General features: G+C 44.5%; 11 protein-coding genes and 2 long non-coding RNA genes across 26 annotated transcripts; 6 read left to right on the forward strand and 7 right to left on the reverse strand.

The window, feature by feature from the left end:
* Positions 1-347: 347 nt before the first annotated feature.
* Positions 348-19,082, reverse strand: tpm4a (tropomyosin 4a). 4 transcript variants are annotated; one of them, XM_023843722.2, is made up of 9 exons: positions 18,658-19,082; positions 16,090-16,215; positions 5,942-6,075; positions 4,308-4,425; positions 4,148-4,218; positions 3,699-3,774; positions 3,334-3,396; positions 2,935-3,004; positions 348-1,511 (listed from the first exon to the last, which is right to left on the reverse strand). In XM_023843722.2, the coding sequence occupies exons 1-9, from the start codon at positions 18,769-18,771 to the stop codon at positions 1,429-1,431; spliced, it is 855 nt and encodes a 284-aa protein (XP_023699490.1). In that variant the 5' UTR covers positions 18,772-19,082; the 3' UTR covers positions 348-1,428. The 4 variants fall into 4 exon arrangements, with proteins under 4 accessions (XP_023699490.1, XP_023699492.1, XP_023699489.1 ...); XM_023843721.2 differs by lacking the exon at positions 348-1,511 and adding an exon at positions 2,195-2,420 and having other exon boundaries at positions 18,658-19,079; XM_023843724.2 differs by lacking the exons at positions 16,090-16,215; positions 18,658-19,082 and adding an exon at positions 12,519-12,962.
* LOC111860237 (uncharacterized) lies at positions 16,149-18,986 on the forward strand. The gene is made up of 2 exons (XR_011982835.1): positions 16,149-16,248; positions 17,394-18,986. It is a non-coding gene; the product is annotated as an uncharacterized lncRNA (long non-coding RNA).
* Positions 19,083-33,630: 14,548 nt separating the features above from the next.
* On the forward strand, positions 33,631-40,275 carry lpla (lipoprotein lipase a). The gene is made up of 10 exons (XM_023844061.2): positions 33,631-33,878; positions 34,699-34,874; positions 35,172-35,351; positions 36,148-36,259; positions 36,580-36,813; positions 37,221-37,463; positions 38,125-38,245; positions 38,441-38,623; positions 38,723-38,830; positions 38,978-40,275. The coding sequence occupies exons 1-10, from the start codon at positions 33,785-33,787 to the stop codon at positions 39,063-39,065; spliced, it is 1,539 nt and encodes a 512-aa protein (XP_023699829.1). The 5' UTR covers positions 33,631-33,784; the 3' UTR covers positions 39,066-40,275.
* A 6,091-nt stretch (positions 40,276-46,366) lies between these two features.
* On the forward strand, positions 46,367-52,703 carry LOC111860417 (lipoprotein lipase). Of its 3 annotated transcripts, none has more exons than XM_023844139.2 (10): positions 46,367-46,641; positions 46,781-47,722; positions 47,941-48,120; positions 48,234-48,345; positions 48,986-49,219; positions 50,007-50,249; positions 50,345-50,465; positions 50,540-50,761; positions 50,924-51,019; positions 51,247-52,703. In XM_023844139.2, exons 2-10 carry the CDS (start codon positions 47,501-47,503, stop codon positions 51,266-51,268), a joined length of 1,452 nt encoding a protein of 483 aa, XP_023699907.2. In that variant the 5' UTR covers positions 46,367-46,641; positions 46,781-47,500; the 3' UTR covers positions 51,269-52,703. The 3 variants fall into 3 exon arrangements, with proteins under 3 accessions (XP_023699907.2, XP_023699905.2, XP_023699906.2); XM_023844137.2 differs by having other exon boundaries at positions 46,368-46,641; positions 47,532-47,722; XM_023844138.2 differs by having other exon boundaries at positions 46,538-46,641; positions 46,778-47,722.
* Positions 52,704-55,108: 2,405 nt separating this feature from the next.
* On the reverse strand, positions 55,109-84,906 carry LOC111860388 (disintegrin and metalloproteinase domain-containing protein 10). 2 transcript variants are annotated; one of them, XM_072699456.1, is made up of 15 exons: positions 84,794-84,906; positions 82,969-83,116; positions 82,759-82,877; positions 82,402-82,557; positions 73,445-73,539; positions 72,750-72,872; positions 67,102-67,194; positions 66,697-66,865; positions 63,054-63,217; positions 61,469-61,640; positions 61,194-61,338; positions 59,990-60,173; positions 59,547-59,646; positions 57,602-57,822; positions 55,109-55,603 (listed from the first exon to the last, which is right to left on the reverse strand). In XM_072699456.1, exons 1-15 carry the CDS (start codon positions 84,852-84,854, stop codon positions 55,517-55,519), a joined length of 2,037 nt encoding a protein of 678 aa, XP_072555557.1. In that variant the 5' UTR covers positions 84,855-84,906; the 3' UTR covers positions 55,109-55,516. The 2 variants fall into 2 exon arrangements, with proteins under 2 accessions (XP_072555557.1, XP_072555556.1); XM_072699455.1 differs by having other exon boundaries at positions 72,750-72,878.
* Positions 84,907-89,900: 4,994 nt separating this feature from the next.
* Positions 89,901-129,109, reverse strand: safb (scaffold attachment factor B). 3 transcript variants are annotated; one of them, XM_072699447.1, is made up of 26 exons: positions 128,773-129,097; positions 126,405-126,656; positions 126,074-126,139; positions 125,903-125,945; positions 123,692-124,148; positions 123,254-123,300; positions 121,048-121,504; positions 120,609-120,655; positions 118,399-118,855; positions 117,960-118,006; positions 113,317-113,773; positions 112,878-112,924; positions 98,847-99,303; positions 98,408-98,454; positions 97,381-97,493; positions 97,021-97,170; positions 96,808-96,905; positions 96,664-96,722; positions 93,771-93,853; positions 93,546-93,691; positions 93,092-93,391; positions 92,874-93,008; positions 92,395-92,511; positions 91,988-92,043; positions 91,690-91,741; positions 89,901-90,622 (listed from the first exon to the last, which is right to left on the reverse strand). In XM_072699447.1, the coding sequence occupies exons 1-26, from the start codon at positions 128,926-128,928 to the stop codon at positions 90,505-90,507; spliced, it is 4,464 nt and encodes a 1,487-aa protein (XP_072555548.1). In that variant the 5' UTR covers positions 128,929-129,097; the 3' UTR covers positions 89,901-90,504. The 3 variants fall into 3 exon arrangements, with proteins under 3 accessions (XP_072555548.1, XP_072555551.1, XP_072555549.1); XM_072699450.1 differs by lacking the exons at positions 123,254-123,300; positions 123,692-124,148; XM_072699448.1 differs by lacking the exons at positions 89,901-90,622; positions 91,690-91,741; positions 91,988-92,043; ... (9 more) ...; positions 98,408-98,454; positions 98,847-99,303 and adding exons at positions 108,535-110,984; positions 111,612-112,014; positions 112,145-112,286 and having other exon boundaries at positions 128,773-129,109.
* LOC111860251 (scaffold attachment factor B1-like) lies at positions 99,234-102,426 on the reverse strand. The gene is made up of 6 exons (XM_072699457.1): positions 102,160-102,426; positions 101,308-101,395; positions 101,103-101,167; positions 100,631-100,882; positions 100,299-100,364; positions 99,234-100,169 (listed from the first exon to the last, which is right to left on the reverse strand). The coding sequence occupies exons 1-6, from the start codon at positions 102,325-102,327 to the stop codon at positions 100,077-100,079; spliced, it is 732 nt and encodes a 243-aa protein (XP_072555558.1). The 5' UTR covers positions 102,328-102,426; the 3' UTR covers positions 99,234-100,076.
* Positions 129,110-131,796: 2,687 nt separating the features above from the next.
* On the reverse strand, positions 131,797-145,749 carry LOC111860391 (mucosa-associated lymphoid tissue lymphoma translocation protein 1 homolog). 5 transcript variants are annotated; one of them, XR_011982630.1, is made up of 18 exons: positions 144,917-145,322; positions 143,974-144,112; positions 143,596-143,762; positions 142,536-142,666; positions 141,896-142,037; positions 141,442-141,623; positions 141,125-141,221; positions 140,221-140,265; positions 140,095-140,136; positions 139,471-139,674; positions 137,198-137,375; positions 136,539-136,613; positions 134,803-134,930; positions 134,233-134,382; positions 133,811-133,946; positions 133,070-133,227; positions 132,831-132,959; positions 132,613-132,750 (listed from the first exon to the last, which is right to left on the reverse strand). XR_011982630.1 is itself a non-coding variant. In XM_072699453.1 (17 exons), the coding sequence occupies exons 2-17, from the start codon at positions 144,108-144,110 to the stop codon at positions 132,280-132,282; spliced, it is 2,436 nt and encodes an 811-aa protein (XP_072555554.1). In that variant the 5' UTR covers positions 144,111-144,112; positions 145,621-145,749; the 3' UTR covers positions 131,797-132,279. The 5 variants fall into 5 exon arrangements, 4 of the variants coding, with proteins under 4 accessions (XP_072555554.1, XP_072555552.1, XP_072555555.1 ...); XM_072699453.1 differs by lacking the exons at positions 133,811-133,946; positions 144,917-145,322 and adding an exon at positions 145,621-145,749 and having other exon boundaries at positions 131,797-132,750; XM_072699451.1 differs by lacking the exon at positions 133,811-133,946 and having other exon boundaries at positions 131,797-132,750.
* On the reverse strand, positions 145,475-147,809 carry mrpl54 (mitochondrial ribosomal protein L54). Its single transcript, XM_023843749.2, has 3 exons — positions 147,640-147,809; positions 146,662-146,818; positions 145,475-145,952 (listed from the first exon to the last, which is right to left on the reverse strand). The coding sequence occupies exons 1-3, from the start codon at positions 147,755-147,757 to the stop codon at positions 145,820-145,822; spliced, it is 408 nt and encodes a 135-aa protein (XP_023699517.1). The 5' UTR covers positions 147,758-147,809; the 3' UTR covers positions 145,475-145,819.
* Positions 147,810-148,766: 957 nt separating this feature from the next.
* fam32a (family with sequence similarity 32 member A) lies at positions 148,767-150,089 on the forward strand. Its single transcript, XM_023843914.2, has 4 exons — positions 148,767-148,924; positions 149,095-149,236; positions 149,640-149,693; positions 149,825-150,089. The coding sequence occupies exons 1-4, from the start codon at positions 148,851-148,853 to the stop codon at positions 149,891-149,893; spliced, it is 339 nt and encodes a 112-aa protein (XP_023699682.1). The 5' UTR covers positions 148,767-148,850; the 3' UTR covers positions 149,894-150,089.
* A 2,605-nt stretch (positions 150,090-152,694) lies between these two features.
* On the forward strand, positions 152,695-175,215 carry LOC111860263 (adaptor related protein complex 1 subunit mu 1). 2 transcript variants are annotated; one of them, XM_023843777.2, is made up of 12 exons: positions 152,695-152,914; positions 154,049-154,205; positions 154,629-154,696; positions 156,785-156,915; positions 157,021-157,168; positions 157,306-157,432; positions 160,025-160,167; positions 160,247-160,321; positions 160,567-160,725; positions 161,470-161,595; positions 165,766-165,841; positions 173,326-175,215. In XM_023843777.2, exons 1-12 carry the CDS (start codon positions 152,873-152,875, stop codon positions 173,346-173,348), a joined length of 1,275 nt encoding a protein of 424 aa, XP_023699545.1. In that variant the 5' UTR covers positions 152,695-152,872; the 3' UTR covers positions 173,349-175,215. The 2 variants fall into 2 exon arrangements, with proteins under 2 accessions (XP_023699545.1, XP_023699546.1); XM_023843778.2 differs by having other exon boundaries at positions 152,696-152,914; positions 160,250-160,321.
* Positions 175,216-192,841: 17,626 nt separating this feature from the next.
* On the reverse strand, positions 192,842-194,885 carry LOC111860357 (uncharacterized). Its single transcript, XR_002842019.2, has 3 exons — positions 194,737-194,885; positions 194,047-194,424; positions 192,842-193,086 (listed from the first exon to the last, which is right to left on the reverse strand). It is a non-coding gene; the product is annotated as an uncharacterized lncRNA (long non-coding RNA).
* Positions 194,886-259,793: 64,908 nt separating this feature from the next.
* klf2a (Kruppel like factor 2a) lies at positions 259,794-262,517 on the forward strand. Its single transcript, XM_023844141.2, has 3 exons — positions 259,794-260,196; positions 260,480-261,413; positions 261,560-262,517. Exons 1-3 carry the CDS (start codon positions 260,134-260,136, stop codon positions 261,733-261,735), a joined length of 1,173 nt encoding a protein of 390 aa, XP_023699909.1. The 5' UTR covers positions 259,794-260,133; the 3' UTR covers positions 261,736-262,517.
* Positions 262,518-269,510: the final 6,993 nt, after the last annotated feature.

The raw sequence follows: 269,510 nt of genomic DNA on the forward strand, positions 1-269,510 counted from the left end.
GAAATGATTTAATTTAATACTGAGAAAAAATATAGCTTTACTAACACCTTCAGTGTTATCTGGGGTGAATCTGCAGTTACTGCTGCCAATAACTGAATCCAGACTAATTAAGAAGGGACTCAGTGGCAATGAGAACCAGCAATGTGCGTAAATACTGCTGAGTAGGTTTATCCACTAGGGGGCGTCGACTCATTCAGCTGTACTTGAGTACCGATATTTCCAGTACAGATATTTCCAGAGTAGTAAATCAAATGCTGGCTTATAGACAGTGACACAGCCACAGAAACCAGGAGTAAAGTGGATGACACTGATGGCATTGGAATGTTGTAATGAAGGTAGCATAGAAATTTAAAAGGTTTCAAAGAAATTTATTAGATTGAAGGCTGAGAAAATGAAATAAACACAGATTAAGTGAGAAAAATGCAACACACTTGTTCCATAGCGCAAGAATGTCAAGCCATCCTCACTTTTATATAAAGAAAAAAAAAGACAGTGACAAGATGGTTTTCTTTTCATCTTGTGAAAGTTTCGTGGTTATATGAAGCAGAGACTAGTCTTTGGTATTGATAGCCCCCCCCCCCCAAAGAATGGTGGCCAGACCCTTCAGGGATCAGGGACCATCAGTTGTCAATAACTACCATCAAATCAAATATATACAATTCGTATTTATATGTTTGAAGATCAAGATTCCAGTGCGTATATTTGCTTTGGTGTCATTTCCTTTCCATCTCATATAAACCACAGGAATGTAATTTAGCAGACAGATGTTGGGATGCAGACTTTTCCTTGTTACAGCTTCAGTGGGATTGAAAGACAGTTCTTGGAAATCAGACAGGTTGCAAAGTCAGCTAAGATGTGGTAACTATCACCACCATGAAATAAATGTGTAGAGAAATATCAGACTGTTCCATTTAGCCCTGATCAGACATAGAAGTGTATATTTCATTTGTAACTTTAATATTTCCCTCAGTAAACTACCAATAATGCTACATAATTTCCCACTAAATTAGTACTGTCTAATTTATAAATCCCCCACTGCCACTGCTGTCATACAGCTGGGAATTTAATCATAAACGGGTTTGTCCCGACTTCCAAGAGCCGCCCCTCACCCCTCCTGTAAGCACTAAGAGTTACGCTGGGTGGAATATGTGCGGGTCTCTCAACACAAGGTCTTCAGAGCAACCATGGCTGTAAACATGATCATTACGGATAAAGTGGAAGGGGAAATCACCTACAAAGAGTGACGCTTTAATGAAACATAAACGACTTAGAGGTGCTGACAGGTTACTGAAATAATTGTGAAGTGTATCCCCACTTTTCTGGGAACAGTGCTGCAGTTTGGAAGGTGGAATGGCATTGAGTATCCATGGAATGTTTTTGAAAATTTTCCTCCATCTCCGTCTTCAATTTTTTTTCTATTTTATTGTATTATAAGCTGTTCAGCTCTTGCAGTGTCTGGTCCAGAACTTGATGCATTCCCAAGTTTTCTTCTTTGGCACTAGACAATTTCTCTGGAAAACAAATTTAAGTAGCAATATTTCAAACACAGGATTGCAATTTTCTTATTTTTCCTAACCTTGGAAATATGAAGTTCAGGTTCATTGTCAATATAATGAATATAGACAAATGGAGAGCATAGTGTTTGCTAGTGTGACCACCATATATGGGAAAAACCACACAGTTTTAGCTATGCACAAACTAAGGCAAACCAAGGCTGTACAGCGGTATGGTACAAAGTTGCGTTTGGTGATAGCAAATCTCACTGTATTCATTCTTAGCCATTGGGGAGCCATGGTATCCTGAATTGCAATGCTTCTGGTAAAATTACAATCTGATAAGTTGAGCTGACGGAGAAGAATTTTTTTTTTACATATTTGCCTTAGTAGACTGAGGTCTAAGTTCTGCTAAAGCAGGTCTGTTAACCACCTGCGATATCTTTACGCTGTGCCAAGCAGTCACATATTACAGCGTTTGTTACAGAGCGATAAAATACAGATATATGTCATCAATGTACTGAACTCCCATGACTTCATTTTATCACACTAACAAGTAACAGCTAACAGATGAATGAGAAGACAAATGCACATGAATCAGCTGGAAATGATGGATAGCAGACTGAGGAAGGAACAAAGCAGAGTGATGGAGATGGATGCAGGTGGAGTTTGAGAGCGATACAGAAATGAGAGGGTCTGCACAGGCTGCAGATAAGCTTTATTGCAGATTTGTGATTACAGAGCCTCTGACAGGGCTTTGGGAGAGGAAAGGCACGAGTGTCGGGCCCAGATCTGCCAGGAGGAAGGGAAGAGGAGTCAGTGACTCTGGGCTGGGAGCCTGCATCTACAAGGAGGTCATGTCATTGAGGGCATGGTCCAGCTCCTCGCTTATGGCTTTGTACTTCAGCTTCTGAGCGTACAGTTCATCTGGAGGTCAAAGGTCAGCAGGCAGCAGAAACAGGTCAGCAGCGATTGGAGGAAAGGAGTGAAGGTCATGGAAGATGGAGAACAGGAAAGGCGTGTGGTAAAAGCCGGTGATTCCGGAAGGGAAGGCAAAGAAAGAAAGAGAGCAGGTCATTAAGAGGAGGGAGTCCTGGATAACGCACAGGAACTTTCCGGTGTGAAAACCAGCCTTTCCTAGTACAGTAATTCTGTCGATAACTGAAATGATAGCGATGACTGTACAAAGCCTCTCCTTAAGCTAACGTTTTAATTACAGACGTATGCTTTTCCAATTGGACACCGGTGCACATATACCTTTCATTACTAGATTAGTAAAATCTACATCAAAACTAGATGTCTAAAAGAAAATGTTCATTGCTAATAGGATGCACTTTTAAACTTATAACTGGATATAAATTTTAGCTAGACCTTATTCTGTTGTCAGATTCTAATGATAAATTTGTTTTTCTGATACCAGCCATAGACTAAATATTTTTACCTTCCAAGTCGTCAATGGATTTTTCCAGTTTGGCCACCGTCCTCTCGGCAAACTCAGCACGAGTCTCAGCCTTGGAAGTGACACAGTGACACAGGAGGTCAATAAGAAGGCAAAGACATCAAGGCAATGAAACACAGGGCAACTTTTTGAGCAATGTTGCCGGGCAACCGCCAGCCAGGTGAGACAAAGGGCAACTAACCTGCATCTGGATGATCGTGAAAAGTTGCCCACTGCTGATTACAGTTTTAAAATAGAAATGTGTTGCCCAGTATCAATGGGAAAGTAACTGAGTAACATCAATCAGCCCAGCCACATTGCTACAACGCTGCTCTGTGTGTCATCATATTTACTCTTGATATATGGCTACCCAGTCAGTAATGACAAAAACGGCCACCTCACCTCTTTCAGCTTGTCAGTGAGAACCTTGATCTCCTCCTCATATTTGTCTTCCTTTTCTGAGTACTGAAATACAAAATTAACCCAGATATTGCTTACAAAGTAGAAGCCTTGTGAGAGTTTTGCTGCCCAGCTGTTATAACTGCCATGTTTCATGTAGCGTGATGTCATTAGTGAGGGGAACACGCTGTGATGCCAAGCAAACGACACAGAAAGGAACAAGTGATGACGTCATGCAGCAAGGCAGGCCTTAGGAATGCCAGGCTGAGGGTCCTTACCAGACCAAATAAAACAGATGAATAAAATGAATAAAACAAGGCAATAACAGCTTTGTACTAAAATAAAAGAAAATGTGAGAGAAGCTTTACCTTCTCAGACTGAGCTTCTAGAGACTTGAGGTTGTTGGTGACATTTTTCAGTTCTTCTTCCAGATCCATGCACTTTCTGCAAAGGAGGATGGCCATAAGTTAAGCAGGACTGGCCCAAAAAGCAACAATGGCGTTCCGCTGACAACACTTAAATTAAATCAACGTCTCAAGTCAGCAAAAGTGCCTTTAACCAGCCTTTGCCAGTGATGTGTAAATAAAAGCTCCAAAACTAAATTTGATGGAGCCTTTTTGTCTCTTCCTTTGCCTCTATAATATTAGTGCACCACCTTCTGTTCTCCTCCTTTTAGGCCTGCTGCAGGTCCACAGAGTGCAGTGTGGAGATGGAGGAGCACATCTGCTTCATAGTGTGTCTGTGCCAACCCACCAGGAGCTACGTGGTGCAGAAGCTCCACAGAGGAGACTGTAATGAAGATGTTTTCAGTGCTTACAGCTCTGAGACTTCCGCTCTCTCTTCAGTCCTCTCCAGCTCTCCTTCCAGGATCACCAGTTTACGAGCCACCTGTGAGTGAGAGAAACCGAGGTAAGGGAACAGGCCGGGGTGAAGATGGCAGCGTAGGGCTCCTGGGGGTTATTCCCAGGTGTACAGACCTCCTCGTATTTGCGGTCGGCCTCCTCTGCGATGTGCTTGGCCTCCTTCAGCTGCATTTCCTGAATCTCCATCTTCTCCTCGTCCTTCATTGCCCGATTCTCGATCACCTTCATGCCTCTTCACGACCACGCCCAAATGGAAAAGTTTTTTGAAAATAACATATGACTCTCATGTGTTTTACACAAATCATACAAGATCTGTATATGACACTCAAAATAAATATACAATGCATTTTAACATAATGTGTCATTAGACATATATGTAATTTATTCATGTAAAATGCATATAAAATTAATGTATTGCCAAATATATAAGTTCTGCATTGATGTCCAGTACATTTTGTCAATATTAGTTTTTAATGCATAATTCTTTCAGTGAACTTGAATCATGGACAGTGGTTCCAGACAACCATAATCATAGAAATAACACTGACTTGTAGTGGACTTCATGTGTTGTCATATATAACCGAAATAAGAAAAAATGCTTGATAGCCTTATATGTAGAATGCGTTTATGGGAGAATCCCGCGGAGTGTCCTGCCGCCTGTTCACTGGAGAAACCGTAAGGGTGTCCCGACCCCTGTCCACTGGAGAAACCGTAAGGGTGTCCCGACCCCTGTCCACTGGAGAAACCGTAAGGGTGCCCCGACCCCTGTCCACTGGAGAAACCGTAAGGGTGTCCCGACCCCTGTCCACTGGAGAAACCGTAAGGGTGCCCCGACCCCTGTCCACTGGAGAAACCGTAAGGGTGTCCCGACCCCTGTCCACTGGAGAAACCGTAAGGGTGCCCCGACCCCTGTCCACTGGAGAAACCGTAAGGGTGTCCCGACCCCTGTCCACTGGAGAAACCGTAAGGGTGCCCCGACCCCTGTCCACTGGAGAAACCGTAAGGGTGCCCCGACCCCTGTCCACTGGAGAAACCGTAAGGGTGTCCCGACCCCTGTCCACTGGAGAAACCGTAAGGGTGCCCCGACCCCTGTCCACTGGAGAAACCGTAAGGGTGCCCCGACCCCTGTCCACTGGAGAAACCGTAAGGGTGTCCCGACCCCTGTCCACTGGAGAAACCGTAAGGGTGCCCCGACCCCTGTCCACTGGAGAAACCGTAAGGGTGCCCCGACCCCTGTCCACTGGAGAAACCGTAAGGGTGTCCCGACCCCTGTCCACTGGAGAAACCGTAAGGGTGCCCCGACCCCTGTCCACTGGAGAAACCGTAAGGGTGCCCCGACCCCTGTCCACTGGAGAAACCGTAAGGGTGCCCCGACCCCTGTCCACTGGAGAAACCGTAAGGGTGTCCCGACCCCTGTCCACTGGAGAAACCGTAAGGGTGCCCCGACCCCTGTCCACTGGAGAAACCGTAAGGGTGCCCCGACCCCTGTCCACTGGAGAAACCGTAAGGGTGTCCCGACCCCTGTCCACTGGAGAAACCGTAAGGGTGCCCCGACCCCTGTCCACTGGAGAAACCGTAAGGGTGCCCCGACCCCTGTCCACTGGAGAAACCGTAAGGGTGTCCCGACCCCTGTCCACTGGAGAAACCGTAAGGGTGCCCCGACCCCTGTCCACTGGAGAAACCGTAAGGGTGCCCCGACCCCTGTCCACTGGAGAAACCCCGCCACGGATGCCCCGCCGCCCGCTGACCTCTCGCTCTCGTCGGCGGCCTTCTCTGCCTCCTCCAGCTTCTGCAGTGCGGTGGTCAGCCTCTCCTGGGCACGGTCCAGCTCCTCCTCCACAAGCTGGATCCTGCGGTTCAGAGCCGCCACCTCGCCTTCAGCCTGCAGAGAGACGGCTCTCGGGTTACGCTGCAGGCCTCTTCTCATGGAGGACACTGATATGTATACTAGACCAGGGATTTCCAAACTTTTTGATCAAAGGTCCGCATAAGAATTTTGTCTGGAACAATTATCAATAACAAAGCATCATTTCATGAACTTTAATGGATTCTCAATAACCTTCAATATAGACATCACTACATAACAATAGAGGGAAATTTTTAATGCTTGCTGATCATTTCATCATTTGGGGGGGGGGGGGGGTTGGGTTCATGATGACTTATGTGTGCAAAGTTTGGCGGTTCCACATTGTATTTTTGTACTTCAAACAACACACATACATACACGCACACACGCGCACACGCACATGCACACGCACAAACACACACGGGGCGAACATCCAAACTCACCACACAGCTGGGCTGGGATTAGAACCCCCAACCCTGGAGGTGATAGTGCTGCCCACTGAGCCCCCTGCTGACTTATTTACTTATATGCATAAACATATTTACTCAGTGAACATGGAAATTATGCCCCCTGACTAGTTACCAGGGAATTGTCATCTTATATAAAATACTGTTCCTGGAATTCCAATTGTTGGAGGTAATACTTTACTTTCAGTTACTCAGGGAACTACAAACACTAAGTACAAAGGAAGCCGAGTATTTGACAATGTACGTCATGCAGGTTCTTTAATAAAGGCTTTAAGCGTGTGAAGTCTGCATGTTCTTGCTGCATCCACGCGACTTCCTCCGGGTGTGCTGGACTCCTCCTGCAGACTAAAGGCACATGGTTTTGGTTGAATGGCATCTCTAAATGAGCTGCGGCATGTGTCTAACCTGTGAGGGGCTGGCATCCTGTTGAGGGAGTGCCCTGCCTCATGTCCCTGTGCATCTACCCTGTGTATCTACCCTGTCTCATGTTCCTGTGCCTCTACCCTGTCTCATGTTCCTGTGCCTCTACCCAGTGCATCTGCCCTGTCTCATGTTCCTGTGCCTCTACCCTGTCTCATGTTCCTGTGCCTCTACCCAGTGCATCTGCCCTGTCTCATGTCCCGGTGCCTCTGCCCTGTCTCATGTTCCTGTGCCTCTACCCAGTGCATCTGCCCTGTCTCATGTTCCTGTGCCTCTACCCTGTCTCATGTCCCGGTGCCTCTGCCCTGTCTCATGTTCCTGTGCCTCTACCCAGTGCATCTGCCCTGTCTCATGTCCCGGTGCCTCTGCCCTGTCTCATGTTCCTGTGCCTCTACCCTGTCTCTGTCCCTGTGTCTCTACCCTGTCTCATGTCCCTGTGCCTCTACCCTGTCTCATGTTCCTGTGCCTCTGCCCTGTCTCATGTTCCTGTGCCTCTACCCTGTCTCATGTCCCTGTGCCTCTACCCTGTCTCATGTCCCTGTGCCTCTACCCTGTCTCATGTTCCTGACAGGGAACATTTTAGAGTGCACGTTCCCCCCATTAATTCTCTGAGAAGATGTTGCTTGTGCAGCACAGGATGATACAGAACATTCAATAAAACACTATTCTGTAAAACAGGAAAAGACTCCTCCCTGAATGATTCCATCACCCCACAGGCAGAATGTATAAACAATGAGCAGACAGACTCACGGGGCCCAGGGGTTGATTTACTGTACAAATCCACCACGCTGCCAGATGGACTTGCTCAAGTCAAGTTACGCATACAGAAATTCTCCGGTGGTGACAATAATGTCTAGTAATGAGGATAAAAAGACTCTGACAAAGGGCTGCCACACCCGTCACCTTCTCACACGTACTGCCAGGCAAGTTGCCTAATGACAAAGTTGGTAACAGGTGGCCTCAGGCAAATCTAGGAGACAGAAGACGAACCAGAGATAAGGCTGAGCAGCAGGGGGGGGGCTGTGTGTGAACAGCGTGGGGGGGGGGGGGGGGGCTGTGTGTGAGTATCATGAGGGGGGGGGCTCTGTGTGAGTAGCGGGGGGGGATGGGGTGCTCTGTAGCCCTGAAAGCGTCTGCTTAGAAATGATGATGGGTGTGTCTGCTTGTTACAGGGGTAGTTACTACAAACTGGACTTTTCTAAGACATTGCGAAATCCCCAGGGGAACAGTTTACATAGTCCTTACATAGTCTTACATATAATAAACTAAACAACTATAACTAGAGATTACATGCGATCTGTCAGCGAGTCTTATTGCAGTTGACATAATAACTGGTGGATGCAAAATCTCACGAATTCAGGGTTTTGTGTTCTGTGACTGAATTTCCAGAACAAATAATGGACTGAAGCCATTACATTTAACTGACACAGACAAAGGAACATAATCGTGAAATGATAAAGCAAAGCTGAGTACTAACGCTGACAAAGTTAGAATCTGAATTCCCTGCACTTAAAGCTCTATGCGTTTTTACATGCATCACTTTATGTCTTTAGTTAAAATTCCTGAACTGACTGATCATATCATTCATCATTATGAGGATTTGGAACAATGCCTCAATAAAATTTAATTGTCAAAGATTAATAAAGTACGAGTTAAAGACAGGGTTTGATAATTCAGTTGCATGTAATGACTGGCGTTCAAAAAAAGGCAGGAAAATGAGAGAGAGGAAATCGCCCGTCACATCCTCTGCCCCCCCCCCCCTTTCCCGCAGAGCATGCCGTCTGGGGCCACGCCCCCTTCCTCCACATCCTACGGTGGCCTTACACACAAGCCTTATATGGTAAAAGCCACACAAGGGAATTCCCTCAGGACCCCCTCAGTAGCCACACTAAGCTGTAAAAAGGCATCAATATTAATGACATCATTAAAAGAGATGCTGCATTCCTTACAGTTTAACACCAACAGGAAAAGGCAGCATTCGCTGTATGTTTGAGGTTGGTCGCCGTGCATACGGGCTAATCAGTGATGTTATTTGCTGTTATTTATTGTTTGTTGTCCAAACTGTATTTAGTTTATTTATTTGGCACAATGATATGCATGAAGGATGCATGTAAAAGTTTCGTTGTATTATGTCCATGTAAACAAAAATAACCCTGAATCTCGATCCTTGAACAACAGATTTAATTTTGTGACGTCAGCATTTCCGGACTGACTGAAGACTGATGTCTGCTATGTCCGGCGCAGTCTAGCTACAATCTCTTGGCGGGTCTAGGTGGACAGGGCTACTGCAGTCCACTGCAAATACAGCTTTACTTTAAGGAGGTTCTGGGAAATTTATCTCTGGGATACATTATCACTGAAAAAGGCCCTTCAACAGGCCACATTTACGTGAATGTCTAGCAACAAAAAACTTGCATGTAGGCCTTCTAGAGAATTCTGAGAATGCTATTGCTTAGGTCACTAATGCAGCATGTCAGTTTTAGTGGGGCAGTGAAGCTGAGAGAGGAATTTAATTGCTGCATTAATTGGGCATGGTGGTTTAATGAGAAGCATGAGACTGCTGCCTGTGTATCTGTGTACTTAATAAGCTGCCCGTTCTCTCATGATATGAGGCTATTGAATGTGTGAAGCAGACAGCCGAGATCAGGAAGGAAAAGGTGTCTTATTGTATATCACATGTCCCATTTGTAATCTTGTAATACAGGGAATACAAATGGTAGGGGGGTGTACAGTGAGGGGTGTACAGTGAGGGGTGAGCAGTGAGGTGTGTGCAGTGAGGGGTGTGCAGTGAGGGGTGTACAGTGAGGGGTGTGCAGTGAGGGGTGAGCAGTGAGGGGTGTGCAGTGAGGGGTGTGCAGTGAGGGGTGTACACACAGCAATTGCCGCTATATTCCATCCACCAAACACATCCACAGATATTCAAGAAACAGCGCTCAGGGTATTTCTAGAGTAGAAGCCCAAACAAGACGAGTTACTATCAGCATTTCGCTAACAGTCCTTACCCAGCTGGGTTCCATAATTCCCAGCAAACATACTAGCAGGTCATGGCACTCATAATTCACATCAAACAGACAATTCCAGTCCACTACTCAGGTCCTTCTAAGAAAGGCTATATTCCCAGAGCAGTATTGCATCATTTATTTTTCTTAAAGAAATTTCCCATGATGCACAGCATTCTACGTGGGGCTCCAAAACGTATGGAAAACTGTGTTCATCCTATACAGTTCATCCACCGACATTCCGCCATTTTTTTATTTTCTAGTATCCTCTTGGGGGCAACACTCTTACGTCTGACAGCAGAAAAAAAATCCAGTGCCTGTAGAGAAACTAGATCTTGTGGAGTACCACATATAATCTATCCTAGAGGGGATTAACAAGGAGGGAAACTTCACTTTTGCACAGGATAACATGGCTCACACTATGAGCCATACACAACAGCCATCTGGAATCCATTGACTCACTGCATACTTTCCAGATCATCTACTGGTGAATTTATAAACCATACTGAGTGTTGCTGTTGCATTATTTATTCATAAAAGATTCTCTGTAAAATTTCTATGCTCTGTATTTTAAAGGATCTCATATAAGATCTGTTTATGGAATGGAGAGCGCAGAACACAAAGATCCTCAAACTTCTGCTGAGCTCGGATCCACAGGCAGCTAAGTATTCTGAGAATAAGGACCCAGAAATATTTTATAGAGAACTGTAGGTAATCGGTTTCAACATGAAAATTTGACTGGATTTTCTCATGATTAAGCTTCGAACTGGGTTTTTGAAGATTGGAACTGTATTAAAGGGTTCTCACCTCACCAAAGTGATGGCATTCGTCACTGGCATTCAGGCAAGAACAGGACACAGCTTCACAGCTTCACAGCTCCTACAGCCATAACTGGTTAACAGCACTTATCTCAGCAATCATCTGGGCTACAGCAGACTACAGGAAGTGCAGCAGGGAATGCAGTCAGCATCCTGGAGGACTTCCTGAAATGAGGAGGATCCCAAATGCTGCAAAACTAGGGCACTTTTTAGGTAACGCCCCTTCCAAGAAATGCATTGTATAGGGTTAAGTAAAGAGGAGTCTATATAATTAACTATATAAAAAGTACATACATTTTACTTTGCTTAGAATTTTCAAAATCTATGTCAATTTAATATTCAAAATATATCAGTTTTCTATTCAGATTGACAGGAGGATCTCCTCAGTAAAGACACGAGGAATATTTTGTTTCATGTTCAATTGCACATGTTAATCTGCAAGACAACTCTTCCTGCTCACACTTTTTTGAGTTGCTAAAGGTTACGCCGATGGGAAATCCCCATTTAACCTGGTCTAATTAATGGTTTCAAGTAATTAGAGGTACTTCAGATTACACACCTCAGCCACTAAACACAGTGACCTTTGAGGCATAATTCATCACAGTTCCCTAGAAGTACAGAGCTACAGAGCTGCTGCTTTAGATCTCAGTGGTTTACAACAGCAAAAAACCTTATAGCACAATATGTAGACTGGACCGTTACACTGAACCTGCAGCAGGCCCAAACTCATCTCTGCATTACTGATCATGAAACTTCACCTTAAAGGTGGGCCACATTCCTCCACAGTGGGCCCCCATTCCGGAGCCATATAATCCGCCAGGAAAGCGGCTTCAGCAGGGGCATTCTGGGCTATCATTTTGCCGGGTTAAGCAAATCGCACAGTACATCGCGACACCGGCAGCAGCCAGTCAACATCCAGCCAAAAACAGTGGCTGCAACCCAACATTTTGTACCGCTCGGAAATACTGTGCCCATGAGCGGACTTTTTCCCTTTCAGGGAGTAAAACAAGAAAGGAGATGTACTCGTGATCTGAAATACAGCAATCATAATGCGACACCATGGAAACTACGTCATAGAGGATTCTACAATATGGAAAATAACTGAGAAACTGAATCGTGAGCTCGTGGGCTGATCGCGGGCTCTTTTTTTTTTTTTTTTTTTAAATGTTAGCAATTTTACTCAAGATGTCAGAAAGTAAGTAATTACTTGTGCATGACTGTTCATAATTGTATAGAACTTAAGCATTTAACTAGACCGTTTCATAATTTACCTAAAATGTTGAATGGGGTATTCACTCTATGTAAAACACATGGTTTAAATTAAATGCAATAAAAGAACATGTATTCACTACTTAAGGAAGAGAAATATTCTTGCTGATGCATTCAAGCACCAACAACTGTCCAGCTCACTGTCCAGGTGATCAAGTAAAAATAGCCTGCAACACAAATTGATATGGATTCCATATTATATCCGCGTTCATTTCCGTATGTAACCGCGTAAACAATGCATATTATAACAATAGAAGATAATGAGCATAATACATAGAGCGATAAATGTTACATTGCATGGTAGCCTATTGCTAAGAAGACACAATGTTTCAAAATTGTACTTCTTTTTGGTCTAGACCAACGCCTTCCGAATTGCCCCTGTCGTCTTGGGATCATTCTGTAAATCTACTTCTTATAAATGAGTCATAAATAGCAATTCTATGATAGTTCATGACGAAAGAAAGACAACAGCAAGAAATGAGGGAGAGAAGAAGTATATTTCTCACTTTCTCGCGAAGTTCCCGTTCACTGTCCAAATCTCTTTGTAAAACCTGGGCACGGTCTTCTGCATCGTCGGCTTGTTGTTGCAAAGTTTGGATTTTTCTTTTTACAGCATCCAAAGAATTTAAACCTGCCATCGTTATAAATAAAATGGAAATAATCTAAATATATGCTAAACTTTATATATATATAAAAAATAGAAATATACTTCAATAGTATAAAAGTGAAAAAAAAATTAAATAGTATACACAATTGGAAAAATTATAACTTCTTTGGGAGGTGCAAATAGTTTTCTAAGCCTGTTCTTAAAAATCGGTCTTCAACTACAAAAAGATGTCTTTCAATAGCTACATTCACAGGGTCATTTGGTCTTTGGAATGAAGTATCGAGGCGTTAAAAAGACGATGTGCTCCAAGAGGGAACGGGAAGATTAAAAAACGGGATTGTCCTGAAAAGTTACGGCTAAATCGCACAAAGCTGGGAAGAGCCGCGATCCCGGTGACGTCACGGCCCCGGAGGCGGGGCTCGCTCGGGCGACGCAGATACTGAATGAGGGGCCGAGTACAGTTTAATGAAACAGGATGTGACTTATAAGTATTTCACTCATCGCTGTCCGTTGCTGTGGCCTTTGCGGGATCAACAGGAATTGAATACCGTTTGCTCAATGACGTTCGATCTTTTTATATTAGAGATGTGCTGAATTACTCGTTAAATTTTGATATGGTAAACTGCTGCCCTTAGAGCTTCTGCGTAGAAATGATGGATGTGGTTGTTACAGGGGTAGTTAATGCAGACTGGACTTTTCTAAACACAAAGTGCCCATGTTGTCTAGAGAGAAATTCTTTGGGAAAAGTGTTTGTTGGAATTTACTTCATTGTGTATACCTGAATTTATTAAAACTCCCTTTGAAGTGCGACTCAATGGTCTTTACATAAAGGGATCCAATACACCCTTTATAACAAAAGGTGCAAAGCCATAGGCTACGTGTTGTTGTTATAGAGGGGAACAGATAAACCATATGCAAGTTTCTTTATAGTGGGTTGGATATTTCGGGATGCATCTTGGTGTAAATCGTACTCCCCGCTCAGCTACAGGAAAAGTACCAGAAGTCCATAAAAAGACAGGGCCGCTGGTCGCTGTTTGCCTTGGCGGCATTCCTGGCATTCCTGCCGGCCGCGTTGCCTAGCGGAGCGCAGCCCGGTCCCCGTGACTCTGCTGGCTTATCAGTAACTGCGGCGTACCTTCCGCTCGCCAGCTCATACTGGCAGTGCAAAACGGAGCAAAGCGTCGTCACATTTAGCTCTTCCTTTAGCTGAACGAAAAACTACCCCAGCTGGTTTGGTACTTTAGGTACTGGAACTTTTGGTACTGGTACTTGAACATTAATGCAAGTTAAGAGAAAGTACGGAAATCGCCCTTACTGTTGCTCAGTCGTGGTTACCACCATTAAAAAAAATATCATAGAATAATAATATTAGTTTTCCATCCATCAGTTTTCTGTACTCGATTGTCTTATTCAGGGTTGCGGGGGGAGCCTATCCCAGAGCCTATGGGCACAATGCAGGAAACAACCCAGGATGGGGCGCCAACCCATCGCAGGGCACACTCACACACCATTCAATATTAGTTATATAAACCAAATATTTATTTTCTGTTTGATTCCACATAATAGCAAACAATATTATGGGCTCCTTTGTGCAACTTAGACATTTTTCTTTGATACTCATCTGTCTACTTGGTGCTTAGTCAAGTCAAGCTGCACTTTACCTGCATACTTTTATAAATAATGACTCATTGTATCTGATTTGCATTGTAGATATTAAGTATTCCTCTTTCTTGTTAGATTGGCAATGTCTATTTAACGTGGATTGTGCCAGAGGAAGCTATAATTTTGTCAAACACAGTTTGTGTAAAATATGAAGTGATGTTGGTGATATTTTGGCCTGAGTTGCATTCTGAATGCGATGTCGTCATGCGACGGTGAGTGACCCTATGCGCTGCGTCTCTGAGCCTGTGATCGGAAGGTTGTCAGTTCGAGCCTCAGCAGCACAGCTGTCTGGCTGTGGGCCCGTGAGTTAGGCCCATAAGCCCCAGCTGCAGGGCTGCTGTATGGTAGCTGACCCTGCGCTGTGACCCCCACCAAACTATGGAGAGCAAAATGGGGGCAGCAGGAAGAACCATTCTAGTCTAACTGTTCATGTACAAATGGCAAATAAAGCATGTTGTTGTGAGTGTCCGGTTTCAATGAATTACATGTGTTTTTTCTTAGTATTATGGACTGTAAATGATATTTAATTCTATATTTATTTTTTATATAAGATAAAATAAGTAGCATAAAAGCAGCACAATTGGCAATAATGGTCCGTAATAAGATGGTACCTTTCTTCCAGTAAGAGCTACTGGGGTCTGCCTGACCTCGGCAGTTCCATCTACACATGTTACAGGCCCTTATCCAGTCAGGTCTGGATGGAGCCCGGCCCACGCCGCTGAGATACACCCCGCACAGGGAGGACCCCAGGAATGATTTTAGTCAGATGTTAGGTGGGGGCCTCCATAGGGAAATAGAGTTACCACAGTTAATCTTTAATGCTTAATTATTATTTAAGGCTTATCTACAGTTGCCAGTATCACACAGATTGAATTACAGTGTCAGCTTCTGTTTTAGTTAGTGCAGTGGGATAAATACCCACTATGGAAGAAATACCTGCAGTGGGATAAGTACCCCCAGTGGGATAAGTACCCCCAGTGGGATAAGTACCCCTCCGTGGCATTAATACCCCCAGTGGGATAAATATCCTTAGTGGGATAAGTACCCCCAGTGGGACGAGTCCCCCCAGTGGGATGAGTACCCCAGTGGGATAAGTACCCCTCCGTGGCATTAATACCCCCAGTGGGATAAATATCCTTAGTGGGATAAGTACCCCCAGTGGGATAAGTACCCCTCCGTGGCATTAATACTCCCAGTGGGATAAATATCCTTTGTGGGATAAGTACCCCCAGTGGGATAAGTACCCCTCCGTGGCATTAATACCCCCAGTGGGATAAATATCCTTAGTGGGATAAGTACCCCCAGTGGGACGAGTCCCCCCAGTGGGATGAGTACCCCAGTGGGATAAGTACCCCTCCGTGGCATTAATACCCCCAGTGGGATAAATATCCTTAGTGGGATAAGTACCCCCAGTGGGATGAGTACCCTTAGTGGGATAGGTACACCCAGTGGGATAAATACCCCCCAGTGGGATAAGTACCCCAGTGGGATAAACTCCCTCATCACCCTCAGCAATAGTTCCAGCAGCCTGCTGTTTTTTCCTCTAAGAGGCCTCTCATTAAACCGTCAAACAAACCACCCCTGCGTGGCTGTGGATGTTTGGCAAGGGAACAGGTTTGGGAGGTATTGGACGAGAAGAAAAGAACAACAAAGCGGACGTGGATTTAAAAGTATTTCTGATTAATTTTATTAATTATTAAATGGATAAACATAGTAACTGTTTTTTGCTTAGAAAAAATTCCCGGCTGGTGTGTGTTTGACATATCTGCACACTAGATTATGCTGTATACGTGTGACTCCAAACTTACATCTGCAGCTTTCTTCTCCGACAGTTCCAGCTTCTCCTGGGCGTCTTTCAAGGCTTCGGAGTACTTGTCCAGCTCGTCCTCGGTGCCCTTCAGCTTCTTCTGCAGGCCAAGCAGCTCCTCCTCCAACTGGAGACGTATCAGACGGAAAGGTGGACAGTGGTGAGTGTTTGTCCCAGAGAGCACGCACCAAGCTAAAAGCCACAATGTCCACCTCAAAAGTCAGACAACATGGGAATTAAAATGTTTTGTAAAAGTTTTCAGACTGTTTGATAATCAATGTGATAGTTAAGCAACAATTAAACAATAGCTATCACGGGGCTTTAGTGAGAATATCTATCTGTAAAGTAAGCACATAGATAGGCGTGCGTGACTGAGATAAATACTTAACCTAATATCAGTTAAAGATTCTGCACAGAAAAACACAGCTGAATTTATGAGACTTTGTTTAAATAGTTGGCATTGTTTAGGGTTACTCTTATTGCTGAGTTTAGCTACGTTTATAATGTCACTGTCAGGCTGTGCCAGTATGGAATGTTACCCTGTAACTTGATCCTTAATCACAATCACAATTTAGTAGTTTATCAGCAGAAATTGCACTGGCATAACAAAGACTAATGAGAACCCTTACAGAGAGCAGTTATTTAGCATTATGCTTTGTTTAAACTGGAAAGTTCTTCCTGTATTAATCACCTCTCACAGGTACTGTATGAATGATTTTAGGATTTTTAATGATGTGTTGATCTCTGAAATCAGGTTCTCATAGTAAGACAGATTTAATATAAAATTGTCCAAGCTCTGTACTACAAACGGAGATTTATGGGGCACAGTATTGCACGACACATTTATTTCCATAGATTAGATGTATTCATGTGCTGTGTTGTTCCAGGCTCAAGGAGGTAATGGAAACCACTCTTCAGTGTCGACGCGGGAGCTGTCCCATGCTAAAGCACACTTTCAAAATTGTAAATTAAAAAGGCAACTACCGGTACTTTCACCCAGATGAGTGAGAGTCTATTGAACTTGTAAAGCTGCTTAGACTTCATGGCTGCACATAGTTATGCTAAGCATGCAGTGCTGGACAGGATCGTCTCTGCAATCTCGCCGTCAGAGTTTTGATTGCTCAGTGTTGATTGATCAGTGTTGATTGCTCAGTGTTGATTGCTCAATGTATTTTTAGTCCAGACAAGCTTCCCTCAGTGTGCTGCTGACCTCACACCCTTGAATGTACAGGAGATAATATCTTTCGTCATTCTGTGTTTTTGGTGCCATCAACGCAAGTCCCCGATAATTCCTTTGAATTCCAGGCAGACTATCACCCGGTGGCTAAGAATACCAGTGATGTTGCTGAGTGTCGAAGACAAAAGCCACTGCCCAGTCCTGGGTGCTGTAGGCACTCATTGTGTGGCTGGATCCCCTTATACTCACAGCCCTTCTCGGCACACTGGTCACCCCCCGCAAGTCTACCTCACCTCCTTGCTTCTTCATGCTTGAGATCAAACATGGGTGAACCTAAACATCAGGGCTGACTTCTACAATTAGTTATTCCAAGTATTTCTTACAGTGCAAGTATTCTTATACTAGTTATGTTTCAGCAAGTAACCCGATATTTTGTTGGCAGGACAGTTGCTACTTTTCTAGACATCAACATAGATTGTTATTCTAGATAGAAAAGAGCCTTAACTGCATTGGGAAGGGGACGTTTACTTTCTGTCTTCAAGGACTTTAGACAGAAGAGAATCTTATCTCATTTGTATTTTAAGACACAGTTTCCTTATCTAACAGTGTTTACTTTCGGATGGCATTGGCGATGTCATGGTATTGTATACAACAAAAATCAATTCTTCAGTTTGGTAGGACTGGCTGCTGAGAAGAACATGTGATCATAAAATGAAACAAAAGTCACCTAATTAAAACTTTTGCTACAGTTTCTGATATTCATGTTTCAGATGTTGTACTAATAAAGATTAATATTACAAAGTTCAGGAAAAGAACGTAATGAACCAGTTAACATTTGTCAGTGTCAATGCACAAAGGAATGTTATATTGGATATGTGCAGTATTTCTTTTTATTTTTTAATATACGAAAATATTAACCAAACAACCAGAAATAAATAAGCAATAATGTAATTCATTGTCCATGTAGAAGCTAAAACAAATAACCATTTGTAATATACGATACTGAGATATTTCTTGTGTCCCTGGATCTGATATTTTACCGTCAGAGAAGCTCATGGTTTTAACAATTGCAACCTCCAATCTATTCAGCTGCCTGGAGCGCAGAAGCTGCCTCAGAGTGACTCAGATACGTCCTACAAACTCAGGCATTCAGGCTGTTGCTTTCAGCCGCGGGGTTTAAACGTTTCATGAGACCTTTGTTGTGAGATCACCGCTGTCTTCCAGTCAGACGATGATGTAATACTGCCAGCATGAATCACTGTATCTGCATGGCTCTTAGAGTGCTGCACATTCTGGTTGTGATGCTGGGAAATCTGCATCCCATAGGAGATCCCCATTGCTCCCAGTGTGGGGTCAGCTCCATACCCGGGCCCCCTACCCTCCACACCTCACCTGCTTGCATTTGTCCTCCGCTGCCTTCTTGTCCGTCTCTGCTTGCTCAGCTCGGTCGATGGCATTCTCCTTGTCCAGTTTCAGCATTTGCATCTTCTTCTTGATGGCTTCCATTTTGGCTGTGGGAGCCGGGAAGGTTTTACCGGGTGAGGAAAGGTGAGGAAAATGAAAAAGCTACTGGAAGATGTGGTGGAAGGAGCGAGGCAGTGCCTTCAGGGAAGAGGGGGTGCTGGTTCTGGGTACAAGGAATAAGTCAGAGTGGACAGGAGCACAGAAAGAGAGGCAGAGAAGGAGGCAGAGCGACAGAGAGGGTAAGAGAGAGGGAGATGCAGACCAGGACAGCCGTCAATGATTTAAACTCCTAAAAAAATTGACTGGAGGTTTTAGAGACAATCATAGTCCCGGAGCCCCCTCCTTCCACTCTCCATACTGCCTGCATCACTCAGGGACCCCCGCCCCCCCCCCCCCCCCCCACACACACACTCCCACACACAGGCTCAACCTAACCACCTATTCAAAGACTTTCTAAGGAATGGCTCGGACTGCACTGAGGCTGCCCGCCACTCCTTTTTTGGACTGCAATGTTTTTAAAAAAAAAAAATGGAAAGGGGAGAGAGAAAGGTCCTGTTTCCATATTTAACACTGTGACCGAGGATCAGTGTCTCACAATACAAAACAGGCCAGCCCAACAATTAATTACAACCTTGGGCAATAATGCTTAGAGTAACAAGGATCGGAATTTCATACATTACTGAGGCATGTAGAGTCGCTGTGCTCCATGTATAAAAATAAATGATCTTATTGGTATTTGTATTAATATCAGTACCAGTATCATTTCCTGCGATCAATGTATTAACTTAAATTGCATGATGTGTACAAGTTTAAATGCCAACAGAATTTTCATTTTTGTGGTGTCAGAATCATGTGTAAGGCTGACATGACATGAAATGTTTGTGCTACAACAGGTAAAACTTACCAGCTATTAGAATTTGAGAGATGAAACATTTCTGCTTTAAGAACAGCTGGAAGGTATCAATATGATAGACTTGTATAAACCTGTGAGTTCTTTATATACCATATACTGTAGTGATGTGTGCAACCTGTCATCAAAGTCACCGTCACTCAGGCCGGCTGCTACAGTTGACTTGAGTTAAAAACCATATAATTTTATGATCCCCGGGCTCAGAACTGAGACGTGAGTTTATTCTGTCCTTCTGTCATCGTCACAGCTGCTGTGGTGCTTGTGCTCAGATGTTAATCGCAACACAAGCTGAAGGTGATTACTACAGTAGGTTAGTGACTGCATTCCTCACTGGCTATGCTGGGAAAATTTCCAAAACTGGCAATTACAAAGGCCCAGCCCAGGCTATTTTTCTGGAATACCATCTTTTCAGAAAGGAAACCGTGTCGACACTTCTAATCGTAAATGGGACAAATGGCCAGTGGGAAAATATTTGATTCTTAAAAGGGAATTCCACCAAAATGTGATATTTTTATAGCTATTGTACAATGAATCTACAGAAAATAATGCTTAATCTTTATGTTAAAACCCTTCCATTTATTAATTCCCTGGAATGTGGATCACACAATTCTCAAATTGAATTTCCTCAATATTTAGACCAGACACTTTCACAGCAAATAAATAAATAAATAAATAATTGGTGGGACAACAAATAGTAGATTTAAATGATCAAGTCCTTTTTTCTATAAGTGGAATGTTGTTTTCAAAAGCTGGACAGGCTGAAGACAATGTGATGTGCAATGATCACAGCTCATAATAAAGGGGGTCTGAATGGTAAAGCCCATGTGATGTGCAATGATCACAGCTCATAATAAAGGGGGTCTGAACGGCAAATCCCATGTGATGTGCAATGATCATAGTTGATAGTAAGAGGGTTCAGAATGGTTCTGGACCCCACAATAAGGCAGAAGTCCCCCCCCCCCAAGAAATGTTATGCCTTGTTAGTTTATTGTAATTTTTGGGAACCCTACCAAGAGTCATCGTTCACTTCAAACACTTTATTGCAATTGATACTGAGACTGCAATACTGACTTCCAGTAGAGACTGTATCAAAATAGTTTGTTGGTGATTTTCTATGAAACCAAGGACCAGATTTCTGTTCAGATTGTGTGTGATACAGTCTCTTTTGGATGAATAAAAACTATTTTAATTAACTGTCATTTTGAGGTCCGTCAAAAAGAGCTATCTGACTTCAACATTAAAATGCTGAAGACGAAACAAACAGCTTCGTTGTGAATTATTTTAGCTGGAATCTCCTGCATGAAGAGTGCAAGGGATACAAACTGGATTGAATAATGTTGCAGAGAGAAATATCTTTGGAGACTGCATGTGATCAGTGGTGATGTGTATTACAGCGTAAGAATAGAGAGATATTGCCATATGCAAAGACACCTCAGGAGAGATACAAACTTGTTTTTTGGGGAATTGGAGAGATTCTATTTACAGGAGGAACTAAACCAGGATTTTACCTGCAGCAAAGACGTCTTCAAGAAATGGCAACAGAAGATATAATGCATGAGCTATTCCAACCATCTGCTGAACAGCTGGAAATAGAATCAATGGAAAGATGTGATGGGGAGGAGAGGTGGAGGAGAGGACTGCACAATTTGGGGAATGAACAAAACAATGAGGGGAAAGTCAGCAAAAAGGTGGATGACTGATGGAGACAATGAGGGAAAGTCAGCAAAAAGGTGGATGACTGAAGGAGACAATGAGGGAAAGTCAGCAAAAAGGTGGATGACTGAAGGGGACAATCTGGCCATGGAAAAATGTGGACTATCTGTGGGTCCATGGGACTGGGTTGGGAAACAGGGCTCTAGAGAGTCACACCTGAAGTAAAGGGCATTGATTTCTGCCTGTGCTGTTTCTAACAAATGGGATTCTTTGGACTTTTTCAGTGTAATACGTATTTCATTTCATTATGAGTTTTATTACAGCCCACTATAATTAAGGATGATAAGGTTTCAGCGTTTAATATTCCACAGATCTTCCAACCACATTCCAGGATCTCAGAGAGCCACCAGGAGCCTATCCCAGGAAACAGAGGGCACACACACACACACACACACATTCACGCATGCACGTACACACACACACATACACACATTCACGCATGCACGTACACACACACACATACACACACACACACACATTCACGCATGCACGTACACACACCCACATACACACACACACACACATTCACGCATGCACGTACACACACACACACACACATTCACGCATGCACGTACAGACATACACACACATATTCACGCATGCACGTACACACACACAGACACACACACACACACATAGGTTTGTAATTATATATTTGTGGGGACTCTCCATTCATTTCTCTGGGGAAAACTCTAAGCACAACATGACGACCTTAACCCCTACTCAGCCCTAACCTTAACCATAAGTAACCAAACAAAATATGAGACTTTTGGCATTTTTACTTTTTTTATTGGATTCTCAGATCTTTGTGATGAGCTGAAAAATGGCAACGACAAAATGACATTTGGTCCCCACAATGTAATATAAACATAATCCAAACACACACACAGATGCCATTTCAGCGACAGAGAGGCAGGATTTCAGCCCCCACTCTGCGGCTGACAGACAGTGGTTAAAGGTCAGTGATGTCCAGTCTTATGACTTTAACTAGAACCCGTTTAGATACAGAATCAGATAAGGGATGTCTAGCAGAGGGAGAGTGAGCTTGGATCCAAATCCACAGCAGTCACAGAATGGTAGTGATTGATAAGGATGTACAAATGGGTCCCCTTAATAAATCACTGATTACTCTTGCCGATATCCTTCAATTGCATGATGTCACTTATATTGGTGCTGCTGTATACTGGCAGCAAAAATCCCATGAGAAAGAAAAAACACAACTTTCTTTGACGGATGGCATTCTCTGACAGTAATTAGTGAGCTGTTGGGCCTTTTCCCATGACGTGTCCCATGGCCTGCTCTGGGCTCAGTTTGGCCCTGGGGGGTTCTCAGGAAGACGACGGAAACAGCTTGTGCAAGTTTTCTGGCCCAGATGTCTGTATGACCTCATAATCTTTCAGGTTCAACAAGAAGAATAAGATGAGGAGAAGGGGAAGAGGAGAAGAAGAAGAAGGCTGCTGTTTCCGGCCTTCACAGGCTGCTGGAGCTTAAGGACCTGAAATGGCTCTCAGCTGGGGAGCGTCGGTGACTGGGGACAAGCGGCTCCTGCTCTCCCATGATGCCTGAAACAGGCCTGAAGCTGCTTGTCGGTCTTACTACATATCGCTCTACGTCACCCATAAATGGGGAGTATAACTGAATACCAATGTTAGAGATCAAGATAACCTCAGAATGCAGCTGAGCGTTTCCGCTCATCGAGAAGAGGGGGATAATGAGACTCTAGTTTATTCTTTGCTGTTGTATCATCACTATTTTATTACAGGTATGTATATTTACTGTATAAATTTGAATATAATAAATGGCATCATTAAAAACTAATTCATACATGTTGCATTTGGATTTGATAACTATTGGTATCTAATTGCAAACTATTATAATGTTTGCATGATATAATCATTATCACATAATATTATATTAGCAATAAAACACAAAACATATGGCTAAATTTGTAGCCAGCTAGGAGCACAAAGAAAACCCCCCTCACGTGATTTATGCAAAGGAATGACAGAAGGACACTTGGTGTAAATTAGTCACATGCTTTTTTTCTGCCTGGCCAGCGAATGGAATTGCTGTATTGGCAGGACAAAAGCGACTCCATAGCAGACAAGCTGAATAACTGAATTATAACACGCCACAACAATCAGGCGTCAGAAACATATAGTAAACAGACGGAGGCACACAGGTCTCTGTCTTTAAGTACAAACTGCAGTGCATGCAGCTCACTGCCAACCGCAGAATTCACCCTGAACTCACAGAAGCAGGGAGGGGAAATGGTTGCTCTCTTTGTTGATCCAGGCCTTTGTCCTGAACTCCTACATCGCCTGTTTACTCAGCAGAGTCCCCAGGTCTGACTTTGCGGACACTATGACATCAGCGCACTTACTGTTTGCTCAGTGCTGCTCAGTGCTGCTCATTGCTGCGCGCTTCTGAGCTTTCGGGGAAGCTGAAGCCTCTCTGCCTCGATCACTATTTGCCGAAATATTCTAATGAAGTCCCTCTGGCACATTGATAGCTGAGACGAAGGGACAGGGGACAGGGACACATTCAATAATGATCCTTAGGCTAAAAATTTTAACAAGGAATTTTCATTGATGCAAAAATTGAGAGTCAGTCTTCCCTTAAACGGAAGTCACTTTGTTGGGCTTGTAAACTTAATTTGAGGGCCTTTGGTCCAGAGGAAACATCAGATCGAGGGAAAATACCCGAGGTGAAAATAAATAAGAGACACAAGCGCTCCAGTGAGGTGCTGTTTGTGCCGTGTTGTGGCGCGGATGGGATGGGAGGCCAGTGAGGTGCTGTTTGTACCGTGTTGTGGCGCGGATGGGATGGGAGGCCAGTGAGGTGCTGTTTGTGCAGTGTTGTGGCGCGGATGGGATGGGAGGCCAGTGAGGTGCTGTTTGTGCAGTGTTGTGGCGCGGATGGGATGGGAGGCCAGTGAGGTGCTGTTTGTGCAGTGTTGTGGCGCGGATGGGATGGGAGGCCAGTGGAAGGCTTGCAGTTCTAGAAACATGCAGCGTTTTCAAATTGCTCCTTCCTGCGCTCCAAGATGCCTCTCAGACTGGGGAGAAAACTGCCGAGTCAGTGTGAGGGGCTGACAGAAGCTGAGCGTAAGGCTGGAGGGGAAAGGAGATGGGGGCGGGGCAGAGGGAGTGAGGGAAGGCCGTGCCCCCACCTCCTCAGGCAGAGAAAGCAGAGCCCCTCCCACAGGAAAGCAGGGCCTGCTCCTCATGGCCTTTTATGGTAAAAACTCCTCAAAAATCTGCCCTGACACCGAGGGAATAGACGGGAGATAAAGCTGGGTTTAAAGAAACAGGAGTGCAGCGAGATAAAGGTTTAAAGTGAGAGAGGTGAGGGGGGGGGGGGGGTCACTGGGACAATTTGGCACTTTGGCAGCCTTCCTCTCTGAAAGAATGTGAGATATGCACAGGACGGCACAATAATTTGGTGCATTTCAGACGTTCCCTGCCACAAGAATTATATTAGGAACCATTGTATGACTCCACATTGTACGGATTTGTGTTTAAAGTACCAGGAGTGACAAATCTTTTGAAACTGATTCTCCGCTATTAAGCCTGATTTTTATGCTCAATTGAATATTTCTGTCCAAAGTACAAACTGTGAGCTGGGGTGGGGTCCGCCAGATTAGGTACACTTAAGAGGGGGCATGTCCTTATTTTTGCCTGTTTCGGGCTTTTTTCATTAGCCATGCGACACTCCGATCTGAAGTCTGCTTCATAGCCCTAAGTCCTGGTCTCTCTTATGGCTCCACACTTTGGACCATAACTCCAGCCTGTCATTCCAGCTTTTCTGGAGGTCCATGGTACCGGGGGAGGTGTCTGCTGACTCCTGTCCTGTGCCAGTATGCCAGGCTCTGCCCTGCCTTTCACTCCAGCCACCCGGCCCATAGCAGCTTGTTTTGTTGGTAGCAAAATGTCCAAGGTTCAACCGGGGGCGACTCTGCAACTAGAGTTTTAAAGGGCTGTCCATCATGATTACATCAAAAAACATTTATTTTATACTTGATTCTTTCGTAAAAAAAGTTTTTTTTTTTCTTTTAGTTTGTTGAGAGAGATCTAGAGTGAGACAATGTTCCTGTTGTGAATAATGCTGAAGTAAGACATTCCCCATGCTGTCTTTCTTCAGAGCAGTCACAAATAAACTTAAAGCAATCTTACTGTAACGGACTAAAATAGGAAAAGATCTGTTTTTGAATCCAGATACACATGCCAGGAACAGAAGAGCCAAACATTATGTGTTGTCTAATGTGGAAGCTAATTTTATTTCAGTGTATCCTTCTGCTTGTGAAACATTTATATTATATGGGAAGATGAGTGAGGTGTTTTTAAATCTCTATTAAAAATGATTTAACATCATTCTCTGTGTTCATTCCATGACAGCTCTGAGTGGGACAGAGATACTGGCAGGGGAGCAGTCAGGAAAGTCCTGGGGAGATTGGGGGGGGGGGGGTTAGAGCATAAAGAGGCGTCATTTCTGCCAATTTAGCAATCCCAGCCAGAAGTATTTTTTGGTCCCGAAATAGAGGGCAAATCCCAAAAAAATGAAGATGCACGGTCACCTTAGACCAGGATTCCCCAGTTCTGGTCCTGGGGGGCCAGTCTGCAGCACAGTTAGCAGATTTCCTGGCTCAAAGACACCTACTAAACCTGTCATTTGGCTGGCGAGCTGGATAAGGTGGGTCTGAGCAGGGAAATCCACAAGGTGTGTAGCAGACTGGAGACTGGAGACCTTAGACACTCCCCTTCGCGTTCTGGCGAAGGCCTGTTTGCCCCCCCAGCAGACCGTCCGCTGGAGGCTCCTCTTCCTCTTCCCAGTATTAAGCAAACATACTAGTCACACTGGACTTCGCAATAGGAAGCAGCAAGTAATGTTTCTTACATGCTGGATAAGCGACTCATTGTTCAATTAATGTAAAGGTGGAATCAGAATCAGGCAGCATGGAGTGAACGTTCCTGGCTGATTCCGGCCCTCTGCAGGGCAGCGGGAAGCCGGCACTGTTTGTTTTTCTTCCTTTCCTCCCTCCTTCTACTCCACTCCTCACCAAAGGCTGCTTTGTATCAGCATATCTTTGATATTCAGATGAATTTATTCCTGCTCCCGCTCTTCTCCGGCCGGATGAAGGCGCCCCTTGGTGGCCCCTGGCGCCCTGCCAGTGCAAAGGGGCCTGTTTCATTCTCACCCTGTCACATCGCAGCACGGCGCTGTGTCTGTGCTGTTTCATTCTCACCCTGTCACATCGCAACACGGCACTATGTCTGTGCTGTTTCATTCTCACCCTGTCACATCGCAGCACGGCGCTGTGTCTGTGCTGTTTCATTCTCACCCTGTCACATCGCAGCACGGCGCTGTGTCTGTGCTGTTTCATTCTCACCCTGTCACATCGCAACACGGCACTATGTCTGTGCTGTTTCATTCTCACCCTGTCACATCGCAACACGGCACTATGTCTGTGCTGTTTCATTCTCACCCTGTCACATCGCAACACGGCGCTGTGTCTGTGCTGTTTCATTCTCACCCTGTCACATCGCAGCACGGCGCTGTGTCTGTGCTGTTTCATTCTCACCCTGTCACATCGCAGCACGGCGCTGTGTCTGTGCTGTTTCATTCTCACCCTGTCACATCGCAACACGGCACTATGTCTGTGCTGTTTCATTCTCACTCTGTCACATCGCAGCACGGCGCTGTGTCTCTGCTGCTTCATTCTCACCCCGTCACATCGCAGCACGGCACTGTGTCTGTGCTGTTTCATTCCCACCCCGTCACATCGCAGCACGGCACTGTGTCTGTGCTGTTTCATTCCCACCCCGTCACATCGCAGCACGGCACTGTGTCTGTGCTGTTTCATTCCCACCCCGTCACATCGCAGCACGGCACTGTGTCTGTGCTGTTTCATTCCCACCCCGTCACATCGCAGCACGGCACTGTGTCTGTGCTGTTTCATTCCCACCCCGTCACATCGCAACACGGCACTGTGTCTGTGCTGTTTCATTCCCACCCCGTCACATCGCAGCACGGCGCTGTGTCTCTGCTGCTTCATTCTCACCCCGTCACATTGCAGCACGGCTCTGTGTCTGTGCTGTTTCATTCTCACCCCGTCACATTGCAGCACGGCGCTGTGTCTCTGCTGCTTCATTCTCACCCCGTCACATCGCAGCACGGGCACACAATGGCACAGGGGAATAGTTTGATGTGGGGGGGGGGGTGGGGGCTCAGCATAATAATATAAATACTGTCTATTTATTGGGGAGGTAAATTATGTCAAATAAAATATTGGTAGGTTCTTGTGATTCACTGCAAAGTCCCTTGCTGAAAACCCTCACTCATCAACACAGCCGATTAAAATAGAGTGGGTCATTAGCTCCCTCTGGTGGCAATCGTGTGTTTTGTAACTGTACCGGCACTCGTGGGTATGGGTACCTTGGCACCTTTCATATTTGTGCCTTCAGTCATTGAAGCGACATGCAGCCACGCATGGAACACAATGTTTATGTTTTTTGTGCAGCAGGGGGTGGGGGCAGAGACTGCGGAGGGGGGTGTCAATACCTGAACAGGTGGCCCGATGTTATTTGCACCCGGGTGTAAATAGACACAGGAACACACACATTCCCTGACCCCAAAATGAACTTAGGAGGCTGGACCCATCACACTTAGGTACGTAATTCAAAGGTACTGCAAACAGAGACTGAAGCCAGCAACCTTGAATTAGGAGTCAATGCCCTCTCTATATATGTAGACAGAGATACGTCTACAAACATTATGTAATATCTAAGGCTAGGTTAGATCACAGACTGTATGCTAGTCCATCGCAGATCAAGCGCACGCACGCGCGCGCACACACGCACGCACGCACACACACACACACACACACACACACACACAGGTCAATTAGCCTGCATGCCTTTACTCTGCAGAGGGAAGCCAGAGGACCTGATTGAACCCCATGAAACCTGAGAGCAGTGAGATTTAAACCCCTATCCCAGGAGTTGTAAGGCAGTAGCCCTACCTATTAACTCACCCCTGTGCATAAGTTCATAATTTATTTCTTATTCAAATAGCTTTTCAAAATGTTTTAAAAAGATGCAAGTTCAGTGAGGATTTGTGAAGAACCTAAACCAATCAGGAGCTTAGCATGAACCAACACCTGGGACTGGAACTGGGACTGGGAGATCTCATTCTAGCTTTGCTTAGGCTGTGTGTCCACACAGCGTCCACCAGATGGCGCCAGTGCCCTGCGATGGGCCATGGTGCCTCTCCAAGCTGCTCTCAGGAAAGCGCAGAAGGTCACGCCATTATAACACCACAAGCTGCCCATTCGGATTGTCCTCTGCCTGCTCTTCTCCTGTTTGTTTATAGGATTTCAGAGCTGAGAAGAAAAATCAGGGCAATTCTGTGAGCCTCCACAGCATTTGATATAGCAAAGAGCACAGAAAGAAGTCCGCCAGGCCAAGAATGTACCACAGCCGGTCTTCATTTCTCCGGCTTCTCCTGTGAGCAGCAGGAACCAAGCAGACACTCTCAGAAGGAGGGATCTGCTCTACAGTCCTGTGCAGGAACACAGAGAGCATGCAAACAGCAAAGTAATTCTCCAAGACTGCAGAATTCCTTGTTCAAGCTTTAGCTGAGTTTCTCTCTCTGCCACTTTCGGGCATAAATAAGTATAAAAAACATATTCCTCAGAAGATCTTCTTCAGTAAGATAAAGAAAGAATACATCCGTCAGCTGGGTTTCCAGGGGAACGGTGTGTGGGACGGTGTGTGGAAGGGTGTGTGGAAGGGTGTGTGGGACGGTGTGTGGAACGGTGTGTGGAAGGGTGTGTGGGACGGTGTGTGGGATGGTGTGTGGAAGGGTGTGTGGGACGGTGTGTGGGATGTTGTGTGGAACGGTGTGTGGAAGGGTGTGTGGGACGGTGTGTGGAACGGTGTGTGGAAGGGTGTGTGGGACGGTGTGTGGGATGGTGTGTGGGACGGTGTTTGGAAGGGTGTGTGGGACGGTGTGTGGAATGGTGTGTGGGATGGTGTGCACATGCTTTACTGCACACTGATTTATTTTATGTGTGTTCAGTTAATTCAAGCTGTGGCTAATTAAAGGCAGCTTGTTAATAATCACACAGACATTGAGACAGAGCAGAAACAAACAAAACTGAATATTTATAGGGTCAGGAATCACTCTAAACCACATTTCATCCCCATATGTATGGTGTTTCTGCCAGTCTGTCGGGAAATTTTTCTTTTTACACTCTCATACTCAAGAAGAAAGATACTATTTGGTAGTAATTTTCATGAACTGCACCTTTATAATGCCTTTATGAAGCATTCATACCATAGAATGTTTGTTATTAGTGTAGATTAAACCTGTTAAAGTATGTTAGGATCTTAAGGTAAACTTACATGTTGCTTATGAATGTTCTATGAATGCATTATGAAGGCATTATTAAGGTACAGTTAATGTAAAGCTTTACCCAACATTTTATCTTTGTGCTCTTCTCTAAGGAGTGGGATGAAAAAATTGTTATATTATTATTATAGCAGGACACCTGGCCATTACACCTACAGGAACTTTGATGACATCCCATTATAAATCCACAGGCATTAATATGGAGATTCTCCCCCTTTTGTAGCTATAACAGCTACTCTTCTGGGAAGAGTGGCAGCCATTTGTGCTGGGGTTTATGCCAGAGGAACGGAGTTACTGGAACAGTTACTGAGTCAACAGACTGCGGGTGACTTTTACACACTATGCACCTCAGCACTCGGTGACCCGCTCTGTTACTTTATGTGGTCTGCAGCTTCATGGCTTCTGTCGTCCCTAAAGGCTTCCACTTTGCCAAAATACCACTTACAGCTGACCGTGGAATATCTCGCAAGGAAGAAATTTCACAAACTGACTTATTGCAACGGTGGCATCCAGAGACAGTACTACACTCGAATTCACTGAGCTCTTGAGAAGGACCCATCCTTTCACAGATGTTTGTAAGACTGACTGCATGGCTAGATGCTTGATTTTATGCACCTGTGGCAATGGGTCTGAATGAAACACCTGAATTCAGTGATTTACTTTTCTCCATATAGTGTGTGTGTATATATATAAAAGCCCCCTGCAGACTGTAATATCTGGTGTTTTAGTATCAGCTGAGAATGGAAGCGTTTACGTCTTCAAACTTATAATGACAAGGACTTCCATCTCTGAGGGTGCAAATATGCTTCCTGATTCAGGAATAGAAGATATGTAACAGAAACAATGAGTTTGTCTCCTAACACGCTTCCGGCATCGGCCCCTCGAGCAGCATCGTCACCTTGACAGACACACAGATGGAAAAATTCGACATGATTTGGGCTCCAGGGGCGGAACAATGAACCTGAGCTGTTCACTGACGTAAGGCACAGTAAGCGCACAGGCTCCAGCACAGTGTTCATTACACAGCTACTGACTGCGGCACAGCCAAGCGGAGGCGCCGCACGAGGAGCCACGATCCGCTGCATGATCTTACAGCACAGTCGCCGCTCTGATGCCCCCTTCATGGCACAGAGGGTTGGGTGGGGTTTGCCGTTAGGTGTTAGCGTTTCATTAGTGTCTGGCCAAGCATTTCCGTGAAACACACAACCCCACTCCTAGCTGATAAACAAGGTTCCAACAGCATAAATGCACCACCCAACAAAGACAAAGAGAGACTGAGCTCTGTGTTTAGGTCTTACGTAGCTGTAGAACTGATAGCAATGAAAAATGAATATTTTTTATCCTCCATAAAACTGGTTTTAGGTCTTTTAGGTCTGCAAAGAGGAGAGAACTCTATTCTGCATATATTCAATGTTAGGGCTGCCTTTTAAAAATACTCCACACATTTTGTATAATTAAATATGACTGATAAATTGCATATTGCTCATTTCACAATAAAATATGCTATAGCTCATCATGGAAAGTTATAAGCACTTTCAAAAATGTGATTCAATAAGATTTGCTGCTGGAGTCCTGCTGGGATTAAATGCCACAATGTATCAATGCAGATAACATGGTGCAGGAATGTCAATGCCAGTGTCACACGGCCACCACTGTGCACCATGTTTGCTGTGCTCCTATAAATATATATCATAAATACACAGCATAGTGCACACGGGACTGTATTCGCTATATGAGCAAACACATAATCAATGGAGATGTAGTTCAAATATCTTTTGCAACAGTGGTATGAAGGCCAGTTTTGTAAATGCAACCTAGTTTTCAATGCTTATATGATTCAGAAAGAAAAGTGAGAGAAGGTTGGCCTGCATGAAGGTTGCCCTACAGATGTCCTGAATGCCAATATGATGCCTCATATGATGACATTATTGCTATTTCCAGTCTTCCCTCTAAATTGCGGCTGTCTTGTCTTTCCTGTGTTTGTGCCCGTCATTCCCAGGGAATACAGCCGCTTTGAGGAAATGCACATTTCCGCTAATTACATTGCTAGTTGTACAAAGTAACAGCATCAGGTTTTGCTGTGTGTCACTTTGTTAAATAGAGAATGAGACCACAAGGTCAGAGGAACATTTCTTATAAGTTCTTTATGAAGGATATGACCAGTGCATCCATAAAATTAGCTATGGTTTTGAACCTTAAGTTGCATTATAATTTAACTTTAAACTAAATATCCTAATTCTGGTACTTCCTTAAACCTCAGTAGGATAAGCAGTTAGAAGATGGATGGATGATTCCAGTAGTTCTATTAAAAACTTATCTTTTTAAGAATAAGACAGTCTTTGCTTTTAAAGAATAATGCTATCAAAGAATAATGCAAAGGATGCCGCGGGTATCGCTGATTTCAAATGAATATGTAATTACAGTAATTAGAGTATCCATAGGAAGTACGCATCCACGGCATGACCTTTAAACGGGATTGGTGTCTCTCTGTGTATGTGATTATCAGATAGACGGAACCCTTCTCGACTCATAACGAATATCTGGTATCGATTTAGCTCTCTGCGCAGCGCCATGGCCCTGTTGAAATGCGAGTTTCAGTCCGTATGAAGTACCTATAACTAGTATATAGTATATAAAACTAAGTTTTTTTTTCTTAATTCAAAGTCAACCACCCCCGAATGCGCTGCATAATCGGAACAAGTGCCGCGATCTAAACGGGCGAATTGCATCCGGATGCTTGATCCTTCCCAGCGGAACGCCTCACATTTCGGTCGGCATATGAATATAATATGCCCAATAAGAATGAAAATGTTATCCCATTGTTATCCTTAAAAAATCCGCTGATAATGTAAGATAATAAGTAGGCCTAAAAGAATTTACCGGCTTCCATGCCACTGTGAGTGTAACACACAGACAGGGGATATTAGCATCGTTTGTACACGTTACATACCAAACAATTGTTGCATTTTTAAGATAAAATAAATTGTAATGGTTTTGTTTTGTTTCATGTGCATTTGAGTATCTGAGTTCATTGAACGGTGGATGGCACTCTTCAACTAATTTTAATAAAAAAGAGGAAACGATCGAGGAATTATAGTATGTAATAATAATAATAATAATAATAATAATAATAATAAACGATTATCGTGTGAATTAATGTTGTTTAAACCGCAGAATGTATGTGTGTGTATGGGGGGGGGGGGGGGGGTAAATTTATTGTCAGTTTCTTTCATATGACTATATGGTGTTGCTTTACTGTACTGTTCATTAAATCCTATTATATTACACACGGATTGTGTCCACATAGTATTTACGCACGTAAATGATAATTATGATAATTTAACGACTTTTAATTCATTCTGCAAACTTTTTAAAATCACTATATTTTCAAATGATAAAAGAGAAGAAAGTACTATTTTGATTTGAATTATGGGAACAGTTATGTGAGATTTCGATGACTGAGCGCAGATAAGATTGCAAAAAAATAAAGTATACTAAAACAACTCATATAATTTATAATCATATAATAACTCATATCATTTCAATTCAAGTTTTACTTCCATAAATTGTCGTTAAATTAAATGGTTCCTAATCTACAAAGAATATTTAGCGTTATTATATTTGTTTAAAACGTGTATTTATTGCCATGAACATAACTGTTTCGTGAAAGACGTGACAATTACTTGCAAATTTCAGCACGTTGTGAAATATTTATTTTATTGGTTAAACTTTACATAATGGTGCACAAATGAGGAGTCCAGCTGCAGTACATTGATCAGATTGTCCCCGCCCAGTTCACGTCGCTCAGGCCAATAGCATATTGGTCATTTGCATAATGTCTAAAGTTAGGAATAAAACCCAGTTTGGGACAGCACGTGTGGCAGTTTTTACATGAGACCAGAGCATCACATGCAGTGGCACTGAACGATTCGCAAGCCAAACGGTGATCATTTGGACTGTTACTGCAAGAGCTGAGGATTTTTTTACTGGGCTGGATTTCATTTTTATCTGGACAGTAATATGGGGAAACAAAACATCTGGCTTTTGATTATTTGGATATGTTTTGAAAAAACTTGTGCATCTTTATTTAACAGCACTGAGTCACCACTGTTTAGTAAGTGTAAATGTTATTTTGTATTTGCTGTATACTTATAATGCGGATAGACAGTGCAGCTTAACGGAATGCGTCGCGCGTTTGTCATAATGACCGAGAGTAACCTCGAGCGGCGTTTTCACGCACAAATCAGTCGGTTCCTTCTAGCTTTAATTCGGCTCAGCGCCACGTGAACTACTGAAGGATAAAATATTTTACTTCCAATAAGTCGTGTTACTTTTAATTCCTGTTTATACAGATGTTAAGTTTATTCAAGTTTAAAAAAAAAAAAATCTCCAAATATAGTAAATTAGTAGGTACACATGAGTTGTAAATTAGTAGGTCCAAGTAAGGATATTATAATCATCTGTATTTCGGCCGGGATGTTGTCGGTTGCCCCTATGTCCCATGTTTCACGAACCTTATAACACATACGAGGTGGGCTTCGCCAGTGTCGTTGCGCTCCTTTAACATGAAGACGACATTAAACTACGTAAGTTGTATAACCTAAGATGAAACATAAGAAATACAGTCGTTTTCTTTGTTCAAAAGAAGGTTAGTTGCGCGCTGTTTAATTCGATGAAGTCAATAGAGGGCGGTGTGCTACCATTTTAATAATAAGGCTTAATTTAAAACGGTACATTTTCGGCGAGCGATTTCCCCCCAGTCATCCAGAACATCGTCTAGCACCTCTGCTGCGCTGTATTTGAAATGTGTGTTTTCGGATGCGGCGTTTTAGAGTTATTTCATGCAGTTAGAGCATATTAAATGTTTCGTACAGTATGCATTAACCATGATATGATTTATATGTAATATGTCACTAATCTGTGTACATTTACAGGCAATTCAACAGACTGGATCGTGGATTTCTCAAATATTGAGTCTAAGTTCTCCCTTCGGAGTGCGAACGTGCCGGAGGACGATCTCTGCTACATCGTGCCTGGAGAACCTGAAACCATCTCAGCATGTGGATTCAATAACAAGACGCAAACATTTATTGTCATTCACGGATGGACGGTAAATACCATTTCAGTGACTTCCTCTCAGGATATTTATCATTCAAATAGTGCTACTTACTAAGTAAAATATTATAATAAATTCAGATCCTGTGTGATGTTATGTGGTATATTTAATACTATAGAGGCCCATAGTGACCTTCCAGTTGGTAAATTGAAAACACGTGACAAGCGACTCTGATTTGTAATTCCATCAGAAATATATGCTGACTAAGATGGATTCAGGCTCCGAATAAGGTTGCGATGAGAGGCCGTTTGAGATGCCGTGCTGACGGCAGACCGTGCCCCGTGTGCTCAGGTGACAGGCATGTTTGAGAGCTGGGTCCCCAAGCTGGTGACGGCGCTGTACGAGCGGGAGCCCAGCGGCAACGTCGTCGTGGTGGACTGGCTGATCCGGGCCCAGCAGCATTATCCTACGTCGGCGGCCTACACCAAGCTGGTGGGTCAGGATGTGGCCCGATTTGTCAGGTGGCTGCAGGTACGTGTATAAATGCAGGCGTCTTCTTTTGTTATTGCGGTTATTATGTTAAATGGTTAGTCTGTCTGAATCGCCGTCACATTTTCATCTATCCAGTGGCTTATTAACCGAAGTATGCTAAAGCCAAGTCCTACAGCGAAATAACACACAAATAAACATGTGTTTCTAGAAAAAATCATACTGAATGATTTTTTTTTCCTGCAAAAGTATTTTATTGTCCATTTTAGCATAATTTTCATTGACCTTCCCAACGGCGTTGTGCATGTACTATGCCGAATATTAATAAAAATATTACAAGCAATAGTTATAAGTCTCATGTTTGAGTTAGTTAATGTGTTTACACGATGAGTTGACTAGACCTGGGTGTATGGACCGGTAATGTATCTTATGTCACGTTTCCCTCGCTGCGGGGTCGAAGATCCCTGCTGTGTGGCGTACAAAAACTACAGAAAACAGTCATGGATCAGCTTCACTATTCAGAGAATATTCTTTTCAGTTTAGTGTTTTCATATCATAAATCCTAGCAACTGTGAGACATCTGCACATATACAGCATGTTGGGATTTCTGTAAAAAAAAAAATATTGAAAAAGTCAAAGGCTATGTAGCAAGACGTCATGCTAGAGGGAATGCTATGTGATATAAGTGCAGAAGAAATGTACTGTTACGCTACCAACAAAGCACTTAAACTGAATATATATACTTGAATGAAAGATAACTGATTACGGAAGGCTTCCAAAAAGCCGCCACGCAGGTTTAGCTGGGCGGCTGCTCATGCAGCTGATTTGTACCCGTCAGGCCGAGCTCGAATACCCCTGGGACAGGATTCACCTGCTGGGTTACAGCCTGGGTGCCCATGTGGCTGGCATTGCAGGCTCCCTAACCAGCAGCAAAATCCACAGAATCACAGGTGAGCCGCCCTCCAGACAGCAGCAGTCCTGAAGCTGGACGCTGTCATCCCGCTTACGTCCAGGAGAAGGCGCTGTTCCTTTCAGCGTCTGCTTTGAGGCAGCTACTGAAGTTTGTTTATAATATGACTAGTAATAATAGCTGCAGATTTGAAAAAAGATGCAAAAAAATGGCAATATTCATTCTCATGGATGAGTTAGAAGTTCATCCGACAGTAGAAACATTGCTGCTACTTTAATAAGAGGAGGAGGAAGTGTGTATTATCCTGTGGGCCGTGTTAGTCAGTTTTTCTCACGGTTCTGTGTTCCTCTCCTCTGCCAGGCCTCGACCCTGCGGGACCGAGCTTCGAGTACGCAGATTCCCAGAGCACCTTGTCCCCCGATGATGCCAACTTCGTGGACGTCCTGCACACTAACACCAGAGGCTCCCCCGACCGCAGCATCGGCATCCAGCGACCCGTGGGTCATGTAGATATCTACCCCAACGGAGGGGGCTTTCAGCCCGGCTGCGACCTGCAGAACACCATGCGCATGGTGGCCACCACTGGCTTCTGGAGTATGTCTGCCTCTTCTGCTAAAAACTGCTGCATCGTGTCAGCGTGTGAAAGCTGTGGCTCCATCGAGTAAAATAATATTTCATTCTGTTCGTTTGATCAGTAAATATTTAACATTTGGTAGATTGCCCTAAAGATATGAGTAACACTGGTGACAATGGGTTCTCCATAACAATGTAAGTGAAATGTAAACATAACATTACAGGCTACTAGCTCACACGTGGCTCAGGTTACAAAAATATAAAGGTTCTCTGCTGCCAATTCCAAACAATAGTCTTGGACTTTGCCCAACATGCCATATGTATTTTTAACATATTGCCTGATCTGTGTTTATAGCATTTTGCTTGATTGACGCCTAATCTGCAGGCTTGCACCATAACTGCATCTTCTGCCTGGTTGTTCCGTGCAGACATGGACCAGATTGTGAAGTGCTCGCACGAGCGCTCCATCCACCTGTTCATCGACTCGCTGGTGAACGAGCAGAAGCAGAGCACAGCCTACCGCTGCCCCTCCAAGGAGGCCTTCGACAAGGGTCTGTGTCTCAGCTGCCGCAAGAACCGCTGCAACAAGCTGGGCTACGAGGTGAACAAGGTGCGCTCCCGCAGGAATGCCAAGATGTACCTGAAGACGCGCCAGATGATGCCCTTCAAAGGTAGGCTGCTCACTGGCTGCCGTGTTGTAGCTCCTAGGGCACAAACAGAGCTGTAATGGCCAATGAGATACCTGGTGATCTATAACCATCCCTCCATCCATCCTCAAACCATTGAACCATAGTCTTCTGTTTCTAATTTATGCATATTTTTGGAATAATTCTGGGTGAAAAGAAGATGGACTTGTCTCCTGCCTGCAGGTTTCATACCGCAAATCTCAATTTCACAGGAAAATTCAGACATGGTACTTTAATGGGTTCTCTGGTTCTCCAAGGGAATGAAACATCAGTTCCTGCATTTAATAAAATAATTAATAGCATCATGTATCAGCATTAATTGTAGCATCATGAAGATGAAATTACAATGTCAGCTTTGTTAGAATAATAATAATAATAATAATATGGTCTTATAATGTACTTGATGCTTTTACTGGTTACTTTGAGCCTTTGCAACTCTGTGTGGTAAAAACTTCGCCCACATGAGATGATGGTACATCAGCAACAATGTTTCCATCCTTCATACCGCTTGGCCAGTGTAGGGCCATGGTCTGCTGTCAGCATCTGCTTTCCACATCTTTCCAGAAGGTCCAGGGCGGAAATTTCTCGTGATCTGCACATACTGGTGACCTGAGTGTAGTTTATGAAGACCACTCTTTTCCCACAGTGTTCCACTACCAGGTGAAGATGCATTTATTCAGCAAGGATAAGCTGCAGTACAGTGAGCAGCCCTGGAAGGTGTCACTCCATGGAGTTCACGGCGAGACAGAAGACATCTCCATACTCGTGTATGTTGCTAAATCAGAACCTTTGAAGCAGTTCGAAGGATTCACAACATTCTCTTGTTGTTCTTGTACTGGTTTATACTTGTACTGGTTAATCTGTTAGTGGCAGTGTCACACATCAGTGTGTCTTACATTAAATAATTATGGATGATGAATTGTGGGGATGTGTTGAGTTTGTGTTGATGTCTGACCTCTTAGGCCTGCGCTGAACAGCAACGCCACCATCTCATTCTTGCTGATCACTGAGGTGGACATCGGCGATCTCATCATGGTGAACATCAAGTGGGAGAAGGACTCCCTCTTCACGCTGTATGACTTCTGGGGCAGCAAAATGTTCTGGGTCCGTAAAATCAGAGTCAAAGCAGGAGAAACACAGGCCAAGTAGGTGTCGTTGCGACTATCGTTTGCTCATGCGGTTTAGACAACATAAATGTCTCTTCGAGTAGGAAAACTCAAGCAAGCGGTGTGCTCTGATTTCAGGCTGGTTTTTAGAGCCAAAGATGGAGAAGCTGCATACCTTTCGAGAGGCGGAGACTACGCTGTTTTTGTGAAATCGAATGAGAATGAGAGTAGCCGCAAAGCAGAAAGGTGAGACAAGCTAAAACTTGACTCGTCACACTTTGATATGAATTAACTAATGGAAGATAAAATGAGATGTGCTTTATAGATCCTACAGAGGAAGTCCTGCTCAAAGCAGCACATAAAAAATCTGTTTTTCTGTCTTCTTCCTTGCAGGCTTTTCAGACGCAAGAAACAAGGCAGCTCATTTAGGAAAAGCGAAGATGTAGACAGTGGGAATAACAGTACCATAGCGACACAATGAACTGAGAGCACAGAGGTCATTGAGAACGTTGGCCGATGGTGACAATGATGACATCCTTGACGTGTATCTTTGTCATTTTCATTGTTTGTGCCTATTGTCTGTCATCAGTAGTACCTCACGGTCCAAGCAATTCTTGGTGGTTTCGAAATCACAGATATATTCATGAAACTACATGTTTTGAATCCCTGCTGATCTGTGAACTCTATAGATTGGCAAATTTATTTCATTATTTGAAATTCATGCTTACTAATGATATTCTTTACAATTATTTCATATCATTTGCTTTTAAAGGCTCTGTGTTGCTATATACAGATCAGTTTATAAAAATTACTAGTGTTTTGCTTCTGTTATATTCTGTTGTGCTATTTTATTTGTTTAATCATGTACATAGACTGCTGTTATCAAATGCAAGTCGTAATATACATTTTAAATTGCAAGGTGATTCATATAAATTATCATTGCATTGCTACAGAAAATCACATTAATTTAAGCAAAAGCATGTTCAATATTGGAACCACTAGAGTAACAAGTATGATAATTCATGGATAAAAAATCAGTAAAATAATATATTTCCATCAAAAATTATTCCAGACTGAATTTCTGACTGTTTTTGTGCCTTAATTACCAAAGATAGAAACCTTTTGGCTAATTACCGATTTTATCTGGTTAAGTAGATAAATGACACACTATATGTGTCAGATAGCAGTAACTGACTGCTTTGATTGGCACAGGTCACTTTAAAGGCTGCGGTGCCTGTTACTGATTCAGGAAGATGTTAGATCCTGCTGGCATCCTGACAGCTTCTTGCCCCTAAGTAGCTGAACCTTAAAGTCGTCCCTTCTACCAAATCACATGCGATTTCCACCTTAGCCGCTGCACAGCATTTACAGATATGCTAGATGTCATTACTGAGATGTCAGCCTCATGAAAAATGCATGGGCTGCCTTTGAAAACGGCACTTACATCTCTATTCTATTTATTAAATGTATATAACTGTATATGATATTGTATATATATATATATAGATATATATTTCTATCCTTTATCTTTTTTATTTTCTTTCTTGAAATATTACAGCGCTAATGTCTATTTTAAAGGCAGCAGTGTCAGTGTTCAGACTGAGGATTCCGGTAAAATGGGCACTGATACAGTTAATGTGCTGCATGCTGTACGAAACATATAACATGACAATAAATGGTTACACAAGAAATCACCTGGCAGTTGTGTTTCCTTCCATCTTCCAGATTTTTAGCTGGGGACATGGTTCCTTTGGGGGCCAACAGAATATCGAGTAAATACGTTTTTAACAATTCAATGGTTTAGAAGGTAAAAGTCTCATATCAGCAATGTGAAATATATTGCTGATATTAAAGGAAGCAGCAGAGTATCTCAGCAGTTATAATCCCCAGTGTGGTCAGTGTAATTAGTGAATCACCACTGTGTTCCTGAACCCCCAACATCCATCAGCTGGCTTACGAAACTAAACAGCAAGGTTGCCAGTTTAAACCCCGTGGCTGGCAGTGATGTCACCATCGGGCACTGGGGCAAGACCTTTAAACCAGATTGTTTCATGGACACTGGCTGATATTCATCTTCGCTTGTGTTCTGCTTTGGACAAAAGTTTCCCCTGAGTAAATATATGCTAAAAGAACTCAGGTTACAGCAGGTTTAAATCTGAACCCCCTAAAGCACCCAAGTACACTTCAAAATGAGCAAGAATCAACAGGAGAAACAAAAAAGAGTCCTAGTCTTAGTCACCTGGCTGGGAATGTAAAGGTCTATGAAATCTCTTAAGTGTGGAGCAAACACGATTAAGGGGGGAGTCTGTGTATGTGATACGCGATACGTGCAAAGGGACAGGGAAGGTGAACCCAGAGGACTGTCCAGAACAAAAGGCCACAAGTGCAGAGAGCAAACATAACAAGTGTACAAACAGAGCAAACCTAACAAGTGTACAAACAGAGCAAACCTAACAAGTGTACAGAGAGCAAACCAAACAAGTGTACAAACAGAGCAAACCTAACAAGTTTACAAACAGAGCAAACCTAACAAGTTTACAAACAGAGAGCAAACCTAACAAGTGTACAAACAGAGAGCAAACCTAACAAGTGTACAAACAGAGAGCAAACCTAACAAGTTTACAAACAGAGCAAACCTAACAAGTTTACAAACAGAGAGCAAACCTAACAAGTTTACAAACAGAGAGCAAACCTAACAAGTTTACAAACAGAGCAAACCTAACAAGTTTACAAACAGAGAGCAAACCAAACAAGTGTACAAACAGAGCAAACCTAACAAGTTTACAAACAGAGAGCAAACCTAACAAGTTTACAAACAGAGCAAACCTAACAAGTTTACAAACAGAGAGCAAACCTAACAAGTTTACAAACAGAGCAAACCTAACAAGTTTACAAACAGAGAGCAAACCAAACAAGTGTACAAACAGAGCAAACCTAACAAGTTTACAAACAGAGAGCAAACCAAACAAGTGTACAAACAGAGCAAACCAAACAAGTGTACAAACAGAGCAAACCTAACAAGTTTACAAACAGAGAGCAAACCAAACAAGTTTACAAACAGAGCAAACCTAACAAGTTTACAAACAGAGAGCAAACCTAACAAGTTTACAAACAGAGAGCAAACCTAACAAGTTTACAAACAGAGCAAACCTAACAAGTTTACAAACAGAGAGCAAACCAAACAAGTGTACAAACAGAGCAAACCTAACAAGTTTACAGAGAGCAAACATAACAAGTTTACAAACAGAGCAAACCTAACAAGTGTACAAACAGAGCAAACCTAACAAGTGTACAAACAGAGAGCAAACCTAACAAGTGTACAAACAGAGAGCAAACCTAACAACTTTACAAACAGAGAGCAAACCTAACAAGTTTACAAACAGAGAGCAAACCTAACAAGTGTACAAACAGAGAGCAAACCTAACAACTTTACAAACAGAGAGCAAACCTAACAACTTTACAAACAGAGAAAACCTAAAAAGTGTACAAACAGAGAGCAAACCTAACAACTTTACAAACAGAGAGCAAACCTAACAAGTTTACAAACAGAGAGCAAACCTAACAAGTTTACAAACAGAGAGCAAACCTAACAAGTTTACAAACAGAGAGCAAATCTAACAAGTTTACAAACAACAGAGAGTAAATCTAACAAGTTTACAAACAGAGAGCAAACCTAACAAGTTTACAAACAGAGAGCAAATCTAACAAGTTTACAAACAGAGAGCAAACCTAACAAGTTTACAAACAGAGAGCAAACCAAACAAGTGTACAAACAGAGCAAACCTAACAAGTTTACAAACAGAGAGCAAACATAACAAGTGTACAAACAGAGCAAACCTAACAAGTTTACAAACAGAGAGCAAACCAAACAAGTGTACAAACAGAGCAAACCTAACAAGTTTACAAACAGAGAGCAAACCAAACAAGTTTACAAACAGAGCAAACCTAACAAGTTTACAAACAGAGAGCAAACCTAACAAGTTTACAAACAGAGAGCAAACCGAACAAGTTTACAAACAGAGAGCAAACCTAACAAGTTTACAAACAGAGAGCAAACCAAACAAGTGTACAAACAGAGCAAACCTAACAAGTTTACAAACAGAGAGCAAACATAACAAGTGTACAAACAGAGCAAACCTAACAAGTTTACAAACAGAGAGCAAACCAAACAAGTGTACAAACAGAGCAAACCTAACAAGTTTACAAACAGAGAGCAAACCAAACAAGTTTACAAACAGAGCAAACCTAACAAGTTTACAAACAGAGAGCAAACCTAACAAGTTTACAAACAGAGAGCAAACCTAACAAGTTTACAAACAGAGAGCAAACCTAACAAGTTTACAAACAGAGAGCAAACCAAACAAGTGTACAAACAGAGCAAACCTAACAAGTTTACAGAGAGCAAACATAACAAGTTTACAAACAGAGCAAACCTAACAAGTGTACAAACAGAGCAAACCTAACAAGTGTACAAACAGAGAGCAAACCTAACAAGTGTACAAACAGAGAGCAAACCTAACAACTTTACAAACAGAGAGCAAACCTAACAAGTGTACAAACAGAGAGCAAACCTAACAACTTTACAAACAGAGAGCAAACCTAACAACTTTACAAACAGAGAGCAAACCTAACAACTTTACAAACAGAGCAAACCTAAAAAGTGTACAAACAGAGAGCAAACCTAACAACTTTACAAACAGAGAGCAAACCTAACAAGTTTACAAACAGAGAGCAAACCTAACAAGTTTACAAACAGAGAGCAAACCTAACAAGTTTACAAACAGAGAGCAAACCTAACAAGTTTACAAACAACAGAGAGTAAATCTAACAAGTTTACAAACAGAGAGCAAACCTAACAAGTTTACAAACAACAGAGAGTAAATCTAACAAGTTTACAAACAGAGAGCAAACCTAACAAGTTTACAAACAGAGAGCAAACCAAACAAGTGTACAAACAGAGCAAACCTAACAAGTTTACAAACAGAGAGCAAACATAACAAGTTTACAAACAGAGCAAACCTAACAAGTTTACAAACAGAGAGCAAACCAAACAAGTGTACAAACAGAGCAAACCTAACAAGTTTACAAACAGAGCAAACCTAACAAGTTTACAAACAGAGAGCAAACCTAACAAGTTTACAAACAGAGCAAACCGAACAAGTTTACAAACAGAGAGCAAACCAAACAAGTGTACAAACAGAGCAAACCTAACAAGTTTACAGAGAGCAAACATAACAAGTTTACAAACAGAGCAAACCTAACAAGTTTACAAACAGAGAGCAAACCTAACAAGTGTACAAACAGAGAGCAAACCTAAAAAGTGTACAAACAGAGAGCAAACCTAACAAGTTTACAAACAGAGCAAACCTAACAAGTTTACAAACAGAGCAAATCTAACAAGTTTACAAACAGAGAGCAAACCTAACAAGTTTACAAACAGAGAGCAAACCTAACAAGTTTACAAACAGAGTAAATCTAACAAGTTTACAAACAGTTCATTTCAGCTTTTTAGGCCATTTCCAGTGGAACACTAGATAAAATCTACAGCTTTTAAATATGGCAACAATCAAGGTGTGCTGAAAATATTTGTTCTTTTTATCTTTGTTATTACTCATATCTTGAATAAATGACTATCGTTATGTACACATATTTGGTAACAGCATGTGAGATTTGAAAGCCAGTGGCTCATACTGCAGGACACACATACCTTCAGGGGCCACTTCATGAGACATGCTGACCTGGTGGAGCAGATGAGGTGCTTTGGTCATTCCCATAGGGAACAAGGGGAGTCTCCGCATGTCACACTGTCCATGAGATACACAGACAGACGTGTAAATGCAGGTCAGAGTAATTCTGAGGCCAGAGGCCGGGGTCAGCTATACTATCTCTGCTACAGTTGGGGAGGAAAGGCTTCATTCAAGGACCCAGTGAGCATTTGACGACTCTGTTAAATACAGGTTTCCAACCCGCAACCTTACAGACCCAGGTGCTGATCGACAGACTCACTGAGCTACACGCTGACCCAAAAAGCAGATGGGAGTGAGCAGGACCCACCTGTGCTTCTGGAAGCCCACCAAGGGTGCACAGCTTGGGCATTTTAGAGAAGCCTTTCAGCAAAGGCACGAAAGAGTCCAAAAAGGAAAAAGAGTGACCAGCGAGTTACAGCAGCCGCTATGCCAGCAGCGCTCCTGGTCAGCTGGTCCCACACCCTGCACCCCGTTTCGCAACGACGCGCTTCCCCTCCTAAGGCTGTCAGGGGCTTCATATTAAATCATTCTTCCAGCTTAATCAAACCGCCCAAGGTCAGAGACAGATTAACTGCCTCCACACTGCAGCTATGAGCAGGGTCTCCGCTTCACCAAAGAGCCTGACATTTTTCAAGGTGTTTTCTGAAAACATCCACCTGCTGCACTGTAATGATTAAAAAAACTGCATTTTCTGGTACATGTGACATATGTACATGTGACCGAAGCAGGACTGTGAAGCACACAGGCTGGACGAGGGCTCCGGGTACATTCATGATGCGTGACCTTGTGAAATCTGTCTTATTTTTTTCCTTTTTTTTTGTTTTGATCTGTTTTGGATTTTAATTTCTTTATAAACGAAACTTTAATTAGACTGAAGTCTCATAGTTTTGAGAGTATGCTGCATTGCACTGCCTCTATTACCTCGCCTCCTTAAAGGCTCTTTTTTCAGTTTTCACCTTATAAACACTTAGTTCTGGGATATTCAGGTCATTTGCAGGCGGGTCAGTTAAACTTTAACCGCATAAAGCTGGTTGGGTAGCGGCTCGGGCTGCGATTGGAGTCGCAGTCGGGTTAAATAGAAGCGGCAGGTGAGTTTGGGACGCTCGATCTTGAATGGTGATGCGTCACTGTCCCAGTGGAGACACAGAAGACTGGGAGGGCCAATTAGGGGTCATTCCTGTTAAAGTTCGAGTCCCTGGGAGGTGCCCTGAGTTCCAGTCACATGAGCTCTCACGCCCTGCTGACACAAAAGCTGCTAGATAAGAAATGGTGTCAGGGGTCCTTCACGTTCTGGCTTGATGTTGCCACTGAGCCATTCATTGAGCTTATGTGTGATTAGGTGACCAAAAAGACAGGTGAAGCATCTGTTCTCACGCTATGTAATACAGGGATCTCCAACTTCTGGTATTTACCTGAGAGCAGATGTGGCTCATCAGTTGGCAGGTAGGACAGAAATCCTACTAGGCAATAGCTCGCCAAGACTTAAGAAAACTATTCTTAAGCCAGTTTAACAATCCTCTAGACAATGGCTTGAAGCAGCCCAGTTCAACAAGTAAATGGTAAGTATTTCAAAACATACACCAAAGATGTCGAGCATCTTGATCAGACGTATAAACTCCTAAGTTATTCTCTGTCAGACAGGGTGTAACATGCATCGCTGACCGCGTTCGATGCACATGTCCTGTTACACGAGTCACCAACGACGTCACTGACTATAAAGCCTGCCCCACATCAGGCCCATCCAAGTGCACCTACCCCTCTCAGCCTCTGCTGCACACCCTGTAGGAGGCGCTCTCCCAGAAAAGAGACTGGGGCAATACAACTGTGGCCAAACCTGTACTATGGGTTCGATTATGAATGATTCTTTTGGTAAATGGGTTATAAATGGTTAATAGCCTTATCCCAAAAAAACACAATGCAGAAATACATTTGTAATACAGATATAGGTTTAATTTTGCATAGTCACCCACAGTATCTTCAGTATAACCGTAATATAAGTGCATTCCCGCCCGTAGACGGCACCCGATAGGGTATCTGAAAGCGGCAGCGGTGGTATTTAAAGAAGTGAGCATTATGACTGTGCGCGGCTAGAAGTCATTCATGGTGGGAGGTGGTACGATTGTATGGGAACTTGCTGCACGAAACGCTCGTTTCGTTCAAGTCCGTAGTTTAAATCTGCTATAAAGAGCTTGAACACTACTTTAGGAGAAGACATGAAAACGAGAGGATACCAAGTCATACTACTTGTCTTATGTGCACATTTTATCTCAGTTACTGCTTTGGAAGAAGAAATATCCGATTCTGCGTTTGGTGAGATTATAGTATTTGATCATAATAATATATTATTGTTTAATGAATGATTGCATATAAAAAACAATGGTTATTTAATATAATGCACGCATAAATATTACAGTGTTTAATTACCATAAACTGGTGTCTCTGTCAGCAGTTTCCAATACAGAGGGAAGGTGTGATAACTGCAGTGTATCTGCCAGTCCTGGCACCTAGTTAAACAGCATTTCCGACCGACAGCTTGTCTGTCAGCAATCGACGCTGCAAGGAGCACTTTCGATGGCAAAGAAAGGACGTTATTTTTAGGGATTTATTCATGTTTTGTATGAAGTGTGTATGGTTCTGTTGTAGGAGGACACTGTCAGGCAATGAAAGCTTATATATTAAGATGTTTTAATAGGATAATTGGATGTAAATGCATGCCGAACATTTCCAAGAACTGAGAATGTTAGAAGAATTAAAACATAAATGCAAAAGTCAACAAAGAATAAAAAATGCAATTATATTTTGCTTTAAGAATGATAAAAATGTGGAAATCGTTTAAAATCCGTGAGCAATGAATCAAACTTATTTTTATACGGAAGAATATATGGTTATATTTAATATACAAGTGTGAATCTACAATGTTGATGTGTGTTGCAATGGACATTGTCCGTGCATATTTGTCTCCTGCTGGCCGTTTTGCACGGTCCCATTGTGACAGACTCCACAGCCCGCATTCCGATAAATTAAGAGAGAAAGAAGCTGGAAAGGGAAGAGAAGAAAGATGTACAGATTATACCTCTTTAAATATGTCTTTCATAACTAGTTCTGCAACTTTCCCGAATGTGTTACTACTGAATTTCAGCAACTAAGTTAAAGAGTTAAGTAGCCTTAAATGCTCCCTTTCCCCCGCATTCTTTGCACAGATAATTTTCTCGAGCTAATACCGAGTTTACGCAAAGAGCGCAGCGGGTCCGTCAGCGCCAGGTTTTCTCTACGGAAGCCGTCTGATCCCGATGACGATGTTTGTTACATCGTCACTGGAGACCCCGAGTCCCTCAAGGAGTGCGACTTCAACACAACCTCTAAGACTTTTCTGGTGATCCATGGATGGACGGTACTGTTTTCCTGCATAGCCACAGCTGTATAGAGGAATTTACATTGACGGTCACTAACATATTTATTAATTTATCTAAAGCAGCTGACAGTAGAGGGAAGGGGTGCAATTTGCATGCTCGGATTCAAACCCACAACCTTCATGTTGCTAGCATAATGTGCTACTTGTCGAAGTTCGGGAGCTAGAAGCTAATACGATCTCGCTGTGTTTCTCTGCAGGTGAGTGGGCTGTTTGAGGGCTGGGTTGGCAGGTTGGTGGCTGCTCTCTATGAGCGGGAGCCCAGCGCAAATGTGATTGTAGTTGATTGGCTCAGCACAGCCCAGAACCATTACATAGTTGCTGCTCATAATACAAAGATGGTGGGACAAAATATTGCGAATTTCATAAACTGGATGGAGGTTGGTACACGTGTGTTTATCACAACCAATTGATTTAGCTGCTAATTGACCAAATACAGTGTGCTTCTGAAGACTATTCAAAGAAATAATTGTTACTGTGTTCGTGTCCGCAGAAAACAACACATTTGTCCCTCGATCACCTCCACCTCATTGGCTACAGTCTCGGTGCCCATGTTGCTGGGTTTGCTGGAAATCATGTGTCCAATAAAATTGGGAGGATCACTGGTGAGAAGCTCGGTTTTCCTGGCGGAGTTTGAATTTCTAATGTGCCACAGAGTCTTAAAATGACAGCTTCCAAAACACAGTTAGGAAATTTTAATTGATTTACCTGAATTTGAACGTCTTTAACTGAACTGTAATTAAAGATCCCAAAGTTGAATGTGTTTATCTGAGCTTAAATTAAAAATAACGGATTTGGATTCATTACCTGAACTTAAATTTATGTTGTAAAATTCATTTCTTGAAAGTCTGGGTTGTAATATTCAGGTTGAGAAATTCAGGTTGAAGTTAACATATTCAAATTCAGGTTGGGGTTAACATATTCAAAATCTCAGGTTGAGGTTAACATATTCAAAATCTCAGGTTGAGGTTATCACATTCAAAACCTCAGGTTGAGGTTAACATATTCAAAATCTCAGGTTGAGGTTAACATATTCAAAATCTCAGGTTGAGGTTAACATATTCAAAACCACAGGTTGAGGTTAACATATTCAAAACCTCAGGTTGAGGGTAACATATTCAAATTCAGGTTGTGGTGAGTCAGATCTGACACCATGGTGACTGAAATGTCACAGCGCTCTACCGCTGGCCAAACAGTGACATGGCAGATGTTCTCTCCTTTGGCTGAGTCGCTCTTTCCCTGCAGGTCTCGATCCCGCTGGACCTGACTTTGAAGGGGCACATGCTCACCAGCGCCTGTCCCCGGATGACGCCCACTTCGTCGACGTGCTCCACACTTTTAACCGTGGATCTCTGGGTCTGAGCATCGGTACCCAGCAGCCAGTGGGCCACGTGGATTTTTATCCCAATGGGGGCAGTTTTCAGCCAGGGTGCAACTTACGGGGGGCCCTGGAAAAGATCGCAAAATTTGGCATATTTGGTGAGCATGTATCACTGATGTTAGGAGGATTGTAAAAATGCAAACAATGTAAAAAGACATATTAAATACAACCTACATGTGCTGGCTACAGTAAAGCAAAGTAGCCTTTCAGTGTCTTATAATTTAGGTGATAATTAAGCTAATTTATTTGTATATAAAAAAACAGATTCTGCGAACAATGATCCAATGGATCATAACATAACAGGAGAATTTTGTACCAAGTGTCAGCTCAGGGAGCGTGTTTGGGTTCCAGCCTCTACGTTGTTGTGGAGAAGGTGCCTCAGGCTGGTGGACTGAGCACCGCAGAAGCATTAACTGCACTGTGTACGACTCCCCATGACCTCGAGCAGGATAGGCAGTTTGAATGAGTGATATACACCTTATGGACAAGAGTATTGGGACACCAAGGCATTTTGGTCAATTCTTCGCTTCCAACTTTGTGGGAACAGCTTGGAGAAGTTCTTCAGGTCCAACATCAGTGCCTGACCTCACAGATGCTCTCCTGGGTTAATGCGCAATGTTGTGGAAAACCTTCCCAGAAGAATGACCGCTGTTATAGCTGCAGAGGGAGGACCAGCTCCATATTAATGCCTATGGATTTATAGTCATAAAAGTTCCTCTGGGTGTAATGGCCAAGTGTCCCAATACTTTTGTCCATGTAGTGTATGATAACCCTTAAGTAAAGATGCTGGATATAAATATTTCATAAATGAGCATCGATTTAGCATAAATGCATGTTGTTTTGCTTGTCTTTTTAACATCCACACTATTTCCTCATGCCCTGCAGCTATTAACGACGCAGTGAAGTGTGAGCATGAAAGGTCCGTGCACTTGTTCATCGACTCGCTGCTGCACAAGCAGGAGGCCAGCCAGGCGTATTTCTGCGGCAGCCCGGACATGTTCGAGCGCGGCGCCTGCCTCTCCTGCCGCAAGAGCCGCTGCAGCACCATGGGCTACGACGTGGGCGGCGCCCGCCAGGCGCGCAGTGCTACGATGTTCACCAAAACACGGGCATCCATGCCCTTCAGAGGTATTCCATGGGCTCGTCCTCACCAAGCGGCAGTGTGCACCAGCTGGCTTATTTGTAACATTGCTGAATGCTGTTCTTGTCGCTACTTTGAACAGTCTATCACTACCAGTTGAAAATTCACTTCTCCAGTAATCTGAATTGCTCTGGAGTGGAGCCAACATTGACGGTTTCCCTCCATGGAGCCAATGGAGATGCCAAGGACCTTCACCTGAACATGTGAGTTTGAGGTTCCTCACAGCACTGGGCCCCTAGATTACATGAACTACTTCATCTCCTTCTTTCCTTGGTAGAAAAGAGAAGATTGCGGGCAACAACACACACTCTTTCTTGCTGGTGACCGAGAAGGACATTGGAGAATTGCTGATGATTAAGCTTAAGTGGGAGAATCGCAGCAAGTGGACGACGTCCTTTATGCTAAAGATGGTGTCTTCCTGGTGGCCAGGAGATTCCACTCTCGGCTCCGACATGGAAGTCCACAAGATCCGCGTCAAAGCCGGCGAGACACAGAAAAGGCAGGAAACGCATCACTTTTGTACCTTTATTTTGATAAATATAATGAAACAAAAAGAAACCTGTGATTCTGCAGATATTTCTGACTACAGCACCTTATATCTAAACTGAAGTAGAGTCTCTGAATGGATTCTCTCTGATGACCCAATACTTTTCATTCACAGGATGGTTTTTTGCCTAAAAAATCCTGAAACGCCTGGGGTATCACAAGAGCTCTCATTCGTTAAATGTAAGGAAAGCTGGAAATTCCACTCAAAAAGGTGAGTTTACAATTTGTTCTAAGGGTTTACCTGGAATACGTCACGCTGGACACCTGAGCTAAACACGGTGTCATCTTACGTTGTCAGTAATGGCGGTATAAAGGGCATCTCTTCCGCTGACATCCAGAACGTCCTCATGTTAACACCGTTAATAGCACCTCTTACAACAAATCCTTAAATGCATAATCATGTGTCACACTCCTGTTTGTGTCTGTCTGTATGTGTAGGCGTGGCCTAAGGAGACAGTGATGATTACATCTGCCTGTCTTCACTGGACCAAATACCTCATGCAGAAGCACTTGGAAAGTCATCCATGTGGATGTAACTAATTTATTCTTATTTGTTGCAAGAATTCAATTCAGAATATTAAATATATAAATACATGACAAATATATGGATATATACTAGCATGTTTTAATTTACTGGTTTGTGGTTAGCAAGCGACCATCATAGGAAGATTGGATGAGTGTAGCTGTTTTGTAATTTTGACTTGTTATCATTATTAGGCAAGTGCTCTTTTCTTCTTACTTAAGCAACATTGACACAATATCTGTGTCCAGAGTTCAGCTGTTGGCAGAAAAATTGTTGTGTAAGTTACAAAAATAAGAGGGAAACATGAGGCACATGGAGAACGACGGAGAGGTGCACGCTGTTGAGGTGACTTTCTGAAGGCGAGTGACGCCTGGGCACGGCGCAGTCTGGCTGCATGCTGTGCTGACTGTGCAGGCAGGAACGGCGGCGTGTGAGCATGCGTGCACGTCTCTGCTCGTGGCCGGGATGCAGCACTGCACAGTGCCGTGTCACCTCCGTCGGCACATTCAGCTCTCTGCCGTATCCGGCTGCATTCTGCTGCAGGTGTTGCTGTGAAAGCTGTGACTGTGACTTGTAGAGATATAGGGAATAATTTGTGCATGTTAAACTGGACATTCGTTTCCAGAGAGTTACTATTAAATATATCTGATAAATATTATTTTGGATAGGAAAAATGTGAAAAACCAAAATTAACGTAATACGGTGTTGGGGGTGTTTGTGATTGTTTTATGTTATGGTTATGCATTATGTTATGGTTATGCATTCTGCATAAATCGGTATCCATCATGGCGTCGAAATGAGGTCTGTGATGTAGCAATGCTGCAAATTCAGTGGCGGGAAAAGAGTTTTTATACTTTTTATATACAATGGACACATACAGTAATGATGGTTCCATCAGTTGAGCAGATGAAGATTAAGCTGCGTTTGTCCAGATCAAAGGAGATCACAAATTAGGGAAGAAGCTGGAAAATGTTAATACCATGTATTGGCATTTGTGGGCGTTGTAACGGTACCACTTACTGTTTGCCTTGAAAGCTGCAATTGATAAATGAGCTAAAAATGGGTTATTAATTGTCATAATCTTGATGTATATAATTTAAGAATTATATTTGCTGCTGGTGAACCTATATATGGTCATGTAAAGTATATAAAAATATTTATATTTAATTTTTAAAAAATGCCTATTTAAGATGAAAGTGTTTTTTCTAGGTAGAAAATATATAGAAGATGGGAAAATACTTCTTTCCCTAAGGCACTTAAAGCCGACTTTGGTGGAACTTCATGACAATGTGTTCTCATAACTCTGAATGTCAGGCCGTCATGTGAGAAAAGTGTATCTTGTTCCTGCTAATAAATATCTTCCCTTCATCCATCTTTGAATGCCTTTCATTTGTCTAAGTCAGTGTTTCCCACCCCAGTCCTCAGGAAACCCCCAGATGATCTATGTTATTGCTGCCTCCCAGCTTCCTGTCAGACAGGCCACACTCCGAGCTAGGAAGGAGTCAAATGTGTTTACCTGAACTATATCAGCATTTTTATTACTATAGTAAATTGTTTTATGTTGCCTAAATACTATCTTTAAATCTGTTTCGAAGCTGGATAGTGCCTGATCTAATGGTGATTTTAGCCCATAAATTATAGCAATCATCAATCAGTTGAAACATTGAAAACGTGAAACCTCCCTTGAATCATAATCAAAACCACGAAACAGCATTTCATGACCGTAACATACTAATAACACTGTTATTGAAAATTGTTAGCCTGTGCACTAGTTAGATCACCAGTATGTCTCTGAGACAGATTTGCACCTCCTGCATGTATCACGTAGGGCATGTGCAGTCTATCACTGTATGGATCTATACAAACTGGCTGTAAGTCACATCACGGTACATAAAACACAGACATAATAGGAATCACAGAATTCTTAGGTGAAAAAGGCCTTATTTAACCATTAAAGCTGCCCAGTGTGCAGCAGAACATGGCAGCTGTACTGGGTGGTGTCTTCATTTGATTCCCCACACTGAAGATCTGTCCAGCTGTACTGGGTGGTGTCTTCATTTGATTCCCCACACAGTACAGATCTGTCCAGTTGTACTGGGTGGTGTCTTCATTTGATTCCCCACACAGTGCAGATCTGTCCAGCTGTACTGGGTGGTGTCTTCATTTGATTCCCCACACTGAAGATCTGTCCAGCTGTACTGGGTGGTGTCTTCATTTGATTCCCCACACAGTGCAGATCTGTCCAGCAGTACTGGGTGGTGTCTTCATTTGATTCCCCACACAGTACAGATCTGTCCAGTTGTACTGGGTGGTGTCTTCATTTGATTCCCCACACAGTGCAGATCTGTCCAGCAGTACTGGGTGGTGTCTTCATTTGATTCCCCACACTGAAGATCTGTCCAGCTGTACTGGGTGGTGTCTTCATTTGATTCCCCACACTGAAGATCTGTCCAGCTGTACTGGGTGGTGTCTTAATTTGATTCCCCACACAGTGCAGATCTGTCCAGCTGTACTGGGTGGTGTCTTCATTTGATTCCCCACACAGTACAGATCTGTCCAGCTGTACTGGGTGGTGTCTTCATTTGATTCCCCACACAGTGCAGATCTGTCCAGCTGTACTGGGTGGTGTCTTCATTTGATTCCCCACACAGTGCAGATCTGTCCAGCTGTACTGGGTGGTGTCTTCATTTGATTCCCCACACAGTGCAGATCTGTCCAGCTGTACTGGGTGGTGTCTTCATTTGATTCCCCACACAGTGCAGATCTGTCCAGCAGTACTGGGTGGTGTCTTCATTTGATTCCCCACACAGTACAGATCTGTCCAGCTGTACTGGGTGGTGTCTTCATTTGATTCCCCACACAGTGCAGATCTGTCCAGCTGTACTGGGTGGTGTCTTCATTTGATTCCCCACACAGTGCAGATCTGTCCAGCTGTACTGGGTGGTGTCTTCATTTGATTCCCCACACAGTGCAGATCTGTCCAGCTGTACTGGGTGGTGTCTTCATTTGATTCCCCACACAGTGCAGATCTGTCCAGCTGTACTGGGTGGTGTCTTCATTTGATTCCCCACACAGTGCAGATCTGTCCAGTTGTACTGGGTGGTGTCTTCATTTGATTCCCCACACAGTGCAGATCTGTCCAGTTGTACTGGGTGGTGTCTTCATTTGATTCCCCACACAGTACAGATCTGTCCAGTTGTACTGGGTGGTGTCTTCATTTGATTCCCCACACAGTGCAGATCTGTCCAGCTGTACTGGGTGGTGTCTTCATTTGATTCCCCACACAGTGCAGATTTGTCCAGCTGTACTGGGTGGTGTCTTCATTTGATTCCCCACACAGTGCAGATCTGTCCAGTTGTACTGGGTGGTGTCTTCATTTGATTCCCCACACTGAAGATCTGTCCAGCTGTACTGGGTGGTATCTTCATTTGATTCCCCACACAGTGCAGATCTGTCCAGCTGTACTGGGTGGTGTCTTCATTTGATTCCCCACACAGTGCAGATCTGTCCAGCTGTACTGGGTGGTGTCTTCATTTGATTCCCCACACAGTGCAGATCTGTCCAGCTGTTCTGTGTTTAAGAGCATAAGACATTATATCCTCCACTAGCTGAGCTACAAATGGCAGGAGGACCAGGAGCAAGAGGGAGAAACCTGAGGTTTCATGCTTGTGTTGAGAAGATCTGAGGAACATTCATTCATTGCTTTAACCAGCTGAGTATGAATATGCCTGTTCATAAGCCAGCCAAAACTAGCCAATGAAACCACACACAGTGCCATTTATGGCCTGATTGTCCTGTTTTATTTTTTTCCAAGCTTTTATAGGACTGAATGTCAGCAATTGAATCATGCTGATACCTCACTGTCAGAACAACGGCGACCCTGAGGAATATTGAGGCTCACACTTGCTCACACAGAGAGCAAGCTACATTAAACCAGAGCTAATCTGATTAATCTATATACAACATCCAGGAAACTTCTATGTTTTTTTTCAATGTAATCCATTTTCCAAATCAGTGCTATTTACTTAACTACAGAGAGGAAATGGACTGAAAGTTTAGTATTGACAAAAGCAATGGAACAGGTAAACAGAAAGCGTGATCCTGTGAGAGATTTGGGCTCAGAGTAGTGACCGCGCCGGCGGCCATCAGTACGGTCCGTATAATCCTGGGGCGACATCTAACTCATCAGGCCTCCCTCCCAAAGAAGAAGGCAGTCCCCGCGGTGACAGTCGACAGAGTGAGGATGGCCAGCAGGATAGCCCACCAGTGCACCTGGGAAAGAGAACAGCCGAAATGAGGGGAGCGGCCATTCATCATGAGGCTACACCACGAACAGCCAAATGAGAGGAGCGGCCATTCAGCATGAGGCTACACCACGAACAGCCGAATGAGAGGAGCGGCCATTCAGCACGAGGCTACACCACGAACAGCCGAAATGAGGGGAGCGGCCATTCATCACGAGGCTACACCACGAACAGCCGAAATGAGGGGAGCGGCCATTCAGCACGAGGCTAGACCACGAACAGCCGAAATGAGGGGAGCGGCCATTCAGCACGAGGCTACACCACGAACAGCCGAAATGAGGGGTGCGGCCATTCAGCAGGAGGCTAGACCACGAACAGCCGAAATGAGGGGTGCGGCCATTCAGCAGGAGGCTAGACCACGAACAGCCGAGATGAGGGGTGCGGCCATTCAGTATGAGCCACGGTGATACCTGAACAATAAAGAGGCACTAGTGCCTCACACATCTAGGACCAGGTTTCGAGTCTCCGCTCCGGTCCCATTACAATAACATGCTGAGGTGAACTGCGGTTGCCAGATATTGTGCAGGTGTGAATGTTGTGCATCCCTTGCAATGGGGTGGAAGCCCCATCCAGGGTTATTCCCTTCCCTGTACCTTCTGGGATAGACCCCGGACCCCCGCGATCCTGCATAGGACAACTAGATACAGAACATGGATGCATGCATGACTAATTGCCTATAGAGAATGTATAGTTGAGAACAGAACATGTTCCACGTGGAACAGGAGCACCACATAAGCTCAGAGGCTTAAAAACAGCTTTTTTCCTCAGACTATTTAACTGATGAACTGTCTGGTCCCTCCTAGGCTGGTACGGGGTCTGATTAATGGACTAATAACTTCTTAACTTTATTTATTGTACATTCTGCTTCCATAGCAAACTTCCCCATCTATTAGGTTAACTATATTTCTTTGGTCCACGTCTTAATGCCCATGTTTCAATGTGTATATTCTGTTTTTTACATCATCACTTGTTCTGTGACCAACAAGAATGATATTTTTCACCCCAGTTTATGACCCCATGCATCATACATCTGAAGTCCACAATAAAAGATACTTTGACCTTTGAGGACGATGCTAACGAAGGACTCATGGGAGTTTTACTTATACATAAATGTTCTGCAGGCAGAAAGAAAAATGACTGGTTCAGAGAGATAACCAATCAGATTGTAGAGGAGGTGGATCCGAGCAACTAGAGGAGGTGGGAATAAGACGTCTGAATGACTGGTTCAGAGAGATAACCAATCAGATTGTAGAGGAGGTGGGAATAAGACGTCTGAATGACTGGTTCAGAGAGATAACCAATCAGATTGTAGAGGAGGTGGGAATAAGACGTCTGAATGACTGGTTCAGAGAGATAACCAATCAGATTGTAGAGGAGGTGGGAATAAGACATCTGAATGACTGGTTCAGAGAGATAACCAATCAGATTGTAGAGGAGGTGGGAATAAGACGTCTGAATGACTGGTTCAGAGAGATAACCAATCAGATTGTAGAGGAGGTGGGAATAAGACGTCTGAATGACTGGTTCAGAGAGATAACCAATCAGATTGTAGAGGAGGTGGGAATAAGACGTCTGAATGACTGGTCCCACCTCCTTTACCATCTGATTTGTTATCTCTCTGAACTAATCATTTTTCATTAAGTAAAACTCCCATGACCTAATGAAGGCCATCATGGGAAAAGCTTGCAGCCAAACCTTGGGGGAAACAGTGTCACATGACAGCAGTGAAGTCATTATTATGTAAGAAGTGAAACACAATGCTTCATAGCCCTCTGTGGCATGATTAGTCTAACATGTTTTTTTACAGATATAATGTTCGAAGCTGGTTATGGGATTTAGTGTAGGGTGTGCCGAGACAGGATGTTTTTTGGGTACACGCTGCACCAAGCAGCACATCTGATAAGTCGCTTTCGTCTGCACACATGGAGCAGAGCGAAAATGGTCCCCAGCCCCTCGCACGACAAACCTTCATCCAGTCGGATATGTCATCAAATTCATTCAGGTGCAAGAAGGAGTTCTTAAGACGGGCGAGGGGGCCGTCGGCGTCCAGCAAGCGGCATACGTGGAATTTGTCGCAGAAGCCCTTCTTGTCGGAGCAGGCAGCACCTGGTACCAGCGGCAGGCGGCTGTGCTGGAAGAACCGCTGCAGGACTGAAGACGTGGTGCTCGCACACGTCCGGAGGCTGCCTGCAGTCAAGCAGAACGGAGCTGCTCAATGTTCTGCATCTGAATTTATGACAAAATTATAATAAAAGGGAAATTATTCCTGATACAATGATTTATGTATCAGATGCTTTTATTCAAAGCATCACCCAATTCAGAGAGCCGGGGCAGTCTGTCCCTGACACAACTGGGCTCAAGGGCCTCACTCAGGGGCCCAGTGTGACAGTACTGCACACCACATGGGATGTGACCCAGTGTGACAGTACTGCACACCACACGGGATGTGACCCAGTGTGACAATACTACTGCACACCACACGGGATGTGACCCAGTGTGACAGTACTGCACACCACACGGGATGTGACCCAGTGTGACAGTACTACACACCACACGGGATGTGAACCATCAACTGTCTGACAACAGATGCAGATCATCAACACGCCACAATATATTGCAAAATTGACCTTCAGTTCATTACAAATGCTGTTGAAAGACATTTTTTATATTTTACTTTAACTTTTACTGGGGCAGCACACTGGTGCAGCTCTGGGTCTCTGCCATGGCTCCATGTGTGTGGAGTTTGCTTGTTCTCCCCATGTCCTTGTGGGATTTCCTCTGGTTTCCCCCAACATTCCAAAAACATGCTGATGTTAATTGGAGTCATCAAATTGCCCATAGATGTGCGTGTGTGAGTGACTGGTGTGTGAGTGTGCCCTGCGATGAGTTGGCACCCCGAATATGACAAGCAGGTACGGAAACTGGATGGATGGATGACTTTTGCTTAATTAACTAAAAACTATCAATGGATATGGAATTATGATATAGATATGAGTTTGAATAAAATTTATTCTGCTCTGTATTTTTACAGAATCTGAAACCAACGCTTTGTGTACTACATAAAAAGCATCACAAATACATCCATGTTCCTTCAAGAGCTTCTGTGAATGCGGATTACATTGTGCTGGCAGCACATGTGAGTATAGCGGAGTAGACCAGAGGCACTGTACCGGTCTGCTGGCAGCACATGTGAGTATAGTGGAGCATATTGGAGTGACTATACCGGGCTGCTGGCAGCACATGTGAGTATAGTGGGGTAGACGGGAGGAAATGTACCGGGAAGCTGGCAGCAAATATGAATATAGTGGAGATGACGGGAGGAAGTGTACTGGGCTGCTGGCAGCACATGTGAGTATAGTGGAGCAGGCGAGAGGGACTGTACCGGGCTGCTGGCAGCACATGTGAGTATAGTGGAGCAGGCGAGAGGGACTGTACCGGGCTGCTGGCAGCACATGTGAGTATAGTGGAGCAGACGAGAGGGACTGTACCAGGCTGCTGGCAGCACATGTGAGTATAGTGGAGCAGACGAGAGGGACTGTACCGGGCTGCTGGCAGCACATCTGAGTATAGTGGAGCAGACGAGAGGGACTGTACCGGGCTGCTGGCAGCACATGTGAGTATAGTGGAGCAGGCGAGAGGGACTGTACCGGGCTGCTGGCAGCACATGTGAGTATAGTGGAGCAGACGAGAGGGACTGTACCGGCTGCTGGCAGCACATGTGAGTATAGTGGAGCAGACGAGAGGGACTGTACTGGGCTGCTGGCAGCACATGTGAGTATAGTGGAGCAGACGAGAGGGACTGTACTGGGCTGCTGGCAGCACATGTGAGTATAGTGGAGCAGACGAGAGGGACTGTACTGGGCTGCTGGCAGCACATGTGAGTATAGTGGAGCAGACGAGAGGGACTGTACCGGGCTGCTGGCAGCACATGTAGCATCGCTCACTCATGGAGTCTGTGGGACAGTCACACTGCTCCATGCTGTGCTTGGTACACACCGACTGTGAGCACTCCTGGTGAGGAAACAGCGGGCCACATTCACACAGAGTCACTGGCGCAGTGGAAACAATGTGACTGACAAATACTCCACAGATTCTTCACATATCTTTGACCCACTCCAGAAATGTTTTATTCAATTGTTGGTTGTTTATTTTGTTCCCATTCCCATTCTACTGAACACATGCTCTCCCCAGGGAGCCGTTTGGCTCAAAATAATACTCTACATATGAGGTATGATCCTCAAAGGTCAAAAGGCAAAGTTTTATATGCTTGATCTATGAACATGATAAATTTCTGCTTTAGAGGACAGCCTTAGGAGACAGTGGAGGCGGATGGTGTCCTGGCCTGTCCGCTCACCCCCTGCAGGCAGACCCGCGTTCCCAAGCCACAGGGCGTCATGTCCGGCCTGGAGGTGGCTGCAGGGCAGGCAGCTGCGGCTCCGGAGCAGCGGGTCTGCAGGCGACACTCTGACGCCTCCTCGCAGGTCACGCCGTAGGGCGTAAAGGTGCAGAGGGAGCTACAGCACAGACCCTGACTGGGACTGACAGACAAGACAGTCATCACAGACGGGACACAGTATCACAGACAGGACACAGTCATCACAGACGGGACACAGTCATCACAGTCGGGACACAGTATCACAGACGGGATACAGTCATCACAGACGGGACACAGTCATCACAGACGGGACACAGTCATCACAGACGGGACACAGTATCACAGACGGGATACAGTCATCACAGACGGGACACAGTCATCACAGACGGGACACAGTCATCACAGACGGGACACAGTCATCACAGAGAGAACTCATTACATCACGGTGTTTGTGTTCAGACTAGACAAAATGCAATCATTTTTTATGAAGATGGAACCTCCACATCAAGTGGGTGGAATGCATAAGCTAATGGGTCCACATGAAATATATATATTTACAGTATTTAGTATTCTGAGACAATTTCTCAGAAAGTCTAAAACCCAATAACAGTAACGTCGGCAGGTCTGGATGTGTTTCTTTGTAACCTCCCTACTGAAAGAAGAAGAGAACTGGTGCAGGAACAATGTTACCCACAGCAGACACAAGGAGACCTTTATGCTAGCAGACAGATTCGGTTTATCTTCACTGATTAAAAGCAGGCAGTCCCTGTGTTAATAAGAATGTCCGACTTATGGACAACTTCTACTTACAAATGGACAGCCATAGAGTCTATGATATTAAAGATTCAGCTTAAATACAATGGTTCATAATAACGAATGGACACACGACTTTGTGACGCTAGTGAAAACATTGTGCGGCTCCAGTCATTTGTTCGCTTGGGGTTCAGTATTTACTTTATTATTGCCGTATAATTATTTACTGTATTAATACTTTTCCAACTTACCTACAAATTCAACTTAAAGACAGACTTAGGGAACGGATCTGGCGTGTAACCTGCAGACTGTCTGTAACTCGTCTGTAACTGTCTGTAATTCTCCTCCTGGTTCTTATTTAAAAGTTTTGACTCCACTTGTTGACACATCTCTGGATCTAAGCTGCTTTTCGGCTGCGTCGGTGAGGCACCTGCAGATTCGGCCTGGTTTCAGGTGACAGCGCAGGCCCTTGCGTTCCCTGGCGCTGTAACAGCACGGGTCGGTCTCGTTGTGGCCCACATCGCACTGCTCCCCCATCTCCACTATCAGATTTCCACAGATCGGTTGATCGCTTTCTTGAGACACATGACAAGCATGAAGGTTATAATGCATATATGTGCAGGTATGTAAAGTCTGACTGTACAGTGGCCTTTGATACCCGCGACCTCCCTTTAAACTCGAGGCCTTTCGCCAACTGCTCCTCACCTACGAAGCAATCGTCCTTCTTCACTCTCAGCAGGCTACTGATGTGCTTGATGCTGCAGGGTGAGAACTTATCGTTGTTCTCCTGGAGGCCGTCGGTGGCATGAGGGAACATGAGGAACCTGCCTTTACCGTCAGTGGAACCCAGGCTACCACAGTTAGTGCCCTCGTCGTGCTGGAACAGACGGGCTACAACTCAGCTTGGCAGCGCTTGATAACCATCCTACCCACTCACATTTTTCAGCCGTTCTAAGTCCCGTGAGCATTTAAACACAAAAAAGCTTCAGGATCAGAATCAACAGGTTCGATCAACAAGACTGTGCTGGTAGGGAATTCTGCAAATTAAAACCCGTTAAATGATTACATTCTTTCATCTTTAAAGCTGAATGCCTTGCAGGGGTGATGGTCAAATACATAAAGGGAAGGTTCTGCTCGTGTTCATTTCAAATGAATGATGTATCATATATAATGCAGCTACAGTCCCAACAGCAACCAACAACATCCCTTTGAGCGTTTTACCCCAACAAATAAAAACAGCTACAAATGAAATGTTAAAAACAGCTCTCATTTGAAAGATAAAGAACAGAGAAGTGACCGGAAAAAATAATAACATAAAAAAACACATTTGCTACAACAACACGGCCTTCTATGTCTGTTGCAAGCAGCTGGAGCCACACATTCAGCTGAAGGCCTCGGGTCCTGATTCACTCTCTGGTCTTTGTGAACCGTCGTCATTGTCATAATCGTCACTGTGAGCCGTCGTCATTGTCACAGTCGTCACTGTGAGCCGTCTTCATTGTCGCAGTCGTCACTGTGAGCTGTCGTCATTGTCACAGTCGTCACTGTGAGCCGTCGTCATTGTCACAGTCGTCACTGTGAGCCGTCTTCATTGTCGCGGTCGTCACTGTGAGCTGTCGTCATTGTCGCGGTCGTCACTGTGAGCTGTCGTCATTGTCACAGTCGTCAGTGTGAGCCGTCTTCATTGTCGCAGTCGTCACTGTGAATTGTCGTCATTGTGAACCGACAGCTAGATGTGGACACGCTGATTGAAATCATAATGACCCCAGGCCAGCACGCTGAGTGTGATCAGGAGAAGTACGTCATTAAACTCAAAAACAACCCCAGGTTAGGAGCACTGTAATTTGGGGGGGGGGGGGGGGGCATGGTACTAAATGGCAATGTCAGTGGCAAAAAAAGGGGGAAACAAATCTTGTCCTTCCTTAATTCTTGTGAATAACAAAATAACAGCTCAGTACCACTGTAGTGTGCAGACAGACATCTCCAAACACACGGTTCTGGGGGGGGGGGGGGGTCTGACTACACAGGGGAAGCTAATACAGGGTAAAGTGTAAAGTGCAAGCTAGGAAATAAAACTGGCATAAACACAGACTGCGAGCTGGTCCTCTGTGCTGAATGCAACGGATCCTTAAAGATCTTGGAAACAAAACTTTACAAGTAAGATGACATTTATGGGAAGAAATCCCAGAGTTACCAAGGGCTGCCGTCACTTACGGGCTGGTGTGTCACTTACAGGGGGGTTTTTCACTTACGGGGGGGTGTGTCACTTACGGGGGGGTGTGTCACTTACGGGGGCTCCCAGGCTGTGGCCCAGTTCATGGGCCAGGGTGAGCTGCACATGCCAAGGAGTGAGGTAGCGGCCATAATTCTGCAGGGTGATCAGACCCGTGTTCAGAGTGGTCATCGCGCCATCTTGCATTTTCGTGGCCTGTGAGCAAATTCCTCCCACGTTTCCTACAACGGGTAGACCAAAGATCATTACTGGAGAAACATACATCAGTTACTAAAATTCATTGTTGTCAGTCATTCTTAGTATAGGCTAGCATGCATCCTTACTGCCCCAACATGCAATGTGAATGGATGGAATTACGGGCATCAGTGAGTGTTTAAGAAGCACCACAGATGATCATGCTGCTGGAGGCTCTGAGAGTGACTCTGAACGGAGAAGCTGACGTGTGTCACTGTGCGCTGGACTGTGTTCAGCTGTACAGCCAGACGGTTCCCTTCAGACTGGTCAGCACACAGTCATCAGCTGCTCTCTGAGGGAGGCCTTTGCTCAAGTTTCAGGTTTCCTGGCCTCCCCAGTGAGGTCGAGTGACTGGTGTGAGCTGGAGCAGTAATCTATATCCTGCATGTTGATCTATAAGGCCACTCAGTGTATGACTCCATGCATCACATATAGGAAGCTGACAATATAAGATGCCTTGACTTTGACTTTCTTTTATATGACTTGAACAATGATTGGAACAATGATTGGAGAACTTTATATTTCTTACATAATGAAGCACTTTTATCTACCTTTGTAAGTGCAAAGGAATTCAGGACAGAGGTCAGCTAAATTCATCACTAAGGAATCTTATTTCAGCGGCACGTTGTGTATTGTGTAAGGCCTGGAGCTGCTTGCCACATGGGTTCTGTGTCTTTAGACACCTGACAATTGGCCTCTAAGGGCCAAGACCACATCCTGTCACTGTGCAGAATCCCTTCCCACCACTGGCAACGAACAGTGAGGTTTTTGAATCTTACATGCATCGACTTTATCATCAGTACGTCGCTATTATCTTTGTTTCAGTGTTTCTAGTGTCTTTGCCCATTATTACATATACATATGCATTATAACATATGCATTATAACGATTGCCTATTATTACATATACATACGCATTATAACATATACATTATGAAATATATATTATAATGATTGCCCACATACACAGCTTGTGATGCTGGTCAGTGTCTAAGTGTTTTGTTTGGAAATTCTGGTAGTGTGAGAAAGAATTTTCCATCTTTAGGCCGCCAAGCCATAACAGCTGTGTGATTTAAATTAAACTGCTCCTGTCATGCCCCGCTCGTCCGCTCCTCCCGTGTGCCACCCCCCTCATCTACCTCGTGTGGAATCCCTGTGTTACCAGCTGTTTCTCGTTGTTGTTGATTAGTCCAGTGTATTTAACTCCGCGTTAAAGTATGTTTACCCAGTCCGGTCATTAACGTCCGTCCTTTTATGGTGTATCGTGTTCCTTGCCGTTTCTTAATGAAATCCCTCATTCACCCGATTTCCCGGCTCCCGTGCTGCTTCACCGCCCCGTGCCCGAGCGTGAGCAGGACAGTTCCTTATGTTCACTTTCAATAAACATGCGACTGCACATTGTCACTGCGACTCAAAAAAAAAAAGAACAAGAAAAAAAATTATGATTTGAAAATAATAAAGTGAGTTCCAAAGAGAGGGGTATTTAATGAAAAGTTGTGCTTTTAACTCAAACATTAAGTTTAGCGTGCAACAGTAGCTTGTGGGTACGCCCTGGATTTTAAAGAGAGAGCAGAATAATAACTGTTCCCCTTTTCCTGCGGAGAGGCCCAGCCTTGTTTATATTCCAGCATGACCAGCAATTGCTGTTTCCCAGCTGTGATGGTATGTTTAATCACAAGGGCAGCTATGGATCCCCCTTCACAAAGAGGGTCCTGTCCAAGGGCTCGCATACTAGGAATTATTTGCATTGCCGCACATTATGCCCTAAGTCAAAGGAATGTTAAACAGGAAGCATGTTCCTGAACATTTCAGTCTGTTATTGCTATGCATGTATGTATGTTTAGTGACTATCAGAGCATTAGTTATGCCCTAGATTATAGCATCTGTCAGAATTAGATAATAGTGTGCTTTTGCATTTCTGTGTGCACAGGAATCACAATACCATAACATAATCCTTCACCATGGTAACTTGCACTGTGCTAGTGAGTTTTGGAATGTAGGGCGGTACTCCCAGTGCATTGCCCCACCCCCGTCACATCAGCAGACTCACACCCCTCAGATTATCCAATCATTTGCAGTTCAGCATCCAATGAGATGGCAGCATGCAAGTGGCTCAGAGTTGTGCTAGAACAGCCCCCCCCCTCCCCCCCAGAGGAAATATCACAGAGGAGACTTTGTGACCAGCCCTGGGAAGTTTGATTGGCATTAACCTGGGAAGTTTGATTGGCATTAACCTGGGAAGTTTGATTGGCATTAACCTACGAAGGGATCACACATTGTCAATTCTTCCTCCTGCAACACAATGCCAGCATTTTGTACATAGTGAGGAAATCCTGAAAGACCTTGGAATGAAACGTTCAGGTAGTGTGTAGATCAATTGCACAGAAATACAAAAACTAGCAGGACCCATTTTTCATGGGAACCAGTTGTGGTTCTTCATATTTTGCATCAAACACTTAAAATGTTCAGGCATCCCTTATGGCCGATGATTCCTTGCTCATACAACCAACTTCAAACCCTGCCCACGGAGTCACTGGTTTCTATAAAACACGTGCTTCTAAATGAACCTCGTACCACAGCAAACATCCCATAGGGCAGGACGACTTTGACGGCCGAGTCCAAGGGGAACTTTCACTATATTCATGGAATACAGTTTGCATTCTGGCAAATAGCAAACTGTGTTATAATTACTATGCAGCATCATTAAAGATGTATAAAGAAATTAAGTCCATCAGTTTAAGTAGTTATTAGGTTCAATTTTAAAATATAGCTAATATAAAATGATAATATTAAAATGCTCTCAAATATAGCTAAAGTAATCAAACAAACCCTGTCTGAGTTACTGTTAACTGTTGTGCATTTTATCGATCTTTAAAATAAATCTCCAGATGCTGTTTTCCCACCCTCTCCACAACTGATTATATTAAACCCCCCCAGGAATGTAGTTCAAAGCAGATGGAAATCCTGAGTGATTCTATTCATGTACAGTCTAGACTCTGTAACAATGTCACACCTCATATTTAAGAATAGAGAAGACAAAACAAGCCTCTCTATAAGACAATGTGTGACATCTGATGTGTAAGAGCCCATGGAAGCTTTACTTACACAAAGATGTTCTGAGGGAAAAATGATTGGTTCAGAGAGATAAACAATCAGACTGTAGAGAAGGCTGGCCCAAGTATTGAGAGGAGGTGGGTGCAACCAATCAGATATCTTGTTTGGACCCACCTCCTCTTCAATCTGATTGGTTATCTCTCTTAACCAATTATTTTTCCTTCTGCCCTCAGAACATTTTTGTGTAAGTAAAACTCCCATGGGCTCTTACACATCAGATGTCACACATTGTCTTATAGAGAGGCTTGTTTGGTCTTCTCTATTCTTAAATATGAGATGTGACATTGTTACATTGTTACATAACTCAAACTGCAGTCGGACAGCATGCTGCCGTGACGATGGGCGAGCCTCACCCGGCCTCCCCTCCCAGGCCAGTCCCAGCACCCCGCTATAGTCACGGTCAGTCAGCAGGTAGGACAGGCAGTAGTTCCCCCAGGTCATTTCTGAGAAAAGGCTCAGGAGCCTCTCTGGGCCAATAAAGCGCTGGGAGATCGCGCTGGAGGCATCTTCCTCAGTGAGGACCTGAAGGAAAGATCACTCTGTGAAGCAGAACTACACCTAAACATGCATGGTAAACACCTGTGTGGACAGGAAAAAAATGTGTTCTTACAGAAAAATCATTGTGAGAGTTCACAGGATAGACAAAAAAATCAATAAACTGTGGCCAGTTAAACTGTACTTGTACTCAAATAACATATAAACATTATTACTTGTCATAGTCATGGCTGGATGTCAGTGAAAGACTGTCCGTTCCTTACGCTAAGGGATTTCACTTTGAAGTTTATCAGTCGGATGCCGTCAAAGTCTGCCTTGTTGTAGATATCGTTCACCGCACTCATGTAGGAAGCGATCTGGGAGACCAAAGCAGAGCATCAGCGGGAAGTCAAAGAGTGAATAGCTGACAGCATCACGTAGGCGAGAGTTTGCACAATGAAGCCCGGGGGAAAGGTTCAGGCTAACAGACATGCGGTGGGCAAAAGGCAGCAGGCTCAAGTGAAGGTTCACGGATCAAGTTCAAGTTCAAGTTACTTCATTGGTACCCGGAGGTAAATTTTGTTTGCAGTACAGAGTCCACACATCACTCATTATACCACAATACGAGGTCTATCCCTAACAATAAACAGTAAAAACACTACTATCAGTAACAAATAATATATAGATAGATAGATAGATAGATAGATACAGTAGATAGATAGATAGATAGATAATAAAATAATAACATATGATAAAAGAACTCTAGGCTAAGCAGAACCAGGCCACTTATAAATATATTTGCTAAACTTGCACTGCAGTTTATTTTGAATTTGTTGTATAATACTGAAGAAAAGTATTTCAAAACTTGACTAGCAGGTATAAATTGGAATCCCATCCACAGTGTCCCCTGGGAGCCAGTACTGGGATAGGTTCCCGGCTCACTGGGAGCCAGTACCGGGATAGGTTTTTCAGATAACCTTTAGGTCAGCTGTTCAAACCCAAGTGTGAGTACTCTTTAGCCAATCAGTCCTCTAATTATTAATCTAACTATGGAGTTGAAAAAATCTGCATACACAGCGGCCCTTTCTGGATAAGATTACCCACCCCTGCAGTAAAGTATCCATTTTAACTGACTCACACTGGTTCTTTTCTGGGACTTCACTGTTGCTTCTGTTCTCTCCCTAAGATGAATTGGCAACAGATATTAATGCAATTTTAATTCCAATCACAGTTATTGTACATGAAAACCTAAGACATGCAGCAGGTGAGTCGAATAGGTCTGAGTTTTCTGCAGCTCCAGGGTGACTCTCTATAGAGGTGTCCTGCTCTGAGACACCATCCACACTTTCACAACCAGCTCTTCTGCAACTGGAGTCATTCCTTCTAAATCGCAGTCGGGTGTTCAGTCCCGTAGCCGCTGGCCCAGTGTTAGTTGGCTAAGGTTCAGCCAAAATCCTACACTAAAGAGACAGCGGCCCGTGTGCAACATCCAGGCCCTGAGGTTGACCAGCTCTGCAATCAGGGGGAAAGATCAGCTGGTGACACAATGCCTGACTGGGAGAGAGTCTGGGCTGAGAGGGACCCCCCCAGCCAGAGTCGTCAGGGGGGAGTGCGGACTCTCACGGCTGCCAAGCCGCTACAGGCCAGTGCCAGCTGGGCAGAGTCAGAGCTTCTGGGGCACTGAGCTAGAAGCAGAGGAACTTGCTGACAAGAAGGGCACAGTGAAGACCGGCAAGCAGGCCTGTCACCTGTCATCTGGATGCAGACCCAACCGCAAGTTAATCCAGACCCAGCCAATGATGCACCTACTATATCAATACGGTTAATATGAAACGGCTTAATGTGGGGTCCATCTATCCACTCTCTGTAACCGCTTATCCTATTGAGGGCTGGGGGGGGGGATTGGGTCTGGCAAAAGGCAGGGAATAACCCAGGATGGGGCACCAGACATTCACACTTATAGGCAATTTGGCAACTCCAGTTAACCTCAGCATGTTGTTGGACTGGGGGAACCAGAGTACCTGGAGGAAACCTGCGGAGAACATGCGGAAGCACAGGCTGACTGACACGAGCCCAGAGTGAGGGGACCACAGCAGTCAGAGAGCCCAGAGTGAGGGGACCACAGCAGTCAGCGAGCCCAGAGTGAGGGGACCACAGCAGTCAGAGAGCTCAGAGTGAGGGGACCACAGCAGTCAGAGAGCCCAGAGTGAGCGGACCACAGCAGTCAGAGAGCCCAGAGTGAGGGGACCACAGCAGTCAGAGAGCCCAGAGTGAGGGGACCACAGCAGTCAGAGAGCCCAGAGTGAGGGGACCACAGCAGTCAGAGAGCCCAGAGTGAGAGGACCACAGCAGTCAGAGAGCCCAGAGTGAGGGGACCACAGCAGTCAGAGAGCCCAGAGTGAGGGGACCACAGGAGTCAGAGAGCCCAGAGTGAGGGGACCACAGCAGTCAGAGAGCCCAGAGTGAGGGGACCACAGCAGTCAGAGAGCTCAGAGTGAGGGGACCACAGCAGTCAGAGAGCCCAGAGTGAGGGGACCACAGCAGTCAGAGAGCCCAGAGTGAGGGGACCACAGCAGTCAGAGAGCCCAGAGTGAGAGGACCACAGCAGTCAGAGAGCCCAGAGTGAGGGGACCACAGCAGTCAGAGAGCCCAGAGTGAGGGGACCACAGGAGTCAGAGAGCCCAGAGTGAGGGGACCACAGCAGTCAGAGAGCCCAGAGTGAGGGGACCACAGCAGTCAGAGAGCCCAGAGTGAGGGGACCACAGCAGTCAGAGAGCCCAGAGTGAGGGGACCACAGCAGTCAGCTCCACAGCACCTACGCGAGAGACGGGCGTATTTTAACAGCCACGACGGTCAGGCAGCATTGCAGCAGCTGTAACAACACTGCCGCAGGAAAGACGTCCTGACCCCCTCCATCCATCTTACACGACCACTAAGATTTTTTAGGCTTTATTTCATCTGCGCGTTGTGGAGCTCAGCTTTGAGGAGCACATGTTAAGGGCTGGTGTAATTCGCCCAGATCCTTCCAAGCTTATGCTTCACCCACTTAGCTCTTTTAGATCTAAATTCCCTGGATCAGCAACTGCTTTTGTTGTCATATTTCAGGTTTAACACACTGGAACAGCATGGAGTTTCCAATAAAAGCTTCATAAAGATGGAATTATAGAAGCATTTCCATGACAAAGGGACAATTTGACAGTGAACATAACGGAAAAACAGGCTGCTTTAGCTTGTCATTTGTCGACATGAACATTCCAGGACTCTTTATGGTGTGAGATTGTGGATGAACATTACTCACACATGGCTATTAGAAAGCATCAAAAAGCGTGCAAACTCAATTAATGAATTATTTGATTTAATATGACTTTATATTCATTTTCAAAAAATATTGAATGCAAAGTTCATTGCATTCATTGCTATATTATTGATAATGTAAACTGTCAACTCAATTCATCTCTGAATGATTCAGCACACATTTGGTCCAACCATCCTTCTAGCATATTTGCATATGCATTTGCCTGGTGAGGACGAACCTATGATGAGCTTCGCACAAAGCTAGACACACGCTGGACACATGCTGGACACACAATGGACACACGCTGGACACACATTGGACACACGCAGGACACACGCTGGACACACGCAGGACACACGCTGGACACACGCAGGACACACGCTGGACACACGCTGGGTATGCTAATCCCTCACAGCTACACCCTGAACTGGGACCTGCTAGATACTGACATTCAGCAGTCCTGTATTTCTTGGCACTCATGCCTGTCTCAGTTTCTTCATCCATCCTTCTCCTACTAGCCACTTATCCTGCGTCAGGTCACAGGGGACTGGAGCAGCGCAGGGCAACAAGCTGGGCTACGCCCGGGACAGCAAGCCGACCTTTCGCAAGGCACACAGACACACAGACACACACTCAGACACAGACACACACGCACACACAGACACACACTCAGACACAGACACACACGCACACACAGACACACAGACACACACGCAGACACACACGCACACGCACACACACACAGACACACACGCGCACACACAGACACACACACACACCCACACACATAAAAACACACACACCGACACACACACACCCACACGCACACACACACACACACAGACACACGCACACACACACACACACACCGACACACACGCACAGACACACACGCACATACAGACACACACACACACACACCCACACGCACAGACACACACACACACACACCGACACACACACACGCACAGACACACACACACACACCGACACACACACACGCACACACACACACACGCACACACACACACACGCACACTCAGACACAGACACACGCTTGTATTCATATCTTGGTGGGGACCATCTATTGATTTCTATGGGCATAACCCTAATCCCAACAACTTTAACCCTAACCCAGCCCTAGCCCTAACCATAAGTCCTGCTACATTGTGCCTGCCCGGGTATGAAACTGAATCAAGAATTCACATGTCATAGCTTATCTTCAAAAAGAAACAATGATTATCAATGGGGTTACAGCACTAATACTGATAATGCCATGATAAACTTTGAACCTGAGCATAACTGAAAAAAATATATCCTTCAATTTTCCAACGGGTTCTGGGGGGGGGGCATGCTGGAGAGCAGAGGACACACTGCAGGGGAACATGTCCGTACGGGACATAGAAAATGTGGAACACTCTGCACGGGACAGAGAAAATGTGTACACTTTAAAAAATTATCTGCTGCGCAATTTTATAGCACTACGCCTGACGTTTAGAGACTTCTGCTGGTAGGAAGTTGTTAAGCAGTGAAACATCAATGGTGCCGCACGTGTGCGTTCCTGCTCTGGTTCCTGGTGGGCCAGGAACAAATGCAGGAAATCAGTGAGGATCCCACCATCTGAGGGCAGCTCTGCGGATGGTAACAACAGAAGAGATATAATAGCTATATCACAATTAAGAAATGATTTATGTTTTTGCAAGCAGACATACAGAGAGAGCTCTAAGTACAGGTGATATGACAGTATGGAGGAAAGGCGATCAATGGTCAAAGATTATGACACTTAACCTTTACCACTTCTGTTTGTTAATAATATTTTAAATGTAGAAAAATATCCAGAAACCAAAAGAGCCGAAAACGGCTAGTGGCAGAAAGACAACAGGAACAGCTGTGTAGGGGGAGGGGGAGGGGGAGGGGGAGGGGGGGCGAGGGGGAGGGGGGCTGATCCTGTCTCAGGAAGGCGAGTCAGGTTACCGTCCCTGTTTACAGTCATTCAGAAAAGTGCTCATCTGCGTAGTGCTGTGGTCCCTTCATTGTTTTTACTGTTAACCCCAAGGGTTTTGTTGTTCCATACCCCAATACAATCCCCCCCCCACAACTCATCTACTGAGAATGTCTATTGTCACAACCCCCCCCCCCCCCCCCCCCCATCCCTGCACAACACAGAGGGTTCCCACAATAACACTCCAGGAAGCAAGGATGGAAACAACTTATGGTCACTACACGGAAAAAATAGTAAGTGTTTTGTATCTTTGATATAGAAATATTATATAATTATGGTCAATGCACGGGGCAATCTATGAGAAACTGCATGTACAGTAACGGGAAAAAGATCCATAGATTAAATGATACCCCCCCCCCCCACCCAAAAGAAAAAGAAAAAAAATGTATATACACACACACACATATTTTGAACAGCAAAGGAAAGTGTAAGGTCGGGACCTGATAAGGATTTTCTGTAACTCTCGCAGTGCGTGAACTCAGCTGCACCACTGGAGATAAGGATTTTCTGTAACTCTCGCAGTGCGTGAACTCAGCTGCACCACTGGAGCCAATCATCAGTGAAACATGAAGTGAAGGGGGGACATTCAGGAAAGCGACGGGGTTTTTTGCAGCCTAGATAAAGAAAAACGTCACCTGGGCAACCACAGCTTGGACACTCCCAAACTTCTTAAAGAAGAGGTGGTCAGCGTGGAGGTGGAGGTGACAGCTGGTTTTGGAGTGGTCCACCGTCCTTCTTGACCTCGACAGAGGCTCCCCCTGGATCTCGAACAATATTAGCATCCCTGAGCATTATCCAGAATGTCCCAGGAAGGGCTTTGGTCATCATGCAGAGAGGTGGCAGAACAAAGACGCGGCCTGGCAGGTTGTGCTAAACTAATCAGCAGAACTTATCGCCAGTTGTACATTATGTATGACCATTCAGTGACTAAAATAACTGCCTTAGCACGTCTATGAAATATGCAGCCCTTTGTTTACAGATCCGGATTCTTATGTTATCAAAGTAATTATTGACAATAGCACTGCAGCTTAATTTCTATATTTATTTATATAGTTATCCAGGATCTAGATGTGAAGGCAGATAAGGGTTAGACACGCAACTAAATAGCATCTGTGAAATACATTGAAATTTCGGGGGTACAGGAATCTCTTTTGCTTTCAGGAACTGCTCAACATATCCCACCCATTGTTCTGAACCAGCCAGTCTCTCTGTAACTAATCAGCATTGCTGGATTGCAGATTGCAGAAATGCATGGTGTGTATTAATGCTTCAGGCACTTGGGGGTTACTTTAAGGGGCATGGAGGAGGCAGGGAAGAGGTGACGTCTGACCTGAGCATCACCGCTCTGTCGCAGGTTTTGGGTCAATCGCCGCAACTGCTCAGCACCACAGAATCCATCACGGCTTCTTCTCAGGGGAGAAAGATCTGTCCAGCCAAACCAAACAGTGACACATGAAAGACTGAGAGCCGACAGTCAGCATCATGCCATACAAATAGGTAAACCCGTCAAAATACACCACACTAGTCAAAGGGCTCTATTTCAATCTGGGCCAAAACATTGGCCCCATATATGGAAAAGCAAATTGTTATTCCTCATGGCTACAAAATATATTCAATTCAATTCAGTGTAGTTTTATATAGCGCCTTTCACAACAGAGTCACCCCGAGGTGCTTTTCATGGATGTGTTGTGATACATTACAACTTAAGTAAGACGGAATAATACAAAAGCAGGGAAAAGGGAGGATAAATAAAGACAGAAAGAAAGAAAGAAAGAAAGAAAGAAAGAAAAAGCCAGATAACAAAGCTGGAGAGGAACCAAAAACTCCCAATTAGGGAGAAAAAAAAAAGCCTCTGGGGGTCAAAGGTCAGCTGGCTAGCCAGGAATCAGGAAGTGGGCAGACCTGCTAAAGAGACGATGCTTCTTCATGTTATAATTAGTGTGGGTTCTCTGCCTTTATAGCACTTAGACCCACTGCCACACAGCTACAGAACACATATCATATCATATAAATATACTTCTCTCCTGTCACAATTTCCTGATGAAATTTTACTGTGGATCATCCATATTTTCAAAATCTTCCAATTGCTTATTCAGAACAGGGTTACAGTGAACCTCGAACACACCCTAGGCAGTGCAGGGCAAAAGCCATACAAACAAGTACTGAAATAAAACCTTTTTTAGAAGTTCTCGAACAAGTGCATTTTTATTACTTGGCTACTACAGTGGTGAGTGATGTTTAATTGACTCAGTAAATAACCGTGGAGCATGTAGATTGAACTCAGGCCAACTGGTCTATTGTCAAGCATTTTGTTTTAACAAGATAAGAAGTAAGATTTCTACCTGCGATTGCCAAGTCATGTGGCTACTGAGAACAGCTGCAGTGAGTGCAATCAGGATGCCTGTCCGTCGTGTTGATGTGCAAGGTGAGTTCAATAGAAGAGCCCTACAGTATGGCAAATAGCACCGAAAACGCGGGAAACATTTTCCCACAGTGTGTGTGTCTGTGCCTGTGTATGTCTGTCTCTATCTGTGTCTGTGTCTGTGTATGTCTGTCTCTATCTGTGTCTGTGTCAGTGTATGTCTGTCTCTATCTGTGTCTGTGTCAGTGTATGTCTGTCTCTATCTGTGTCTGTGTCAGTGTATGTCTGTCTCTATCTGTGTCTGTGTCAGTGTGTGAGCCAAAATATCCCCACAATGTCATAAAAACCTGCTATTTTGACATTATGGGCGACACTTTTTCGGTGCCCAGAAGGGCAAACTCAATTTAATAAAAATCTGTGACTGCAATCAAAAAACTAAAAATGTGAAAAAAGGTTAAGGTTGAGGTTAAAGTCGCCATTGTTGGGATTAGGGTTTCTCCCACAGAACTGAATGGAGAAAGATATGAATAAAGACAACTTAGTATGTGTGTATGTCTCTGTCTGTGTGTGTGTGTCTGGATGTGTGTGTGTGTATGTGTGGGTGTGAATGAGTGGGTTTACCTATCCTTATGGGGACATAATGTCCCCATAACGTGATAAATATCTGTTTTTTTTTCCCTTATGGGGATCGGTTTCCTGGTCCCCATAAGGGAAAACTCTATTTTATAAAAATTGGTGACTGCTATGCAAAAACTAAAAATGTAAAAACTCTTGTATTTTGTTAGGTTACTTATGGTTATGGTTAGGGCAGGGTAGGGGTTAAGGTTGTCATAGTTAGCGTTAGCATTTTTCCCATTGAAAAGAATGAGCGGTCCCCATAAGGATATGTTTACCCTACATGTATGTGTGTGTGTGTCCTGCCTTATGCCCACTGCAGCCTGCTAACCTCACAGACACTTTCTCCTTCATAATAACAGGCATCTCGCCCCTAACGCACCTTCTCCTTTCTCAGCATGAGACAGACGTCAGACTCCCCAGGATCCTGAGCAGAAGAACCCGGATTCAATCTCAATAGTCTGCATATTTTCATTATATGTTGTCTGTGTGTATATATTGAAAATTAAGCAGATGCCCAACAATCCTTTAAGCATGATTTACACCAGGAACCCCTGAGCAAACAGCACAACATGCATGAAAAGAGCAGCTGGAACAAGAAACAGCAAAGCCTGTGACTTTCACAGCCCTGTAAACTGGGAATTATGAAGTCTACTGCTTTCTGTAGTTTATTGGAGATCATATTAGCCCCCGGATCCCCTTCACACAGCACACTGAGCATGTTCCTGCCGCACCAGCAGGAGATGGGTCAGAACCTTTGTATCCTTTTAAAGTGAATCATAGTTAAGCAATAGAAAACCACAAAGGCCATAAAAGAAGAATGTGCCAGTTTCCCACAATAAAACAGATGTGATTTCTACGTTTGGTGGCTGGATAGCAAAGTCTAACCGTAGGAGCCAGTAGGCCGAGGTTGTAGGAGAGACGACTTTTGAAAACCTACAGCTGTCAGTGCAGGCGCACCAGTAAAACCACTGAGTGGAAAAATGGACACTTGCTAAGGTAAACAAACAAGCGACATAATTAAACATTAGCGTGAAGCTGGTCTCCCCAAAGTCCTACCCCCCCACCACATGGGATGATGTCTGTCCATGTCCATTGTTTACATTCTAAAAATAAATGTGTGTGAAAACCAAAAGGACGGAGTGATTTCCTCTTTCCAACATCCCCCCCCAGCATCCACCACTCCCGCCCCCACGGCTCCCCTTACCTACCCCTGGCAATATTCACCAGGGGAAAACTTTACTTAGTTTGTCTTTTGGACTGTAGCCAATGATGTCTTCATATCCCTGAGAGTCCAAGAACGTGTTACGCTCATCTGATACATGAGAATTAGAGAACAACACACAGTCGTGACAGTCATGTTACCATCACAGAAATCACCAAATTATTAGCATAAAAATATGCTTTTGTGTGAGATTATGGGTCCATAAAGAGGCAACGCCATAAAGTATCTGAAAGGCTTAACATACTGTAGCAATTATTCATCTGCCATCAAGCTGTCATTCTTCCACAAATTTATAAGATCTTAAAACCCACCAAAAATTGTCTTTGTCTATGAGGAGCTGCAAAACCTGCATAATTGGACCAATATTTTTGCACTGGAGGCATCCGCCAGATGCATTGAGAGCCATCCAGGCTGACTGTACTGAGCGTTTAGCAGTTAGTCACATTACTGCAGAGTCCTTTGAAGTCGCCGGTCCCATGAGGTGCTAAATAAGTGGAATAGGACCTTTGTTTCATCCTGGAAAAAAAACACTTGGAACAACAATATTTCATCATTTTCCAGATGCTGAGAGAATGGCAAAATGTAGCCATTCAGAGTGTGGCACCGCTTACAGAGGAGAGCAGGGGGAACGTACGATTCGATCACACCACCATGCTGAACTGCTGCAAGCCAATCAGATTCCACCATGAGCTGTACACTGCAAAAGGAATGTGGGAGTAAATGCAGGGCGTAGACCTATGCAGGCAATTATTTCCAGAAGCCTCCTTATGCTGAATTTTTCAATGCTGGGCTCTCCTACTAGTGCATATGTCCCACAAGAGAGACTCAGGAGCAATTACTGCAATTTTTTTCCTCCAGGTTTTGCAGATGATCTATATATGCATTTTTAGACTTTACAGGCAAATTCAACGTAGACTCTTTAGTGAGAAGTTGGCTGTGGCACTGAAACAAAACCTCAGAAATTCTGCTTGAGGGAGCCTCCTCCAGCTCCTTATCTCAGGTCACAATTTGGAAACTGGACTTTTGTTATGACACCATAACACCACTACAGCCACATGAACTCACTGAAGCTCTTTGGAGGCTGTGACTGAGCTGTGACTGAGCTATGACTGAGCTGTGACTGAGCTGTGACCGAGCTGTGACCGAGCTGTGATCGAGCTGTGACTGAGATGTGATCGAGCTGTGACTGAGATGTGACTGAGCTGTGACTGAGCTATGACTGAGCTGTGACTGAGCTGTGACCGAGCTGTGACCGAGCTGTGATCGAGCTGTGACTGAGATGTGATCGAGCTGTGACTGAGCTGTGACTGAGCTATGACAGGAGCTGTGACTGAGCTGTGACCGAGCTGTGATCGAGCTGTGACTGAGATGTGATCGAGCTGTGACTGAGCTGTGACTGAGCTGTGACTGAGATATGATCGAGCTGTGACTGAGCTGTGACTGAGATGTGATCGAGCTGTGACTGAGATGTGATCGAGCTGTGACTGAGCTGTGACTGAGATGTGATCGAGCTGTGACTGAGCTATGACTGAGCTGTGACTGAGATGTGATCGAGCTGTGACTGAGCTATGACTGAGCTGTGACTGAGATGTGATCGAGCTATGACTGAGCTGTGACTGAGATGTGATCGAGCTATGACTGAGCTGTGACTGAGCTGTGACTGAGCTATGACTGAGCTGTGACTGAGCTGTGACCGAGCTGTGACCGAGCTGTGATCGAGCTGTGACTGAGATGTGATCGAGCTGTGACTGAGCTGTGACTGAGATGTGATCGAGCTGTGACTGAGCTGTGATCGAGCTGTGACTGAGCTGTGACTGAACTATGACTGAGCTGTGACTGAGATGTGATCGAGCTGTGACTGAAATGTGATCGAGCTGTGACTGAGCTGTGACTGAGCTGTGACTGAGATGTGATCGAGCTGTGACTGAGCTGTGACTGAGATGTGATCGAGCTGTGACTGAGATGTGATCGAGCTGTGACTGAGCTGTGACTGAGATGTGATCGAGCTGTGACTGAGATGTGATCGAGCTGTGACTGAGCTATGACTGAGCTGTGACTGAGATGTGATCGAGCTGTGACTGAGCTGTGACTGAGATGTGATCGAGCTGTGACTGAGCTATGACTGAGATGTGATCGAGCTGTGACTGAGCTGTGACTGAGCTATGACTGAGCTGTGACTGAGATGTGATCGAGCTGTGACTGAGATGTTATCGAGCTGTGACTGAGATGTGATCGAGCTGTGACTGAGCTGTGACTGAGCTGTGACTGAGATGTGATCGAGCTGTGACTGAGCTGTGACTGAGATGTGATCGAGCTGTGACTGAGCTATGACTGAGCTGTGACTGAGCTGTGACTGAGCTATGACTGAGCTGTGACTGAGATGTGATCGAGCTGTGACTGAGCTGTGACTGAGATGTGATCGAGCTGTGACTGAGCTGTGACTGAGCTATGACTGAGCTATGACTGAGCTGTGACTGAGCTGTGACTGAGCTATGACTGAGCTATGACTGAGCTGTGACTGAGATGTGATCGAGCTGTGACTGAGCTGTGACTGAGCTATGACTGAGATGTGATCGAGCTGTGACTGAGCTGTGACTGAGCTATGACTGAGCTGTGACTGAGATGTGATCGAGCTGTGACTGAGCTGTGACTGAGCTGTGACTGAGCTATCCCTGTGTCGCCCATGGCTGGGGGATAGCTGGGCTGTTACTGCAGGATACTTGCCTCGGCTGCTACAGCATTCACCTGCTGGACATCGCCCCCCACCCATGGTTTTTACATGGAAAACATTCAGACTTCTGCATTTACTACAGCTAGTTATTCAACCTTTCTATTTCTAAAGTTATCTATTATACATTTCTATTTCTATACTTAGATATTAGGCTTTGTCTACAATTATCTGCATTGCATACTAAAAAATGATCCAAAAATTTTAAACCGTAAAAAAATTACAATTTTATTGGCAACAATGCTTTCTTAAATATTTCATAGTAATCAATGTGAATTTAAAATGTTTTAGAAGCTATAATGTAGAGTATTGTGTGAACTGTGTGTACTGCTATTGTACTCGCTCTTGTAAATGTGTTGCAGCTACTTTGCTGTACTACTATTGATTAGTAAGTTACTGTCTGGCGATTATTCCTGTACTTCGCTGTTGGGTTTATGTCTGTAGTGGGGAATCAGTGCATAGTGTCACTGTCTTTAGTTTATTTTTCTCCACCAATCAATTCCCGTATGTTCTACCTACTGGCAATAAAGTATCATGTGTTCCGATATTTAATATTTGTTTCCCCTGGGCCTTGAACTTCTCCACTGAAGACAAACAGAGCCCCAGATGCTCGACAGCTACCCTTTAGCAGCTAGTGTGACTTCAAAAGAGCCATCAGAGGCTCAGAGGCTTCCGCAGAGGACGCACTGCGAGGGGGCCTCACTCCGCCATTGTTTCACTGTGCTCCTCAAAAGGAGAGCCCCCCCCTCCCATTCTCACTGGCTGCCTGGGGTTTTCCCCATCCTGCCCCAGCATGCTCACAGAACACAAAGGAAGGCTGCCAGCAGGAAACCAGGCCCATTGCGCTTTGTGCCCTAGACTTTCAGGAGCAGAGCTAATCAAATGTTAGTATTTATGTTTCAGAAACGTACATTTACAAACACATCATGCAGTCTGTTCAACACAAGTTTTTCTTTCCCAAGATCCGAAAGGTGACATTTCAGCAGTTTCGAGCAGGAAAATTTCTACTGTCCGAAACAAATCTAACAGGGCAAGATGATTGTTTGGACTTGAAAACTTCAATTCGATTACGTCCCAAAACAGAGCAGAAATGGCAAGAGCTTCCTGTTATTGAAACCTGGACAAACAATTGGATCCCAAAATGTATATTAAACAGAATCGTTTTTAACCTCAATCGGGGATGTAGGTACCAGGGGAACAGGGGGGGCGTGTCCCCTCAATATTTAATTTGGCCTCATTAGTCCCTACAAAAAAAGATCTTTACATTTAAATTATTAAATTCTGTCCCCCAATATCAAATTCTCTCCCACATTAACACACACATAAGGTACCATAAACAGAAGCATAGAATCATATTTATGACGGCAGCCAAGAATGAATTGAATTGCAATTTAACTTGTACGTTGCATTGGACAAAAGTCTCTGCTAAGTTTCTGATAAGCAAATAAATGCAACGCAATGTGGTAACGGCATTTTAACGCAATGCGGTAATGGCATTTTAACGCAATGCAGTAACAGCATTTTAATGCAATGCGGTAACGGCATTTTTCAGAAGGGACTTGAATTTGAAATGGAGATTTGCTCACAGCTAGTGTGAATGGACTGACTCTGTGTGTCTTTCCGTGTCACAGATGTGTGGTGTTTTTTGTGAGCAGATGTACGGTAAATTGAGGAGCCTGTCTAGACACTGACAGCTGCACGTTACATTTCACGACAGCTGTCACTTTCAGCAGCACTTTCATCGGGGCAATGACACAAAACTGCAATGTTAACATAAAAATGTTAGAATCAGGGAATGTGAACAGAGAACAACAGAAGGTCCATGATAGGAACTGCATGTTATACATAAAAATGCAACTGGCCGCCTTTTGGACATGAAGTATGATCCATTCTGTAGTTTGGACCCAGTGAGCTTGGCATGTTTGCACATTTCAGAAGCCTGATTAGAGTCACTCATTTCCACACTTACGCGGGGGGGGGAGAGTGTTTTGGCTCCATTGTTAATACCGTGCTTCCAGTGAAGGATTCCTGGAATGGGCCTTGTCGTGAATTCCCCGTAACGCCGGCCTGCCACGCGACTCTACAGAACGGGAAGGGGCCATGCGACTCTGCAGCACGGGAAGGGGCCACATGACTCTGCAGCACGGGAAGGGGCCACATGACTCTGCAGCACGGGAAGGGGCCACATGACTCTGCAGCACGGGAAGGGGCCACGCGACTCTGTGGCACGGGAAGGGGCCACAGGACTCTGCGCTACTAGTTTCATAACACACACAGTAGGGATCCCACAGGCTCACAGCTGAGCGCAGGTCTGATAGGCTGTTAAGGACTGGGACTGCATAAAGGCTGTTATGCACTGGGACTGCATTCAGGCTGTTATGGACTGGGACTGCATTCAGGCTGTTATGCACTGGGACTGCATGCGGGTGGTTATGGACTGGGACTGCATTCAGGCTGTTATGGACTGGGACTGCATTCAGGCTGTTATGCACTGGGACTGCATTCAAGCTGTTATGGACTGGGACTGCATTCAGGCTGTTATGCACTGGTACTGCATTCAGGCTGTTATACACTGGGACTGCATTCAAGCTGTTATGGACTGGGACTACATTCAGGCTGTTATGCACTGGGACTGCATTCAAGCTGTTATGGACTGGGACTGCATTCAGGCTGTTAGGCACTGGGACTGCATTCAGGCTGTTATGCACTGGGACTGCATTCAGGCTGTTATGCACTGGGACTGCATTCAAGCTGTTATGGACTGGGACTGCATTCAGGCTGTTAGGCACTGGGACTGCATTCAGGCTGTTATGCACTGGTACTGCATTCAGGCTGTTATGGACTGGGACTGCATTCAGGCTGTTATGCACTGGGACTGCATTCAGGCTGTTAGGCACTGGGACTGCATTCAGGCTGTTATGCACTGGGACTGCATTCAAGCTGTTATGGACTGGGACTGCATTCAGGCTGTTATGCACTGGGACTGCATTCAGGCTGTTAGGCACTGGGACTGCATTCAGGCTGTTATGCACTGGTACTGCATTCAGGCTGTTATGGACTGGGACTGCATTCAGGCTGTTATGCACTGGGACTGCATTCAGGCTGTTAGGCACTGGGACTGCATGCAGGCTGTTAGGCACTGGGACTGCATGCAGGCTGTTATGGACTGGGACTGCATGCAGGCTGTTAGGCACTGGGACTGCATGCAGCCTGTCCCTTCCCTCACTCCCTGGCTACATGAGATATGTTTCATGTTCACTGTAACCCTGTCCTGAATTAGCAGTTGGAGGATGTGCGACATGAACAATGGTCGTGCTGATTACCAAAAAATATTTTGCTGTGGTATCCAGCACTTACCGATGTCATCTTCCCGGTAAATGACAGAGTGGTATGCTGACGGGACAGCAGAGTATCTACGAAGTGGCTCCACATGGAAGGTTCCATTTTCCGTGTGGATGACACCCTCAAACTGGCCTTCAATTATGGAGCCATGGCAGGACGAGCCATCTTCATCTGTCCCAGACAGCACAGGTCCAAAAGTCAGTTAGAAAGCAACACAATGAGTCCCTTACTAACAGTTACATACTAAAGACATTGCTGTTTAGCGGTTACCCAGCATTGACTGGGATAGGCTCCAGCCCCCCCCCACATAACTCCGACCATAATAAGCAGCTATAAGATGGATGGTGTTTAATAAGAGCGAAATGGTAATACCTTCCAGTTCCCCAGAATAGATGTGGGAGAGGTCTGTTGCCCTTGAGCCATTCTTCAGGTGAATCTCGAAGTTTTCCGCAAACCCCGACGTGTCTCGTTTTAGCCGTAAGTGGAAGGCCCTGAAATTCAGGCGATATCTTGGAAACTTGTGGGACACAGAGGTGTTAGACAGAGCTTGGGGTCACTGCCCAGCGGGTCTCTGCAGCCCACCTGTGAAAGGCCCTGAAGTCCAGCTGCAGCGTGCGGCCCTCAGGCTGCGCCTCCCTCCTGAGGCGCTCCTGCTGCCTGCGGACGGGCTCCCTGCCATAGCCCAGCTCCTCATAGCGCCTTATGAAAGTGCCGATGGCGGCTGAAGCTCCTGCAGAGCGGACAAGTCCAGACCTCATTTGCGTCTCGTGTCATTTTGGCAGCGTGGCTGACAGGATGGCTGTGTTATATCTGGAATTCATTTAAATGCATCAAGCGCCACACAGAAGCAAAGGGAGGAGGTTACTCTCCAGGGACGGGCGGTGGGGCTTCCATTGGTGCAGGCAGAGCACCCTGAAAGTATGAAAGTTGCATTTATATGGCGACACCCAAAGCACTTCACAGAACCAATGGGGAGCCACTTCAGCCGCCACTGTGCAGCCCCCACCTGGATGATGCAACGGCAGCCGTTCTGCCTCAGTACCCCCACCACACTGTAGCTAAGGCGGTGAAGGGGCAGGAGAGAATCTAACAATTAGACGCAGGGAATGACTTGGAGGCCTGATCTGAAAGGGCCACCGTGGGACATTTTTGCCAGGATATCAGGGTTCCACCCCTATTCTTTCAGAAGGTGCCCAAGGATCTTTTATGAACTCAGAGAGTTAGAACCTTTCTTTTACATCTCATCCAAAGCATGGCACCATTAGTCGGTCTCCCATCCAGGCCCAAAGCAGCTTAGCTCAGGTGGATTACCTAGTATGAACTGAACATGGGTGAGATAATGTAACAGTGAGACGTCCTTTGAACTTAAAAAATTTGTCATTTAATATTTAACATCTTAAGGCCCATGGTGGGTTGGTGCCCCGTCAGAGGCTCCGGACCCCCTGCAAACCTCAATGTGATGGAAAATGGATGGATGGACATTTTAAGGCTTAACAGCTTACATTTACATTTCTGTTAAAAAAAAAAAAAAAACGAGGGGTTATTGAACAAAACAAAACACACCGGCCTCACTGCTCTGTACCTGTGTTTGTGTAGTTTGCACGTTCTCCTCATGCTCAGATTCAACTCAAAACCACACAGATCAGCATTTCTAAATGAGCCATAGTGTGTGAATGTGTAGCCTGTTCTGCACTGCGCAGGACTGCATTTCGCCAGTGACCCGGCCAGTGAGAATGTGGGCCAGTGAAAATTATGGTGAGGGACCCCAAAGTCCCTCAATCCCATCCAGCCTTGCTTCTTCGATGCTCCTGACCTCATTCCCTATGCTTCATGGGATGTGTTCCAGGCCCATTGTGATCCTGTACAGAATAAGCGGATGTCGGATGGATGAGAAGAAGAAAGCACGTGTTCGGGATGAAAAAACAATATTTTCCTGTGGGCTCCACTAACGCAGAAAGAGGGGCTATTGGGCAAAACAGAAACAATTGAATAGTGTCAGAAGAGAGGCCTTATTGCTGGTCGGGGCCAACAAAACAGAAAAGGAAAAGAGCTATAAAAAGACGTTTCAACCTGCAATAAAAACATAATGGTCTTATGTTCTTGCTTCTGCTCAGTGCAGCTTTCTTTCCGAGAACTTGGAGGACAACTGGAAAATAAACATCCACATCACATGGCTCAACAGCCCAGCTTTTAATGGGTACCATTAGATCATCGTGCGAAAGGCTGTGCAGCCTAATATTGAGCGCTTGTTCCCGCCGTGGTTTTCCCATGTGCAGGTCGAAACGTGTCCCCAGTGCTGGCCGTTTCGAGACTTAAAAGAATGCAAAAAATTATAGCTCTAACGTGAGTTACAGCCTTCAATAGCAGCAGCTGGTGTGAAAGACGGGGGAAAGAAAAGATGTTTTACCTGCATGCGGTCCATCTGAATACAGCAGCGATGCCACCAGTCCGTAACAGATGATGTTCATGGCGTTTAACGCCAGGCCACTGTGAACCTGATCTGGCAGATGTGTACCTGCACGCTCTTCGGACAGGAATGAGGTAGTGCACACCCTCCTCAGCCCCCATTGGAGGACGGGGGGCCACAGGCTCGTTCTGACTCATCACAGTTGTCAGAAATTACTTTCTGAAGCTTATCGAAACCATCCATCCATGCATCCATCCACTGGGGTCCTAGCCACTTATCTAGGACAGGGCAGGAGAATTCCCTGGATATGATAGCAGTTTAACTACATTATGCTTGTGGAAAGAATATATGAATAACTTTTTTCTATTCAATTAAATTAACATAAGCACAGTCACATGACCAAACTCACTCAAAAAAGAGAAAATGATACAAATAATAGAAGTGATGCATGCAGTCGGTCACTTTTTTGCATGTTATTAAACATAGATCTATCTATTGCAGATCATACACTACTCCACTCACAAATATTTAAAATGTTTCCTGATAAATACATGGAATTAGATTTCAACTAAGGCTTGACGGAATACAGAAACTATTTTAACAGTATATATGTGTTTGTTTTATAGTTCTGTAAGGTGTCACTTAATCAAAATGACTCAGCACTGAGAAATGTTTTGTTATATATTATTCCTGCTTGAAATATGAATTGTCCTCCATGTTCAGTCCACAGCTCGGTGTTTTGTGCAATCGTATCGCACCTTAAGGTCGTATTTCAATGAATCATGGTGCAAATCATCGCAGACTGCCAGTGGAAAGTGGAAACAGATTTCGGTGTATATTTATTTGCTTCAGACAAACCTACGGACAGTTGAATCAAAGCAAAGATACAGGTTGCCGTTGAGTTTTATTGCATGGACATATAGTGAGAAATTGCTTTGAATCAAACAAGTTGTACAATTTGCAGAGAGTTAGTTATGATTTCCAACAGCCAAGACTCAGAACCAGTTGAATTTGTCTTTAATAATATACATTTCTGTGCATCCGCTTAGCCTTGTTGCCGTACTGTAATGCGTGATTCATGCCGCTGCATTGACTGTGATGCAGTGGGAAGCTCATGGCTATATCTTCTTGTAAGCACATGACTCCAGATCCTTTTCCATGCTTCCATTGGTCACCTCCCCCAGAACCCCTGGCACAGTCTGATTGGCTGAGAATGAACGGCCTGATCTCAAGTAGTGATGTCACACGACCCACCTTCTTATAAGGAGCCATGCTTGAGGAAAGGTTACTATGGGGCAAATTTAAACTCGGTTTGAATCAGGATTCCAAGGGTATGATCCAAGGAGTTTAAAAAGTACACGGCATGAAAACATGTGTCCAGCAAATGATAAATTTACCTTTGAGCAAAAGAAACAGTACAAATGTCAGATACATATGTCTTTATACTTTGCATACTTTTCCATTTATTTATTCTATATATTTATATATTCTCTGAATATACCGTAAGATATTTTAGTTTCAGACAAATGGACATTAGCATTTCTGCCACACAACACTTGTTTACAATCAAGAAGATTTAATTGTTTTTTTCTTTCATTTCCTTGGGGACCAACTACTGTACACAACATATTCCTCCATGCTTAAATGTTTACTCTACATAAGTATGAAAATTGCCTTATGCCTGTACTGCACGACTATTTCAACTCGTCATAAAATCTGGTTGGAGATGGTAGAGTTCTAAGTGGGTCAAATAATAGAAAATTGATTTCCAGCACCCAAAGCTAGTGACTTTACATATCTGTCAGCTAGTCCCTCAGTTCATATGCAAGTGATCAATGCCATCTTGAAACATGATTGCACTTTTATATATAGCGGATGACTTTCTTTTTGGTTTGGTTAAGCATGTAAAGCATAATTCCCTTAGATGTTGCACAATGGCAATGCCAACATATAGATTTGTTTTATGTTTTTATGTTTATGTTTTGCTTTTACTGTACAGTGTCCTTGGGTACTTTGAAAGGCGCTTCAAATAAAATATTATTATTATTATAGATTGGAGTAAAGTTAGAAAAACTGATTTATGACACAAGAATTATGTATATGAACCAACTTTAATTTTGATCCAGCAACCATTATGAACATTATAGTGCTGTAATGCTTTATTTAGTCAGAAGAAACAATCCTTTAGTATTCAAAACCACTATTTAGATTGTCACCTTTTGAAACTACAGGCTTGGCTCTGTTGAGTCAAACATGAACACTAATCGCCACCTAGTGGCTAACATGATGTTAACTTTTCATAGCAGCAGGTGGATGCTGGAACACAACTTTATCAGCACTGACTGCAAACGAAAAAAAACATCAAAATCTTTATGGGGTAGCAAATATATGTCTTGTATCTATGAGGGTTATTTTGAAATGGTTTTTAATTGAAGCAAGTTAACAGAACACAAAGAGAAGTAAGCGATGTTTACGTTGATCAAATTCACCTAAAGCCTTGGCCAGATATTAGAGACTCATAACAGTGAGAGGAACAGGCTCTGTACTGGGGAGCATTTTGCTAATGATAAATGCTATCAATAATTTACACAATCAATCAGTGTTTACCTTGAGCGTGACCTAAGTTGGGAAGTAAAAGATTTGAAAGACAAATTCTGTCCTGTTTGAACTGCACCTTTGAATGAGCAACACTCACTGTGCTACTTTGTAATCCTACTTCCTAAGTATAGGAATATCCCACAAAGTATCCTTAATCATTAGTATCCTTCAGTATTAGGAGTATCCCTATGAGTATCCTTATTCATTAGGAGTATTCTTAATCTTTAGAAGTATCTAGGGGTGGGATGTAAACCCCAGCCTGGAGATGTAAACCACGCTGTGACCCTGCTACCATGACTGACCATCGAAGCACGTTAATGAAAACGGTATTCACATCCCAGATTAGAACCTACAAACCACCATTAACAAAAACTATATTCCTAAAATATTATTTAAAAGACATGTACTGTACAGCATATGAATAAACTATACATTATGTGAAAACAAAACATAATGGTTTATTCATCTGGTGAGTGTTGCACTATCCAGTGAACAAAATGAAAAAAGTATAAAGAGCAGGTCAAAGGGGGTATATATTCTATGGTCAGCTATTCAAGAAGCATTTATTATGTGGTCGTACACAATGACCAGCTGCTGATAATCATGCCAGCGCCAAGCACCAGTAATCACCAAGAATCAGGCACAGAGACGGGAACTAGAGAAGGCTCTCAGGTACCAAGGATTTCGTTCATGTTAAACTTGTATTGTAGGTAATAGCTGTACTGTTACTGTACCGATTTCGCCTTGTACAGACAAAAAGCAGCAGGCTGTGTTTTTAACCTTACACTGGCACAGGGAGTCATGCCGTATGCCGCTGGATGTCAGAGCTGTTTTAAGGTTTTCAAGGGGACGTCTGCACAAATTCTGCAACTGGTCAATCGCAATGTGCCCAGACATTTGGGAAATTTAACCACACTTGGGTAAAAGGTAAGCTTTTTAACTTAACCACACCCAGACGAAAAATAAGCTTTTTGTTTGTAGTAAGAATCTTCCTGCAAAGAAAAATCACCTGATAAGTTTTAGTAGAGGCCAAAGAGCTGTCATATTAGAAACCTATATGTGATACTTCACACATATATCTCAAATTTGTTCTATAGACCTACAAAAATGACACACGTGCATAAAACTCAATGTAAAATTCATGCCAGACTATTCAAAAAATGGAAAAACTGAGACCTCTTCAGTTTACAGTGCCATATAAAAGCAGAACATTTATGAGTGTGTGGGTCTGACCAGCTTGGTAAAACAGAAATGGTTACAGATTACTTGTAAAATAAATCAAGAATGAAGGGCTGCATTGTTGTTTACTTACCGCTCCCGAGAGGTAACAGGAGAGCTGGATTCAGTAACTAACAGCTTTGTATGCCAAAGGTATGAACAGATTCTCTAGTCCTGTCTACCCTTGGTTTTGGAGACAAAAGTGGGCCCTAATCTCCTGGCCAGAAGCTCATTCTACCTGTATATGGTCAGTGTGGTGGTTTTTCCATCTATGCTGACTGCCTGACTTACGTGATTGTTAGTAGCTGTCCTGTGAGGGGGCTGGATGTACCAAAGCTCCTTGCAGAGAACATTCAGCCCGCTAAATGTTTGCCCAGCGAGGGTCAAAGGCCAGGAAAAGGCCCGGCTGGGTAAACAGATATCAGCAGTTTATTACGCTTAATGTGTAGAGAGGCTTTCTTAGTATTTCAGTGCTTCCAAAGTTATACTCCTAATACTCAGCTATGCAGCTCTTGCTTACGTGACTCGTAAACAGGCAGGGAACATATGGTTAGGGGAGAAATATTATGGACTGGGCTGAGACGCAACTCAACACTGACCAACTGCCCACAAAATGAGGAATAACATCCATATGAATATAAATATATATACTTTATTACAATTATGGGGTGGAGAAAATCCCAGAAACACCTAATATCAAAAGAATTCCTAAGGCGTGGGGTAACTATCTTGAGAACAGCAGAATCCCTTCTTTGGGAGCAGAAACCTTCAGTTCTCTGAGGGATGAACGAAGGGCAGATCTACTCCTAAGCGTCCCGTTTAAGGTCCACTGATGGGCAGATCTAGCGATAAGGAAGGCCATGTCGCTTCATCCCGGGCTTCACGCAACTACTCAGATTTGCTTTTGTGGTTCTACAGCGGCCTTGACTTGGTCACAGAGAAACACCAAGAGGGACTCTGTGCCTGAACACAGGAAAAAGGTGAAAGGTGACACCTCTCCAGTTCAGGCACGGGTCATTTGGCCTCTTTTGAACTCTAGTAGCTGCTATCAAAACACACAGAAAAAAGTGCTAATTATGAGATGCCTTTAGCAGCACACAAACCGAGTATGAAGAGTATTCAGCATGAGCTGACATACATACCCCGATAGCTGCATTTACAACTGCAAGTCAGGTACATCAGTCTAATGTATGGATTGTTTCTACCTTTTCACCCACATCTGCATATCACCACTATAAATACAGACAAGTTCAGGCAGCCAGGAAAAACCAATGCATCAGACAGTTCCAGCTAGCTATAACCGCATGAGGAAATGGCTTTATTAAGGGAGAACGTCCATCTCACAGCGAAACAGTCAAGATCGTGCACTGAGGGTGACACTGTGTGGTGAGATTAAGGAACTACACTGTGCTGAATGAAGGAGACCTCACTGCTGTGGACAGACTAACTTCTTGATAAAGAGCCAGCGAACGTGGAACGTTGGTTTGGGGGGGGGGGGGGGGGAATGGGGGGCGTTTCATCCTATACAAAATGTTACAGTCACAATCACAGTTTATTGAAATATTCAAAATGTTTCATCTTTTGTCCTTAAAATCCACAAACCACTGGTGTTAGTCACTGTGTATAGTTCCTGAGCGTTCCTCACCAAGATCTTACTTCCAACGCTGATCAATTAAAAGACAAGGGGGGAAAAAAAACATCATTGAATTTTAAAACAAATGACATCTGGAATGAAAAAAAAAAACAACTTTTAAAAAATCAAACAGTTTGATACAACGTTGGTCGTTGGCTTCTTCAAAAGTTGGGAGTGTGGGGGATTGAACTCACAAAGCATGAAGCGATATTTACGCAGGCAAAAAAACACGGACATCTGAACAGGGGGACAGGAGACAAAGTCAGTAACGCCGGCCGAAAGCCGCTCCTTGGATTCCGCTGCTCTGCATCATCTGGTTGGGTCGGTTTAGGGCACCAGACAAATTCTGTGAGGCAGTTCCCTGCATGTAACCCCCGCGGCTGCAGAGCAAGAGAGAAGACAGTCGTCAGTGTCATCACAGGCCATGCAGAGCCCGTCTGTCACGTGCAGGGGCTCCCTGCCCTCTCATCCGTCAACCTGCAACTAAAATGGCCTCACACCAATATAACGGCAACGGCTTCTGAGGACTGGACGACAGCTAAATATGTGATAAATTAAAAAAACATACAGTCTCTTTATATCACGTAATGGCTCCGGAGTAATTTAGACATTTCTACTATTTTCAAAGCAAACAGGACACACAAACATGATGCGTAACTTGCCTGGGGAGGACGGGGGGCAGGAGACGTATATAACAATAAGGAACGTGTCATGCATTTTCATGAATAAATACAGCGATCCATGTTGACACAGTGCATCATTTAGCACGAGGTGATGATGGTATTATAAGGGACGAAAGGCAAAACTGCTCCCAGTGTTCAGAGGCCTGGCAAGAGACACCCCAGCAGGTGAACAACTGGAATTTTACGATAAGTCGTGTGGGTTCGAATAACGAGTAGGGACCAAGTTTTGGCTGAACCTGTGAAGACCGCAAGTGAAAAAAGGAGGAGTTCATAGCTAGGCTATCAAGGCTGTCTGCGATTTCCTTATCATGAAAGGGAACCAAGCGGTAAGCACTTCCTGTTCGACCATTCACATAAACTGGGAGGCTCGAAACTCCGACCAGGAAGCTGCACATGGACAGCTGACACTCCGGCTGAAAACAGGAGCCGGTCATGCGACGATGTGCAGCTTCGCAAATCGCAATGGAAGACACTGCATTACTGCGACGGCCAATGTTAGGGAGACACTGCCCTGCCTGTTTTTAAACTGCAAATGTGGTAGAAGGCTGACCTGAAAGCCAAATCGTAAACCTCTCATCTTGCTTTGTGTGTAGCTAAAGCCGACCCCAAAAAATGCGGTAATTGGCAGTTAGTCACCGTCAGACATCGCCGCCAGGTCAAGTCATGCGCTGCTTAACGACTGAAAACTGAATGAAACGTCATTATACAAAGTGTGACTGACTATTGCCGCGTTCAGATCACTCCGTGCAAGTTTCAGTACCTACCCCGACATCCCTCCTCGCCCCATGTGACTCTGCCCGGGCATGCCTCGTTCACCTGTAGGAGACAAGGCCACAAGCAAACCGCTGACAACGACTGAGATATCATATGTGAAGCTGTCAAAGCTTTACAGAAACCATGCAGATCAGATCCTCATTCCTCAAGTGCCTTCAGTAAAGTGTTTTTTAGACCTTACAACAAAAACATCCCATAGGCGTGTGGACGTCATGAGACGTTGTTACAACCGCGTGGACAGTTTTAGTCCTGCCCTAGTAGCTAAACTATTCACAAAAGGTTTCATACTTTGCCATCCTCTGTCACCATCAATTTTCCGCCCGGAGTCCCAGTCACGGCCGTCCCTAAAAGACACGATCACACCGTGAGACAGATGCTAAAAATCCACCAGTAGAGAAAAGGTGAATTTACAAAAAAGGAATTCAAAATGCAAGAGAGAAAAACTATTTTCAACTGATGTGCAGCAGTATCATGAGACTCAGGGTTTAGGGCCAAGGCAGACAGCAGAAACGTTACCGTAACATATAATGACAAACAGAAAATGCCCGAGTCAAAGGTGGATAAAATGTGCACCCACTGATTTAAAAAAACAAAATCTAAGTTGGCTGAAATTAAGCTGCTTTGAACAGGAATGGTTCTGTGTATGAACAAAGCATGACAAGATACAGACAGACAGGAGGTGGATAAGGCCTGACCTGGGATTGAGGCCGCGCTTATCGTAGCCCCAGCTGTCCCGAGAGTCTCTGCCATGCCTGTCATTGCGGTCAAAGTGCCCGTCTCTGTCCCCCATCATGCCCCGCGACGTGTCTCTCCTGGAAGAGCAGAAACAGCGTGAGGGCTACAGGCCACCATGTCACACCATTAGATCCACAAACCCCATGAAACAGCTGACCGATCAAATGAAAGCACAGAGCTTGGCTCTGAGGAAAATATTTTACTGGTTTAATAGGCCGGCGTCTTGTGAGGAGTCAAGGGCACAGGAGGACAGGGCTGGACCCTGGAAAAATCCAACCAAATTTGAATTTTGGCCGCCTTCCGGGAGGGGCCCACTGTTAAAATTCCTCCTTTCACCCACCCCTACGGGCAGCCAGGCAAGTGACGACTTCTGGCTCTGTACTATTTGCTAGCTGCAGTAAAACCAAGTCCTCTCACTGGCCCCATCATCACAACCGACCTGTCCATGAGGATGTCGTCATGGTAACGGCCCCGGTCTCGATGATCGAAGTCCTGGTAGCGGTCCGGGCGGCCAAAGTCCGAGCGTCCGTAGCGGTCGTCCATGGCGAGCCTTTTGTCCTGCCAGTCGTCCTTCCTATTGGAAAGCGGCAGCGTGGTCAGCACTCTCCGGGGGGAGGAGCAGGGACCCCCCTGCCACATGGGCAGCGGGACACGCACCGGTCCATGTCGTAAGGCCGCTTGAGGGGCCGGCGGTCCTGCTCGAAGCGCAGCTGCTCCTGCTGCCGCCGCAGCTCCTCGCGCTCGCGGTGGATGCGCTCCTGCTCCCGCCGGCGCTCGTACTCCACGCGCATGCGCTCCCGCTCCAGGAACTCCCGCTCCATGCGGTCCGCGTCCAGCCGCTGCTTCTCCACCTCCAGCCAGTTCCGCTTGCGCATGAGCCGCTCCCGCTCCTCCCGCTCCCGGAACAGGCGGATCCGCTCCCGCTCTGCGCGGCCGTCTCGGTCCCGCTCTCGCTCCCTGCGGTCCCCAGCAGCAGCACCAAAAAATGAATCATTAGGAGACCGGAAGGCAGGGGGCTCACAGAACCAGACATTCCGATGAGCCCGGATTCAGACATGCTCCAAACAGCACACATACACTTTAATTCCTAACACAGGCTGCCTGGCCTTACCCAGAATGCCTCCGCCTCTCCACCTCGCGGATCTCACGCTCCCTCTGCCTCTGGCGCTCACGCTCACGCTGCTCCTTGATCTGGTCGAAGGAGAGGATGTCCTTCTTCTCCTTGCTTGGAGACCGGCGATCACGGCTCTTGGTGCTCTGGACGACGGGAGCCAGTGAGCGCGGTTTAGCATGGGCACCCCAGCGGCGGACGGCGCGGGCAGAGGCGGGAACTTACTCGCTCCTTGCTCTTGGTTTTGACGCTGATGACCGGCTCCCCCTTGGATTTATCCATGACCACGGTCCTCTCGGCGCCACGGCCTGCAGCCCGGGACGAGCACGGGTCATTCATCGCAAAAGGGTCACCAAAAACGGGTCCTAAATCCCCAGTCGAGGCCACCAACATGGTGACTAATTTTTAGAACAAAACACCCGGGTCCTACCTATGCAAAAACACTGATTTGCGCTGTATACATTAGAGGCGCCCAGTTATGGTTTTATCTGCCCAATTAGGTATTTTTACTATTAAATCTGGCGGGTCGATCTTTCTTTCGACCGGCATAGACTTTGTTCTCTTACAAATGCAGCCCCAGGCAGGCCTGTCCCCCAGCGACGTGCAGCCCCAGGCAGGCCTATCCCCCAGCGACGTGCAGCCCCAGGCAGGCCTGTCCCCCAGCGACGTGCAGCCCCAGGCAGGCCTGTCCCACAGCGACGTGCAGCCCCAGGCAGGCCTCTCCCCCAGCGACGTGCAGCCCCAGGCAGGCCTCTCCCCCAGCGACGTGCAGCCCCAGGCAGGCCTCTCCCCCAGCGACGTGCAGCCCCAGGCAGGCCTCTCCCCCAGCGACGTGCAGCCCCAGGCAGGCCTGTCCCCCCAGCGGCATGCAGCCCCAGGCAGGCCTGTCCCCCCAGCGGCATGCAGCCCCAGGCAGGCCTGTCCCCCCGGCGGCGTGCAGCCCCAGGCAGGCCTGTCCCCCCGGCGGCGTGCAGCCCCAGGCAGGCCTGTCCCCCCGGCGACGTGCAGCCCCAGGCAGGCCTGTCCCCCCGGCGACGTGCAGCCCCAGGCAGGCCTGTCCCCCCAGCGACGTGCAGCCCCAGGCAGGCCTCGCCCCCAGCGACGTGCAGCCCCAGGCAGGCGTCCCCCAGCGACGTGCAGCCCCAGGCAGGCGTCCCCCAGCGACGTGCAGCCCCAGGCAGGCCTGTCCCCCAGCGACGTGCAGCCCCAGGCAGGCCTGTCCCCCCAGCGACGTGCAGCCCCAGGCAGGCCTGTCCCCCCAGCGACGTGCAGCCCCAGGCAGGCCTCGCCCCCAGAGACGTGCAGCCCCAGGCAGGCCTGTTTCCCAGCGACGTGCAGCCCCAGGCAGGCCTCGCCCCCAGCGAAGATTAGCGGGATATAAACATCACACCACTCTTACTCTCCCTCGCTTCTCTCACTGCTCATAGCTCAAATCGCCCCCTTGGGAGAACAGCCAGTACTCCTCAGGTTATCTGATTTTAAGACCCTGGTATACAGTATAAACAGCTTGGATTACAGAGGGCAGAAGTCATTTCCTCAGATTTGCTCTGCTGTCTGCTCTGGAACGCCACTGGAGACTCTCACATGGCATCCTGCTCCAGCCAGCTGTACTTCCTTCAGTATCGCGTCACACTTGCCAACCTGACTGGGTATTTGCACGGCATTGTGTGTGTAAACATACAACATGGACCTACTTAGCAAAGGCTGGCTATTCCCAGCTATATTACTCGGCAAGGTTCTTCCACACTCTGTTGAGCTCACAGCTTTGTAAACATATGGTACAAAACACAGGAATGTTTCTGTGACTCGTTCTCTCGTGGCGCCATCAAACCAGCCACGTCTGGTAACTTGCTGCAGATGCTGCTTCATGTCTTCTTGTTTTGCTGCCACAGCTTTGGTCAGTAAGGGCATTTCCAAGGGCAGAATGAGTACAATCTGCCACTCCCTTACGCAGACTGCTGGAAGCTTTCAGCCCCAATGGGACCTGGCATCTCACAGCACAAAACAAGTGTCACATCTGTGACTTGAGAAAGTTACGTGGCTCCCGGAATCGCGCAGGAGTCCCTTCGCCGCAGCCGGATAAGCTGCCCATGGCTGCTCTCATCCACGACTTTATGTTTTCCCATAAATAGGCCTCGCAGTAACTTGCTTGCCATAAAAACAGTTTAACAAAATGACACAGATGAGCCTCCTTTCTGCCGTGGAAATATGGGCCAGGATTTGGCTGCGATCTCACATCTTTGGTTACTGCTCCTGTTATGGTGTTTGTACATATTAACCTGCTTGTTCCAGATTTGCCCCAAGCCACCACTTTCCTCATCTCACAGCAACCCGGGCAGCGATAGTAACGCTTAAGGTCTTACAGGTCTGCTCATGCTCCGTCAGCACTGCTGCAAACGCAATTACTGCCGCAGTTCCTGTTATTTTTTAAACTGAGCAACAAACGAAGCCAGTCAACAGTCCCTCCCTGAGATTCTCCACCTATAATTAGTACAGTCGACCTCTTTCGCTGCCAAACGAAAACGGACAGAACACCTTTTCGAAGTCTCAACTATTAGAAGGCACACACTCAAAATGCTTCATAGCATAGACAAGTTTAGTGCCAATGAGTCCACATTTGCATCTTTTCACGTAACCTCTTGGGTTGAAAATAAACAAATCTCCAAATTCATGTATTAATTTACATGTTAGAAATAATATGGATGTGACAAACTACAGATATTCTACAAACTGAATTTGAGAGAACAGCAGAAAGCATGTGTGTAAAACCAACAATGAAATGAGACACAGACGGGCAGCCATTTTTAAAATGGCTCCGTTCCTGTGCACAATACTTTTTTCCCTGGGTGTGGCTGACATTTGCACACAATCTCCCTAGATGGATTTTGTATTAACCTGATCTTTGCATGGGTCTAGCCAGTGGACACAGAAACAGCAACTTGCCATTTTAATGTCAGATTACGAATCCAAAATACTGCCCAAAAAAAAAAACAAAACACACACATAGACCGGTTAGAAAATGACTGAAAACCTCGCTGTGTGTAATGCAACATTAAACTGAAGAAGCCAGGAAGCGAAGAGCAAACTGAAGATGCAGTGAAGTTCTGTGACATCATACCTTTGGCATCCTTTCCTGCTTCAGGACCTTCTGATTTTTCATCCTTACTGGCATCAGACCTTTGACACGTAAAGCAAAGCGGAGAGGTAAGCGGCCAACTCGGCCAGTGGGGTTCGCTGCCGCGCAGAGGAACGAGGCCCCTACTTCTCTGGCTTGGAGTCTGAGGAATGGCGTCTGTCGCTGCCAGACTTCTTGGCGTCAGTCTTGTCAGCTGGCTTCTTTCCCGCAGGCTCATTTTTAGCCTCGAAACAAAAGATGAGATTTATAAACATCTGTCCTGTAGGGCATTAGGAGAAGCGGCACAGGGGGAACTTTGGTTTGCAGTCCACGCCGCGTCTCTGAAGCACGGCCGCTCACCCGCTCCACGGAGATCATCCGGCCATGCAGCTCGGTCCTGTGCAGATGGTCGATGCACTTGGTGGCCTCCTCAGTGGAGCACATGGTGACGAAGCCATAGCAGCGTGCCCCCGGGCTCCTGGCGTTCGTCACCACCTTCGCTCCAACGACCTGGGGAGGGAAGGGGAATTTCCAAAGCATGGTGGGAAGCCTTAATGGAGGCAGAAAAAGGTCTCCACATAGACAAGGAGAGCATTCACCATAAACACCAACGGGGAAAGACAGGAGGCAAACTGAGTGTCATAGCAAACACCAGTCCATCCATGGCAAAGCGCCCCCACCCTTCACTGCAGAGCTCCGAGTCAGGAGCAGGGCACCAACCTTGCCATATTTGCTGAACAGGTTCTTGAGGTCCGTTGCTCTGGTGGTTGACGAGAGGCCGCTAACCCACAGGTTCCGGCCGCTGCTGGTGGCGGCCTGGGCGCTTGCCGGGGCTTCGGGCAGGAGAGGACAGACGCGGGCGTGATGCTCACAGACCAACAGAACAACAGCTTACAAGTATGCAGCTTCAGGAAAACCACCCCGCGCTGTAAACCCATCGCATCAGATGGTAAGTGGCACTGCGAGGCCTGGTTCATGCTTTTGTGCGGGCACAGCCGAGCCACGGCATGTGTGCCATAGCGCCAGACCATCCCAGATGCCCAATGTTCACACTTCTTGCGGCAACGTGCCAGGCTGCAGAGCAAATCTGCTCTTAAGTCATGTTTATGATGTGTGGAATGGATGTCATATTAAAAGTAAGAATTTTTCAAGAACTAACTATGCATCATGAACTTTGAGTACGCAAGGCATAGACATAGGCATAGCATATAGCGTAAAACATTTGTGAGATATGAAAAAAAAGCTACACAAAAAACTACAAAGGCTGCTTCCCAAACTAGCAGAAATAAAACATCCTGTTTTTCAATATTGTTTAACTAAAGTAACTTCCTCATCAACCTTTCTTCAATTCTGCTAGTCATATTTGTTTTCAGTCTGATCAGAGCGCGTAGAAAAAGAAGATTATAAAGGACCTTTGTTCCCATCTCCTTCCTGACCTTCTGCTACTTTTCCCCCGGCCAATGAACGATCATGGGGCGTTTGCACGACTGGACAGACAGTCCGTGTCATTTCAACTTGTACGGTTTGTGCCCGGACTGTGACGAAAATTACACCACTACTGTCACGTGTGTGTGGTGGCACGTCCACGTCAAGTATGAACCAGCCTTAAGGCTACGGACACCGTGAAACACAGAAAACAAAAGCTGGCAGGTAGAACAAATCTGATGCAATGTTTACATGAAAGACTCACTGACGTAAATCGCATTGTAAAAGAAAAAGTGGAGGGGGGGGGGGGCAAGACACTCACCTTCCCCATCTTTTGATTCAGGCTTGCTACCTTTTTCCTCATCAGTGCTAGAGAGAGAGAAAACATGTCAGCATCCGGAAAGGTCTTACCCCCAGCGGGGGTCACACACGTCCAGAGCGGAAACACCTACCTTGAACACGACAGCGGAAGTGCGGCCTACGAGCACATTTGGCGTGTGCTGCGTTACGATAACGCGACATGAACAGCAAGGATGGGCAGAATGTCAGACAGCCAATGTTAAGGCCCAAGAAACACTGAGCATATTACGAAAGAAGGGGAATGGGAATGACGATGAGGGGAGTTATAAAAATAACAAACAAAAAAAAAACTTGAGACAAAATGCGGAGACCATTTTACCTCCAAAGTGCACCAAGCTCATAAACAAAGGAGCCACTATAACAAAGATAGCCATTGTTCTAGTATACAGAAAACAACAAACCTCTTTTTTTGATCATCGCCCTCAAGAGAGGAGGACTCTTTCACTGCCGTGGATTCCGCAGCGCTCTCTTCTGTCTTCCTGCCATCTTCCTCACCCACCGCTTTTGACTTCGCTTCCGACTCGACAGCGCATTTTTCGTTCGAACCCTGCTCGCTTAAGCTAGAGGCCTGCGTGCACGCATTGTCCATGTCCATTACGTCCTCCTGAACATTGTGCTTGTCCTCCGCTTTCGATTTGCCCTCGCTTTCTTTCGACTCGCCCTTTTCCATGTCGCTAGCCGACGCTTCGCTCTCCAAATTGAAGGCATCATCAGCGTTAATGGCGACGGACACATTGTCTTCCTCCGGTTCATCGTTCAGAGAGCCCTCGATGGCGGTGGGCTCTTCTTCGGACGGCTGTTCCAGGGGTTCTTCCTTAAGCGGCTCAGATTTACAAGACCCGGCTACTTTCTCATTTTCTACGGATTTAATAGGAATAGAATGGCACAGAGTTTAATTACTTCTGAAACACAGCAAGCATTACGTGGAACTGGTAAGGCTGGGACAGGAGGTGACCCTTTGCTTTTCCCTCCATATATAAGCAAAAACTAACAACGAGAGACTGGAAAAAACAAAGAGAGACCAAGCAACTGTTTTTGTTTAAATCCTGCCAATAGCCGATCTCTGCAATCCCTCTCATTTCACCTGATCCGAGTAGCGAAAGGTTCTGATCTGAAGGCAGCTGCGAGACCAGCACATGTGCTCCAAAAAGTCCATCTTCACGTCATTTCTGCCTTCCTGAGTCTCCGTGACATAGGAAGTGCTGTCTTAACTGGAAATTCAGAATCCCTCTGGTGCTGTTTATGGGTCCATTGAGGGTTATCTCCAAGGCATGTATTACATTAACCGGATCCTTTAACGTTTCGTGGGTGGGCATTCTTCGATTCTTCTCTTCAGAACTTCTTAATCTTCTTTTGCCACAACCTAAAAACACTACAGCATCTGCAACAACTAAGTGAGGACCTCATTCAGTAAACTAAGCGGGCCGTGTAAATTACTGGCCATGTGTTAAACACCATTAACCACTTCACACAACTTGGCAATGATGGATGCGCACTCACTGTGCATTACACATTACGTCTTAAAACACCAAGACGTCTTCATAGTTAACAGGCTAGCACAAGGCCAGTAATTCTCTTTGGATTTCCAGTCTCTTCCCGAGGAAAGAAAAACTCACAACTTCCTTACGAAACTAAGACTGACACGAAGCGCTTTTGAGTTCATAAAGATGTGAAACAGTACCTATTTCATCTTTCACGTCTTCAGATTCAAACTGCTCCAGGTCCTAGAGAGAAGGAACAACATATTTAGCTAACTGTAGCTAGGCATACAGAACAATGAACAGCCAAATATTACAAAAATTTGATAAAATTGATGAATAAAAATGCTAGAAAAAAAGAAATTTCAGAAATACCTCTTTTGCTGAATACTTCAAATCTTCATCTTCGGCTCCCAAATCAACACCTTCAGGGTCCATAATCTGTTTAGAGGAATATAAAGAGCATTAATCCCACAGGGTTTCTTTTTTTGTTTGTGTTTTACTAAAATCCCCGAACTTTTTAAATCTGTAATTTCATATCAGAGCATAACACTGCCATGAGCTAAATAAAACTTGTCAAACGACATGCTAACGATTTGTTTTGCCGGTCTATTTTTTTGCCTGCAGGAAATGGCCGCCTGCACAGAAACCCGTTCAACCAGTAACACCACATCCCATTCGCCGCCCTGTCTCCCCTCCCACATCACCTCCTCGGGTTGGACGTCTGCTAGAGGGTCCGGGAAGCCCGAGTCTTCGTCGTGTATGATGTCATGCTCGTCCTGGGCCACTTCGGCATTCCCCTCATTGGACAGCGAGTCGAGGATCTCGTCGGCATCGTAGTCCTCGCACTCGGCCGGGATGCCGTTATCGGTCCCAGTCTCATCCAACACGCTCATGTCCATGATGTCCATCTCATGAAGGCTGTCCAAGTTACTGTCCAGGTTGATGTCCGGGTCCTCCTGTGAACAACAGCTGCGTCTATCAGCTGGCGTTGACAAAACAAAGCCAAACAAGAGCCGGATTCCACATGGAGGCACAAACACGTCCCGCTTAAGACGAGAAGAAAAGATGCATCCATGTGCAGAGGGGATAAAGGAGAAGAATTCCACTCCCAATAAACTCATCAGAACTACGTCCATGATTCTACATAACGGGTCCATTTTAGTCCAGTACACTCACCTGCCCATCTACAGAATCCTCTTCAATGGTGCAGTCTTCAGAGCCATCATTCTCTTGTCTTTTGCCTAGGAATTTAAATTGAAATCAACTTCTCTTTCAGAAACAGCAACAGCCCAAGAAGCCCTGAACTAAGATGCTTAGTATTCCCCAGCATGAAGTGCTACGCCTTTACTGTGCGGGTGTCAGCATGCAGAGAGAGGCTTACCCTTGGCTGCCCTCTTGGGCGTCCTCTTGGGTGTCGCCTCCAGGAAGACTATGATTTCATCAGGATTCCCACCTTCTTCTTCAATCGCCTTTGATAAGAACATACAGGAACTTTTACTCATAAACACAAAAATAAGCCCTAAGTGCAGAACTTACACAACTAAATATTTAACACCACCTTAATGTAGACTGTAAACTTGAAACCACCATGACACTAAGCACAACAAAATCAGACAGATAAAAATACACAATAAGCACTGCTTATGACGCGCGAACTATAATAAAGTTCTCTTTTCAATAGAGTCTGACAGTGTAAGTATGTTAAGATCCTGCCAAGCCAGCAATGCAGCACTATTGGATTCACGTATCCTGAAGCCTTCTGGTGTTGGCACAATTAAAACGGCGCCTCCTTCAATACTCGTCATAAACTAAGCACGTATTTCCATGACGTTTGGATAATTAGGTAGGTGTGTGATCTACAGTACACGTTCAGAACATCTTAACAACACAATCGGCGTAAGGTGCCAGGAAAGCGGCGACAAGCGGCCCGCTGCGGCTCGCAGGTCCGGCGAGGCTTCACCCCTGAATCCGGCCAAAAACGAAACCCATGAAAATTTTGTTTTCTGATTATTAACGATATAAAATGTTGTATTGGTTAAACTGTGCCAAATGCGAAACTGCGATGGCGTCTGACAGCGATCCGGCTACACAAGCACCGTCCTTTCAAATCACGTCGTATGTCCTGCGATTTTTAAAAAACGAGTTTGCATGCATGGTTTTGCGAGGTTAAATCAAACAGCAATTGCATTACACAATAGTGCGAATTTACAACGAGAAGGACAGCATTCTTCACCTTTTTCAGTCTCTCGGACAGCATACTCTTGTTTCCACTGGCGTCTAGGTTTCGCCGTTTCAGCTCGGCTTTTAAATCAATGACTCGTAATTCCGACAATTTGCGCAGCCCTGCCCCCTCTGGGAGCTCAAGCGACACCGCGTCCGACGCAGACGAGCTCTCAGCCATGGTTCGGGATGCACACGGTTCCGCTCGTATAGATGTCCGAAGCTGCAGCTTCTCGCGAAAAGGCCCGGGACAAAATGGCGAGTGCGAGGCGCAGCGAGAAGCAAACAGGAACCACCGCCTCGTGAGCCGTGAGCCAGGCGCTAAAGGGCGCGTGCGCGTGCGCGTGCCTGCCCCCCGGTTCCGGTGCGGCGGCGACCAGGGGTCGCAGAAAATGACGTTTCTTGCGAAATGCAAAGGGGAACTAATTTTTGGCAAATCTTTTTAATTCATTTTCATGAATATGTGATGAATGAAGGTAATAATTTCCTTTTATTAGATAATGTACTGAGAATCGAGCAAAATGAAAATGCTCGTTAATTGAACATTCAAAAATCTCGAAATGTTAATTAAAGATAAATATTCAATCAGCACTAAAGTTATTTTTCTCTTACTCCTGTATTGGAAGAGTACTTTTGGCACTTGTTACCGTATTTTCAAGTTTTTCTTTTTAGTTTGCATGATTATTCCGAAAAACACATGAAATGTAGGAACGTTTTATTTGCATGTGTTTAAGTTTTCTAGACTATTGGCAGGAGTGTCACCTGACAGTTAAAATCTCACTCCAGGCCACAGCACAACTTCGGCCGTGAGGATGTTACAAAAAGCAGCTGTGAAAGAAATGTGGTGGAAATGTGAGGCGTTGCATTCAGACAGAAGGAAGGAAGACCATGAACACCATGATACAGGATTGAATTTCTGTTGTATACCTGTTAATAGACCTTACTGTTGAAGACATATTGTAGAATACTAAGCAGAGAGTAATGTGTTTATTCTGGTTTATATGGTGATACAATGCATTGGTTTTCCTAATAATTGTTTATTGGTTCTGGCCAATTGAGAATTTTTAATCTGACTTGAAAATCCTATGAGTATAATTAAAAAAAAACCTGCCTTGTGAAGAATTGAATTCTGTGACATAATTTTTCATTTGGGCAGCGCAGTGAGAGACACCGTCTCCTTGCACCCTCAAGCCTGGGGGCTTGACTCCCACCCCCAGCTCTGCGTGGCTGCAGGTTGCATGTTCTCCCTGGGTTTGTCAACTTCCTCTCATTACTCTGGTTAGATATGAACACACACCAAATGGCATATCTAAATTACCCATAGTGTGGGATTATGTGTGTGTATTTGCCCTGCGATGGACTGGCATCCCATCCAGGGTGTCCCCCTGCCTAATGCCCTGCGATGGACTGGCATCCCATCCAGGGTGTCCCCCTGCCTTATGCCCTGCGATGGACTGGCATCCCATCCAGGGTGTCCCCCTGCCTTATGCCCTGCGATGGACTGGCATCCCATCCAGGGTGTCCCCCTGCCTTATGCCCTGCGATGGACTGGCATCCCATCCAGGGTGTCCCCCTGCCTTATGCCCTGCGATGGACTGGCATCCCATCCAGGGTGTCCCCCTGCCTAATGCCCTGCGATGGACTGGCATCCCATCCAGGGTGTCCCCCTGCCTAATGCCCTGCGATGGACTGGCATCCCATCCAGGGTGTCCCCCTGCCTAATGCCCTGCGATGGACTGTCCCCCTGCATTGGACCCTAAGCTGCCTGGATGGGCTCCAGGCCCCCTGTCCATATACTGGACATACAGCTGGAAGAAGGATGGATAATCCTCTCTTTAAACAAATGATTTCAGAAGCTCCCTAAAGTTTGCCACTATTCACAGCATACAATGATAGTGTAAACATATAGCAAGATTTCAGCTTGTATACAGCAAACCTTTGCGTTTGCTACAAATTCACATGATGTTAACAATTATATAACTTAAAAAGAGTTATAAGCCAAGTGGAACAAGACTGGTTGTAACAAAGGGCTCCTACTTCATTGTATTTTACATATTTATGCATTGTTCTCATTTTTATGACTTTTTAAATATGCCTCTGGAGAATAATTTTCTGGAACACTTTACAATAACACTTTTACTTAGCACACATTTTTATCCATATTGTTCCAAAGGCACAGAGCTATAGGGGGTTAGGGGGCTCAAGGGCCCAACAGTAAAATGCTAACTCACTGAATCACTCACCACCCCCCACTACAGAAACAATAACTGAACTCTGAGAATCAAGTTGCTGACTGCCACAAAAATGGTCTCCACGATCTCGATAGCAGGCGCCAGCTTGCACTGAATCACAGCTGTGACAATCCCTTTCCACCCATTGTTCAAGCTTCATTGGCCCACTAGACCAGTATTTTTTTTCAATCTCAAATGTGTTTTGTGGAAATAGAAAAGTTACAGATAAGTTTAGCTGATTCTTACTTCAATTTTTTTTCCCTACCTGGGTAAAAGAATTAATTGAGATGTGTTATACCATTGTGGCATGTTCTGACTGGACCAATCTCACCCTGGTCTTCCACTATAAACAATAATCTCAGACCATGAAGTTTGCAACACATTTTTGCATGTTTATTTTGTTTCACTGTTACATTTTACTTGACGTTATAACACATGTTCATCTAAAGTCATATAATCTACATATCTTTGCTTTTAAAAAGCCAATGAATGTGGGACACCCTGGCCGCCCAGCCAATCACAGGGCAGACACACTCATACTTCAGAGATACTGGTTCGCCTGACTGCATGAGTTTGGATGGTGGGAGGAAGGCAGAATTCCTAGAGGTAACCTAGGCAACACTGGGAGAACATGCAAAGGCCATACACAGAGCACAGATGGGATTCGAACCCTGAACCTTACAGGTGTGAGCAGTGCTGGTCAACCCAAGCCATCTTCTGAAGGGCGCTGACTCAGCAACCGCCGATACCACACCCACTCCTGTGGTGAAAAAGCTTCCCCTGGGCTGCACGTGGGCTTGGGTCGGTACTGAGTGTGAGGTAACGATACTCACCACCGATTATATGAACTAAATGGTATTACAAAATTCATTTATTCAGGTAAACTCTGCAAACTCTTACATTTATTTAACATTTATCAGCAATTTTCAACCTGGGTAACAACTGATTCCAACCCTGGATTGTGCTACATATTCCTTGAAAGAGAAGAGTGTTTACCAATTAATCATGAAAACGTTACACCCAAATTGTGGGCAGTGGTGGCTTAATGGTTAGGGAAGCACACATTGAAAGATTGCTGGTTCGAATCCCTGACCAGCAAATCACCACTGAGGTACCCTGAGCAAGGTACCGCCCCCAAGCACTGCTCCCTGGGTGCTGAATTAGCTGCCCCCTGCTATGTCATGATGTCACATATGGTTAAGTACACATTTCGTTGTTATTCACTGTGGTGTGTCAACACTGATCATGAAATTCTAATCAAATTATACATATTGCAAGTTCAACATCTGTTAGAATGCTATTGGACGTGGCTAGCGTGGCACACTGCGGCAGATCAGGCAGATACTATCAATCATGCATCACTGTTATATGATTCAGACTTTCCTGCATCTTTACTGTTATGTGAAGCCAAGGTTTTAATGAGCCATATATAAATCCATCAACAAGGTGGCATTTATTATGACATGACAGCGCACTTTGTTTCAACATTGTTTTGAATTAAATATATAAAGCCTATGTATAAAGACCAGAGGCATTATACATAACACATCCAATTTTATTAGTGAAGATCAGGAAATACAGTTTCCAGCAAAAAATGACCATTCCCTGCTACCATCTAAATATAAGATTAGCGTCACACATGCAGTTATGCTAACTTTAAGTAATGCTTTATAATAGAACAGAGTGCAATCCTGCATTAAAATATAATACAGATTAGTGGCAATTTAAGAGATGTGTTCTGTGATTTGACTCTAAAAAGAGTGAAAGTTCTGCTTGCCCGACTGGATGGGAAGGTCCTCCAAATGGCTACCACTGGGCTGCACACTCTTACAGGCAGCTGAGGGAGCCTGAAGAGCTTCTGTCTGGAGGAGCTCGAACTCCGGGCTAAAGGTCTCCTCCGGCATGTTGGCGCTGCCCGGGCAGGCTGCGTCGGCACAGTTCACCGGCTTTACGTGCGGCGCCCAGCAGGCCGAGGCCGGGCCTTGGCTGTATGCGCTTGGGGGGCAGCAGTGAAGCGGCTCGGGGGAACACCCAGACCCCGCGGGGCCGAAAATCTGCGAGTCGAAGGAGGAGGCCGTGGAGGCGTGGCAGGGGAGACAGGCCTCGGAGAGGTTCAGCTTAGCCACCAGGGGTTTGCCTACAGAGACCGTCAGCCTCTCCTGCACCTGCTCATCCATGCTGTCGTACTGGTACTGAAGGCACACCGTGAATGAGAGCTCCTTCTGCGACGGAGACACAAGCACACGGTCAGCACACCAAGAAGATAAAGCGTCACGACGATAAAGCGTCACGAAGACAAAGCGTTACGACGATCCGATGATCTATCTTTGTGGGGATCAAGAATTATGTTACGGTCCTCGGCAATGATCAGATTTGCGTTTGGAAAATTCAGGCCGCGAGCCAAATGCGAAAGGCTGCGCCATCAATACTAGGCCTAGAGATGTTTAGCAGCATTACAAATACCATCTAACTATGAGACAGTATTTGTTTGAGGCGCTCGCTGTACAAATGTGTGCAAAGAGGATGCTTTTCTTAATACCTCGGGCTTTGCTAGAGAATGCCGACTGGAATATTTGATTTGCAGAGCTGCAGTGCAACCGATTTCTCTCGGATGGTCTAATGAGCATTTCTTGAAGGAATAAGAGGTCGCCGGACAGAGATTTCAAATGTGCAAACACTTCTGTACCTAAGTGAATGGCTGAGGCAGCAGATATTGCAGCTCTCTAGTCTAACAGCGTCCCTCAGAACCAACCCCATACGAATGTGCAGTTTAAATATTCATGCTTTGAATAAAACAAGAGTTTTAAATGATGCAAGCAAAAAAAAAATTAATCCAAGCACTGAGAAATTACTGGTAACACTTTACCTGACGGGGCACAAAAATGTAGTATTATGCAATTACTTATATATTAATTAACCACAAACAAGTCTTAGTTACATACTGATCTCATGATTGTTCATCGTTAATGAATGGTGATGCATCTTTTATCCGAAGCAGTTATTCTATTCGTTACTATATCTGTTAATTCTGTAAATCTTTGTGAACTACTGAAGGAACAAGTCATGAATAACACAAGTGAAATACTGATCTCATGTTTGTTCATTAATGAATCATGACGCATCTTTTATCTGAAGAAGCTGCTGTATTTGCTCACGATTTGTACTTTGGTAGTAATTGAATTGTTTGTAAGTATGTGTCCAGTCAAGTAAAGTGTTACCCAGAAAGACATTTTGAAGATGATGCATTTTTTTAGTAACTTTCTCGTTTTGCCTGCGGTTAACTGTTAGACGTGATTTGACATGAAAAGCCCAAGGGGTGAGAAACTCACGTAGCGTAGCCAAAAACAATGTTAGCCGTCACCTTCAGGGGCCCCGGTTGTGGAATGACGTCATCGTTCAGGTTTCTAGGGCAACAGTTCATATGGGACAAACTAAGCCAAAAACCATGCAGCAGATTAAAAAAAAAAAAAAAGTTAGCTTGGCTTTATGCGGATATAAAACCACTAAAATACCTTGTTGTTAAGTGTTTCAAGTGTGTAAGTAATGGTGATTCATTGATAGGTGCGGAGTTTCCGAATAACCGAGAAAGCAAACTACTCTGGGCAGGTCTGAGCCAGTTCCCAGCGAGTGCTGCAGTAATGAACTGCTGCCAGGTGAATCTTCACGGAGGGGAAGCAGGGGCCTGCCGTAAAAGCGTCTTATTTAATACTAAATACCCTCAATACATAAGCAAAAAAATCTGTCCTTTTTTCCTTCAGTAAAAACAAGATAGATGTGCTATTCCTCTATTTTAAGACTGATTTGCTACTTGGGTTGAATGAATTTCAAGTAAAGAAATATTAAGGTTAATACATACAAATTACTTAAAGGACCTTAATGTGTTCAAATGCCGTGGTAGTCTGTCCTTACCACTAATATGAACAAATTCTAATGTGAACAAACAGGGATTGCTGTGCAACACTGAATCACCCTGGCAACCATTTTATAGTCTATATACCTTTTTTGTTAAATAACTCTTTGTTGTTTTGTCTGGCTACTGTCATCAGATCTACCTTCAAAGTTTAAACAGTTATACTTTCAGCTTATTAGTTTCCATAAAACAGGGTGGTCAACTTTGGTCTGCTGGCTGGTGTGAGGTTTTCAACTGGAGACAAGTCTGTCCATGCATTTAAATGCATGTAATGGTTTTATTACCTTGTAATGATGACATCGATGATGATGAATTGAATCACAGTTTGAATTTAAATCAGGAAATACTTAAAAGCCAGTGATTGGATCATTATTACAGCTCAGCAACATTATGAACCAATAAAGTGAAGTCAGCTGACTTCCTGAAACTACAGGATGGCCAGGTTACACCCCCATCCATCGTCAATACAAATCTGGATGAAAATGATTTGTTGAGATGTTGCACATGCTTGTGGAAACAATCCCATGACAGATGTGAAAAAGACAGTGGTGGGTTACTAACATTAATGAACAGAGCAGAGTATAATGTAAGTGGTAATTCTGTATAGGCCTGTGTCTGGGCTGTCTAAGGGCCCGGTATATGTAAATAACGAATGTGTCATAAATTTTCCAATAGATAACTTCAAAGCATTAAAGCTGCGAATGATAGTGTCTCTCTCATACGAATGGATTTTGAATTTCAGTGGTGGGGTTTCCGTTTTAGTTAGCCTGTATTTTGATAAAACAGCACAGACTATTTCAGTGAGTGTCTGTGTGTGTGTGTGTGTGTGTGTGTGTGTGTGTGTGTTATAGCACGTCAGCGGCATGTGCAGAGTCAAGAAATGTGTGTGTCTGGGTGGGGTGGAGATTATATCGTCTCCAAGCACGAGCAGGACACAAGGCAGGCCTGGCCGTAGCAGTAGTCGTTAGCCACCTGTAACACTGAAATACTGCACTGCACTGTGGTGCTCGATCTTCTTGAGGCAGTGAAGCAAGAAACCCAGGGGGCAGGCAAGGTCGGCCAGCATGGCCAGCATGGAAATCTATGTGGCTACAACATAGGTGAATGAGACAGACATTCTCAAAGTTTATGTGGTTCGATTACTAAAATTTACTTTGTAGTAAATTACTTTGGAGTGGCACATATATCAGTCCAATGTATAACTCATGCCACTATTTTCAAAGTCAGTGGCTGACACAATGAATATTGATGAGATAGGTGTCCCCACACCTGTAGTAGTTTGCATGCTGTCAATGGCCCATCAGTCTGGAATGTCACTGCACCCCACACCCATCACTTTGGAAAGGAAGTTTGAAATGCAAGAAAAGCAACAACAAAATCCTTTTTTAAATGGGATTTAAAATATAAATGGACAACACAAAATAAGTAAATTAAGTAAATCACAAAATAAGTGGGTGCACGAATAAAGCAACAGAACACTAACTAAATTAACACAACTAATTTTTAGTCCTGATCCGTATGCCAAGCCTCGAAACAGTTTCTGTTCGGTTGAAGGCAAAGGTGGACATCACATGCTTTGCACTTCCATGGGGTTTTTGTTTTGTTCCCACCATGCATCCTGCAATTCACACAAGTCTTTCGCCCAGAGGTAGCCTTCATCCTGCTGTCAGAGCTCAGCTCAGCCCCAGGAACTGGCACATGAACACTACTGGTCATCTTGGTGGGGACATTCTGTGTCACACCACACAGCTGTGCGGTGAGCTCCTCCATGAACGCCTTGTGGGTCATGCCGTCCTGTTGCATGTGTTCTTTGTGGAGAATGTAGGCATTGGTCGCGGAAATGTCCAAGAAGTGAAGAAAGAGTTTCATGTACCACTTCATTCTCTTGCGCTGTGTCGTGTAGTACTGGATCAGCTGGTCCGACAAATCCACACCTCCCATGTACTTGTTGTACTCCATCACCGGTGAGGGGCACGGAAAGGACTCGGTGGTCCAGACGCCCTCCCTGGACTTCACTTTCCTCTGTACTACATCCCCAGCATAGGCAGTATGGATGGTGGAGCAGATGGACACCTCTCTCGTGTCCTTCCACTTCACAAAGAGAAGAGGGCCGTCCCTCATCCAGCGGTACGTCCCTCGAGGTGACTCCTTTGTCAGTGCGTTGACGGCACTTCGTGGACAGTCCTTCCTGTTCTCTCTATACGTTCCACAAGCAGGAAACTTGCGCGCAAACAAGTCCTTGAAAAGCTTTGGACTTGTGTAGAAGTTGTCCATATATACATGGTACCCAGACCCCAAAAACCTTTTATTGATCAGTGACATGACAGAGTCATAAGAGAGTCCCTGGCCAGTGGGGAAGATGTTCTTTCCAGTGTACACTGCAAAGTCCACAGTGTATCCATTGCTGGAATCTGCAAGCACAAACAACTTGAAACCCCACTTGGTTGGTTTGTTCTTCATGTACTGTGTCATGCTAGTATGTCCCTTGCAAGGCACCATCCGTTCATCCACAGAAAGACTCCTGCGGGGATGATAGAATGCCATACAGGCATTCTGAATGGTGTACATGAGGGGTTTGATCTGGAACAGTTTGTCGTGATCTGAGGTCCCCTTCTTGGCATAATTCAGTCTGTCCTCATCTGGGTCGCTCAAGTGAACATTCCAGGATATTGTCTGGTACCTGTCCCTCGACATCACCTTTAACAGGAACAAAATGGGAAACAAGTTTATAATCTGACATCAAAGTACAGACATTGCAAAATGCAGTTTGGAACACTTGCAGAAACATTATGAAAGTACATAGTAAGCAATGGTGCCAGTTTGTTTTGATCCCAGATATCTGATCACCAAAGTCTTGGCTACATGAAGATGACTAAATGGTGTCGTTGCAACATTCAGTTGGATAAATAAATAAGAAAAACCCCTTTTATGCTGCTGATCGGGATGTATCTGGATCGCGTTTCACCATTGTGTTGTTCATCTAATTACCATGCGAATGCGATTTGAATACGCGCTAATGCAGCTATTTAGAATGTGAATAGCGATCTTCGGGTGAGAGCGGTACTACACGCCCCCGATGCAGGTAAAACAAAATAAGGTGACATGGTATATTTTTTGTCAATTTAACCTAATTTAAAAAAAAATTAACACTTCCGACAATGGACTATTTTAAAAAGAAGACAGAGTACAGCATTTTTTTCATGATTCTACATAAAGATTTAAGCAAGACTTAAACTGAAATAGAATGTAATGGAATATCACAAAATAAGACAGTAAATGAAATTAAGTAACAATACAAAATAACTAAATAACGTGTGAACTTGCCTGTGCCGGGAAAATGACGGAAAAGATGTTGTTTCTCCGCCAGTAGTCTCTTACATGATCCAACTTCATCATGGCCATGTAGAATATCAGTCCAATGTATTTGTAAAATTCATGGACTCCAACATCCACCCATTTGTACTTTGCCCCTCTTGCGCGATTCCTGGCAGCCTGTTTGTTGGTGTTCTGGCAGAGGGTTTTCACGGCTTCCTCCGAAAAGAACAACTTGAAGAGGCTCGCGGGAGTGTAACTGTCGCGTCTGTTTAGCTGCACGCCCGGCTCCCTCGCAGGAAGGAACCTCAGCGGCGATGGAGCCACGTCACCATCGCCTTCTCCCTTCCATGACAGCGTCTGAACTAGTTCATGCCGTGGTTTCTTGGTCACAGACGGAATGTACTCCGTGTCTCTGTAAAATAAAAACATGAAAAAGAAAAAAAAAAAGAAAAAAAAAAAAACTGAGCAGTGCCTACGCAGAGTTCACAGAAATAAAATAATTCACTATTATTAAAATGATTCACAAAGCGAATTTTACTTACTCATCACAATTGTCTTCCACGGTATCGATTCGCTGCTCAAAGTGGCGAAGTTCTTCCTCGCTGTCCTCACTGCTTTCATCCGAGGAGAAGTTGTCATTTTCGTCGCTCTCCAGTGCAAGGCTTTCCTGAACCCGGCGCAAAGCTACAGCAGCAGAGCAGTACGCTTGTGTCACGTTGTAGCCGATCAGTGTGAACACCACCCAGACATGTGCCCTTGTTTATATGAGTCACAATGGGAGAGTTCACACATTTCTTTACACAATACTAACTGTCGGATTATCATGTCGTTATCATGCGAATAGTGCGACTTGCAAGTGGGCCGGCGGTCACAGCTGCTTCGAGACGCAGACGCTTAAGTCAGTCACTGTTGTTCTTTCGATTTTTTATTATTATTTTTTTAAAAGTACACCGTGCAAGATTTCTGAGGGTGTTTTTTAAAAATGTTTATATGACAAAAACTTATTTAAACAGTTTAGAAAAATTTCAACTTGTCATTTCAACTTGTACGGTTTGTGCCCGGACTGTGACGAAAATTACACCACTACTGTCACGTGTGTGTGGTGGCACGTCCACGTCAAGTATGAACCAGCCTTAAGGCTACGGACACCGTGAAACACAGAAAACAAAAGCTGGCAGGTAGAACAAATCTGGTGCAATGTTTACATGAAAGACTCACTGACGTAAATCGCATTGTAAAAGAAAAAGTGGAGGGGGGGGGGGGCAAGACACTCACCTTCCCCATCTTTTGATTCAGGCTTGCTACCTTTTTCCTCATCAGTGCTAGAGAGAGAGAAAACATGTCAGCATCCGGAAAGGTCTTACCCCCAGCGGGGGTCACACACGTCCAGAGCGGAAACACCTACCTTGAACACGACAGCGGAAGTGCGGCCTACGAGCACATTTGGCGTGTGCTGCGTTACGATAACGCGACATGAACAGCAAGGATGGGCAGAATGTCAGACAGCCAACGTTAAGGCCCAAGAAACACTGAGCATATTACGAAAGAAGGGGAATGGGAATGACGATGAGGGGAGTTATAAAAATAACAAACAAAAAAAAAACTTGAGACAAAATGCGGAGACCATTTTACCTCCAAAGTGCACCAAGCTCATAAACAAAGGAGCCACTATAACAAAGATAGCCATTGTTCTAGTATACAGAAAACAACAAACCTCTTTTTCTGATCATCGGCCTCAAGAGAGGAGGACTCTTTCACTGCCGTGGATTCCGCAGCGCTCTCTTCTGTCTTCCTGCCATCTTCCTCACCCACCGCTTTTGACTTCGCTTCCGACTTGACAGCGCATTTTTCGTTCAAACCCTGCTTGCTTAAGCTAGAGGCCTGCGTGCACGCATTGTCCGTGTCCATTACGTCCTCCTGAACATTGTGCTTGTCCTCCGCTTTCGATTTGCCCTCGCTTTCTTTCGACTCGCCCTTTTCCATGTCGCTAGCCGACGCTTCGCTCTCCAAATTGAAGGCATCATCAGCGTTAATGCCGACGGACACATTGTCTTCCTCCGGTTCATCGTTCAGAGAGCCCTCGATGGCGGTGGGCTCTTCTTCGGACGGCTGTTCCAGGGGTTCTTCCTTAAGTGGCTCAGATTTACAAGACCCGGCTACTTTCTCATTTTCTATGGATTTAAAAGAAATAGAATGGCACAGAGTTTAATTACTTCTGAAACACAGCAAGCATTACGTGGAACTGGCAAGGCTGGGACAGGAGGTGACCCTTTGCTTTTCCCTCCATATACAGTGGTATCTCATAACTCGAACTTAATCTGTTCAGAACTCTGGATCGAATCCTAAAAAGTTCGAGTTCTGATTGAATTTTCCCCATATGAAATAATGGAAAACCAATTAATTGGTTCCCGCCCACAAAAAATTACACCTAAACATGTTTTTTTAGCATTTAAACACAAAATGAACCGGATAAAACAAGAAGAGCATATAATGTACTAAACACATCTAAGCACATTTATCGAAACAGTAATTTGTAAAGAAAGAAAATAAACGTATCCAAACAATGTGTCCTGCCCGGATCGCCGGCTCCTTCCGTGTGCCACGCCCCCTCGTTGACCCCGTGTGGAATCCCTGTGTGAGCAGCTGTTTCTGTTTCCAGCTCCTCTGGGGGAATCCCGAGGCGTTCCCAGGCCAGCCGAGAGACATAGTCCCTCCAGCGTGTCCTGGGTCTTCCCCGGGGCCTCCTCCCAGTGGGACATGCCCGGAACACCTCACCAGGGAGGCGTCCAGGAGGCATCCTAAGCAGATGCCCGAGCCACCTCATCTGGCTCCTCTCAATGCGGAGGAGCAGCGACTCTACTCTGAGTCTCTCCCGAATGACTGAGCTCCTCACCCTATCTCTAAGGGAGAGCCCAGCCACCCTGCGGAGAAAGCTCATTTCGGCCGCTTGCACTCGCGATCTCGTTCTTTCGGTCACTACCCAAAGCTCGTGACCATAGGTGAGGGTAAATCGACTGGTAAATCGAGAGCTTTGCCTTTTGGCTCAGCTCCTTCTTCACCACGACAGACCGATGCAGCGCCCGCATCACTGCTGACGCCGCACCGATCCGCCTGTCGATCTCCCGCTCCATCCTTCCCTCACTCGTGAACAAGACCCCGAGATACTTAAACTCCTCCACTTGGGGAAGGACCTCCTCCCTGACCCGGAGAGAGCACTCCACCCTTTTCCGGCTGAGGACCATGGTCTCGGATTTGGAGGTGCTGATTTTCATTCCAGCCGCTTCACACTCGACTGCGAACTGCTCCAGTGAGAGCCGAAGGTCGCGGTCTGATGAAGCCAACAGAACCACATCATCTGCAAAAAGCAGAGGCCCAATCCTGAGGTCACCAAACCGGACACTCTCAACGCCCCGGCTGCGCCTAGAAATTCTGTCCATAAAAGTTATGAACAGAATCGGTGATAAAGGGCAGCCCTGGCGGAGTCCAACCCTCACCGGGAACGACTCCGACTTACTGCCGGCAATGCGGACCAAGCTCTGACACCGGTTGTACAGGGACTGAACAGCCCTTATAAGGCAGCCCAGCACCCCATACTCCCGGAGAACTCCCCACAGGACTCCCCGAGGGACGCGGTCGAATGCCTTCTCCAAGTCCACAAAGCACATGTACACTGGTTGGGCAAACTCCCACGCACCCTCAAGGATTCTGCGGAGAGTATAGAGCTGGTCCACTGTTCCACGGCCAGGACGAAAACCACACTGCTCCTCCTGAATCCGAGGTTCGACTATCCGACGGACCCTCCTCTCCAGCACCCCCGAATAGACCTTACCAGGGAGGCTGAGGAGTGTGATCCCCCTATAGTTGGAACACACCCTCCGGTCCCCTTTCTTGAAGAGGGGGACCACCACCCCAGTCTGCCAATCCAGAGGCACCGCCCCCAATGTCCACGCGATGCCGCAGATGCATGTCAACCAAGACAGCCCCGCAACATCCAGAGCCTTGAGGAACTCCGGGCGGATCTCATCCACCCCCGGGGCCCAACCACCGAGGAGCTTTTTAACCACCTCAGCGACCTCTGCCCCAGAGATAGGCGAGTCCACCCCCAAGTCCCCAGACTCTGCTTCCTCATTGGAAGGCGTGTCGGTGGGATTGAGGAGGTCTTCGAAGTATTCCTTCCACCGACCCACAACATCCCGAGCTGAGGTCAGCAGTGCACCATCCCCACCATAAATAGTGTTGATGCTGCACCGCTTTCCCGCCCTGAGACGCCGGATGGTGGACCAGAATCTCCTCGAAGCCGTACGGAAGTCGTTCTCCATGGCCTCGCCAAACTCCTCCCATACCGAATTTTTGCCTCAGCAACCGCCGAAGCCGCGTTCCGCTTGGCCCGCCGGTACTCATCAGCTGCTTCCAGAGTCCCACAGGCCAAAAAGGCCCGATAGGACTCCTTCTTCAGCTTGACGGCATCCCTCACCGCCGGTGTCCACCAGCGGGTTCGGGGATTGCTGCCGCGACAAGCACCGACCACCTTACGGCCACAGCTCCGGTCAGCCGCCTCGACAATGGAGGCGCGGAACATGACCCATTCGGACTCAATGTCCCCCGCCTCCCCCGTGACATGGGCGAAGTTCTGCCGGAGGTAGGAGTTGAAACTCCCCTTGACAGGGGATTCCGCCAGACGTTCCCAGCAGACCCGCACTATACGCCTGGGTCTGCCAGGTCTGACCGGCTTCCTCCCCCACCAGTGGAGCCAACCCACCACCAGGTGGTGATCGGTTGACAGCTCCGCCCCTCTCCTCACCCGAGTGTCCAATACATGCGGCCGCAAGTCCGATGACACGACCACAAAGTCGATCATCGAACTGCGGCCTAGGGTGTCCTGGTGCCAAGTGCACATATGGACACCCTTATGCTTGAACATAGTGTTCATTATGGACAATCCGTGACGGGCACAGAAGTCCAATAATAAAACACCACTCGGGTTCAGATCGGGGGGGCCGTTCCTCCCAATCACGCCCCTCCAGGTCTCACTGTCATTTCCCACGTGAGCATTGAAGTCCCCCAGCAGAACGAGAGAGTCCCCGGGAGGAGCGCTCTCCAACACCCCTTCCAAGGACTCCAAAAAGGGTGGGTATTCTGAACTGCCATTTGGCGCATAAGCGCAAACAACAGTCAGGACCCGTCCCCCTACCCGAAGGCGAAGGGAGGCTACCCTCTCGTCCACCGCGGTAAACCCCAATGTACAGGCGCCCAGCCAGGGGGCAATAAGTATGCCCACCCCAGCTCGGCGCCTCTCCCCGTGAGCAACTCCAGAGTGGAAGAGGGTCCAGCCCCCTTCGAGGATACTGGTTCCAGAGCCCAGGCCGTGCGTCGAGGTGAGCCCGACTACATCTAGTCGGAACTTCACAGCCTCGCGCACCAGCTCAGGCTCCTTCCCCACCAGAGAGGTGACATTCCATGTCCCTAGAGCTAGCTTCTGTAGCCGAGGATCGGATCGCCAAGGTCCCCGCCTTCGGCCACTGCCCAACTCACATTGCACCCGACCCCTATGGCCCCTCCTACAGGTGGTGAGCCCATTGGAAGGGGGACCCACGTGCCTTGTTCGGGCTGTGCCCGACCAGGCCCCATGGGTGTAGGCCTGGCCACCAGGTGCTCGCCATCGAGCCCCACCCCCAGGCCTGGCTCCAGGGGGGGCCCCGGTGACCCGCGTCCGGGCAAGGGAAAACGTGAATCCATTATGTTTTTCTTCATGAGGGGTCTTAATATTATTATAATTAAATGTATTAATGGTTTATTATTAATATTAAAATAAATAACAAGAAATCTTTATTTTGAAATGTATTTTAAATGTTTATATGACAAAAACTTATTTAAACAGTTTAGCAAAATTTCTCAGATCCCGCCATTGGGACAGCCGACTCCAGAGAGTTAACTAAAGTAACTTCCTCATCAACCTTTCTTCAAATCTGCTGTTTGTTTTCAGTCTGATCAGAGAGTGTACAAAAAGAAGATTATAAAGGACCTTTGTTCCTATCTCCTTCCTGACCTTCTGCTACTTTTCTCCTGGCCAATGAACGATCATGGGGCGTTTGCACGACTGGACAGACAGTCCGTGTCATTTCAACTTGTACGGTTTGTGCCCGGACTGTGACGAAAATTACACCACTACTGTCACGTGTGTGTGGTGGCACGTCCACGTCAAGTATGAACCAGCCTTAAGGCTACGGACACCGTGAAACACAGAAAACAAAAGCTGGCAGGTAGAACAAATCTGATGCAATGTTTACATGAAAGACTCACTGACGTAAATCGCATTGTAAAAGAAAAAGTGGAGGGGGGGGGGGGCAAGACACTCACCTTCCCCATCTTTTGATTCAGGCTTGCTACCTTTTTCCTCATCAGTGCTAGAGAGAGAGAAAACATGTCAGCATCCGGAAAGGTCTTACCCCCAGCGGGGGTCACACACGTCCAGAGCGGAAACACCTACCTTGAACACGACAGCGGAAGTGCGGCCTACGAGCACATTTGGCGTGTGCTGCGTTACGATAACGCGACATGAACAGCAAGGATGGGCAGAATGTCAGACAGCCAACGTTAAGGCCCAAGAAACACTGAGCATATTACGAAAGAAGGGGAATGGGAATGACGATGAGGGGAGTTATAAAAATAACAAACAAAAAAAAAACTTGAGACAAAATGCGGAGACCATTTTACCTCCAAAGTGCACCAAGCTCATAAACAAAGGAGCCACTATAACAAAGATAGCCATTGTTCTAGTATACAGAAAACAACAAACCTCTTTTTCTGATCATCGGCCTCAAGAGAGGAGAACTCTTTCACTGCCGTGGATTCCGCAGCGCTCTCTTCTGTCTTCCTGCCATCTTCCTCACCCACCGCTTTTGACTTCGCTTCCGACTCGACAGCGCATTTTTCGTTTGAACCCTGCTCGCTTAAGCTAGAGGCCTGCGTGCACGCATTGTCCGTGTCCATTACGTCCTCCTGAACATTGTGCTTGTCCTCCGCTTTCGATTTGCCCTCGCTTTCTTTCGACTCGCCCTTTTCCATGTCGCTAGCCGACGCTTCGCTCTCCAAATTGAAGGCATCATCAGCGTTAATGGCGACGGACACATTGTCTTCCTCCGGTTCATCGTTCAGAGAGCCCTCGATGGCGGTGGGCTCTTCTTCGGACGGCTGTTCCAGGGGTTCTTCCTTAAGTGGCTCAGATTTACAAGACCCGGCTACTTTCTCATTTTCTACGGATTTAAAAGAAATAGAATGGCACAGAGTTTAATTACTTCTGAAACACAGCAAGCATTACGTGGAACTGGCAAGGCTGGGACAGGAGGTGACCCTTTGCTTTTCCCTCCATATACAGTGGTACCTCATAACTCGAACTTAATCTGTTCAGAACTAGGACTGGACGATATGGCAAAAATTTATATCACGATATATTTCTTAATTTTGGTCGATACGATATAATTCCGATATCGATATGGACAATATTAAAAAGCCTCAGGAAAAAACTGCCGAGGACACACACAATGGATGTCTGCAAACTGAATTTGCAAAGTCTATAATACCTCCAGGCTCCTCCTATTAAAATTATATAATTTTTTTAAAAATAAAAATAGTACAAAAAAAAATAAGGTTCACTTTTTATTTGTATTTAGCCTTTACAAACAAGAAATGTGAAATAAACTATCAAATAAATAAAACTCTCAGACTCAGCTTATTAACAATAATAGATTTCCATTTAAACTAAAACAGGCTGATTATTCATATACTGTATATTATATGATACAGTATATATGTACAGTATATCGAAATATCGGAAATGTGTTTAAAAATCGTATCACCGTTATTGAAAAAAATTATATCGCGATATATATTGATATCGAATTATTGTCCAGCCCTATTCAGAACTCTGGATCGAATCCTAAAAAGTTCGAGTTATGATTGAATTTTCCCCATATGAAATAATGGAAAACCAATTAATTGGTTCCCGCCCACAAATAATTACACCTAAACATGTTTTTTTAGCATTTAAACACAAAATGAACCGGATAAAACAAGAAGAGCATATAATGTACTAAACACATCTAAGCACATTTATCAAAACAGTAATTTGTAAAGAAAGAAAATAAACGTATCCAAACAATGTGTCCTGCCCGGATCGCCGGCTCCTTCCGTGTGCCACGCCCCCTCGTTAACCCCGTGTGGAATCCCTGTGTGAGCAGCTGTTTCTGGTTGTTGTCATTAGTCCTCTGTATTTTGTCCGCCTTTCAGTTTGTTTCCCCAGTCTGGTCATTGTATTGTCCGTCTGCGTTTTACCTGCCTTACCTGTAATTAAACCCCGTATTCCCCGATACCCTGACGTCTGCGCCTTTGTCTCCATTCCGTCCCTGCTCAGCACGACAATATTATTATAATTAAATGTATTAATGGTTTATTATTAATATTAAAATAAATAACAAGAAATCTTTATTTTGAAATGTATTTTAAATGTTTATATGACAAAAACTTATTTAAACAGTTTAGCAAAATTTCTCAGATCCCGCCAGTGGGACAGCCGACTCCAGAGAGTTAACTAAAGTAACTTCCTCATCAACCTTTCTTCAAATCTGCTGTTTGTTTTCAGTCTGATCAGAGAGTGTACAAAAAGAAGATTATAAAGGACCTTTGTTCCTATCTCCTTCCTGACCTTCTGCTACTTTTCTCCTGGCCAATGAACGATCATGGGGCGTTTGCACGACTGGACAGACAGTCCGTGTCATTTCAACTTGTACGGTTTGTGCCCGGACTGTGACGAAAATTACACCACTACTGTCACGTGTGTGTGGTGGCACGTCCACGTCAAGTATGAACCAGCCTTAAGGCTACGGACACCGTGAAACACAGAAAACAAAAGCTGGCAGGTAGAACAAATCTGATGCAATGTTTACATGAAAGACTCACTGACGTAAATCGCATTGTAAAAGAAAAAGTGTGGGGGGGGAAGACACTCACCTTCCCCATCTTTTGATTCAGGCTTGCTACCTTTTTCCTCATCAGTGCTAGAGAGAGAGAAAACATGTCAGCATCCGGAAAGGTCTTACCCCCAGCGGGGGTCACACACGTCCAGAGCGGAAACACCTACCTTGAACACGACAGCGGAAGTGCGGCCTACGAGCACATTTGGCGTGTGCTGCGTTACGATAACGCGACATGAACAGCAAGGATGGGCAGAATGTCAGACAGCCAACGTTAAGGCCCAAGAAACACTGAGCATATTACGAAAGAAGGGGAATGGGAATGACGATGAGGGGAGTTATAAAAATAACAAACAAAAAAAAAACTTGAGACAAAATGCGGAGACCATTTTACCTCCAAAGTGCACCAAGCTCATAAACAAAGGAGCCACTATAACAAAGATAGCCATTGTTCTAGTATACAGAAAACAACAAACCTCTTTTTCTGATCATCGGCCTCAAGAGAGGAGAACTCTTTCACTGCCGTGGATTCCGCAGCGCTCTCTTCTGTCTTCCTGCCATCTTCCTCACCCACCGCTTTTGACTTCGCTTCCGACTCGACAGCGCATTTTTCGTTCAAACCCTGCTCGCTTAAGCTAGAGGCCTGCGTGCACACATTGTCCGTGTCCATTACGTCCTCCTGAACATTGTGCTTGTCCTCCGCTTTCGATTTGCCCTCGCTTTCTTTCGACTCGCCCTTTTCCATGTCGCTAGCCGACGCTTCGCTCTCCAAATTGAAGGCATCATCAGCGTTAATGGCGACGGACACATTGTCTTCCTCCGGTTCATCGTTCAGAGAGCCCTCGATGGCGGTGGGCTCTTCTTCGGACGGCTGTTCCAGGGGTTCTTCCTTAAGTGGCTCAGATTTACAAGACCCGGCTACTTTCTCATTTTCTACGGATTTAAAAGAAATAGAATGGCACAGAGTTTAATTACTTCTGAAACACAGCAAGCATTACGTGGAACTGGCAAGGCTGGGACAGGAGGTGACCCTTTGCTTTTCCCTCCATATACAGTGGTACCTCATAACTCGAACTTAATCTGTTCAGAACTAGGACTGGACGATATGGCAAAAATTTATATCACGATATTTTTCTTAATTTTGGTCGATACGATATAATTCCGATATCGATATGGACAATATTAAAAAGCCTCAAGAAAAAACTGCCGAGGACACACACAATGGATGTCTGCAAACTGAATTTGCAAAGTCTATAATACCTCCAGGCTCCTCCTATTAAAATTATATAATTTTTAAAAAAATAAAAATAGTACAAAAAAAAAATAAGGTTCACTTTTTATTTGTATTTAGCCTTTACAAACAAGAAATGTGAAATAAACTATCAAATAAATAAAACTCTCAGACTCAGCTTATTAACAATAATATATTTCCATTTAAACTAAAACAGGCTGATTATTCATATACTGTATATTATATGATACAGTATATATGTATATCGAAATATCGGAAATGTGTTTAAAAATCGTATCACCGTTATTGAAAAAAATTATATCGCGATATATATTGATATCGAATTATTGTCCAGCCCTATTCAGAACTCTGGATCGAATCCTAAAAAGTTCGAGTTATGATTGAATTTTCCCCATATGAAATAATGGAAAACCAATTAGTTGGCTCCCGCCCACAAAAAATTACACCTAAACATGTTTTTTTAGCATTTAAACACAAAATGAACCGGATAAAACAAGAAGAGCATATAATGTACTAAACACATCTAAGCACATTTATCAAAACAGTAATTTGCAAAGAAAGAAAATAAACGTATCCAAACAATGTGTCCTGCCCGGATCGCCGGCTCCTTCCGTGTGCCACGCCCCCTCGTTAACCCCATGTGGAATCCCTGTGTGAGCAGCTGTTTCTGGTTGTTGTCATTAGTCCTCTGTATTTTGCCCGCCTTTCAGTTTGTTTCCCCAGTCTGGTCATTGTATTGTCCGTCTGCGTTTTGCCTGCCTTACCTGTAATTAAACCCCGTATTCCCCGATACCCTGACGTCTGCGCCTTTGTCTCCATTCCGTCCCTGCTCAGCACGACAATATTATTATAATTAAATGTATTAATGGTTTATTATTAATATTAAAATAAATAACAAGAAATCTTTATTTTGAAATGTATTTTAAATGTTTATATGACAAAAACTTATTTAAACAGTTTAGCAAAATTTCTCAGATCCCGCCATTGGGACAGCCGACTCCAGAGAGTTAACTAAAGTAACTTCCTCATCAACCTTTCTTCAAATCTGCTGTTTGTTTTCAGTCTGATCAGAGAGTGTACAAAAAGAAGATTATAAAGGACCTTTGTTCCTATCTCCTTCCTGACCTTCTGCTACTTTTCTCCTGGCCAATGAACGATCATGGGGCGTTTGCACGACTGGACAGACAGTCCGTGTCATTTCAACTTGTACGGTTTGTGCCCGGACTGTGACGAAAATTACACCACTACTGTCACGTGTGTGTGGTGGCACGTCCACGTCAAGTATGAACCAGCCTTAAGGCTACGGACACCGTGAAACACAGAAAACAAAAGCTGGCAGGTAGAACAAATCTGATGCAATGTTTACATGAAAGACTCACTGACGTAAATCGCATTGTAAAAGAAAAAGTGTGGGGGGGGAAGACACTCACCTTCCCCATCTTTTGATTCAGGCTTGCTACCTTTTTCCTCATCAGTGCTAGAGAGAGAGAAAACATGTCAGCATCCGGAAAGGTCTTACCCCCAGCGGGGGTCACACACGTCCAGAGCGGAAACACCTACCTTGAACACGACAGCGGAAGTGCGGCCTACGAGCACATTTGGCGTGTGCTGCGTTACGATAACGCGACATGAACAGCAAGGATGGGCAGAATGTCAGACAGCCAACGTTAAGGCCCAAGAAACACTGAGCATATTACGAAAGAAGGGGAATGGGAATGACGATGAGGGGAGTTATAAAAATAACAAAAAAAAAAAAACTTGAGACAAAATGCGGAGACCATTTTACCTCCAAAGTGCACCAAGCTCATAAACAAAGGAGCCACTATAACAAAGATAGCCATTGTTCTAGTATACAGAAAACAACAAACCTCTTTTTCTGATCATCGGCCTCAAGAGAGGAGGACTCTTTCACTGCCGTGGATTCCGCAGCGCTCTCTTCTGTCTTCCTGCCATCTTCCTCACCCACCGCTTTTGACTTCGCTTCCGACTCGACAGCACATTTTTCGTTCGAACCCTGCTCGCTTAAGCTAGAGGCCTGCGTGCACGCATTGTCCGTGTCCATTACGTCCTCCTGAACATTGTGCTTGTCCTCCGCTTTCGATTTGCCCTCGCTTTCTTTCGACTCGCCCTTTTCCATGTCGCTAGCCGACGCTTCGCTCTCCAAATTGAAGGCATCATCAGCGTTAATGGCGACGGACACATTGTCTTCCTCCGGTTCATCGTTCAGAGAGCCCTCGATGGCGGTGGGCTCTTCTTCGGACGGCTGTTCCAGGGGGTCTTCCTTAAGCGGCTCAGATTTACAAGACCCGGCTACTTTCTCATTTTCTATGGATTTAATAGGAATAGAATGGCACAGAGTTTAATTACTTCTGAAACACAGCAAGCATTACGTGGAACTGGCAAGGCTGGGACAGGAGGTGACCCTTTGCTTTTCCCTCCATATACAGTGGTACCTCATAACTCGAACTTAATCTGTTCAGAACTCTGGATCGAATCCTAAAAAGTTCGAGTTCTGATTGAATTTTCCCCATATGAAATAATGGAAAACCAATTAATTGGTTCCCGCCCACAAAAAATTACACCTAAACATGTTTTTTTAGCATTTAAACACAAAATGAACCGGATAAAACAAGAAGAGCATATAATGTACTAAACACATCTAAGCACATTTATCAAAACAGTAATTTGTAAAGAAAGAAAATAAACGTATCCAAACAATGTGTCCTGCCCGGATCGCCGGCTCCTTCCGTGTGCCACGCCCCCTCGTTAACCCCGTGTGGATCCCTGTGTGAGCAGCTGTTTCTGGTTGTTGTCATTAGTCCTCTGTATTTTGTCCGCCTTTCAGTTTGTTTCCCTAGTCCGGTCATTGTATTGTCCGTCTGCGTTTTGCCTGCCTTGCCTGTAATTAAACCCCTTATTCCCCGATACCCTGACGTCTGCGCCTTTGTCTCCGTTCCGTCCCTGCTCAGCACGACAATATTATTATAATAAAATGTATTAATGGTTTATTATTAATATTAAAATAAATAACAAGAAATCTTTATTTTGAAATGTATTTTATTATATAATAATAATTACTGTTACTGTCTGTCATTGTCTAAATGTATTTTTACTGTCTAAATATTTGTATTCAGCTAGTGTAAACATGCACGGTGCTATCACAGCGAATGCGAGGCTCAGACTGAAGCGTCACCCTTTGTTTCCGCTGAGAGACGTGACGCACGACTCATTTCCCAGCGCGTACAAGTTATCTTAGATTGGCGTTCACGGTTTGACTTCTGAGATTCAGATAGGTAATTTTTTTTTTCGAAATAGTTGGTTCGACTTTTAAGAAATTCGAGTTCTAATGGGTTTGAGAACTGAGGTACCACTGTATAAACAAAAACTAACAACGAGAGACTGGAAAAAACAAAGAGAGACCAAGCAACTGTTTTTGTTTAAATCCTGCCAATAGCCGATCTCTGCAATCCCTCTCATTTCACCTGATCCGAGTAGCGAAAGGTTCTGATCTGAAGGCAGCTGCGAGACCAGCACATGTGCTCCAAAAAGTCCATCTTCACGTCATTTCTGCCTTCCTGAGTCTCCGTGACATAGGAAGTGCTGTCTTAACTGGAAATTCAGAATCCCTCTGGTGCTGTTTATGGGTCCATTGAGGGTTATCTCCAAGGCATGTATTACATTAACCGGATCCTTTAACGTTTCGTGGGTGGGCATTCTTCGATTCTTCTCTTCTGAACTTCTTAATCTTCTTTTGCCACAACCTAAAAACACTACAGCATCTGCAACAACTAAGTGAGGACCTCATTCAGTAAACTAAGCGGGCCGTGTAAATTACTGGCCATGTGTTAAACACCATTAACCACTTCACACAACTTGGCAATGATGGATGCGCACTCACTGTGCATTACACATTACGTCTTAAAACACCAAGACGTCTTTATAGTTAACAGGCTAGCACAAGGCCAGTAATTCTCTTTGGATTTCCAGTCTCTTCCCGAGGAAAGAAAAACTCACAACTTCCTTACGAAACAAAGACTGACACGAAGCGCTTTTGAGTTCATAAAGATGTGAAACAGTACCTATTTCATCTTTCACGTCTTCAGATTCAAACTGCTCCAGGTCCTAGAGAGAAGGAACAACATATTTAGCTAACTGTAGCTAGGCATACAGAACAATGAACAGCCAAATATTACAAAAATTTGATAAAATTGATGAATAAAAATGTTAGAAAAAAGAAATTTCAGAAATACTTCTTTTGCCGAATACTTCAAATCTTCATCTTCGACTCCCAAATCAACACCTTCAGGGTCCATAATCTGTTTAGAGGAATATAAAGAGCATTAATCCCACAAGGTTTCTTTTTTGTTTGCTTTTTACTAAAATCCCCGAACTTTTTAAATCTGTAATTTCATATCAGAGCATAACACTGCCATGAGCTAAATAAAACTTGTCAAACGACATGCTAACGATTTGTTTTGCCGGTCTATTTTTTTGCCTGCAGGAAATGGCCACCTGCACAGAAACCCATTGAACCAGTAACACCACATCCCATTCGCCGCCCTGTCTCCCCTCCCACATCACCTCCTCGGGTTGGACGTCTGCTAGAGGGTCCGGGAAGCCCGAGTCTTCGTCGTGTATGATGTCATGCTCGTCCTGGGCCACTTCGGCATTCCCCTCATTGGACAGCGAGTCGAGGATCTCGTCGGCATCGGAGTCGTCGCACTCGGCCGGGATGCCGTTATCGGTCCCAGTCTCATCCAACACGCTCATGTCCATGATGTCCATCTCATGAAGGCTGTCCAAGTTACTGTCCAGGTTGATGTCCGGGTCCTCCTGTGAACAACAGCTGCGTCTATCAGCTGGCGTTGACAAAACAAAGCCAAACAAGAGCCGGATTCCACATGGAGGCACAAACACGTCCCGCTTAAGACGAGAAGAAAAGATGCATCCATGTGCAGAGGGGATAAAGGAACATAAGAACATAAGAACATAAGAAATTTACAAACGAGAGGAGGCCATTCGGCCCATCAAGCTCGTTTGGGGAGAACTTAGCTAATATCTCAGAGTTGTTAAAATCTTATCTAGCTCTGATTTAAAGGAACCCATGGTTTTAGCTTCCACTACAATAGCAGGAAGACTATTCCATACTCTGACTACACGCTGTGTAAAGAAATGCTTCCTCAAATTTGTTTTAAAATGTTCTCCCGCTAATTTCCACTTATGGCCACGAGTTCTAGTATTTAGACTAATATTGAAATAGTCATTTGGCTGAACAGCATCCAGACCCGTTAGAATCTTATAGACCTGAATCATATCCCCCCTTAGTCTCCTTTGCTCAAGGCTGAACAGATTCAGTTCCGCTAACCTCTCCTCATAAGACATTCCTCTAAGACCAGGAATCATTCTCGTAGCTCTTCGTTGCACCTTTTCTAAGGCAGCAATGTCCTTCTTGAGGTATGGTGACCAAACCTGCACACAGTATTCTAGGTGGGGTCTTACCAAGGAATTATATAAGTGTAACATCACCTCCCTTGACTTAAACTCCACACATCTAGAGATATAACCCAACATTCTGTTCGCCTTTTTTATTGCTTCCCCACATTGGCGAGAGTGGGACATGGAAGCATCAACATACATACCGAGATCTTTCTCGTAATCAGCTACCTTTATTTCAGTAGAATTCCACTCCCAATAAACTCATCAGAACTACGTCCATGATTCTACATAACGGGTACATTTTGGTTCACCTTCTTCTTCAATCGCCTTTGATAAGAACATAAAGGACCTTTTACTCAGAACACAAAAATAAGCCCTAAGTCCAGAACTTACACAACTAAATATTTAACACCACCTTAATGTAGACTGTAAACTTGAAACCATCATGACACAAGTACAACAAAATCAGAGAGATAAAAATATACAATAAGCACTGCTTATGACACGCAAACTATTATAAAGTTATCTTTTCAATAGAGCCTGACATCAGTGTAAGGAGGTTAGCGATGTGGTTATCCGTTACTTTTGAGTAATCGAGTACTACCCAGTCCAGTATTCGTTACCTAATACTCGTTACTACAATTAACTTAAGACGTACGTATATCTTCTGTCGTTAGAACGGCGATGGGCGACTAATTACTCCGGCCAGTCAGTGCAGTGACCCCCCCCCCATCAGACTCGTATGTGGGCCATACAACATGCAGGCAATGAGCGCAGGCTTCAGATCATGGAAACCAGCTGCCACTGCATGCCAGCCAGAACTGACGCAAACAACAGTCTGCATGGCGAGTTTTGATCAGTCATTTCGTTACTGTCAGCAACGAATCCTTCAATTGCTGAATACTCGTAATGATTCGTTACAGCCTGGTATTCGTTAATTACTTACTAGTTACTACTGAAATCTACACCAATAAAGGAGGTTAAGATCCTGTGAAGCCAGCAATGCAGCACTATTGGATTCACGTATCCTGAAGCCTTCTGGTGTTGGCACAATTAAAACGGCGCCTCCTTTAATACTCGTCATAAACTAAGCACGTATTTCCATGACGTTTGGATAATTAGGTAGGTGTGTGATCTACAGTACACGTTCAGAACATCTTAACAACACAATAAACGTAAGGTGCCAGGAAAGCGGCGACAAGCGGCGTGCCGCGGCTTGCAGGTCCGGCGAGGCTTCACCCCTGAATCCGACCAAAAACGAAACCCGGGAAAACTGTTTTCTGATTATTAACTATATAAAATGTTGTATTGGTTAAACTGTGCCAAATGCGAAACTGCGATGGCGTCTGACATCAGCGATCCGGCTACACAAGCACCGTCCTTTCAAATCACGTTGTATGTCCAGCCATTTTTAAAAAACGAGTTTGCGTGCATGGTTTTGCGAGGTTAAATCAAACAGCGATTGCATTACACGATAGTGCAAATTTACAACGAGAAGGACAGCATTCTTCACCTTTTTCAGTCTCTTGGACAACACAGTCTTGTATAGGATTCGCCGTTTCAGCTTGGCTTTTAAATCGATAACTCGTAATTCTGACAATTTGTGCAGCCCTGCCCCCTCTGGGAGCTCAAGCGACACGGCGTCCGACGCAGACGAGCTCTCAGCCATGGTTCGGGATGCGAACGGTTCCGCTCGTTTAGATGTCCGAAGCTGCAGCTTCTGGCGAAAAGGCTTGGGACAAAAAGGCTGTTTCGGATACAAATAAAGACAACGCGATCGCTGGAGAATGCTCCGTATTTTCTGCAACTCGTATAACGTACACCGTTATCCCAGCCTCGAGACCCGAGTGAATAACAACAGACAGCGCCGGAGCGAATTACATGTGAAAGAATACGTAAAGGTGGGGGAATGCCACTAGATGGCAGTCTGACCGTTTAACATCTCCCTTTGTTTAAGACTATAAAGAACAATGTTAAATCCCTTTTGTTTATTGAAAAGTTAACAATTCCTAAACATTATTTATAACTAAGTTGTTAATGTGGCTAACCTGTGTGCATTTCACAATTGCTTTTCTAAGAGTCACTCTTGAAGCCATTTTGGTGGACGAGATATCTACCCACTCCGGGTAATGGTGCAGGCCTGCGGCAAGGCTGGGGTGCCTTTTGGAGTGTGAGAAAGAGGGGCCTCCAATGTAGTGTCTGCGGCAGAGACTCTACCATCCACAGGACACGATACAACAGCGGCCGGAGTGGTGGAACAGCTGTCCGAACTCCCGGCATGTTGTGAGAAAGCCTGATGGGGTCCTGGCCATGTTGCAGGTTCAGCGGGCCGCAGGTCGACCCGGTTACGTCGATAAAGGGACCCATCCACACCCACCAGATAAGAGCGAGGGGCAACCTTCTGCACACAGGTGCCCAGCTTCCGGATGCCCGTGTGATCACCAGGCAGGGGTTTCATCCTTATTCAGGTGCTTGAAGCCAGCTCAGGCCGATGGCTGGCAGCTTTGTCGTGGATCAGTTTGGAGCTCTGCCGTTTGTGGCGTAGGTCCTCCAGAACATCAGTCACAACACATTGGCTCTAGGAGGAAACTGGAAGCATGGCTTTGAGACGCCTGGCCATCAGGCGCTGAGACGGGCTGCTGTTCATTCCTTCAGTGGGGGTGTTGCTCCCCTGCAGGATGGCTTTCCATGGATCCTTGCCCCCACCCCTGCAGTGCCTTTTTTTGCAATTTTAACAGCTGATTCCGTCTTGCCATTTGCTTTGGGGTGTCTGGGTGAGGATGTAAAATGAGCAAACTCCCAGTCCTCCTTAAACTGACGGAACTGTTGACTGGCCGTTGTCGGTGATCACACGGTCCGGAATGCCATAGCGGGCAAACTGGGCTTTACAGCGTTAATAGTCTCTGCAGACATGCATGTTTATTTTGTTTCACTGTAACATTTTACTTGACGTTATAACACATGTTCATCTAAAGTCATATAATCTACATATCTTTGCTTTTAAAAAGCTAATGAATGTGGGACACCCTGGCCGCCCAGCCAATCACAGGGCAGACACACTCATACTTCAGAGATACTGGTTCGCCTGACTGCATGAGTTTGGATGGTGGGAGGAAGGCAGAATTCCTAGAGGTAACCTAGGCAACACTGGGAGAACATGCAAAGGCCATACACAGAGCACAGATGGGATTCGAACCCTGAACCTTACAGGTGTGAGCAGTGCTGGTCAACCCAAGCCATCTTCTGAAGGGCGCTGACTCAGCAACCACCGATACCACACCCACTCCTGTGGTGAAAAAGCTTCCCCTGGGCTGCACGTGGGCTTGGGCCGATACTGAGTGTGAGGTAACGATACTCACCACCGAGTTATATGAACTAAATGGTATTACAAAATTCATTTATTCAGGTAAACTCTGCAAACTCTTACATTTATTTAACATTTATCAGCAATTTTCAACCTGGGTAACAACTGATTCCAACCCTGGATTGTGCTAAATATTCCTTGAAAGAGAAGAGTGTTTACCAATTAATCATGAAAACGTTACACCCAAATTGTGGGCAGTGGTGGCTTAATGGTTAAGGAAGCACACATTGAATGATTGCTGGTTCGAATCCCTGACCAGCAAATCACCCTGAGCAAGGTACCGCCCCCAAGCACTGCTCCCTGGGTGCTGAATTAGCTGCCCCCTGCTATGTCATGATGTCACATATGGTTAAGTACACATTTCGTTGTTATTCACTGTGGTGTGTCAACACTGATCATGAAATTCTAATCAAATTATACATATTGCAAGTTCAACATCTGTTAGAATGCCATTGGACGTGGCTAGCGGCTGTTAGAATGCCATTGGACGTGGCTAGCGGCTGTTAGAATGCCATTGGACGTGGCTAGCGGCTGTTAGAATGCCATTGGACGTGGCTAGCGGCTGTTAGAATGCCATTGGACGTGGCTAGCGTGGCACACTGTGGCAGATCAGGCCGATGTTATCAATCATGCATCACTGTCATATGATTCAGACTTTCCTGCATCTTTATTGTTATGTAAAGCTATCATTACTGCCAAGGTTTTAATGAGCCATATATAAATCCATTGACAAGGTGGCATTTATCATGACATGACATGACATGACAGAGCACTTTGTTTCAACATTGTTTTGAATTAAATATATAAAGCCTATGTATAAAGACCAGAGGCATTATACATAACAAATCCAATTTTATTAGTGAAGATCAGGAAATACAGTTTCCAGCGAAAAATGACCATTCCCTGCTACCATCTCTCAGCCACAGCAAAAGCCTTTCTGATTAGTGACCTTTTACGCAGAGTGGTAAGGACGAGGACTGGGGCGTCAAGCATTCAGCTTTCGGTGAAAAGTTAACTTGCGTAACTAAGAGAACATTTGCTCCCTCAGTATAGCAAGAAACAGTGAAATACCATCTCTATTAAACATACCACTGTCTGCAGTGTTGTCCAGTAGAACTAATTTCATAATAGGTGTTGTTCTTCAATAAATACCCAGGAAAATAAATCTGAGCATTATGTTCTGTGTTGTCCTTTATTACATTCATCTAGGTTAAGAAATACTACAGTTCACATTAACTACTATACAGTAAATACTTTTACAAAAATAAGCATACCTAGCGTTTTACTGTCATGACCTTTATATATAAAGACCCACATTTCTTGATTAATAAACAAGCAAACAATAATTATTGATTAGTGTGCTCATAAACAAAGGTGTTCATCCATGTCCATCCATCCATCCATCAATCAATCACAAGGTCATTTGCTCATTATGTAAATTGTCATTTTAAAGTATAAAACTCAATCTAGAACAAAAAAAAACAACCGCATTAGCTGCTTTGCAACTAGGTTAATAGATACTAAATATAAGATTAGCGTCACACATGCAGTTATGCTAACTTTAAGTAATGCTTTATAATAGAACAGAGTGCAATCCTGCATTAAAATATAATACAGATTAGTGGCAATTTAAGAGATGTGTTCTGTGATTTGACTCTAAAAAGAGTGAAAGTTCTGCTTGCCCGACTGGATGGGAAGGTCCTCCAAATGGCTACCACTGGGCTGCACACTCTTACAGGCAGCTGAGGGAGCCTGAAGAGCTTGTGTCTGGAGGAGCTCGAACTCCGGGCTAAAGGTCTCCTCCGGCATGTTGGCGCTGCCCGGGCAGGCTGCGTCGGCACAGTTCACCGGCTTTACGTGCGGCGCCCAGCAGGCCGAGGCCGGGCCTTGGCTGTATGCGCTTGGGGGGCAGCAGTGAAGCGGCTCGGGGGAACACCCAGACCCCGCGGGGCCGAAAATCTGCGAGTCGAAGGAGGAGGCCGTGGAGGCGTGGCAGGGGAGACAGGCCTCGGAGAGGTTCAGCTTAGCCACCAGGGGTTTGCCTACAGAGACCGTCAGCCTCTCCTGCACCTGCTCATCCATGCTGTCGTACTGGTACTGAAGGCACACCGTGAATGAGAGCTCCTTCTGCGACGGAGACACAAGCACACGGTCAGCACACCAAGAAGATAAAGCGTCACGAAAAGGAGTGACGTGAGGGTCCTCACCTTGACCTTCTGCAGAGCCGTGAAACGAGTGTAAAGGCTCAGCTCTGCCGAATTATCAGCAGCGAGCAGCCAGCTGCCTGCGTCCCGCGGGCTCTCCCGATTGGTCAGCTTCAAGTCCACGTCTACGCCCTGAAACCCGTGCGTGGAGGGAGAGGAGCAAAGCCTCGGGTTAGAGGTCTGTGGTGGGGGCACAGCAAAGAGACCCCCCCCTCACTCCCACCCCGCCCGGACACGCTCACCTCCGAGAAGTCGGACAGCTGGGCTGTACAGGCCACCACGTGGCTCGGCCTGCGCAGGATGCGGCTGTAGACGACCATGATGTTGGAGAACTCGGCCGCGAATCCCAGCTGGACCCTCACGCCGCAGTCGAACTGCAGGCAGCGGCTCTCCGGAAGCACTGCCGCAACACGAGAGGTGACGTCACGCGGCCGTTTACCATAGTTAGCATAACCCGGCCTACACTAAAGATAAATTAAAAATGGGAGTAAGATTTGTGCGTTTTGGAGAAAAATGAATATTCCCTGTCTGTGAGATGTTGATCCTCCATGTATCGATGAGATTGGGGTAGGTAATAAGCTCAGAGGAGATAGACGGGCGACATGTTCTATCCGATGATCTATCTTTGTGGGGATCAAGAATTATGTTACGGTCCTCGGCAATGATCAGATTTGCGTTTGGAAAATTCAGGCCGCGAGCCAAATGCGAAAGGCTGCGCCATCAATACTAGGCCTAGAGATGTTTAGCAGCATTACAAATACCATCTAACTATGAGAAAGTATTTGTTTGAGGCGCTCGCTGTACAAATGTGTGCAAAGAGGATGCTTTTCTTAATACCTCGGGCTTTGCTAGAGAATGCCGACTGGAATATTTGATTTGCAGAGCTGCAGTGCAACGATTTCTCTCGGATGGTCTAATGAGCATTTTTTGAAGGAATAAGAGGTTGGCGGACAGAGATTTCAAATGTGCAAACACTTCTGTACCTAAGTGAATGGCTGAGGCAGCAGATATTGCAGCTCTCTAGTCTAACGGCGTCCCTCAGAGTGGCACGTGCTCCACACACGACGGAGACGTTGGATCCGCGGTGCTTTGGGGGATTTGTTCTGAGCCATTTAGAAGCTGCATAGTTAAAACAACAAAACGTAATTTCTACCACGGAAGCCGTACTATTAAAAATGCTATATATGATCAAACTTAATGTATTGGAGGGGAGCTTTAGATAGATGTCCACTCCCTTATGTGCACTCCAGTCCCCGTCGGTTCTGTGCTTTCGGCAAATAAGTTGTTGTTGAAAAATAAACACCGCATGTTTTGGACAGAAGGGACATGTGACCTCCAGAGATTCAAACCTACAATCCTGGGAAGGCATGTTCATGGAGGCGCCCAGCAAGCCACGCGGCCTCACCGTGAGCGATGGCCCACTGCAGGTTCCGAGCCGACGTGGCCGCCGGGCAGCTGGAGGCCTGGACGCGGTCGGTCAAAGCGCGGCGCTCCGACAGGTTACTGCGCAGCTCCAGGGCCTGCCGGCCGCGCGTGATGTCACAGCGACCCATATCTGAGAGCGGGGGGGGGGGGAGGGGGTTGCAGTGCCAACCAGCATTATTATCCTTAAACTAAAACTATAAGAAAACATGTTGGAAAATTCTAATGAATTTTTAAAAATACAACTAAATGAAAACTATAAATATTGTTTCGGAAACAAACTGAAATAAGATAACATGGAAAAAAAAGTTAAAATACTTTCCGTTACCATTTTTTTAAATACTATTTAGCAGGATTGTCACTCCAGCCACCGGGGAAAAGAAATCAAAAATTCAAAACTATAATAAGGCTGCAGACTCGTGCGAAAACAACAGCAGTGAAAGGAACAAGCGATGAGAAAACACTGAAGTGTAACAGCTAAGGCTGGCCAGGGGCTCAGCTACCTGACAGTGACAAGGATACGGCAGGAAGAGTCATAACAGGAGCTTCATACCTTCAGCTACCTTGTCAAGCATTACTGTAACCTTCTCATCCTCTAAGAGGCGCCGCTTAAGGAAGCTCATGAAGATCCCATTGGACAGGTCGTCTTTATTCATCTCATAGGCTTCAGCATCAACACACCTGCAAATTCACAGCTTTCATATAATCTGTGCATATGTAACAAATCATGAATCCATCACTACCATAAGCAGCATGGTGCCTAGTATTGCTGACTCACACCTCTGGAGGTTCCGATCCCACGGTAATAACAGTAACGTGTTATGGCAGCAATGTGGCTAAATCACTATTTTTCAGATTTTTTCAGAGTCTATAACAGTAGGAACTTTAGTTCTGCTAATCTGAACATGATTTTAGATCAGATTATATTTTCAATTCAATTCAATTTTATTTATATAGCGCATTATCACAACATTACATTGTCTCAATGCGCTTTACATTTCTGCCTCGTAAGGACCCCCCATTGAGTAAGCCAAAGGCAACGGTGGCAAGGAAAAACTCCCTAAGAGGAAGAAACCTTGGGAGGAACCAGACCCAAAGGGGGAGCCCATCCTCCAGGGGCCGGCAGATGAGTCAAACAAACAAGATGAAATGACTAAGCTAATACAGACAAGATGAAATGACTAAGCTAATACAGGGGTTGAAATATATGTCTCAATGCAGCGGCCGACCGGTGCAGGCACGTGGTGCTTGATGCACGATGGCAGGATTAATAGAGGCACAGCCGCAGGGAAGGATGGCGAGGCATCGTGTTGAGCCAAGGGCAGGCAGGTTGGAGGGTAGTTATAGGATATTGGAGGGTATAACAGCTAAATAATGAATAATTAAAGGCTCAGTGGCAACAGAAGCCAAAATGCCCCTATGTGCACAGGGCACAGAATCCCCCCACCGTCTGGCTAAAAAACGGGGGTGCAAATTAAGTGACTTGAAGCATAAGACTAGTTACACAGGAACAGCCTTAGAACGTGCCAATACATCTACTAAAAAGTCATAAAGCAGAAGCCAAAACATCTGTTTCAGCAAATTCACCTAAAAAAACTGTTTTATTAAGTCACGTTGGTCTTACATGAGTCAACAGTGAACAAGACCTGTCAAAGGCACAAATGATGACAAAAAATTATTCAGTTTCTCTCTATTTTTTAACTGTTTTTGTTGTGAATAAACCAACCCCTATGAATGTGTAGATCATGCTTTGAATAAAACAAATTTAAAATGATCCAAGCAAAATATTTTAAATGCAAAAAGCACTGAGAAATTAACACTTTACCTGACGGGGCACAAATAATGTAGTATTATGTGACTATTTATATATTAATTAACCACAAACAAGTCTTCGTTACATACTAATCTCATGTTTGTTCATCGTTAATGAATGGTGATGCATCTTTTATCCGAAGCAGTTATTCTATTCGTTACTATATCTGTTAATTCTGTAAATCTTTGTGAACTACTGAAGGAACAAGTCATGAATAACACAAGTGAAATACTGATCTCATGTTTGTTCATTAATGAATCATGACGCATCTTTTATCTGAAGAAGCTGCTGTATTTGCTCACGATTTGTACTTTGGTAGTAATTGAATTGTTTGTAAGTATGTGTCCAGTCAAGTAAAGTGTTACCCAGAAAGACATTTTGAAGATGATGCATTTTTTTAGTAACTTTCTCGTTTTGCCTGCGGTTAACTGTTAGACGTGATTTGACATGAAAAGCCCAAGGGGTGAGAAACTCACGTAGCGTAGCCAAAAACAATGTTAGCCGTCACCTTCAGGGGCCCCGGTTGTGGAATGACGTCATCGTTCAGGTTTCTAGGGCAACAGTTCATATGGGACAAACTAAGCCAAACACCATGCAGCAGATTAAAAAAAAAAAAAAAAGTTAGCTTGGCTTTATGCGGATATAAAACCACTAAAATACCTTGTTGTTAAGTGTTTCAAGTGTGTAAGTAATGGTGATTCATTGATAGGTGCGGAGTTTCCGAATAACCGAGAAAGAAAACTACTCTGGGCAGGTCTGAGCCAGTTCCCAGCGAGTGCTGCAGTAATGAACTGCTGCCAGGTGAATCTTCACGGAGGGGAAGCAGGGGCCTGCCGTAAAAGCGTCTTATTTAATACTAAATACCCTCAATACATAAGCAAAAAAATCTGTCCTTTTTTCCATCAGTAAAAACAAGATAGATGTGCTATTCCTCTATTTTAAGACTGATTTGCTACTTGGGTTGAATGAATTTCAAGTAAAGAAATATTAAGGTTAATACATACAAATTACTTAAAGGACCTTAATGTGTTCAAATGTGTTTAATGTGTGTCTGAAAGCACGAGTGTCAGGCCGGATGCGTGAGAACTGGCAGCCCTGCATAAAGGTGCAGCTCCTGCGCCGATGAGGAAGGTACCGTTTGCGACACATGTCCAGTAGGAAGACATTGAGCCCCGTCTGACGCTCCTGCATGCGCTGCAGCACGTCCTGCACCCACAGACAGTGTTCCGAGGTGTAAGATGCGGGCGCGTCGATGGGCACCATGAAGCTGTTGCCGTAGTTTTCATAACCGTGACCCGCAAAGTACAGCAACCCTGAAGTGCGACAGGAGCACTTTACAGCAAAAAAAACTTAAGGAAAAAAATGACTGAGCGACAAAGACTGTTAGACATGCTGACAAGGGTTCAGAACACAATGGTAATTAGCGGGGACAGTCACACGATTATCACCGTCTGCTCTGCCAGCTGGCTCCCAGTCAATATAAGCTAATGACATGGTGCTCATTCAGACTGAAATACAGCCTACAGGACCACATGCGCCAGTGACTGACCGAGATACGGCCTACAGGACCCCATGCGCCAGTGACTGACCGAGATACGGCCTACAGGACCCCATGCGCCAGTGACTGACCGAGATACGGCCTACAGGACCCCATGCGCCAGTGACTGACCGAGATACGGCCTACAGGACCCCATACGCCAGTGACTGACTGAGATACGGCCTTCAGGACCCCATGCGCCAGTGACTGACAGATACGGCCTTCAGAACCCCATGCGCCAGTGACTGACAGATACGGCCTACAGGACCCCATGCGCCAGTGACTGACAGATACGGCCTTCAGAACCCCATGCGCCAGTGACTGACAGATACGGCCTTCAGAACCCCATGCGCCAGTGACTGACTGAGATACGGCCTACAGGACCCCATGCGCCAGTGACTGACTGAGATACGGCCTACAGGACCCCATGCGCCAGTGACTGACAGATACGGCCTACAGGACCCCATGCGCCAGTGACTGACAGATACGGCCTACAGGACCCCATGCGCCAGTGACTGACTGAGATACGGCCTACAGGACCACATGCGCTAGTGACTGACAGAGATACGGCCTACAGGACCCCATGCGCCAGTGACTGACAGATACGGCCTTCAGAACCCCATGCGCCAGTGACTGACAGAGATACGGCCTACAGGACCCCATGCGCCAGTGACTGACAGAGATACGGCCTACAGGACCCCATGCGCCAGTGACTTACCGAGATACGGCCTACAGGACCCCATGCGCCAGTGACTGACCGAGATACGGCCTACAGGACCCCATGCGCCAGTGACTGACCGAGATACGGCCTACAGGACCCCATGCGCCAGTGACTGACCGAGATACGGCCTACAGGACCCCATGCGCCAGTGACTTACCGAGATACGGCCTACAGGACCCCATGCGCCAGTGACTTACCGAGATATGGCCTACAGGACCCCATGCGCCAGTGACTTACCGAGATACGGCCTACAGGACCCCATGCGCCAGTGACTGACCGAGATACGGCCTACAGGACCCCATACGCCAGTGACTGACCGAGATACGGCCTACAGGACCCCATGCGCCAGTGACTGACCGAGATACGGCCTACAGGACCCCATGCGCCAGTGACTGACCGAGATACGGCCTACAGGACCCCATACGCCAGTGACTGACCGAGATACGGCCTACAGGACCCCATACGCCAGTGACTGACCGAGATACGGCCTACAGGACCCCATGCGCCAGTGACTTACTGAGATACGGTCTACAGGACCCCATACGCCAGTGACTGACCGAGATACGGCCTACAGGACCCCATGCGCCAGTGACTGACTGAGATACAGCCTTCAGAACCCCATGCGCCAGTGACTTACTGAGATACGGCCTACAGGACCCCATGCACCAGTGACTGACTGAGATACGGCCTACAGGACCCCATGCGCCAGTGACTAACCAGCTGAGTACTCTGTGAATGTCACTCTTCATGCTTGACTGGTTGGTTGAAACAATATCTTGGTCTGCATTTGTACTTTCTGAACCTGAACTTTCCCTCTCTGAGCCAGGTAAGATACCTCAATAAGCAAAGAATATTCACAAAACACCAGACTTGAGCTTCATAAACCACAGTTTAACACAGTTGTAATTTAACGTCAAACTGGCCGTGGCATGGATGCTCTCTGTGACATTGTGGGTCTAATAATCTGCAAAGCGGCAATGTGAGAGCCCCTGACTGCCAGCTGACTTCAGCTATACAAGCAGCCTTAGTGGCACAGCTTCCAAACATAAGGAATTTCCTTCCAAAGTCCTTCGTTGAGGTGATCAGACAAGACCAATCAATCGCTGAGACATCTGAACAGAAACTCCGCGAAGACACCCCCCAGACTGACCGTACACGCCGCGGTCCAGCAGCAAAAGGAACTCTGTCACAGCGCTGTGCATCTCCTGCCAGCTGAGGTCCAGCAAGGACACCACCTTGAAGTCCAGCTGCCGCAGCAGGTTGGTGAGCTCGTGGACGTCGGCCATGGGGGCCTTCAGCTGCCGGTGGTGCTGATAGTTCATGTTCCCAATGAGCAGAGCCACCTTGTCTGTCGCTGAGCAGGAGAGACCAGACTGAGAAGCACGGGCCCAAATACAGCAACACTGCTGCTTTACTGGAAGCTCTTTATGTTCTATAAACTTTCAACTTCAATCAGTAAAACCCTGGCAGCTATCTGCCTCACTCATGTCACTTTGGACAAAAGCTTTAATTAGTGTAATTTAAAAATGGCATATTTACATTGCAAACCACATTTTTTCAAGTATGTTATTATTCAATCTCTTTTAACAGAAAATGAAATTATATAATTAATGCACACTTCCCGAGAGAAACAGTACAAGCTATACTGCGTGACTGAGCTTGGAACAATGAGCATTAAGGACAGGACAAGAAGTTCACAGCGTGTTGGCAGATGGCACTGTGCTTGGATTTGCACGCTGCGCTTGGATTTGCACGCTGCGCTTGTGGTGCTCACCATAGAAATGGCGACGCTGCCTCACTGGGCACGCAGACGAACCTGTTAAAAAAAAAGCTAGTTAATGAACACGGGTCTTTCACAAGCATCACTCAGAATGTCAGACCCGTTGGGTGTGAGACATACCTTGGACATTCTCAGCCCAGCAAGATTCAGAGAATGAGCAGGGACCTAATAATCACAAACCAGGTTGTTTAAAGTCTAACATTATAGTAAGAGATTTACTATTGCATGTATGTATGTTTGCTTAGGGGACTGCATACATAATAGTTACATGTTCGGTACTACTTATGCTTTATTTTGTACATTGTTATTTGTATTACAGATAAAATATAATGTGGAAGCAAGCAAATGTATGTTTTACTCTCTTGTTGATTAAAGACAAAAAGCTGGTTTACTTCATGTAAATACACTGCCCGGCCAAAAATAAATTGAATCACAAATTTAATTTAAATCAGCAAATACTTAAAACCTGATGATTGGATCATTATTACAGCTCAGCAACATTATGGACCAATAAAGTGAAGTCAGCTGACTTCCTGAACCTACTGGATGGCCAGGTTACACCCCCATCCATCCATCATCAATGGAGCTTTTCTTCCCTAATGGGTTGGGCATATTCCAGGATGATAATGCCAAGGCTCATTGGGCTCGAATTGTCAAAGAGAGGTTCAGGAAGCATGAGGAATCATTTTCACACATGAATTGGCCACCACAGAGTCTTGACCTTAACCCCACTGAAGGTCTTTGAGATGTGCTGAAGAAGACTTTATGGTTCAACTCACCTATCATCAACACAAGACCGCGGTGAGAAATGAATACAAATCAGATGAAAATAAATGTTGAGATGTTGCATAAGCTTGTGGAAACAATCCCATGACAGATGTGCACCATCAAAGCTAAAGGCGACCCAACAAAATAACAAAGTGCCACTTTATTTTGGCCGGGCAGTATAGATTTCCAAGACATTTGTAACAGGTGTTCCCCTGTATAACAGACCACAGAAGTACTTGCTGTACTTCACACTTACCGACTGACACATAAACTTCATCACTCCAGACCTCCTGGTAGCGATTGTACACTCTGCAGCTATACTGCCCCCTATCTGCAGTGGTCACACATGGAATCTAGAAACACAACATGTGTTAAAAACAATATCTGAAAATAGCACAGTAAGTCCAGAAGCAACCCCAATTTAGCAACAAAAGCTAACAAACGTAAAGAACTCTGAAAATGACCAAAAAGCCTAAACATAGATAGCAACTAGTCCTAAAACAAATAAACCAAGCTTGGTATAACTTCAACAGACTGTTTATGCCCCTTATTAGGAACAGAAAGAAGTGTGACCTTGAGATGGGAATCCACAGCCTGAGGCAGAGGGTCCTTGTTGTGGTACCACTGGTACTCAGGAGCGGGATTTCCCTCAACTGTACATTCCAGATGCAGGGATTCCCCCTCAGACGCGGCCACACTTTGGGGCTGCCCGATGATGCACAGATCCCTCACAGAGGAGAAGTTGCAAATAATTCCTGAAAGACACCAAGGGATCCTGTCATGTTGTTTGAAATACCAAAGCTGGTCAGACAAAGTCCAGAAGCTATGGAGGCTTTTGGCCAGCGGGTCTAAAAAGGCACGACCCTGTCAGGTCTCATGTGCAGCATTTAGAGGTTTAACTGCATTCCGTCCCAAGTCAGCCAAGGCCACCGGGTAGGTTCATAAAGAAGCTGAGTACTGAGTGAACCAAAGCTGCATGTTAAGCAGTGATGCTTGAAATGACCCCTAAAAGCGCCAAGAAGCGTACCCATGCTGGCGCTGCAGGAGCTGACGCGTGCCCACTGGGAGAAGACGAAGTGCTCCGCCTGGCTCACACGGCAGATGTAGTGCCCCTGCAGAGCTGCCGCAAACGGGCACAGCACCAGCTCGGGCCCACTGCCACCAGGAACCTAAAAGCACAGACAAAGCAAAACATCAAACCACATGCAATTGCTTGTTAGCTTTTTTTGGCAAACAAATCACAAACACAAGGAGTAAAACACCTACAATGAGTGTTACTGTACTACTGATACTAACAGCAGTGATGAAAAAAAATGATTTATTACCATTCAGGCACCTAGCCAGGGAGTACAATTATACAATCACACAACCACTCTCGAAAAAAAAATTTCAGCCCCACAGTTGGTAAAATCTACAAAGGGGGGTGCCGTTCCCCCCCAGTCATTTGGAAAATCTATCCCAATGTACCAATAGGGTCGTCAGACCCCCCACCCCCCCCCCAATTTTTTTTCTGACAATCCCACTCAGTACCTGTAGGTGTGTGAGAGGATTTTCTCTCACAGAATCACAGCTTTAATGATCGAAAAACGTACCCTTGTTCACAACTTCTACATGAGGGCAAGAGCCCTTCCAATGAAGTAAATAAGACACGTGTCATTAAAGCCAACCTCCGCCTTTCCCTTAAACCACTGGTAGGTCAGGCCCGTGGGGCCAGCCGCCCGACACTTCAGAATCACACTCTTGCCCTCCTGCACAAACTGAGATTCCGGCTGCACTGTAATCCGGATCTGCTCCATCACTTCAAAGGAAGAAAGAAAAGAATTACAATGTTTCAGGTACCATTTGTCCCTAGTTATCATACAAGTGCATTTGTTTTCAGTTGTTACAAAACTGACAACTAAAAGTTGATAGTTATTATTGACATACACATGTAATCACTGGATTTCCCCAATGGATGTAAACAAACATAAAGACTTCAAGTGTTCAGAAAAGGAGAGAAAAATGGAAAAGAGAAAATGTTAGCAGAGGTGATTACAAAAAGAATGGTGGGTTATTAACATTAATGAATGTTGAAAAACTGGCTAAGATCTCATACCTAGGGAACCGAAAGAATAGAAACAAATTTGCTTCTACAGAGACCCCCATGTGAAAATGAGGGGGAACATGAGTGCTCCAGTCGGACTTAAACCTGAGACAGTTTGATGTGACGGTAAAAACTGTCATCATCAAGCCTGCCTGTGTGGAGTTTGCATGTCCTTCCTCCCTGTGTTTAAGGTTTCCTCCAGCAGTTTGACACCAAAAGTGTCAAAAGTGCATCATTTACAGCCCCTCCCCCCTTCAGTCAACTGCCATGATGGCATGTCGTCAAAAGTCAGGCGCTCAGAAAAGAAAAGACAAACAAAAAAGATAGCAGAGGCGACTGAAAAAGACAGTGGTGGGTTATTAACATTAATGAACAGAGTGGATTATAATGTAAGTGGTAATTCTGTATAGGCCTGTGTCTGGGCTGTTTAAGGGCCCGGTATATGTAAATAACGAATGTGTCATAAATTTTCCAATAGATAACTTCAAAGCATTAAAGCTGCGAATGATAGTGTCTCTCTCATACGAATGGATGCCTGTGCAGAGTCAAGAAATGTGTGTGTCCGGGTGGGGTGGAGATTATATCGTCTCCAAGCCCGAGCAGGACACAAGGCAGGCCTGGCCGTAGCAGTAGTCGGTAGTCACCTGTAACACTGAGATACTGCACTGCACTGTGGTGCTCGATCTTCTTGAGGCAGTGCAGCAAGAAACCCAGGGGGCAGGCATGGTCGGCCAGCATTGCCAGCAGGGAGCGGCTGGGGCTGCCGGTGGAGCTGAGCACCTGGAGGGAGCAGCCAATCAGCTGCTTCTCACTGCAAGCAAATTACATCAAAACAAGACAGTTACTATACCAATATAATATACCATTATTATATCAATCAACTGCAGCTTTACATACCTAATAAATTTTAAATAATTGAAACGCATACAATTTATATGTTGCTGACGAAAACGCCAGTGATCTTTAAAACTTAAACCAAAGCAGTTAAGACTGGCTGGAGAAGGCTGGCTGGTCTCCCGTACCTGTAGCGGAACTGCGGTTTCTCCGTCAGCGCAGCGGCCAGCTGCCGCCAGCCGCACTTGGGGTTGTCCAGCATTGCCGCCAGCTTGCGCAGCGCCTCCTCCCCCAGGGTTCCCAAGCCCAGGCTCCAGTCCCCCATCCCTGCCACAACGGAGCCAATGTCATCATTAAAGGGGAAGCGACCGACGCTCGTCCGGCGCTGAAGCCGTTTGAAAAGCTGCAGCCTCACATGCGCTGTAGCACATGACGGCTCCTCTAATGCACAGAAAGAGGCTGTTTTACCAAAGATAAATCAGATACTTCGGTGATTAATCGATTCCTCGTAAATCATCCAGATGTGTACATGCGTGATGCAATGAATCCACTTTAATAATGATTGCCATTGCTACAAGTTAATTAATTTGACGCTTTTTTACAAGATGGAACTAAATCTGTTAGAGTTAAACTATTTCCCCGCGACTGACATTAAACGCTGAAAGAATCCACCTAGTTTTAGTAGTTGAAGTGGCAACAAAAACATTTGTACTTCTTATTAATTTCTCACAGGAACATTGACACGATTGTCCTTCCCTTTACATTTCACAGGCAACTGCTAGCTGAAAATATTAATAATCAGGAAACATCATGTGACATTTTACTTAAATAAGCAGTATTTCTGTCTAACATTTGTAATCACCTTGGACTTATTTCTATCCCTCCCCGGTACTGTAATAATCAATACGTCGTATTTCCCCCCTAAACTGACTCCTTCACACGAAAGCGTGTTTACGACGACGCAGTCGCGCACTAAGGAGAAGCGGGCAAAACACTTTTATTTCAATTAATGGCTAATTCTGGTGTCTAAGACTGTTTGTCAGGTATAATCACTTCCCCTTTACCTGTACTAACTAAAGTGTGATGCAGGTTAGTGGTTATGAAATAAGATAAAATAAGAAACAGGCATACCACTGCTCGGCGGACCGCTTCCGGAATGTTCAGCCTCAGACGCCGCCAGCCGCCGCGTTTTGAGGGACATGTAACGCCCATATGCACCGCGTCGCGTTTCTTACTGCGTGCAAATGTTACACGCAAATAAACCCATAAATCTTTCCAAATCAAATCAGATAAGAGTTTGGAAAAAAAAATAGTTCTGGGCTCTCTAGAAACTTTGTAAAGCGGCTCACAAACACGTTTGTCCTTCCGGCATATTTAATGTAAAATAGGTTTAACAATGATTGTTAGGCTTTGCTATTGCCATTGGATGGTTTGTACTTTCAAATTCCCTGGGCGTATTGCGTGAAGGAAGCCAAGGAGGCGTGCAACTTGTCTTACGCTTCTGTTTTTGTAGAAGTGTTATTGACTTTCGTTAAAAAGTTAACAGGTCTTTGTGTAAGTAAAAAAAATAAAAAAAAGTCAGTACATTAACGAAATCAAAATTTGAATATAAAATTATACGATATTATGGCATTTGCAAAAATTACATGCAATTACTTTAAAAACAACTGAACACTGTACTCAGTGATGTTCCATTTCCAATTATTTATAATAAAATGCACATTTAAAATGAGATTTTTTTTTCAACAGTATACGCTGAACAAATAGCATGGAAAAAGTGTCGATTCCACTTTTTCATAGCAGAAAAATGGGATGCACAATGAAGCACTGCTTACGAGCTCCATCCTGCGTTCAGATACTTTGCTGGAAGCCATCGCCCTCAAACAGATCACTTTATTACAAATTCAAGTCTCAGTTCAATCTTCGAGAGTCATGACAGATGACGGCTGAAACTCTAGTCAGAGTAGTAGTCCCAGGTCTCAATGTCTCCATCCACCGACGGCCACAGAACTCTGGTTTCCCCAAAACAGTCCGCTAAAACTTTTTGCCTTTTCGCAATTTGTTGTCTCGCCATATGTGCTCCTTCCTCACTCTCTTCAAGTAGCCGTGGCTGTCTGGGTCGAGCTCAGAGATCTTCTTTGGGGGGCCCAGATTTAACTGGAACAGCCTAAGGGAGGCAACAAAGAAACCCTTTGGCATCATGCACTGACAGAACACTAACTTCATTCACTTCTTTTTACATTGTAGCGCCTGATGAGACAGCAGAGCCAATTTGCATTTCCCAGGATGCCCCAGGAGCCTTGTAAACAGCCGTCCTTCTTCATGTAAATAGCTGTGTATAGTTAGTGTCTGTTGTGCTCTTACTGTGTGCACCGTAATGTTTTGTGTAGTGTTTAATGTTGAATGTAGTGTGTGTCAGGGCGGTCAGCATGGGGGGGGGGGGGTGGGGGGGGGGGTGAGTGGTATGGAACTGTGTCAGAAAATTCAAGTCAGTTATAGGATATTTACATAGAGACACTTTCCCCAAAGGAACATGCTAGTGAGGATCAGTGAGCAGGTCAAACAGTGTCCCTGGAGCAAATGCAGTTAAGGGCCCCGCTCAAGGGCCCCGCTCAAGGGCCTAACAGTGAAATCACTCTGCCGACCACAGGATATGTACTGATGACCTTCTACGGAAAGTCGCTTTAGCTTTAATTAATCTCTAGAGGATATCAAATTCAATTCTAACTATAGTTAGAATGCTAATACTTGATATCCGAAGTTCAGTTGTATCTAGTTACAATGTGTATTTCTGATATCAGGAATTCTATGCGAAAGTTAAAATTCACATTACTGACGAGTCACACAGCGGTGCAGACTGGCACGATGTGTCTCACCATGCCGGATATTCCTCGGGCGGCTGCAGTGGAGGATCCTGACCCTGCTTGAAGATGTTCACCCCGACTGCGTGGCTGGTCAGATGCACAGGGTCCTTGCAGACCTCAGGACCTTTTAGGGTTTCCTTCGTCATGCCTTTCGATTTCCCCTTGGTAGCTGCAAATGATGCATGTATGCATTAATAACTGTGCACATGAAGCCTTTACAGTATTTAAACTAGGACTAGGCAATATGGCCAAAATGTCATATCAAAATACATTAGATTAGAATCACAATCCACAATATAGATCACGATTGGGCTTGTAGCATTATAATAAAACTTAAGGTATGCAAAGTACTGAACATATAAAAACTGACTGAAGTGTTTTTTGTTATTATTTTGTAATACTAAAGCTTTAAAAGTTTCGAATACTAATGAACTTTTATCACGTTTGTATGAACGGTATCCTTGCAGATTACAGTAGGCTGGCAGTAGGATTTTACCATTTCCACACAATCGAAGTAGAAGCTTCTTAAATTCTCCCGCATCAGCCTTGACGCACGTTTATTTAGCCCATATTATTTTTTTCTTACCAAGTTAGCTAACTGGTTAGAAAAGATCAATTAAGTTTTTAGTGCAAGATCTGCATCCCCCCCCCCCACCACCAATATCATAGAGGTGAGGAGACTGCCACAATTTGTAGGCTGACAAACTAACAAGACCGCAGTTGCCAACCACGCAGATATCATGGCTGACAGCATCACCCTGACAACTAACACTACATATCTAACAAATCTAACAGCTGTTTGGCAAACTTTACGCATATACAATTTGCTCAATGCGTATACGGAAAATAAAAACATGCAGGGTCCCAACGTGACGTTTTTATACGAAATCGATCAAAACCAAGGTCACACCTGGTCAGTAATTAAATAACGACGAGTGTCTGAAGCGATTGCAGATACTCTTAAAATTAACTAAGAAAAATAAAGCTTACCAGCTTTCTTTGTAGCATACCCACAAGTCTGTATTCTGAAATGAAATGCGTGTGCAACATATTCGGATTTTTGTACAATGAACCTAAATTTACTAACAACCCCAAACAGAGCAGACATCTCCACACTCTTCTTCCACAATGTGCGCTGTCCGAGTCGACGGCGTGACGTATTTCCGGCGACGGGAGTTGTTTTGTACACTAGCGACCCCCAGAGCCGACCCCTAGCCATTGCAGTGATTTGCCTTCCGATTGGGTTGCATGTTTCCAAATGTTCCACTACCTATGACAAACAGACGTAAATGCGGCTCTTGATAATGACCGAATTATGTGTATCGCTGTCAGTGACTTTGATTAGACCTCAGTATAATTACAAAACTACAAGAAAATTAAGAGAACCAGCATCATCAATTTTTAGATCTTAAATGCTGTCTTGAGGCACTGCAATCAGCACTTCTCCATCTGGTACCACTGTGACTATATCTACTGTATGTAGAGAAATACAATGTCATCATGTCCTGCACTGGGCATCTCTTGTTACATTTTTAATGGATGCCTTGTGTTTATACCATTCAGAATGGTGTTTCTGTAAGGAGAAGTATTGAGGATGCCCTAGTATTCTGGGATAACAATTTGAATATAGACACTATATGGTGGATTATGAAAATGGTGGAAGTCAATCTGACCCTATAAAGTGATAAGGACATGGCCAAACTAGCACATCTAGCCAGGGAAGTGACTGAAGTCAGTATCCAGCCTTGTTTCATCACCTACCAGGAGATGAAACAAGAGCGGGCACCAGGATGCCCCCAAGGACCACATGAGTTGCCCGAAGACCTGTTCTAAAAATAGCAAAACTCACCAGTGAGCAGCGTCTAAAATTTAATTTTATCCTGTTGCTATTCTTCTTTAATCACATTTACATTAATATAGATTTGAAAATGACAATATCTAAAAAAAAAAAGCATTAAAAACATGTTTTTTATACATGAAGTTTAGATAAGTTTAGGAGGGCGTTTCAAACTGGTAGCCCTTCGTATGGCTCAGTACCCGTGAAGTAGCTCTCAGTTTCAATAAGGTCCGTGACCCCTACCCTAGGTTATAGATTAAAGCGCATTCCCAACAGTAGATGGCAGTGTGCGTTTTCGCGTTGGTCTTCATCAGGTACATATGATACTGAGGAGGAAGAAGAGCGGTAGCAGGCAAAAATAATAATGGCGGAGTACGCGAAGGTGCAAAAGGGATCGCTCAAACTTAAAGGAACTGGTGATATTTCGTCGGGGAAAAAGTAATTACTACATACCGTAATATCTATGAAGTGTAGATACGTAACTGTCAGCATGGTTTTTGTGGCGGACTTGCCACAGAAGTCGGGTATAGAAATTTAGACCGAATGTTTTGTGAAGCTAACAGACCGCGGTGTTTCTCCTCTCTGTCTGTCATTTGGCATCATTATAGGAAGAAAAAGAAAGACAAGGAGATGAAGCAGCGCTTGGAGCAGCAGATGATGACGCAGAAAGAAGAGCCAGAGACCAAGAAAGGGTACATGGATAAAAGAACTCCAGCCCAAATAGCGTTTGATAAAATGCAGGAAAAGAGGGTAAGGTTAATGGCTGTATTCACAAAACGGCATTTTAATGCCCAATAATTGTATCTGTAGTACTTAGACTAGATCGCGACACTTTATCTTGACCTTGCTGTCAGCTGTAGTTTCATAATGACGTTCCATGATAACCCCATTGTGATCAGATGGGGCACAATAATTAGGCCTTTTAAAGAACCTGAAATTGTATTGCAATATGCATATATCGAGTTTTGCTGTAAGACTCCATTAAACTTGATGATAACGCAAATAGGGTAGGGTTATCCATCCTTGGTTTACAATGATTACTTTTAATTTGTTGAATGAAGTGTATTCCTGAACATTTGTCGTACTTTCCTTATTTGTCTTAGTTTCCTTATATATATATTTAAAATCACAATTTTATTGTCATCTACTACAGCAAATGGAAAGGATTCTGAAAAAAGCGTCAAAAACACACAAACGAAGAGTTGAGGTAAGAAATTTATGTTGGAATAAAATTGATTCACTTATGCATGAACCTCAAAAGTTATCAGTGGAAATACAGAATAATTTTAATGTTATGCAAAAGTGGTTTTGTATATAAAATGTATTATTTTTATTCAGGATTTTAATCGGCACCTGGATACCCTAACGGAGCATTATGATATTCCCAAAGTCAGCTGGACAAAATAAAATGGAAGATTATTGGAGTCTTTGGAATAAACTGATGGAAGTTTGTCATTTCTGATTAGTTGTCTTGCAACAAAACAGCTTGGTTATGTAATTTTAGATATTCTGAATATTGTCCATTGTAAAATGATGGCAAGAATGTGTAACATTTTTATGCTTTGAGTGTGACTTTGTGAAATAAACAGACTTGGGAAATGTCCTCTGACAATTTGATGTGCTTTTTACTTTAAAAGAAACATATACTCACTGGTCACTTTATTAGGTACACCTTTTCAACTGCTCATTGCAGCAAATATCTGATCAGCCAATCATATGTCAGCAGCACAATGCATACAATTATATGGATACAGGTTAGGAGCTTCAGTTAATGTTTATTTCGAACATCAGAATGGTTTTTGGTACCAGAGGTGGGTATGAGTATTTCAGGAACTGCTGATCTACTGGGATTTTAACACACGATCATCTCTGGGGTTTACAGAGAATGTTTTTGTTTTTCAGCCCAATCTAGTAAGACGTAGTTCTCTGGACTGAAATGCCATGTTGATGGCAGAAGTAAAAGAATGGCCAGACTGGTTCAAGCTGATAGAAATGCAACAGTAACTCGAATAACCATTCATTATAATCAAGGAATGCAGAAGAGCATCTCTGCATGAACTTTGAAGCAGAAGGGCTACAGCAGCAGAAGACCACACCAGGTGCCATTCCTGTCAGCTAAGAACAGGACACTGAGGCCACAATGGACATGGGCTCACCAAAATTGGACAATGAAAGATTGGAAAAACATTGCCTGGCCAGATGAGTCTCGATTCCTGATGTGACATTTAGCTGGTAGGGCCAGAATTTGGTGTAAAAACATGAAAGCATGGCTCCATCCTACCTTGTATCAACAATTCAGGCTGCTGGTGGTCGTTTAATGGTGTGCTGGTTATTTTCTTAGCAGTTTTAGCCCCTTCGTATGAAATGAGCATCGTTTAAATGCCATAGCCTACTTGAGTATTGTTGCAGACCATCCATATATGACCAGAGTGTAGCCAGCATTTAATGGCTACTTCCAGCAGGATAACACACCCTGTCACAAAGCTCATATCATCTCTGATTGGTTTCTTGAACATGACAATGAGTTCACTGTACTCAAATGGCCTCCACAGTCACCAGATCTCAATCCAACAGAGCATCTTTGGGATGTGGTGAAACGGGAGATCATGATGGTGCAGCCAACAGATCTGCAACAACTGCATGATTGCACCATGTCAACATGGACCAAAGTCTCTGAGGAATGTTTCAGGCACCTTGTTGAATCCATGCTATGAAGAAGGCAGTTCTGAAGGCAAAAGGGGGTCCAACCTGGTACTAGCAAGGTCTAGCTAATTAAGTGTGCAGTGCCTATATTCTATTTATCCAATTTAATGTAGTCCAGCCGTAAGTTAAAATTATTGGTAAACGTTTCATTTTTGTCCCAGTTTTTAGATTTCTAATTTTAGTTCTTTTTTAGTATTATCTTTCTTAACTTTCTTTCAATTCCTCTGCCACATGCACAATAGTAAATGTTTAAATTATGGATAGTCTTAGACTGCTTAAAATGAAATACAAATATTGAATCAAATACTTTTGCATGAATACAAAAATGACTCATCATAGCAACAAACATGTTTGTCCCATTATTTTGTACTTTGAAACAAAGCAGTGACATAAAGATAGCTTTTACAATATAGCCATGTGTAAGGATATTATATACACTCACCTAAAGGATTATTAGGAACACCATACTAATATGGTGTTTGACCCCCTGTCGCCTTCAGAACTGCCTTAATTCTAAGTGGCATTGATTCAAGAAGGTGCTGAAAGCATTCTTTAGAAATGTTGGCCCATATTGATAGGATAGCATCTTGCAGTTGATGGAGATTTGTGGGATGCACATCCAGGGCACGAAGCTCCCGTTCCACCACATCCCAAAGATGCTCTATTGGGTTGAGATCTGGTGACTGTGGGGGCCATTGTAGTACAGTGAACTCATTGTCATGTTCAAGAAACCAATTTGAAATGATTCGAGCTTTGTGACATGGTGCATTATCCTGCTGGAAGTAGCCATCAGAGGATGGGTACATGGTGGTCATAAAGGGATGGACATGGTCAGAAACAATGCTCAGGTAGGCCGTGGCATTTAAACGATGCCCAATTGGCACTAAGGGGCCAAGAAAACATCCCCCACACCATTACACCACCACCACCAGCCTGCACAGTGGTAACAAGGCATGATGGATCCATGTTCTCATTCTGTTTATGCCAAATTCTGACTCTACCATTTGAATGTCAGTAGTGGAGAGAAGAGTGATGTCAAAACTGCTTTTTGGACCACTATAGTCCTTTGCTGTATTTATGTGAAAGATTGAGGGGTTTTTTCTTGCTTTCATTACTTCTTATAATGAACAAAGAGATTTTTCCACAAAGGGATCAATAACGTTCAATCTTATTCTATCTCATCCTATCCTATCCATGACATTCATCACTCAGTATGCAGAAATAAAATGAGGTAAATGTATTTTGTTGATAATAACAAATTAGAATAACAATAAGATTTATAATCTTAGTATAAAAATGGTGTGTCATATATGCACTATAACTACAACTATATTAAGTAGCTTGTCGGCTAAAGTCGTTTATCAATGTTAGCTTACACTGACTGACCAAATGTGTTTTTTATGAGTTAAAATATTTTTTAAAAAACTGGAAATGTTGAAAACAGAACACGGCTGATTCCCGGAAGTAGACGTGCTTCAGCGCCGCGTTTCTTTTCGGCTCAACTTCCGCTTCCGGCGCGTGACGCTGTCTGACATTTTCCTCCCGTTACCGCTGCTGCGCTGGATGCGTCCGTAGTACTTTTAGATGGGATCTCAGATTAAACAGTAGCGTTGTATAGCATACCTTGAAAAATTTGGCGCTAGTCTTCTGTCTCTCACTTTAGGAAGTGTAGAGGAAGACAGGATGTCGGCCAGCGCGGTTTATGTCTTGGACCTAAAAGGCAAGGTAAGGAAGTGGACGGAGGAGCCGTGATGGTGATACGCCGTCGGTAGCCGTTTCTGCTCAGGTCCGCTGTCCGTTACATATGCTGCCTAGTCATGAAAATGCCGTCAACTCGTGGTTTTGTGTCAGTTTTAAAAGGAGGAAGTGGCGTGTCTCTGAGGTACTCTTATAGTTTTTCTCCGAGAATTCAGGGATATCTCCTCATGTTCGATACATACAAGTTTACAGCTAGCTAGTCATTTAGCTTAACAGCTTAAGCACTTACTTTCAATCTTAATTAGCTGCTTACATACATATTACTGAAACATACCAACCAATGTGCCCCTTTGCAAGAAATAAGTAAAATTAAATAAGTAAAATAAGTAAGTAAATGGGAAGTGAAATCGTGCTTGCGGTTTCTAAGGAAATGCTTATTTGCGCAGATGTCGCCTGTACTCTTCTAAGAAGGCATAGTCACAATACCTGAGCTTTAAAGAAGCAGATCAGCGCATCAGTTACATTTCATCCGCCTAACCTGCGAGCCTGAGAGGGTCAGTACAGTGAAGTCAGATTACAAAAGTGATCATGTATGGAGCCGGGTGACAAAAACGTCATTTCCTAAGTGTGACATTTTCTCAGTAGCCGGAGCAGATGGGATGTAGGAGATGGCTGTCAGCTAAAGAAACCTTTTTGTTTATGGCTTAAGACATGCAGATTAAATTAATATATGTGGTGTATTTCACAATAAATGCCTTGAGTTACATTGCGGAACAGTAGTGCCATAATGAACTAAGCTGATTTAAAAGTTAACTGGTTCTAAAACTTAATACATGTAAGATTTTAATACTGTACATGTAAATTTTAGATATGTTTATTATTATTATTATTATTATTATTATTATTATTATTTTTATTATTCCTGTGGTTCCCACGTGAAGTTATTACAATCCTTTTGGAGAGTACTCAGATATTTATAACTTCAAAAATTCTGGAAATTTGTTTTTATAATAAATAATGTAAATTCAGTGTTAGTTTAAAAGTAATAATGATATCAATGTTAATGTGTTTACATTAGTATCATAATGCTGCACTGGGTGGTCATCAGTTGACAAAGCTGAAATACACCTTATGTTCTGACCTCATACTGCCCCCAAACAGGTCCTGATTTGTCGCAACTATAGAGGCGATGTGGACATGTCCGAAATCGAGCATTTCATGGCCATCCTCATGGACAAGGAAGAGGAGGGAACCTTGTCCCCGATCCTGGCTCACGGTGGTGTCCGCTTCATGTGGATCAAGCACAACAACCTGTACCGTATCCTAACACTGCTGATGCTGCGCGTTCAGGGCCGTGATGTGTGAAGTGACGCGAGAGTGCCAGCGAGGTGTGTCACATGATGACATCATTTGGAGATTTCAGAGTTTAGACGTCTAACTGGTTTGGACTTCATAGCGGTGCTTTGGTAAATCCAAGAAAACAAAAGTTACACATTTTTTGTTATATATATGCTGTGTGTGTGTGTGTTTATTCCTGTTCTGAATTTGTTGTTGGAAGTTAGCTGGATGGATGGAATACTTGACCTAGTAATATTTGAGATTTCTCCACTGCATTCTGCAGGCTGTAGTCCTGTCCTGCAGGATGAAACCTCTGTCAGACATAGCTAATGAAATGTCAGATAATTTTTTTTACATAAGTACCAGCAATGTCTGTTTTTCCTTTAACTTCATTTTAAATCAGTTGTTGCCACATCGAAGAAAAATGCTTCTGTATCCTTGGTGTTTTCCTTCCTCTACAAGATAATCCAGGTGAGTAGAGCACATGTGTCTATACGTTCTTGGAACTTTCTAGTTCAGAAAGTCTATAGGTAAATTTGCTTAAATAGTGAACAATTATGTTTTATTCATTTAGCTTTTAGTGTTAGAAAATGCAGCAGGGTGTTCAGTGCAGGTTAAAATACATATGTTGGTGCACATCAGTGTATTCAGAACTAAAAATGTTTGCAAAGCATTCATGCTTGTTGAAGTTTTATTTGCCTGTAATTTTTCTTTTGGTCTGTCCCCCTTTATGGCCTGAACGTTCAGTCACTTTCCTGTTTAACATGTTCGGGGACATGATCACCCTCTGTCCTCAATTCATTTATCTTTCTGTTTACTGATGCATGTTTTAGGCTGCTCTCTGTAGCTATATAACCTAAGGATAATTTTTTAACCCAGCTTGTGATATTGTATTTTTTTGTTTATTACTGTCCTACTGCGATAGGACAACACAAGAGAGAACAAGGAGCTCTAAACAGCAAAGTCTCTTAGTGGTAAAATCCACCTACAGGTGCCAGCTGGAGGGAATGACTATTGGGAGTTTTATATTCATGTCAAACAAAAGCAATTTTAGTGAAGAAAAAGCAGTGACATAACAATCAGACCCACAGGCATGATTCCTATAGCAATACTACTTTTTTTCTCCAGTTGAATTAAGTATAATGTTTTCTATTCTAATAAGACAGACACAATGAGTTTATGGAGGGTTAAGCGCGTGATGCAGACTTCACTGCCATCAGCAGCAGAGCATGTGAGCGGAGTGCAGCGGTGAGAATTTCCGCTCCTCTATCACGAGGCTGTTGGCTCCGCCTGCTCCTCCGCTCTAATTCGCACTAAGCTGCTCCCTTCAACACCGCTCCTCGCTCCACTAAAATTTCCTCCCGCTCCAGTCAAATCGCTCCACGCTCGCTCCAATTTAAAAGAGGGACAAATAATCTGCATGCCTAACAAATGTCACCTTAAACCGAAGCCTTATGTCATAAAGAAATATGAGCAACGGCAACATTGCCAGTCAGAACAGAAAATATTTATTTTTAAGCAACCTATCGGCAACAACGGACAGGTTTGGAAATGGCATTCCACACAAAAATAGGCTTAAAAATAAAGGAATCAGTGGGTTTAATAGCCTAAAGAATATACAGACACGTTTTCAATTCCTCAATTTTTTTCTGTGGATGCAGCACGTCTCTAAAATAAAATTTTACGTTACGTGAAATTAAAAAAAAATCTTATTAGACCTACTTTGAATGACAAAACGAATTTATTTGATTACCAATATTTACTTTATAGGCTTTTATACTTTAATTTACTTTATAGACTTGATATGCTACAACCATATAAAACTTGCACGCGTTTTGCTCTGGCTTCCGCTTGTTCGCGTAGCACACTCATGTTTCTGAGAAAAGTGATTCCAAAGTGAATCTTTACTCACTGAAACAGTTTCACCACATTGTTGTTCTTGCTGTACATTCTTGTCATCTATACGTTTGATAAGAATAGTACACTTGTATGATCTATCAGTTTCCTTTGTGAAATACTTTGCGAATTCCATCTCGGCCAATTTGTGTAACAGTCTTGATAATTGTACAGATGAATTCTGGGTAGATTTGGGCACGCCTCAGAATTGTAGTGTGAGCGGTATCGGAGCGAAATTGGAGCGAGACAAAGCGACCGCTCCAGCCTTAATTAGAAAACCCGCTCTGCGCTCTGACCAAATTCCGCCCGCTCCGCTCCTCGCTCACGCTTTGCTCCGCTCCGCTCACATGCTCTGATCAGCAGTGTCTGTGCAGACTGTGCATGCAGTCCTGATTGTGGATCTGTCTACTTGCATCCGTTGTGTCTACTGCACATATGCAAGGAATCAGTAGAGCATTACTAGGAGTATCCAGTAGGTGCAATCTGCTGGTCTGGTGGAATATCATTACTGTATGCATATGCTGACCGCGACTGTATACGTACACGGAAAAATGAATGTAGGCATAAATCCACGTGCCCGGCCGTGCGGAAACCGTAACGGCACACGGACAAGTGCAGTATGAACTGTGCTTTAGAGGTTTGATGGATTGCCGTGATACACAGGTGTTCTCAGAGTACTTCAAGGAACTGGAGGAGGAGAGCATCAGGGACAACTTTGTCATCATCTACGAGCTGTTGGATGAGCTGATGGACTTTGGTTACCCCCAGACCACAGACAGCAAGATACTGCAGGAGTGAGCTTCCGCAACTCTCTAAGTTCAGACCCTTGCTTGCCCGCAAGTTGTCTTCAGACAGTACCTCTGGTTGTTCCTTAAGATGTTGTGTTTGTATCTGTGTAGGTACATCACCCAGGAGGGCCATAAACTAGACACGGGGGCCCCGCGCCCCCCTGCCACTGTCACCAATGCCGTGTCCTGGAGGTCAGAGGGCATCAAGTACAGGAAAAACGAGGTCTTCCTGGACGTCATCGAGTCTGTTAATCTTTTGGTAGGGGGCTTTTTGTTTTGTACCAGAATTTTCTGTCCCCTCCCCCTTCCTGCACATTAGAAAGCAGAAGAGTCCCCCATATGCCTTCTTGGCACCCTTGAGCCTGGATGGCCAACTGACCCCGCCTTCCTCCGCAGGTGAGCGCCAACGGGAATGTGCTGCGCAGTGAGATCGTGGGCTCCATTAAGATGCGTGTCTTTCTGTCGGGGATGCCTGAGCTGCGCCTAGGCCTGAACGACAAGGTCCTGTTTGAGAACACTGGCCGTGAGTTCATTTGCTTTCACCTTCGAGCCAATCCTCTAACTAGTGTGCTATTGTTGTCTCCTCTTGTGTGTTTGTTTGCCGGCAGGGTTGCTGCTAGATGATCAAATGGCTGTGCTTAAAAAATAAAAGCAAATATGAAAATGAGAAACAACACTGCTTATGTTCTGCAGTCTTGAGTTTTCTTCTATAAGAAAATAAACAAAATAACAGAAGTAGACTGTTGTGAAGGAGCCACATGGTGAAACAAGACCTTCAGTCATATACCCAAATGTAGCTTCTTCCTTTATACTTAGTTTTTTGGTAGTAAGGTAACATTTTAGGGCGCTTTTCCACCGCACCAGGTGCCATACTTCATACACGGTACTCTTGGTACTTTTCCCGTTTCCATTGACTTCCGGTCGAGTACCAATACCTAAAGTTACTAACCAGCTGGGGTACTTTTTTGATACTTTGACAAAACAGACCCTGAACTGTCCAGCAGTTGAAATCCCGTATCAGGCAAGAATGGGACAACATTTCACTTTCAGAACTTCAGCAACTGGTCCCCTCAGTTCCCAAACGTTTGCAGAGTGTAGTTAAAAGAAGAGGTGATGCAACACATTGGTAGACATGCACCTCACCCTAATTTTTTTAAACATTGCTGGCATCAAGTTCAAATTGAACATATATTTGTCATAAAACAATAGCATTTCTTTTGTTGTCTTTGTTCTTTTTTCAGTTAGATTAGTATTAATATGGGTTTATATAATTTGCAAATCATTGCATTCTGTTATTTACATTTTGCACAACTTTTTTGGAAATGGGGTTGTATACAATATAGTATTTATTTTTTTTATTAATCATCATTTAATATGTGTAGTTTTTTAAGATACAGTCAGCCCTCGTGCATTCGCGCTTCGTAATTCACGAAGTCACAGATTCGTGAAATATCATTGGAACCGAACTTATTTGCATCTGATTTTTTCATATAAGAACATAAGAAATTTACAAACGAGAGGAGGCCATTCGGCCCATCAAGCTCGTTTGGGGAGAACTTAACTAATAGCTCAGAGTTGTTAAAATCTTATCTAGCTCTGATTTAAAGGAACCCATGGTTTTAGCTTCCACTACAATAGCAGGAAGACTATTCCATACTCTAACTACACGCTGTGTAAAGAAGTGCTTCCTCAAATTTGTTTTAAAATGTTCTCCCGCTAATTTCCACTTATGGCCACGAGTTCTAGTATTTAGACTAATATTGAAATAGTCATTTGGCTGAACAGCATCCAGACCCGTTAGAATCTTATAGACCTGAATCATATCCCCCCTTAGTCTCCTTTGCTCAAGGCTAAACAGATTCAGTTCCGCTAACCTCTCCTCATAAGACATTCCTCTAAGACCAGGAATCATTCTCGTAGCTCTTCGTTGCACCTTTTCCAAGGCAGCAATGTCCTTCTTGAGGTATGGTGACCAAACCTGCACACAGTATTCTAGGACATATATGCGAAATCCTCAAAAAACCCTTGTTTATGATTAATTTTCGTAGTAATTTTTAAGTTTTCATGCTTTTAAGTGTAAAATTGGTAAGAAAAAAATAGTTAATGAAGATTCTACTGTGTTTTGGGGGAAAGTTCAAGACATACAATATAAATCAGTTTAAAAAAAAAAAATCCCTTAAAAACGTGACTTTCTTATGGAAACGTTCCTTTTTATGTACATTATGTCTCATTTGCAACGTTTATTCCCTTTGGAATGCTAATGGTTACATAAATATAAAAAAATAGTTCATTTACTATTTCGTAATAGTAAGTTAACGTTAATGTAAACATTTGTTTCTTTTTTTCGTGGTTAGCGCACACATAGTATTTTTACAACTTATTATTTCTGTACATCTTTACGTAATTTTTAATTGATTGAACACCTGTACCCTGTACGTACAGTACATGTTTCCTTTACGTATTTTATTTAATTGTACCTTGGTTACGTATATGACTTCTGTTGATTAGTTTACAGTCCTGTTTGTTTACTCATTTTACCTTACTGTGAATGCAAAAGAAAACACCAGCCAGTGTTCTATGAATTAGTAGGGGTAACATTAGTATACTGTACTGTAATGTACTAGTGTCATAAATAGCCGCTAGGCAATACTGTACTCTATTTTTACATCAAACTTTTTTTTTTTAAAGGTAATTATAACAGTGTATAAGAGGTAATGTAGTTAATGTGTTTTGGGAGCATTACTGGGGTCATATTTAGGGTTTAAACCAGGGGTCTCAAACTCCAGTCTCGGGGGGCCGGAGCCCTGTGTAGCTTAGTTCTTAGTTCCACCACAAATGATTCAGCTCAAGAGCTGTGTGGTAATTAGCACAAGGAGTTGAATCAGGTGTGTTAAACGAGGGGAAACCAAAAACCGTGTAGGGTTCCGGCCCCCCAGGACTGGAGTTTGAGACCCCTGGTTTAAACTATAGAAATAAGCATATATTACGATTTTTAGTGACTCTACCAAACATCCGCGAATCCACCTCATTCGCGACGGGTTCTGGAACCTGGCGAATGTCCCAGGTCTGACTGTACATCTGTTTGTCATCCTGTCTGGTTTGCTGATATCCACAGGAGGGAAGAGCAAGTCTGTGGAGCTGGAGGACGTCAAGTTCCACCAGTGCGTGCGCCTTTCCCGATTCGAGAACGACCGCACCATCTCCTTCATACCACCAGATGGCGAGTTTGAGCTCATGTCCTACCGCCTCAACACGCATGTATGTACCGTAATGATGGAGGGGAGGGGGCGCGGTGACGTGTTAATGGCGTGTGCGTGTGTAATGGGCATTTGTGTAGCAGGTGAAGCCCTTAATCTGGATCGAGTCGGTGATTGAGAAGCACTCGCACAGCCGCATCGAGTATATGATCAAGGTGAACATCGCCCTCATTTTCACTGTAAGGGCACTTGCTGCTTTGGTAGCATGTGCTGCACCACCACCCATAGACCGATAATATTACAGTGAGAGACTTCCTGTCTGTCTGACCATGTCCTGTACATGTAAAAATGCAAGGTGCCCTAAGCTGGGTGTGTCGATTTGCTTTCGACTGCATTGATTTGATTTTTCACTCTGTGCAGACCTCTGAAACACAAACTTTGGTCTCCACCCGTTCCATAGGCCAAGAGTCAGTTCAAGAGGAGGTCGACTGCCAACAACGTGGAGATCCATATTCCTGTCCCCACTGACGCAGACTCGCCCAAGTTCAAGACCACAGTGGGCAGTGTGAAGTGGATACCAGAGAACAGTGAGATAGTCTGGTCCATCAAGTCGTTCCCGGTGAGCCTGAGCCTCACTGCAAGAAATCAGTACCCCTGAATTGAGCGTGTATGACTTTGTAAATATGTCAGATTTATGTTAAGTTTGTAATTTGACATCAAAGTATAGACATTGCAAAATGCAGTTTGGAACAATTGCAGACACATTATAAAAGTGCATAGTAAGCAATGGCAGCGGTACTACACGCCCCCGATCTGGGTTAAAACAAAATAAGGTGTCTTGGTTTACTTGATTTAACCTAATTTTAAAAACTTTAATACTTCCGACAATGGACGTTTTGAAAAGAAGACCGATTACGGATTTAGTCAGCGGTTTTTTCATATTTCTATAATAAGGATTGGTCCTTACAGCCATCTTTAACTATCAATACTTCATTAATTTGTCATTGAATGTCAATATAATACTAGTATTAATATGTTGCACAACTACATAGTCATGTAATTAAGGTAACGGCTAAAAAAAAAACTGTTTTAAAAACACTGACCCGAATCGATATCGGATCGGATCAGAACAGATTGGATCGAATCGTGATAATCGATTCTAAATCTTGAGAATCGGAATCGAACCGATTCTTGAAATTTGAATCAATACCCAGCACTAAGCATGACTATTTAGAGGAACAGGATGTTTGTATCTGGCATCACTTCATTTGTACACCTCCAGTATGTTTTTCCTGTGACTCTGGTCAGTTCTAATTTGCAAACGTAATTTGCTGGAAGCCCTGACGGTGGCGCTGTCCCTCAGGGCGGTAAGGAGTACCTGATGCGGGCACACTTCGGGCTGCCTAGTGTGGAGGCAGAGGACAAAGAGGGGAAGCCACCCATCAGTGTGAAGTTTGAAATCCCTTACTTCACCACTTCTGGGATTCAGGTAGGTCCTGTAGTGCCCGACTCAGCCAATCAGGGTTTGTCTTCTCAAATTCCGTAGAACCTCACTCTGCCATAAGATGGCGCTCTTGCTTCATCAATGACCAGATATCTGTTTCTTAGGGCGCTTTGTTAGATCTCTGGTCAACTGAAATAATCTCTGATGGTGATTAGAGGGAATTAAGATCACAGTCTGAAATGAACGTATAGCACACGCAAATGTAAAACAGGGTGACATTTTCTGGAAATTTAAATGTTTCTTGTATTTTCCACCATAAAGCAATTCTGTTGTAGGACATGACCACTGAGAAAATGATGTAGGTGATGGATGCCTGGGTTTTACTGAGCTGCTGTGGGTTAAGTGTAGCTGTAGGTGTAGGCTGGGGTGCCGGGGGACCCAGTCCTTTCAGAGCACCGTGGTGCTTTGTGACTTGGAAAGCTGAAGTGTTGCTTTCCCGGTTCTGGGAGATTCCTGCTGTCTGCACTCTGGCCAGGTTCCCGGGAGGGTGTAATCAGCCTCCCCATCTACTGCCAGCGATCCAGCGCTCTCAGAGGAAGAATGAAAGGAAAGTCTTTTCATTTACGCTGGACTGAGGTGCCCCTCCAGCATTGTTTCCAATTTCCTGGTTTATAAAGAAGAAAAAACACACCAGTGAAGAAATTTCAGGCTTCATCAAAATGTGCTGTTAACTTTGCCTCCCCCAGCAGTAAAATAAATAACAGAGAAGTGTTTGAGTGAGGAACTTTTAAAGAGCGAGTTCGTGTTTAATGGGCGCTCTTAATCTGGCCTGCTGTTGGAAGGCCGCTCTCAGATACATGCCATCACGAGGCTGCATTAGCGTCACATGCTAACATGGTGTTATTTTCATCCTCAGTTGACGATACGATTGCACGTCTCTGAAGAGCATCTTCGCAGCCTGATGTTGGTTTTATTTTTCGTTATTCTCCAGGGCAGGTTTTTGTGCGCACGCTTCCTCTTTTCTCTGTAGTAAATCCTAAAAACGCGGTTCCCATCTCCTCCGTCCTTGTTAATTATCCGCGAGCTTTAATGCAGATGAGCGTCTCACACCAGCGGCTCCAGTCCTCACCCATGGACCGCTGCAGAATTGAGCGCGTAAATATGCGATGGCGCATGGGCAGCGCAGCATGCTGCCCAGCACGGTTTGCGACTTCTCCGATGTTTGCGACTTCACAGTCCTGCAGGAAGGCAGTGATGTGCCGCTGATTGGATGTGAGAAGACAGAGTACTTTTTCTTCTAGAATGATGTTCTTGTTATGTTCAATTTTTTGTTTTTATCTAAACTCGATTGACATCCATTGAATATTAGGCATCCCACACGGAACTGAGACCCAGAAAAACCACATTAGATTCGAATTTCTCGGTAGATGAGGAAGTTTTCACATATACGGAACATTTTTTAATCAAATAGAGCTGGCCGCTGCTCTTCCTCCTCTCATTATGATGTAGTGTTTATTCACATCTGCTGAGTTCATTGAAAGGTTAGTACTGCTTATTAACAACACGTGTTCCAGCTAGGGTTTAGTTAAGCAGTTTATCACCTTTACCAAAACAGCGGCTCAGATGTACGCCGGGCGAGAGCGTCAGCGAATGGCTGTTTCATCAGAATTAAACTTTCACCCACAGTGAGGTGTGGGGGGTCACTAGGCATTGAAAAGAGACGCTGGGGCCCAGTTTGGTCAGAAAATATGCAGTGGTGAGTCTGACTCAGAGAGCTTGTGTTCTGGTTAATTCTGATCCCTTTGATGGGTCAGCAGCACAGATCAGGGCTTCATTTATGGCTTTATAAGTGCCACTCAGAAGCCGTATGCGGAGTCCAAACCATGCGACGATGCACTGCACCACACGCATTCCTTGTGGCGTGTGGGGAGCTGCACACTGCAGTCGCTCAGCTGCTGACAGTGCCAGCCTGCTGGCCAGTGCTGCTGAAGTCTGTTTCCTCTGGTTGTTATAGCAACTTTCTGTGAAAGAGTATAAATGAGATCTTTCCAGGTAGCGCGAGCAAGCGCTCCCGGGGCAGTGATTAAAATGACGTCTCTGCTGAGGTTTCGGTGCTGCCGCTTTACCCGTTTTGAGTAGATTCTCAAGTGGCTGAGCTCTCATTCCAAGAGGCAGAAATAGCTGTTTTTCGCGGCTCCGCCAGTCGGCGATATCGAAACGCACGCTGTCAGCTTTGACTGGTTTACTGTGTCAGTACATGGTTTGGTTTCTGGTGTGCAGGCACAAATATTCAGGTACACGTTTGGCATTATTTGATGCAGAAAATGTCAACTAATTTCCAGGGACCCGGGGCTGTCACGAATCTCCACGCTGTACCAAGAACCTTCAGCACGCACCTGTAGGCTTTTCCGGTTCGTGTGTATCATGCTCTGCGTGTCACACGCATGATCTCCTGGCCCCTTTATTAAGTTTGTTAATATTTCTAATGAAACCTCTGATTATGGGAGTTGTGTGTGTGCTTCTCTGCAAAGGACCAAACCGTGCGGATGCCTTCGTGGAATTAGGAGGTTTCTCTACACAGTGAATCACCTCCTGGATTCTCTTCCTGTGTCTTTGAGCGAACAGGGCAATTTTGTTCTGAGCGATCTGCCAATGGCCGGGGCTCTGAGATGGTTTTGGCCGCGCAAGCTGCCCAGGTGATGACGAGTGCATTGAGGATGCGCTGCGCTGTCGCTCACCTCTGCATCGTAGATCGTAGATCGTAGACGGCCGTGATCGGCGTGCCCAGTGCCCGGTCATGCGCTCGACCTCGCGAAACCCAACAACTGACTTTCTTGGGAGTGGCTGTGGCAGTGTGGTGCCCTCGTGTGCTTCCTGCCAGGCTTTCAGCTGGCCGACCCCGGACACGTCCACAGGGGCCCGCCTCCTCTTACCCCATCTGCGCTTCCTCTGCACCTCCATTAGCCCAAAGCTCTGATTTATCACCCCCCCGGATAAAATATTTGCTTGCTGAAATAAAAATTTCACGCATATTGCCAGTGATTTGGCAGCCCCGGTGCTGGGCCGGCTGAACTGCGGGGCCCCAGAGTTGTTTACAGACTATCAAGTTTCAGTTTAGCTGTAACCATTTTCTCTGTTGCCAGCTGTGTAATACAAATGCTGCCCTTGTTCTGTTTTTATTAGTTTTTTTATATGGTCTCTAAATACTTAGAAAAGCAGAAATTAGAGATAACAGCATAACTGGCTGCAGCACATTTGTGTGTTTAAAACGTTTAATATGCTTGAAAGTGATTTTCTGTTTTGTTTAGCAAAATTAAACTCGTAAGGAACTTTGTCCTATGATTCAGTGCAGAGGATAATCATAGTAAAACTGTTGCGCGGATAACAAAATTGAAAGTTGAAATGTCTTCATAGAGATTTCATTTTCTGTCAGTCTGTTAATATTTGATCTGCGTTTCAGCTCTCCGGCAATGTGAAATATCAAGCAGAAGATCCTTATCTTTGATGAGGACGGATGGCAGTTGGCTTGCCTAGTAACCTCCTTGTTTAATAAACTTAATTGACACTAATTACAGAAATATAAAGTGCAGTTTATTGTAAATGACCATTAGCAGCTAGTTTTCCCCCCCAGAATTATAAATTAGATTTGCTTTTTTTTTCCATTTTATTGCATTTTTTTCAGCTTATGCAATGCATTGCCATGTGTAGAATAAGTTGTAATTTCACAAAAAAATTATGCAATGTTTTCTTTCCTTGGCCCCTGCAAACTCTGTTGTAGTTTCACAAGGAGAAGGGAAAAAAGCACATGTTTTATAACTAGTGAAAGGTGCCATTTCCCCAATTTCTATTAATACCTGCAGTTTCTTAACTACTACTTCTTCATATGTTGTTCTTTGCGGTACAAATTTCCCATGGTTTACTGGCACTGATTCTGAGTGATGTCCTGATGGCCTCAGCCCCAAGGCCTGTGCAGTGCAGTTAAAGTTGGAGCAGGCCCTGCCAGTGCAGCCAGTGCAGCCAGTGCTGATGCGTGGGTGAAAAGCACAGGCGCAGTGTCCTATACTGTCCATTGGACAAGCATGCAGCATTTGGCACACACCGTTATTCGCGGTCTGGGGTGACTTTGGTCAGAATCCACAGCGGGCACGACCATATAAGGCGAGAGGGCCCGCTGATGTGGCCTTCTGACCGTGACACTCCTGCATCACCTTTCAGGTGCGCTACCTGAAGATCATTGAGAAGAGCGGGTACCAGGCCCTGCCGTGGGTGCGATACATCACTCAGAACGGAGGTAAGGAAGTCTGCTCAGACCCCCCCCCCCCCCCCCCCCACTGCCCTTCTTACTGTTTAATCGTCACTCGTTCTCGGTACTTGGCTAATGTAACATCCACAGCTACATAACTTTAACCATTTGTCATGTGAAAATCTGATGACTGCCTCATCAGCACCATCTCTGTTCTGCTATTTATTACTGCCGTAAAAGTCAGTTTATGTGATTAAAAACTTTGCATTAGACATTTAAGCTAAGCTTTCTGTTCTTATTAAGCGCAGTCAGCTCTTTTGATATGGGTTTGTATCATGGATTAAACTGAGTAGTTAATTAGAGCATGGAATCTGAATTGGACATTGTTCGTTAAAACTATTTGAGTTACTGAGTTAGTTGAATGGACAGGCTTTTATTTTTGTTTATGCTGAATTCACTTGTTGAATCATTAATAATCCATCATTTAAAAAAGGGGCGAGTAGGAGCTTGGCGTCATGACAGATTGACGTTTCGCATGACAGATTGTGCTTGGTTCAAACGTTTTCGAAGCTTTCTCGGGCCCCCGTTCCGCATGTGCAATTGAGATCTGTGAACTTTTTTCGGAACAAAAATCACTAAACTGGCACATTCACATTCAGTCTATCCTTTTTGTAATGCCATTTGTACCCAACACTAGCTGTTCGAATTGTGGGATGTTTGTAGTTTCCATTCAGGAAATGTGTAAACAGATCCTGTAAAGTTTGTCCCTTTGCTGTACGCTGTAATTTATGACATGTTTGCATTCTTGAATACTGTTGTATTGTTAAATGTGGCTGTCTTGCGAACAAGGGAATAACATGCCGGCTGCAGAGGTGTGAGCACTCTGTGTGCAGCCTCAGTGCAGAGCTGGAGCACTCTGAGCACTCTGTGTGCGGCCTCAGTGCAGAGCTGGAGCACTCTGAGCACTCTGCTCGCGCCCCTCCGTGTTTCGCTTTTATTACAATCCTCATATCACAATAAAACAGCTGTTTTCTCACAATGTTCTTTTCCAGTCTCCGCCCGTCACAGACAGGAATCTGTAAAATTCATGTTTCTTAGCCCGCATAGTGGCAGTAAAATGGGCCGTTTTGTGCCGATGCCGTAGGTGAAATGTGAAAGTCAAAAACTTTAATAAATTATTTCTGGGTGGTCTGCTAGGAGAAGTGGAGAGTATGCGGCCGTCTCCCCTCGGTCCCGCTGAAGCCAGGGGTGGTTTGACTAGGTAGAGATGGTGGGTAAAATCCAAAATGCAGATTTAAAACATTAGGTCCTCCATACTTGGCCTGTTGAATTGCTGTGGGACTTAATCCTGCTGGACTGCATGTAAAAGCAGAAGAGTTTGAGCGACGCGAACTCCTGCTGCTGAACGCATTATCTTACATCCCCACCCCAGCACGTGATTTCTGAGCACTGTCTTGATCCAGTTATCTGTGCAGATGGCTAAGGGGAGCTCAGCCTGCCTCTGATTGGCAGGAAGGAAACGTCCAGACCGGATCGTTGTTCTTGGCTTCTTGGGGCCAGCTGTCCCACCCAGAACAAACGGCCTCCGCATGAATTATGCCTGTGAATGCAAACATGCAAGCCATGACCACCAGGCTGATGTATTAATCGCATACGATATCGACAAAAGGAAAGGATTAATCCTGGGAGGTCGCTTCTTGACAGGAAGTTTTTGTTTTGTATTCTGGCCGAAGAGGTTCCATCTCTGCTCCAAAGCGTCTCTTTTATTTCTCCATGTTTCTTTTCTGTTTTGTTTTTTTTCCCTCCCTCCCTCTCTCCCTCCCTCCCTCCCTCTCTCCCTCCCTCTCCTCACTGTCCAGCCGTATCTGCTCACGCTTCAAGTGTCAACACAAGACAGCCATCGTGACACTAGTGACGGCTTTTAGTTTACCAGCACTTTGTAGGGTGACTGACTGGCTGAGAAACTGCAGTCAATCCGCTGCCTGTCAGCTTTGTGCCGTTCGATTGCAGCCGGTGGCTTTTTTAATCCTGTACTTGAGTCCAGCTTTTTCTTCAGCTCGCCTGAGATGTGTGTGAGAGTGTCTCTAATGAGCCGGAAAACAAGAGGTCACATGCAAATATTTCACATGTATATGAAATGTTTTTTGCAACAAAAAGGATAAACCGAAAGTGCGTGGAATGCACTGGAACAGACTGCTGGCCTCCATTGGCACTGCAGAGTGGCACTGCAGAGAGACCCTGCCCTTGAGAGACTGAGCTGGGATCAGTGGATGACTCAGTGCAGCCCTGAGGGATGCAGCAGTTACGCCTCGGCTCTGAACCGTTTGTGTCAGTTAGCTCTCGTGTCAGTGTTATTACGAGAGTGTCGAGCAGCTCAGGAATGCGCGAGGGGGAGGGGGGCAGGAATATTTTCAATCTGCCCCTAATTAAATCAGTGTTTTACAGAGCTCTCCAGAGGCTAAGAACACTTTCGGCTAAGATGAGAAGTTTAACTTGACGTCCGCAGCCTTTCGAAAACTTTTCGTCGAATATCTGTGGTGAAACCGGTGGAGTTTATCACATTGTAGTGCATTCTGCATCTCACAGCACCATGATACGCAGCTTGTAATATGCAAATATGCCTCCAGCTGAACGTATCTGTCAGTGGGTGTGTGAAATATTTTTTGATTCCCCCCCCCCCCCCCCACATTCTACCTCCAGTAATCTCTGAAACCATGTGAATGATATGGAAATTCCCATTTGCTAAGCTTCATTAGGTCATGTGTTGACAGTACATGTTACACCTTAAAGACCCTGGTGTTTCATATATATACAGTATATGACAGTGGATTCAGGGGGAAACAAGTCCTTTCAGATTAGCAGGACAATATATATATTTTTATCTTGGCCAGTTATATATATATAGCTCCATATATATATAACTGGCCAAGATAAAAATATATATATTGTCCTGCTAATCTGAAAGGACTTGTTTCCCCCTGAATCCACTGTCATTGTCGTGACCCCTCATAGAAGGCGTCTAGGCTTCCTGCCAGTGCCATGTCGTGTCTGGTGGAGGTCTGCCGCATGTGACACTGCATGACTGGCATGTATGGCATAGCCATGTTGACTACCTGACACTGACCTCCCCAGAAATGTAACTGCGCATCACGACGGGCTCATCGGAACAACTGTGATTAGCCGGCTTGGTAGCGTCACAGCGTGCATGAAGATCTCATGCAAAAGCAGTGGTCGTGGTAAACTTCACACTGATTTTTAAGTGTGTGCGAGTTAATCTTGAAAAGGAGCAATCATTAAGATTGCAAAGCTTGCCAAGTCGTCTTTCCAGTAACAGAGTGGAAATGTTTTAGCAGAACTCACTACGCACTCACATAGTGTTTTGGTGATGTAATTGCAAAGTTACACAGACACAGCAGCGCACAAGCATTAATGCTCACAATGGCGTAAGTCACTTGCGTCGGCTACGCCGTCAGCTCCGTGCTGGAGACCCTCCCCTCAGTGCTGAGCACCACCTGCAAACCATGTCATGGTCTGTATTTTCCATATTTCGTATGGTTATTTAAAATCCACCCTAAATTGCACTGTGAAACTGTACCTCCCCCTCCCCAAATCTTTTTGACGGTGAAGAATATAGGGAGGACAGAAGAAGGATAGTGTATCTTTAGGTGTTTCGTAATACCACATACATAGCCTGGAATATGTTTTTTTTTTTACTGTTGTGTGATAATCACACTCCAGTGCTATCCTGCATTCCATGAATTTAAGCAGTATCTGCAAAATACCTTCACTGTAAATAGCTAATTATACATAATTATGTATAATGGCTAGTGTGTCAATTTTGCTTCACACTTGTTATGAAAGATGCCATGCTTTATCTGACGGCAGGCTAAAACAATGTGCGACTGGTTGGTCGCATGCAACAAGATTTGATGCATTTTGTGTAATGCGCAGTGTTTCAGCCAGAACACTTAAGGGGAAGGAAGGCAGAGAGGGATGCAGGGCTGATTTCATTTACGCTCTGGCTGAAGTATTTATCAGCGCAAATATTTGTCTTGGGAAAAATGGATCACCCTGAATGTGCTGTTATTTCCCCTCGTTTTTTCATTACGTACGGGACAAACAGCAACGATTCCAGCATCGACTTAATTGGCCGAAAGCTACTGACATTTAGATGGAGAAATGTTTTAAAGAAAAAACATAATCCGCATGTCTGGTGATGGGTCCGCTTTGACTGAAAGCTACACACACACATGTGAGAGATTTTTGCATGTTTCTTGCTTTAAGCAAAGGGGTGAGTCATTCTGTGGACACACTGTTTACTCTCTTGGTCGCTGTTTTTTTTTTGGGCAAAGTGAACAAGGAATTTTCAGGTTTGCACAGATTAACATCAATTAAAGAAGAACTGGCAGTGATCACATTTAATTGCACAATTTGGAGCACCGAACCTTTTCTTTCTTTGTCTTTCTTTTAGTCTTTATTCAAGCACCTCATCATAGCAGGTTCTGCAGGTAACGTTCATAAAGGAAAGCAACAGCTGCTTGAAGACAAACAAGTACTTTGCTCTAGCCAAATTAGATTTGAATAATTTGAAAATAAAACGTACAGGGTGCAAATTTTATTTTGTGTGGCATGGACGTGTAATGGTATGGAATTAGGTGTGGTAAACGTGTGTTGAAATACCAGGCAGCTAACTTTTGAGTAGTTATTCTGAGATGCTGTGAAGTCGAGGCTGTCTCCCGCTCACCATGTAGGTCTTCCTCCATAACGCTCTTCATGCATCTCCATGCTTCCCAGTGGAATCTTTATCACTGTGCTGATTGATATTTCTTAATGTGTCTCCTTAAATCAGAATAATTTGGTAAAGGACATTCGGGTAAACGTTGAAATCTCTTCAGTGCGTTTTGAAAAAATGTTCAGTTTGAGGTATGTGCACTATTTTCTTAGTGCCCCAAAGGTCCCCTAGCAACCGCACAAACTCTGTCCACTACAGACTCCATTCTAATTACTCTAATGTGGATGTGATTTAAAGGCCAATGAGAACCAGACTGCTTTGGCCTTCGCTGGGAACGAGAGTTTCGTCAGTTTGTCAGAGTATTCTATACTGTTCCGTTTCCATGACAAACTTCTCTTTAATGATTTTTTTCCCCCCAGTATGGAGGCTGTCCAGCCAGTAACTGTAAGCTTTGGAGGGACCACATTAAACAGATGTTACCACTTGTTTAGTCAAGTTTTAAAGCATTTCTATTTGCCATGAGTGTGACGCACTAAACAAGCCCATACACTTTTAAAGTTTCTTCTTTGTCTGTCACATTTACCTCAGAGTAAACTTTTTAAGACCCAAATGTGTAGAACGGATGTGAATTACATTAGAGCATAAAAAAGAAAAAACATTTTATTGCAACCTGTATTTACAAGGATCACGTCAAAAGATGGTCAAATGCAGCCGCATAAACTCATGTGCTGTTTTGGGGAAAGTCGAGGGAAATGTTAAGTAAACCTGCAGTGGGAACTGCAGCTGTAGGAGATATTTCTGCTCTGTGTGCTTTGTGTTCTCTGATAGGTGAAATGGAGGGGGGCGGAGGCTTGTAGGAGCCCAATGGATTTTTGATGGAGCGCAGGCGGAGTAGGGATATTTATATATGCCGGAAAGGGGGCGTGGCCAACATGGGGTACGGTGGTGTGGGCCTTGCAGAAATGCAGTCAACCAATGGTGGACATTGTAACCGTTTGCATGATTTGGTGTGTGCAATGCATGCAATATATACTATGTATGTGTATAATATATGCACAGGCCATGTTGATGCTATGTACTAATGTGTTAAATTCAGCAACAATAATGGATACTTTTGGCCTTGTGGTTCACTGACTTGCTGACCTTGTAGATAAACTAAGAAGTGTTTTTGTTTGACAGCCAATGGTATGTTATTTGTGATTGTGGTAACCGTTTCTTGCTACTGAGCTGGCCCAGTAATGCGGCACGTAACATTGCGTTTGAGGCTATGCGTGCTCAGGCCCTGTGCTCCGCATAACGGATTGGGAAAGACTCGGCGTGTGGTGACATGGGCAGCACGGCAGAATGGTGGAAAGGCTCACCGTTAGTCACCGCCATGAAGGCCCGGAGGCTCTGTGATGCCATCTTCCCATCTGGCGTCTTGTTTACTTCTCTCTTCCCCTTGTTTGGTACATAGCCTTGGTATTTAATCAGCGATCTTTATGGGCTTGGCGCGACTTTTGTCAAAACTTCACCTATCCCGACGTCTAGCCGATGTCGAAACGTTGGCTATCAGGAAAACTGGCACTTCTTAAACGGAGATTATTTCATAGTATCGTATACCTTCAGGCGGTCGACGGGTGTGCGTGATTATCCATGATCGAAAACTTATCTCTGCTCAATAAATGCCAGGTGTCAAACAATAAATATTCCAATACTTACTACACTTCCTTCATTATACATCCTTCCAGAATAAGTTTTTCCTGTTCTAATTTATTTAAATTACTTAATATTTAGAAAACATTTGGATTATGTATGTTAGTCTGATCAAAATCTAGATAGACTGAATAGCTAAAACATCATAACTAGAATTTTTTGCCCGCAAGTAGTTAATAGCTTATGTATTCTGGTCATGTTTAAGTCACAGTTTGGCAAAGTGTTTGTCTGCATATTCATTGTAATATTTTAAATCAAAGTTGAATCTCCCCAGAAAGCTGCATTCCAGTGGGTGGCTAAAAAATAACAATAAATGGTGTTAAGAATAAAAGCATTATTCTAAAATGATCAGAGGTATGTTTCAGGGCTGTTGTCGTTGACAAAAACGAAAAGTATAAGAAAACATTTTCATAAACAAATAAAATATATGAAAATGAGCTGCAATTAAACGAAAACTATAAGTATTGCTTCCCAAATTAACGGAAATAAAACCTTTAACATTAAAAGCAGTCATCACACATTTTAGATACCTTCATAATGCATTACAATTCATTCATAAAGTATTATATTATGCATTATGAATGCTGTATGAAGCTCTTATTCATAATGCACTATAGATACCTTCATAATGCATTATAATGGTCAGTATAAGCCATCGTAATGTATTATGGAGGTATTTATAGTGCAGTATAGATGAGAGCTTCATAGATGCCCATTTTGAGGACATTGGCACATAATGTGCACTTTGTATGCTAAATACTAATAAAACCACAACGAAAAGTACAACTAAATAGGATTTATTAATTGATAATAATATAAAAAAAAAAATTATTAAAATATCGAAACTATAGTAAAACTGGTATAGATGCCGGAACTTTGCTGGCTACCAAAATGTATCATTTTCATGGTCCATGTTCAGTAGCTGTTGACAGAGTAACGTGCTGTTGGCTATGGTCACATTTTAAAGGAATCAGTAGCAATTATAATACTAGTATACTGTACCTCCTGATCTTTTGTTATGCTGGGACATTTTAATTGTTGTGTTTTTATATATTCTTTTGTGGACGGTTAATTAAATATGCTAATTTCTAACTCTGTTTTACAGATTACCAACTCAGAACACAATAAGAGAAGCAAGAAGATTAGGCAGATGATGGACGTTTGGAATGTACATATTTAAGAAAAATGTTTGTGTGTCATGACCCTAGAGAAAAAAATTGATGCGATAATTCCATTCATGTTTAGCACTCTTTGAAGCAGTAAGCTACACTGTACCTCGAATTTTGCTCTCTCACCAACAATGCCAGATGTAGCTTAGTTCCAGTAATATTTTCAGACTTAAACTGTGATGCAGGGAGCTGCTGTGTTTAGGGACAGTCAGAAGGGCAAAGGAAATCAATGTACAATTTCAAATAATTCAAGTCATTATATAACTTGTGAAGGAGACTTGCAGTTTTCCAGGACATACTGTTTATATAGGTCAGTTTCAATGGCTCACTTTTTTAGTATTTCTGTTTGACCAAGTACAATGCAGTTATGAGTATTACAATGGTGTGTTCATGTGCACAAAACAATGTTTGCATCTAAGAACAGTGGCGCCTAAGTAATTTAAACAGCCAAATTATTTTGGCAGTCCAGTGTCAGTTATGTTTATGAACATGTAATTTAATGAACCTCTGTTTTATTTCAGTTTTACAGAACCATCTGGGTCTTTTTCTTTAAATGCTTTTTTTTTTTTGTTCTGATAGCTTTCTGTCGCAAAAGACGGTTTTACGCTGAGGAAGTCCCACCATAAAAGCGAGCGTTCATTGCAGTATTATTGCTGAGGGTGTCAGAATGGACGGCTGACCCACACTCCTGTCATCCAACCAGAGTTCCAAGTTGTATTCCTATTAGCTTGCAGATGTGGAAAAACTTGCTATAACATTCAAGTAATTAAATGAAGCAAGTGTCTGGCATGTGAAGCTCTGCTTGGAAGAGTGACAGGGAATCTGCTCTTATGAAATACAGTATCTCTTGTCTAGGTCAAAAAGTCTGTAATTAAATTTGAGAAGTAAATTAAGTTGTAGTGCACGTTTGACCATGACTGAAGTCATAGTCTGCGTCATTGTGCCAGGAGGTGTCAGTCGAACGTTTACCTCTCCCTCGTTTTTGTGCATTTTGCTAAACCAGTATGCTTTTTTGTCCTCTTTATCATTTATGGAGCTGGGGTGTGTCTCATGTACTGTAATACGTTGGAAAAAAAAAACCATTTCAAGAGAATGGAAGCAGATGTTAGCATTAAGATCCACTTACATCTCCTGACAAGCTGCCAAACCAGCAATTTTTTTTTTGGGTTGTAAAAGTAAAAACCAGAATGTTTGTTTACATTTCTGTAAGGCACCTCTCTCTCTGACCAAATTGCACCACTGAAATGCCATCCCGAATTTATCATCTAGACTTTATTAATTTTTTCAGAAATGTTAATGCCAAATAAAGAAAAGGACTTGTCACTTTAAAATGTCATCGTCTGACAGTCCCTTCCACACCGGCTTCCCTCCTGGATATTTGATCGCTCTTTAAGTGGTTATGACACGTGATTGATGAGTGACGATGGTTGGTATATCATATGAACGTCATGTTCAGACTGGCGCGGTAATGAAACTAACTGCTAAAACTGGTTGCCTTTGTTTCGAGGGTTGCATAATCCTGAAGCGATGGAACAGTCCTGCAGATGGGGAGAAACAGTGTTTCCTTAAATCTTTCTAAAGACTGTGGCCCAAGTTTCACCTGTATGTGGCCTGTATCGTACTCTTCAATTGTTAAATTTACGTCATTGTTGAAGTAATTTTTAGTGAATAATTTGTAGGAAGAAAAAAATGGAAACGATGCTTTCGGGAGCAAAAATGTCACTTTCTGCCATGTAACTTCTCTATCACTGTAAGAATCATTAACGACCAAGCATGCATTTGGTATGTAAGCATTTCATTAAAGTAGTTTTCTGATAAACCTTAAATGTCTCTCCTGGTTTGGTATTTGCAAAATCAAGATATCTTCATGATCTCTTCCTAGCTGATTTGTGTAATACATTAACCGATTGACCATTACATTAAATAACATTCTGCTCATGCCACCAAAACAGCTCTGACCCGTCGAGGCCTGGACTCCACAAGACCTCTGAAGGTGTCCTGTGGTATCTGGCACCAAGGCGTTAGCAGCAGATCCGTTAAGTCCTGTAAGTTGTCAGGTGGGTCCTCCATGGATCGGACTTGATTGTCCAGCACATCCCACAGATGCCTCATCAGACTGAGATCTGGGGAATTTGGGGACCAAATCAACACCTCAAACCTTTTTCATGCTCCTCAAACCATTTCTGGATAATTTTTGCAGTGTGGCAGGAAGAATTATCCTGCTGAAGAGGCCACTGCTATCGGGGAATCCCATTGCCATGAAGGGGTGTACTTGGTCTGCAGTAACGTTTAGGTAGGTGGCATGTAGCAGAGTTACACCCACATGAATGCCAGGACCCAAGGTCTCCCAGCAGAACATTGCCCAGAGCATCACACTGCCTCCGCCGGCTTGCCTTCTTCCCATAGTGCATCCTGGTGCCATCTCTTCCCCTGCTAAATGACACACACACACCCAACCGTCCACATGATGTAACAGGAAACGTGACTCAGACCAGGACACCTTCTTCCATTGCTGTGCTCCAGTTCTGACACATGCCCATTGTAGGTACTTCAGGCGGTGGACGGGGCAGCCTGGGCACTCTGACTGGTCTGACTGGTCTGAGGCTACACAGCCCCATACGCAGCAAGCTGCACTGTGTGCTCTATCATGGCCAGCATTAACCTTTCCAACAGTATCTGCTGCAGTAGATCTCCTGTGGGATCAGACCAGACAGGCTAGCCTTCGCTCCCCACACACACCAGTGAGCCTTGGGCGCCCATGACCCCGTCGCCGGTTCACTGGTTGACCTTCCTTGGACCACTTTTGGTTGGTACTGACCACTGTATACCAGGAACACCCCACAAGACCTGCCGCTTTGGAGATGCTCTGACCCAGTCGTCTGACCATCACATTTTGGCCCATGTCAGTCTCTCAGATCCTTACACATTTTTCTTGCTTCCAACACATTAACTTCAAGAACTGACTTCACTTGCCTAATATATGATGGCCCCCTTGACAGGAGTCATTGCAACAAGATAATCAATCTTACTCACTTCACCTGTCAGTGGTTTTAATGTAATGGCTGATCACTATAGATGATTTGGACATATACATTTGGCTTTAAGAATAATTTAGTCTTATAGAGTTAGTCTTATTTATCATGTTATACAGATGCTCCTTGCTATTTGATGCTTTGCCTTAAGATACTCCAGCTTTACAACGGCGTGACAATACTACACGTTTAGTAGTCATCAAACTTTGAGTATTGATTGGTTCCTGGGCTGGCCATATGTCGTACAATTCTTTCTACTGGGGCGATGTCATGGAGCGTTCATTCAGTAGCACGTACAGACTATGTAGGTGCTCTCAGCAGTATGCACATCTCATCCAGTGTTAATTACCGTATCATCCAGTGTTAATTACCGTATCATCCAGTGTTTATTACTGTATCATACAGTGTTTTTTATGTGTTTAACCATTCTTCCCAAGCCCGTTATGTCAGTTAAATGCCAAAGTGTGTCATATGTCAAATCATATTCATATTCCACTTACAATATATTCTGCTTACGATTGGGTCATCTGAACATAACCCCATCATAAGTTATGCAGCATTTTTACTCACAAAGGCAACCTTTTTTCTTCACGGTAGGGGAAATAACTTCATTACTCTGCTCACTGTCTCTCTTACACTGTGAAATGGCATCCACTGGAAGATGTTTTAGATGCTGGCTATCGCCGCCTTAAACTCCTTCTCCATTGCTGTCGGTGTGGGGGGGGGGGGGGGGGGGGAGTCAGACCTGGTAACATCTGCAGTTTCTTGTAAGTTTTCTGTTTCACTTGACTTCATGTTTCACTGCGATGTGATGCAGCCTTGAAAGGTTAGTATCCTTGAATGTTCATAGCTATTTGTAAGCAGACTGCCACACGTCTCACCCGCAGTCCGTGCTTTGGGCTTGTTTACGATGCTATACCTGTGATCGGAAGGTCGCGTGCTCCAATCCCAGGGTCACCAGAATGATTTTACTGTTGGGCACCTGAACAAGGCGCTCAATCCCAATTGTTCTGGTGACTAACCGACGCCACCTTTTCAATCGCGTTAAATAAAAGCATGTGCTAAATGAGCGTTATATATAGAATTTGCTAGTTTAAATCTTTATAGGTGTTTTTAATATCTATGTTTTATTCTCTTTAATATTTTTTTGTGAAAGATAAGGGCCAATGAATGATATACTGTATAATGCGGGGTTATCTGAAGTCATGGGCTGCTTTGCGTGTGTGATTCAGATATAATCGTACCGAGATCAGCATGGCTTCAACAGTCTGTTGGCCTACATTTCTGATTGTAAAAGAATACCAATGCATCTTTCTATCAGCTGGCTGATAAGGGTGCGATAATTACTCAGATAAAGGCAGTGTTCTTTTAAGATCAGACTGATGTGCTTTGCAGTGGCATGGAAAGCGCCATGCTTAGAGGGAGCGTCGTCGGGCTTGACCACCTCCAAAACCGCCGTCTCTTTGAGGAGCTAAAAAGAAGACATTACCTAAGCAGGGACAACTGGTAGAGCAGGAAGCTGGGAAGTGGCGGCTTGTTCCTGATTTGGCAGAAGACGTGTGCAGCCTCGCTAGAGACAGTGTCCGGAACGCGGGGAAGGCTCTCCGCGGCCTGTCTCAGTCACTGACAGCTATTTTAAGACTTGCAGGTCTTGTTCTGAGCACAGTGAGGTCCCCCCCCCCCCCCCCCCCCCCCCAACATATTGAAGTGTATTCATTGGTGGTTTGGGGAATGTCATACAGGAAGTGATTCAAATGGGGGGAACAGGCCTGATGCTTGAATGCCGCCGTCTGCAAAGGCGATGACGTAACAAAGAGCCGCCATTGTCCTGCCATTCCCAGACACCTGTCCCTGATTAGCAATGCCTGTATTCTGCTGCCATGTCATTTCTTTGCATTCCTCTGCATTTCCTTCAATGGATTTCACTTCCTTCATGCTGCTGTATGGCTTGATCAGTTTAACTTGCTTTTGTTTCACAATAAACAAACGTGTCCCTAAATAGCCATCTTGGTGTTTTTTTTTTTTTTTTTTTTTTTTTTACATAGGAAGTCAATTTTTACTCAGTTAAACCATTGAAGATTCCACCCACAAAATGGTATATGGTTGATCTTCGGGAGTAATCAGACATAACTACAGAATGAACTTCAGGCAAGAAACCCTGTGCTTCGTAATGGCAAACCATATCAGCCTTCTGATACGATCAATACCTGCACTATCCTCCGGAGACCCCACCCATTCATTTATGTCCATTGTAATTACAATGTAAGTATTACATCTTTTCATTGATGTACGGAAACATATTAATTCCTGTTGTACACTAAAGAGGACATGCTGTGAAATTAAAAATAAAAATAAATTTGAAAAAATCTAAATTGTAAGATGTCTTATTTCCTCCAAAGAAACTACAATCGAAGGACACTTTTTTCCTTGGATCTCAGGAGGCTATAGCTGTTTTTCCAGGGAAGTATTTTGGCTTAATCTGCCACCTAACTGGGTGCAGTAACTGGGTTTCACAATTCTACAGGTGTACATGACACATGCATGCAATCGTGGAGGGGGGTCACAAAAATTTCATCTGCTTTACAATCCAGCGGTTCTTGGGGTAATTGTACCTTGTTTGCTTTCATCACGGCCATTGTCTGTCACCTTTGTGTTTGTTTCCCCGGGCGACAAGGCTAATCCTCTATTACTGCTCCCCTTTGGTTGATGAAAGTTATTTTTAAATGTGGGCAATTTAAAGTCACGGCATTGTAGTCCTCTGTTGAGAACCCAGTCGTGATTGTCGGCTGAGAGGAAAACTGTATTAACGCTGATGCCTCTGCCAGTGTCTCTCTCAGCCCCGGCGTGTCCCGGCATGTGTTGTTGACATTTGTATGATGTTCAGCAAAAAGACATAAATACCAATATTTGATGGCTGACAGGCTTTGAAATAATACAAACGGGATCATTGGCATTTTTTCGTATCTGATGTCAGAAGGTCACGCAACTTGCGTTTGCTTTTTTCACACGTCTCGCTTTAAATCTTGAAACGAAATCTTGAAACGGCACTTCAATGATTACAAAAATGTTCATGTTAGAATACTAACTGGCAATGAGACAAATTGAAGATGAGTCTGAAAAGGTCTTTAAATGCAAATTCACTAGGACTTCATTTAAACTGAGTTTAAATACCTCCCCCAGAAACTGATATGCTGATATGGAATGTGGTATTCAGTGAAATCCATGTTTTTGTATGGAGTATATCACATGACTCTCACTTGATTTTATCACAATTCATAATTTACACACCACACACACACACACACACACACACCTGTTTTTGTAACCTTCTTTTTTGGTCCCCACAAGAGGAAATCTGTGACTGTAATCAAAAAACTAAAAATGCCAAACGTTTTGTATTTTATTTGGTTCCTTACGGTTAAGGTTAGGGCTGGGTGGGGGTTAGGGTCGCCATCGTCACCATTAAGCTTTTTTTCTCCCCCCCACAGAGATATAAAAACACGTGTGTGTTCATGTATATTTATACACACACCATGCGGACGGTGGGAGGGACATATATTTCGTTCTCACATGACCCCAATGGAACTGATAGGAATGAAGTATCACTTTACTTTGGTATGACTTTTTTTGCCATGACATACAGTCGAAACTATTATGGCCTCAGTAATTAGAAAGAACGGTAAAGCCGACTGTCATGGCTTTGTGACTGAAATAGCAAATGCGCTTACTGCCACAAAGGGTACGAGTTTCAAAAGGAAAAAAAATGCTCGTGTTTTGCAAATATGTCCACATGCGAAATCTGTCATCCATTATAACAGAATACAAGCGAAAGCAGAATTAATTGCCTGCTAAATATTATTTATTGTCATGGAGCTAAAGTGTGGGGCTCCAAGCTGGGAGTGTTTGGGCCGTCTTAGGTACACAGCCCACAGCCCACATGTTCCTGCATTAAACACGGGGATCACAGCTGCTGGGGTGCAAGTAAGACCCAAGTTCAGTTCTGTCATTATCTTATCTCAGAGGTTCTCCTTAGCTGGGATCACTGCCTTCCACTGAAGGTGCTGAGCCACTGATGATGACATCAACGCTGTCAGCAGCGGCTCTGTGGGCAGGTTTAGTGAGGGGGGGGGGGGGGTTGCAGGTGCATGGCCCCCCAGCTGCTGCGTGTGCTGTGAAGTGTGCGCCGGTCCGGCTTCAGCCAAGCACGGAGGACGTTCACCGTGGTTGCATGCCTTGTCGTGATCGCGCACTCGCGCAGACGGTAACTCCTGCGAGCTGCCTGGCTACAGGCCAGGACCAGCACACACTCTCTGCAATTTGTTTAACTGCTCTGATTCTCTGAAGCACACCATGTGGCTCCAAATCACTTTCTGGCCATCGAGGGAACCCGCTGGAAAAACAACAGCCACTTGATGGAGTCCAGATAAATTCCTTGCATCTATGAAGCCTGCAGTTTCTGACACTAGCTGTATAAATTGATGCAGGCTTGCACAGCTTTCCAGCGGGACACCCCTCTACTAAGCATGACTGGATCTGGATCCTTTTTATTTCCTCCCACTTCGGCTGCCAGTCACAGAGCTCAGAAAGACAGATGCTGAGAAAGGCTACTTTCCTAGATTATGCCATTTATTAAATGCAATAAAAGACAAGCCCATGCTATTTCATTGTTAAGTAATTCCATGCGAGACCTGTTCCAGGACATACGCGCCATGTTTATTTGCTTACGCAAAGCTTTTATCCAAATCGGCTTACAACATCTCCTGATTTGTTCAGCTGGGTTTTTTAGTGAAGTCATTCAGGTTAAGTACCTTGTTTCTCGCATACAATAGCACAGGCTCCTCCAGAGACCAGGCCTGCTAATACCTCATCCTTAACCGCTAGATTGCTTACTACCCTGTAAATCATTCGGCATGTAACGGAAATGGAGTGGGATGGGGGTTCGTTTATGGTAACATTCTTCGTGGAGCTGTCTGAATTCCATAGTTAAAAAACAATTAAATGCAAATTGTTTTTGTCTTTCGTTGCTATACAGTGTTTTTTTTGTTTGCTTCTTTTGTTTGCAAAGCTTAGGCGTATTTTTCATCCGGGGGGTAATCTAAGCGTTCGGCCGCGATGGGATGGGAGATGGGATGGGAGATGGGATGGGAGATGGGATGGGAGATGGGATGGGAGATGGGATGGGAGATGGGATGGGAGATGGGATGGGAGATGGGATGGGAGATGGGATGGGAGATGGGATGGGAGATGGGATGGGAGATGGGATGGGAGATGGGATGGGAGATGGGATGGGAGATGGGATGGGAGATGGGATGGGAGATGGGATGGGAGATGGGATGGGAGATGGGATGGGAGATGGGATGGGAGATGGGATGGGAGATGGGATGGGAGATGGGATGGGAGATGGGATGGGAGATGGGATGGGAGATGGGATGGGAGATGGGATGGGAGATCTCGGATAGTCAGTCAGCCCACTGAGCCGCAATCACCGGAGGATCTACTTCTTATATGGAATCTCATATCTGGAGTATTGGAGAACTTCACGAATTCACCTTCAGATTCGAGGTGCATCACGGAGATTTTGGTACTGGGGTGTCATCGAGTGTCACTGAGGTCCCAAATACCTCACACTGGCTTGTTATCAGCCCCGCACTTTGGTTTTCTCTATTTGCTTTTCTGCAGTGGAAAATCATGCTTTTCCTGGCTTAATGTTTTACCTTCAGTCATGTTTCTGTTAAACTTGCTCAACAGCAATTGTTCATATCCACACTAAGAATCTTTCTTTCCTGGCTGAATTCCAGCAGGTTCATCGGTGCTGGGAGGGGGGAGTTCTTATATTGCAAGTTGCCAATCATTCATCCCAGTCATGTTTCTTCAATCAACCCCGATGCAGAAAGGATTTCATGCCATCAAATCACGCACTGCAAGCCAACATCTTGAAAATATGCCTTCATTCCTTGCCAAGTATCCTTCCTACCGTGATGTGCGGATAGTGACATTTGACCTAACCGGGGCTCTTTGACTGTGGTCTCCGGTGACTGTGGCGTCCTTCTAAAATGTCAAGTGCAGCAGGACCAAAACCACAAAGCTGGTATCTGTTTTAGTGAGCTTGGGTGTGGCCGGCATACTTTCTACATCAACATCCTTAATAAATGCACACGCATGGAAACTGTATGAAACGAGAGATGCAAAACAGGAACTGGGTGCCCATCTCCAAATTAAACGTGAGAAATTATTTCAAATCAAAATTAATAGCAATGACCAATAACTAACTTTGTGGTCGCATCAATGTCATGCACAGAATCACTGATCATCCTCAAAGTGGGTTCACACCCCCACCCCAGCTTTGCAATATGAAGCTTATTCTGGTTGACAGTCTTCAGGACAGTTGGTAGTTTCAGTTGCATGTGGGGCTGCAGTATAAGCGAATCTGTCGTATGAGGTGTGGTATGCAGCATCATAATTACTGTATAATAGTTCCTACTCCCTGAAACCAGTTTGATTAATCCTACTTAATTTAATTTCTTGCTTGTCCTGTTTTTTTCTGTCGCAAGCATAAATGAACCACATCAATGAAATAATTGTCTTATTATGACTAACACAACAGTTAAAAGGCTTTTTTCAGACATTACAGATAATGCTAAATATTTTGAAATAGCCTAATCAATGAAAACTACCATACACAACTAGATTAAACTGCATTAAAACAGGTTAATATAGCTCTCTGCTGATTACTGATAAACCAGTAAGTGGTTACAGGTGGTTTGAAAAGACAAGCCGGCACTTGGTTTTGAAAAGTTGCAGTAGCGCTGTGGAGGAGATAGAGGGCGATGTCTCCCACCTCCTCTATCAAATCTTCAGTCAGTGCACAATTTCATCCTTCCTAGAGCCCAGCAATTCCACAACATCGTTACTCCAAGGAATGCATTATGCTCTTTATCTTGTTTGTGTTTGTGTCTGTATGACACAACCACATTGTCTGTGACAGCAGTCAACGGACACTCAGGTTATGGCTCAATGGGAGCCAGCAAAGCAATAGGATGCATTTAATACTTAAGGATTCTAAGTATTAACATTCTAAGGTTCTGAATTTTGCAATGAGCACTAATTCACACTTTAAACTAAAACTCTCTATAGTTATGCATGTTATATTGAAATACCACATCTTACGACTGACCTTTGCTAATGTTTGCTTTCCATTGTTCTCGAATTTAGATTCCATCTCACTTCTTCTGTCACTTGAGTTTGGAACTAGACAATAGCCCCTTTTACTTGTTTAACCATTAAAAATCGATCTTTCTCTCTCGCTGTCATATGCCCAGCAGGACTTTTGATTCCTGAACTAATCAATCACCCCAGTGCAAACGTGCTTGCAGTCCAGGAGCACCACTGCACAGTTAACGAGGAAACAATTCCACATTCGTCAATACCAGGTTCAATGTCTAAGGGCATTTCTAATCTTCCTGCACCTCGGGTGACACTTTGCACCAGCAGGTTCAATACTCACACCATGCACCTAAAATACAGCCCTCTTAGAATGTCCATGCTTTCGGGGAACAGTGTTAATTTTTGTTTAAAAAAATAGCAAGACGGCGAAAGCGCACAGCGCCGGAGCCCAGAGTCGGAGCCCAGAGCCGCTGACCGAGCTCATATTCCCGTGGCCGGATCGCGCAGAGTGTTTGTTAGAAGGAGGCGGCGATGGAGTCTGGCTGCTGCGTGTTGTGGTGTGTTAGTGCACAAACCACATGCTTTTACTGGCCTGTTTACTCACAGGCCTGTGATTGAACCCACTGCTCGGTGAGGCGGGCAGGTAAACAGCAGGCGGCAGAGACTACAGCCCTTCATTTTCAAAACCAGATACAGCGAAGTTTCTGTGTGACAATAAAAGTATGCCGTTCACAGATGTCTAAGATACTGATATTGTGAAACATTTATTGCGCTTGCACAAGTTCATCTGCACTGTGCCTGTTAGGGAGCTACAAGCTCATTTGCGCTCTGCCTGTTAGGGAGCTACAAGCTCATCTGCACTCTGCCTGTTAGGGAGCTACAAGCTCATCTGCGCTCTGCCTGTTACGGGGCTACAAGCTCATCTGCGCTCTGCCTGTTAGGGAGCTACAAGCTCATCTGCGCTCTGCCTGTTAGGGAGCTACAAGCTCATCTGCGCTCTGCCTGTTAGGGAGCTACAAGCTCATCTGCGCTCTGCCTGTTAGGGAGCTACAAGCTCATCTGCGCTCTGCCTGTTACGGGGCTACAAGCTCATCTGCGCTCTGCCTGTTAGGGAGCTACAAGCTCATCTGCGCTCTGCCTGTTAGGGAGCTACAAGCTCATCTGCGCTCTGCCTGTTAGGGAGCTACAAGCTCATCTGCGCCCTGCCTGTTACGGGGCTACAAGCTCATCTGCGCTCTGCCTGTTACGGAGCTCCAAGCTCATCTGCGCTCTACCTGTTACGGAGCTCCAAGCTCATCTGCGCTCTGCCTGTTAGGGAGCTACAAGCTCATCTGCGCTCTGCCTGTTAGGGAGCTACAAGCTCATCTGCGCTCTGCCTGTTAGGGAGCTACAAGCTCATCTGCGCTCTGCCTGTTAGGGAGCTACAAGCTCATCTGCGCTCTGCCTGTTAGGGAGCTAGAGGCTCATCTGCGCTCTGCCTGTTACGGAGCTTCAAGCACATGTGGCACATCTGTGGCTGTTTGGCATTTTACAAAAGATAAGCAATCCCTCCTTCACTGAATTTAAATGAACATATTATTGTTGTAAGTGGTATTTCATCCTGAGGGAATGATCCTTTTGTGTAACGCTTTTCCCACTTTGCAACAACAGTATTGTGTTTCATTAATATTAGTTCATAACTGTCACACGCTTCTCCTACAAGGTGAGATGGGTCCAGCCAACCTCTCTGGGCAGGGGGGACTGTAGCGAAAAGCAAACTTTATTATTACTTGCTGAAAGTTTGCCTGAACTTGAGGAAACCTTTAACAAGGTAGATTTGTATTATACAGTTCTGGAAAAAATTAAGAGACCACAGCTAAATTTTCAGTTTCAATCATTTCTCAATTTATGGGTGTGTGCCTATATAAAATATAAATATATATATTTTTGCAAACTGCAGCCTGGTTCTTCCCTGTTTCTCATTAATGAAGAGCTTCTTCCTTGCTTTATGGGACTTCAGTCCTGCTTCTAGGAGCCTCATACAAACTGTCCTAGCAGTGCACTTCACTCCTGCACCTAATGTTTCCCATTCCTTTTGAAGGTCACTTAAGGTCATCCTCCGATTCATGAGGCACTGCTGGATAAGTTAACGGTCACCTCTGGCATTAGATGTTGCTTCTACCCTCTGCCTGGCTGGTTTTTGGTCGTTCCCAGTGTCTCCTGCTTCACCTTGTTCTTCTGTACTGCTGCCTTAGAATTTTAGATCCTGGAAACATTTTTTTCCAGAGCTGTATAAGTGCTTTGTCATGCTTTAAAGATATGTTCACTACATTTTTTTGTTATTTTTAGTTTTTTGCAGTTTTGTCATGAGCTCCTTTTCAAACAGAGAATTAAATTTTTCAAAATTCAAGAAGGTGCACAGCTTCACAGGCAAAGAGAGATAAACTTCAACCACACATTTATACATTCTTATTTATGTCCCTTCATGTCTATTAAGTCTTTGTGTTTAGTTGCTTGTATTCTGACTGCAAATACTTATGAATGTAGGCTATAAGTGAAATATTCACAAGTTTTTCCATCCTGGATGAGTCGTCATAGTGACACATTCTGGCTGAGGGGAATCCTGCGTCAAACGGCGCAGGAGATGAGAGGAGCTGCAGGTGTGTCCGCAGTAACGTCAGAGTAGCGTGGGTCTCACTGCATTCTTCTGTTGCAGCACCTGTCACTTAGCTTTCTCTTGCACAGATCAAATTCCCTTTGGCGCGTGACTCAAATAACGACTGCACAGAGCTGAAGCTGAATCACACAAATTCGGCGTCCGTTGGACTTCCTTGAGCCCAACAGGCCAATAGTCAAGGCTGAGACAAAGAGAATCTGAGTAATTCACTATAGTCTTCTGCTATTGACTATAGACAAAAATAGTTCAAAAGTAGCTTCACCTTTGGTTGTTGTGACAACCATTGTACTTGACCTGCAGGTCACACATTTGACTGAAGTTAATAAAAATTGCATATCAGTTGTTTTGGTTGTGCTGAGTTTTCAGAGAATGCAATGTCATTTTGTTCACCCAAATAGCATTTGAAAGCCACTAATTACAATAATTTTAGTTATTAATTGTGGCTCCGTTACTCTATGTTATCAGAATTCTGTTTCAGAGAATGTTTCAGCATTTTAAGTGTCAAGACCAGAAGATTCGGTAACAGAGTGTCATACCATGCCATATAGCATTAGACATTTAACGTACCTACGCACAAAAGTAAACTTGCAGGTACACCACACGGAAGCCTGTGTTTGTTTCCATGCTTCGGCCCAGTGCCTAGCAACAGGTGCCTAGAAACAGGTGTTCTTTGAGGAAAGCCCTTGCGTGTCAGCACCAACTTAACTATGCGGCCAGTACGTTACGTCAGATACTGACTCTTTCCTTCACGGGGAGGGCTGAGGACATCGCCAACTCTGGGAATCCTTTCACTCGCTATTGTGAAAGATAAATAGCCGGTGACTCATTCTAAAGGGACAGTAAGGAGGGGGGGGGGGGGTGACAGAGTTTTTTTTTTTTACGTGTTTCACGAGGGGGAAAAATTACTACTGACAAAAGCAGCGGATCTCCTTCCTAAACTCAGGGGCAAGTCAAGACACTGCAGGGGCAAGAGGGAAGCGAAGACGGCAGACAAAGGGTGTGAGGTGATGATTTGAAGGTCTGGTTTCCTTTGCATGACAAAGGTTGGAGCGGTTTGCGGAGGTGCCTCTGTGACAAGTTGGTTAACAGAAAGTTGTCTTTGTGGAAGGAGCTGCTTTCTTAGCGTACTTGGTGAGTGCGCACCTCTGAAACACTGTAGCCTAGCATGCGTCGTGTCTGGGGCGGCCTTAATGAAGCAGACAGCACCCTCAGTCGACAACCAAGAAGGAACCAGGGATGTGTGGACTGTGCAGAGCAGAGGGCACAGGGAACAGCAGGGAAATCCAACGAGCCAATGGAATGAAAGAAGAAAGTGAATGGGAAAGGCAATTCCATGTGAATGAATATGCAGTGGCTTTATAGAAGAAAGGACAAGCCGTGAGCTTGGTGTCACTGCAGACAGTTACAGAACTGGAGCGAGAACAGTAACTCTGACAGCCTGAGTCTCCATGTCATCAGATCAGATAGATAGATAGATAGATAGATAGATAGATAGACAGACAGACAGACAGACAGACAGACAGACAGACAGACAGACAGACCGACAGACAGACAGACCGACCTCCCCTGATTCACACAGATGTTTACATTAATCAGCACAGTTTGACAGTAGAATATATCGTCCACGGTCCCTAAAATGATAACAACAACATCAACACTGAATAATAGCATGAGATTTCTTAAGGGACTTTTTGTGAATCTTTTTCCAAAACACCTTGCTTTACTGCGCAAACATTACTGGTTAGATGGGAGCTGTTACACTCGTATTATGGAAAACCGACTGGCTGGTGTGAGAGTGTGTAGAAACTTCAGACAGTGCCCTGGCTTGTCTGTTACCATGGAAATAGGCAATATCATTGAGTCATTTGTGCTGTAGTAACACTGAGGCAGAGTCTTTAGGGTTTTGAATTATTTCTGGCATATTTTTGTCCATAATCCTGAATGGGCTCAGTCATAATGTACCTGCAGCAGCACCGTGACATAGTTAATGTCACATTTCACAGGATGCTTTATTTTCTCTGCTTGAATTAGAGAAGATTGTGTTTATTGCACTTTGTAAAAGATAAAATGCATAAAGAAAGCGGGATTGTATTATGTACACAGATATATAGATTTAAAACACTAAAAAAGATCTTATTAAAATGGCCTTCTCACTTTTAACTGTCTAGCTGCCACAGTTTGCAAACACTTGGCACAGAAAACCTGAGTGAACTTAAAATATTGTGATTTATCAGTGTCAGGTAGTAGTGATGATAAATAACGTCCTTTAGTAGTCATAACATTGACATTTTTTTTCACATTCCTGTCCTATATTGGGTGCCCTGAAAGAACAAATGAGGGAGGAGCTGATGTGGGATAAAGTGTTTACCCGTCTCATTAAGGCTGCTGCCTTTCACAGCAAAGCATTACGCAAATGAAGAAACGTGATTGTATCTCAGCGTCTCTCAGAGATAAAGGTATAAACAGACTGCGGTGGCTGGCCGTCTTTTGTATAGAATATCAGATTTTACATGGCTGCTCAAGCTGTTCCTGACCCTGAACAGGGAAGTGTAAAGATTGCTGACCCTTGCTTTGCCACTTGTGAGTTTAGCACCCGCTGAACTTTCTGAACTCTTGCAATTAAGATTTGGGGCAATATTTTTACGGCTTCAAGATCAGACCAAGACTCGATGGACACAAACTCTACTGGGGTAAAGGTAGAGCACATATCAGGGCACATATCATACTCCCAGTATCACAAATGAAGTCAAACAAGCAATATAAGAAGCTTCTTTCGATTTTAACGTGATTTGTACAATATTTGACAAGGCATAAGTGTACAATTCAGTGATGAGGGACCTTATGCAGAGACACAGCGGGCTGGAGACAAATACCCTTATAATGTGGGCCAGCCTCAGTAATATTTTGTCTGATTTTGGTCAAATGCACCCTTATTAGGTCATTAAAATGTTATCTGTTATTTACGGTAAATTGCGAGGGACCCCTCTCCGAGTGTCTGCGCTCTGCCTGTTACGGAGCTCCAAGCTCATCTGCTTGAGCTTGTAGTCCTCATCTGCTCATCTCCGGGCGTCAGCCTGGTGACTGTCCACTGACCGTGACACTAAATGGCTTCTGGAAATGGATGGATGCACGGATAGTTACTTCCTTCATTCTTTTCAGATAATTGTGGTTTTTAAAGTTCTTATAACTAATTATTGTAGCTTTTCCCTTAGTCTTAAAACCCAGGTGTTAATTATATGTTAGGTGAAGTTTTTCAGTCGACCACGTTTCCTGTTAACCTGGAACATTAAAACTTCATAAATGAATCAATTACACTTTTTTTCAGAGAATATATGTAATTTTTTCATCGAACATAAAGCAAATCACAGTTAAGACTTTAGACATGGATGGTGTTTCTGGATGCAAATACTATGTTAATAATGTAATATTATTTTAATAACATTATTGTGTGGTACCAATTATTCGGATTTAATTATGCCTATTTAGTTTGATTATTCGCTGCTTGTTATGGGTGATGAATATAGTGATGTGTTGCTTTTGTTTTTTAGAATAATGTTTTAATCACTTAATGGGGATGCAGTATTTTGATTGGTTCTGCTTTTCATGCTGCTCAAACCTGAGTCTGAGGCTCTGTGATGTTTTAGCAAATGTGCATGGCAACAGGGAAACTCAAAAGCAAGCAGATGAATTCTTTCATAAACCAGTTTTGTGAATTACTGATCATGTTAAAACCCTCTGTGGCCTGAAGATTGCAAACATCAGTGCCTAGAGTCTAAACGCAAACCGTTCCTCTAAATAGGTTTGTCTATTTCTGTTGAGCCTAGGGTTTTGTGAATTGCTTTACATGTGTTTGGGATCAGGGCTGAGATCTTCCAGCCCCCTTTGTCTAGAGCTGATCTTTCAAGGTCATGCGTTCTTTCCATTGTCGTGATCGGGGCTTGTCTGTACCTGTGCAGAGGTAAGGATATTTCATCCTGGGTCCTACTCAGGCAATCTTCATGGTTTGGGGTTAATTTAAAAACACGTTGTTCTTCACTATCACTGTTTTCTGGCTCACTCCTTATCTCGAGCAATCAGGACCAACGGGAGGTTGTGCGTTTGGTTCTAATGTCCGAGCCGCATGAACGCCAACATGGACGCAGTAACGCAGCAGAGCCGAGCCGCATGGACGCCAACATGGACGCAGTAACGCAGCAGAGCCGAGTCGCATGGACGCCAACATGGACGCAGTAACGCAGCAGAGCCGAGCCGCATGGACGCCAACATGGACGCAGTAACGCAGCAGGGCCGAGTCGCATGGATGCAGTAACGCAGCAGGGCCTAGCCGCATGGACGCAGTATCGCAGCAGAGCCGAGCCGCATGGACGCCAACATGGACGCAGTAACGCAGCAGAGCCGAGCCGCATGGACGCCAACATGGACGCAGTAACGCAGCAGAGCCGAGCCGCATGGACGCCAACATGGACGCAGTAACGCAGCAGAGCCGAGCCGCATGGACGCCAACATAGACGCAGTAACGCAGCAGGGCCGAGCCGCATGGACGCAGTAACGCAGCAGGGCCGAGCCGCATGGACGCAGTAACGCAGCAGAGCCAAGCCGCATGGACGCCAACATGGACGCAGTAACGCAGCAGAGCCGAGCCGCATGGATGCCAACATGGACGCAGTAACGCAGCAGAGCCGAGCCGAGCTCGCTTCTGCCAGGGAGCTTAGCCACCTCTTGCCGCTCTCCCCCGATGGTGGGAGGCCCCGTCTCCATCTGTTTACTCCGTGATCCAGGCCTCGCTGGCTGAGGCGAAGCTGCTCCCCCCCGACACCCGTCCCATTGAGACCACTCTCCATTATGGCCGTGAAGTGGTTTTGTGCTGTAGCTGCTTTATGGAGAGTAAAAATAAACCCTGGTCACACATGTGCTACTCATTTGAAGGGGGGGGGGGGCTCACCAGGGGCTTTCATTGTGACCCGTTTGCCTTGAGTTGTTATGATTAGGCACCAACCAGCATGCAATTTACAGATTATTTCCTTAAAATAAGAGGGTACACTTTACACAGTATAAGCAGGGGGGGGGGGGGAATAAAGAGAGTCTTGGTGAGAAGTGGATAAAAATAGAAAATACACACCGCAAAATAATATCCACAAATAGCACACGCAGAAATATGCTATTCTCAACCAGGCTATCAACGATCTGAAGGAGGAGCTTATTCAAACACTGCAAGAAAGAGCGAATGTCAGTGTCTCGCCATTTTCCAGCCATTGCCTATTAGCTCGTTTACTGGGAAAGGCTTCCTGTCCACTAGCAGAAGTTCCTGTGTACACAACCTGGTCAGTGTGCACACGCACACCTTTGTAGAATCAGATTTGAAATGGTGTAATGACTTCATGTTGTGAGAGAGCTGGATGACGACGGCGTCTCTCCTTAGCGTGTGACGTAGCTGTTTCCTGGACTTCCCCGTAGCCCGTACGTGTGTCGGCCTTCTTGAAACTCAAAGAAAAGCAACAGATATGACAAGAGACTTAAAGCTGTTTTTCAAGGTGTAAAGGATTTATACAACTACCAGGACTGCATGAAATTAGTAACAATGGCAGAAGCTGCAGTTCTAAGATGGACAAGCAAATACTTACAGCTGAGAATTCAACAGCACAGTCACACGCCACATGAATAAAGAGTACGGCTCACATTTAGCTTAGCATTTACCTTTGTTGCTTTCGTGTATTTTAAACGGCGATGGACTGGCATCCTATCAGGGAGGTTCTCTTTCCCCTTCCTGCCCCCTGAGCTCTCGAGCAGAGGCAGGAGGCCCGACGTGCACCTGTACTGGGTTATGGATCGATGGGTGGAATTATGGAGGAATAGATTTACAACGCAAAACAGGAGTTAAATCCTTTGATTGATGCCACGTCAAGTTCAAGATTTTTTGTTTTAATCATTTGCCTTCATTTCTTTCTGACTTGAATTTTCATATCCCAAAAAAATTCTCCTGCAGACTAATGGTTTCTTATGCAGTATAACCAGCAAACAGTACAGGGACCGGGCTGGAGGAAAAAATACTTTTTCTTTTGTTTTCTTTGACAGGAGCCACAAAATCCTCCCACACACAGAGTAATATACCTAAAATGATCTGTTTAAATGGTAAGAATGTCAAGGCCGCATTGTGGCTGTGAGTCTTAAGCTTTGGTGAAATCTTTCCTGTTTTGGTGGGTGTGAGAGTGGGCCCTGTTTGTCAAACAGATGGAACATAACTAACGTGTGAGGTATTCACCAAAACGTACAAGAGAGACCAGAAAGGACAAGCCTGATATGGTGAATCTGCCATGAAGCCCTGGGAGACGGAACTGTGAGCTAAGCGTGTCTGAGAAGGTGCTTGATGCTGGGTGTCCTATGTGGACCTCACAGAAGCCGCAAGGGGGCTGGGGGTGTGGCGGCTTTTTAAGTACAGCATTAGATGGCTCTATTTTGGTCAAATAATGACACCTCAGTGTTACAGGACTGCTGGTAAGGCATACCTATCAGACAAGGAGGTCTTTGTGTATATATACAGATTTAAGTACCTTTTAACACAGGGTTTGAAGTGTACGATGAAAAGAAATTGATAAAAATATCTTTACATTCCAAATATGTTTTATTAAATGTGTGGTTTCATTAAAATGAAGTAGAGTGAAATTGAACAGAAACTACGGCAGCAGACTCACAGAAGTCCATGAGATGCATTAAACATCACTAGTCTGGTAGTGGAAGAATGAATAAAAATTCCAGCGTGTGTCTCCTGGCTTCTCTTGTCACCTGAAAGTGCTGTTTCTTTGCCCCTCCTGAGGGCCATCAGCAAGCCCAGGCTTGTAGGAGCATGACTATGGAGAGGGTGATGTTTAATTACATTGTTATTAACGCCTAACCATGAATAGCATCGAAAAGTAGGTATTGAATCATTTTACTAGGAACAAGAGGACAGTTTCATCAAATTGCATGAAAGATCAAACAAAGTAATAAAATAATTGATTTAAAATGAATTAATGTGTTTGGGCGTGTTGTATAATCTGGGTTATTTAGTGATTTACCATATTTATTTTATCATTGCCATATGTGACTCATTTCTAAATAATGGCACTCAGTTTTAAGCATCAATCAATATCTGTAGATATGGACGTGGCGCAGAAAGGTAAATACAATGCTGTATTACACACAGTCTGCAGCTGGAAGGCTCAAAAAACAGACTTATAAAGAAATGGTAACATAAAGTCTTCAAATTTATAACACACAATGCCACGTAGTTCATTAATATTTAACTTGGTAGTACAGAGTCAATAGCGTTGCATGATTAACAAAAGATTAATTACTTAACATGTGACTTTAAGTCCAAAAATACAAGCAAGATGATCTTGCTAATCTTCAGAAGTACGACTTACAGCTAAATATGCAACAGTGTATGGCGGTCTGGGTAATAGGCTTGTAGAACATTGAATTTTACATAGATAAAAATTTTAGATATCAGATACATAAGTGTTCAATAAAACAATACAAGCTGGTTTTCAGGCAGCATCTGAGGCAGTTTGATGGCAGTTGTGATAGACAGACAGATAATTAGAATGCAAAAGGTAATTTTGGACGTGGACTGATGAATATGAATTATGACTTGTTTGTATGCCTTACGGGGGAATCATAATTACTTGTTTTCTTAAGAGCTGACAGCTTTGGGTAGATTACCCACAATGCCCATTCCTTTGAAGGTTGCCTATAATTGGCCGGCACACGAGGACACTTGTCTGGTTCCTCCGCATTGCTTCGAAATGCAACAACACCAAGAACCTTACCGGGGGTGTCATGGCGTCCCAAAGACAGGAGAGCGAGAGAGGTCATGCTGCCCCAGGCTGCTGCCGTTTTGCTCAGTAGGTCTCAGTTTTTGTGGCTGAGAATTTTTTTCCTGCTCCAATTTTCAGTAACTTAGACCAGTGTTTCCCAATCCGTTCCTTGGGGAGCTGCACACAGTCCGCATGTTTTGTTCCTACTGGCAGGGAGCAAAAAACATGGACTGTCTTCAAGTCCCCTAGGACCAGATTGAAAAACACTGGATGAGTCCTTCTGCAGTCTGTCAGGCGGATGCCAGACTCACTGTGTCACTGTCCCTGCATTTGCTCGCTTCTGAAGGTCAATGTTGTCATTATAGATGGAAGTGCATCTTTTTCTTGCTGCTACAGAATTGTGCATTGAACAGAAACAATAAAATCAATAAAAACAGCACTATTGTTCTTGACTACAGTCTGAATATTTTACATATTTATTAGGCCACTTCACAATCACAGTCATTACACAATCACAATCATTACACAAGCACAATCGTTACACAATCACAAGAGAAAAGTCCAATAGAAACATGGGTAATAACGATAAGCTTTTAACAGACTGATTCTGTGCTTGGGACACTTTACACACTTAAAAGCATAATTTCTCAAGATTTTTGACTTTTCACATTTAATAAAAAAAAATAGATTTTAGTATGTTACCTTTTTGTCAGATGCTTTTGCGCAAAGCGATGCGAGTGTGAGCTTGCAGGGTCAGCCAACCTTCCGCGTGACTGGGGTCAGGCACCTTGCTCAAGAGCCCAGTGGTGACATCACTCAGCTGAGCATGGGATACGAAGCAGGAGGCTTCCACTGACAGACAGGGCTTTGAAATGGGGGTACAACATGGTGCACCGTGGCACTGAAGGCTGAGGGTGTGAAGTATTATCAAAATCTATATTGTCACTGTTTAAATTTATCTTTTTGTGTTTGAACTTTCTCATGTTAAATTTTGAATCTTTTCTTTCCTTTGTTATCATCTTTGTATGTTTCAACTCCCCCACCCCACCACCCCCGGAAATACCTCACATGGAACATTCCAGAGTTATGCCAAAAGAAACACCAGGCCATGCAATCCTGCTGTTCTCTCCATGGTCGGCGCTTCTGACAGCAGCGAGGTGCCTTTCCCACGTCACCGTCATCACCCTCGGCGATCGGCGCGGCCGATGTCACCTCGCCGGTGTCACGGCATCGAATTCCAGCGCTGCTATCTTGGCACACTTGAGTGAAACTGCCGTGTCACCTGTTACACCGATCCACAGAGCTCCCCCCCCCCCACCGCTGCCGTAACTGGCAGAGAAAAGGCCTCGAGGCCCCACGCTAACTCAGCCTCTCAGATATTCGCCAGATGCTGCTCCAGGACCAGCCAAACCAGATCCACTTTTAAGTTGGGGCTTGTGGTTGCCATGTTTTGCTTGCACTGCCTCCACTAAACCGAGGCCTATTAAGCAACCCATGATATATATATATATATGTGTGTGTGTGTATATGCATATGTGTCTATAAAAGGCCATTTTTAATATGGATTACTAATATTATCTGCAAATAGTCCCAACAGCTTGTGCTGCAGTCGTTAAATGAGGTTTGCAGTGAGGATCTTGGGCTACAGTGAGGGAGCCTCTCTTTTCACTCCTGGATCAGCAGAGCTGGTCAGGCTCGCTGCTGCTTTTCCGTAAAACGAGGTGAGTGTCCTGACTTTCACGTGGACGAAACCAGCCCTGTCCTGCCACACAACTCCACATGGCCAAACATACTACAGTCACAGTGTGACTCAAGGCATTTTTACCTTGTGCTTCCGGCTGTGTTTTATTACTCTTGAACAACGGCAGAACATGCAGCGCTACGGGAAGTTTATGCTGGAGAACTTACAGCATTGTGTGGAACCTTAAATGCTTAAATGGTCAAGTTTATAATTTTCACCGATTGGCGTACAAGATATGCTCTGACTAGGACAAGAAGAAGAAGTAGATTAAAACAAGAAATATTTTGTAGACAGACATGAATGAGGCCACATATTTCGCTCTTTAACATGAACTTCGCATTTCTGCCATAATTTCTGCCTCAATGTCTCTGCAGGCAGTGAGCTCCGAGTCGATCTCCGCTAACTTAACTAAATACCTTCATGGTTACTTTGGGGGGGGGGGGGGTGCCAAATAGGAAGGTTTCTGCTGCAGTGCTGCAGTATTACGATGTGCGAGAGTCTCCCGGTTTGTAGTAAGAAGGTTCAGATTGAGCTCAGGTCCATCGTGTCTCAGTCATTCACAGATCATCAGCACACAGGCTCAGATTGAGCTTGGGTCCCTGTGAGGCATCATGCCTCAGTCATTCACAGATCATCAGCACACAGTCAAAGGACTAACATTTTACAGTAACTAAAGTAAATTATCAAATTGAGGGCATTGTCTCAGCAAAATCTAGATATTATTAGCAGTAATTTTAAAGCTGTTAGGGGGTTTAGATGGAATTTAACAATTTCATTCCACCACTTTGACTGTGGACCAACTAGTAAGTTATCATAACTACCTATACAAATGAAATGTATATTTCACGAGTATGTGAGATGCCTGGTAGAGCCGCTACGTGCCTGTGAACACGGACGGCAACGGCAGCGGAGAATCCCCTTCTCATCACGGATCAGTTCCCAAACCTCCCAGGACTGGCCGCAGGCCCTGCGACGCAAAGCTGCAGTGAGCCGCAGACAGGCAGTGCGATGAAAACACCAAGACGTGCACGTTTTCATACATTAGTCGCTTTAAATTCAACTGAGCAAACACAGTCATCCACCACAACATGTGTACTGTAAAAAAAAAAAAAAAATGTTACAAGACAGACACTCCTTTTGCACACTCCCCAATGTGATCAGATGTTCTTATTGTGAAAGAGCAGTATTTAATTGGCCTTGCTGCACAATGGCAGAAATGGGTGTATAAATAAAATATGAAAGGACATTATGGAGAAAATTACCTGGGCGACTACCATAAGTTTCAGTGATGGAAAATTTTGCGGGCGAGTGTGTTAAGCAATGCTAACAAAGGTCACGGCACTCCTGCAAGTTGGCGCCGCGTAGATGCCAAGAGCACGACGCAGCCCGGGCGTGTGCCCTGCGAGAGTGGAACGTGCCACGGTGGCGTGGCAGCCGGTGTCGGGGGCTCTGCCGGGCCGCTCCACCGCGTGTCCGCCTGCGCAGTGCGGCGCGTGTGGCGACGCCTGCAGCCCGTTCCCTTGGTCCGCCCGCAAAGTCGGCCACATGCCACTGGCTCTCCCAGGATCCTCAGCGGCTGTTATCGGAATTTGCCATCGTCCGGCTAATGTTGGAAAAAAACAGAGACCGTGTAGCGACACACGGCGTCAACTTGCCGGTGCTTTCATAAGAACATAAGAACATAAGAACTATACAAACGAGAGGAGGCCATTCGGCCCATCGAGCTCGCTTGGGGAGAATAACTAATAGCTCAGAGTTGTTAAAATCTTATCTAGCTCTGATTTAAAGAAACCCAAGGATTCAGCTTGCACTACATTATCAGGAAGACTATTCCATACTCTGACTACACGCTGTGTAAAGAAGTGCTTCCTTAAATCCAGTTTGAAATGTTCTCATGTTGACAAGCACGAGGGTGTCGTTGGATTGGGCCAGATTTTTCAGGATTTAGGGAAACATTGGACATTTACAGCTGAGTTAACAGGCACCTCTCAGCCCAGACGATGAGGAGATGGACTTGGCCATTGCACTTGTATTGGTATAAAACCAAGAGGTTCGTCCCATTGGGTTTTGTAGCTGAAGGTTTTATTAGCCGAGGTGGAAGGATTCTGGAAGATGGACACGGGGCGAGCACTTATGAGGGCGCTCTTCATCAACATTGCCCCTCCTGGATAGTTCACGCTGCACTTCTGCATTGCCCCCCCCCTCCAATTCACCTCCTCGAAATCCAAGATAGCCTTTCCCTGAGGACTGCTAAATTATGGCTTAAGAGAAAGGCTTATTTTTCCAGAGTTGCAGAAATGTCTTCCTGACATTTTGTGTAGAGTGAAATATAACAACAACAACATTCCTAAAGGGTATAATTTTCTTCCGGCGGGTAAAAGTTGTCCATTATGGTCAGGGTCAGGGAACAGATTGTAACCAGTCATCAGAAGCCCTCGGGCCACATTAAAGCGGCTTGGAGCTGGGAAGAGGCCCCGTCTATGGGCACAAACACAGCAGTCACCACCGGGAGCGATGCAGAGCTGCCCCCATTCTCCAAACCGCTTTGTTTTCTAAATCAGCGCATATAGCCCCTAAATCACAGTATATAAATATCCGTAAGAATTCCTGTAATTTCCATGCACTGATATTCATGCTAAGCAGCATTAGGCAGAGCTGGAGAGCAGCGACGTACATTATGATGCGCTGTGCCCCGAATGACCGTCAGCAGAAATGTGCCGCTAACCACTTCGGAATGGATTTAACGTACCACAACGCCCTCCTCAAACGCTGCTGCGTTACTGACACTTCCGTCAAGTGCAACGCCTGCGAAGGTGACTGAGCAAAACCGGCATGAAGCTGAAGGCGAAATACCTGCCATGCCGGAAGTAACTGATCAATCAGCTTCACATTGTTTTATTAAGACTCGTGGCTCATAGATGAGGCAACGTACGGTGACAGGCGGCGTTAGCAAAGCAGTGAGTCACCTGTGCTTCTTTCAGAGGAGACCTTGAAGGCCTTGAAAAGGCTCACAGCTATCAGGGACAGACATCTCTGTGATGAAATCTTGCTACTTCATTCAGCCGTTACCTGGGAATATTTTGGAGTGCTACTCCACAGTGGCTGTGCTAGGACACACCTTTTCCTAAGCTCACATGGACCATAAAAAGATATCATATATTATAAGAATCAATGCAAGAAAAATAAGTAAATTGAGAGACGGGTTTATTTCAGCAGCCGAAAGTGGTACAGTTACTGTAGGTCAATGCACAGCTGAGGTTCTCACTATAATAACTAGCTGAATCTAAATAATTAGCTGAGATTAAATACAGGTTCATTTTTTTGAGTCCCTAAAGGATCTTCTCCTAGGTAAGTTGTTATTTTTTCTAAAAAAAAGGATTTTTATTTCCCCATTCCTGGTTTGTGTTATATTGTTTGCAGATATATCCGATGGCAATTGACATTGATGGTAAATGGCAGTAGCGAAAGCCCATTTGGTAAGTATGTAGAAATGTTTATAGGTAAGTAAGGCAGATCCCTGGATAACATCAATAAAGGCGACAGTATGAATTATATTAATTAATCCCGATGAAGGCCTGGGGCTGAGCTGAAATGCTCCTGTTGGACCCACAGTAGATGTGTAATGAAGGCAAACCATCTGAGTCTGGGGCCGCTCTACATTATTTCAGTTTTAATCCATTGATGTTTGTGATTGTGTGGTGTTTAGTATAAATTATAGTAATTTCCTCAGTTATTCATTACACTTGGTTTCTGACATTGTTTTTTGCTCTTGGAAAGCATAGAAAAAGTGCTAAACACGGACGCTGTGTGTGATTGCATGCTGAGTGTCAGTGCTGACCCCCCACCCTCCAAGGCAGAGTGGCACTGGCTGACAAGTCCACGCCCCCTCTGAAGTTGGCACCCTAGGCAGCCGCCTATGTCGCCTATAGGGTCGGCCAGCTCTGCTCCTCTCATAGGCGCCCGGTGGAGCACATACGGGCTTGCCGAAAGTCTTGAGACGCTTTGTTTAATTCTGTAATAATGTTGCAAATCTATTGGTTTCGTGGCAATGTGTAACAAATCTGCACATATCATCCACACAGACATTTTCTTTTCATTAAGGGTCATAACTTTTTGACTGACTCATTGAGTTCTGTTCTTACCACTTAAATTCAATTGTAGTCACTGGCTCCCAAAGGGATACTAAACACAAATGTTTGGTGTTTTCTGTTATGGCAAAGGTGTTACTAATTAAAAAGCATCGAATGAGACTGCTTCTCAATGGACTTTTTAAGTGAGAACAGCTCTTTTAGAACTTTAATATGGGTTACAATGTATTACCACTTGAAATTAATGTTTTAAAACTACTGGTTGTTTCCAATGTAATAAATATTTCTTGTGAGCAAATGAATAAATGTATAATTTTTTGGATAATACTTAGTAATACCTCAGTTACTACTATAGTACAAATCATGAACAAATAGTCATTACTTAAGATAAAAGATGTGTCACGATGCATTAATGTTGAACAAACATGAGATCAGTATTTCACTTGTGTTATTCATGATTTGTTCCTCCAGTGGTTCACAAAGGTTTACAGAATTAATAGATATAGTAACAAATACTGCCTGATAAAACATGCATCACGATTCATTAATGATGAATTAACATGAGATCAGTATGTAACTAACACTTAGTCTGTGGTTAATTAATGCATAAGTAATTATATAATGCTATATCATTTGTGCCCCGTAAAGAAGAGCGTTATTGATTTTTGGTAAAAGCAATAAATTTGCAATATTTTTCCTGAATTAAGCAAACGTCCAAAGACTTTCTGTGAGCGCTGTACAGCCGCACCTGGGATTCCCTCCTCAGCCAAAGGAGACGGCGGAAGTGCAGAAGCAGGCCTGACGTGCGCCGGTTTGCTACCCTCCCCGAGTGTGACTGGGAGCGACCAGGCCTTGGGTACACGCTCGGCCTCTTTGTCTGCACTTCAAAAGGGAGGAGACCCTGAAGGGATGCATTCTTGGGCTGTTTTAATTCCACCTAAAATAATTAACAACTTCAAAGGTCCCCGAGTTCTTGCATCCAGCATAATTCATCAAAGGACCGTGACTATCTGATGGGAAATTTCAAATATGTAAGAACACTTGAAACTGGTTACCTCACCCTCTGCTGCTTCTGCTTTCAAAGCTGGTATCAGACAAAAAGAAAAAAAAAACATAATTACTCCAATTATTCCTAGAGAGGCTGCACTATTATGTACCTGGAGATATTACAATCACTGTAAGTGTGTCTTGCTCTAAGTTTATGAAGGAACGACTGCGTATTTGGCTCAACTGCAGGAACGACGTCATGGTTCCTGAAGTCGGCAGTTTTCAGGCCACTAGTTAGATGTAATTTGGAGAGAGTTCTGCTGAGTAAGGATTCACATGTGCACTTTTCACTTTCTTATTCACGCGAGTCATTTCTGGCCCTCTGTGCTGGTTACTTTCATTGGGAAAGTCATGTTCTCTTGGTAACATTGTTTGGTTTGATGGCTAATCTGAAGTTCTTTGCCCAACAAGCAAAACCGAATGAATCACGCAGATTTAAATAACCTAAATGACGAAAGCTTGAATGGTCAAGGCTGTGGCTCACTGCTGTTGCTCACTGCTGCAGCTCTGTTTTTTTTTGTTGTTTTTTGCTGATGTTAATGGAGTTGAGAAGCAGACGATCGAGAGCCTATCGATTAGAGTACTGGTTTTGATGTTAGTGGACTGGTTTATGTAGTACAGAAAATAAACGGACCATTAAAATGGACAGGATCAACACTTGTGGAGCCATCAGCATTTTCATAAGTTTAATCGTTTCCATTTTTTCCAGATGCGAACTGAACATTCTAATAAGAGGGACTGTAAAAAAGATGAAAATGCATAGTTTATTTTTGGAAATTAACCAGCCCCTCCGCAGAATCCTCAGTGTCCCGTCGCCTGGTAGAATACTGGGTTGGGATCTTCTAGATTAGAGGATGTGGCACTGTGGAGCACAGGATGAGAGGGGCTGTGGGCCACGCAAGGAGACAAAATCAGCCACACGCTGCGTCTAGACAGGGACAGCTGCCTTCCCGGCAAAACCCTCACGTCAGCTAGCGCACGATGGGCGCAGGACGTGGGGCACACGGGCACGCAGGAGTTAAAGTCCCCCAAAGTCCCTACTGCCGCTGTAATGTTATGGTTGGGTATACAATAACAGGCCGGTGCTGATGAAGGCTTTCCCATTTTATTTATGTAGCTAAAACCCCCCCCCCCCCCCCGGCCCTCGCTAACACACAGCTTCACTTCACACACACACACCCACCCATCCCCAAAAGCAGATGATTATACAATATGCAGAAAACTGCAGGTTTCAGTGTGACGGCCCGCAGCTGGAGCGCGGTGCATTTACTGCGCGCAGTTTAGTATGCGCATTCTGATAGTGCCTCATTCCCTGCGTCGATGGGAAAGAGGGGGCTCTCCGAGAAGAGCCTGCGTAAGCAAAAGCAGAGAAAACCTCCAGCACGGTGGGGGGGCATGATAAGCTAAGAGCAAACAGCTAGAAAAGAGGCGGAATCTGAAAAGACGAGGGCAGCGAGTGAGCGTGTGAGTGGTTAGATAGATAGAGCTGTTGGGCCGACCAGCGCCTCGATACTTTGTATCTTTGATAAATGTTTTTAATTACTTTTCAGTTTCTTTCCAATTTAAATAGTTATAAAAATTTGTGACTATCAATGAAGTCTAGTCTGAGTCTGCAATTTATGGGTGTGCTGGTTTTACACAGTTAATGCACGCAATGCTTTTGTTAAACTTTAAGTTCATCTTATATATCGCTACTGAATTGATTCCGGAAAAAAACTCTGTGGAGATTGCATGAGGAATCATAGAATATGACAAAAATGAACAAATTCATTATGTTATGATATTAATTGAATATACAGGCGCTCGCTAATGTCCGAAGTCAGAGATACAATAAAAAATAAATTTGTACGCCTTCATTCCACTTCCCTTTATTAAAACTAAGTGAAAATCCCGTAAATCTGTAATAGCATAATTATGGCCAAGTTCATTTTTCCTGTAACACAGTTAGATGCAGACAGAATTTATTCAATTAAAGATAATGGAATTATAGAGAAAATAATGAGTACATTGTAAACATCCCCTGTGACTACTGAATATCTGTGAGTTTTTATGCCAGTATTTATGCGTGCACTAACCCCTAACGGCCTCTCAGTGAGGAGCGCGCCGCTCGGACCAGCCTGCGTCCCGGCTGTTGTGTAGTCGGCCTCGGTTCATTCTCATTAGCATTCCAGCACCTTGTTGTTTACCCTCAAACGAGCACCTGAGACAGGTGCCTGGCGGGGGGGGGGGCCACGTGAGACGCTGGTCCAGGGCTCTCAGCCCATCTCCCATTGATCTATGAAGACAGAGGCGGGGACAGGGGCAAAAGACAGCCAGCAGGACCCCAGACCCCCGCTGCCAGAGGCACAATACAGCGTCTGTGTGTGTGTCTGTGCCGGGGGAGGGGTTAGCTGGGGGCTGCCTGTCACTGCTGAATGGAAAGTCTGAGATGCAGAGCCCAGGTGAGCATGCAGATAAGGCTCCTGTCCTGCTGGGGGGGGGGGTGGCTTGTTCTTAATGTTAATCCCTTTACAATTACAAACACACACAAACACAGCAGTGGTAAGTAACACAATGCAAACCCAATGCATCCTCGTGTGGAGTTAGGAGTCGTTTTTGACACAAATTCACGCAGAAGCCCCTGTTTGTTGTGGCAGCAACGACGTCACAAATATTGTCATTTATAAAATGCAATAAAATGAAATGCAGAGACAGATATTTTGGGAAATGTAAACTTGAAAGCAACGTTACTTGTATCCTTTCAGTGTCATTTAATCTTAACAATAAATATGCAAAGAATATGTATATTTCATATTTGATGTGATACAGGGAAATAAAATGTTTTCTGTCACCCAGCAGAGTTAAAAATGCCACTTACCACAGCATTAAACCTGATTATTGGCATGTAAATGTTGACGAATTAGTGTAAATAATTTCCGCTAATGGGACCCATCAATGGGGAATTTTCACACCTCTGTGGCTTGGCTTGTTCCCTCCCTCCCAGCCCTCGTTGCCACCTGACTGTGTTTCTCTCTTAAGACAGTTTAATGATGTAAATATTGACACAGAATTAGAAGGTGTCAAAAACCTCATTTGGGAAGCAGACAAACAAAACCAGACCACAGGATGCTTTGCATCTGCCTGTTCTATGCAGCCGTCAAGCACAGATTTTATTTTATTGAGTTCAGCTCCTAGCACACATGAACCGACCAATCAGGAACACCGAATACTTGGCACAGGTCTGGAGATGGGAGGGAGCAAAAATGTGGACTGGCTGGGTCTCGCCGAGGACTGGATTGAGAAACACTGACCTAAGATGATGGGATTTAAATTAAGACTAAGTCACGGTCGGTAACCCGTGTACCAGCATGTCAAGGGCCAAAAAAATAAGGAGATATACAGAATACATCTGAGCAGAAGATGTGACTCGTGTAGCAGTTCTGCATCAATCCTGGATACATGCAACTGAGAGATTAACATACAGCAGTAATGCATGGACATGCACCGATGTCACACTCAGACTTACACTGAGCCATTTGTCATTGCCAAGAAAAGGCCTCTTTTTGCACATGGCGGCACTAACTCAGTTCCCTGCAATATGTGTAATTTCCTCTTGAATGAATCCGTGCTTGAGTAACTTATGCAGTGGCCTGTAAATAGGCCTGTTTCAGCAGCGGCTCTATGACCTCCGGCTTTAGTCATGGTAAAGTAACATAAAAGTCACTCACTGGTGACCGAGGGGTGCAAACGGCGGCCGGCGTGCATTTCTGACACCCCTGTGTCCCCAGCAGCACTGTGCCATGGTGAGCTGGGACGATACCATCGCCACCAGCGATGACCCTCGTGCAAGAGGCAGCACTGAGCTCTGAGTCTCTGCTCTGAAGGTGCTAATTACCTTCATAAGCTCATAATTGCCTGATAGCTGCCTGCAGGCCGCTCTGTGTAGCCCTGACTGCAGCAAAACAGGCAGGCGGCTATTTACTGGAAAGGACAACAGAAATAACGTTATTTCAGTGAGTCAATTTGGTTTATTGTGCGCTGCGTGGGTTAAGACGCTGTTTGGTCGAGTGTGGCTACGGGCCACGTTTAACATGCCCCAGGGCAGATTTGCAGGCTATGTCTCTCCCCGCACAATAACCAAAAAAAAAAATTCATGTGTTTCTCATAAAATACAAGAGTGAAAAACATCTTAATCCTTAGATTGTATTTTTAATGCAACGCTGCAGGTTTTCACAAATTTAATTAGACAGAAGTTCCATGTGGATTTTCATCACCCTTTCGTTAAAAGACGACTTTCTTTCTGTCAGCCAGCAAGCTTACTTTGTTTACCTAACATCTGAAAAATAATATATCTTGCAGGAAACAGCTCGAGCCAAGTGGCCATTCTAAATAAGCACATTACCTTTGTCCTGTCTCTTGGGACCCCTTAGGAACAATGAACTTCTACGAAAGATAAAAGTGATTATTTCCACAGAAATAACAGATGTATTCCTGGAAGAATGTGCAGAGTGAATGGATGGTCAGCTTGGACTACAGCAAATTTTTATGAATAGCTGTTGAAGTCACTGGACCCCTGGAATCAGACCCAGTATGAGTGTGGAAGAATCATCTCATACCTCAGACCTGAAGTCAAGTTATTCATCTCAGGTCATCGTGAAATGTCAGATCAGGATCATGGCTACAAACATTCAATCTGTCATCTCATTAATGGTCATTATGACAGGCACTAGAAGTGGTTATGGGTGGATAGGTCTGGTTGGTGAAACCATCAACCTCATTTCCAAAACCTCTGTGTCATTACCGCAACAGGTTTCCATTTAATGTTAAAAGTAACTGAGCATAACTGTTAATGAGCATGACCGTTAATAAGCAATTTTTAAAAATGTGAAAAGGTATTTGCTTTTTCAATGGTCCTGATGTTTTCAGACTGTTGTGGTAATGAGATTTTTAAGGACTTGTTTACCCTTACAAACACTTTCGACCTGGTTATTAATGGCTAAAAAAAGAAATTTGTTGATGCGAGTTGATGCAAACTTCATGTTTGAAACCAAGATTTCATGAGAATCTCCCTGGTCGGACTGGTTGGTTGGTGCTTTCACACTGATCGCCATATCAATGTGCATTAGCACCTGGGTAAGAATACTCATTATACATAGAGCAGAGATACTAAAAACAAACGCACTCCTTAGATTGCAATTTGCAATTTATTCTTTATTGTATCTCATTCCAGCTCATAACAGCAGCACACTGGGAGGCTTGGCTAGGGTTGTGTCAAATACTCGACCTGCTCTCAGGAATTAATTGCTCCCAGAAAGCCATTCATCAGCGTGATCACTTGATCGCTTTATCTCGGCGTAATGTTTCTCTTATGGACTTGCTGCCGGCTGTGCAAGGATACTGGCCGGGCCGGGGAAGAGAGACAGACGGGATGAAGATACAGGCGGGGATGAGAGAGAGACGGGATGAAGATACGGGCCGGGGAAGAGAGACAGACGGGATGAAGATACGGGCCGGGGAAGAGAGACAGACGGGATGAAGATACGTTCTGGGGATGAGAGACAGACGGGATGAAGATACAGGCCGGGGAAGAGAGACAGACGGGATGAAGATACGGACCGGGGAAGAGAGACAGACGGGATGAAGATACGTTCCGGGGAAGAGAGACAGACGGGATGAAGATACAGGCCGGGGAAGAGAGACAGACGGGATGAAGATACAGGCCGGGGAAGAGAGACAGACGGGATGAAGATACGGGCCGGGGAAGAGAGACAGACGGGATGAAGATATGGGCCGGGGAAGAGAGACAGACGGGATGAAGATACGTTCTGGGGATGAGAGACAGACGGGATGAAGATACGGGCCGGGGAAGAGAGACAGACGGGATGAAGATACGGGCCGGGGAAGAGAGACAGACGGGATGAAGATACAGGCCGGGGAAGAGAGACAGACGGGATGAAGATACGGGCCGGGGAAGAGAGACAGACGGGATGAAGATACGTTCCGGGGAAGAGAGACAGACGGGATGAAGATACAGGCCGGGGAAGAGAGACAGACGGGATGAAGATACAGGCCGGGGAAGAGAGACAGACGGGATGAAGATACGGGCCGGGGAAGAGAGACAGACGGGATGAAGATACGGGCCGGGGAAGAGAGACAGACGGGATGAAGATACGTTCTGGGGATGAGAGACAGACGGGATGAAGATACAGGCCGGGGAAGAGAGACAGACGGGATGAAGATACGGGCCGGGGAAGAGAGACAGACGGGATGAAGATACGTTCCGGGGAAGAGAGACAGACGGGATGAAGATACAGGCCGGGGAAGAGAGACAGACGGGATGAAGATACAGGCCGGGGAAGAGAGACAGACGGGATGAAGATACGGGCCGGGGAAGAGAGACAGACGGGATGAAGATACAGGCCGGGGAAGAGAGACAGACGGGATGAAGATACGGGCCGGGGAAGAGAGACAGACGGGATGAAGATACGGGCCGGGGAAGAGAGACAGACGGGATGAAGATACAGGCTGGGGAAGAGAGACAGACGGGATGAAGATACGGGCCGGGGAAGAGAGACAGACGGGATGAAGATACGAGCCGGACTGGGGAAGCGGCACAGACGGGATTTATCAGCATATTTTCTGTCTGCAGGGAGCCCCACGGCCCAGATCACCGTCAAACTCTGAGGCACGTGGGAACTCTCCCTCCGCTTTTTATGACAGCCCCAGTGTGCCGGAGCTCAGCCAGCTGTGCCCCCCCCCCTCTGTGGAGCACTGCCTTTCTCATGTGGGAGTGGGGGGGGGGGTTGCATTGTCCCGCAGCTCGGCGTGGTGCATGGAGCCCAGACAGAAAGTCATTTTGACACAATCACCATTACATCTTCTGAGGCCCATTGACGTCAGCTGGACCAGAATCCCCCACCACTCCCCCCGGTGGATCAGAAACGCTGTCTCCCTTCGCCCTGCTGGATCAGAATACAGCTCCCTCTCCCCAATGGATCAGAATAGTCCTCCCCCACACCTTTTTTTGTCCGTATTTTTTTGTTTATAGTGCCTTGGCTGATGGGAGCCCCGAAATTCGGAGCCCCTCCCAATTACTCAGCATGCTCGCCCACCCTCTGCTGTAATCCCGAGTATCAGGGAAGGAGAATCACCGCTGCACGCTGGGAATACCTCAGCCACGGCGGGATTCCCGGGGGAGGCCGCGTGCAGGAGCTCTACCGCCAAGGGGACGTGAGCCACACCAGTACACTGCCAGTCAAATCCCTTTTCCTCTGTTTGGCTTTAGGTCTCCTTGGCAACAAAGAAACAGGCATATTTTTTCATTACACCCCCCCAAGATACGCAATACATGATCTCAGAGGAAAAATAAGAGCTTCACATTTCCTGCAGATTATTCTCTGGGCATTTCACGACAATTCATCACACACATCAGCTTTTCTGATATCCCTCTGTTTTATAATCATGACAACTCTGTGTAATCATTCAAATCAGCAAAATGTTCTGTGACCCCCCACAGCTTTAAGGGTCTATATGGGGGGAGGGGGGGGGGGGGACATGTGACATCTGCAGGTCAGGACACTGTGCCTATGCTCAGGAGGGTGCTGGTTCAAATCTCAGGGCGTGCAGAGCGATGTAAAATGCTTCGTGACAATGACTGTTGTTAAAAGCGCTATATAAATATAATTGAATTGAGTTGAATGGAATTGAACGGAATGTCAATGTTAGGTTTCTCAGCAACCCTCACTTGTTCCAGGGAGCATTTGGCCCTGCTTTCTTAATTCTACATCAATCTGGATAAAGAGCGATGTCTACATAAAGAAAATCTAATGTATATTTCACCTGAGTCAGTATTCTGCCATTCAACTTTAAATGACTGGCAGGAAATTTTCCTAAGTGGGCCTGTGTATTTCGCTCCTTAGTGTACCATAAATAACCCCCCCCCCCCCCACCCCCCCCCGCCCACATATGAATATGGATCCAGCAGGAGGCTGGCTGGGGCACACTGCGGCCTCACACCCCCAGCACTGGAGGATGGAATCCCCCCCACCTGCACTGTGTGTCTGCAGTGTGTCTCCTCCTATCACATGGGTCTCATTTTGGAGTCCAAAATCCGGCATTTAGGTGAATGGGTGTTATCATTAGCCCAGTTAATATCATAGTGTGCGAGTGCATGTCCTGTCACAAACTGGTATCTCCCCTGCCCGGTGCCCAGTGCATACTGGGATCAGCTCCAGCATGAACTGGTTAAGGAAGATGGATAGATGAATGGGTGGATGGATGGAGAGACAGATCTAGCAGGAATAAGCTGAATATGATGATGTATCAAGAGAGGAACTGAATTCCCTTTAGCTATTTTTGACTTTTACTGTGTGAGACAGATTTCACTGCAAAATCACGTCCGTTTTTAATAACGTCTCCTTTACCTTGCAGTGATGCCACCAGCTGTTCGTGCGGTTCAGAAAACGGTGACAGTCTTGACCTCCAGATTTGTAGCAGTCTAAAGCTCGCCTCTGCTGAAGAGCTGAGGCACAGGTATGGGGTCAAAGGTCGGAGCAAGACTAGAGGCAGAGCTGTGCACAAACCCGGCCAGCGCTGAACTGCTGTGTGGCCAGAACACACCAGCAACAAAGCGTTTCATTGCACACATACAGTTGCCTACAAATTTCCTATTTCATCTTCAAATGGTCTTGAAATGACACAACATCCTACAGTCAGTCAGGTTGCAATTATTTGTGGATAAAAGTACCAACATAGATAAAATTACATAAAATCTATAATTATTTGCATGATAAACAGTGAAGTGAAATTGAAGATGAGTCTGTAAATCAGTTCGGCCTTTGGGAAATGATGCCATTTGTACAAATATGAGTGCAAGTAGATAGTAATTCCATAGTATTCACACACACACACACGCACACACACACACACACACACACACATGTAGGGTAAACATATCCCAATTGGGACCGCTCATTCATTTCAATGGGAAAAATTGCTAACGCTAACTATGACGACCTTAACCCCTACCCTGCCCTAACCATAACCATAAGTGACCTAACAAAATACAAGAGTTTTTGCATTTTTAGTTTTTTCATAGCAGTCACCCGATTTTTATAAAATAGCGTTTTCCCTTATGGGGACCAGGAAACCGGTCCCCATAAGGGAAAAAAAATGAATATTTATGACGTTATGGGGACATTATGTCCCCATAAGGATAGGTAAACCCGCTCACACACACACACACACACACACACACATACAGGTGCGAACAAAGCTTGGGGTCAGAGCGTGGGGGTCGGCATTTATCTCACCCCTGGAGCATTTGTGGGGGGGGGGGTTAAAGGCCTCAATCAGGGGCCTGAGGATGATGTAACTGCTCTGCTGGTCATGGGGATCAAACCAGCAACCTTCCAATGACAAGCATGCAGGCCTCACCTGCTCAGCCACATACGCCCCATTAACCAAGACCTTCCTCTTAGAATAAACCCACAATTACTATCATTTTCAAGCACTCAGAACCTTTGTGTACAAGAGATTTAGTCACCAATTCATTCAAACAGCATTTCAAATAGAAACCTTCATAGGCAGATGTACACCTACACTCTATGCAGTATATATACCTACATACGTTGTATTGAAAAGGGTGATTGTTGGTTACTAAATTATTCAACATAAAAATGGTTACTGTTACCAAAACAGTCCTTCTGCAGGATTCCACGGTCACATTTAGATTTGCAGTTTCCTTTTATGTGGACTCAGCCTTACGTCAGTGGAAGACTGTGGTTCTTCAAGAGCCACCTACTTCTAAATTCAGCCTCCTGAAGCGTTGGGTGCAACCTGGAGTGTGAAAGGCCAAGAGTGATTGCATAGTGGAAAGTAGCTGGAAGCATTTATATATATCTACTGTACCAGTGTTCAGGTGTCAAGCCCATTTAGATTTTAGACTGTGCCGAAAATGGTGGAAAAGCCAGGCTAAATTAGCACGTGCTCTGCTATGAAATTCATCCTCCTCTTCTCCATCCCTCCTTTCTGGCTCTAACTGATGTCCCGGGCGTCTCCGTCGCCAAGTCCGCATCTCAAGATTGTGTTATTTTAAGGTCGGCAATAATACATTTCTAAGAAAGAACGAAATTATATATCCTTAGCATTATGGCTGATTCGCATAGGTGTGTCGTCATGCGGTATTTGCATAGTGTCAAATATATATATATATATATATATAGAAGATAAAAACAGCACAGAAGTCTTTGAAGACAGGAAAAAAAAGATAAACACAGAGCAAAAAATAAAGTAAATAAACTGAACCTTCACATAAAAGTTTGATTTGGATTCAGTGCTTAAAACAACACCCTCGTGAAGAACAATGGGGGCCTTTCTGTTTTTTTGCGAATATGGTGAGACATTTGTCCTACAGGAATGAGACTCAATAGCGGATAAATATTTAGGTTTCTGTCTCTTTGTTTGAGCAGTCGCTTCTCGAAAACCATAAATGTCCAGCACAGGGCACGTTCCGGCACAGGGCACGTTCCGGCACAGGGCTGCAATACACCTGCCTGCTTCAGCATTCCTCTCAACTCCCGAGTGCCACCACTGACGTGCGCCCAGAGTGGGAATGCGAGCCGGCCCCCACGCTCCGCACATCGCATTTTTATGGACGACAATGCACTTCGCAGACTACAGGACAATACCACAGAGACCACCGAGACATGAAAAGCAACACGGACCCGAAATGTAATTAAAAACAGTAATAAATGGAAAACAAATGGACCCCCTCATCCTCATTTAGAAAGTAATTTAAAAACTAAAGGAGGAATACAGCTGACAAAATGAGTCACATTTTTAAGTTTATTTCACATTTCTGAGTATTCATTGTGCTTTATTGCCATCTGGGCACACTTCGTACTGCGGGCTGTAGCTTTGAAAGTCGTATTCTGCCAATTTACCTAATAAAAGGAGGCCTCTTCTATTTTGGGGCCTTTTTGTGAGTCACGTCTCCAGTTTGTCTGAATGCTTTTTTTTTGTTAAAAAAAAAAAAAAAAAAAAAAACCCTTATGGGCCCTAATCTCCCAGCATTACAGTGTAGCAGTTTGCAGGGGCCCACCTCATTGGTGGATTCCTGACTCTAAGATGTTATCAGACGAGTAAGAGGCGGCTGGGGATGCTGCCTTGCTGTTTACCTACAGTAGCACTTGGAGTAATTAAAGACCATCACGCCCTCACTGGCTCCTAGTCACCAATCACTGCTGTGGCTCCAGCCGCTTTGAAACGGTCTTCATCACTGCAAATATCCTGTTTCCCCGTATGTCTGCATGCAGACCAGAATAAATATTTGTGGCAAATGCACATGTACATCTGTAATGTGGTCTTAGTGTGGTGATACAGACCTCAGGTTCCCAAAACATTGCACATTCATTCTGAGAGCAGTCTGTGGTGTAGCAGCAGTAGAATACAGTGATGTATAAATTGACCATTTTTTTATACTGTACCGTGTCTAAGTAGCACAGGAGTCAAGTGACATCACATCCATCTGTCACAGCGTGACGTTTAAACCAGTGTCCAGTGTAACTCTATATATTTTGTATTTCTAAATTTCACATTAAAAATTTCACATTTGTGTCAATATGAACCTTACACTGCAGTGAATGCAGTGGTTAATTACCATCAAAAGTGCAAACTGCAGAGTTCCTCGTGGCTAAAAAATAACCAGCAGAGTTTTATTTTTGTGAATAAATTGCTAGAATGTATCAAAGTAAACTGTTTTCTCATTCATTGTATTATTTAGATAAAGACTAGTTAAGTATAATCAGTTAAAATGAAAAGACAGTGTGAGTTCAGCTTGATCCCTTGATCCCTTTGAAATATGACACCATTGGATACGAGCTGCCGTCAGCTCTCCCCTCCCCAGCCCCCTGAACACGGCCTAAGCACTCACTCTTAAATGTTAAGTTGCGCATCTTATCTAGCACTGATCTTCAGGGTCACCATCAGGCAGGCCATTATCAGCTGTCAAAGGTTAATAGGGTGAGAGGTACGAGGATGACAGCACGTCCAAGAGCGACAGCCCTCACAAATGACTGGCACTGCGAGGAGAGCCCCGCTCGGCCCCCTCCCCCATTCTCAAAACAGTTGTTTTTGTTTTTTTTTTAATCATTTTGATAACGTGCCTGACAGTCACATGTCCATCCATCCAACCGTCTTTCCATACATACATTTTCCACTGCTGCTTTTCCAACACACGGCAACAATTATATTTGAAAGAGGAAAATATATAGACATGAAATTCTATGGCTCAGTAACATGAAACGATACTGTATACTGATTATTAATGATACTGTATACTGATTATTAACGATACTGTATACTGATTATTAACGATACTGTATACTGATTATTAACGATACTGTATACTGTAAAAATGCTAAAACAATGCAGAGGGAAAATGGCTATGGGTAATTTTTCAGATACGGCTCTGACTAATGGAAAGTGAATTTCTATTTCCAGGGGCTCTTTTTAATGTGAAATATGTGTAAAGGATGTAACTGAAACTCTGAAGTGTCATCAGCCAGTCACTCCTGGAGAGGGTGGAGGGGCTGGCGGGGGGGGGGGGGGGGGGGGCGGAGTTGTAATAAACATCATCATCAGAACAAACTAAAGGGTAATTGGCAAGTGGTGCCTAATATTTCGGGTCACGTTTTACCTTTCCTTGTGAGTCAATCGTTCCCGTATGGTACAGATGCCAGGAAAACAGCTTCAATGTCCGCGTTTAGAACATTGTGTTTCCCTCTGAAGCCGTGCAGCCCTGTTGACTCTGCAGACATCCATCTGCCGCGCTTGTCTGGCATAACCACTTACAAGCACACAAGAGTAATGTGACCATCCAGGAATCCACCTGAAAGTTCTTCCAGATATGATGAGTAATCACAGTGTTTCTGCATCTAACAGGTGACACACTGGTTGAGGCAATCGGTCAGAGAGGTTGCGTTTGCAGCGCCTGACCCTGCGCAGCGCGTCCTGCTGTCCTCCCCCCATGCGGTTTAACTTGGACTGCTCCACTACCATATGAGTCTCCAAGCCAAATATTTTCTCTCTGTAGGATTCCAGCATGAGCTTGTGGGAAAAACCTGGACTCCAAGCACTAGGAATGCACTGTCTGCGCTTTGCTCTCTCCCGGTGTTGTTCTAACCTGAGCTCTTGACGATACCTTCCCTCGCTCCCCTCAGCCCTGTATCAATATTCACATCTCAACATCCCTTCCCATAAGCTGTGGGCCAGAGTCAATAGGCTGGACAGAGAAGAGCCAAACATTTTCTTGTGCGCCGTGCGTAGGTGGGTCATGAGAAAGATGAACTCAAAGCCATATCATCTCCTTCTTAAAGATCATCAGGTAATTTGCTGACTGCACATTTCTATCTTCCCAGAAACCATCAGAAAAAAATTGCACCAATTTCCAAGCAGGCGGCGTGTGCAAAAGTGACGGTATTGAGCAACAAGTCCTATAGTCTGAACAAGCAGGACTAGCATTTCCTGTGAACTTCCCTAGCGTGTATAAGCTGTCAGAGTTTCATCCATCTGTCCATCCATCCATCTATCTTACAAGACCTCTTATCCAGTATATATCCAGGATGATCTTAAAATGTGTGGTGAATTTATCTAGCAGTTTTCATTCTACTTGTATCATCATTAACTAAGCTGCTACATCTCTTATTTAGTTCAACAGTATTTCATTAATAGTTTAATACCAAACTGCCAAACCGGATCAGGACAGCTGATAGCCAGGTCCTTCTGCCATTTTTTAACATTCCAGTCAGACAGAATAGATTTTATGTATTCAGTGTAATTATTAATATTGTGTCTTGTTTGTAAAAACACTTTATGATCTATACCTTAAAATTACATCCACTGCCTTAAGGGTAGAATTAGACAGATGGGGATCACCCTCACCGAACTGAAGGCAGCACTTCAGTTGTCCAGTCTAGTTTGTGTCTAGACTGAGCTGTTAAAGGGTCTTCGCCAATTTGCTTGATCCCATTAATTAAAGGCCTTGCATGCTTATAACAAGTTTAAAACATTTCTAAAATAATACACTCGAGCACCTTTACTGAAACCCCCCAAATCATACTTCAGGTACAACACAGACTAGTTAAAAAGAAAGTCCCTATGTAGCTGAAATTAATTTACAAGTTTTTAGATATTTGGACACTCATAAGTATGTAAGTGATAACAGGTAAGAACTTTATTTCCTGAGGGGGTGGGCTAACATCTCAGCCCTTTAGATTTCCTGCTGTCATCCAGATTGTCAGCGCCGTCCGGGACTCTTTCTCCTGTAATTTTCATGTGTCTTTCTTCAGGGGTCATTTCTTTGAAGTAGACTGACTGAGTAATTACATGCCTCTCTACTCCGCCTCTCTACTCAGTGTAAATTGTCCAGCTTCTTCAGCATAGAAATGTGTTAAAAACCTGATTCAAGAATCAAGAAAATATCAATGTCAGACCTGAAGGCTGCACTGAAAGTATAATTAGTGGTAATAACAGAATCTTTCACAATGTGAAATGTTTCACACTAAACCTTCTTAAGGGTGTTTGAGAAGAACACTACTTCTAAAATGTCTAATGTCTAATGAGGGCCAATTAAGACAAATACATTTTTTCCATTTGTATTCAGTTTATTTCCAGGGGGTGCGTAGCTGCATATTGCCATCTGGGCTGTGCTCCTTGTATAGGATCTCAATGCACTGCCAAGTACCTGAGCTTTCACACATGCAAAAAGTATAATGCAGAGACAAAATGGATTTGAATTGCATGACAGATTGTGGAAACTGAATTGATGGTTTGTAATATAAACACACATACAAATACACCAAAGGACGTACTGAGCAGAAGATGAAGAGCACGGGCCTTTTTGATGGTGCACATTGCCTCTGTGGGGTGTTGAAGCAGCACATCGCCCCTGTGGGGTGGTGTAGCAGCACATCGCCCCTGTGGGGTGGTGAAGCAGCACATCGCCCCTGTGGGGTAATGAAGCAGAACATCTCTTCTGTGAAGTGGTGTAGCAGCATATCGCCTCTGTGGGGTGGTGAAGAAGCACATCGCCCCTGTGGGGTGGTGTAGCAGCACATCGCCCCTGTGGGGGGGTGAAGCAGCACATCTCTTCTGTGAAGTGATGTAGCAGCACATCGCCCCTGTGGGGTGGTGTAGCAGCACATCGCCCCTGTGGGGTGGTGAAGCAGCACATCGCTCCTGTGGGGTGGTGAAGCAGCACATCGCCCCTGTGGGGTGGTGAAGCAGCACATCGCCCCTGTGGAGTAATGAAGCAGCACATCTCTTCTGTGAAGTGGTGTAGCAGCATATCACCTCTGTGGGTGGTGAAGCAGCACAGCTGCCATTAAGGTGGTGGATGTCATTTAAAAGTATAGATCACGAAGTATTTCCCCAAACAAAGTATAGCATGAATAATGGTTTAGTTAGTTTTTATTTATTAGTTTTTATTTTTCAAATGAAACAATGGTCATCACACAACACTGCGCACTGCGGGCTAGTTGACTTTAATTAGTGGTGCATTGCTTCTACACTCTGCCTTGATACGGAATTGCATAATCAATTTAAAATAAACTGTCTAGCTACATGTTTCGCAAGATATAAAATGTTCACTTGCTTGCATTATTGCAGCATTACTGCCAACACACACAAACACGTTACAAAGGACTGTGATATTGCAGTGATTTTCACTGTACTACACTAAGACCATCCTGTTTTTATATTAAAAGTTCTCCATTGAGCTAATTTGATACTGTTATCCACTAAATGCATCTAACATCCTCAGTTGAGCTAAGAATTGCCAAAATTGCAGGGAGTTGATTTGATTCATACGTCCTATCAGATGACTTGTATCTCCTGTTGCTTTTTAAACCATCTGCCCACAAAAGTTTCTTTGCCATTGCTAAATCTGCGATACCCTACCCCCACTGACTCTCACTTCCCCTGCCGTATGGTTGGCTAACTTCAAACCCCAAAGATGAACATACTCAACATTCTGGCCTGCATGTAACTCTCCTGTCAGCTCCTGCTTTCCTTGAAAGACTTCACTCTGACGTGACAGAGAGCCCAAGTATGCCAGCTTCACTCTAGACAAAGAAGCTCTCCCTCCCCCAGAATGTGGCATTAGTGATCCAGGCCTTTCCTTATCTAAATAGCCCCAAAGGACCCACCCCCACCTCACAATACACTATAGCTACCTCTCACCTGAATCACCACAGCTACGTCTTGGCTTACATCACTATCAGCCTTCCATAGCCGTTTATCCAGTTCAGGGACTCGGGGAGCCCGGAACCTATTCCGGGAAACCGGAATACCAGGAAACCTGCAAAAACAGAGGAAGAACATGCAAACTCAAGGGACAGAGAGCCTGGGGCAGGAATCTAAGCCCCCAGCCCTGGGGAGAGGCAGCCGTGCTGCATGCACAATGCACGTGCTTCAGCTCAACCCAAACGTTCTCCCACGTATCAGCATTTTACATTTGGGCAGCTTTGGTCTCCATCACACTTGGACAAAGATCAACAGCTCGGTACTGTCTAACTTTCTGTGTTGGAACTTTCTGTCACACTCACTGCTGCAGATTTCCTACCAGATCTTAAGTACAAAAAGGACCCAAAACTACCAAGTTTTATGTAGCCAAATGATAAATGGCTGAGATGTGTTTGCGTTGAACGCTGAGTTATCTCAGCTATCTTTTGTGCAGTTTCTAACGTACTGAAACGTGGAATGTGAGCACTGGCCGGCTGATTGGCCGGTGTGCTGAAGGCTGCACCATTGGTATTTATGACCTGGGCAATATGTGCGGCAGGAAGTTTAATGAAGTAGAACTTTACTTGGCATTCTGTGAAACTGGGAGGATGACAGCCATGAGGAATAGAGATCTGTAGATTTTAATCAAAGTATCTCTATTCCAAGAAGCAATTTGAAAAAGTTACTCAGCAATCACTAACCCGAAGGTGATGTATATAAAAAAAATCTGGAATGCATGTTCAGCCCTGCTTTCTCCTCGGAAATAAACTGGAAAATGTTGGCAATTCTGATTTCAGGGAATTGGGGAATCAAGAAGATTAGGAAATATTTTAACGTAAAGATAAAGTTATAGGGAACCTCACAGTCAGGAGGTTTTTATCTTCCTAAACATTCTTTAGCTCATGATAAAATGTTGGTATTAAAGATTAAAGATTGGGTATAAAATTATGATAGTTAAGCCAAAAAAACCTCTAAAAGTGTCCTTCAAACTATTGTCATTTGCCTGTAAAGAGGACATATTATCACCACATCATTTACAAATGCAATACATTTCACTGTATTTAACCAGCATAAAAAGTCAGTCATGTTAAAATCATAATGAAAGTGTCGCCTCTTTGTTCAACATCGCCTTTAATTCCAGACTACAGCATCCTGCCTTTGCCTCAGCGGGTCTATTGTCTCTAATCCTCCTATTTTATTATTATTTAGATGTACAGAAAAAAAATGTGCCCAAGGGATCCAACCACACCCCCCACCTAAACTGGACACACTTTAAAGGCACTTACAGCAGCAGCGTAACCTGAAACCAAATTAAGCACATAATTACGTGTCTGCAGCTCACTTGAAAAGAAGGAGAAGACCGGGAGAGAAGGAAAAAGAGGCATGTCTTTGAGAGCCCACCAAGGTTGCGGCTGAACAAAACTCCGCAGCCACAGTTCGCTCCAGTTTGTTATGTCAAAACACGTCATTCGGCATCTGCTGCTAATGTCGCTGAGCTCGTGTCGGCGGAGTCGTCGCTCCACGTTCCATTTCTCCGTGGACTTCAGTGCTCTGCAGCTGGGCGTCTCCATGCAGCTGTTTGCATCAAATGAGCAACTCATTCAAAAAACGGAATCTAACACATTTTTACAGGCTCAGTTAAATCGTCGACCATAAAAGTCACAGTTTTCAAGCCGTTATTTGGACGGCTTCTTGCTCCCTCTCGGCGACGGGACCAGGTTTATCCAGCCAGGTGGCCTCTTCTCGTTCCCTCCTTGATTGGAACTTTGAGAAAATGAAGAGACTCCCTCATAGCACCTGGCACCTATCTCCACATGAAAAGGGAAGAAGGCGGATTTCCGCCAGACGGCATTCCACCAGCGGAGCGAGAACTGGCTCCTCGCTGCCGGACGAGTGGCCGCCGTGTCAGAGAGGCCCCCCCGCAGCTCCCGGCAGGCCGCCACTTGTAAACCCAATTCACAGCCGCGTAACAGGCCCTAAATGAGGCCAGAGAACCCAGGCAGGCCGTCTGGATGGGCCATTTCTCCTGGGACGGAGACAGTGAAGAGCACGATGGGCCTGATCGGGAGCTCCGACAGAGGCGCTGCCCATTACCCCACCGTACTGACATCTGGCAGATATGTACTCTGATTATCCCAGCCAGTCTGATAATGGGACCCCACAAGTTTACAGGCGTTCACACACACCCCCCCCCCCAGCAAACTCTGCCTGAACTGCATTGCCACAGCTACCATGCCACATCACCGCAAACACTTTATAGCATTTGTACAAAAGTGAATTATTCTCATCTCATTTACATAACCAGTGATTTTTTTTCGTAATTAAGGGAGTTAAATTTTGTAATGGACACAGGATTGGTGATCATTTCACCTACAAAGCTTGATTTAGAACAGAAACAAACTTAATTGTATCTGTAAAAATGAAAATACTTTAATGAATAAAAAACATTTGAATGCTGCCTTCCAGTCCAGACAGAAAGGGCATCAGACGCGTCCCCGGTTAGCTCTGCTGGATCCCTGCGGGGGTCTTTCACAGGACTTGTTGTTTCGACCGCAAGCATTTGATCACTTTTATTATTAGAAGTTAAGAAAATTCACCAGCATTATCCCCAGATTCCCACTGTCACACGCAGGGGTGGGGGTGGCAGTGGATCAGTAGACCGTCCTGCTGTCCACATCTAAGCCTGGGGGGGGGCTACAAATTCTTTCCCTGGTTTGCTTATGTGGAGTTTTCATTTGCTTTTCAAGCAGGCATCCATCTAAGAAGGCAAACAGCCCCCAGGGCTATTGGGGTTAAGGGTCTTACTTAAGTGCCCCATGGTAAAATGACTCTGCTATCCAAGGGATTCGGACCTACAGCCTTCTGATGAGGGGCACAGAGCCCAACCCCACTGAGCCGCACACTGCACCACGTCTCTGTGCTGTGCAGATTTCATATGGTACTCCAGGATTTTTCCGCAGCCCAAATGTTAATTGGCCTCCCTAAATTGCCCATAGCCTCGTGCCTGTAGCCTCTGGGTCGGCTCTAGATGCCCCACAAGCCTGAGCACGACAAGCGGTTGCAGAAAATGGACAGATGGATGGATGGAAATTCCCCATAGTGTATCTGACTGTGTGTGTTGGGAGGGAAGGAGAGAAAATGTAGGAGGAAAATCGAAAAAATCATATGGATTATTTCCTTACCCTGGAATTATCACAATTTTCCTGAATCCAGGAGCAGATGCTCTTAGACTGAATCCTGTCAACATTTGTGACGTCCTCATTTGCACCAACGCTCCTTCTCTGTTTGTCAAACGTTCTCAGACAAACAGCAAGTGAAGTGGCCGTCATCGCAGTTAGCGCACCGTTGACTCATACATAGTCTTCAGGTTCATTATGAGATTAGCAACAATTAACGACGTCTGTTACTAAACAGCTCATTCATGAAGCTCTCAGGACACTAGGCTCAATTAACATCTGGCTGGGACACAAATCAATGAACACATTTTGTTACCTCCAAACATTACCACTAACAAATATCTTGAGTTTGAAAGTCTGTTTCACCTGCACCATTCCCTGTGAAGCCTGATCATTTGGGTACAGTGCACCTCCAATAGTTAGTGCCTCACTGCTTTCTCTGTCTTGGATCAATGATCATTTTGAAACACTTCATTAACTTGTGGTTTTAGAAAAGTCCCTTCGTTCTACAAACTTAGCACATGACTAGTACATCGGTGAAAATCTCCAGTGGGGCTGAAACACCAAAAATATGCAGAATAATTTAATGAAAGGAACTTTCGCAAACAATAAGAAAAAGTAGCTGCAACTGGTGTGATCAATGTATTTTTGTAAAAGCAGAATTCATTCCAAATCCATGTTTATCAATGATATTGTAGGATTCTTTGGGCCTGGGTCCTGTATATACCGGTATTTAATGCCAGACACGTCATGAAGGGCCATAAAGAGTTTGCTTAGGTTATAAGAATATAACTAACTAGATACTTAAGTTGACTATCTTTCAGCAGCAAAGCCCTCTCATAGAAGTGAAGGAATGTCTGAACATAAATCAAGAGGTTAAACAGAGAAGCACCGCCCCCCCCCACCCTGCCCCGCCCCCACCTTACTCGCTTAATCTCTCTGATCTTGTGAAGAAAAAGTGGCTCATGACACAGAAATTCTCTCTTTCCCAACAGCCCCCGCTGATGACTATTACTGTTATGCAACCTTATGATTTTCATTTGCGGCCCAAGCGCTGCATATTGTACAGAGGTCTGTTTGTGGGTTGTTGGTATATAATCCACTGATGCATGAGTCCTTCTTAACTATCTCCACTTGTATTCACACGTGCAGAAAGGGGAAATTCAAAGGGGACATGCAAACACTGACATTACAGTGCCCTCGCACCACATATTAATACTTAATCTCTTAAGCAGCGTTAATGTGACTAACAATGGCTCATTGATTGGCAAATAAACAGAGAGAATTGCAGAAGGAGTTTTGTGACTCTACTGACCAATGGAAAAACACGCTATGCGCTATGAAAACATTCCTTAAACTTGATTGATAAACCACAGCAGAGACGATTGTCCCTTCATTCTCTCACTCTGCGAGGCACCTGTGCTTAGGCGTCAGAGTACCTCACCCCCCCCCCCCCACCTGAAACCTGTCACCTTGGCACAAAAGTATAATTTGTGCAGAAATGGTTTTTTTAACAGTTTAAATGGGTCCTTTGAAGTCCCGCTTTTTGTTTTTTACATATATCAATGAAATTAGTTCTAGTGCAGGGGAGGTTACATGTTGTGCTATATTTGTGATGATCAAGTCACTACTGGTACTTTGTAACCTGATCAGGGACTTAACACAGTTTCACCCCCGTTAGCCCTGTTCAAATAGTACAAATGAAAGTCCAACATTAAGAGATTAGCCATGCCAATGAATTATGACACTCGCACACTGCAGTAATAAAGTAAATGCATGAGTAAATATTACTCACAGCCCATCACACAGTGATGGATGCATTGCTGATATTATTTCTGGATTTCTGGGATCGGTATGTGGACATGGTGGACGACTTGCCACGTTTGGTGCATTTTTAAGGCAAATCCGCGTCAGTCATACTGCTAGCTTGCAAACAAGAAATTCCAAGTTGAGTAAACATAATATTTGCTGCCCCCCCATGCCCCTTGCTGTGAGGAGATGCTGCCACTGGCTGGTCTTCTCCTGTGTTCTGTCTGAGCGGCCTGTGCTGAGCGATCGCTCTCCACCTCCACCTTAAATCGCCGTCGTCTCTGTTTGTTTGTGTTGCTGCCAGAGCCTCTCATCCTTCTCAGCAGTGGAGCCCATTGTCTCGCCTCCCAGCGCTGGGTACATCCCATGCCGGCCTGCTGCTCGGTGACGCCCCTGGTCTGTTAGCAGCTCTGTCTGCAATCAATATTCACAATCTACAATTCATGTTTTCAATAGAGAACAGTGGGCATATGTCAAATTTCTAGAAAAACACACAACGTATATATATTAATGTAAAAATCAAATTCTAGCACATTCAGAACTTTTATGCTGCTTCACAGCATTTCATGAAATATTTTTCTTGGTAATAAATAGAATGATTTCAAATCGCACTCTTATAATAGATATTGTCTTCCTATATGTTTCTTCGTTGATGACCTGCTTGATTTTTCTGTTTGCTTTTATACACCAACAGGAGGGGGCAGTTTCTGAACTGACTGCTCACAATGGCCTTTTTTTATAATTGTAGTGTTTGAGCTCAAACACTGAATGTTTATTATAAATATTGCTGTTTGACGTGGTGATAATGAAGTAATGAATCAAAATGATCCAATTTAAATATCAAGCAGCCCTTTGTAGACAGACTGGTGCCTGCAATACTGCACTCCCGTTCTTGGAAGCAGACTTATAATTGTCTGTATTTCTCAACACGAAGAGCCATAAATTGTCTTTAGCTGATTATGGGGAATACTTCAACGCCTATCAGTTAACAGCAGTTTTTCTTTTTATAACATTCTGTGTTTGCTTGTTGTGTAACACTGGACAGCAGTCAAACTCACCGTAACGACACTTAATTTGCCTGTGGGAAGGTTGGAGATAAGAAAGTATTTCTAGGGTCTGATAGCAGTGCAGTCACTTCAGGACATGTGGGTTTGGCCAGAGAGCGCACATTGTAGCTCCGGAACACACACCCATGTACACGCATGCACCCACGCATCCATACACGCATGCACACATGCATGCACACACGCACAACCTGCCAGCTCAGTGCACACATTTCTGCGCACCAGCTTATCACTACAATTATTCGCAGATCAGCCATCCCTTTACCTGATGGTGCTCTGACCTGTGAACTCACTAGTTTAAATGCCAGCTACTGTGGCATAGTCGCGATTTTCTGCTCACGAGCGCCCCGTATCATCCGCAGGTAAAAATCACCTGAAATAAAGTCCCGCTTCACGTGTGTGATACTCATAGAGCTAATGCAGGTTGTGACAGCAAAAGCCCAGAGTACATCAGTCATAGTGCCAAGTAGGAAAAAAAAACATCAAACTGATTCCAAAATGCAAAGCACATATTATGTCTGCATGAATCACTATTCTATTTCAGGCCTGATCAAATCAGCCAGCCATTACTGTTGTCACTTCAAAGCTTGTTGCGTCTTGTTTGCAGCTGCAGTACCACTCAACTTCAAATCTTTTATTTGTTTTCATGCAAAAAAATTTCACCGGTACAAGGGGATGTGACTGGCTCCCACATATTAAACCCTACAGCTGATATATGCTCTTAGTACATTACATATGTATATATGTGTGTGTGTGTGTGCGTGTGTGTGTGTGCACTATTCTATAGGGTATATGTTTGTGCACTACTATAGTGCACGGTATGTGCTCTATATTACATACGCACCTCTGTATAGCAGGTTCACTCTACAGCAGTGAAGCTCAGCCACCTTGAGGTGAAGAGCTGAGCGCGACCTTCATTTAAACCATTCTGTTGCTCCACTGTGCAAACTACTACAGTGTTTGTGCTGTGTGGCTCCACCCAGCCCAGAGCACAGTGTGCAGAGAATCCTGCTCTGCTTCCTGCTCAGAAAGGCATCTCAACTGTTGTTATGATGATTCCTCTGCAAATATGCACCCACAACACTAGTGACTCACTGGGCCTTTTCCACTGTGCTCAGAAGTTCCCATCGAACATTGTGCAGGAATGTGTTTGTAAGTGATGAAATGAAGGTCTTTAACCATGTATGCATGCATACCGTTTGTTATAAATCAATCGCACTTCACAATGGAAGAAAACCAGTCACCTGGGAACAAAGTACACTTTGCACTTGAGGAATATCAGCAGCATAATGAGTCCTCTGAACTCCGCACCAGCTTGAATGCACCTTAAAATGTGCCTACAGAGTATGTTTATATAGTGAGTATTTTGGAGTCTTTGTACTCAGATCTGAATAGTCAGTGTCTAGTAATGCTTCTCTTATTACCCTGTCCCTTTTGTGACATACATACAAAAATATGTCCGCGGAAAAACACCAAAACACAAAGAGCACACGTGTTCTGGTGAACCTTGAGAGTTTGAAAAACTCCATAAAAATTTAAATTCTTTTGCACTTTGATTTGGTAGCGAGGAACCTGGCGAGATCTTTGGCCTCCTTCCAGGTTTCTACTCCAGGGACCTGTAGCTGCCAATGTTGAAATCCTCAGACTCGAAAGCCATTTTCATGGCGCGTGGAAGTCTGTCACGTAAATCATTATCCTGCTTGTGTAGATAACAGACAACAAGGCTAAGTGCTGTAAATCAATTTGTGCTCCTTTAACTCTGCTCATCTCTTAGCTGATAAAGCCACAGACATTCCAGGAGACGGTCCCTGGGCACAGTGCTGGGCTTTTGGGACAATCGTATCCTCTACTTCATTGGCCATTGAGGAGACCCCCTTTAGATCTTCTCTCTGCTTCCTACTGAGGACCTGTTGCTCTGACTGCGGAGACTCAGGTGTTATTTAGCACAAGTTTGCATTTGTCCCGTTTCATTCTGTAATATCGGGAGTCCCGGCCAGTAAACACACTCTTTTACCACCGATCATAAATTGTTGAATACAGGACCTGTTGTTGACGTCACGTCAGCAGGGAAGGGGCCCTGCATCTGTCCCCAGCTTGGAAATGCACACGTAGCTCATGGCAAGTGCATGGAGGCCTTGGACGAGGATGGGAGGAATCCTGCATTACAAATGATCGAATGAAGTTCATGGTGTCAGTTTTCATACGTGCAAAATGTCAAGTCAACAAACTACCCAAGGAAATTACAGCATCCTCTGATTTCAGCAACGATGCCTCTGTGTAGATGCCGGATTTGCCACAGAAAAGTCCTGTAAGCTGTTATTTTGCAGCAGGCGAATGAGTCGGAAGACTCTGCATATCGTGGCAGTGAGGCCCAAGAAGGCCCTGCTCACACTCAGGAAATGACAGCAATGTGCGTTCACCGGCAGGCGGATCTGAGCTCGCCGGTCGGCGCTCCGAGGATAAGTGGTACTACTCTGAAATCCGCCCCCCCCCCCCATTTTCCTGACAACTGTCTGTGTGCAGTTCTGCCCCCTCCCAGCTGACTCACCCCCATGTAGCATCTTTCCAGGGTCAGACAGCCCAAACTGCAGGGGTACAATGGATGACAGTGACTCCATCCCAGTGAAGAGGTCTCACTGGAGGTTTATGGTGGAAGCTAGCAGTGCTCCGGCCTTAACCAGCGATGCCGCAGCCAAGCTGAGGAACGTGAAGGAACAGAGAGATGGAAGAACAAGATTTTTTTTTTAATATTACCTCATTCAAAATTACATGTCTTCATCCATTTTTAACAATGGTTTTACACTAACATCTAGTTAGGATAAAAACGGGCAACAGTAAAGGCTAAAAACCTCATCTGGTATAAAAAATTAAGCTTTTAAACAGTGACAGGGAGGGCGACTCATGCAAAACGCAGTCATATCCCACCCACACCGCCACACAGTGCTGCTAATGGAGCGGAGAAATGTTCTGTACACAGGGAGATTTTCAAAGGCAATATTGCAAACACTGGAGAAGCTGTCATAGAACAGCCGGATAAAACGCAGTACCTACACCATATCTGTATCGCCATACTGCACACCCTCCTCTTCCTTAATAAACATGCTCATTAAAATTCCCTGTATTGCTTAGAACTCACATTAGGTATATTAAAGGGAACCTTGTGCAGAAGAAAGCCAGTATTTCAGGACAGATAAAGGTGTTTGAAGCAGCTGTGTAACTTTCCTTTCAGGCATACAAAGGAGTCGCTTACGCTGAACTCGGGCAAGATTAACATCTTGATCTAACAACTGTTCTTTCAGGTCCCGCGAGTCAATATTTGCACTATTTGTTTATTAAAGAAGTTTCTTTTTCTTACACGGACTGCATAGAATTGCAGCATGATTATGAGCTTCCAAGGAATAGCAAAGTTTTTGGAATTTCAATATAAATATCTGAAGAATTTCATGAAGGTGGGCATCAGTGAGTTTAACTTTTCTTGCCCCTGTTATGAAGGCGAGGAATGCAGTTTGGCTTCCCTGCAGAATTTCATTCTAAGCTAAAAATGATCATGATAAACGACTTCGCACTGTTATCGACATGGACAGAGAATGCAGAACCTGCAGAAAGTTTACCAGCGGACAGTGGTTCAGATCCCAGCCACCCTTGTCAAGACTTCATGCACTTGGTCACATAAGGAGCGTCAAGCAGGACGTGACCTCACCTGGCTTTGTTCCACACGCATTGTGGAGAGACGCTGCTACCCAGCAGCACAAAGAGCGGCCCCCAAAAAAAGGCAGCAGTGCGTTCCTGAGAACACGCACTAGAGGAAGCCCCATTGTGTTCTCAGCTGAGCTTTTGAATAAATCCTCTCTTCTAACAGCCATAAAGCATCGTTATGTCTTGAGCTCATTTCTGGTCTAGCTGCACAAAGGCATCACGACACCAACAAAGCGAGCACGTGTGTCAATGAACCACGCTGACAGTGAGTGTGATTCTCACCAAAACACCAGCAGGTGAACCCAGATGGAGAGTTAATGGAGGAACAGACTTTAATAACACGTTTGAGCACTACTAAAGCAGAAATGCAAATAATCACTAGAGCTAGACTTTATTATTATTATTATTATTATTATTACAAAATGATTAATAGATTCTATTGAAACATAAGTCATTTGTCCTTGTGGAAGTTCTGGTTGTGTGAGGATTTCTAATGAAATTGTTAAAGAGAAATCATACTTTACATTAAACGCTGCTGGAAATAAGACCGGAAAATAGCATGACGCTCCGGCTGGATGAGACGGCTCTCTCAAGTACTAACTGCATATTCATATCAAAGCAACAGTCATGGACGAAACCAGGACCAACAGTCCTGAACGGAGCTCAAGCTCCGCTGATGTTCCTGGTGTTCCTTCAGTTTTCAGTTTAATTAAAACAAGCAAACAGAACATCGCCACACAAAATGCCGGATGGGATGCAACAAGTTCAGAAAGCAGCATAAATAAAGACAAATCAATAAAAGCCTTTTACTGATAGCACATTATATGAAGTGGTGTGTAAATGTTTCAAGACATATACACCTAAATTCCGGAAAGGGCCTGCAGTACATTTTTTATGGCGAAACACACTTTACGAGTTCAGAGCCTTAAGTCAGTTAAACATTTCATGCAGAATATCCCCAAGGCAGCGATACAGGCACATTAAGTAATTGCAAGTCTGCCAGAATTTCTGCTTTGTGGTTTTTTTCTTCTTTGGAACAGTGATTTAAAGAATCAGGCCTAAGAACATGTGGCCCCTTGCTGTGTGCTGTAATAATATCAGGTGTATAAAAGCAGCTCATTGACTAAATGACAATTTAAGTTGTATTTGTCAATCAACTTCTAGGATAAAAAATAATCCATTCATCCATCCATTGCTGCACAGTTACGAGAGGTCTGGCTGTCACTTGGGATGGGATGCATGTCCATCACAGGGCACACGGCCTATCATATACTATGGGATACTTACACTAATTCACAGCTTGTCTTTGGACTATAGGAGGAAACCGAGACGACACTGGCAGAGAGGGCAGGATTCAACCCCCAGTTTGGTAGGTGTCAGACACTCTAAACATAACAAAGTCATTCAGATGCTGCTACAGCATTGAAAAGTAACACTTAACTTGAGGGGGTGCAAATAGTATCATGCTCTTACTTATGTATTAATTAACCACAAATTAAGTCTTAGTTACATGGTGATTTCATGTTTGTTCATCATTAATGAATCATGATACATCTTTTATCTCAAGCAGTTGCTACATTTGTTACTGTATCTGTTATCTGATGTTAATTCTGCAAACCTTTATGAACTACTGAAGGAACATGTCATGAATAACACAAGTGATATACTGATCTCATGTTTGTTCATCATTAATGAATCGTGACGCATCTTTTATCTCAAGGTGCGACTATATTTGTTCATGATTTGTACTTCAGCAGTAACTGAGTTACTATTAAGTATTTGTGCCCCACCAAGTAAATTGTTACCAAGGATACTGGTATGACCATTTCCTTACACACAGAGCCGGCGTCTTCGTCACCTAATGGTGCTCGAAATAAATCTTACAGCTGAGTTACAGGATTTCCTAATGCGGTTTAAACAATCTGCTAGTTTCTAAACGGTTAAGTTCTACACATGCTGACTGGTTGTCAGTCCCGTCAAGCACGTGTCAGGGGGCGGGGGATTTGGGGGGGGGGGGGGAGCGGGGGTCACTCCAAGGTCCCAGCAGAGTGAGAAAGAGGGAGACTGAGCCACCGAGTCCCAAGCAGAAAGCATCATGGGGTCAGTGCTGAGACCACAAGGTCAGGGAGGAGGTCAGCATGAGTTTGGTACATTTACTGTAAGGCTGTGTGTGGGAGGGAGTTCACACTGCGGTGAGGCCTACAGTGATGTCATCACTGTATGTCGTGTTGGGGTCAGACTGGCGGCAAGCAAAGTGTATAACAGAGAGGAACAAAATATCTGCAAAATAGTAAGGGCATGAAACGACGGCGAGCTTGTCTTACGCTGCACGAAAAGGTCCACTACAAAAGAGCGATTTTTCGGATGAAAGGCCAGCTATCACCATAGTTACCAATCCCCACCCAAAGGAGAAAAAACATTGCACACACTGTTTGGGTAACTGGAAACTATAGAACACAAGAGGTCTTGTGAGTGACACAGTGTTGCTAAACAGCTTTCTCATGCTGGCCTGAGCATTAACAGGAAGCTAAATTCAGCCATTTCCTGATTCTAGGGAATCCTGTGGAGAAGAGCAGCTTCCAGGAGAATATCTCCATTTCTATCTATACACAGCCTTCAAAAATACATCTTTCATTTTATTGGTCCCTCGCAATCCGCTGGCATACTGGAAAGCACAGGGCAAAAGCATTCTATCTATATAAAACTCCTGTGCATAACTGCTAATTGTGCTCCATTAGAACACTCTCCTGTATATTGTGATCTATTCAAAGATGTACCATTTACAGGGGTTTAATAACTTTAATACGTGATTGTGGGTGATTCCTTCCCCTGACAATCAGACATCAGGCCCATCTGCACAATTCTGATAATGTAACAGATTGTCTTGCGGTCATCATTTCCAGTAAGACGTCGATCTTTAACACCCACGCCGATCCCATCAGACGTGTAGGGTACACTTCCAGTAAATTCAGCGGTTACATGCATCGAGTGAGCGGGAGACACGGCGCTCATTCACGTAAGAGACGCCCGCGGATGCTGCTGAGATGATGCATTACAGCAGTCCAGGGAGGCAGCTGAGTCTGTTAGGACAAACATTCCTTTTACGTTTATTATGACTGACATGGTCCAGCTGTCAGCATTAAAGGAGATCTCCTGGGATGCCCAATCCTGCAGTTTACTCATCATGATGAGTTTCCTCAGTCTGGGATATTATCAAATCTTTATTGAAAAGAGAGGTTCTTACATGTAGCTATTTAGAATTGGGGTAACACTGTGTTAAAAAATGACATGGAGGAACCTGACTCATGACCCCTACAAAAATGACAAACCATAGATGTCTTTATGTTTGTATATATCAATTTGCAGAAACCATATCAGGGGAATGATAGCTATTAATGACAGCAGCAGGGGAATCCAAGCAGAAACAATGTGCATTATTATAAAATGTACGTAAAATGTTATTTACAGATTATCGGAATGAAATGCAGCGTGTTTTATCCGCAGCCATTGAGATGTTTGGATGCTTCTCTTGGTTTTGGCCCTCCAGGTCTCACCGAATGTCCTGCTGTGGTCTGGCATCCTCTTCGGGATGTAGGCCGACCTGGGCACTGTGATTCCGAAGATCAGCTCCTGAGGGAATTGACTGAGACGGCCTTACGGAGATGCTGATTTCAGCTACAAGGCAGTAACGACAGCTGGTCTTCTACCAAAACAGTTTTCTGTCACGGAACAAAAATATATATACAGATCCTACAGATAATGTTTTTAGAAGCAGAACAGATAATGGGTTGTTTATAGAGATAAGTTGTGTTGAGGAACCAAATGGGGCACTGATTGATGCTGGGGGTGGGTTTGGGGGGGAGGGGGGTGGTATTGCAGCTATTAACAGCCTGCAGTCAGCTGCTTGTTGGTCACCCTGTGCACTTAGGCCTTGTGTGCTCCGTATGGGAGAGGCATAGGGTCCAGTGGTCAGCATTCTTACTCACTCCTGTAGGACTGGGGTTCGAGTCTCTACCCCAACTCCATGTATGTGGGGTCTCCTCCGGTTTCTTCACCCGTGGTCCAGAGAAACGCTGAGGTGACCCGGAGTCGCCAGGCTGTCCGGGGTTGTTCCCTGCTTTGTGCCAGTCGCTCTTTGGATAAGCTCTGGAACCCCCGGAACCCAGCATAGAACAAGTTGGTATAGAAAATGGATGGATGCTCAGTTTGTTGACAGCAGCAGCCTGTATCACAAGAATTGGTTAGCTAGATAACTTGGCAGATTTAAGGTACCCCAGTTTAAATGGACTTTATTTTCATTCACTTTCATTTAGCCCAACCAACTTAAATCCGAAAACGTATCTTGCTGACCCAAGAATCCAGCTTCATGAAACAGATCCCAGGTTCGTCCATTGCGAAACTCTAGGTAGAGCGTTATCTTCTACAAAAGTTAGAGGCTCATGCAGAGCCCGGGTGCCTGCAGCACTTGTATAATATCGGGAACAATAACAGAAAGGCCACTGGATCCAAGTCACTGGTGACACGTGCATATGGGGTGAGGCAGACCTCTGCACCCTGTTTACTTTCTGACCCAAACAGTGCTTCTCACGTGGCCATGGATACCACGTCGTATCATGCCGCACAAGGGTATCGACGTAAACATTTCCGTGCAGCCAGCAAAGGTCAACAAAACCTTACTATCCCCACAGCATGCTGTCCCCCAGCACTTAGCTATCAACAGGAAACATCTTTCACGATGCCGGAAGTGCTTCTCTCTAATTGGCTCGGTGTGATTCTGTAAGAGTTTTTTCTCAGCCAATCGCGGGCCGGTTATTTTTGGTTCAAGTATAAATGGAAGTGAAAACCTCTCAGACCATCCCAGAGTTCCCAGCTGTGCTTAGAAGAGCTCATCGCTTATAACTCTTCATAAGTTTGCATTTGCATCGCTGACTGTTTGGCTGAGAAAAAACCCTTTAGAGAAAGAAGAACAATCATTTCTCCCTCCCACAAAAACTTGTTGATTACAAATATAAAACTATTATGACGTAAGACACCTTTTGAGGTTTTGTACGACACTCACCCAAAATGATTCAGATTCACCCATTTGCATAATGTAGTGACAGAACAATGGATGTTGGAAAGCTCACTAGCTGTTAATAGGGAAAACATGGTAAGGAGATGCTGGTTAGCAGGGCGGCCGGTGTACATGGTGCAGGCGCATACATCATGATACACGTGTGTATGTCACCAGTTATTCCATTAAAAAGGAACTGAAACTCCTGGAAATGCCTTTTCATTTCAGTGGCTATAGAAATGGACTGTTTTGGTAAATGAGCTGCTTTCAGCAACATTGTGAGAGTGAAAAATTTCCTCCTGTGTCTTATGGAGTCACATCAACAACAGTTTTACCCATTTACTCTGCAATCCTGTACTGGGGAAGTGCTTGAAGATGGATGGATGTATGGTGGATGGATGGATGGATGGATGGATGGATGGTGGATGGATGGATGGATGGATGGTGGATGAATGGATGGATAGATGGATGGTGGATGGATGGATGGATGGATGGATGGTCGGTCATGTGGACTGATTCTTTCTTCTCACTGGCCCGCTCTGGGTGTGTCTGATTGGATGTGTATCTGCTTTTCCAAAACAAGGGTTACTGTGATTATTAAAGGGCCAGAAATATAAAATCGATTTTTTTTTCCTACGACAGCAGCAGCACTTCATCAGAAAGGGGAAATCTGGGGGGTCTCTGTGGGTCATTCTGCGCCTGGCTTATGGCTGCCGCTGCATGTGACATGGGATCAGAGTAACGCCAGTAGAAGACCGGTGAGGGGTGGATGATGGATGGTGGATGGAGCTCCACCCATGCAGCCCCGAGGACACAGGCCACACCGGGCAGGAGAGGAGGCTGGCCCCAGCGTGTTCACACCAACCCAAGGGAGCAGCTTACCGAGGGGAGATAGGCTTCGAGCTCCGAGTCACCAAGGCCCGGCTAGAAGAGCATCCACGTTTGACGCGGCTTCTATCAAGAGCTGGCCGTCCTGCTGAAAAACCAGCGGGTTGCTCACGTCTAAACATATAGCAGTTGACACTGTAGGTGACACTTGCCATTTTCATTTCCTGAATCTGAGTTTTTTTCCCCCTTCGAATTTGACCTTACTTACTGACAACTGGGGGAGGGGGGGGGGCATTTCATGTGCCCAGCTGTGGCTGAGCAAGTGCCTAGAGATCAACTGTACTGCAGTTCTTCATTCTGATCTCCGTACGAGAATTTTTACGGAAGTTTAAAGCGACGTAACAAAACGCAGCTGAATCACAATGTAATTAGAAATCGATTAAAAGGCATTGTAGCGAAAATTGTGTGTCAGGCATATATTTTAATCGGGCCCATTACCACTGAAGATAATAGCATTTGTTCTTTTCTTTTGTACTGTTGTTTTTCTGCAAATGAGCAACACTTTGCAGGGCCAGTAAATGAACCACCACGTCACACCATTAAACCAACGACGTGAATCAATACCAGAGTTCCCACTTAGAGCTGCAGATCCTTCCTTCACGCTCCATGCCAGCTATATGGAAACGGCCAGTCTGATTCATGGAGAACAGCCCCCAGCTCTGCGTGCATGAAGAGTTTGCATGTTCTCTCCACGCCTCAGCTATGTTTCCACCTGCAGTTCCGGAACATACAATGAAAATGCCTGCATTGCGTGGTGTGTATGATCAATAGACATGTGATCCAGGGCCTCGGCCCAGTGCTTCCTGGAGGGAGCTCAGGGACCCCGTACTGGACAAGCCTTAAGGAAGATGGATCAAAGGACACCAAGGACTCACACAGTGTCCTTCACCTCCCATGACATCTGATGATGAATAACTGTCTGTGAAATTTAACCCTGCACTACCGATACTTACCTTGAATTTGAATAATCCTGTCCTGGTTGGTGTCTCTTTTGCATACTTTGTATTTGGCAACATCCTCTGGCCTAGTTTCAGTTGCGCATGGATTTTTTTGGACAGGAACTGTTTCATTTTCAGTATCCGTATGAAAAGGACACAGGACTGTGTCTCATTCGTCGTCGTCGTATATGTAAGCGCACATCTAAGATAAACATGCTGTAAACAAATAGAGTAACAGGAAGGTATGACCCAGGAGGCCAAAGCAGTTATCAGATATGTCATGAGGTCAGTCACCACGCACTGAAAAACAGCTAAATATTTCTCCATTCTCGTGATCCGCTGGGCGAAACCTACCCTGATGCATATCAAGACATCAGCTCCGACTAATTGCAACAATTTAGCCAGCTACTAAACCACACCACATAAAAATAGTAATTCCCACATGCAATACAGACAGCAGAAGCCTACAAACGTCATGTGAAAAGAAAAGCGATAGCTATCAGGAATCACGTTACTTGGATTATGGAGTAAGCATCAGCTATAAGATTCTCAGCATATAGCTAATGAGTATGAGCTGTTAAAAGCAGAGTAACATCAGACATTCTCATAACGGTAGAGGCCTTCGCTGTGGTTGTCAACATACTTAACGGCATTCATGCATACAGGTGTTTTTGCAGGTTTTGCAGTGAGTGAAGTGAGAGTTTTGTTTTTTTTTAAAAAACCAGAGCTGAGCCTCAATCTGAGGGTGACCTCGTTTGGTGCTGCGGCAGGTGTGGGTGACCGACGTGGTGTTGGTATCTACGCTGTTTGCCACTTCGCGCTCTGAGCTTCCGCCTCCACTCGGGCAGCTCGGCTGAACTTCGTCACATTTCCAAGAACGGCCGACCTGAAAGCCACCGCAGTGAGCAGAAGATCGCAGTGGAAGAGCAAGATTTGCAGTGGACTGCTGCAGATGAGAGGCAGCCGTACCGGGGAAGCGGCGCGGAGCAGCGGCGCGGAGCAGCGGCACGCAGAGACGCGAGTAGGATAAACGCGAAACTGCGAGCGCTGGAAACGCGGGTCTCCTCCGAGACGGATTCACTGCCGAGTCAGGGGCTGCTGTTCTGATGTGGTAACACATGGAGAAACTAAAAGGAAAAGCGAGTGAGAGACAGACAGACGAATATCTAGAGGAGGACTTTCTTTTTGAGGTGATGCAGAGCCAAGACAAGGGAGGGGGAAATCCTCACAGCTGCTTTCACTACGACATCTCCCATGGCTCCTGGCCGCGGAGTCGGCCATGCAGGCGGAGCCTGATCACAGGCCTCCGCCATCGGCCAGGCAGGCTTGCATCATGTAGGGGGCCCCTGTGGTCTAACGCAACACAGATGTGTGGCCAGCGGGGCTGGCGGGCCCATCTGAGAGGGGCGGTGAAGCAATCGGCCTTTCCCAGCTCCGCTCTGATCTCGGCCTGTCAGCTTCCCCAGCCAGACCCTCAGCGAGACCCCGGCCAGGCTGAAATACGCCGAGCGCTGAGCTGGAGTGAAACTGCCTGTGGCAGACGTGCTTGGTATCTGTGCACGTGGGGCATTGTGATTACACAAGAGTATGAGGTGCACGGGCACACTGGTGAAGTCACAGTTGCCTCCTGTGGTTAAAACCATCAGGATCTGCAATCTAGAGCCAATCTAACCATCTGAACCTCCGTATTATTGTGAGGCACAATAACAAAAAACACTGTAAAAAAACAAAACAGATCAGGAAACTCAAAAAGGTTTGGCATGTATCTGTACCCATGCCCCTGCACAAACTGGGTCGTGCATCAGCAACTTCAATCAGGATGATTAATTATGAGCTCGACAAGAGCAAAAGCAGCAGGACAGCGCCGCGAGCATCCTGGCCGGGAGGCCTGACCGGGAGGCCTGACCAGGAGGCCTGACCAGAAATTAATGAAAAGCTTTGCAGGCAGATACTGGCGTACATTTCTATCAGCAAGGCCTGCAGGCGATCCCCTCCAGGCTGGAAAAAAAAAGATATCACAAGTAACTGTTTGACAGACATGTTGCTTTTAGCATGAATACTGAGCTTCAAGGTACCAACAGAGGAAGGTTTATTTCAAAAGCAAAGCTAGTAAGAGTGATAGGGAAATGTTCAATGCACTGACAAAGTGACCTGGCCAACCAGATTGGTGTCATTTAGTTTTAAAAGTAATTAATAAGTCATTTTCCAAAAGGGTCCTGTTCCCCAAGACATTTTATCTGTGCCTTTTCACTCATCGCTGGCTGGAAGCATGAAACTGGACTTTTTCTGTCCTCAGAACACAGGTAACTGGTCGGTAACAAAAGCGACATCTCCAGTTTTTTCAGAAATGAACTAGTTAGAGCCAGTATGCACCAAATTCTTTTTTTTTTTCACAAGGGGAACACTAACGTTTTATAACAGTTACCGCTTTCATATTTTTGCTTGTTTTTTCAGTTTGTCACAGTGCTCCCTTGGCCGATGTGTGTTTACTCAGAATAGGAGACACAGGCCCTTGTGCAACCTCAATATAAACCACATGTTTTTTCCTTTTTCTCTTATGAGTTTTGATTGTTCCACACTTTGATGCTTGAAGTAAACCTCCAACATATTTTTTGTCTTTATATCAGTTACAGTATAATGTTGAAAGCAAGGTAACAGTGTGGGTTTACTCAGAAAAAGCATGGCAAGGAGATATCAAAAAAATCACATGTCGTTACAAGAAAATGCATCTGTGCTTGTATATCTCAAAGAACCTCGCAAAATCTGATAGATGTACGTTGTTTTCGTACCTGACTGGGGTTTGTAATTTTACCACAGTGCTGGTTCTGAGTGTTACCACAGTTCAGTAACTCACCTCCCTTAAGTTCACTTCCTTCAAGAACACACAAGTACATCAACACCAGAGAAAACCGAAAGATTTCAATGCAATGGATGATTCATTTGTTCAACTGAAAAAGTCCAGTTTCATATGTACGCAAAAAAAATAAAAAATTAAAAGTTAGCGGTTAAGCTTTTAGGGTTTTGGTCCACAGTCAAGTGGCAAATATAAATGCTCTTAATCCTTTCCAGGATAAAAGTAAAGAAAAGCTGCATTCATTTGTTGGAATGCGCAAATTATGAAAAACGGAAGCTTTACTTCTAAGGAATGTAACACAATGTTTTCTTTCTGCCTTTTCAAGAAAACATAAATAAATGTTTGGAATGTACTGGAAGGAAAGTGCAGATTCTGGTCTGGGGATTTGACATTTACTTCTCTGTTACATCGATTCTGATAGCAGATACCATTGGAGAAAGTCCCTTAATATAGCTGAGATATAGCACCCCCCCTAATTTATTCGATAATTGCCACTGCCACAAGCTGCATCTCAGCGCTTGGCTCGTTGGTGTGAGAATCCTGCAGGTTTACCCAACCTCACAGTGAAAAGTAATTCCTGCAGAATGCAGCACTGGGGAGTGAATCTGGAGATGGAAAATACAAATAATCATGAATGGGAAATGTGTCCTTTCCCAGCGCTCGCTGTCACTAAGCAACGGGCATTTGAGTATATAAACCTGATTTTCCTTGAATACTATGACTACAGCAAATAGCTGCTGACATCAGCGTAGGATGAGTACAGGGTATACAGGGCTGCTCTTGTCTGGTGATGTCAGAATCTCTACCAAGAACACTACAAGTTTACTATCAAGCATTACTTCAGTTCTCAGCATTGTGTTGAGAAAGGTCCAAGATGGTCCACATTTACACAAATGCATACATACAAATGTTGAAATATTTCATAATAATTTAATATTTCGGCTAAATGGTTATAAGCCTTCCACACAGTTCATTAATCTTCCAGAAGCGCCTGTCCAGTGCAGGGTTAAGGGATGGCAGCCAATCACAGCACGATCCCTCACGAACACAGAGTTAAGGGATGGCAGCCAATCACAGCACGATCCCTCACGAACACAGAGTTAAGGGATGGCAGCCAATCACAGCACGATCCCTCACGAACACAGAGTTAAGGGATGGCAGCCAATCACAGCACGATCCCTCACAAACACAGAGTTAAGGGATGGCAACCAATCACAAGACGATCCCTTACAAACACAGAGTTAAGGGATGGCAGCCAATCACAGCACGATCCCTCACAAACACAGGGTTAAGGGATGGCAACCAATCAGAGTGTGATCCTTCACAATGCAGATACAGAACTTCTTCAAGCTGCACGTCTTCAGGCTGTGGGAGGAACCCGAAGTACCCAGAGGAAACCTGAGCAAACACGGGCAGAACACGTGAACTCCACACACGCACACAGGACCGGGAGCAAGAACCAAGGCCTCGTCCCTGCAGGTGTGAGGCCTTACTGTTCAGGCAGGTTTTAGAATGAGCTGCAGTGCAGTGAGTCAATGCTGAAATATTTAATAACACTGAGGCAAAACGGTTTGGTTTCCCAGCAGGACATGCCAGCATCGCACAGCTGCAGAAGCGTGTGTTTTACCTGGCACTCCGTCCATGTATGTAGGCTGCCTATTCTCACACAGCACATGTGGCTCGTCCCAAAGCGCAGGGTCGGCTGGCTGTGAATCAGCGGCTCTGAATTAGCCCTTAATACCTGAATGAGTGTGAGAGTGGCGAGTGACGGGGCAGTACTACAGCACAGATTAAGTGACTTAGCTCGCTCACCGGCTGGCTTCAGCCTGCACCAGGATGCCCCTCATTCCAGTCAGACCATCCGATCAGGCCCCAGGGTCATTTTCACTGCAGCCAGGTTTGTTTTCTTTCCAGTTACCAAATCTAGAGTTAAAAAAAATGCATAGATCTGCCAGGCAGTGCTACAATGGTCGAGCAAATGCCTCTTTCTGCAATATTCTTTGGATTGTCGAAGAAGACGAGGGAAGGATGAGAATATCTGCTGTGAGAAGATATAATGTTGATCATCCAAAAACATCAGAGCCCTTTCAGTTTATCACGTCCCCACAACCAGATGGACACATTCGGCCCACAGGAAATATAACTAAGAATGTAAAGGGCCAAAAATAATGTGTGAATTGGGGGTAAACTGGAATTGGTACCAAATTGATTTGGCCATTTTGATTTCTTAGAACAAAGGACTAATGTTCACCATGTGTTTGGATTCGTTAATGCCCAGGTATATACTTAGCTGTGTTTGTCATACAATCGGTGTGCCAGTTACCGCGCAGTGCACTGTAAATCGCCACTGTCTTTTTGTGGCTCGAGAGGAGTGGCCGGGCGTGGCTCTGAGCACAGGTCATGACGAGAAAGATCTAAGCCACAGAAAATGGCGGAACTTTAGAAACGGAGCTCTGTTGCGGTTAAGTAAACCACACATCCTGTGCAAATCGCCAAACCTAAGCACACGTTGCACTGAAACTACGCTCAAGCACTAATACTGAAAGTGTGAACCAATAATACTGCTGGCTTCTTTATCTGATGCAGCAAGGAGAAACCGCAAACTAGGGTTCAGACTCAAAATGAAAAACACAGGTTGAGCAAATGGATTTGTATCAATCAGCCGTACTTTAAATACATAAATACCACCTGTCAGTGCTTTGATGGGTTTTAAATAACCCCAGATTCTACTGTCAGCAGCATCCTTTATGTGCTGAGGAGACCACGGTGACTATGGATGGTGTTTAGTAATTCAGGCATGCAAAGGAGAGCACTGTCATCAATGAGCAGATTCACTGGAAATAAACGCTTTGAGCAGCTTGCATTAACGGCCAATGCCTAGTAAAACATAGTTAACTTGTCTTGCTTCATTGTAGATTTTCATCTTTCAGAAATGCTTTACATATATTGCAATAATTTAAACATTCCTTAATGTTAATGTTCTCCCAGTGAGCCGTTCCCATTCCAGAAGTGTACTGACATGGCACAAGTTCAATGTTATGTATTTGGTCCAAGAATATTTAATTCTTGTTACATTTTTTGTTACTGGAAACCAGTTGAGCTCATAAAGGATTTCTTAAGAATTTTATCTTCTCTTATGAGTAACGAGGTTGATCATTGACATTCAAAGTGGAAACCTCAGTGAAGATTATCCATTGAGTAATAGAGTAGGTGAGTAAATACCATGCAAGCCCAGAGTGGTGAGGCCAATAGCAGAAACCTTCACCTGCTTCAGCATGTTGCTCTGTGCACCCATGGACGGTTGGTACTCCAAGCTGAGAAGTGATCCAGGGGGGTGTTTTGCTAACCAACCATCTCACTCCACTGCAGCATCATGAGTCAGATCCTTGCATAGCAGCAGTAAGAGCGACATGTCAGGGCGCAACTAAAGCAACCCCCCCCCCCCCCAGCAAAAACAGCTTGTGTCTTGTGGTGCAGTGACGTGTGTCACTTCCAGGAATGAGTACCGATGAATTTTCACCTGGCAGCTCGTCACCAACAACTAAGTAAAACATGGCAGTGAACTGGTTAATACCTGCTCGGTCAGTCTATTAAACATTGAGCACCTCCACAGTAGATGCAGGGGTTGCTGTCACACATATCTATACATTCACAAAACTATTACCAGATAGCTTAATGACTGTGTCAATACAGACAGATGTTATGTAGCCAGACTTCACCTGCCAGCGCTTATAAGCAGGATACCGTTACATCATTTTTTATTCTGTGAAAAACAATCTGCTGGCCAGATTTAATAAGAATCATGAACATGTCACAGGTCATATAAATAAAATATAAATAAAGGGCTGTGTCCTGTTTTGATCACGATCAATCCCCTCAATAACTAACAAAATGACTTACTGTGTATATCCTCCATTGTTTTTGGGTGTTGGTGTAGTTTAGTATGAGTATAAGAAGTTTAACCTACGAGCTTTTCGCGTCTCCCATACTTATTTAGCATAAAGGTCCCAGTTCATATTATGCAGTGTGAAAGTTTGCGAGGGCCCAGCAACTTGTAAACTGAGAGCAGGTTCCGGAACTTCGGTGTGAAAGCTCCCTTTGAGGGCTTTAGCAAGGCCACAGCACAGACTTGAATACAAGGTCTGCTAAGAAAGTGTGAGAAGTTGACAGATGACAGCTGAGAGAAATTAATGTGTATTATAGCTCTTAGCAAAGGGGGCTGGAGCCCCTGGCAGTGATCCAGTGCTTAGCATATAAAGAGTCTGGGACAGCAATGAGGCCTCGATCCCTTTGCCTCTCCAGAAGAGTGTCTGGATGCGTGTGTTCTGTCCATCCATCCACCAGCTACCTATCCTGGTCAGGGTTGTGAGGTGTGTGTGTATTTTTAGACTGAATCAACTGAATCAATATGTATTCAGCGAATATAGAGCAGTACAGTGGCTCAGCAGGTAGCATTTAGCCTCACACCTCCAGGTCTGCGTTGACCTCCCATTGCCTGGCGTCCTGTCCCGTGTGTACCCTGCCATCGACTGGCATCCTGTCCCGGGTGTACCCTGCCATCGACTGGCGTCCTGTCCCGGGTGTACCCTGCCATCGACTGGCGTCCTGTCCCGGGTGTACCCTGCCATCGACTGGCGTCCTGTCCCGGGTGTACCCTGCCATCGACTGGCTTCCTGTCCCGTGTGTACCCTGCCATCGACTGGCGTTCTGTCCCGTGTGTACCCTGCCATCGACTGGCGTCCTGTCCCGGGTGTACCCTGCCATCGACTGGCGTCCTCTCCCGGGTGTACCCTGCCATCGACTGGCGTCCTGTCCCGTGTGTACCCTGCCATCGACTGGCGTCCTCTCCCGGGTGTACCCTGCCATCGACTGGCTTCCTGTCCCGGGTGTACCCTGCCATCGACTGGCTTCCTGTCCCGGGTGTACCCTGCCATCGACTGGCATCCTGTCCCGGGTGTACCCTGCCATCGACTGCCGTCCTGTCATTGGTGTACCCTGCCATCGCCTGGCGTCCTGTCCCGGGTGTACCCTGCCATCGACTGCAGTCCTGTCATGGGTGTACCCTGCCATCGCCTGGCGTCCTGTCACGGGTGTACCCTGCCATCGACTGGTGTCCTGTCACGGGTGTATCCGGCCATCGACTGGCATCCTGTCCCTGCCTGCACCCATCCTTCGAATGGCATCCTGTCACGGGTGTACCCATCCATGGACTGGCATACCCTGCATTGTGTTTTCCTGGGGTGGACTCCAGGCTAGACCACAGCCTTGTACGGGATAAGTAATGGAAGATGGATGAATGAACAACACTTTTAACCCACATTTGAAATAATACAAAAGAAATACAGAAAACATGGCTGCATTCCATTCCTAAATAACCAAAATAAAAAATCTAATTGGTTCTGTGCAACGTCTTTCCCTATTATTCCGAAGGGTGTAAAAATGTCGCCGTTTCAAAAAAGTGTATAGAAACTAAATGTTACTGTTGGCCGGTCGGTTAGAACAATCACCTTATTTTGCAATTTGCTGCTTGTGGTTGAATTTTACCTCATAGATTGAAAGTGACATTGGCTGCAAATATTTTAAGGTGGAAAAGGAGCGTTCACTTGAATGTGTTGTTCAGAAGAGAGGAAGCATTCAGATGTTCTACCTGTGGCCCAAGGAATGCCAGCCTGATTTGTGGTTAAGTGACATCGATTTTCGAGGCGCATAAACGACACGAGGTATTACAAGGAGGAATTATAAGATAAAGTTCAAACGTGGGCATGAAAAGGAATCTCTGTTTGAGCGCAGGCTATAATATTTATACAGCTGGCAGAGTTTAAGGCACCGTGTTCGAGCGCATGCAGGTCTGTGGTCAGAGTGTGTATAAAGGCCGCATGGTCTGTCTCTGCTTTAGAAACTTAACTCTGCATTGTAATGACTTGCTCTGTAATGCCGACTCGCAAATGAAAAGGAAGGACTGTGTCTGGCAGACGCTCCAGCAATCCTGCGGTTTCTAGACTTATGGCGAAAAAAAAACCAAAGGGAATGTTAAAGGTATGCAGGTCCTGCCAGCTCCAACGCCACAACGTCTCTGCCGGGACCTCGCAGGTCCTGCCAGCTCCAACGCCACAACGTCTCTGCCGGGACCTCGCAGGTCCTGCCAGCTCCAACGCCACAACGTCTCTGCCGGGACCTCGCAGGTCCTGCCAGCTCCAATGCCACAACGTCTCTGCCGGGACCTCGCAGGTCCTGCCAGCTCCAACGCCACAACGTCTCTGCCGGGACCTCGCAGGTCCTGCTAGCTCCAACTCCACAACGTCTCTGCCGGGACTTCGCTTGCCACGTGCTTTCGCTTTTCGATTCCCTGTTTCCTCTGAAAACAGTTTGTGCAGTTACACAGCTACACGCTGAATGAGCATGCAAAGCTCAGCTGGCTCCACAGGCTTTCTGTGTTTTCGTGCATTAAATTAAAAGTGGCTTTTTACTTCACAGGTATGAAAATATTTTAACAGCCAGTCTCGAGGCACAAGTGTGCGGTGCAACAACACCGGTAGGATTTTGCGTGTTAACAGCAAATAAATTGTGTTCTTCTGACTTTTGTGGGCTGTTCTGGCCAATTAGACACAAATGCGCTCATTTAGCATTCAAATCGACAAGTAAGCAATTTTCACTTTGGTTTCATGCCTTTTTTTCCGAAGTGCATACTCCATGACTAGTAGGAGAAGTGATTGTTTAACCTTAAAACCTTAGGGAAAATATTCACAACAAGTTCATACAGATGTGGCACCTCAGCGAGGTCTCACAGCTTCATAGATGGAAGCATTTACAGTGCTTTATATGTTTATTTTCTTATACATAGATGATTAGTCTGGCTCTCAGATATACCACAAAAAACCACCCTCACTGACTTAAGATCAAGGCATTCTGACATATTAATAGTTATTTGTGATTTTTTTCTTTTAGTTGATTTTATGTAATATACATTTTATTAACATCACTATAAATCCAGGAAGGAAGCCCCATGTCTCCCAAACTCATTAGGATAGAGCCGAAACATGCCTGGCTACACAACTGGGGCTTTTCCTGATAGATGTGAAGAACGTCCATGACACAAAATGTTGGACTGGAATAATGTAAAAACAGCACGGTAACTAAAAACCATTTATGAAGAAAGTTAAACATACACACAAAGGGCACAGGGGCCACATACAAGCTCCAATCACAAAGGGCACAGGGGCCACATACAAGCCCCCATCACAAAGGGCACAGGGGCCACATACAAGCCCCCATCACAAAGGGCACAGGGGCCACATACAAGCCCCCATCACAAAGGGCACAGGGGCCACATACTGTACAAGCTCCAATCACAAAGGGCACAGGGGCCACATACAAGCCCCCATCACAAAGGACACAGGGGCCACATACAAGCCCCCATCACAAAGGGCACAGGGGCCACATACTGTACAAGCTCCAATCACAAAGGACACAGGGGCCACATACAAGCCCCCATCACAAAGGACACAGGGGCCACATACAAGCCCCCATCACAAAGGGCACAGGGGCCACATACAAGCCCCCATCACAAAGGGTACAGGGGCCACATACAAGCCCCCATCACAAAGGGTACAGGGGCCACATACAAGCTCCCATCACAAAGGGCACAGGGGCCACATACAAGCCCCCATCACAAAGGGCACAGGGGCCACATACAAGCTCCCATCACAAAGGGCACAGGGGCCACATACAAGCTCCCATCACAAAGGACACAGGGGCCACATACAAGCCCCCATCACAAAGGGTACAGGGGCCACATACAAGCCCCCATCACAAAGGGCACAGGGGCCACATACAAGCTCCAATCTCAAAGGACACAGGGGCCACATACAAGCTCCCATCTCACGGGACACAGGGGCCACATACAAGCTCCCATCTCAAAGGATACAGGGGCCACATACAAGCTCCCATCTCAAAGGATACAGGGGCCACATACAAGCTCCCATCACAAAGGGCACAGGGGCCACATACAAGCCCCCATCACAAAGGGCACAGGGGCCACATACAAGCTCCAATCTCAAAGGACACAGGGGCCACATACAAGCTCCCATCTCACGGGACACAGGGGCCACATACAAGCTCCCATCTCAAAGGATACAGGGGCCACATACAAGCTCCCATCACAAAGGGCACAGGGGCCACATACAAGCCCCCATCACAAAGGACACAGGGGCCACATACAAGTTCCCATCACAAAGGGCACAGGGGCCACATACAAGTTCCCATCACAAAGGACACAGGGGCCACATACAAGCTCCCATCTCAAAGGATACAGGGGCCACATACAAGCTCCCATCACAAAGGGCACAGGGGCCACATACAAGCCCCCATCACAAAGGACACAGGGGCCACATACAAGCCCCCATCTCAAAGGGCACAGGGGCCACATACAAGCTCCCATCACAAAGGACACAGGGGCCACATACAAGCCCCCATCACAAAGGTACAGGGGCCACATACAAGCTCCAATCACAAAGGACACAGGGGCCACATACAAGCTCCAATCACAAAGGACACAGGGGCCACATACAAGCTCCAATCACAAAAGACACAGGGGCCACATACAAGCTCCAATCACAAAGGACACAGGGGCCACATACAAGCTCCAATCACAAAAGACACAGGGGCCACATACAAGCTCCAATCACAATGGGTACAGGGGCCACATACAAGTTCCAATCACAAAGGGTACAGGGGCCACATACAAGCCCCCATCACAAAGGGTACAGGGGCCACATACAAGCCCCCATCACAAAGGGCACAGGGGCCACATACAAGCCCCCATCACAAAGGTTCAGGGGCCACATACAAGCTCCCATCACAAAGGGCACAGGGGCCACATACAAGCCCCCATCACAAAGGTACAGGGGCCACATACAAGCCCCCATCACAAAGGTACAGGGGCCACATACAAGCCCCCATCACAAAGGTACAGGGGCCACATACAAGCCCCCATCACAAAGGTACAGGGGCCACATACAAGCCCCCATCACAAAGGTACAGGGGCCACATACAAGCCCCCATCACAAAGGTACAGGGGCCACATACAAGCTCCCATTACAAAATAAACAACGTTACATAAGATAACTCTCAGTGGAAGTCAGTAATTTCCTCTTGTCTTGTTCCATTTGACGTCCTTTGAATTATGCGCCAGTCTTTACTTTACTGTTAAGGAAAAGATGGTCAACAATGACAGCTAGAGTAAGTCAGCAGATATGTGTAGCAGGGGCCCGGAGCATTGCAGAGTGGCCCCGTGAAGGACCCCGCGCTCTCTGAGAGGCCATCTGTCCTCCCACCTTTTACGGTGTTCTTTTTTTCCACGTCGCATTCTTCATTCCGCAGAGGAAGCTGGCCTGCTTGCTGCTATCATTCCTTGATTCCCTTTGAATCGGACTGTGTGCGAGCAGGAAGCGGAGTCAAACTCGCTTCCTGAGCGTCCCGGAGAGGAAACGCCGTAATAAGCAAGGAGCGGGAGGTTAAAAATAACCGTGGTATAAAAGGCCAGAGCTGGATCGCGCTCAGTCGCAGAGCCGTGCGCACGCTGCTCGCGGCAGGGTCTCCCTCCGCTCCTCTCCACTCTCACATGCCAGCTCCACATAAACAAAGGCCGTCTTTCCCTCGTCCAAAAAGAGCAGGTGTTTCCAACAAGCTGAACTCATGCTTCAGATATCCCTGCCACTTTATTACCTCATAGAAAAACAAATATTTTAATTATATTTTGGAATACTTTTTGGGGGTTTCGGACAAGATGTCGTACTTTTGGTTTGGTGCCCTTATCTGTCACAGCTCTGCCAGCATAAGCCTGCAAACATGGAGATTGTGTTAAAAAGTCGTAGTGATTTCCAGGAAAATATCTGACTTTTGTATTTTTTTTATTAGCTTGCTATGTGTTGTATGGTGAGTTGTGAGGCAGACATGTATCCTGAACAAGGACAGCTAGGATTATTCAAAAAGGGATATTACACTGAAAAGTAACAGCTAAAGGAAATAAAGTGAAAGCAGCTGAATGACTCAGAGAAACACAGCAAACCTCAAACTCTGCCGATGCAGCAGCCGTCCTCCATGACGGTCAGGCACCGAACGAATGTGCTATTAATGTGATACCGTGTGATACCCCAGCACCTCCTCAATGACCCAAGAGGAAATTAATACATTTAGGGCCAGTAGGGTTTCATTAAACAGGTGATCAATCACCATGGTAACGTCAAAAAAAGACGCAAACCCAGTCCCGCACCTTTGCTACATACACATAAATACACCCAGCTGAAATGTTTTCACGTTTTACTGTTGGTTGGTTCCAGTTAAATGACATTTTTCCACTTATCTAAATGGCTTTTCCAGTTTCGAGAAGGAAAAAAATGCTGGGAAATAAAACATTACAAGTACAAAACTGTATAAATCTCCTCCCACCTGGAGGGTAACTCTAGTGGGAGTACATTTCGCTATTAAAAGTTATGGGTAGAGATATGTCTCTACCAACTTTGTACGGCCTGCTTTGCCAGAATTCCGCTGTTCTTTCCAGAATATTCCACCTCTATCAGCTCTATTGTACAGCACAAACAGAGTGTAACAGCAACATTTTTCCACTTAATATATGGTAACGACTTGGGTCAGAACTAGGACACAAAACGACATTCATCTTTATGATCATCAGACACTGTAATGTATAATTGGTTGTACCTGCTGTTGTCATTTACCCTATCCTGCTTTCTGCTTTACAGGGGAGGAAAGTTCAGGTCCAGAAAGTACAAATCCAGACCAAGGTTTTATTTCAACCAACCGGCTGAGTACTGTGACTGTGACTCTTTACGCTCAACGTTGGTTGAAACAAAACCTCAGTCTGCAGTTGTACTTTCTGGAGCTGAACTTTCCACCTCTGCTGCTCTCTTCCAGCAGGACTTTATACTGCATCTTCTTGCAATTCCTCTAGCCTTCTTTCTTGTATATTTCCCGCCCACCAGCCCAGGCTGGTGAAAATGACGCAGACGTGGTGATGCTCCTACCTTCATGCCTCACAGTGTGGATGCTGTTCCTTGGGTGGCTTGCCGTGTTGACCTGGAGCCAACCACAACACTTTGCGTTTAGGCCAAAGAGTTCCATTTTGGTCCCCTCAGACCACATAAGTTTTTGCCGCATGGCTACAGAGACTTCAGAGCGTTCGTTTCAAACCAGTTCCAAGGTGGGATTCCTTAAATAATGGCGTCTTTCTTGCCACTCTTACCACTACCATTCAGGCCATTTGTGAAGTACTGGGAACATTCTTGGCATGAACGCACTTTTACCATTCTCGAATATAAAAGCTGTGAAACTATGTGCTATAAAATAATTTTAAAGATCAGATCAGCCTGTTTCTCCCAAAGTCATTCAGTTTGGAGAGGGAACCTGATCTATGAAGGTCCCCTACATATTCTGTTTAGTACTAAGTTTCTATAACTGGAACATTCAAGGCCTTCGACCGTTTGTAATATCTATGCCTTTGTGCGATTATCATCTAACGTCTTATGGCCTGGTCTTTCCTTTGACCACAGTATTTCCAATAGACCACTGTATTTACAACAAGTGACCCCTGTCAGACAAGAAAATAAATAAATACCAGGGCAACAATTAAAACATCTGTTTGCCATTTCAGTATATTTCCATTTGAAATCTATGTTTTGCAATCTCACCACAACAAGAAATAATAAAAAAGATGGTTACTGTTCAAACTAAACAACAAAATGCTTCACAAATCCAATGATTATCCAAAATGAAACAATAATATTAAAACACTTTCTATTAACTATTATAAGCTTTTACAGTCTTGATGTACACATATAAAGGCAAACAGATATTGGCTTGTATACTGCTGGTATCCAGCCCCTCCCCCATCTTCCCTTCAGTTACCAATCCCTGGTCAGTTGTTTGAAATGTGGAATTGTCATTGGATGCTGCTGAAGCAAACGAAGGCCAATGAGCAATCAGTTGTGTCTGATGCGGAGAGCACACCCTGCCTCACAGCCCACATGCTGTCCCTATGGGTCTGAACCCCATAAATAATATGGAGACAATTACTGTAGCAGGGCCATGAGGACAAGGCAGGTGATTATGCTGCAGGACAGGATTGAACTTTCATTTTAATGAGCCACATTGTTTGGGAAGAAAATACCCGACAGTCCAATGTGAATCTTTTCAATATCATCAACAAAATAATTATAATCTGTCATAATCCATCCACCTATCCATTTTCCAGTACAGGCTCCCAGTCAGCCTGGATTCTATCCCATAATACACAGGGCACAAGCCAGAGGACACCCTGGATGGGATGCCAGTCTGTCACAGAAAAATGGAATCGTAGGAATTTTAATTAAATCAAGCAGTCAGCTTGTCCTTGTTCCAAATTCCATTCCAAAGTATGTACAGTAAACACATGTTAATAAAGCGACCACCAGACAAACGGCACAGCAGACAGAACCAAGCCAAGGCCATGAGAAGCCTTCACTGGGTCTGAGGGTCCTGACTGTGACGCCTCACCCCCCCTCCGTACGGCGTCGTGCTGCTATACCCCTTAGCACGTCTTTTCCTACTTGTAAGAAAAAATTGTACGATTATAAAATATAGAAAATATCTGTAATATACTTCTGCTGGTTATCAGCCTTTCAGGCTCGCGATGTAAGATGCGATCTTGTCTTTGAATCAGTGAAAGGGCAGCTTGATCCCCAATGAGTTTCTCCTACAATAAATGGCACAGCATTCATTAACATGCATCTGATATATATACACACACACACACACACACACACACACACACAGGGGAAGGCATTTTTCAATGAGAGACTCAAAAACTCTTGTATTTTGTTAGGTTACTTATGGTTATGGTTAGGGCAGGGTAGGGGTTAAGGTTGTCATAGTTAGCGTTAGCATTTTTCCCATTGAAATGAATGAGCGGTCCCAATTGGGATATGTTTACCCTACATGTGCGTGTATGTGTGTGTGTGTGTGTGTGTGTGTGTTAGTATCCTGTAAAACAGAATCAGAATTGGAATCAGAAACTTTATTGTCATTATACAAAAGAAATAATGTCGTTGAAACACAAGCAGCAGTACTAAAGGGGGTGTTTGGATACTCTGTGCACAGTATTTTGCAATAGCTAGGTTTTAGAAGGACCAGGTTATATAGAAATATATAGAGAAAGAATCAGTAGTTTTATAAAAGACTGATATTTTTCATAATGTCTTCCTTCATAATGTCAGCATAACGTCCGATGTTAAGCGAATCATTAAATAAGCAAACCATTCAATTCTGTCTGTGTAGAAGATATAAAATATCAAGCAACCCCTGTAGCACTAAACCCATCTAAATTCAAGACAAAAACATCTAACAGATGTCACTAAACCCAAGCAGAATTACAGCCAGTGTTACTGCTGAGAAACATTTGTGGTTGCAACTGAAATGCAAATTCTGAATCACTGAGCAAGGCACTGGATTAGTGTGCTAAACTAAATTGTACAATAATGAAATTCTATATAAACACATGATAGGAAATGAAATCGCTTACTTTGCCAGAAAATGAAAACACAACTGTTTCAAAAGGGAAATTTGAAACTGACTGGAGTAGTTTCAAGCTGCAACGTACAACCTCTAGAGATATATGACAGTTTCCTGTAATAATTGATTGTTAAATTAGTTTTAATTGTATTTAAAGGAATACAGTCACTGGTGTGTAAGATGAGTGAAGATGTAAACTAATAGACTTTAAATAAATGTAAATGAGAGCATATGCATATAAAAGGAGCCGAATAAGGTACTCTGTACACTTCTGGCTTCCAAGAAACGACTGTATGCTACAGATAATATTTACCAGCTAAGCAGAAAATGTGATGATGCACCTTCTGTAGATGGTCATTGGTTTGTGGGGGATCTGCTGTGGAAGAGGTAACACTACGAGGGGTTAAGCATCAGGACGGGGGCTCTATTCAAAACTGGTCCATTTATCTATCAGCCAAAACCCCCCCTCTCCTCCGCCTTCAGTTAGGTCTGGCAGAATTGCTGAGCGTGGGTCAAAGTTAGGCCTGGCAGAATCGCTGAGCGTGGGTCAAAGTTAGGCCTGGTAGGATCGCTGAGCGTGGGTCAAAGTTAAGCCTGGTAGGATCGCTGAGCGTGGGTCAAACTTAGGCCTGGTAGGATCGCTGAGCGTGGGTCAAAGTTAGGCCTGGTAGGATCGCTGAGCGTGGGTCAAAGTTAGGCCTGGTAGGATCGCTGAGCGTGAGTCAAAGTTAGGCCTGGTAGGATCGCTGAGCGTGGGTCAAAGTTAGGCCTGGTAGGATCGCTGAGCGTGGGTCAAAGTTAGGCCTGGTAGGATCGCTGAGCGTGGGTCAAACTTAGGCCTGGCAGGATCACTGAGCGTGGGTCAAAGTTAGGCCTGGTAGGATCGCTGAGCGTGGGTCAATGTTAGGCCTGGTAGGATCGCTGAGCGTAGGTGAAAGTTAGGCCTCTTAGATCACCTTCAGGCACAATGAGAAGGTAGGAGGCACTCAGAGCATCAGTAATCATACAGAAACATGATAGATATCCATAAGGACTGTGTGGCTCAGTGGGTTAGAATGCCATGTATGTGTGTGTGTGTGTGTGTGTGTGTGTGTGGTTGGAAGGTTGTTGGTTCAAATCCCAGAGTTGGCAGGGCAATGTCATTGTTCAGCTCCTGAATGAGGTCTTGAGCTCCAGGGACTAGTTGACTGTACAATTTTATATTGCTTTGGGTAAAAGCATCCACTAAATTGTAAAAACTAGTAGGGTGACATGGTTACTATTAATTAAGGCAAGGTAAGCTAAGCTAAAACGGAGCCTGGAATGGCGGGATATTTACGCTGAGGCCCATGGTGCTTCCCTTACCTTGGGAGGCGGATGGACTCCATAGGCTTTCTTCATGAAGTGGCAGTTACTAGGCACGGGGCCGGTCAAATCACGGTCCTCAATGGCCGAGCCCTGCTGATTCTCCAGCCTTCCTTTATCTGGCAGCCAGGTGTGAAGCCTCTGGCCGATCAGAGCCAGTAATTATTAAACTACCTGGGAGAACTGAAAATAAGGCCTGGATTTGTAACCGAGGGCCAGATTTGCATATGGGGGCGTTAGCAGTTGCGGCTGTGTGATCTGATTACAGGAGGCAGGCCGCTGACAGTGGACCCAAACAGGCTGATGAGGGGGCTTGGATGTTTCATCGGGAGCCAGATGTCTGGGTGCCGGTCGGCGATCAGTGTGCTGAGCTTCATGCAGCCCCAGCCGGGGGCAGAAGACCTGCCAGGAAGCTCTGATAAATCATGAGGTGATATGGAAGCAGACATACCGACAGTGGTGCCGAACGCCCTGGGTGGATTAAATCATGGCAGCAGATGTGAGTTAGAGCAGGTATGGCAGTGCTGCTCAACCTGGTCTTCGGGGACCCTCAGACAGTCCACATTTTTGCTCCCTCCCAGCTCCCTGCCAGACAGACCATGTTTTTGCTCCCTCAATAACGTGGACTGTCTGGGGGTTCCCAAGGGGGTTCCCAAGGGCTGGGTTGAGTAACACTGAGGTAGAGGATGCATGTGAGCAGCAGGGAGGTCCAGAGTTAGTGCTGGATCATCGCATGGGGATGTTCTGGAGAAGACGATCACTGAGATAATCACGCCAGTCTGTTTAGGGATTTAAAATTGACAATTGTTTAATTTAAATTTGAAATTTTACTGGTAGACAGGAGGATGACTACAAGACTGAAATGTTAACTTATTTAGCGAGAGCAGCTAGACACGGAAACACCTGGAAGCATTTCAGAGGATAGCTTCAATAGCGAGAAAGCAGATCAGTCTTGAAGATATTAATTTTTGAACTAGCTTTTCCTTTTATATAGTGACATGTTTCTTGTTTTGGCTACATTCCACAAGGGGAAGGCATTTTTCAATGAGAGACTCAAAAGTTATGGTCTTTCATTGTACCATTAGTAGTAATATAGAAGGCATCTAAATTCAGCCTAAAGTCCAAGAATATATCCTCTGTGATTTAAGAGCTAAAGAGAAAATGGAAGTTCCAGTTAATGGAGGTAAAATGTTTTACTAGGTCTGACAGACATAGTGAATGGTGGGACCCATAGTGTTTAGTCCTAAGAAACTGACAACACTATGACATCATAAGAGCTGAACCAGAATAACTACTGAATAATAATAATATAATATAATAACTCCTGCCTATAGAGAGTAACAAGAATTTCTAGTCAATAGTCAAAAATGGTGCCTAAGTATTATTGAAGAAAAGACACCATTCCTCATACTGACACTGATTCACCATCAGAGGGGTGACACACCATTCCTCATACTGACACTGATTCACCATCAGAGGGGTGACACACCATTCCTCATACTCACACTGATTCACCATCAGAGGGGTGACACACCATTCCTCATACTCACACTGATTCACCATCAGAGGGGTGACACACCATTCCTCATACTGACACTGATTCACCATCAGAGGGGTGACACACCATTCCTCATACTCAGACTGATTCACCATCAGAGGGGTGACACACCATTCCTCATACTCAGACTGATTCACCATCAGAGGGGTGACACACCATTCCTCATACTCACACTGATTCACCATCAGAGGGGTGACACACCATTCCTCATACTCACACTGATTCACCATCAGAGGGGTGACACACCATTCCTCATACTCACACTGATTCACCATCAGAGGGGTGACACACCATTCCTCATACTCACACTGACTCACCATCAGAGGGGTGACACACCATTCCTCATACTCACACTGATTCACCATCAGAGGGGTGACACACCATTCCTCATACTCACACTGATTCACCATCAGAGGGGTGACACACCATTCCTCATACTCACACTGATTCACCATCAGAGGGGTGACACACCATTCCTCATACTCACACTGATTCACCATCAGAGGGGTGACACACCATTCCTCATACTCACACTGATTCACCATCAGAGGGGTGACACACCATTCCTCATACTCACACTGATTCACCATCAGAGGGGTGACACACCATTCCTCATACTCACACTGATTCACCATCAGAGGGGTGACACACCATTCCTCATACTGACACTGATTCACCATCAGAGGGGTGACACACCATTCCTCATACTGACACTGATTCACCATCAGAGGGGTGACACACCATTCCTCATACTCACACTGACTCACCATCAGAGGGGTGGCACACCATTCCTCATACTCACACTGATTCACCATCAGAGGGGTGACACACCATTCCTCATACTGACACTGATTCACCATCAGAGGGGTGACACACCATTCCTCATACTGACACCGATTCACCATCAGAGGGGTGACACACCATTCCTCATACTCACACTGATTCACCATCAGAGGGGTGACACACCATTCCTCATACTCACACCGATTCACCATCAGAGGGGTGACACACCATTCCTCATACTGACACCGATTCACCATCAGAGGAGTGACACACCATTCCTCATACTGACACTGATTCACCATCAGAGGGGTGACACACCATTCCTCATACTCACACTGATTCACCATCAGAGGGGTGACACACCATTCCTCATACTCACACTGATTCACCATCAGAGGGGTGACACACCATTCCTCATACTCACACTGATTCACCATCAGAGGGGTGACACACCATTCCTCATACTGACACTGATTCACCATCAGAGGGGTGACACACCATTCCTCATACTCACACTGATTCACCATCAGAGGAGTGACACACCATTCCTCATACTGACACTGATTCACCATCAGAGGGGTGACACACCATTCCTCATACTGACACTGATTCACCATCAGAGGGGTGACACACCATTCCTCATACTCACACTGATTCACCATCAGAGGGGTGACACACCATTCCTCATACTGACACTGATTCACCATCAGAGGGGTGACACACCATTCCTCATACTCACACTGATTCACCATCAGAGGGGTGACACACCATTCCTCATACTGACACTGATTCACCATCAGAGGGGTGACACACCATTCCTCATACTGACACTGATTCACCATCAGAGGGGTGACACACCATTCCTTACAAAGACTCATTCATTACTGGAATTAAATCTCAACAACATGTGAGTTTTAAACGGATAACTATTTGCAAACACATTTATTTTGAATATTTGATATATATATATAGTTTTGTAGAGGCCCTAACCTTAGAAAGTATGGTATGGTTCGGCTTAGGTGAGTGGAGTCACAAATAGTGAATTTGGAGCTGTTAACGATCAGGAAATGGCAACACAGAGGCAGACAAACATGACAGATCATGATGCATCTTCATAGGATATTCTCACAGCTGAACTGTGATGATGTCAGGGTTCCCCTTGGTTTTCTGTGGAAATCCAAGCCATTGTGATTTTCTCAAGTGCAGAGGACAGTGTGAAATGATTAGAAAAATAGGCCAGAAATGAGTCTGCCAAGGTAAATGTTACATGAACACAGCAGTTGTAGATAATCATTGTGATGGTGTAACGCCTATGGCAAAGAAGATGCATCTGCAGAAAGCAGAGCAGAAGATGGCCCCACTGACTTGCTTCACTGTAAATTCGCCTGAACAGGAGTCAGAACTGTGATGCAATGATCCAAGACTCCCTGGACCTGATGCAGTCAGCCAGAACACACAGGCATACTATGAACTTCCGTCCACCCAGTCTGCAGCAAATGACATTACTGGGAAGCTGTTATATAGTCAAAATAAGTAATTACAGCTTCTAGTGTAACCCATTAGAGCCCAGTTGAGACTATGGATTTTAACAAACAAATGTATCATTTTGTTTTCTAATTTCTGGCAAAAGCTACCAATTTTGTGCAGTTTATTTCATCGAATATTACTTGGGAGTTTTTGATTAATATTAACACATTCACATTATCAGACAGTGACCCTGAGTGCATAAGTCATTATGGATGGATGGATGGGATTATTGCCATTCATTCTTTCAAAGAGATTGTGGGCAGATTATTGTTTAAGAAACCAAAACAACATTTGCAAGTACAAAAGACTAATTATATTTAGAGGCTGACAATATAGATGAGTTGGCTGTGTGGAATTTGCATGTTCTCCCAGTGTTGCATGACAATTCGGCTGCAGTCCAAAGGCATGCAGTTAACTGGCATTTCCAAATTACCCATAGTGTATGACTCAGTGTATGTGTGTGTGTGTGTGTGTGTGTGTGGGGGGGGGGGGGGTATGTATATATTACATTGTTATGACCAGTCTACCTGAGTGCTGCTGCTGACCGTGTTCCATGTCCCCATAATGTGATTTAAAAAAAAAATCTATTTTGACCATGTGGGGACCATCTTTTCTGTTGCCACAAGGGGAAATTCTATTTTATAAAAATCTGTGACTGCAGTCAAAAAAGTAAAATAGCCAACAGTCTTGAATTTTTTTGGTTACTTATGATTAAGGTTAGGGCTGGGTGGGGGTTAAGGTTGTCGTCTGTGCTTCCTGGAATAGACTCTAGCCACCCTGCAGTCCAGACTAGAATAAGTAGGTGAATCATGGATAGATGGTCGCCATACAGATAAAATACTTCACTTATACCGCAGACCAAAAATTATCATCAGTTTGACATGCAAAAACAATTAGATTCGTCAATTAGCAAAGTTTTTCGATACAACCTGCCATGTGTTAGTCCCTCATTTAGCAAATTATTTTCAGTAGATGTGGACAACTGACAACTGCATTGCATCACCATTGGTGCGGTTATTGCATAAACAAGGAGTTCCATAGAAACCGGCATTGAGACAGAGTTTTTTCATCCAATATTTGGTAGGAATAAAAGTCACACAAAAGACATAACATTTAGGAATTATGTTTATTCAACCAAACCAAACATCAGTGGCCCTTCATGGAATATCCTGAAGCTCGGGATGTGAAGCCGATTCCTGCCTCCTTCAGCCTCAAATGGATGGAAGCTTCTCTTCTTGAATGGTCTGCATCCCATCGCATCCAATTCAGCATTTCTGTGGCAGACTGAAGCTGTTCTGAAGACCAAGGATGGCTCTTCTCCTTGTCTGGTCCTTCATATGAATATACTGGCAGCTGTTTGCATTATTTCATCCAGTTCCTGCATGTAATTAATTGTAGTTGTTTCAAATGCACTAATAATATCCTTATTAGAGATATTACTCTTATGATTTACCTCTTTGGGACATGAATGCAGGGAAAGAGAACTGTATAAAAACAAACTGAACTGAGTTACGTGATGTTTTGAAAGCTAGTTGACTTTATAGATGATAAACGCTGATGTCAGGCATTCCCTGCTGTTGACAATTCAGCCGACTGCATTTCACTGTGCTGTTTATCAGATTTCATCTGAGGAAAAGCAATTTATTGGGTGAAAACTTGCATGAAAGATTGACTCCATATATTTGACACCACCCCCCCCCCCCCCCCCCCCACCACACACACACAAAAAAAAACCTCAAACCCCAACATCATCAACGGCCATAAATCATGATTAGTCATTATGTGTTTAAGGAGAATGAAAACCACACAGACATTAATATGATTTCAGCAGAAGGCATACATGTCCTCTTAGAAGGCCTACATCTGCAGAAGGCATACACATCCTCTTAGAAGGCCTACATCTGCAGACACAAAGCATCTATACTGAGCTTGCAGCTTTTAAAGACACACTATTGACAGACAGCTTAAGAAGGGATAATTGGGCCACATCAGTTTCTAAAGCATTTGTAAACACGTATGAATGTGTCTCCTACATGTATCAAAAACCCTCTGACAAGAAAATGTCATTGCTGTGAAATGAGCAGGCAGAAGCACAAAGCGAGACGTGCACGTTGAATTCTACAGGGGCGGAAATCATTTTCACGCCACAAACACGCAAGTCTTTTATATACACCCATAATTAATGAGAACATTTTGTGTTGGCCCCAGGGAAGAACAAGATGTAAAGTACAGTATATTAAAAGCTACACTCCCCATTCCTTTAATAACTTGGCTTTTTCTCAATGTTAATAGCTATTACTGTATCACGCAAACAATCGAATATACTTCTTAGCCTACTGTGTATGTGAGTTCACATTACGGGTAGTATTCACGTTCTGCTTTGTTCTCAGAAACTAATGGTATCTGCTGTCACTTTAATATTTTATCTTAAAAACAGCGTCAACTGCCAAGAGATTTTCGATTCAGAAAGCCAGCGCTGAACATACCGTATCAAATTCCACTGTCAAATACCTATTCAACTGTAGTACTTTTTAAATTAAAAATGAAACCGTTTGACTACGTACCTATTACGTTTGATTAAAAGTGACAATTAAAGAAAATGAGATCTTCTGTTAACAGATATGAGATCCACACAAACATTAGGCTGCATTGGCCCTATTCCTATACTAGCCTAACTAATATGGTAACTAAATTGCCACTTCACCTCATGCCATATACGTCAAAAATGCAACACCCTTGCTAACATCATCTCTTGCTATATGTGCTTTTTGTAGTTCACCTCACTAATTAAAGGAGTTTATCATATCTATCTCCGTTCTGTCACCTACATCGCAAGAAACTGTTCCAAACAAATGGAATCAGCAACTTCTTAATTAGAAATATTAAATATAAAGATAGTATCTCCCGACGGAAGACGTAGACCTATGAGTGAGGCACATGTCTCTATATTAATAAATGGATCTGATTCAACAGATCGCTTTCAGTTATACTGTAAACCAATCTAATAGTGTGTCATTATAACGGGCACCATCAGTAGACTGAGACGGGGATTAACCTTGCAGTCATTCATAAAATGTGCAGATAAGCATTTACTTAGTTCATACTACTTAGTTCACGTAGCAAGCAAGGGAAATGAGGAGTGAAAGAGGGTACTTTAGCACGCTTTACACTTTGTGATCTGAAATCTGCCATGATTTTAATCTCAGGTTATTTTCAACCGTCTTGGAAAAGTCTCGGCGAAACTTCTCGCCAATAATCGCTTCGATACCAACGTGAATGTCAGTTTCAAACAATAAGGTGAAGGGGGATGGTCCCCTTATCTTATGCAATCCCCGTTATTTACAATTGAATGGAGTTTCAAAATAGAGGTTAAATGCTTTAATTGCCCATGTTTTAGTGACCGTTTGAAGCGATGAAAAGGTTAAGACACACTTGGCGCCTAGTGGCTGCAGCGTTTTGAGAAGCCTGCTGTGCCAATTCAAAAGCGTCCAGTACGAGCATAAAGCAAATTAATCCAGGTGAAGTGGCTCCGGTACCGTGCCTGCGAACTCTTACAGGCGTTTAATAAAGCTGCTATCTTCTGCTTTTTGTTGTTCTTTAATTTTTCACTTAAGGATTGAATACCTCGGTCAAATGCAGCACACGCACCCAATGACCTAGAACAAAAATTACATGGGTTTAGATTCAAACACGCCTGCTTTACACGTGAGCTCAGCTAGCTGAAACAAGACTTTTACGAGAGTACAACATGGCCGGTTTTTCGGGTACTTCATCTATCTGCAGCCTACACGTGCGCCGCTCCATCTGCAACGAGGATAAACCCCAAAGTACATAAAAACAAAACCCCGCCCTTACGCTTGCAACGTGCTTTGCTAAAAGCACATTTTTATTGGCAACTTTCCAAACTGACTAATATGGTGAACATGCTGTTCACTTTATTATATGGTCATATCATTGAGCACATTCCAGTCTGGAGTTCCTCGAAGCTACCTTTTAAATGTTCAGTGTAAGTGCAATGCAAAAAAAACAAAACATTCTTTAGAGTCATGGACTGTTTCGTGTTGTAACTCTCATAGTTAATCAAAGTGATCAATATGCCCCACTAGACAAAAATACAATGTTGGGTAAAATGTACTATATTTAACTACAATGTAGCATTTTCATGTACGTATACGTAAATGATATAGACATATAGTATATACATTGTGTATTGTATATACCGAATGAATAACATATTCGATCTCAAAAAGTATTCAACCTTATCAAGTCCCCCCTCCAGCCGAAAAGGGGGGCTGGTCCTAGCGCGTCATTTGTGTTTTACTTCGGAGGGAGGTTCGGCATGATTTAAGCTGCTCTCTTCCCTGTGTAAAAGACAGTAGTGGCTCTCATGCGCCTTATATACCACTGCTAAATTTAGGGACGCCTGCTGACTGACTTACATCCTGAACGGGTTTCCTCCGTTTACAATTGGTCCAGCATTTTAGCTGCAATATTTATAAGGTAGGTTATCCTACCAATCAAACTTGTACATGACTGAACACTAGTCCTTAAGAAAGGAGGACTCTCTGTACTACTCCAGACAGCCTTCAGACAGTACGGCGAGCGGACCTAACTTACATGCTACGTCTGCAAGTTCCTTCAGCTTCGTAGACAAAAAGAGACGGTTCTTTTTGCCATAGAATACTTTTCTTTTTTCATTGACAAAGTGTGGAAATGGCCTTAAACGAGACCATTTTACCATCGATTTCAACATTTGCGAGCCAAAAGAACAGAATCGTAAGTTTACGAATTTTTCCCTAAATAAAAAGACTGTACTTAGATGTGATTTAAATATTTGAGTGAATGGAAATAATTTATGAATTTTTATTTTGCGTTTCATTTATAACTATTATACATGTGCATTTATACATCAATAATTTATATAACAATACGCGTCACTAATAAAAGATGTTGAATACAATTCATTATTAAAACTGCTAATACTAATAATTATTGTTGTTTTTGTTGTTGCTGTTGTACTTGTTCTGATTTTAACATTTAGTGTCCTGTTCTTTTTCAGAGTTGGAAAACTGAAATGGATGCGCAATCCAGTTGCTCCATGCCTGACATTTTACAAAACATGGACAACTGCTTAGGAAGAAAAGACGATGAAGATCTGGGCAATTATCTGGATCTGGATTTTATTCTTGCGAACACCACCGGCTCGGAAGGCGTCGCGGCGCTCGGTGCGGGGGTGGGAGCCGAGTTCAGGTTGGCAGAAGCCGGCAGCCTGTACCAGTCCGCAGCTGCCTACCCGGTGTCCGAGCAGAGCAACCCCCCACCGCCGTACAGCAGCAGTCTCATGTCGGAGCTTCTGAGATCTGAGGTCGACAACACCTACTGCATGCCCAGCAACAGCGTTCAGGGAAGATTTGTGGTCAGCTCAACGAATTTTCCTAACCAGGACTTTGCAGACAACGTCAAAGTCGAACCATCCATCGAAAGTTTCGGACCGATCATGGGCATGGTTGCTCAGAGTTGTCCAAAAATCAAACAAGAGGGCAACGTCTCGTGCATGATGTCCTTCGAGCAGCCAAGATTAGCCAGCTCCCCGCAGGCAGCCGGGAACATGACCCCGCCGCTCAGCCCGGACGACCTGATGAACTCCGACTGCCAGCCACCGATGTGCCACGCCGTGACCTTCCCACGGGGATACCCCTCAGTCGCGGCTTTCCCTCACTGCCACCTCAGCCAGCCGCCACAGATCCAGCTGCCTTACCAGAGTTCGCACCAGTTCCGCTTGTACGACGACGGACACGGCATGCAGGCAGGGGCGCAGAGAGTGCCGCTCACGCCGCCGTCCTCGCCGCTGGAGATGCTCGATGCGAAGCCCAAGCGGGGTCGCCGATCCTGGCCGCGGAAGCGCACCGCGACACACACCTGCACTTTCGCTGGCTGTGGTAAAACTTACACCAAGAGCTCTCACTTAAAAGCCCACCACCGGACGCACACGGGTAAGGAAGAGTCTTTTATTTCTAATATTAATCGTACGATTATTTGTTGTTGCTTGACATGCAGTTCAATACAGTCCTGATAAATGTATCGTTATTGTTGTAAAAAAAACCTCGTTATTCATATATGATTTTTTTTCTGGGTGCAGGAGAAAAGCCATACCACTGCAGCTGGGACGGCTGCGGGTGGAAGTTCGCTCGGTCCGACGAACTGACCCGTCACTTCCGCAAGCACACCGGGCACCGGCCCTTCCAGTGCCACATGTGCGAGCGCGCCTTCTCCCGCTCCGACCACCTGGCGCTGCACATGAAGCGGCACATGTGAGGAGGCTGGCGCCCCTGGACTCTATAACTTCGGACTGTAAACAGACGAACGTGGAAAATGTTTCAAAGAATTATATTGTTGTTATTATTTAATTTTTTAAAGACAAAAACAGAGGACTGTTGACTTTACATTTATATATAAATATTATATTAAACAATGTAGCTGGTACTACTTTGGTTCAGTAAGAGAAAAAAACTTTTTTTTCCCTGGAAAATCGTTTGACGACTGTTGTGTTACTGTGCCGTGTTTGTTTTCAGCAAACACATTAGTCTGCCAAGCTGGCCTTAAGTACGTCTCTGATGCAACTGGAACCAGACGTGAAATGTGGTGTACATTGCTAAAATGTTGTAATTGTCTCAATAGTGCCTTTCTATTCAACGTGTTACATAACTTACCAATTCCATATTGTCTGAGAGTGGAAAAATGTTTTTATATATATATTTGATAAAACCATAAACAGCACAAGAAATAAGTTCAAAAGACAACGTTTTTTTTCTTAAAACTGCCTTCTGGCCAGACTAGGCTTGAATGTTAATTGTGTTTTTGTATTGGATATATTATGAAGTCAGGGTCTTTAAATTTGTAAGTTCTATTTAAACAAAAGGGCACACAAGTCTTTTGCAGACTAAAGTTACACTATTGACACAGGGCTACATTTCTTGTGCATTACAAACATGTATATAGTTTGTGTTCAGACTGAAATCTTTATATTCATGTAAATAATTGACCATGTAAATATGTAAAATTTATGTACATATTAAAATAAATTGACAGTATATTTATGGCTCTACATTAATTTCAAAAGCTGTGTATGGCAACTCACATCAGGAGCATTCTTAGCTGCGTGCCTTGAATTATTCTACAACAATAAGAAGATTATCATGGATGACTTAGACAAAGATTTTGAAATTGTGTTGAACGCATCACCCATGAGTATAGCATAAAGCAAGGCTATTAGTTGTCTTCAAGCAAAGACTGTAACTTGCTATTTCAAACCGAAGATGAAGATGATGGTGTTATTATGATTTAGACTATAATGTTTCCCAGCTGCAAGAAGGCAAAGGGCAGCAGCATGTGGCTCCGGTCTATAAATACAAACACTGCATTTACATAATTACAGAGACTGAATATAGATAGGGATCGTCATGGGAATACCGCGTTCCTTTGTAGAGACGAACTCTGCCTTCGTTATACAGTAATAAGTGATCAAATTCATGGTAGCAAAGCGTGAATCTAAAACAGGACAGTTATAAAATTTACAGTTGCCACACCAGGGCGAAGACATATTCCTTTAAACTGTAAACATGTTTTAACGAGCAAATTCCTATTTCACAGAGTGGCATTACAACTTCAAGGAACATTAAAGGCTTAACCAGGCTGGATTTGGGGATTATAGTGATTAAACATTTATTATATTCAGACTGAAGCACTTTACAATTACCGAAGTTTCAAAATCAGAAAAGGACAGGCAGGCTAAATGAAGTTTACTCTAAGCAGTCCAACAGACAAAGTATATTTCAAAATAAACATAAGTAATGATGAAAAAAAGTTTGGCAATCACAATAAAAAATGTAAAGACAGTTAAATTAATCCTTCAAGTAAGACTGAAACTGAATGCTGAAGGTGGAGGGCTCTCCTTTCAGGTTCACAGATAAGGGTTTGTTTTAATGTGAGAATATTAAGATGCGTTGAAGGCGACCATAACCAACCCAAAACTACAGAAAGGTCATTCTGTCTACCTCTGTGTGTAAGAGCAGCTGGTTAGAAAATGTGCAACATCAGCAACTCAGAACATGCCACTAAATAATATTTACTTAAAAATTTTACTTGAATTCAAAAAGAGGAAATAAAATGAGTAATTATAGAAAACTCTGTCAAGTGAAAAATAAAGAACTCTCATTTCTCTTATTTTAAAAGAAAAAAAGCCATACTACAACTTTCACTCGCAAGTGTGTACCATCTGAACCGTGGCCTTCAGGTTAGGGGCAGCGGCCGATTTTCCACGCAGATACAGACAAGGCTTCAGCTACACATGCATTTGCTTGTTTTTTTTTTAAGGTGAACACATCATGTGATCACCCATCTTAACCAGAACCGCAGATTTACTGGACATTGCACATTTCAGGTTCACAGGAGCATAGCGCTGGGAGAACTTGCCGTCTTGGACACAGCTATCATTTAAAAAACGAAGTGTTCACTCTGCACTAGGAACTGGCATACACAATTCGTAGGACTGTAAGGGACAAGATTGTTTCAGGATACATTAGACATACTGGTTACCTCTAATACACAGTATACACAGGACCAGAAATAATGAAGAGAATTACCATATTCATCATCGACTCCAAAGCAACATCTGAGCCACAAGATATTTACTTACCTATTTGCTAATGTTAAACAACGCGACACTGTCTTATGAATGAGTCAAATTTGGGGGAAATCATGCAGATATGAAACATGGCATTGTGGTGGCCAATATTAAAGCCTATGAATGCATTACGATCCAAAGAAAGCTAATTCAAAGGGGACAGTGTCCCTGTTATGTCACCACTGCTAGCTAGAGCAGAAATAGCACGTTTCAGCAGTCGATTTTAAAAGCTAGACTTTGGAGAGTTTTAATAAGTAATCCAGCGTTGGTTAATAAAAACCAAAAAGCAGGCAATAAAAACAGAAGACTTCGGCAGGGGTGGGGGTTCGGTCTTATAATAAAATGCTGTAAAATGAATTTAGAAACCACGTGTAAAATGACACGCAGATCAAAGGGGCTCACATTCCTGCAGACGCTGTGCGTTGGCTGTGGTGTTGCAGTGCATCTCTGTGATAGCTTGGCCTAAACTGGCAGCTGAAATTCACCTTCTCATTGCACCCGAAGACCAACTTCATTCTCACTGCATTCACCAGTGCTGCTGTATTACTACTTATTTTCAGAGCACTCACATTAGACATACACTCACCTAAAGGATTATTAGGAACACCTGTTCAATTTCTCATTAATGCAATTATCTAATCAACCAATCACATGGCAGTTGCTTCAATGCATTTAGGGGTGTGGTCCTGGTCAAGACAATCTCCTGAGCTCCAAACTGAATGTCAGAATGGGAAAGAAAGGTGATTTAAGCAATTTTGAGCGTGGCATGGTTGTTGGTGCCAGACGGACCGGTCTGAGTATTTCACAATCTGCACAGTTACTGGGATTTTCATGCACAACCATTTCTAGGGTTTACAAAGAATGGTGTGCAAAGGGAAAAACATCCAGTATGCAACAGTCCTGTGGGCGAAAATGCCTTGTTGATGCTAGAGGTCAGAGGAGAATGGGCCGACTGATTCAAGCTGATAGAAGAGCAACTTTGACTGAAATAACCACTTGTTACAACCGAGGTATGCAGCAAAGCATTTGTGAAGCCACAACACGCACAACCTTGAGGCAGATGGGCTACAACAGCAGAAGACCCCACCGGGTACCACTCATCTCCACTACAAATAGGAAAAAGAGGCTACAATTTGCACAAGCTCACCAAAATTGGACAGTTGAAGACTGGAAAAATGTTGCCTGGTCTGATGAGTCTCGATTTCTGTTGAGACATTCAAATGGTAGAGTCAGAATTTGGCGTAAACAGAATGAGAACATGGATCCATCATGCCTTGTTACCACTGTGCAGGCTGGTGGTGGTGGTGTAATGGTGTGGGGGATGTTTTCTTGGCACACTTTAGGCCCCTTAGTGCCAATTGGGCATCGTTTAAATGCTACGGCCTACCTGAGCATTGTTTCTGACCATGTCCATCCCTTTATGACCACCATGTACCCATCCTCTGATGGCTACTTCCAGCAGGATAATGCACCATGTCACAAAGCTCGAATCATTTCAAATTGGTTTCTTGAACATGACAATGAGTTCACTGTACTAAAATGGCCCCCACAGTCACCAGATCTCAACCCAATAGAGCATCTTTGGGATGTGGTGGAACGGGAGCTTCGTGCCCTGGATGTGCATCCCACAAATCTCCATCAACTGCCAGATGCTATCCTATCAATATGGGCCAACATTTCTAAAGAATGCTTTCAGCACCTTGTTGAATCAATGCCACGTAGAATTAAGGCAGTTCTGAAGGCGAAAGGGGGTCAAACACTGTATTAGTATGGTGTTCCCAATAATCCTTTAGGTGAGCGTACATTTCAATATTTAAGGACTATCCTACATTAAGTGCATTTTCAATCGCAATGTGCATCAAAACACTGCGAGCGATATGCAAGTCCGTCAGTGATAAAAAGCAGGAATATCATGGAAAAAGTGTGCCATCTGCTGGAATTATTTTTAAAACCTTTTTTTTTTTAGGAAAAGCCAGACAAATAAAACAGAACAAACAGTAAGCATGTCATTGGTCATTGAGTTTCTGTCAGCATGTAAAGGCAGAAGTAGGAGAGATGTCGCCACGTTTACCAGCTTCGTCTTGGTAGGGATATCCTCTTCCTCACACGTTTTATGTTGTCAGGTAATCCCATCAGAATTAATTAGTATTGCTCATTATTATGAAGTTAATGCTGAACCATTCTTACTTCTCTCTATTCTGGGTCCTGCAGTTCACACACCACTGTGTCGAGACACATTATTTATAACAATATGCAAAGAGCAAACATATTAAAATGCTCTCAGAGTGTCCAAAGCAATAAGATTATCTTGTTATCAAAAATATTGCCTTCAAATTACATCTAAATTTGCCATCTGTATAATTACAGATAAGCTTCTATCACTCAATATTTTTCTTTTAAGAGTTCAGGAAAATCACATTAGTAATATTGACCATTGTGGTTCAGTTATACTCACCGTTACGGATCCCATAACTGCACTGTAGAACACTTTGGGCAATTCCAAAAAACACAATATACTACTGTCTCCTTTACCGACTTGAAAATTTTCTCACACAACCCATGGAAATTACACTAAGCATGAGAGGCGAAGCACCTGTAATCGACATCAGCCCACATGAAAAACAGCAATGAAAAGTAATCGGAAGCACTGTGACCGACAGTGGGGACAGAAAACGACAGCACCCACACATCGCAGTGCGTTAGCAGCAGCACGGTGACAGCAGAGGCCCCAGCGCAGGGCTGACTAAGGCAGACCTGACTCACCATGTCTGCCACCCTTCAGGGATACCCCACACGTTCCTCCGCCATCTTTACATCATTAAGCTGTAGCAGGAATGTGGCCAAAATGACTGCTCTCCTGCGAGCTTGTCGCCGCTGCACCAGCAGGTTGGAAATAAAACTTAAATTTAGGATTTCAATAAATTTGCATCCTCAAATATACTCTGCTCCTCTATATGAACCCACACTTGCTCTGGGTGAATTTTTTTTAAACCATAAAATTTAACCAGTTTAATCAAAGTTTCATTCAGAATCATAGCCAATCTACTGGACATTCCAAGTGTACAAAGGCACATAAAGTTAAGCAGGTATGGATACAGCCATCCATCCATCCATCTCCTGTAACTGCTCATCCCATTCAGGGTTACGGGGGGTCTGGAACTTATCCTGAAGGCTACAGGCGCAGGGCAGGGAACAACCCAGGATGGGGCGTCAACCCATCGCAGGGCAGGGAACAACCCAGGATGGAGGGCCAACCCATCGCAGGGCAGGGAATAACCCAGGACGGGGCACCAACCCAGCGCAGGGCAGGGAATAACCCAGGATGGGGCACCAACCCATCGCAGGGCAGGGAACAACCCAGGACGGGGTGCCAACCCATCGCAGGGCAGGGAATAACCCAGGACGGGGTACCAACCCATCGCAGGGCAGGGAACAACCCAGGATGGGGCACCAACCCATCGCAGGGCACTCTCTCTCTCTCACTCACACACACACACACCATATACTGTGACACAGGCACACATATGGACAATTTGGTAACTCGATAACTGGAATACAGACATACAACCACCAATGACAAACTGCATGTAAATATGTAAATATTGCCTTTCATTATGCTGACGTTCACAGCACCTTCTGTTTGTGGAGAGTGTTCTGTCCTAGTGCCACTGTACCCCACTGGAGCCATATATTACTGAACATTACATAATTATAATATACACACACACTGTTTCTCATCCCTCTCATTTGTATTCAATCTCTAAGAAAAGATTCAGACATTTTATTAATCATGAATTAAACAGAGAATTAAAATTCTAGAGAAATCCAAGCCTTTTATTAATATTATAATCATTTTAAATGTTTTAAGTTACACATTTTTATTTTCTTCCACAATATAACAGACATAATATACAGTTTGTATACAGCATATGCATTTGGGCATGACAGTGGCATTTACAGGTAAACCTACAGGTAGTTTGAGGCAGGAAGGACAGAGGGATTAATAACGGATGGACCAGTGGAAAGGAAAAGGCTGAAAAGCAGAGAACTCCACTTTATATTATTGTCTGATGGTACGAAATGGCAAGTCGACCAATACATCTGGTAAAACAACATAAAAATGGATAAAACTAATCTTTAAAAGTATTTCAAAAATAAAAACTGCAGTTATCCTTCAAATACAAACACAGAGAAATAAAAACTATTGCACAAGTGTATTTAAAGACAACAAAAAAACTGTTACACGCCTAGTGGGAAACGCTAAAAACGTGGTGGTGCTTCCTAACATCTGCAAGCTGAGGCATGGTCAGTGTTTCGTACCAGTGAACGGGAGAAAACAGAAGGTTTAACGGAAAATAAGCACAGATGTAAGGCCTGGCTGCACTGGCAGTCAGCTCAGGTTATTTCACTTCTAATGTGATGTTAAAGGGACTGGGAGGGGCCACTGGCAACAAGCAGCCACTGGTACTGAAGAAAACACCCAAAGTGTATTGGCATCAGGAAGGTGTCTCCTTGTGGTTAAAACACCACAACTAGGAACAAGAGACTGCGGAAGGAAGGCGAGCACAGAGCGACATCAGCTACGCGCAAGTCTGGGAAGCGGCACGCTGGAGAAGGGGCGGTCCTCCTCGTTTCGTCTGGAGTGATGACAGCGATGAAGGAGAAGCGACGGACGTAAAAAGCAGCAGCGAGCTCCAGCCATGAAAGCAGCAGGCGGCTTCACGATTCGAGGCCTTTGCCCCGTGTGCCTAAGGAACCTCCGAAGGCATCCAGGAGGCACCGACTGGCAGGGCAGCTTCACGCGCGGCTCAGCGAAGCGGGGCGGTCCTACGTCAAGCGGTCAGATGACAGAGCAGACGAAGCAGAAAGGCATCAGCAACTCCTTCCCTTCCATCTCCCTCGATGAAAACGCAGCTACTCGTTAACCGAACGGACTTAAAGATGCCCCACCCAGTACCATAAAACGATATTCAAGTAGTAGACAATTCAAACTGGCTGAGATCTCACACGCAGTAAAGCGTGGGCGCCCCCCTACTCACTATCATGATCGAGCCTCCAGCGATGCAACATAACGTATTCCGTGAAATCACTCTGTTCACTACTGAAATGCATGTTGGGGGGGGGGAAAACCCATGATGAAATGAAATACTTAATGACTAGTAAGAATGAAATTCTGGCCATTTTCAGAGGGACTTTCTCATGGCTGCTCAAAGCTTGTGCTTGATTTCAGTTACAGCCTTCCTGCAAACGCTACAACCAGCACTTGGGGGCGGGGGAAGACATTAATATACACATTACATATTTTTAATGATCCCTTTTCAAGATATGTCAAGCTTCCAAAAAATAAGAGATAAGGATTCTCAAACTGGAAAAAATAAGTGTTAACCTTTAAAAGTAAAAATATTCC

This window comes from Paramormyrops kingsleyae, chromosome 15, assembly GCF_048594095.1.
Source record: "Paramormyrops kingsleyae isolate MSU_618 chromosome 15, PKINGS_0.4, whole genome shotgun sequence".
NCBI lineage: Eukaryota > Metazoa > Chordata > Actinopteri > Osteoglossiformes > Mormyridae > Paramormyrops > Paramormyrops kingsleyae.

Bases quoted from the DNA above. Each gene is read 5' to 3' on its own strand.
- tpm4a (XM_023843722.2), bottom strand. From the start codon at position 18,771: ATGGAAGCCATCAAGAAGAAGATGCAAATGCTGAAACTGGACAAGGAG. The intron at 4,426-5,941 runs GTCAGCGGGCGG...GTGGTCGTGAAG, and splicing joins GCCGCCGACGAGAGCGAGAG to AGGCATGAAGGTGATCGAGA. The intron at 3,775-4,147 runs GTAAGCACTGAA...CCTCCTTTGCAG, and splicing joins AGAGCGGAAGTCTCAGAGCT to AAAGTGCATGGATCTGGAAG.
- lpla (XM_023844061.2), top strand. From the start codon at position 33,785: ATGGGGAAACAAAACATCTGGCTTTTGATTATTTGGATATGTTTTGAA. The intron at 33,879-34,698 runs GTAAGTGTAAAT...GTACATTTACAG, and splicing joins CACTGAGTCACCACTGTTTA to GCAATTCAACAGACTGGATC. The intron at 37,464-38,124 runs GTAGGCTGCTCA...CTTTTCCCACAG, and splicing joins CCAGATGATGCCCTTCAAAG to TGTTCCACTACCAGGTGAAG.
- LOC111860417 (XM_023844137.2), top strand. From the start codon at position 46,545: ATGAAAACGAGAGGATACCAAGTCATACTACTTGTCTTATGTGCACAT. The intron at 47,723-47,940 runs GTACTGTTTTCC...GTTTCTCTGCAG, and splicing joins TGGTGATCCATGGATGGACG to GTGAGTGGGCTGTTTGAGGG. The intron at 49,220-50,006 runs GTGAGCATGTAT...CATGCCCTGCAG, and splicing joins CGCAAAATTTGGCATATTTG to CTATTAACGACGCAGTGAAG.
- LOC111860388 (XM_072699455.1), bottom strand. From the start codon at position 84,854: ATGAACATCATCTGTTACGGACTGGTGGCATCGCTGCTGTATTCAGAT. The intron at 72,879-73,444 runs GTCAGACGTCAC...ATATTGTTCGAG, and splicing joins GACAGAGCGGTGATGCTCAG to ATCCAGGGGGAGCCTCTGTC. The intron at 63,218-66,696 runs GTGAGGCTCGCC...TACCCGTTGTAG, and splicing joins GGCCTGGGAGGGGAGGCCGG to GAAACGTGGGAGGAATTTGC.
- LOC111860251 (XM_072699457.1), bottom strand. From the start codon at position 102,327: ATGGCTGAGAGCTCGTCTGCGTCGGACGCGGTGTCGCTTGAGCTCCCA. The intron at 101,396-102,159 runs GTGAAGAATGCT...TTCTTATCAAAG, and splicing joins TGTCCGAGAGACTGAAAAAG to GCGATTGAAGAAGAAGGTGG. The intron at 100,365-100,630 runs GTGATGTGGGAG...TCCTCTAAACAG, and splicing joins CAGACGTCCAACCCGAGGAG to ATTATGGACCCTGAAGGTGT.
- safb (XM_072699447.1), bottom strand. From the start codon at position 128,928: ATGGCTGAGAGCTCGTCTGCGTCGGACGCCGTGTCGCTTGAGCTCCCA. The intron at 112,925-113,316 runs GTTTGTTGTTTT...CTCTCTCTCTAG, and splicing joins GCCGATGATCAGAAAAAGAG to CACTGATGAGGAAAAAGGTA. The intron at 93,692-93,770 runs GTAAGTTCCCGC...CCCGTCGTCCAG, and splicing joins AAACCAAGAGCAAGGAGCGA to AGCACCAAGAGCCGTGATCG.
- LOC111860391 (XM_072699451.1), bottom strand. From the start codon at position 144,986: ATGTCCCTCAAAACGCGGCGGCTGGCGGCGTCTGAGGCTGAACATTCC. The intron at 142,667-143,595 runs GTGACTACCGAC...CTTCCTTTGAAG, and splicing joins GCAGTATCTCAGTGTTACAG to TGATGGAGCAGATCCGGATT. The intron at 133,228-134,232 runs GTGAGGCCGCGT...GTGTTGCGGCAG, and splicing joins GCAGTGGGCCATCGCTCACG to TGCTTCCGGAGAGCCGCTGC.
- mrpl54 (XM_023843749.2), bottom strand. From the start codon at position 147,757: ATGTCTGCTCTGTTTGGGGTTGTTAGTAAATTTAGGTTCATTGTACAA. The intron at 146,819-147,639 runs GTAAGCTTTATT...CATCATTTGCAG, and splicing joins GTATGCTACAAAGAAAGCTG to CTACCAAGGGGAAATCGAAA. The intron at 145,953-146,661 runs GTGAGACACATC...TGCCTCCCTTAG, and splicing joins CCCGAGGAATATCCGGCATG to GCTGTTCCAGTTAAATCTGG.
- fam32a (XM_023843914.2), top strand. From the start codon at position 148,851: ATGGCGGAGTACGCGAAGGTGCAAAAGGGATCGCTCAAACTTAAAGGA. The intron at 148,925-149,094 runs GTAATTACTACA...GCATCATTATAG, and splicing joins GATATTTCGTCGGGGAAAAA to GAAGAAAAAGAAAGACAAGG. The intron at 149,237-149,639 runs GTAAGGTTAATG...CATCTACTACAG, and splicing joins ATAAAATGCAGGAAAAGAGG to CAAATGGAAAGGATTCTGAA.
- LOC111860263 (XM_023843777.2), top strand. From the start codon at position 152,873: ATGTCGGCCAGCGCGGTTTATGTCTTGGACCTAAAAGGCAAG. The intron at 154,697-156,784 runs GTGAGTAGAGCA...CGTGATACACAG, and splicing joins TCCTCTACAAGATAATCCAG to GTGTTCTCAGAGTACTTCAA. The intron at 165,842-173,325 runs GTAAGGAAGTCT...TCTGTTTTACAG, and splicing joins ATACATCACTCAGAACGGAG to ATTACCAACTCAGAACACAA.
- klf2a (XM_023844141.2), top strand. From the start codon at position 260,134: ATGGCCTTAAACGAGACCATTTTACCATCGATTTCAACATTTGCGAGC. The intron at 260,197-260,479 runs GTAAGTTTACGA...GTTCTTTTTCAG, and splicing joins CGAGCCAAAAGAACAGAATC to AGTTGGAAAACTGAAATGGA. The intron at 261,414-261,559 runs GTAAGGAAGAGT...TTCTGGGTGCAG, and splicing joins CCACCACCGGACGCACACGG to GAGAAAAGCCATACCACTGC.